A 254,167-nucleotide genomic window follows, 5' to 3' on the forward strand; every position below is an offset into this window, starting at 1 on the left:
GGAACGTGCTGGAATTACAGATGTGAGCCAGTGTATCCAACCCATGGATTTTTTTTTTAGCAATTATCCTCCAGATGGACCCTGGTGGTTCACACTCTTTTCCTCTTATACATGTGTTAGTTTATTATCTTTTTTATGTTATCTCCTTTATTTGCCTTGGAAATCTTTATTGTCACTTTGGTTAAACAGATAACGAAATATTGTTTCATAATGACATATGATCCTATTTTCACATATTTTGACATCTTTGACAACTTCCCAAAATCAAAATCAAATTTTAAATTAAATCTTCTTGACCTCAAACTGACTTTGAAGTTTTCTAGAGGGTCCCTGGAAAATCTCAAACCTCAAATCTTTGACCGTTTCAAAGGATTTGTTTTACCACCTTGTTAAAAGAGAGATGGTAAACTAATTCGGTTTATTTGGTAGAACATTGTGAAAGAACCACTTCACCTTCCCTACATTGTATTTATATAGTTAAAATGTTGCTATTTCAGAAATTATATAAATTTCCTAAACATTTGTCAATGCCCTTGTTATCTGATCTGTTCTATGTTACTGTTCGTGATTTCAGTTGTTATTTAAAACATCGTATGTCCAAAAACAACCAGAATTTGTTGTGTGTTGTTTTTATAATGAACTCTCATCAGATCTTTCATTATTTTCAGGTTTGCTTGTTTTGTTTTGTTTTTGAGACAGAGTCTCGCTCTGTCGCCCAGGCTGGAGTGCAGTGGCGCGATCTTAGCTCACTGCAAGCTCCACCTCCTGGGTTCATGCCATTCTCCTGCCTCAGGCTCCCGAGTAGCTGGGACTACAGGCGCCCGCCATCATGCCCACCTAATTTTTGTATTTTTAGTAGATACGGGGTTTCACTGTGCTAGCCAGGCTGGTCTTGAACTCCTGACCTTAGGTGATCCACCTGCCTCGGCCTCTCAAAGTGCTGGGATTACAAGCGTGAGTCACCACACCTGGCCCATAATTTCTTTTTTAGTTTGTATGTATTTGTTTATTTTGAGACAGAGACTTACTCTGTTGCCCCGCCTGGAGTGCAGTGGCACGATCTCAGCTCACTGCAACCTACACTTCCTGGGTTCAAACAATTCTCCTGCCTCAGCTTCCTGAGTAGATGGGACTACAGGTGCCTGTCACCACATCTGGCTAAATTTTGCATTTTTAGTAGAGATGGGGTTTCACTATGTTGCCCAGGCTGGTTTCAAACTTCCGACTTCAAGTGATCTGCCCACCTCGGCCTCCCAAAGTGCTGGGATTACAGGCGTGAGCCACCGCACCCAGCCTCTTTTTTATTTTTTTATTTTTTAATACTGCTCCTTGCGGAGCAGGGCTACTGCCCAGAATACCCCTAAACCATCATTTCTTTTTTTTTTGGGGGGGGGGGATGGAGTTTTGCTCTTGTCGCACAGGCTGGAGTACAGTGGCACAATCTCGGCTCACTGCAACCTCCACTTTCCAGGTTCAAGCGATTCTCCTGCCTCAGCCTCCTGAGTAGCTGGGATTAGAGGCATCTGTCACCATGCCTGGCTAATTTTTTGTATTTTTAGTAGAGACTGGGTTTCACCATGTTGGCCAGGCTGGTCTTGAACTCCTGACCTCAGGATATAAGGATATTAATTCTAGTGTGAGACTCCACCCTCATAACCTGATCACCCCCCGAAGGCCTCATCTCCAGACGCCATAAAGCTGAGGACTGGAGCGTCCATGCATGGATTTGGGAGAAGCACAAGCATTCCATCCATAGCACGGGCTCTGCCTTGATACTGGGAGTCACTCCTTTCACATCCTACAGGCTACAGGCAAGTCACAAACCCACACAGAGGGACACAGACTCCCTCCGCCATGGAGGAGCGTCAAGGTTCCCTACAGGTGCACGGCTGGGACGGGTGATGTGGCTGTGGTCACCCTCGCTCACCCAAAGGCCCAGCATCAGAGATGAGACAGCACAAGAATGTCCAGACCACGGACTGTAGCTCAGCACCCAACACGAACAGCTCTAGTCTCGTGGAACCGCAAAGAAAATCAGGGACGGGGCTGGGCACAGTGGCTCACGCCTGGAGTCCCAGCACTTTGGGAGGCTAAGGCAGGTGGATCACCTGAGATCGGGAGTTCAAGACCAGCCTGACCAAGATGGTAAAAACCCATCTCTACCAAAAATACAAAAATTAGCCAGGCATGGTGGTGGGCGCCTGTAATCCCAGCTGCTCGGGAGGCTGAGAAGTGCTTGAAGCCGGGAGGCGGAGGTTGCAGTGAGCCGAGATTGCACTACTGCACTCCAGCCTGGGTGATGGAGGAAGACTCCATCTTCCAAAAAAAAAAAAAAGAAAAAAAGAAAATCAGGGAGGGGGAGATACGAACAGAAAAAAAAAAATCAGGGAGAGGAGAGTTACAAACAGAAAAAAAAAATCAGGGAGGGGGGAGTTAGGAAAGGTAAAGGGACATGGGGGCTTCGGGGGCTACTGACTGTGTCTTGACTTGGGTAATAGCTCACCCTAATAACTCCTTAAACTGTGTGTGTGTGTGTGTGTGTGTGTGTGTGTGTGTGTGTGTATATATATATATATATTTTTTTTTTTTGAGACAGAGTCTCGCTCTGTCACCCAGGCTGGAGTGCAGTGGTGTGATCTCGGCTCCCGGCAAGCTCTGCCTCCTGGGTTCACACCATTCTCCTGCCTCAGCCTCCCAAGTGGTGGGAGGGACTACAGGCGCCCGCCACCACGCTCGGTTAATTGTCTTTGTATTTTTAGTGGAGACTGGGTTTAACTGTGTTAGCCAGGATGGTCTCAATCTTCCGACCTCGTGCTCCACGCGCCTTGGCTTCCCAAAGTGCTGGGATTACAGGTATGAGCCACTGTGCTCAACCAACTGTACTTATATTTTTACAGAAGCTTTACTGAGACAATTCACACACTATAAAATCCATCCTTTTAGTGTGTACAGTTGAATGTTTTTAGAACATTCAGAATTGCACAGTCATCACCACTATTTAATTCCAGATTTTTAATTTAAAAATTTTCATTGCCCTGTCCAGGCATGGTGGCTCACGCCTGTAATCCCAGCACTTTGGTATTGTAACCAAGTGAGTTATACAGAAACGCCACACTCAAGACAAACTAAGGAGTCCTTTATTAGCCAGCAACTGAGAGGCAGCTAATGCTCAAAATTCTCTCGGCCCCGAGGAAGGTGCTCGTTTTGTTTTTATACCGTGGTCTAAATAGGGGAGGGGGGAGTTTAGCTGAAGCAATTTTTACAGAAGCAGAACTGGCAAAAAGTTAAAAAAGTTGGTTACAAAAGCAGTTACAAAAAAATAAACAGTTCCAGGTGCAGGGGCTTAAACTGCCACAAACAGAGAAATGCAGGGGTTTGGGTGCCATCCACCAGGCGCGTCCCCAGGAGCTGCTGGTGCAGCTTCCCTCAGTATCTTATCAGCAGGTGCATTCCTGGACGTGCTTTGAGTCAGTTTACACTAGTTATTCCCGTAAGGGAGGGAGGTAAAGGAGGCTGCAAGTGAAGAAACTAAAGTGCAGTCTGTCTGGCTCTCTCTCTGCTAGGAGAGAGTCACTCAGGTTAAAACAAGGTAGGGTAGGCCAGGCGCGGTGGCTCACGCCTGTAATCTCAGCACTTTGGGAGGCCAAGGCAGGCGGATCACAAGGTCAGGAGATTGAGACCATCCTGGCTAATGTGGTAAAACCCCGTCTCTACTAAAAAAATAAATAAATAAATACAAAAAATCAGCCGGGCGTGGTGGTGGGCGCCTGTAGTCCCAGCTACTCAGGAGGCTGAGGCAGGAGAATGGCGTGAACCCAGGAGGCAGAGCTTGCAGTGAGCCGAGATTGTGCCACTGCACTCCTGCCTGGGCGACAGAGTGAGACTCCATCTCAAAAAAATAAAAATAAAAAAAAAAATTTCATTGCCCTAAATAGAAACCCATTCCTATTAGCACTCACTCCCCACTTTTCTTCATAGCCTCAACAACCATGAATCTGCCTTCAGATGGAGTCACTTATTCTGGACATTTCATATAAATGGAATCACATGACATGTGGTCTTTTGAGTCTAGCTTTTCTTTCTTTTCTGAGACAGGCTCTCGCTCTGTTGCCCAGGCTGAAGTGCAATGGCACAATCATAGCTCACTGCAGCCTCAGCCTCCTGAATTCAAATCCTCCCGCCTCAACCTCACGGTAGCTGAGACTACAGGTATGCACCACCACACCCGACTATCTGGCTTGTCACTTAGCAACATGTTTCAAGGTTCTTCATGTTATAGCATGTGTCAGCATGTCACTCTTCTTTATGGCTAATACTCCACTGTGTGAAGAGACACTTTTTTTTTCACTTTTTTTTTTTTTTTTTTGAGATGGAGTCTTGCTCATCACCCAGGCTGGAGTGCAGTGGCCGGATCTCAGCTCACTGCAAAGCTCCGCCTCCTGGGTTCACGCCATTCTCCTGCCTCAGCCTCCGGAGTAGCTGGGACTACAGGCGCCGCCACCTCGCCCGGCTATTTTTTTTTTGTATTTTTAGTAGAGACGGGGTTTCACCGTGTTAGCCAGGATGGTCTCGATCTCCTGACCTTGTGATCCACCCGCCTCGGCCTCCCAAAGTGCTGGGATGACAAGCGTGAGCCACCGCGCCCGGCCAAAGAGACACATTTTATTTATCTGTCCCTCTGTTGGGCATCTGGGCTCTTCCCACATTTTGGCTAATTAAATTGTCCTGCTGCACACACCGGTGTAGTTTCTGTGTAAATGTATGTAGCTATCTGTTGGGGTGATGAGACCCAACACAGGTCGCGGGGGTGACAAAGTCCGGCGGACTCAAAGGATTGAGCAAAACTTTGAGACAGAAAAAGGCGGGACACCAGGGGACCATCGCTATCATGGAGGCGGTGACGGCCCGAGCTCTGGGAGCCCACGGTATTTTCTGGTAATCCAAAAGAGAAACAGGTGGTGAGAACGTGGAGATCAAAAGAACACGCTGTATTAAGCACATGACTTACAGCTGAGACAGTTTAGCATTTTTTTTTTTTTTTTGTGGAGCAGGTTCTGCTACTTGAGATAACGGGAACAGGAGCCTAGGAGGGCTAGAAGCATGGAGCCAGCAAGTCTAGACACATTCCCGAGGACTTTAGGCAAGCCTTGCCTCAGTTTCCCTCCAACACCTATCTCTCTTACTTGGTGGTATATATGTTGTATTTTCACCACTAAAATGCATAAGAAAAAGGACACGGATGGCTTACGTGTGCTGATGTGTAGCGTTCTCTAAGATCTGACATCACAGAGCTGAACAGCACAGCTGTGCACACACTGCCCTGGCTGTGAGGTGGCACGTCCACACATGAGGAAAAACACTGCCGGGACATCGCAGGGCACTCTCAGGAAATGAGGAACCTGCTGAAGAAGCTTCTAGCCTTGGGGGAGGTCAAGACGCTGAGCCATCTCCTGGAGCAAAGTTCCCTCCTCCAGCCCTTCCTTCCCACCCCTGGCCCTTTCTCTCCAACCTTCCCCTCCCCTCCTCCATTTCCCTCCTCTTTCTACTTTCAGAGAACACAGGGTTCCTGCAGGAAATGGGGCAGTTTCACCTTCCTGAGGAGGGGCCTGAGAGGGGCAGCAGGTGGCCGGGTAGGGCCAGCCCAGCTGTGAGGCTGGCGTGGGAGCTGCCTAGGCTGGGGCCTTGCTGGGGAGCAAGCCTGCATTGCAGAGGCCAGGGTGAGTGGGCTGGGGAGTTGGTGGGCCGGGGTACTGGGGTGCCCACCTGGGGTGGTACAGGCCCGGGGACCCCAGGACACCACCACGGGTGGAAGCTGGGACCAGGTGTGCAGGGCAGGGGACACGGCGGCTTCCCGGTATTCTAGGAGGTGAGAGAGCTGCTGTCAGACCCGCTGCTGTCCTCTCACTGGCCCTCCCCATGGTCCCTAGGATAAGGTCTGGACCCGCCGGGCCCTCCAGAGGCCGCACACCCCTGCTTGTCCACTGTGCCGGCTGTTCCTTTCTTGCGGACCCCGGTGCAGTCCTAGGCACCCTTGGGACTCAGCTCATGTGCCCCTTCCTCCAGGAAGCGTTCCCAGAGGCTGTGTGAGGAGCACCCAGGCCCCGGACTTATTCTCTGTTCTGGAATTCTTTTTTTTTTTTTTTTTTTTTTTTTTTTTTTGAGACGGAGTCTTGCTCTGTCACCCAGGCTGGAGTGCAGTGGCCGGATCTCAGCTCACTGCAAGCTCCGCCTCCCGGGTTCCCGCCATTCTCCTGCCTCAGCCTCCCGAGTAGCTGGGACTACAGGCGCCACCACCTCGCCCGGCTAGTTTTTTGTATTTTTTAGTAGAGACGGGGTTTCACCGTGTTAGCCAGGATGGTCTCGATCTCCTGACCTCATGATCCGCCCGTCTCGGCCTCCCAAAGTGCTGGGATTACAGGCTTGAGCCACCGCGCCCGGCCTCTGTTCTGGAATTCTGTGCACAGTCATCTGCCCTCCTGCCCAGCTGAGAGCAGGGCCCCTTGTCCGGACCCACATTTTTCTTCCAGGTGGAAAGAATTTGCTGAATGGAAATCAAAGCTGTGGCCGGGCGCGGTGGCTCACGCCTGTCATCCCAGCACTTCGGGAGGCCGGGCGCGGTGGCTCACGCCTGTCATCCCAGCACTTCGGGAGGCCGAGGCGGGTGGATCACGAGGTCAGGAGATTGAGACTGTCCTGGTTAACATGGTGAAACCCCGTCTGTACTAAAAATACAAAAAATTAGCCGGGTGTGGTGGCGGCACCTGTAGTTCCAGCTACTCAGGAGGCTGAGGCAGGAGAAGGGCGTGAACCCCGGAGGTGGAGCTTGCAGTGAGCCGAGATCGCCTGGGGGAAAGAGCGAGACTCTGTATCCAAAAAAAAAAAAAATCTGCGCCCTGGTTGGGGTTGGGGGAGCTTCAGGGTTATCACAGGACATTCTAGGGAGAAAGCCTCGGGCATGGGGGAAGTTGGAGTCTGGAGTTGTGGCGGGAGTAGTGAAGGGCAGACCCCCCTTTGGTCCAAGGCTCTTATACAGCAAAGCTATTTTCATGGTGAGGGTCAAGCAGCCTGTACATCTCTTGGTGAATTCTTGCTGATTGGCGTCTGACCCCATGGAGCCTCTCAGTGGGTGTCATGGGTGGAAGGAGCATCTAGAGCCTCCAAATGTGTAAATGCCTCTCAAACGCCTCCCGCTGGGCCTCAGCTTCGACTGACACATCCCCAGGTGGAAGCCAGGAGCAGACGGGGAGGGTCCCTCAGTCCCTGCGAGCAGCTTCAGGGGGAGGGACATCAGCTGAGGTAGACGAGCAGCTTCACGGGGAGGGACGTCGGCTGGGGTGGATGGACGCTGAGTCCCAAAGCAGCCTCTCAGAGCCGCCCCGAGGGGTGGCTTCAGAGGTGGGGCTGAGGCTCCCGGCTCCCACTGGGGACAGAGCAGGCAGGTGGGCCTGGCAGGGCAGTGGTGCCTGTCTACACGCAGCCCTGGAGTCTCTGGACCTGTGTCCAGTGCGTACATCCCGGCTCCATCTCCCATTAGCCAGGTGGGCTGGGTCTGGCTTCTCTGCCTCAGTTTCCAAGACTAGGGGACAGGTAACAGCAGCCTTGCTCTCGGGGGTGGCAGGGTGTGGGTTAAAGGGCAGGACAGCCATGGAGACAGTGGTGACTCCGAGCACCTGCTCCACCTTCCCAGGTCCTCAGAGCCCACTCTGAGGGATGAGCAGCTGGTTCTTGGGTGAAGTGAGCCCCTAGGACTCCGCCTTGCAGGACCCCGCCTTGCAGGACCCCGCCAGGCCCCGGTGAACTGGCCCCACAGGGTCTCGTTGGGATTTGGCCACCAGAGGGCAGCAGCTGCAGCAGCCAGACATGCGGTCAACACCGGGGCCACCCGCTGTCCTGGCCAGCCGTGGGGTGTGAATGGGAGAGGAGGGGGACCAAGCCCGAGGCTCGCCTTGGCCCCTGAGTGTCCACCCATTTCACAGATACTGAGGCCCAAAGGCGTAGGGCTCAGGCATCCCCCACGTGTCCTGTCCCCAGGCAGGAGAATCACTTGAACCTGGCGGGGGCAGAGGTTTCAGTGAGCTGAGATCACACCACTGCACTCCAGCCTGGGTGACAGAGCAAGACTTCATCTCAAAAAACAAAACAAAAACTGAATTTAAAATGCTCCCTAATCTCCAGCTGGGGTGTGCAGCAGGAGGCTGGCTCCATGGGGCTTCGGGGACTGGGCTGGGGGTTCCGGGGGGTGAGGAGTCAGTGCTGTGGGGATGGGGCTCAGAGCCTGGAGACAGACAAGCCAGGAGAGGCTGGGACCTGTGCCCTGGAAGGACAGAGGCAGCGGGTCCAGGGGTCACCCACTCAGAGGCTGACTGAGCACAGTTTCAGGGAGCAGTATGGCCCAGCCTGCTGTGAGAGGATCAGAGAGAGACGGGCAGAGAGCAGGGGAGACAGCGGCTGTGCTGGGAGCTGTGCCATGAGGGGTCGTTCGTTGGATGGAGGAGGGGGTCGCCACGAGGCATCCGCACCCCCAGGACAGTGAAGACCCAGCGTGCGCAGCTGACCTCGAGGACAGGGCAACTGCTCCACCAGAATGTTCCCAGAAGGCGTGGATGCTTCTAGTCCCAGCACTGGGAGGTGCAGGAGGATTCCTAGGTGGTTTAAAGAGGTTCCTTGAGGTTTGTGATCTTGAATTCAAAGTAGCACCCATCGGGACAGCTGGGCCTTCTCTCCTTAGCACACTCAGTGAAGGGCAGTGCAAACCCAAAGCTGGCAGGAAGTGGGCAGGAAGCGGCCAGGTTTTACTGAGAGGCAGGACAGCTCCAGAGGAGATGATGGAGTCTGGCAGGGAATGGGGCAGGCGGCTGGAGGTCCCGGGCGGGCCCTGGAGCAGAAGGGGAAAGGAGGGGTGGGCTGTTGGGACTGCAGTGAAGGTCTGGCCCCACTCGAGCAAGGTGGGAGTAGCACAGGTCATTGCAGGTGAGGGAATTGCTTGGCCAGGGTTGGGCACAATTCTCTCTTACTGAAATTGCCAGGAGTTGAGACAGGGTGGAGCTAGAACAAGGGAGAGGGGGCAGCAGAGAGGTGGGGTGCTTACGGCTCATGCGTGAAGCCCCTGGGGCACGGCATGGAGACTCGTGGCTAAGGTAGGAGAGGGAGGCGGGCACCAAGGCCCAGGGGCCCTGAGAGGTGAGGGGGAAACTGCTCGTACCTCACAAGGCCACGGGAGCTCCCTCAGCACAGTCCCTGTGTAGAGGAATTGCTCAGGTAACGTGAGCTCTGAGGCTTGTGCACATGTTGCACAGAATGAGGTGGAAATATCCACGCCGGGAGGTCTCCAGGCCATCTGGTCAACAGAAACCAACAGCATGCAAAGGCCAGGAGCCCACGCCCGTGCCGGTCTGTGCCTGGAAATGCTGGAAGGCGGCCGGGCACCGTGGCTCACGCCTGTAATCCCAGCACTTTGGGAGGCCGAGGCGGGCGGATCACTTGAGGTCAGGAGTTTAAGACCAGCCTGGCCAACATGGTGAAACGCTGTCTCTATTAAAAATACAAAAATTAGCTGGGCATGGTGATGGGCACCTGTAATCCCAGCTACTCGGGAGGCTGAGGCACAAGAATCACTTGCACCCGGGAGGCGGAGGTTGCAGTGAGCTGAGATTGCACCACCACACTCCAGCCTGGGTGATGGAGCGAAACTCAGTCTCAAAAAAAAAAAAAAAAAAAAAAAAAAAAATCATTCTAAGTCAAGAAAAATTAAAATTTTAAATTATTAGCGTGTGTTTACCATTTATCTTCATATTGTATAATGCTTGGGTTAAATGCAAATAGGACTTAACATGCAGAATCTCCAAAATTGCACAATTCGCAATTTTATTTTAATTAGTTTGTTAGTTTATTTATCCATCTTGACAAGGTCTTGCTCTGTCAGCCGGGCTAGAGTGGTGAGATCACGGCTCACTGCAGCTTAAACCTCCTGGGCTCAAGCCATCCTCCTGCCTCAGTCTCCTATGTAGCCAAGACCACAAGTGTGTGCCACCTAGCTTGGCTAATTTTTGTATTTTTTGTAGGGACAGGGTCTCCCTATGTTACCCAGACTGGTCTCAAACTCCTGGCCTCAAGCGATCTTCCCACCTTGGCCACCCAAAGTGCTGGCTGGGATCACAGACACAAGCCACCAGGTCTGGCCTACATTATTTATATATTTACTTTTGAGACAGGCTGTCATCATGTTGCCCAGGCTGGAGTGCAGCCTCAGCCTCCCAGGCTCAAGCAATCTTCCCACCTCAGCTTCCCAAGTAACTGTGACTGCAGGCACACACCAGCATGCCTGGCTAGTCTTTTTATTTTTTGTAGAGATGAGATCTCCTTATGTTGCCCAAGCTGGTCTCAGACTCCCGAGCTTAAGTGATTGCGGCACTGTTCCCCCGGCAAAATTGCACAATTCACATTTTGTAATTTATAGATTAATATATATTTTATTCTCACCAGAACAGTGGGAACCCTGCACACATCTGGTTTTATTTTGGTCTTTACATGTGCACATCCCACCAGCACCCTTTACCTTTGGCTTCCATAGGGGTGCCCCCCTTGCTCCCCCTCTGCAGCCCCCTGCCTCTCTCTGTTCCCCTCTCTGCAGCCCCCTGCACCCCCCGCTCCCCTCCCTGCAGCCCCCTGTACCCCCCCTGCTTCCCCTCCGCAGCCCCCTGCCTCCCTCTGCTCCCTTCCCTGCAACCCCCTGTACCCCCCTGCTCCCCTCCCTGCAGCCCCCTGTACCCCTCTGCTCCCCTCCCTGCAGCCTCCTGCGCCTCCTTCTGCTCCCCTCCCTGCAGCCCCCTGCACAGCCCCCGCTCCCCTTCCTGCAGCCCACTGTGCCCCCCTGCTTCCCCTCCGCAGCCCCCTGCCTCCCTCTGTTCCCCTCCCTGCAGCCCCCTGTACCCCCCCGCTCCCCTCCCTGCAGCCCCCTGTACCCCCCTGCTCCCCTCCCTGCAGCCTCCTGCGCCTCCCTCTGCTCCCCTCCCTGCAGCCCCCTGCACATCCCCTGCTCCCCCTCTGCAGCCCCCTTGTGCCCCCTGCTCCCCCTCCGCAGCCTCCTGAAGCCCCTCCCCTCTCTGCAACTCCCACTCTTCCTCCCATTGCTCCCCTCCCTGCAGCCCCCTGCACACCCCCTGCTCCCCCTCCACAGCTCCCTGTGCCCCCCTTCTCCCTAGGGCCCCCTGCACCTCCCCTGCTCCCCTCCCTACAGCCCCCTGCACCCCTTCCCCTCTCTGCAGCTCCCACTCTTCCTCCCATTGCTCCCCACCACTGGCTGCTTGAAGACATCAGACTCCAAGGGTCCCTATGACTGGCCCAGCAGCAGCCCTGGGTCTCCAACCCCCGGGTGGGGTCAGGGATAGGCCTGGCCTCCCCCCGCCTGCTGTAACCCACGGATGATGCCCCCCTCCCACTGCAGCCTCAGAATTCCAAAGCCAGCCTGGTTTCCAGCTCAGTGCAGTCCACATGCAGACCCTCCTCTGATTTCGAAAGCCCCTGTGGCTTTGCCAGAGGACATTCCGCTCCTTGACCCTGGCTGGGGACGGAGGGAGATCAACCCATCGCACTTACAGATAAATAAACTGATGACAGAGTTTGTCCCAGGTCCGGGGCCAGGGTCAATCTCCCTCAAGGGAATCGGAGGTGGCTGGGGTCTGCCAGTGGGGAGAGAACGCATGGCCTGGGACCCCCCAGGCCACTTGTGACTCTCTGGGTTCGTTGGGATGGGCCCAAGCTCCCAGGCCCCCTCCTCTCCGTTTCCCAGCCTGCTGCGGCCTGAGGGTGATACCCTACACTACTGCCTGGGGGGCCCCAAAGGGTGGTCACCAAGCACAAGTTCTCCTGCCTGGCCTGGGACTGAGTCCCAGAAGCCCCTGGGCTGGCCGGATGCTCATGGCCTCACTGAGGGCATGAATATCTTCGGAAACAAGAACCAGCTGACGGAGGCTTTAGCCCAGCTCTCCCTGGGGTCCTGTGCAGGCCCTACTCTTAAGGAGGTGGCTGTTTTGTAGCTGGAGAGCTCTGTGGGTGGCAGGACTGAACTTGAAAACCAGAAACAACCCCCAAGCCTTGTGACCTGGGAGGCAGGAGGCGGGTCTGTCTCCCTGGGCCTGGGGTGGCTGAGCCAAGGTACTCAGCATCCTGTCCCGCTCATGGTGAGTGTCGGGGACCCAGGAGCCAGGGGTTGTGGTTTTGGGGAGCGTGGAGCAAGGCTGAGGCCAGGGCTGTAATGAGGGTGGAAAGCCCCTCTCCTCTCCAACTGCCTGCAATCCACCATCAGTGAGGGAGAACCTCAGTGAGCAGGCGCATAGCATGGAGCGCCATCACGGGCTGCGAAGGGTGAGGGTCTCGGGATGGAACCGGTGGGAGGGGGGGTCTCAGCTTGTGCCATCACGGGCAGTGAAGGGTGAGAGTCTCAGAGGATGGAACCGGGGGTGGGGTACTCAGCTCCAGGCAGGGGTGAGAGGGTGGCCTCTGGGGTGACTGTCTGGAGAGTTGGGTGGGGAGGGTGGGGAGGCCAGGCTGAGGGGCCCCAACCTCATGGGAGCCGGAAGCCTGTTGGGGAGTCCTTGAGAGGTGTTTCCCTGGGACTCACTGGGAGGAAGAGCTCACACCCGGGTGCAGATGTGGGCTGTGGGGGTCAGAGTGGTGGGGGCAGCCATGGGGGGCCTGGGCAGGCGAGGAGGGATGCGGGGAAGCTACTAGCCTCAGGGTGAGCTGGACGCTGGGAGGGAGGCGTTGGGGGCAGAAGTGGGGTGCCGGCCTCGCGGCTGGGCCTGCAGTTTGAGGGGCCTATGGACTCCCCCAGTGCAGACATCAGCCTGGTCAGGAGCCGGAAGAGAGTCCAGGGCTGCTGAACTTGCTGTGAGCCACTGGGGCCTCCCAAGGAGAGAGACAGGGCAGGGCTCCCTGTGGAGCCGCAGGTTCCCAGATGTTCCTTCCTCAAGGCTCATTTGGGGGCCCCTGTGCCAGACCCCGTGGGTGGTCAGATGGGCCCCACGCTGAGTGTGGGCTCCCGTCCCTCGCACGTGCAAGGAGAGGCTCATGTGAGCAGGTGCACGTGTGCGGCTTGTCTGTGCACATATGTATGTCTGTGTGCATACGTGTAGGTACCTGTGTGTGTGTGTGTGCACAGGTGCAGGTACCTGCGTGTGTGTTTGCTCATCACGTGGGAAAGGCTGTGCGTGTCTGTTCTCGGTACGTGGACGTGTCTGACCACGTGGGCTTGGGATGTGTCCAGGTATTCTCATCTGCGATGATCTGTGTGTGGGGGGCGTGTTGCCTGTGGCTACTTGTGCAGAAGCAGTAACATCCGATAGGGTCGTGGAGGCATCTGCGTGTTGGCTGTGGATGGGGCTTCTGTGCGGTTCTGGGAGACAGAGCCGGGTGGAAACCCAGACATCATTCTGCATCTGACCCGCCGCCTTCACTCTGGCGAGGCTGTCGCCTGCCTCTCGACAGAGCCAGGTCAGCACCACCCTGTGAGGAGACCCTCGAGGTGGGGGCCTCGGTGCACCCATCTCTGGAGATGGACCCAGGACTCTGATGCAGGAGCCCACACTCTTCACAGAGCACTGCTCCCACCCCCAGGGGTCTCCTAGGACTGCTAACCCCGGCTTCTCCCTACGCCTCACTATGGCCAGGGGAGGGGAGAGGCAGGAGGGCCTGGGAAGGACAAAGGGCCCTGGTCAGTCAGGGACATGAAAGACGCACAACCAGAACTAGTGGAAGAAACAGAATTAAACACACCCTGAGCCTTTCCCACCGCGACTCTGCCAGCTGCACCCTCTGTGTCAAGATGTGAGTGAAGGCACAAGCATTTCCTCCTGCTCCTGTCCACGAAGGTGAGAGGAAAGGAATTAGAAAAGAGTAACGCCCTCGGGCCGGGCGCGGCGGCTCACACCTGGAATCCCGGCACTTTGGGAGGCCGAGGTGGGTGGATCATGAGGTCAGGGGTTCAAGACCATCCTGGCCAACACGGTGAAACCCCGTGTCTACTAAAAATACAAAAATTAGTCGGGCGTGGTGATGGGCGCCTATAGTCCCAGCTACTGGGGAGGCTGAGGCAGGAGAATCGCTTGAACCCGGGAGGTGGAGGTTGCAGTGAGCTGAGATTGCGCCACTGCACTCCAGCCTGGGCGACAGAGCAAGACTCCGTCTCAAAAAAAAAAAAATTAACACACTTGTCAGACAATAGGTCTCTGCTGTAGGCAAAGATTCCAACCCATTTCTGGGAATGAGGAAGTTAATGGAAGAGTGTGTCAGTGAGGCGGACTGGAGGGCCCACTGGGAGCATTCCAGGGTGTTCCAGCGAAAGACCAGGGAGCCAGAGAGGAGCTCAGCTCAGACGTCACGGGCACAATGGGCCGGGAGTGAGGAAGACGCTGAGGTCGGGGTTTGTTCCCAGCTGGAAGAACTGGCCCGAGGACCACCCAGACAGACACACCCCCCTCACCCCCTACAGCCAGAGGAAAGTCAGGAGGCCCTTCCCTAAACATGTTTTTGGGAATCGGGGTAGCTATTTTAAAAAACGCTGCTGGGCGCGGTGGCAGTTACTTTAAAAGTAGCTGCTGTGGGCCGGGCGCGGTGGCTCAAGCCTGTAATCCCAGCACTTTGGGAGGCCGAGGCGGGCGGATCACGAGGTCAGGAGATCGAGACCATCCTGGCTAACACGGTGAAACCCCGTCTCTACTAAAAAAAATACAAAAAACTAGCCGGGCGAGGTGGCGGGCGCCTGTAGTCCCAGCTACTCGGGAGGCTGAGGCAGGAGAATGGCGTAAACCCGGGAGGCGGAGTGTGCAGTGAGCTGAGATCTGGCCACTGCACTCCAGCCTGGGTGACAGAGCGAGACTCCTTCTCAAAAAAAAAAAAAAAAAGAAAAGAAAAAAGTAGCTGCTGTGGACCCAGCTACTTGGGAGGCTGAGGTGGGAGGATCGCTTGGGCTTGGGGAGTTGGAGTCCAGCCTGGGCAGCATCGCAAGACCCCATTTCGTAAAAAAAAAAAAAAAAAAAAATGCTCATGCCTGCATTCTGGCTTGAAGGGCTCCTGGTAACCGGGCGTCTCTGGAGCTCGGCCCACACAAAGCCTGGGGTCGAGAGCCCACTCACACGTACGGCACTGCCCACCTTGCTGTCGCTTTATTTTTAAATATGAAATTCGAGGTGACAAAGATTACCAGCTGCCGAGGGAAGTCTGCAAACGCAACAAAAGGTCCAGATGAACAATGGGAGACGCGCCTGCATTCCATTTGGTAAACCACAGAAGAGAGTGCAGCTGACTCCAAGCAGCTCCGCTGCCCTGATGGGAGCGGGGCAGGAAAGAACACAGCAAACCTTGGAAACCGCCCTCCGGAGACCCAGACACACAACCCCCAAGAAAACATTAAAGAACCGTGCTGGGAGACAAAACAGAGGAAATGGAGTGTACGGAATAAGCATGAGGAAACCCAGGACAGGAGGCAAAAAGGAAGCTCAAACAGTCCAACCCCTGCCCGAAACCCTCGCCAGACGGAGCTCAGAAAGGAGGGGAGAAGGAACACCGGCGACTGGAAATTCCCTGGACTGGAGGCAGAGGGACAGCTCCAGGGAGTGAAAAATACGAAGTCACGGCATTCCGGGGGAAGAGGGGTTGCCCACACAGCGCCGGGCGCGATGTGGCTCCCATCAACCAAGCATGCACAGACAGACAGTGGCGCGGGCACCTCCTGAGGGAAAAAGGTTTACCACCCAAAGTGCACATCCAGCGAAACTACTGATCCGTGATGAGGGCAGAATCAAGACACGGACGGGAGGACTGGGGAGTGAATTCCCGCAGACCCGCTGTGAGGGGATGGTTGCAGGGCCCACGAATGGAACAGGGCTTAGTCTGCTTTGCACTGCTCCAGAGGAATCCCCGAGGCTGGGTAATCTATAAAGAAAAGGGGTGGGTTTGGCTCATGGTTGTGGAGGCTGTACGGGAAGCGGGAGGCATCTGCCTCTGGTGAGGACCCCAGGGAGCCTCCCATCACTGGCAGAAGGGGAGGGAGCAGGTGTCACAGGAAGGATGGCCTGGAGTGTAATTGTCCATGTCCTTGGTGCTTGAACAAAGAAGTAGTAGACAAAACATACAAAGTAACGAGCAAAACACAGGAAGGAAGCAGCGAAAGCAGGGATTTATTAAAGTGAGAAAGCTCGGGAGTAGGATGGGAGTGGGCGCTGTTACAAAGTTTTCTGGTTTTTTGTTTGTTTGTTTGTTTGAGAAGAAGTCTCGCACTGTTGCCTGTCGCCTGGGCTGCAGTCCACTGGCGCCATCTCGGCTCACTGCAACCTCCGCCTCCCAGGTTCAAGAGGTTCTCCAGCCTCAGCCTCCCAAGTAGCTGGGATGACAGGCACCTGCCACCACACCTGGCTAATTTTTGTGTTTTTAGTAGAGACGGGGTTTCTCCATGTTGGCCAGGCTGGTCTTAAACTCCCGGCCTCAGGTGATCCGCCCACCCCACCCTCCCAAAGTGCTGGGATGACAGGTGTGAGCCACCACGCCCGGCCAGTTTTCTGGGTCTTAAGTTCACCTTTCATGATTCCTATCCCCCTTATCTGGATGAAAGATTTGGTCCATGGCTAATCAAAGGCTGCGGTAAACTGGTGCCTGCGGATGAAAGGATGGCCCATAGCCAGTCCACAGCACTTTCCTTTCCATCTGGGACATGGTGGGGGTTGGGGGCTGTAGGGAGAGCAGCCTTTGATCCTTTGCTACTGGGCGGTGGGGCTTTTCCTTATGGTGCAGTTTTTGGAAGTTGTTAGTTGGCCCTGGGTTCCCTGCCCCAGACCGCGGTGTTTTTCCTGGATTCACCGTGCATCGGCCTTGGACTCTCGCCCCCTGACCTTGGTGTCTTCCCTTTTAGGAAGTCAGCACAAATTAGCGTCCCGTTCCCTGCCCCAGGCCTCGCTGTTTTTCCTTGATTCCGCACGAATTGGCCTAAGTTCGCCACCCCCAGACCCTATTCTCCTGTTCACAGTCATCACCGGCAGAGAGGGAGCCAGAGAGTGATGGGGGAGGTGCCAGGCTGGTTTTAACAGTTCTCTTCCGAACTCACTCATTACCTCCAGGACTGCACCAAGCCATTGATGAGGGGTCCGTCTCCATGACCCAAAACCCCCCAACACTGGGACCCAGTTTCCACGTGAGACTGGGACAAACGTTCAAACTCCATCAGGACTATACACCAAACAAAGGTGGAAGACCTTCCGTGCAGACGTTAAGTGGGCACGGAGATTCCAAGCTGGGAGCAGCAGGTTGGACGAGGGAGGCTCTGGGGGCAGGGAGGGAGGTTGCAGAGTCCAGAGCTTGGAAGATGGAAGCTAAGGGCACCCAGTGGAGGGCAGGAGAAGAAAGGCAACTGGAAACTCCGGCAGGGTTAAGGTCTTGATCTGAGGCTGGTTGTGAGCGGCTGGTGCCTTTGTGCTCACAGCAGGACTGCCGTAAAGTAGGTACCTCCGTGACTTCCACAGACAAAGAGACTGAGGCCGAGACATCTAACCAGCTCACCCATGCTGCCCTTGGACGGTGGTCGTGAGATGGGAACCCACAGCCTACCAGGCCCAGCCCCTAGGACACCCTCTTGTTAAGTCAGTGGCTTTGAGCCTCAGAAATGGTACAAAATGCAGCCTACGCAGGGCTTTCGACCCCGGTCTGGTGCTCGGAAGACATGCACCTGCTTCTACCCCCACTCCCCACCCCCTGCTGTGAGGCCCTGAGATTCTGATGATGTCTGAATAAGGAAGCTGCATTTCCATGTTGCACTGGGCCCTGAATGGTGAAGCTGCGTTATCATACGGTTTGGCTCCGTGCCCCACCCAAATCTCATCTCAGATTATAATCCCCACGTGTCAAGGGAGAGACCAGCTGGAGGTGGGGGCCGTTCCCCCCATGTTCTCGTGGTAGTGAGCAAGTTCTCACAAGATCTGTTTGTTGTTGTTGTTGTTGATGCTGTTTTTTAAGACGGAGTCTCGCTCAGTGGCCCAGGCTAGAGCGCAGTGGCACGGTCTCGGCTCACTGCAACCTCCACCTCCTGGTTCAAGCAATTCTCCTGCCTCAGCCTCCCAAGTAGCTGGGACTACAGGCGCCCGCCACCACACCCGGCTAATTTTTTTGTATTTTTAGTAGAGACGGCGTTTCACCGTGTTAGCCAGGATGGTCTCGATCTCCTGACCTCGTGATCCTCCCGCCTCGGCCCCCCAAAGTGCTGGGATTACAGGCAGGAACCACCATGCCCAGCTATTTTAAAGTTTTGTACTTTGTTCGTTATGGATTTTTGTTTTACATGAATTCTGATGTTTTAAAAATATTGAATGAAAATACTATTTATCATGACCTGGGCATGGTGGCTCATGCCTATAATCCCAGCAGTTTGAGAGACCAAAGCAGGCAGATTGCTTGAGGCCAGGAGTTGGAGACCAGCCTGGGAAACATGGGGAAGACCCTGTCTCTACAAAAAACACAAAAATTAGCTGGGCGTGGTGGTGCACGCCTCTGGTCCCAGGTACTCAGGAGGCTCAGGCAGGAGGACTGCTTGGGCCCAGGAGGTGCAGGTTGCAGTGAGCTGAGACGGAGCCACTGCGCTCCAGCTGGGGCGATCCTCCTCCCTGCCGGTCTCTGCGCCGCGAAGCCTCTGACCAGTGTTCCCTCCTGCTCCTCCCAGCAGGCCTAGTTTAGCCCCAGTGCTCAGCCCACTGTCCCCCAGAACCCCAGACACCGCCTAGCCCTGGGACTGAGACTTTTCGGACAGGGCACCACCTGGGAACTGTGTTTCCGGGAGCCCTCGGACAACTTCAGTGTGCTCTGCCGAGGCCTAGAAAGGCCCCGGTTCCAAGGACATGTCCAGCTGCTTGGCCTGAAATCTGTAGCTGCAGTGTGGGTCCCTGTGGCGCTGGAGGGCTGCAGGGCGGGGGTGCAGACCCCTCAGCGTTAGAGCAGGCGTCAGGGACACACCTGGGCTGTGCAGCAGCTTCTGAAACGCCCAGATGTTTTCCCTATGGCAAGCCACGTGAGATGATTTGTATGCGGAAAGAGGTGCTTCATGAGAATGCACTATTTGAATGACTGTTTTCTTGCTTGCAGATCTAGGCCCCGGGTCCCGAGGGAGGTGGTAGCAATTAATAACAGCAGCAGCACAGCAAGGGCTGACAGCCACTCACCACTCATCCTGTGCTGGGCCTGCTCGCAGCCTGCTGTCCTTCCATCCAGGCTCTAGCCCCACCCCTGGGTCTGGGATCCCAGCTTCTTACTATGCCTCCGCCTAGCCCAGACAGCAACGCCCAGTCACTGGGTGTCCGGCCTTCCATCCCACCCACCCTGGCAGGGAATGTGCTGGTTACTTATTGAACATGAGAAGCTATAAACAGGACAACAGCCAGCTGTCATCACTTCCACCCAATGCCTCTGGTGCCTCTTCTGGCAGGCAGAGTGACTCCTCACAGCCTGAAACTCGTCCTCCTGCACAGGCCGGCCAGGCCAGCACAGAGGCACCAGGGCAGCAGCGCACGCAGGTCCCCGGGGACCCCGCCATGTGGACCAGATGGTGGCTCTGGCCCCTTGTGGCCGTCTGCACTGCAGACTTCTTCCGGGACGAGGCAGAGAGGATCATGAGGGACTCCCCTGTCATTGATGGGTGAGTGCCCACCTAAGCCAGGTGCTTAGGGAACCAGGACTGGGAACTGGGGCTGGGGGAGCCGGGCTGGGGGAGCCGGGGCTGGGGGAGCCGGGGCTGGGGGAGCCGGGCTGGGGGAGCCGGGCTGGGGAGCTGGGGGTGTGCCCTTGGCTTGGGGCTCAGTTTCTGTGATGGGGCCCTTGCCCTTTCCTGACCCCTGCTTCTTTGTGGGGTCTCTCAGGGCCCCCAAGACTTCAACAGATGAAGGTCTGCAGGGTCAGGGCAGGAGGGAGGCAAGGCCCCAGCTCCCTGGCCCCGAAGCTCAGAGTGAGCTCTGTGCCTGGAGACGCTGAGGCCCTGCACCCCGTCTCTCCCTGTGCCTCATCTTCTCCCGAAAGCTGCAGGTGTGGGTGGTGCCCTACAGGCTCTCTCAGAGCCAGCATCTTTTTGGCTGTCTTCCCACTCCCCCTGGCCTGCCTTCTCCTGGGGGGAGGCCCGTGCGGCTCGGCCCCTGTCTGTGCTGCCCTGAGTGCCCGCCTGGCCCCACCCCGACCTCGCTGGGGTGCGGGGTCATCTGCTTCTCTCCTGGTCTCCGCAGGGTGGAGATTCCCACTGCCCAGGAATCTGACCCTCCTCCCCACCCCTTCCTGGCCCAGTGCCCCAACACTGGGTCTCCATGGAGGCCTCCTGCTTCCAGGCTCCAGATCAGGGTCCACACTGGCTCTGCGTTGGCGGGGGAGGGTCACTGAGAGTTCGCCCTGTGTCTGGCACAGTGTCTCCTCCTGGAAGATGCCTCTGGGCTTTGCTGGGGAAAAACTCTGTGAACAAAGTAGGGAAACCTGATGTCTTGTTGTGTAAGAACTTCAGGAAACAGGCCAGGCTGGGCAGTTCACGCCTGTGATCCCAGCACTTTGGGAGGCCAAGGCGGGCGGATCACCTGAGGTCAGGAGCTCAAGACCATCCTGGCCAACATGGCAAAACCCCCTCTCTACTAAAAATACAAAAAATTAGCCAGGTGTGGTGGTGGTCGCCTGTAGTCCCAGCTACTCAGGAGGCTGACGCAGGAGAATCACTTGAACTCGGGAGGCGGAGGCTGCAGTGAGCCGAGATCGGGCCACTGCACTCCAGCCTGGACAACAGAGCGAGACTCCGTCTCAAATTAAAAAAACTTAAGGGAGCAGAGGCAGCTCCAGAAAGGGAGCCGAGGGTGGTCCCACGCATCCTCATGGTTTAAAATGGTCACGCCAGCTCCAGCCCTCACATCTGTACGCCGGCCAGCAGGGAGGAAGGAGAGATAAAGAAGGGAAAAAGGACAAGCAGCAGGTGACTGTCAGGGTCAGGTTTTTGTTTTGAGATAGAGTCTCTGTCGCCTGTCATCCAGGCTGGAGTGCAATGGTATGATCTGGGCTCACTACAACCTCCACCTCCCAGGTTGAAGTGATTCTCCTGCTACAGCCTCCTGAGTAGCTGGGATTACAGGCGCCCACCAACATGCCCCGCTAATTTTTTTGGTATTTTTAGTGGAGGCGGGGTTTCACCATGTTGGCAAGGCTGGTCTCGAACTCCTGACCTCAAATGATCCACCCGTCTCGGCCTCCCAAAGTGCTCGGATTCCAGGCACGAGCCACCACGCCCGGCCAGGGGTCAGTTGTTAGAAGCTGTTACAGGACCCACCTTCATCCCTGGGCCATGGCCAACGACACAGGGGCAGGAAGTAACTTCAATCCAGACGGCTGTGTGCCCGCTAAAAATGGGGGGTTTTAAAGTTACAAAGTAAAAGAGGAGAATGGGTCCTGGGGGCAGCCAGCAGTCTCCCCTACAAACAGCTGCCTGAGTGTGTGCTTCCTGCAATTCCAGCACTTTCCAGCACTCCTTGGAGCAGGATGTCAGTTTCCATATCCCAGCTAAGGGCACTGCCCCAGCTGCCCAGATAAGGAGGGTGGGTCTGATTAGCTGCAGTTTGACCTGGCCATGAGGCAGGCAGGGCCCGTGTCCCACTGAGAAACCAGAGGCCCCACCTTCCCATCGTTTTCTCCAGTAGGAGTGGAGAGGGCTGGCCAGGCACGGCGACCCACACCTGTGGTCCCAGCACTTTGGGAGACTAAGGTGGGAGGATCACTTGAGCCCAGAAGGTTGGGGGCTGCAGTGAGCTGTGACTGCACCCCTGCCCTCCAGCCTGGGCAACAGAGTGAGACTCTGTCTCAAAAAAAAAAAAAAAAAAAAAAAAAAAAAAAAAAAAAAAGAGGAGGGGCTGCAGGAGGAGGAGGGAGGGGAGAGCAGACAGCTGCCCCGTTGCAGCCTCTCCCTCCAAGGGTGGCTGCTGGGAATTCCTACCCATCCCAGGCTAATGTCTGAGATGGGCCGCCTGTGTCCTCAGGCCAAGGAGTAAAGTCTCCTGGGAACCCTGCCTAGCCCCACCCAGGACAGTGCCCAGCGTAGGGCTGCACCCTAGCAATGAGGCTGCTGCCCAGGCAGGGTCCCTGGCTGGAGCTCATTCCCACTGCCCTCAGCAAATGCGTCCTGAGCACCCGCTCTGTGCTGAGGGCTGGGGAGAGGCGCGTGCCAGTGCAGGCTGTCATGTGGACTCACTGTGGCCAGAGACAACCTCGCTGTTGCAGGAGTTTTGGGAGACACTCACACCAGCATCAGGCCTGTGCCCGCCCATCTGCCCAGGGGCGGGGCCAGAAAGTGTGCCATGATGAGCTTGGGGGCACCAGCCCAGGGGAGGTCAGGAGCGACTGGAACCCAGGAAGGGCAGAGCCCTCCCCTCGTTTCCTCGAGGAGCTCCGTGGTGCATTTGCCTTGGAAAAGCTCGTGTGGGCCTGTAGATTTCGGCTGGGTGGCCGAGAGCAGGGCCCACGGCTGGAAACGATGAACACTGTTAGTCCTCTGCCTCTCCCAGCTGCCCTGCAAGGAAGGCACCAAGACACCTTCATATTCCAGATGGGGAAACTGAGGCACAGAGGGGCGGGTCTGGAAACTGGATACGGAGGGGCCCCTGTGGCCCCATCCCAGCACACACCCTCCAAGGGTGTCCCCCTGAGACAGGGGCGCAGCCCACATCACAGGAAGGAGTCTGAGGCCCCAGACCCAGTGACGGGAAAGGGGAACCCCAAGCATTGCCCAGGGTTGGGGGTCAGGCTCCAGCCCCTTCCCAACGTCCTTGCAGCCTCCAGGTCACGGGATCAGGGACGAGGGCTGTCTGGGGCTGCAGTGGGGCCTGGTCGATCCCAGGAGTCAGATCTGCTGGTTGAAACACAGATCATAACCGAGAGCCTACCCTGGGCCTGAGATGTGATTCTTTTTTTCTTTTTTTCTTTTTTTTTTTTTTGAGATAGAGTCTCGCTCTGTCACCCAGATTGGAGTGCCGTGGCGCCATCTCGGCTCACTGCAAACTCCGCCTCTGGGGTTCACGCCATTCTCCTGCCTCAGCCTCCCGAGTAGCTGGGACTACAGGCACCTGCCACCTCGCCCAGCTAGTTTTTTGTATTTTTTTTTTTAGTAGAGACGGGGTTTCACCATGTTAGCCAGGATGGTCTCGATCTCCTGACCTCGTGATCCGCCCATCTCGGCCTCCCAAAGTGCTGGGATTACAGGCTTGAGCTACTGCACCCGGCCATTTTTTTGTATTTTTAGTAGAGACAGGGTTTCACCGTGTTAGCCAGAATGGTCTCGATCTCCTGATCTAATGATCCACCCGCCTCAGCCTCCCAAAGTGCTGGGATTACAGGCATGAGCCACCGCGCCCGGCCTGAGAATTGCGTTTCTAATGAGAGTGGATTCCCTGTGCTCCTGGTCTCTGTCAGGCGCTGCTGGGCAGCTGGATTCGGTCCCTCTGAGACCCTCCCTCGGTCACCAGCTCTGACAGCACCAGCTCCCCCTTCCTCTGTGTTCCCCTTCCTTCTCCTTACGAGAGCTCCCACCCTCACCGCCAGCTCCTGGGAAAACCTTGGAGAGCCTCAGTCCTTTGGAAGTTTAGAAGGATCTGATTGGAGTTTGGGTGCAGGGCTCTTCCCTGGAGACAGAGGCAGTAGAGAGGCCTAGGTGGCCCCCAAAGCCTGTACCTGACGCTCCCCAGAAGGATGGGAGTGCCAGGCCCCCCAAGGACAGGCCATTCCAGTTATCCAGCCACCCACCGTATTCCCCAAGAGACAATTGGATTTTTAAACTGAAAACTCTCAGAAACAGTATCACCCCCAGGCCCTTGCCCCTTTGCCCATGTCTCCAATGCTGTCCATTGACGTCATTTGACTGGTTGTGTACCCTCAGACAATGTGTCCTCCCCCCAGCCTCCTCCACAGAGAAAGGCCCTGGAAGGGATGGGCTATCCAGCTCCCTGAGCTCCTGGCTCGCGGCTCCCTGCCCTGGGGGTGGACACAGGTGGGAAGTGCAGCCCTTGCACAGGTGTGTTCAGGTGGCCAGTGATCCGTCACCCCTGCGGCCTGGACTTCAGTCCAGCACCTGCCATGAGGAGCAGGAAGTGGGGAGCACAGCCCGGAGTTCAGGAGCTTGCAAGCCCCCAGGTCCCAGTGGCCTCTCTGACTGCCTGGCCTCCCCCCGGCGACTCCAGGCACAACGACCTGCCCTGGCAGCTGCTGGGTATGTTCAACAACCGGCTGCAGGACGCGAGGGCCAACCTGACCACCTTGGCCGACACACACACCAACATCCCCAAGCTGAGGGCTGGCTTCGTGGGAGGTCAGGTACCGCCCACCCTGCCCTGCATTCACCCTGCGTGGGGTCATCCCGTCTCCTACCTTGGGCCTGGCTACAGTGTGGCCGTCCCTGTGGCGTTGTTCCTCCAGGGTCCCTCAGCGCCACAGGCCCTTGTAGAGACAGACACCCAGGCCAAGGGAGGGCTTCCCAGGGGGTGGGAAACCAGACTCCCACAGGCATGTGGGGGGTGGGCTGAGACCTGGCTGCATCAGCTCCTGGTACCCCCTGTGGCCCCCAGTTCTGGTCCGTGTACACGCCCTGCGACACCCAGAACAAAGACGCCGTGCGGAGGACGCTGGAGCAGATGGATGTGGTCCACCGCATGTGCCAGATGTACCCTGAGACCTTCCTGTATGTCACCAGCAGTGCAGGTGGGGTCCTGACCTGGACCCTCCAGGTCCTGCGTCCTCCCACCCAGCCCTCATCCTGAGCAGCAGGTACTGATCAGGACACCTCCCCTCCAGACGCCAGGTGCCCACTCCCCTGCACCCCGACTCTCCCTGCAGGCATCCGGCAGGCCTTCCGGGAAGGGAAGGTGGCCAGCCTGATCGGTGTGGAGGGCGGCCACTCCATTGACAGCAGTCTGGGCGTCCTGCGGGCGCTCTATCAGCTGGGCATGCGGTACCTGACCCTCACCCACAACTGCAACACGCCCTGGTGTGTGACTCCCCATGGGAGGCCCTCGGGCTGTGGTCAGGAGGGAGGGGCAGACACTCCCTGCCACCCTCCTGAGCCCATCCCCTCTGCCTATGAGTCCCAGGCCGGACCTCGCCTGCTGGGCTGATGGGAGGCCGAGACCACCGCTCACCCCTTGGGCACCTGTCTTTTGTTCCCGCAGGGCTGACAACTGGCTGGTGGACACGGGAGACAGCAAGCCCCAGAGCCAAGGCCTGTCACCCTTTGGGCAGGTGAGTGGGGTGGGAGGGGCTGGTCACCCCCGAGGAGAAGGCAGAGGCCCTGGAGGGTGACCGGAGCAATGAATCTCCCCACGTGGGACCTCAGTGTCCTCATTTGTAGAATGGAGCTGGCAAGGCCGGGCGCGGTGGCTCAAGCCTGTAATCCCAGCACTTTGGGAGGCCGAGACGGGCGGATCACAAGGTCAGGAGATCGAGACCATCCTGGCTAACATGGTGAAACCCCGTCTCTACTAAAAAATACAAAAAACTAGCCGGGCGAGGTGGCGGCTCCTGTAGTCCCAGCTACTCGGGAGGCTGAGGCAGGAGAATGCCGGGAACCCGGGAGGCGGAGCTTGCAGTGAGCTGAGATCCGGCCACTGCACTCCAGCCTGGGCGACAGAGCAAGACTCCATCTCAAAAAAAAAAAGAATGGAGCTGGCAGCCATCCCCCCAGGGTGGGTGCTGAGCCCTGAGTGGCCCCAGACTTCCAGCCATGAAGGATGATGACTCACACCTGGTCCAGCCTGTCCACCTCCTCAGCCCCAACCCTGGGGTCTGTGAGGGTGGACGGAGCCCTGTCTTCCCAGCGTGTGGTGAAGGAGCTGAACCGTCTTGGAGTCCTCATCGACTTGGCTCACGTGTCTGTGGCCACCATGAAGGCCACCCTGCAGCTGTCCAGAGCCCCAGTCATCTTCAGCCACTCCTCGGCCTACAGCGTGTGTGCAAGCCGGCGCAACGTGCCTGACGACGTCCTGAGGCTGGTGGTGAGGGCCAAGAGAGCCACCCCCACCCCACCTCCCTGGGCAGGCCCTCCTGGCTCTCAGCTCCACCCTGTCTTCCTGTGCAGAAACAGACAGACAGCCTGGTGATGGTGAATTTCTACAACAATTACATTTCCTGCACCAACAAGGCCAACCTGTCCCAAGTGGCCGGTAGGTGGGGTGTGAGTGGCCAAGGGGACTGAAGCGGGAGGGCCTCACTCAGGACCCATACCTGTTGCTCCCTGGACAGACCATCTGGATCACATCAAGGAGGTGGCAGGAGCCAGAGCTGTGGGCTTTGGTGGGGACTTTGACGGTGTTTCAAGGTAAGGGGGTGAGAGCTCTGTCCTGTGGATGAGCCGAGAGGTTCATGACCCCGTCAGAGGGATGAGGCAGCTGGAGGAGGGACGTGTGTCCTAGTGTGGGGGCCCAGGTTCTCCTGGCCTCAACACAGGGTCCCTGAGGGGCTGGAGGACGTCTCCAAGTATCCAGACCTGATCGCTGAGCTGCTCAGGAGGAACTGGACAGAGGCGGAGGTCAAGGGTGCATTGGCCAACAACCTGCTGAGGGTCTTCGAGGCTGTGGAGCAGGTGAGGATGGGGTGGCCACCTGAGTGCGCCCCCCCAACCGCCAGCAGACAGGCTGCCCCACCTGTGTCTGTCCCCAGGCCAGCAACCCCACGCAGGCTCCCGAGGAGGAGCCCATCCCGCGGGACGAGCTGGGTGGCTCCTGCAGGACGTATTACGGCTACCCCTCCGGGGCCTCCAACCTCCATCGCCAGTGGGGGTTCCTGCTGGCCTCCCTCGCTCCCCTGGTCCTCTGTCTGTGTCTCCTGTGAAAGCTGGGAGACCAGAGCCCCCTTTAGGGCTCCTGGAGTTCAGGGAAGACCTGCTCATCCAGGACTCCAGATGCCAGGAACCCTACTGCCCGCATGCAAGGACCAGCATCTCCTGAGCGGGTGTCTGGGCTTACCTGGGGGGCAGGATACCTGGGGACAGCTCAGGACACATACACACACAGTAGGCCCTCAATAAAAGCAACATCCCTTCACATCCGGGGGTACGTGTCGTCGGCATCCAGCCCAGGAGGGGTGTGAAAATGGCTCCTGGTTGGACCTGGGGTGCAGGAGTGCCTGAGTCTTCGGTTCAGGCCAGAAGGACTCAGGAGCTGTGAAGAGGGCTTTGTACAGATGCTGCTTGAACATCTTTCAGGACACAGTCTAGGCTCCAGTAGGCACCTCCAGCCACACACTGGTGCACACACACACACCCCACCCCTGTACACACACATCCCTGCACACACGCACACCAGCCCTGCACACACACCCCTGCACACACAGTAGCCCTGCACACACACAAGCCTTGCACACACCCCACCCTGCACACACACCCCTGCACACACGCACCCCACCCTGGCACACACCCCTGCATACACCCCTGCACACACCCCCCACCCATCCACACACCCCTGCACACACACACCAGCCCTGCACACACGCATACCTCTGCACACACACACCAGCCCTGCACACAAGCCTTGCACATACCCCACTCCTGCACATACCCCAGCCCTGCACACACACCCCTGCACACACACCTCGCCACCCCTGCACTCACACCCCACCCCTGCACACACACCCCCACCCCTGCACACACCCCTGCACATGCACACACACCCCTGCACACACCCCCCACCCATCCACACACCCCTGCACACACACACACCAGCCCTGTACACACATCCCTGCACACATGCATACCAGCCCTGCACACATACAAGCCTTGCACACACCCCACTCCTGCACATATCCCAGCCCTGCACACATACCCCTGCACACACACCCCACCCCTGCTCATTCTGATTCTGTAAACATGGCTAAGGGCCTAGGAATCTGTACTGGCAGAACCATTCCCTTTATCCAGCCTTTTTTTTTGAGATGGAATCTTGCTCTGTCGCCCAGGCTGGAGTGCAGTGGTGTGATCTTGGCTCACTACAACATCTGCCTCCCAAGTTCAAGTAATTCTCCTGCCTCAGCCTCCTGAGTAGCTGGGACTACAGATGTGCCCCACCACACCCAGTTAATTTTAGTAGAGACAGGGTTTCACCATGTTGCTCAGGCTGGTTTCCAACACCTGACTTCAGGTGATCCGCCCGCCTCAGCCTCCCACAGTGCTGGGATTACAGGCATGAGCCACTGTGCCCGGCCCAGCCTCTTATGGCAAATGGGGAGGCAGGGTCTGAGTCAGGGTGGCCCTAGGGCTCCCTTCCACTGTGGGCAGCAGAACCAGGCCAACCACAAGGACAGATGTGGTCCAGGTGTGAGCTGCCCAGCACCAGGTCCTCCTCGGTGGAGCCTAGGGCTCAGTGCCTTCCCATATGGGCCTCCAAGGGTTCGTCTTGAAATGCACACAGGGCAGGATAGGATCCCCCACACTGCTGCTGCCCCACCCTGGAGGGCCCTGGGGTTGAGGGAACCGCCTGCACAGCCCCCATCTCCCTCAGCTTCTGTTAGTGAGGAAGTGTGAAGCCATTGGGCCCAGGTCACTTCCAGATCTGACTTCGTAGGGAGAAGGCTGGGTGGAGGTGACCACAGCATCGGGGGTGCAGGCGGGGCGACCACAGCATGGGGGGTGCGGGCGGGGCAACCACAGTGTGGGGGTTGCGGGCGGGGCGACCACAGCGTCCGGGGTGGAGGTGGGGTGACCACAGCATGGGGGGGTGCCGGTGTGGCGACCATGGCATCGGGGGTGCGGGTGGGGCGACCACACGGGGGTGCAGGAAGGGTGAGAGGCTTCACTCCCCACTGGCCAGGCCTTGGCTGGGGGCCCTGAGTTGAGGACCAGGAGCTCCGGCGTCTGTGCCCTTCCATGAAGCAGTAGCCCCCACAGGTGGCTCTGAAGCCTCCAGAAGGGATGTGTGCTGATCTTCCAGGATCCGCTTATCAATAATCGTCCTGTCTGTTCCCCTCCCAGCCTGGCATTTTCCTTCTGGGACTGGAGACTCCGGGGGTCCCTGGTGGGCTGCAGGCTGCAGGGGTATTAAGCCTAATTTTATTAACAATATTTATAGGGTCCAGCCCTACAGGGTCTGTGGGTTTTTCTCCTCCTATGTGGAGATGAGAGATCATAGAAATAAAGACACAAAACAAAGAAGAAAAGGCAGCTGGGCCCAGGGGACCACTATCACCTAGACGTGGAGACTGGTAGTTGCCCCGAATGCCAGGCTGTGCTGATATTGGATACAAGGCAAAAGGGGCAGGGTAAGGAGTGAGAGCCATCTCCAATGATAGGTAAGGTCACGTGAGTCACGTGTCCACTGGACAGGAGGCCCTCCCCTGTTCGGCAGCCGAGGCGGAGAGAGAGGACAGCTTACACCGTTATTTCTTCTATGCATTTCAGAGACTTTTAGTACTTTCACTAATTCTGCTGCTGCTATCTGGAAGGTGGAGCCAGGTGTACAGGGTGGAACATGAAAGTGAAACGGGCGTGACCGCTGAAGTACAGCATCACAGGGAGACGCTCAGGCCTCCGGAGGGCTGTGGGCCGGTCTGACTGATGTCCCGCCCTCCACAAGAGGCGTGAAGCAGACAAGGATTATTACAATATTAGCATAAACAGTAATGCTACAAACTGATAGTTAATAACGTATCATCATAACTATCATCTATTTCTAGTGTAACTATTCTTACATATTTATTATACTGGAACAGCGAGTGCCCTCGGTCTCTCGCCTTGGCACCTGCGTGGCTTGCCGCCCACAAGTATTTTCTCATGAGAAGAGCTTTAATCCTAGTCTGAAAATAATCCTCACTACCTTAAATTCACACCAAAGTGTCCAGAGAGACAGCACCTTAACTGTCACCCCAGGAACGTACCTGCTTCGCCGAATCCTTCCCGCGAGCCGGTCAGTGTTCCTGCGTCCTGAGTTCCAGCCTCAGGCTGGAAACAGACCTTTCCAGAGGAGGCTGGGAAGGAGCATAACCAACCCTGGAGGGCTGGGAATTCCGGCAAGAGGTGACATGGAGGCAGGAGGCGGAGCTGGAGCCTCCCCACGGTGCAGACCCCCATCCTGGGGTGCAGGCAGACCCCCAAGCTCCACCCCTCTGGGCCCTCTCTCTCTGGGAAGCCCCTCGAACTCCGTGGACTGTGAGGATGTGGGAAGCGTGCCTGGGAGCGACAGGGCTGGCTCCGTGGCTGGAGCTGAGGGGAGGGACGCAACCCCTCCCAGTCCACATCCACATCCACAGTGACGCTTCACACCCAAAAAGTAATAATGAAGACCTATCAGGATGGTGGCACCTTAATTACTACTGGAATTTAAAACCGTGGACCTACCACGTAATAGCCACTGTGAAAGGATGTGGGGAGTGCTTGGAGCTTTTTTTTTTTTTTTTTTTTGACACAGAGTTTCGCTCTTGTTGCCCAGGCTGCAGTGGGGCTATCTCGTAATAAAAAGGGAAAAAGCTAACTTCCCAGTGGAGAAGCCTGAGGATGCCACTGCACCCAGGCTTTTGGGTGAAGGTCACAAATTCACCAGTGCTAAGACACAGGGACGCCACACCCCTGCCACCGAGAAGTCATGAAGACTCCCCACATCGTGGGAAAACCGCACCCCCAGCAGAGGAGCATTCTGCAAAATAGCAGCCAGCAGGTTTCAAACCATTCAGGTCATGAAAGAAAACCGAGGAACTGTTCCAGATTGGAGGTGGCAGCACCAGGACGTGCAGCGGGGACGTCAGACCAGAGACTGTCAGGAGCACCACGGTGCCCAGCAAGCGTCCCGGTTTGGCTGAGGTGCACAAAGACCATGTTATGCAAGTTTTAAATGATTTCAAAGTAAGAACCTAACACGGGAGATCCTGTCGGTTTGGACGGGGTCTGAGAATGAGCACTGCCGTCTGCCCAGCCCCCCGCAGTGAACACTCCAGGAGCCCGTCCTCAGTTGTGGGGAGATGGCTGCATCCAGAGGCTCACCCAAGGCTCCAAAGCAAAGCTTGAGAAAGTTTCCAGGGATCCATTTGTTTATTTACAACAGCATTCTAGGAAAAAGGTGAACAGGCCCCTCCCCCCAGTGCCCAAGGGGACAGGACTGAGGCAGCCCCTACCCTGCCCATGGCTCTGCAGAGCTCTGCACCCTCCCCAAGGCTGTTACCCACGATGGATAGGACGTTCTCTCAACACCAGGGTTGATTTTGGGGAGGCTGGAGGGAACCACATCCAGGACCTACCAACACCAGCCCCTCCCTGGGGGGGCTCCCAAGTTCTGAAAAAAAAAAACCAAACGCAGTGAGCCAAAGTCGAGGTCTTCACATTCCTGCACGTTAACAGCCACGACACCGCTGCGGCCTCAGCATGGGCTGCGAGGGATGGGCAGGACTGAGGGGGGCGGGGACCCACACTCCCTGCCAGCCGCCCACCACCTGCCTTTTCTACTTTGGCAAAAAAACACAAAAAAACAGAAAATCCTGGAAGCCTAAAGACAATGAAGTAAACTCTAGGAAATGGAAAAGACAGCAGGCCCAAGGCCTCTCCGCCTCCCGGCAAGTCCTTCCCAAGAGCTGCTGGCAGCTCTCCAGGGCCACAGTGGCAGGTTTTCCCAAAGGAGCCCCAACCCCAGCCCCGCTAAAGACGGCTCTCCTGAGCGCCCTTCACCAGCTGCTGTGGCTTCCAAGCTGGGAAGGCACCCAGTCGTTTACAGACGGTAGAGGTGACACAGGCAGCATCGTCCGAAGCGAGGCCCCAGGGAAAGGTCCTCTGGGAGAACCAGGCTGCTCACTGGGAGGAGCCACAGACACATCCTCTCAGACTGCACCAGCCAGCGGAGGGGCTCTGCCGAGGAGACAGACAGCACAGCCCACGTGGCCAAAGGCACCTCCAGAGGCAGCAGCTGAGTGAGGATGAAGATGGCAGGGTGGGCACACTTGGATGTGGATCTGGGTGACAATTCTGTCCCCATGGACTGGGCAGCTTTAGGAACTGAGGGAGCGCAGGAGGCCAGGGGGCTCAGCCAGCTGGTAGGGGCAGCCGAGACCCCACTCCTGGAATGATGGAGGAGGAGGGTGTCATTGTAAATGCCACCAGGACGGCACCGGGTGGCACCTGACATCCCCCAGCACACACAGGCCTGTGGTACCTCCTGCCCGCTGAGGGGGTGTGGAGAGGCCTCAGGGAGTTGCTTGGCAACAGGGTAGCCCTGACCCCCTCTGGCTGATGAGGAAGCAGCATGTCTGCTGCCCCAGAGTCTGAAGGCCCCTACAGTGCTGGGTAAAAGTCCACAGGGCCCCTCCGGCCTCCCTGCTGTGGGCCCAGAGTCACAGAAATCACCCCCACAAATTTGCAGAAACTCAACACCAGGACGCAGACCCACCGCCCAACCTAAAAGAACAGGAACACCCTGAGGCCATGCAGGCCTGGCAAGTGAGAGACACAGAGTGGCTGCCGGTCACAGCTCCGCAGGGCCAGCACAAAGGCAAGACGCGGTGGGGAGAGGACAGGAACCTTCCAGCACACCATGGGGCGGAGGTGGTGCACTGCGGCGGGCACGGCTAGTTCCTCAAGGCGGCCAACCTGGAAACCAACAACGCGACTCGGGTCAGGGCAGGGGAAGGGCTCTGACCACCACGTGCTCCCAGCGAAGGTGTCTCCTCCGTGTGGTGCGCAATGGCCCTTCTCCTCCTCAGTGTCCTGAGAGAACATGAGTGACAGGCCTTGGAAACAGACACGCCCGTCCCACTTTCACCTGATCCGTTAGGAAGGGCGCAGTATTCTAAAGTGCACTGCAGACGTGCGTAAACGCCACGCCCGACACACACTGAAGCCTCCATGCCAGCTAGAGCAGGATAGGGCAGCAGCGGGCGGCTTGGCTCGGGGGCAGCTACGGCTGGGGCCTCTGAGTTGAGATCAGGGCTCCCTGGTAGGAGCCTTAGCCCGAGCTCTCCTCCAGCCTCTAACCCCCAATGCCCTCTCCCTTCCCACAGCACCAGAGTATGGGGCACACAGCGTTTCGGGACCGACCCTACCTCCGTGACAGCTGGTCCTCCTGGCTGCGCACAGAGCTCTCGCCCACGGCAGAGGCGCCCTCCGGCAGCTGGCTGAGCTGGTCCAGCACCTCCAGGCCATTCTCCTCAGCGATCTGCATGATGAGGCTGTCCACCTGCTCCTGCGGTGTGGTCAGCGTGGTGGCCGAGCTCATGGAGTCCTCCATCACCTGGGGGCAGGGGCACGCTCTGGACAACAGGTGGGGCCCAGGCCCACGAGGCCCCACTCAGCTTCACAAGGGTCTGACCACACTTTTCGTTCCCTCACACAGCCAGCCACCTTCTTGCCCTGTTCTCTCAGGGACTCTCTCTGCCTCACCTTCCACCAGGAGCCTTTCCTGCCCCCACACCCAGCCCCACCCTCTGACTGCGCCATGCCTGCTGCCTTGGGTGGACATCTTTCTACACCTCTGCATGCTTGTTTGCTGTCTGAGCCTCCCCACAAGGAGCCAGGTGCCTGCAGGAGGCCCCTGCCACCCTGCCCACCCTACCTGTCAGGGTCCTGGCAGGGACCCAGCACAGAGGATGCTTGGTGACGTCAGGGAGCAACCACAGGTATGCAGAGACAGCATGTCAGCCTGTGGGCCACCCCCCATGAGCTGCCCACACACCCTCCTTGTCCCCAGGCCACAGCCCAAGGGCAGGGGCACATACCGACGTGTGGACGTCCAGGTTCTGCACCTGCTGCTCGAACCTGTCCATCACTGACGAGACCTTCTGTAGGTCCATGGTGCTCAGGGCCTTGTCCAGAGCTTTGGTCACCTGGGCCATGTTCTTGGTCACCTGAGACAGGAGGGGGTGCAGGAGGGAACGGGATGAAAGGCAAGTGGAGCTCATGCACCAGGGATGGTCCCCTGGGCTCTGACAGGAGAGCTGCGGCACCCCAGCCCTGCCCCACAAAACCCCAGCTCTGGGCTGAGCCATCATCTGGACCCTATGGAAAGACCAACTCCACGAAAAAGGCTGTGGAGACCCAGGGTGGGGTCACCGGAGAAAAGGCTGCTGATGTGGGGTCTCCAGGACCGCTGTGCCCTCCTGGCCCACCTGCACTGTGGGAAGGAAATGCCTGAGACAGCGAAGGCTCTGCTGTGACGTCCCCTGACCCAGCAGATGAGCCTAGCCATGCAGGCTCTGTCTCCTGTGGCAGCTGCCAAGACTGAGGCCTGGCTGGGCACAGTGACAGTGAGTGGTTCACGCCTACAATTCCAGCACTCTGGGAGGCCGAGGTGGGAGGATTGCTCGAGGCCAGGAGTTTGAGACCAGCGTGGACAACATAGACACCCTGTCTCTACATAAAAATGAAAAAAATCAGCCAGGCGTGGCGGATGCCTGACATCGTGATCTCAGCTACCTGGGAGGCTGAGGCAGGAGGATCGCTTGAGCCCAGGAGGTTGAGACTGCAGTGAGCTGTGACTGAACCACTGCACTCCAGCCTGGGTGACAGAGCAAGACAGTCTCTAAATATAACCAAAAAAAAAAAAAAGGCCCAAGTCCTATCAAGAGGTCCTTCCTGAGGCATCAGTGCAAGTGAGGGTGCAGCCTCAAGGTGCCCCCCCAGCACTGCCCAGCCCATGCTGACCCAGCTTCCCTCAACTCTGAGCTGCCCCAGATCCAGACCATAGAGCCCACTCTTGCCTCAGTCGGCAGACGCCACCCATCTGGCACCAGGGCCCCACACTCACCCCCTTCATGGTCACGGCCGTCTGCACCTTGGAGGCCACTGCGTCTACGCGGGACGCCATCCGAAGCCAGTTCACACCTTCGTTCTTCTTGCGGATGGCGTTCTCGGCGTACACACGGGCACACTCTACGTTCTTCTGCTGAAGGGCCTGCAACGCGGGGAAAAGCAGCTGGAGAACCTAGTGGTGCGTGTGCCCCTGCGGAGGAGCCCAGTGGGTTTTTTTTTTTTTTTGAGACGGAGTCTCGCTCTGTCGCCCAGGCTGGAGGGCAGTGGCGCAATTGCAAGCTCTGCCTTCCGGGTTCACACCATTCTCCTGCCTCAGCCTCCCAAGTAGCTGGGACTACAGGCGCCGCCACCACGCCTGGGTAATTGTTTGTATTTTTAGTAGAGACGGGGTTTCACCGTGTTCGCCAGGATGGTCTCGAACTCCTGACCTCGTGATCCACCTGCCTCGGCCTCCCAAAGTGCTGGGATTACAGGCATGAGCCACCGTGCCCAGCCGCAGGAGCCCAGTGTTGACTGCTCCTGGACGCCACTGGCTAGGGTGGACGGGCCTCTCCCCAGAGATGTTTGAGCTAAAAATGCAAACACTCAGGCCCCAGCCCAGCCCCACAAGCAGGCTTCTGCTCCCCGCTGCACCCCTCCAGCATTCCACCGGGCACGGGACACAGCGGGCGACACTCAGAGCCTGTGGCAGGCGGTTCTCCGAGCTCCTTTCTCCCTGGGAGCCTGGTTGTGGGTGAAGAATTACCGAAGTCCAATACCGTGGGACCTACTTCACCGATTACGCAGTTTTAAGAGCTGCACAACATTCCATCTTCTTTTTTTTTTTTTGGAGGTGGAATCTCGCTCTGTGGCCCAGAATGGAGTGCAGTGGTGTGATCTCGGCTCACTGCAACCTCCACCTCCTGGGCTCAAGCACTTCTCCCACCTCAGTCTTCCGAGTAGCCGGGACTACAGGCGTGAATCACTGCGCCCGGCCTAGATGCCTCCTTTCCTTCTGCCCTGTCCATCATGGGAAGGGGACCCCTCCTGGAGAGGCACCCCTGTGAGTCTCCAGCCCCCTCCCACCACATGATGCCCTAGGCACCAGCTCTGTAAGGAGAAGGGAGAGAAAAATGATAGGATCCGCCGGGCCCGGTGGCTCACACCTGTAATCCCAGCACTTTGGGAGGCCGAGGCAGGTGGATCACCTGAGGTCAGGAGTTTGACACCAGCTTGGCCAACATGGCAAAACCCCATTTCTACTAAAAATACAAAAATTAGCCAGGCGTGGTGGTGCACGCCTGTAATCCCAGCTACTCAGAAGGCTGAGGCAGGAGAATCACCTGAACCCAGGAGGCAGAGGTTGCAGTGAGCCGAGATTGCACCTCTGCACTCCAGCTGGGTGACAGTGAGACTCCATCTCAAAAAAAAAAAAAAAAAAAAAAACCAAAAGATAGGATCGTGGCAGGCAGCTAGCTAGAAGCCCTCTTCCTATACTTTATGGCAAAATCAAGTTCAGAATGTTGGAAATGGAAAGAAGAAAAAGAATGAAAGCAATCCACTCATCTCTATGCTCCGGATGCCCTCAGTGGGCTGGGAAGGTCTGGCAGGGCTGTAGAGCAGGGATAGAAGCCACTCTGGGCTCCACCACACACAGCACCTCCCTTCCTGTTTGTCTCATGTGGGAAGCAAATACTCTGAGGCTCAGAAATCATGGTGAGGATTAGGCTGGGCACAGTGGTTCATGCCTGTAATCCCAGCACTTTTGAAGGCCAAGGCGGGCGGGTCACTTGAGGCCAAGAGTTCGAGACCAGCCTGACCAACATGGTGAAACCCTGTCTCTACAAAAAACTTTAAAAATTAGCTGGGTGCAGGCCTGTAGTCCCAGCTACTTGTGAGGGTCAGGCCCTAGAATCACTTGAACCCGGGAGGCGGAGGTTGCAGTGAGACGAGATCGCACCTCTGCACTCCAGCCTGGGCAACAGAGCGAAACTCTGTCTCAAAAAAACAAAACAGGCCGGGCGCGGTGGCTCAAGCCTGTAATCCCAGCACTTTGGGAGGCCGAGACGGGCGGATCACGAGGTCAGGAGATCGAGACCATCCTGGCTAACGCGGTGAAACCCCGTCTCTACTAAAAATACAAAAACTAGCCGGGCGAGGTGGCGGGCGCCTGCCTGTAGTCCCAGCTACTCAGGAGGCTGAGGCAGGAGAATGGCATAAACCCGGGAGGCGGAGCTTGCAGTGAGCTGAGATCCGGCCACTGCACTCCAGTCCGGGCGACAGAGCGAGACTCCGCCTCAAAAAAAAAAAAAAAAAAAAAAAAAAAAACATATATATATATATATACACACACACACACTCATCTATATATCTCAAGGTGAGGATTAAGTTATGATGTAGAAAGTGCCCTGCCCCTCCCCAAAAGGCATCAAAACAAAACAGAACACAAAAATAAGGGCAGAAAAGGACAGAAGACAGAGCCGGAGAGTCAGACAGAAGACAGAGCCGGAGAGTCAGACAGAAGACAGAGCGGGAGAGTCAGGCCCCACGGCCCCGGGCCTCACCTTCTTCACTTTGGCCTGCTCTGCCTTGGAGTCCTTCTCCGCCTTCTTGGCCAGCTTCTCCAGCTGCTTCGCCGTGAACTGAGCAGAAGCCAGAACGTCCTGGGTCAGACATGTGGAGCCCATCCCCCAGGCCTTGCTCTCCACACCCCACCCCTGTGCCCACAGGTTCTAAGCACCCATCAGCCAGCCTGGACCCAGCACACGGCAGGGAAGGCACGAAGCCTGCGGGCGTGCATCCTGGGCAGTGAGAGGTAGCGCCAGCTGGAGGAGGACGCTGCCTGCTCTGCCTCAGGCTCTGTCTGGGTTTTCTCCAGTGTCTGTCTTCTCTGTGAACACCCTCACCCAAGGCCTCCTCCAGAGCGGAAGGGGCCAAAACCTCTCGTTCTGGTCTCAACTCCTGCTTATAGATGGATCTCAACGTAAAAGAAAGACTCCAGAAAACTCATTTCAGGCTACCCCTACGTCGTAAGACAGAATTCCAGGTAAAAACACACCTGAAAATGTTATCTTGAGAGAATGCTGTTGGATGCAACAGGTTGCTGGGCAGCACACACAGCTGCTGGGGGCCTAACTGCTCTGCCAGCACCACAAGGAAACAGGGGCTTTGGCAACCCATCTGGAACCACAGACGCCACAGGGTTCAGGACGGCCAGCACAGTGCCACGGGGTTCAGGACACAAGCAGGCCTCAGCGGGTCCCCTCTGTGCCCAGCAGCATCTGACAGACCCACCATGATGGCAGAAGCTCCCAGGAGCTCAGGGCCAGCGACAAGGCAAGATGAAGCTGGCCACGGAGGAGCAGCCAGGAGCACATCCCAGGGAAATGCACAGAAACCTGCCCTGGATTACTGGAATCTGCAACCACCACCCCACATGGAAGGAATACTCCGAAAGCTTTCCTTCAAATGGTCTCAAAGAATGAGTCCACACAGCGGAACACCAAGGCCTAATGCCCAAGCTGTCTTTCTTAAGATAACACTCCGGGCCGGGCGTGGTGGCTCATGCCTGTAATCCCAGCACTTTGGGAGGCTGAAGTGGGCGGATCACGAGGTCAAGAGATCGAGACCATCCTGGCCAACATGGTGAAACCCCGTCCCTATTAAAACCGTAAAAAAAAATTAGCTGGGCGTGGTGGTGGGCGCCTGTAGTCCCAGCTACTCAGGAGGCTGAGGCAGAAGGATCACTTGAACCCGGGAGGCAGAGGTTGCAGTGAGCCGAGATCGTGCCATTGCACTCCAGCCTGGGCGACAGAGCGAGATGTCATCTCAAAAAGAAAAAAAGATAACACTCCATCTTTCATAGATGACCCTAACGATCTGCCTCCACTTAGCCTGAGATAAGAAAAGAACTAATATGTCACCAAGCTGGCTCAATAATCCCCTCCTTGGTCAGCAGTCTGAGCCCTGTGTGGTGGTCACTCGACTATTACATCATCTGCCCAACTGTTTCTGTGGCTCTGAGTGAGTGTGGCTTATACTATCTGTCCTCACCAGAACAGGGCTGGGGTGAACTGCCATTCAGTACATACCTTCAACTGGAACAGGGTATCTGCAAAGAGAGAGGGAATGGTTTGAGGATTGGAATGGGATGTTACCCTTCTAGCAGGCAGAACTTACTAGGATCCTTCTAGACACCAGGAGCTAGAACACAGAACACACCTGCCTGGGGTCTTCGGGGAGCCCCCCAACAAGGGAGGCACAAGACAGATTCGTGTGCCAGCCCTGGCCCCTTGCTAGCCACAGGGCGCAGCAAATGCAGACCCTCCCTCCCCGTTTCCTTGTTAGGAACATGAGGATGGCACCAGTCAATCTTAGAGGGTTAGTGTGAGGACGGAAGAGGTCATGGACGCAGCATCTTTTGGGCACGGTTAGAATCCAAAAGATGGTGGTTTATAATTAATGCAACTTGGCAAAAGCCCCTTGGGATTATTTCCCAATTTAAAAGTTCACCTGTAATCCCAGCACTCTGGGGGGGGCCGAGGCCAGTGGACCATTTGAAGCCAGGGGTTTCAGGCCAGCCTGGGCCAATTTAAAAGTTCAGTACTTGACAGTTCACTTTTTACAGACTCTTTCTCCCCAAAGGTAAATGGATAAAAATAGCAAGGTGGTAACTCTTAGGCATCAAAGAGCTGATTTCCACTGGGCACAGTCGCTCAAGCCCGTAATCACAGCACTTTGGGAGGCAGAGGCGGGCGGATCACTTGAGGTGAGAAGTTCGAGACCAGCCTAGGGAATGTAGTCAGACCTCATTCTATTAGAAAAAAATATTTCTTTTGGCCGAGTGCAGTGGCTCACACCTGTAATCCCAGCACTTTGGGAGGCCGAGGCAGGTGGGTCACGAGGTCAGGAACTCGAGACCATCCTGGCTAACATGGTGAAACCCCATCTGTACTAAAAATACGAAAAATTAGCCGGGCATGGTGGCAGGTGCCTGTAGTCCCAGCTACTTGGGAGGCTGAGGCAGGAGAATGGCGTGAACCCGGGAGTCGGAGCTTGCAGTGAGCTGAGATCCAGCCACTGCATTCCAGCCTGGGTAACAGAGCAAGACTCTGAAAAAAAAAAAAAGAGAGAAAAATATATTTTTTAAAAAGGTAGGATTGATCTGAATTCATTCAACTGCTAAATTTGGAGTGACCCCTGAGTCCTCAAAGGGCTTCACCACACCAGCCAGAATGAGGAAGTGGAGCCTGTGAGTGAGGTAACAGAGTGTTCACAAATGCAAATCAAGGCTCCAAGACGAGACTCCTGGGGTTCCAGTGAGCTTGGGCATCGTTCAGTCTATCGCCTGTCCGTGTAGGTGTGGTCAAGGCCAAGTTCAATCTGTCATCTATCAGTGCAGTGTGGTCAAGGCCAAGGTTATGTGTGACTGGAAAACAGCCAGGCTGACCCAGGTGACACAGTGCAGGCCACGCAGGCCTTCCCACCCAACTCACCGTGGGATGCTGGCCAAACCACCCCTCCTCACCTCAGCTTTCTTCTCCAGCCGTGTGCGGCAGCACAAAAACCCAGCTAAGGCAAAATCTGACTCTGTGGAAATCTGACATGGGCTTGAGAGAAGTCCCCTCAAGAGCTGAGTGAGCTGTGGAGTGAAAAGTCACAATTTTTTTTTTTTTTTTGAGACAGATTCTTGCTCTGTCACCCAGGCTGGAGTGCAGTGGTGCAATCTTGGCTCACTGCAACCTCTGCCTCCCGGGTTCAAGTGATTCTCCTGCCTCAGCCTCCCAAGTAGTTGGAATTAAAGGTGTCTGCCACCATGCCCGGCTAATTTTTGTATTTTTAGTAGAGATGGGGTTTCACCATGTTGGCCAGGCTGGTCTCAAACTCCTGACCTCCCGTGATCCACCCACCTCGGCCTCCCAAAGTGCCGGGACCCTGAGCCACCACGCCTGGCCTCCCAGAGTGCTGGGGTTGCAGCCCTGAGCCACCATACCTGGCCTGGCCAGCATTTTTTTTGTAGCGGGAGGTAGATGCTCTCTTTCATCTTCTCTCGAGGCAATCTGTAGAAAATCTCTACACGTTTCCTTCATGATGACATGGTGGCACTATAGCTTTTCACACTTCAAAAAGTATTTTCTTAGACAGAGTCTCACTCTGTCGCCCAGGCTGGGGTGCCATGGCACGATCTCAGCTCACTGCAAGCTCCGCCTCCGGTTTCACACCATTCTCCGGCCTCAGCCTCCCAAGTAGCTGGGACTACAGGCGCCCATCACCACGCCCAGCTAATTGTTTGTATTTTTAGTAGAGACGGGGTTTCACCATGTTAGCCAGGATGGTCTCGATCTCCTGACCTTGTGATCTGCCCGCCTACGGCCTCCCAAAGTGCTGGGATTACAGACTGAGCCGCTGCACTCGGTCCTGCAAAAAGTATTTTTAAAAGCATGCCCATCACATCAGCCCAACGTTTCAGCAAATGCAGGACTTCATTCTGCCAGATTCATCCTGTTCTTTAGTATCCCTGAGCACAGAGCCGGCCCCAGGTGGAGAAGGTCAGAACCAGGGTGTTCCATTGCCTGGAGCCCCTTGCCTTGGGCTGGTTCCTGCTCAAACCTCTGCCTCTCCATCTGGAGAATGGACACAAAGAGCTGCTGTGACCAGGGCCTGGCACTTAGGGAACACTTTTTGTCTGAGCTCTTCTCATTTGTCCTGATGCTGTTTGGAGGGAGGGGGTGCAACTGTCACTTTTTCTTGTGCCCTCTGACCCGACATTCCAGGGCCCGAAAGGCCGAACAGGCATCGCTCAGTCCCCTCTACCGAGCTGGCAGGGAAGGGCACCTGACGCTGAGGAGTGCCAGGGGCGGGGAAAAGGGTCCTGGGTCGGTAGTCAGGGGTCGAGGCTTAGGGCATGGGATCCTGGGTCAGGGGTCTAGGTCCCGGGTCCATGGTTGGGGGTCGGAGGTCGAGGCCCCGGGGAAGGCGTACCGGGTTGAGAGTTGGGGGTGGCGGCCTGGGGGAAGGGGTCCCGGTCAGCGGCCGGGAGTCGAGGCCCGGGAGAAGGGGTCCCGGGTGGGTGGTCGAGTCCCCAGGAAAGAGGTCCCGGGTCGGGGATCGAGGGTCGAGGCCCGGGGGAAGGGGTGCCGGGTCGGTGGTTGAGGCCCCGGGGAATGGGTCTGGGTCGAGGATCGGTGGTCGAGGCCCTGGGGAAGGGGTCCTGGGTCTGGGATCGAGGGTCGAGGCCTGAGAGCTCTCCCGAGCCCCCGCCCGCGGCCCCAGGTGGGCGGAGCCCACGCCAGTGGGAGAAGCGGCCCCGCCCCGCGCACGAGTCCCCGGAGGACGGCCGCGACCTCTTACCGTCCATGGCCACAATGACAGGAGCAGCACTCGGAGAGGGAGAAGGGACGCCGACTCCGGGCGGCCTCAGCCTCAGGTCCCGGCAGCGATCGAACCGACCAAGCTGCACCCGGCGGGGACTTCCGGGGTCACCGCCCCGCTTCCGGTCGCATGGGCTGCTCTCGCGAGAGGATGGGGGCCGGTCCCGCGAGAGGAGCAGGGCGGGGCTGCGCGGCGCGCCGTCGCCATGGTGACGCGCGCCGCGGCCGCGAGGACCTTTTGTCGGTCGTTCCGGGCTGCGCGGCCGCGGAGGTGCGGGGACCCGGGCTTGCCCCGGCGGGGGCGGTGGGCTCACCTATGGGCCTTTCCAAAAGCAAACAGAAACCCAGGAAAGGTAAAGGGGGCGCAGGCGCTGGGCTCCCCGCGTCTCCGCCCCTCGGCGCGGGCCCAGGGCGGGGCTGGGCGGGGCGGCGCGAGCGCAGGCGCCGACCTCGGCCCGGGGCGAACCGTTCCTGCCACCGAGTCCGCCACGGACGGTGCCTTAAGTATCTTCCCGCCTGAGGCAGTTACGGAAACGGAGAGACTCGAGACTTTGAAGCCAGCTTATTCTAGACCCAAGCAGGCGACTGAAGACGGTGGGACCCACTGCCCTGGATTCGGTAAGTCCCGGGTCTAACGGATGATCCATATATTTCAGGTGAGGAGCAAAAGAAGGGATCCACCTATTCGGTTCCAAAACCTAAGGATAAGTTGATGGAGAAGCATTCCCAGGAACCCAGGCAGGCAGACAGGGAGTCGGAGAAGCCTGTGGACAGCCTCCACCCGGGGGCCGGGACAGCCAAGCACCTGTTGCCGGCAGCTTCGCTGGAAGGTAGGAGACGGCGGGAGGGAGCGAAGCGAGTTCAGCGGCTTGGAGGATCTGGGGCTGGGGTGAGAAGCCTACTTCTGAGACCTTACCGGATGGACACTAGTGGCAGGCACGCGCCCTCAAGTTGAAACTGGTTTGTTTTAGGAACTTTATGTAGGAGGTAAATATCCAGAATTCTTGGTTGAAAACATAAGTTTAATGAAAATATAGGTCAGTTCCCGAGTGTAAGTATGTACCAGGTGGTCGAGGGGCTGAAGCAGTGTGCGTGTGTCTCACCTGAGGTTCTCCTGGAGGGCTGAGTATCTTGGTGCCACCGAGAGTCCCTCAGCGTCCGCACACTGGAACAGAGCCTTGGGAGGCCGTCCCAGGCTGGAGTGTAGCTCTCCGAGGGCTGCTGGCGCAAGCACATTGTGGAGGGTGACAGAGGAGTAGAACCTGGGTGCGACAAAGGCGTCTTTTATAACAGCCTAGTGTGACCAGACCTTTGGGTGTGTGTGGGGAAAATGAGGCCCTAACAGTAGGAAGAAGCTAGAATACAAAGTTTTCTATCAGTTTTACCACGTGGAGCTGGAAGTGTTAAATAGTTTAAACAACGGAGTTTAAACAATGCTGCCTGGCGCAGTGGTTCACACCTGTCGTGCCAGCTACTTGGCGGACCGAGGCAGGAGGATCTTTTGAGGCCAGAAGTTCAAGACCAGCTTGGGCAACATAGTGAGACCCTGTCTCTACAAAAAACAAATATTTAAAAATAAAAAATGAGGGCGGCATGATGGGGTCTGTGCCTACCAACAGGGAAGCAAGTTCCCAGGGGAGGTGGCTCCATCAGAGACCCATTGCTGTTGGCCCAGTGGGAGCCAGCGAGGCCTTGCAGTACGAATTTCAGAAAGGTCAAGCAGGCAGAACCCGCAGAGCCTGTCATCTGAGGAGATTGGGGGCCTATGCCAGGAGGAAGTGTTTCAGTTTCATCACAAGGATGAACCACTCAGCTGGGCACGGTGGCTCACGCCTGTAATCCCAGCACTTTGGGAGACCAAGGTGGGTGGATCACTTAAGGTCAGGAGTTCAAGACCAGCCTGGCCAACATGGTGAAACCCCATCTCTACTAAAAATACAAAAATTAGCTGGGCATGGTGGCATCTGCCTGTAATCCCAGCTACTCAGGAGGCTGAGGCAGGAGAATTGCTTGAACCGGGACCTGGGAGGCGGAGGTAGCAGTGAGCGAGATCACGCCACTGTACTCCAGCCTGGGCTATAGAGTGAGACTGTCTCAAAAAAAAAAAAAAAAAAAAAAAAGAATGAACCACTCGGGTCAGACAAGAAAGAGTGTCGGGAATGACTGGCCTGCTAGGCAGAGGAGCTGGGTCTGGACTGGTTCAGATAGGCTTGTGGGATCAAGGGCTGGAAGTAGGAGGCTCTGGGCCTTGGACTTGGAAGAAAGGCCTGGATTTGAATTCCCAACTTTGGAACCCCTCACTAGAGGATAGAAGTCTGCAGGAATAGCATCACCTTAGGGTGGCGGTTTGGAAAATGCTACCTGTCAGGGTGCTTTTAGCTGAAAGTTACAGAAAAGCTAAGTAAACACAGTTTTAACACAGGGATTTAATGTCTCACAAATGAAGGGTCAGAGGCAGGGCTTCCAGGTTGGCTTGTTAGCACATCCGTGACATCAAGGGCTTTGCATGTCTCTTCTGACCACTCTCAGTGTCCACAGCCCCCAATGAGTGTACAGCCCCCACACGCAGGCAGGACTGCGTCTACTTCAAAGGCGTTGCTCCTTGCTTTATATTAGCAAGGAAACCTTTCCCAGGAAGGCTTCGCCTGCCCAGCCTCTCTAGGACACACTCAACAGTGCAGATTCCCCAGGGGCTGGAGTGAGCTGTGAAGCACAGCAGTGGGCAGGACCTCTACCAGCCACGGAAGTGGGGGAAGGAGGACCGCCTGTTGGAAAGGCCCCAGCAGTGTCTGTCACACCAGAGGGTGTGGGAGGAAGGTGGACGTGAAGGGAAAACAACAGAGCAAGAGTGAGGACAGAGTTCAGGAGAGAAGATGAAGTGTACACGCTCTCCACGCAGTGATGGGCTGCGCGACAGTGAGGAGCAGGCTGCTGACTCCTTTGCCACACCGTGAAGGATCCTGAAGGTGGGACGCTAAGTGAGAAAAGCCAGAGGAAAGACCACTCATACTACAATTCCCTTTACATGAAATGTCCAGAAAAGACGAACACATTGCAGAGAGAAGCAGATGAGTGGTTGCTGGGCAGGAATGGGAGTCGACCACAGCTGAACACAAGGGGCCTTTTGGGGGGTCACGGAAGTGGTTTAACCTGAATCTGAGCCTGGGAGGCAGTGCAGTTAGCAGTCCTGGTCCCTAAGCCCTTCCTATCCAGGAGCCAGACTTGTGAGTGAACAAGCCGTCAGTGATTCCAGGCTCTGGCTGGATCCTGGAGTCGTCTCAGCTTGGGACGTGCACCTCACGGGGAGCCAGCATCAGTGTGCAGCCCCAAGAGCCGCCCTGGACGTCTCAGTGAGTCTTTAGATGCCTGCAGCTGCCTGGGCAACCACAGGTGATACCTGTCCTGAACCCATAAAATCCAGAGAAAAGCAAGTAGTTGTTTTAAGCTGCTGAGACTTGGGGTAAATTACTATGGAGCAGTAGTGACCAGAACAGAAGGGCCATGATGGGGAGACAGTTTGGCCATGAGTTAATCACTGTGGCAGCTGTTGGGATATTGTTATGGCTTGGCTGTGTCCTCACCCAAATCTCATTTTGAATTCCCACATGTGGGAAGAACTGGGTGGGAAGGGATTGGATCATGGGGGCAGGTCTTTCCCATGCTGTTTTCGTGATAGTGAGTGAGTCTCACGAGATTCGATGGTTTTAAAACGGGAGTTTCCTGCATAAGCGCGCTCTCTGCCTGCTGCCATCCGTGTAAGACGTGACTTGCCCCTTCTTGCCTTCTGCTGTGATTGTGAGGCCTCCCCAGCCATGTGGAACTGTAAGTCCATTAAACCTTTTTCCTGAATAAATTATTCAGTCTCTGGTATGTCTTTATTAGCAGCATGAAAACGGACCAATACAGATATATTATATTGTTATCATGACTAATGCTGTATATGCTTAAATTTTTGCATTACAAAATTCACAGACATACAAACAGAGGTCTAACACATCACAGATTTATAGTCAGCTTATTCCACAGTGTTGGAAATTCTACCACAAATAAAGAACTTGGGAAAAAAGGAAGGAAATGTTAGAAGGAAACCTGAGAGACCTAGAACCTGGGCTCAGTCACTCCTGAGACAGTCGGATTGGGTATTTGGGGATGAGTCAGTGCGAATTTGCTTCGATGTGGCAATGCTATTGTAGTTATGCTAAAACAATCCTTATCTGATAAGGAGGTATACTGCAACATTTATGGGTAAAATCATGTCTGAAATTACTTAAAGATGCTCAGGACGCTGGGCGCGGTGGCTCATGCTGTAACCCTAGCACTGTGGGAGGCCGAGGAGGGTGGATCACTTGAGGTCAGGAGTTTGCCACCAGCCTGGCCAATATGGCAAAACCCCGTCTCTACAAAAAATACAAAAAAATTAGCTGGGCATGGTGGTGTGCACCTGTAATTTCAGCTAGTTTGGAGGCTGAGGCAGGAGAATCACTTGAACCCAGGAGGCAGAGGTTGCAGTGAGCCAAGATCATCCCTGGGCAATGGAGCGAGACTCCATCTCAAAAAAAAAAAGACAGGAAAAAAATGAAGAAAGAAGAAGACAAGAAAATACTGACTGAGGCTGAGCGCTCGTTAGGTGCAATAGAAAATGCTCTATTTTCTTGCGTGTTTGGACACTTTTTTCTTTTTTTTTTTGAGATGGAGTTTTACTCTTGTTGCCTAGGCTGGAGTGCAGTGGCGCGATCTCGGCTCTCAGCTCACTGTAGCCTCTGCCTCCCAAGTTCAAGAGATTCTCCTGCCTCAGCCTCCCCAAGTACCTGGGATTGCAGGCGCCCGCCACCATCCCCAGCTACATTTTTTTTTGTATTTTTAGTAGAGATGGGCTTTCGTCACATTGGCCAGGCTGGCCTTAAACTCTTGCCTTCAGCTGATCCACCTGCCTCAGCCTCCCAAAGTGCTGGGATCACAGGCGTGGGCCGCCGCGTCCGGCTCGTTTAAACGCTTTCGCAGCTTTGTTTGTTTGTTTGTTTGTTTTGAGACTTTTGCCTCCCGGTTCAAGCAATTCTTCTACCTCAGCTTAAGGCACCTGCCACCACGGCTGGCTCATTTTTGTATTTTCAGTAGAGATGGGGTTTCACCATATTGGACAGGCTGGTCTCAAACTCCTGACCTTGTTATCCGCCCGCCTCGGCCACCCAAAGTGCCAGTATTACAGGTGTGAGCCACTGCGCCCAGCATGTAACATTTTTATGAAGGTAGAGTATGCTTAATTGCAAGAAAATTTTGAATAAGAAGAGAAATGGAACACTTCTATGAGCTATTAAAAAATATGCTGGGCCGGGCGCGGTGGCTCAAGCCTGCAATCCCAGCACTTTGGGAGGCCGAGACAGGTGGATCACGAGGTCAGGAGATTGAGACCATCCTGGCTAACCCGGTGAAACCCCGTCTCTACTAAAAAATACAAAAAACTAGCCGGGCGAGGTGGCGGGCACCTGTAGTCCCAGCTACTCGGGAGGCTGAGGCAGGAGAATGGCGTAAACCCGGGAGGCAGAGCTTGCAGTGAGCCAAGATCTGGCCACTGCACTCCAGCCTGGGCGACAGAGCGAGACTCCGTCTCAAAAAAAAAAAAAAAATCATGCTGTAGCCGGGCGTGGTGGCTCATGCCTGTAATCCCAGCACTTTGGGAGGCCGAGGCAGGCGGATCACAAGGTCAGGAGATCGAGACCACAGTGAAACCCCGTCTCTACTAAAGAAAAAATACAAAAAATTAGCCAGGCGCGGTGGCGGGTGCCTTTAGTCCCAGCTAATCGGAACGCTGAGGCAGGAGAATGGCGGGAACCCAGGAGGGGGAGCTTGCAGTGAGCCGAGATCGTGCCACTGCACTCCAGCCTGGGCCACAGAGCAAGACTCCGTCTCAAAAAAAAAAAAAAAAAAAAAAAGGCCGGGCGCAGTGGCTCAAGTCTGTAATCCCAGCACTTTGGGAGGCCGAGACGGGCGGATCACGAGGTCGGGAGATTGAGACCATCCTGGCTAACACGCTGAAACCCCGTCTCTACTAAAAAATACAAAAAACTAGCCGGGCGAGGTGGCGGGCGCCTGTAGTCCCAGCTACTCGGGAGGCTGAGGCAGGAGAATGGCATAAACCCGGAAGGCGGAGCTGGCAGTGAGCTGAGATCCGGCCACTGCACTCCAGCCTGGGCGACAGAGCGAGACTCCGTCCCAAAAAAAAAAAAAAAACATGCTGAGTGAAAAAAGCCAGTCGCAGAAGGTCACGTGCTGTATGATTCCATTTCTTTTTTTTTTTTTTTTTTTTGAGACAGAGCCTTGCTCTGTCGCTCAGGCTGGAGTGAGTGGCGCCATCTCGGCTCACTGCAAGCTCCGCCTCCCGGGTTCATGCCCTTCTCCTGCCTCAGCCTCCTGAGTAGCTGGGACTACAGGCGCCTGCCATCACACCTGGCTTACTTTTTTTGTATTTTTAGTAGAGACAGGGTTTCACCGTGTTAGCCAGGATGGTCTTGATCTCCTGACCTCGTGATCCTCCTGCCTCGGCCTCTCAAAGTCCTGGGATTACAGGCGTGAACCACCGCGCCCGGCCCAAAACAAAAATTTTAAATGAGGTGGGAGGATCACTTGAGTCTGGGTGGTTGGGGCTTTGTTGAGTCTTGGTCATGCCACCACCTGCTGCTGTCACGGGAGCCTTAGGGTGTCATTTTGCTAGCCAGAAACCTCTGTGACTGCAGCGCTTCTGCCTGGGTTTTGCTCACACCTGCTGGGCTTGTACTGTCCACTCAGGCAGCAGACTGCACTCGGTTCACACTCCTAGTCCAGATCCCACACCTGCAAATGGCGAGCTAGGTAGACAATAGTGAGTGGTGTGTGGGGGAGCAAGTGTGGGGTCCGGCCGCTGCGCACAGCCAGGCAGGGGCCTGGGTTGGGCAGCTGCAGGTGCTAGCACAGGTGCTGGCTCTGTGCGAGGCTGTAGCTGGACCAGATGTACCACATGTGGCTTCTGCTGTGGGCGCCTTCATCTGGATGAGGGGAATGCAGTGGCACCCAGGAGATTGGAGATGCCAGGAACGACAGAGCCCCAAAGAGGGTGTCACAGCCCTGACCTGGGCTCCCCATAGGGCCACAACTGTTATCTCTTTGTCACCTGCCGCGTGGTAAGCCAGGGGCAGGTGGGTGCATTTCAGCCCCATTTATTAGCAGCTCTTTGAGTCTCGCGATTTGGTGGGTCCCACGTTTTTTGTCCTGCCTCCAGGGCGAATGAGATATGCAGACAATTGGAGGGTGAGCAAGACAGACAGGAGCTTCATTGAGCGACAGAACAGTTCTCAGGAGACGCAGAGTGCGTAGCTCCTTCCCCCACAGCTGGTCGTTCTGATGTCTGTCTGTGAGTCTGCCTGAGTCCAGGGTTTTTATGGGCTTCAGAAGGGGGGAAGTGCTGACTGGTCCATGGGCAGCCATGGATAGGCCAGCAAAAGCACTGTAAGTTCTCACTCTGGGCCACAGACTCCACCCAGAACTGAAAGTCCAGCCCCCAGGCTTCAGGCCATCCCTGGCTTGAAGGTGGGGCTTCACTGGGGCCCTGCTCCTTTCTGCCCAAGAGCCTTTCTGCCTCCTGCTGCCATTAATCATGTTGTCCATGGTGTCCAGGCTGTTCATGCTGAGGGATGCCTGCAGGCTCAGGCTGAACTGCCTTCAGGTCTCCCTCACCTTTCTCCCCATGCTCGTCAAGACCTGAAGTCTGGAGGGGGATCCAGATGGCGGGGGCTGGCTTGTCAGCATTGCCTTGAGTGCATGTACACCTGGCCAGGTCATGACAGTGCCTGGGCTTGGCCTCAACTTTGCTCTGAAATTGGAGTGGGCAGTGGAAGTGGGGAGAGGCCAGACAGTGGGAGCAGGTACTTCTGAGCCTGCAGGGGTTGGGGGTGCTTCCTTGGCCCTGAGAGCACAGGGATGCCCAGGGCCATAGCTGTGGCTGGGTTGGGCCCCTGCCGCATCAGCTCAGGAGGGGGGAGGCTCCTGCCTGTTCCTGTCTCCCGTGGGATCTGTGGAGCACGCAGCCCTGGCCACGCCTTGTTTGCTGCAGCTGGTGCCTTTGCAGTGGCTGCTCCAGGTGGGCTGCCCCTGCCCTCACTGCCTGGGTCACCGGAGTGAGACCCTGACCCCCCCCCCCAAAAAAGAGAAAAAGTGGAAAATAGGCAAATGTTTTTATAAGTTTGGAATAGGGAACACCTTTCTAAGTTCATAGTCTCTTTGTGGAAATGTAAGTTGACGTAGTCTCTATAGAAAAGTTTGACAGTATTTACCAAAATTTGAAGTGAATTATACCCATTTATCCAGAAGTTCTAGTAATTTACCAATAGATAAACCCTCCAAAGAGTGTGAACACATAAATGCAAGAATGTTCACTGTCGCACTGTCTGAAAAAGATAAAAATTGGAAATAGGCTGGGCGCAGTGGCTCACACCTGTCATCTCAGCACTTTGGAAACTGAGGCAGGAGGATCCCTTAAGTCCAAAAGTTTGAGACCAGCCTTGGCAACACAAGGTGACCTCATCTCTACTGAAAAGAAAAAAAAGTGAGCCAGGTATGGTGTTGTGGGAATAATATGGTCCCATAGGTGAGATCTGTGGTCCCAGCTACTCAGGAGGCTGAGGTAGGAGGATCACTTGGGCCTGGGAGGTCAAGACTGTAGTTTGCTATGATCACATCTACAAATAGCCACTGCACTCCTTCCTGGGCTACAGAGTGAGACCCTGTCTCTAAAAATGGAAGAAAAGGGCCAGCACAGTTTCTCATGGCTGCTGTAATCCCAGCACTTTGGGAGGGTGAGGTGGGAGAATAACTTGAGCCTGAGAGTTTGGGCAACATGGCAAAACCCTGAATCTACAAAAAAATTTAAAATTAGCTGGGTGTGGTGTTGCATGCTGGTAGTCCCAGCTACTTGGAAAGCTGAAGTGGGAGGATCATTTGAGCCCAGGAAGTTGAGGCTTTAGTGAGCCATGATCATGCCACTGCATTTCAGCCTGGGCCACAGACCAAGATCCTGTCTCAAAAAAAGAAAAAGGGACATCTCTCAGTGCTTAATGCAGCTGTGGGTCATTCGGCAGCTGACACAGATGAGGCTTTGTAAGACAGAACCACAGGCAAAGGGAGAGGCCGAGGCCTGAATACCCCATCTGACGAGCCTTGGGCAGGCAACTTGGCCTCTCCACCTTCCCCATCTGGTTAGCCTTGGGCAGGCAAGTTGGCCTCTGTGGCTCCCCAGTCTGACGAGCCTTGGGCAGGCGACTTGGCTTGTCTGTGCCTCAGTTTTGTCTGTGAAATGTGGGTTGTCAGAGACCTATAGTAGAAGCTGCCGTGTGTCATTTTTCACTGTTCTAGGGCTCAGAACAGGCACACGATAAAAGCCAGCACTGTCGGCTGGATGTGGTGGCTCACACCTGTAATCCCAGCACTTTGGGAGGCCGAGGCGGTGGATCACCTGAGGTCAGGAGTTTGAGACCAGCCAACATGGAGAAACCCCATCTCTACTAATAATACAAAAATTACCTGGACGTGGTGGCAGGAGCCTGTAGTCCCAGCTGCTCGGGAGGCTGAGGCAGGAGAATCACTTGAACCCGGGAGGCGGAGGTTGCAGTGAGCCGAGATCACACCACTGCACTCCAGCCTGGGTGACAGAGGCGAGACTCTGTCTCAAAAACTAATAAAAAAAATAATAAACCAGCACTGCCATTGCCAGCTGTCCATCCTACCTCGCATCCAGGTTCGTGAGCTATCAAGTGTCCCCACAAAGCTGTAGAACAACATACCCGCTGTAGTTACGTTTCTGTGGAAAGGTGACTGTGAGTCTTCTAACCCTGTACCACACGTCTGCAGAGAGAGCGAGCTCCGCCCTGCTCTCCCAGAAGTCCGTAGCAGTGACAGTCCGGGAAGGGGGCAGGTGGCTGGCCAGGAGAGCAGCCGGCGAAGGAGCACTTCTGCTTTGTACTTGGCAGTGCTCGGCAGGCTCAGCAGTTTCACAGGTCTCAGGTGTTCCTTGTAACCTTAACAAGTTTAAGAAAATGGGAGCAACATCAGAAATGTCCATTTCTAGAACATTCTAATGAATAAAGTTCTGTACAGAGGGCTTTACCAGAATTAGAAAGCTTTGAAGTGAAAATGAGGTCTCTGAACCTTGAGCTCGGAGGTGGCTCCTGCCTGGGCGTGTGCCCTCTCTCCTTCCGGTGCTGGTCGCCCTGACGCCATCCTGCCGCAAACGGTGGAAGTGTTTCTCCTGGTTTCTTCTCTGGAAAAGGGTGTCCAGCATCAGCAACCCTCCTGGCTGAGTTGCAAATCCATTAAGCCCTGGAATGTTCATGGACAGTTTTGATCACTTTTGGACTCACCCATTCCTTCTGCTGACCATACTCTAATTCCTTTATTCTGACCAGTGGCAGGAGGTGGAAGGAGCTTTCTACACATCTACTAAATGCCTGGATGTTTTTTCCTCTAGAGAAACCTGATGTAAAGCAAAAGTCCAGCAGGAGGAAAGTGGTCGTTCCACAGATCATCATCACGCGAGCGTCAAATGAGACGCTCGTCAGCTGCAGTTCCAGCGGGAGTGACCAGCAGAGAACCATTCGGGAGCAGGAGGACTGGGGCCCCTACCGGCGGCACAGGAACCCCAGCACAGCAGACGCCTACAGTTCACATCTCAAAGAATAAACAAGCACCCTTGCATGGCACTCGTTACTCCCTGCAATAGGCGTCTCAGGAAGGGCCACCCCACCCTGTGAGAAACCGAGGCCCCTTCTCCAGTGATCTCGGGGAGGGTGGCACCAGGCCTGCCCCACCCTGTGAGAAACCGAACCCCCTTCTCCAGTGCTCTCGGGGAGGGTGCACCAGGGCCACCCCACCCTGTGAGAAACCGAGGCCCCTTCTCCAGTGATCTCGGGGAGGGTAGCACCAGGCCCGCCCCACCTTGGAGAAGCTGCGGCCCCTTGTCTGGTGCCCTTTGGTCCTGCCTTCCCCAAAGCTGCTTACAGCTCGGTCGAGGCAAGAGTGACTGGTTCAGAGAGCGAGCTTTGTGGTGATAAATGAATAAATTAGTATGTTCATGTTGGAAGTGGCTATCTGTGCAGAGTGATGGACAGCAGATCGCATCGTACATTCTGATTCGCAGTGGACAGTTAAAACACTTGCCTTTGTTTCAGAAGGAGACGATGTGAATACTTGGAAGTTATAGTGAATAAGATGCCCCCAAACTTGAGGAAAAGGTCAGACAGATTCTAAGAGCTAAACGTTAAGATGTGATGTTCCAGAACAAAGAGGTACAAAGTCGACTAACAGGCCCCAGGGCTCCTTGCTTGACTGTAATCTGACTCAGCTTATTAAAAGGCCCTAAAGAAGAATGTGGAATGTGTGCTGGGGGCATGGGATAGCCATAGCACTGAGACTTTGGAAGTGGCCTTGCCAGCGCTGTCCTGTCTTTCTGGCCCACAAATGAGGGCTCCTGATTGTGGAAGGGACCTGAGTACAACGGCATGAGATAAGTTATCAGGTGGCTGCGCCCTCTCCAGCAACCCTCAGCTCAGGCTAGACTTCCCCCTGTGTTGAGAATGCTCTGCCCTGTCTGGAAGCCTGATGCATTTAGTGACAGTGTGCTCGCTTTATTAGTTTCCAGTCTGGCCAACAAGCTTTCCGTGCAGTCTCCCGCTGGCTTGTTTCAGTGGCCAGCGGAGAGTCCTGGACACAGACTTCTCAGGTGCCGGCGGAGGGAGCCTGCTGCCTGCCACACACATGCAGTTTCTCGTCCGTACAGGCCTGTGTAGTATGTACACACCCACAGAGCCTTAGGAGTTGGGAAAGGCCAGTCAACACCTGGGACACTCATTTCACTCTGCCGCAAGAAAAAGAAGCAGCTGAAAGGTGGGTCACGCAAGAAACTGCTTCCTTTTCGTTCCTAAGCAGAGAGCTACAAATCACAAAGTTTCTCCACAGGCAGCTACTCTTTGTTCACCTTGCATGAAGTGCCAGTGTTTTTTTTTAATACTTTAAGTTCTACGGTACACGTGTACAACGTGCAGGTTTGTTACATATGTATACATGTGCCATGTAGGTGTGCTGCACCCATTAACTTGTCATTTACGTCATTTACGTTAGGTGTTTCTCCCAGTGCTATCCCTCCCCCCTCCCCATACTCCACAACAGGCCCCAGTGTGTGATGTTCCCTTCCTGTGTCCAAGTGATCTCATTGTTCAATTCCCACCTATGAGGGAGAACATGCGGTGTTTGGTTTTCTGTCCTTGCGATAGTCTGCTGACAATGACGGTTTCCAGCTTCATCCATGTCCCTACAAAGGACACGAACTCATCCTTTTTTACGACTGCATAGTATTCTATGGTGTATGTGTGCCACGTTTTCTTAATCCAGTCTATCACTGATGGGCATTTGGGTTGGTTCCAACATGGAGAAACCCTGTCTCTACTAATAATACAAAAATTAGCCGGGTGTGGTGGTGGGAGCCTGTAATCCCAGCTGCTTGGGAGGCTGAGGCAGGAGAATCTCTTGAACCCGGGAGGCGGAGGTTGTAGTGAGCCAAGAAGACACCACTGCACTCCAGCCTGGGTGACAGAGCGAGACTCCATCTCAAAAACTAGTAGTAATAAACCAGCACTGCCATTGTGTAGTATACACACACATACACAGTCTTCGCTATTGTGAATAGTGCTGCAATAAACATATATGTGCATGTGTCTTTATAGCAGCATGACTTATAATCCTTTGGGTATATACCCAGTAATGGGATGGCTGGGTCAAATGGTATTTCTAGTTCTAGATCCTTGAGGAATCGCCACACTGCCTTCCACAATGGTTGAACTAGTTTACAGTCCCACCAACGGTGTAAAAGTGTTCCTATTTCTCCACATCCTCTCCAGCACCTGTTGTTTCCTGACTTTTTAGTGACTGCCATTCTTTTTTTTTGAGACGGAGTCTCGCTCTGTCGCCCAGGCTGGAGTGCAGTGGCCGGATCTCAGCTCACTGCAAGCTCCACCTCCCGGGTTTACGCCATTCTCCTGCCTCAGCCTCCCCAGTAGCTGCAACTACAGGCGCCCGCCACCTCGCCCGGCTAGTTTTTTTGTATTTTTTAGTAGAGACGGGGTTTCACCGGGTTAGCCAGGATGGTCTCGATCTCCTGACCTTGTGATCCGCCCGCCTCGGCCTCCCAAAGTGCTGGGATTACAGGCTTGAGCCACCGCGCCCGGCCTAGTGATCGCCATTCTAACTGGTGTGAGATGGTATCTCATTGTGGTTTTGATTTGCATTTCTCTGATGGCCAGTGATGATGAGCATTTTTTCATGTGTCTGTTGGCTGCATAAATGTCTTCTTCTGAGAAGTGTCTGTTCATACCCTTCACCGACTCCATCAAAAAGTGGGTGAAATGCCAATTTACTGAGCACGAGACAAATACATAATTGACTCCTTTTGTCTTGTGACACGTGGATTCAAGGATGTACCATGCCCTCCCTCCTTCCCCTCCAGCCCCTTTCCCCTTTAAATACTGAAGCCCTCAGCATCATCTTTGGAGGAAGGTACAGACTTGGCTCTCATGCACACATCTTTAACCTTGGCCAAATAAACCTCTAAGGTGACTGAGATCTGTCTCAGATACTTGTTGGCTTAACAAGTTGGCCACCATGCAGGGACTCCAGAGTGGAGGTGGCCCCGCCCTTTGACAGAGTTTCCACTGGTGCTTAGGACCAGTTTGGGCTTTCTTTATTGCTCAGGACAATAGGACAATTGGCTGAGATTGGGAGCCCCGCCACCCTCCAGAGAATCTCTGATCTCCTGAAACTTGGTTGAGGTCTAAGGTTTATTTTGCGTACAACGCCTTTTCCTTTTCTGCTGCTTCACTTGCTTCCAACAAAGAAGGCGAGTTTTCCTGCTTCCGTAATGATGGGGAGCAGGAGAGTTCCCTGGAGTTTCAGCTCGGAAACAACTCGAGTTTTTCCTGATTCCAGGATGGTAGAGAGCGGTCTAAAGCCTGGGCCCCGTTCCTAGGTAAGTAGCTGAATTGGGGTTCTGTCTCGGAAGTCCTTAATGACTAAAGCTAACATGAACAACTGGCTGGTCTTAATTTCTTACTATTAGTATGCTCAGTAAATGTATAAATTGTGGGATTGTTTGTTTTGCTTAACTGCTTTTTGTTTATTTGCTTCTGTGTTTGCTATTTTTGCTGTTTCAGTCTTTTTCCCATTGGATTTGACGAACTCTGTTAGACTTGGTCAGATCTGAAGGAAATTTATAAATTGTGGGAAACAAGGCCTCTGAATTAACTGAATTCCCACAGCTGGGAAAAAGGAAAAATAAAAAGCCAGAAAAAGGGAAAAAGAGATTTTGACCACCTGATGGGCTTTATTTGCATAACAAGGCCACCTTTTTCCAGCCAAGCCGCGAAGAGTAAGTGCCATCACCTCATGCTGCAGTTCAGTGGGTAGAGTCGGCCATTTTTCCACTAGGACAGCCCAGGTTTGCTTCCTACACTGTTTCTGATTTGAAATTTGTGTTACTTTTGAAATATCAGCAATTTGTCCCAGCTGAAATAAGGTAGTGAGATTTAAAGATTTAAAAGGAATTTTTTTTTTTTATTGAGACGGAGTCTCACTCTGTTGCCCCGGCTGGAGTGCAGTGGCGCAATCTCAGCTCACTGCAACCTCTGCCGCCCAGGTTCACGCCATTCTCCTGCCTCAGCCTCCCGAGTAGTTGGGATTACAGGCACTAACCACTACACCTGGCTAATTTTTGTATTTTTAGTAGAGACGGGGTTTCACCATCTTGACCAGGCTGGTCATGAACTCCTAACCTCGTGATCCACCCTCCTCGGCCTCCCAAACTGCTGGGATTACAGGCATGAGCCACTGCACCCAGCCAAGAGGATTTTTAAAAGGGTTTAATGGTCAAAAGTAAACTTCACTAAAAGCTAATATCCGACATATTCCAACATATTAGCTTAATTAAGTCCGTATGCCACATACACATATACAGACCCCTGTGTAGAAGAGAAGGCACCAGACTCCTTTTTGGGGAGAAACTTCTGTTTTTCTTATGGAACCCCAAGAGTGGAAACAGACACGTTCCTCTCAGATCTTAAATTGCTTGCTATTGTATTGTGTTACCTCATTTTTTTTTTTTTTTTACTAAAATAGTTGACACAGGACTTTTTAGGGTGCCGCTTCTCCAACTAGAGGCCTGTGTGGCCAGTGGTGCTCCCACCTGGGTCTCGCTGGGCTCCAGGCTTGCCACTGGAGGTACTCCGCCCACCTAGCCCGGCCGTGGGATCTGCGCTCAGCCTGTGACTGGACTGCGCTTGCCACAACCTGCTTCTGCTTTGGGCACTGGTGTCTGGAGAGGGGGAATGTGCTGGCACCCAAAACGTGGAGATGCCAGAGCTGCAGAGCCCAGGATGCCACAGCTTGATTGTTCCCACTGCCTGCGGTCTGGTGAGTGGGGGTGTGTTACAGTGTCACCCCCCCTTTTTTTTTTTTTTTGAGACAGAGTCTCACTCTGTCGCTAGGCCAGAGTGCAGTGGCACAGTCTCGGCTCACTGCATCCTCCGCCTCCTAGGTTCAAGCGATTCTCCTACCTCAGCCTCCTGAGTACCTGCGACTACAGGTGCATTGCCACCACGCCCAGCTAATTTTTTTTTCGACAAAGTTTCGCTCTTGTTGCCCAGGCTGGAGTGCAATGGCGTGATCTTGGCTCACTGCAACCTCCACCTCCTGAGTTCAAGCAATTCTCCTGCCTCAGCCTCCCGAGTAGCTGGAATTACAGGCGTGCGCCACCACGCCCGGCCAATTTTTTGTATTTTTAGTAGAGACGGGGTTTTACCATGTTGGCCAGGATGGTCTTGATCTCTTGACCTCATGATCCGCCCGCCTCAGCCTCCCAAAGTGCTGGGATTGCAGGTGTGAGCCACTGCGCCCGGCCAATTTTTTGTATTTTTAGTAGAGACGGGGTTTTACCATGTTGGCCAGGATGGTCTTGATCTCTTGACCTCGTGATCCGCCCGCCTCGGCCTCCCACAGTGCTGGGATCACAGGCGTGAGCCACCGCGCCCGGCCCTCACCCTCCTTTTGTATCTGTGATTCAGCAAGTCCCAAATTCTTCCCCCGTGTCCAAGAAAAATGAAGTTATGCAGACAACCGGAGGGTGAGCAGGACGGAGTTTTGTTGAACAACAGAACAGTTCTCAGTGGAGAGGGGAACTGAAGTGGGCAGCCCCCTACTCAGAGTTGGGTAGGCCCCCACTGAAGTCCCCCACCATGCACAGCCTGTAATTTTATGTTTGACTTGGCTTTTTTTTTTCTGAGAAGGAGTCTTGCTCTGTCACCCAGGCCACAGTGCAGTGGCGTGATCTTGGCTCACTGCAACCTCCGCCTCCCGGGTTCAAGCGATTCTCCTGCCTCAGACTCTTAAGTAGCTGGCATTACGGGTGCCCGCCACACCTGGCTAATTTTTGTATTTTTAATAGAGACAGGGTTTCACCATGTTAGTCAAGCTGGTCTTGAATTCCTGGCTTCATGATCTGCCTGCCTCGGCCTCCCAAAGTCCTGGGATTACAGGTGGCATTCATTTTTAATGTCCCTGTAGCACACTTAGACTCTCCCTCTGTATTTTGAGATGTAGATTTTGCTGATTTTTCACCTAAGAGTTCTTCCTTTGGTATGTGAATTTAGGGTTATCAAGCTGAAAATTGCCTAGGAGAATGAAACAGGTTATCAAGAAATTGGAAGTTTAGGCCGGATGCAGTGGCTCAGACCTGTAATCCCAGCACTTTGGGAGGCTGAGGCGGGTGGATCACAAGGTCAGGAGTTCCAGACCAGCCTGGCCAACATGGTGAAACCCTGTCACTACTAAAAATACAAAAATTAGCAGCCAGGCGCGGTGGCTCACGCCTGTAATCTCAGCACATTGGGAGGCCGAGGTGGGTGGATCACTTGAGGTCTGGAGCTTGAGACCAGCCTGGCCAAGATGGTGAAACCCCGTCTCTACTAAAAATACAACAATTAGCCGGGTGTGGTGGTTCACACCTGTAATCCCAGCTACTTGGGAGGCTGAGGCAGGAGAATCACTTGAACGTGGGAGGCGAGTGAAACTCCATCTTAAAAAAAAAAATTAGCCGGGCATGGTGGTGGGTGCTTGTAATCCCAGCTGCCCAGGAGGCTGAGGCAGGAGAATCTCTTGAACACAAGAAGTGGAGGTTGCAGTGAGCTGAGATTGTGCCACTGTACTCCAGCCTGGGTGACAGAGCGAGACTCCATCTCAAAAAAAAAAGATTGAAAGAAAGAAATTGGAAGTTTAAAATAGTAAGAAAAAAAGGGTCAGGCGTCTTCTGTATGTCTAATACAACTGTGAATCCATGAGTCACGTATACAACGTTTCCCCACCAAAAATACATAAAAGCATTTTAATTAATTCGGTTAAAGGAAAAAAAGCACTTAAATACTGTATCAGGAAAATATAAACTTTTTTTGAGACAGAGTCTCGCTCTGTTGCCCAGGCTGGAGTGCAGTGGCCGGATCTCAGCTCACTAACACGGTGAAACCCCGTCTCTACTAAAAATACAAAAACTAGCCGGGCGAGGTGGCGGGCGCCTGTAGTCCCAGCTACTCGGGAGGCTGAGGCAGGAGAATGGCGTGAACCCGGGAGGCGGAGCTTGCAGTGAGCTGAGATCCGGCCACTGCACTCCAGTCCGGGCGACAGAGCAAGACTCCGCCTCAAAAAAAAAAAAAAAAAAAAATGTTCTTATGAAAAGGAAACAGGCCAGGCGCAGTGGTTCAAGCCTGTAATCTCAGCAGGTTGGGAGGCCGAGGCAGGTGGATCACTTGAGTTCAGGTGTTCCAGACCAGCCTGGCCAACATGATGAAACCCCATGTCTACTAAAAATACAGAAATTATCCAGGCATGGTGACATGCCTGTAATTACATGCCTGTAATCCTAGTAGTACTTTGGTAGGCCAAGCTGGGTGGATTGCTTGAGCACAGGAGTTTGAGACCAGCCTGGGCAACATAGTGAGTTGTCCTTAAAAAACAAATACATGGCTGGGCGTGGTGGCTCACGCCTGTAATCCCAGCACTTTGGGAGGCCGAGGCAGGTGGATCACGAGGTCTGGAGATTGAGACCATCCTGGCTAACATGGTGAAACCCCATCTACTGAAAATACAAAAAATTAGTCGGGCACGGTGGCGGGCGCCTGTAGTCCCAGCTACTCAGGAGGCTGAGGCAGGAGAATGGCAAGAACCCGGGAGGCGGAGCTTGCAGTGAGCAGAGACTGCGCCACTGCACTCCGGCCTGGGTGACAGAGCGAGACTCTGTCTCAAAAAAAAAATTAAAAAAAAAAAGTAAATAATTACAGATGTAAAGATAGTTATAAGGAGGTATTTTTAGAAGGAAAAGTTAAAAGGAAAATAATTTCATATGGGAAAGAATCCTGTATGCTAAATTTTTGTTCTAAAATGGCTGGTTATTTTGGAAAGAGGGATGTTCGGGATAAAACAGGAAGACCAAGTATATTATAAATGGTTTGTGTAAGTTGTGATAAAGTTTGTAAAAAGATATATATATATACACATATATGTATATTTTAGATGGAGTCTCACCCTGTTGTCTGGGCTGGAGTGCAGTGGTACAATCTCAGCTCACTGCAAGCTCTGCTTCCTGGGTTCACGCCATTCTCCTGCCTCAGCCTCCCAAGTAGCTGGGACTACAGGCGCCCACCACCACACCTGGCTAATTTATTGTATTTTCAGTAGAGATGGGGTTTCACCGTGTTAGCCAGGATGGTCTCGATCTCCTGACCTCATGATCTGCCCTCCTTGGTCTCCCAAAGTGCTGGGATCACAGTTGTGAGCCACCGGACCCAGTTGCCCACTCTTTAATTTAAAAAAAAAAGGTTATAAAAATGTTTATGGAAATTATTTTTTTCTTTTTTTTGTTTTGAGACAGAGTTTCACTCTTGTTGCCCAGGCTGGAGTACAGTGGAGTGATCTCAGCTCACTGCAACCTCTGCCTCCCGGGTTCAAACAATTCTCCTGGCTCAGCCTCCTAAGTAGCTGGGATTACAGGCACCCACCACCATGACTGGCTATTTTTTGTAGTTTTAGTAGAGACGGGGTTTCTCCATGTTGTCCAGGCTGATCTTGAACTACTGACCTCAGGTGATCCACCCGCCTTGGCCTTCCAAAGTGCTGAGATTACAGGTGTGAGCCACCACGCCCAGCATTACAAATTTTTTTTTTTTTTTTTTTGAGACGGAGTCTTACTCTGTCGCCCAGGCTGGAGTGCAGTGGCCAGATCTCAGCTCACTGCAAGCTCCGCCTCCCGGGTTCATGCCATTCTCCTGCCTCAGCCTCCCGAGTAGCTGGGACTACAGGCGCCCGCCACCTCGCCCGGCTAGTTTTTTGTATTTTTTAGTAGAGACGGGGTTTCACAGTGTTAGCCAGGATGGTCTCGATCTCCTGACCTCGTGATCCGCCCGTCTTGGCCTCCCAAAGTGCTGGGATTACAGGCTTGAGCCACCGCGCCCGGCCTCTTTTTTGTTTTTTTTTAGATGGAGTCTCGTTCTGTCACCCAGGCTGAAGTGCAGTGGTGTGATCTCGGCTCACTGCAACCTCCACCTCCCGGGTTCAAGCGATTCTCCTGGCTTAGCCTCCCAAGTAGCTGGGATCACGGACGCACACCGCCATGCCTGGCTATTTTTTGTATTTTTAGTAGAGACGAGGTTTTGTCATGTTGGTCAGGCTGGTCTGGAACTCCTGACCTCAAGTGATCCGACTGCCTTGGCCTCCCAAAGTGCTGGGATTACAGGCGTCAGCCACCGCGCCTGGCCTGAAAATTATACCTTATGGTCACGATGATTACAATGTAATAGATTTGTTTATAAAAGTTTAGGCCGGGCGCGGTGGCTCAAGCCTGTAATCCCAGCACTTTGGGAGGCCAAGACGGGCGGATCACAAGGTCAGGAGATCGAGACCATCCTGGCTAACACGGTGAAACCCCCGTCTCTACTAAAAAAATACAAAAAACTAGCCGGGCGAGGTGGTGGGCGCCTGTAGTCCCAGCTATTCGGGAGGCTGAGGCAGGAGAATGGCGTGAACCCGGGAGGCGGAGCTTGCAGTGAGCTGAGATCCGGCCACTGCACTCCAGCCCGGGAGACAGAGCGAGACTCCGTCTCAAAAAAAAAAAAAAAAAAAAAGTTTAGAGAGATTTAATTGACCTTATGCTGTCTGTATCATTTGAGAAATTCCCTCAAAGAATAAAGGTTTCTACATTTTTTTTTTTTTTGAAATCTTTGAGTTATCTCAGTACCATAAGAAAGGTTAAAAATAGGAAAAAAATAAGAAAATAAAAAAAGAGACATCTGTGAGTTACCACTGTGGCTAAGTGAATGACTTATTTTACAATGTCCTGTGATCCTATTTAGTGATAGCAACTGTTTTAAACGTTTTATATTTGACAGACTTTCCAAAATCAAATTCTTTCTTCAGTCCTCATTAATTTTTATTTTTCTTTTTTTTGTGATAGAGTGTCACTCTGTTGCCCCGGCTGGAGTGCAGTGGGCAATCTCGGCTCACTGCAACCTCCACCTCCCGGATTCAAGCGATTCTCCTGCCTCAGCCTCCCGAGCAGCTGGGACTACAGGTGCCTGCCACCACACCCGGCTAATTTTCATTTTTCTTTTTGAGACAGAGTCTTGCTGTGTCGCCCAGGCTGGAGTGCAGTGGCCGGATCTCAGCTCACTTGAACTTCCGCCTCCCGGGTTCACGCCATTCTCCTGTCAGCTTCCCGAGTAGCTGGGACTACAGGCGCCCACTGTCACGCCTGGCTAATTTTTGTGTATATTTTAGTAGAGACGAGGATTCACTGTGTTAGCCAGGATGATCTTGATCTCATGACCTTGTGATCCATCCGCCTCAGCCTCCCAAAGTGCTGGGATTACAGGCGTGAGCCACCGTGCCTGGCAATTTTTTTTTGTTGTTGTTGTTTGAGACGGAGTCTCGCTCTGTCACCCAAGCTGGAGTGCACTGGCCAGATCTCAGCTCACTGCAAGCTCCGCCTCCCGGGTTCACGCCATTCTCCTGCCTCAGCCTCCTGAGTAGCTGGGACTACAGGCGCCCGCCACCTCGCCCGGCTAGTTTTTTGTATTTTTTAGTAGAGACGGGGTTTCACCGTGTTAGCCAGGATGGTCTCGATCTCCTGACCTTGTGATCCGCCCGCCTCGGCCTCCCAAAGTGCTGGGATTACAGGCTTGAGCCACCGCGCCCGGCCGGCAATTTTTTGATATTACGTCCCCTGATGTCCAAAAAGAGATATATGGCTTATTTGGTATAACGAAATCATACAAGAAGCATTTTTAAATGTGAAATGGTGTTCTTCTTGGGATTATATTTATAAATGTGTTGTTAGTGTGTGTTCCAAAATTGTATGTCTGTGATTCTGATACGTCTTAGTATATGGGATTAGTAGTAGTTATGATTATTATGTAAAATTATTGTGTGCCACGTAAGTAACCAAATTTGCTTGCCAATTACGTCTTTTTTTTTTTTTTTCTTTTTTCTGAGACAGTCTTGCTCTATGGCCCAGGCTGGAGTGCAGTGGTGCAATCTTGGCTCAGTGCAACCTCTGCCTCCTGGATTCAAGTGATTCTCGTACCCCAGCCTCCAGAGTAGTTGGACTGCAGGCGCATGCTACCACGGCCAGCTAATTTTTGTATTTTTAGTAGAGACAGGTTTTTTTTTTTGAAACAGAGTTTTGCTTTTGTTGCCCAGGCTTGGAGTGCAATGGCACGATCTCGGCTCACTGCAACCTCCACCTTCTGGGTTCAAGCAGTTCTCCTGCCTCAGCCTCTCAAGTAGCTGGGATTACAGGCATGCACCACCATGCCTGGCTAATTTTGTATTTGTTTAGTAGAGACAGGGTTTCACCATGTTGATGAGGCTGGTCTCGAACTCCTGACCTAAAGTGATCCACCCACCTCAGCCTCCCAGAGTGCTGGGATTATAGGTGTGAGCCACCGTGCCCAGCCAAGACAGGGTTTTGCCATGTTAGCCAGGGTGGTCTCAAACTCCTGACCTCAAGTTATCTGCCCGCCTTGGCCTCCCAAAGTGCTGGGATTACAGGCATGAGCCACTGTGCCCGGCCTCAATTATGTCTTTAACTGTGGCTAAGATTTTGTCATCCACAATTGTTGTTTTACTTTGATCCTTTTATAGGGCGGTTTATAATCAACTACAGAACTCCAAGGTACTCTTCAATATAAGTTTCCGATCACTTTAGATTGTGCCATTGGAATAGAGCGAAAAACTTCCAAGACTCTCATTGACAGCTGCTATATTCATGAGGATTGTTCATCCAATATTGGGCAAAAAGAGTTAATTTTATGGACTAAACTATTATAAGACTGAAATAATCTTTTTACATTTTTGCTTAAAACATTACTGATCCTTTCTGTTCTTTCAGAACCAAGAAAACTTTTTTAACTTTGAGCTATTTGCAGCTTTTAGCAATTGAGTAAAGTACACTCCTGTGAGAAAAATTTGGAACATACTTGTTTCTTTTTTTTTTTAATTTTATTTTGCTTGAGTAGCATATCTCTTTCTGATTTCTCCAAAAATTGGGAACTATTTGTGAGCACTATTAAAAAAAAAAAAAAGTTTTCCTCTCCCTTCTCCTATCTGTATTCTAATGTCAATAGAATTATGTGCACAAGTGCAATACAATCCGTTTTCTCTTGTAATAGGACATAATTAGAGACCCTGCATATTTTACCAAGGCTTTGACTGGAATGGTATGCTTTCACATATAAACAGACTGCTTTAAGCAATCCACGGTGACTTATGGAGCCCATAAAAGCCCTTGGGAAAACTGGCTTCATACTGTATCCGCCCGGCGGGTTCTTCTTGCCCAGATGGAGTCAGTTGATCAAGGTAGGGAAACTGCAATAGAGAAAGGGTTTAATTCACACGGACAAGTGGTTATTACTGAAATCAGTCTCCCCAAGAATTCAGGGACTAGGGTTTTCCAAAGGTCGTTTGGGGGAAAGGGTAGGGTAGCTAGGCAATGGGTGCTTGCTGCTGACTGGTTGGGGGGGTGCCATCGTAGAGTGAGACAGGACCCTCCTTTGCTGAGTCACTTCTGGGTGGGACTCCAGGAGTAGTTGGCAGGTCCAGGTGAAGCCATCATCAGCCAGTGGGTCCTGTTGGAGCCGTAGGTACCAGACATGCAAAAAACCCTTGAGAGATATTGCAAAAGGCCAGTCTTAGGTTCCAATAGCATTGTTATCTGCAGGACCTCCGGAATAATGGCTGACAATTGTTGATATCTACATCTTAGCAGAATTCAGGCTCCTTTCCTCTCCCTAGTCTGGTGGCCCCTCATTAGTTTTACAAATACAGTTGAGTTTTGGGGAGGGGCTATTATCATTTAAACTATAAACATCTCCCAAAGTTAGCCCAAGAATAACTGAAGGCAGCTTGAAAGCTAAAGGTCAAAGGGGGTTTGGCTAGATCAGATCTTCCCCAACTGGCGTAATTTTCTCAATGATATAATTTTTGTGCCCAGTCACAACACCCCCATTTTCTTATTTCTTTTTTCTGTTTTTTTTTTTTTTGAGACGGAGTCTCTCTCTCTCGCTCAGGCTGGAGTGCAGTGGCGCAATCTCAGTTCACTGCAAGCTCCGCCTCCCAGGTTCATGCCATTCTCCTGCCTCAGCCTCCCAAGTAGCTGGGACTACAGGCACCCGCCACCATGCCCGGGTAATTTTTTGTGTTTTTAGTAGAGACGGGGTTTCACTGTGTTAGCCAGGATGGTCCCAATCTCCTGACCTCGTGATCCGCCTGCCTTGGCCTCCCAAAGTGCTGGGATTACAGGCGTGAGCCACTGTGCCCGGCCAACACCCCCATTTTCTATACCACACTGAACTCCTCCATTTTTTACATGCTGATCAAAACCAATCTGAATGGAGTCTAGGTCTGGCTGTGGGCTGTTGGGAACAGGGCCCCAAACCTGGCCATAAACTGGCCCCAAAAGTGGCCATAAACAAAATCACAAAATCTCTGCAGCAGTGTGACATGCTCATGATGGCCATGATGCCCATGCTGGAAGGCTATCCGTTTACTGGAATGGGGGCAAGGAACACCTGGCTCATCCAGGGCGGAAAACCGCTCAAAGGCGTTCCTGAACTTAGCATGAGCAATCTGTGCCTTAAGGATGTGCTCCTGCTGCAGGTTAACTAGCCAGACCCATCCCTTTATTTTGGCCTATCCTTTTATTTCCTATAAGAAATGCTTTTAGTTAATTTATAATCTAGAAACAGTGCTCATCACTGGCTTGCTGTCAAGAAATATGTGGGTAAATCTTTGTTCGAGGCTTTCAGCTCTGAAGGCCATGAGACCCCTGATTTCCCACTCTACACCCTGTATTTCTGTGTGTGTGTCTTTAATTCCTCTAGTGCCGTTGGGTTAGGGTCTCCACGACCGAGCTGGTCTCAGCAGTGGGCAGTGGTTTAGGCCCTGCTTGCTCAACTGGATTTCAACAGTGAAGCCAGATTAGTGGACATGCTGGCTGCCCCGATCCTGGACCTGGACCTGGACCAACGGCACTTCCTAAACATTCCACATCGACTTTTCTTTCTCCACCTTCCAGGGCTGGGCTGTGAGATTGGAGAGGAAGGTGCCTGTGAGAATGGCTTCTGTCAGCTTCAGAGGTCAGGCCTTCCATGAGTGAGGGGAGGTATCTACTTTGCAACACTTTGTTAGGGAATGCTGGCATAGCTACTTCTTCCCGCCCAGAAGCTAAGCTTAAATGCCACCCCTCACGGAGCTTCTCTCCTGTCTTTCACTTGCTGCTGCTTATTTCTGTCACAGAACTTGACGGCATGGACATCAGCGCTTGTTTCTTTCAGTCTCCCGGAGCCCCCATGTCCTGAACACAGGAGGCACCCAAATGCCTGCTGAAGCCCACAGCCCTGGACCAAGTGACCTGACCCTCACCTGGAGGACCTTCACCTTCACCTCTCACCTGGGGGACCCTCTGACCTGGAGGACCCCTCACCTGGGGGACCCTCTCACCTGGAGGACCCTCACCTGGAGGACTCTGACCTGGAGGACCTCTGACTTGGAGGACCCCCTCACCTGGAGGACTCTGACTTGGAGGACCCCTCACCTGGGGGAACCTCTCACCTGGGGGACCCCCTTACCTGGAGAACCCCTCACCTGGGGGACCCTCACCTGGAGGACCCCTCACCTGGAGGACTCTGACTTGGAGGACCCCTTACCTGGGGGACCCTCTAACCTGGAGGACCCTCACCTGGAGGACTCTGACCTGGAGGACCTCTGACCTGGAAGACCCCTCACCTGGGGGACCCTCTCACCTGGGGGACCCCCTTACCTGGAGAACCCCTCACCTGGGGGACCCTCACCTGGAGGACCCCTCACCTGGAGGACTCTGACCTGGAGGACCCCTCACCTGGGGGACCCTCTAACCTGGAGGACCCTCACCTGGAGGACTCTGACCTGGAGGACCCCCTCACCTGGGGGACCCTCTGACCTGGAGGACCCCTCACCTGGGGGACCCTCTGACCTGGAGGACCCCTCACCTGGGGGACCCTCTGACCTGGAGGACCCCTCACCTGGGGGACCGTCTCACCTGGAGGACCCCTCACCTGGGGGACCCTCTGACCTGGAGGACCCCTCACCTGGGGGACCCTCTGACCTGGAGGACCCCTCACCTGGGGGACCCTCTGACCTGGAGGACCCCTCACCTGGAGGACTCTGACCTGGAGGACCCCTCACCTGGGGGACCCTCTGACCTGGAGGACCCCTCACCTGGGGGACCGTCTCACCTGGAGGACCCTCACCTGGGGGACCCTCTGACCTGGAGGACCCCTCACCTGGGGGACCCTCTGACCTGGAGGACCCTCACTGGGCACCTGGGGGGACCCTCTGACCTGGAGGACCCCTCACCTGGGGGACCCTCTGACCTGGAGGACCCCTCACCTGGGGGACCGTCTGACCTGGAGGACCCTCACCTGGGGGACCCTCTGACCTGGAGGACCCTCTTACCTGGAGGACTCTTGCCTGGAGGACCCTCTCACCCCCACCTAGAGGACCTCGCCATATGAAGGACTCCCACCTGGAACACCCTCTTACCTAGGGGACCCCATCTCACCTGGAAGACCTTCACCTGGATAATCGCCGTGGCCTCCCACTACGGCGCAGCCGGGTCGGGTGCCCGGGATTCACCCTAAAATAAGGCCCGAACTGCAGCAGTCGGAGCGGGTCCCTGGGGCGGAGCGCCTAGGGCGGACCCGCGGGAGCTTCTCTTGGTAACCGTTGGTAAGGAGAGGAAGCCCGGAAAGGAGCTTTGGCGCCCGCGCCGCGGGGCCGTCGGCGTCTGCGCCTGCGCGCACAGGAGGCGTGGCCAGCGCTGGGCATGGCGGAGCCAGACCTAGAGTCGGAGCAGATCCGTCTGAAGTGTATTCGTAAGGAGGGCTTCTTCACGGTGCCTCCGGAACACAGGGTGCGCGAGGGACCCCCTGGGCAGCTCTGCCCGCTTCGCTAGCGGCACTGCTTGGCAGGGCCTGGGGAGTCTCGTGTCGCGCTGCTGCGCCGAAGCTTCCGGCACGGGCGGGAGCGACAGTCCCAGAGTTCCCCGCGGCGGGGGCGGGGGGCGGGGCGGGCTCGGGACTCGCACGGGCGGTCCCCGGAGATCTCGGGGGGCCGGGACGGGCTCGGGGATGCCTCGCGCCCGCAGAGAGACGGGCCCGCGCCGTGGGGAGAGCAGGCTCCGGGCTCCAGCTCGGGCGCTGCTGAGTTCAGCGCCGGGTCGGGCTTTGCAGGCTGAGCCGCGAGCCGCTTGCTTCTGGGAAGAATTGACTCGCGCGACGAGTTGGGGCTTGAAGGCTCCCGCTGGGGTTGGGCTGCATCGAGCGGGCTCCGGCGCTGCCTGGCGGCTTCACGCGAGCCCTGGCGCGCGGCCCTTGCAGAGGTGCCGGTGCCTCCGTCTGCCGAGACCAGGAGGGAGCCTCGGGGCGTTGGGCGATGTCGCCCAAGTGCACGGCTGGTGGGGACGGACAGGCTTGAACTTTGGCCGCTGGTTTGTGTTTTAACTGCTGGCTGGTGCTCTAAGAGGACAAGCCACGTGTTCCGTAAGAATCATTAAGAGATCGTGGCTGGATGACAACAGGAGCCACACTTGGCTCATTCAGACGTGCAGCAGGCGCTCACCGCGTTGAGAGTCCCGTGCTGGACTCTGGGGTGAAGTAGTGATTTGGCTTTTCCTTTTTTTTTTTTTTTTTTGAGACAGGGTCTCGCGCTCTCGCCCAGGCTAGAATGTAGTGGCTTGATCAGGGCTCGGTGCATCGTCAGCCTCCTGGGCTCAAGTGATCTTCCCGCCTTGGCCTCCCAAAGTGCTGGAATTACAGGCGTGAGCCACCGCATCCGGCCTGGCATGGCCTTTCTTTGAGTTCAGGAAATGTGACAAGGATTTGGACACCCAGAAATAAGAAGGGTGTGGAGAAGAGCACGAGCAGAGGATGTGAGAAGGGAGATTAAGGCGGGAAAGGGAGGTTGAGGCTAGGCCACCAGTGAGTGCCAGGCCAGAGGCTTCTGACTTGGTCCCCAGGTGTCAGGAAAGAATCAGACTGAGAACAAAGGCTGGCCAGTGGCTCACACCTGTCATCTCAGCAGTCTGGGAGGCTGAACTGGGAGGATTACTTGAGCCCAGGTTTGAGACTGAGGGTTAAGAGAAGGGAAGCCGGGAAATGAGGGCTGTGAGGTTTCAAACCTTGGTACGTGTGCTTTTTACTTTTTTTTTTTGGAGACGGAGTCTCACTCTGTCACCCAGGCTTGAGTGCAGTGACGCAGTCTTGGCTCACTGCAAGCTGCACCTCCCGGGTTCACGCCATTCTTCTGCCTCAGCCTCCCGGGTAGCTGGAACTACAGGTGCCCGTCACCACGCCCGGCTAATTTTTTCATATTTTTAGTAGAGTTAATGGGGTTTCACCGTGTTCACCAGGATGGTCTCCATCTCCAGACCTCGTGATCTGCCCGCCTCGGCCTCCCAAAGTGCTGGGATTACAGGTGTGATCTACTTCCCCCCGCCTACATGTACTTCTTAGATCCATGGAGAAGGGTACAGACTCTACTAGGACAGAGACCCCAAAATATAGGGCCTTAAGTGAGATGATGCCTTTCTTCACTCTTCCCTAACATTCTGGAGAGAAGCAGTTGTTTTGCACAGGTGGGCCAGGCATTCTGGTTCTGTTTGTCTTCCCGTCACTGAGGCGAGGAGAGATGAAAGCTTCCTTTCACCTGGAAGTCACACAGTCCCTTCAGCTCACCTCCCAAGGCCAGACGCCACTGGGTAGCGTTTCATATCTCACAGGAGGTAGTGACACAGGGATGCTGGGACAGCAGCCTCTGCCGCAGATGGAGTTTTGTACATGGGATTGAAAGGGAGTATCTGAGTGGCCGCCTCTGATATTTCTTGCAAAGCATTGGCCCAGTATCGTCACCACTTTTTCTCATCAGAAAAACCCAAGAGGCGAGGCACGGTGGCTCATGCTTGTAATCCTAGCACTTTGGGAGGCCAAGGCGGGTGAGTCACTTGAGGTCAGTGTCAGGTCTCTGAGCCCAAGTCAAGCCATTGCATCCCCTGGGACTTGCACCTGTACGCCCAGATGGCCTGAAGTAACTGAAAAATCACAAAACAAGTGAAAATGGCTGGTCCTTGCCCTAAGTGATTACATTACCTTGTGAAATTCCCTTTCCTGGCTCATCCTGGTTCAAAAAACTCCCCCATTGAGCGCTTTGTGACCCCCACTCCTGCCCACCAGAGAACAACCCCCTTTCTACTGTAATTTTCCTTTACCTACCCAAATCCTATGAAACGGCCCCACCCTTATCTCCCTTCGCTGACTCTCTTTTCAGACTCAGCCCGCCTGCACCCAGGTGATTAAAAAGCTTTATTGCTCACACAAAGCCTGTTTGGTGGTCTTTTCACAAGGACGTGCATGACAGTCAAGAGATCGAGACCATCCTGGCCAACATGGTGAAACCCTGTTTCTTCTAAAAATAGAAAATTGGCCGGTTGTGGCACATTCCTGCAGTCCCAGCTACTCAGGAGGCTGAGGCTGGAGAATCACTTGAACCCGGCAGGTGGAGCTTACATGGAACCAAGATCTTGCCACTGCATGCACTCCAGCCTGGGCAACAGAGCAAGACTCAGTCTCAAAAAAAGAAAAAAGTCTGGGCGCGGTGGCTGACGCCTATAATCCCAGCACCTTGGGAGGCCGAGGTGGGCGGATTATGAGGTCGGGAGATTGAGACCATCCTGGCTAACACAGTGAAACCCCGTCTCTACTAAAAATACAAAAAAAAAAAAAAATTAGCTGGGCAGGGCGGTGGGTGTCTGTAGTCCTAGCTCCTCAGCAGGCTGAGGCAGGAGAATGGCGTGAACCCGGGAGGAGGAGCTTGTGGTGAACCAGGATCACGGCACTGCACTCCAGCCTGGGTGACAGAGCGAGACTCCATCTCAAAAAAAAAAAAAAACAGCCCAAGCGTGTGGTTGCCTTTCTGTTTGTTGAGCAAAACGTGAGTGGGCTCCCTGGTACAAATTCCGTTGAAATTTCCTCGGTTGTTCCATCAGCTACCAAATTTCCACACTGGCAACACCCTTCTTTTTCAGCTGGGACGATGCCGGAGTGTGAAGGAGTTTGAGAAGCTGAACCGCATTGGAGAGGGTACCTACGGCATTGTGTGTGAGTGACCGAGGCCAGAGCGTGTAGTCGCAGCTCGTGGCTGTGACAATGTGGGACGAGACTGTCGAAGCAGCAGCTGCGTTGGGCTGGATGGGACTCAGACCCTGTGCTCTAAACCAGGGCAGAAGCTTGTTCGCAACTTTAATTCCTGGTGTAGTTATGACAAATGTTACACCATTTCTGGATAAACGGAAGCATCCAGTTGCTAATGCCCATAAACCAAATGTGTCACTGCAGAGTAGAGAGAACTGTCAGAGAAATAAAATACAGAACTTTCCAGAAGCAGCAGGAGCTGGACACGACGCTCATGTCTGTAACCTCAGCAACTCTGGAGGGGTCACCTGTGCCCAGGTGGTTTTTCTTTTTGTTTGTTTTTGAGGTGGATTTTGCTCTGTTGCCCAGGCGGGAGTGCAGTGGCATCATCACAGCTCGCTGCAGCCTCGACCTCCCAGGCTCAAGTGATCCTCCCACCTCAGCCTCCTGAGTATCTGGGACCATAAGAGTACAGAATCACACCTGGCTGATTTTTTGATTTTTGGTAGAGATGGGATCTCCCTATGTTGCCCAGGCTGGTCTTGAACTTCTGGGCTCAAATGATCCTCCTGCCTCAGCCTCCCAAAGCACTGAGATTACAGGTGTGAGCCACTGCACCTGGCGAAGCCTAGGAGTTTGAGGCTGCAGTGAGCTGTGATCGCGCCACTGCACTCCAGCCTTGGCAACAGAGGGAGACCCTGTCTCAAAAAAAACCAAAACCACCACACACAACTGAAGCTCATAACAGCTGTGAAATTGGCATAGATCATTCTGGAAGCTGCACACATTGGCACGGTGTTGTGTAGAGCCATCTTCACACAAAATAAGGTTCACTTTTTTCTGCATAGAGTACCTTACTTGCTTTTAGGACATTACAAGAGCTCAAAGCTGTGATCTGCGTGCTGAGGAGGCGCACAGGGAGAGCCTGGAGCCACAGAACTGAGTGGCTGGAGGCCAGGGTCCAGCACAGAGCAAAGCTGGGCACCCCCTGCGCAGTTCAAATGAGGAAACCCCCCAGAGAGCAGGTGTCTCGGGCTAGAAGTGTTGCACAGAGTGAGGATTGAGTGTCACGGGCAGGAGGTTGTCAGAGGAAAGAACAGGGACCCCTGTGGCTCACGGAGAGGTTCCTGTGCAGCACTAGGGGGCCCACGAGGGGCATCGAGATGGACGTCGTCACTGATGCGTTTCCATTGCAGATCGGGCCCGGGACACCCAGACAGATGAGATTGTCGCACTGAAGAAGGTACGGATGGACAAGGAGAAGGATGGTGAGCAGGAAGATGGGGTGCTGGGACCTCACACTGGGAGGAGGCAGAAAGGTGTGAGTTACCTGAAGTTTCCTCAGAGCGACTGCACGGTGGCTGTAGGGGGCCATCCTCTGGGCGGGTTCTGGTGTGGCCCAGCGCGTCACCCCCAGGTCCACACGCAGCCTCAGCTGTCTGCCAGGAGGGCTCTGCGGTCTCCATCCCCTCCTCCCCCTCCTGTCTGGTGAGCCCCCCTCACTGCAGGCTCAGCTCTGCTCTCCCCTCCACCCCCAGCACCTGCCTGCGTAGGCAGGGCCCTGCCACCCCCCAGACGGATATCCACGGTGGCTAGAGAGGTGCTGATGCGTATTTGGTCAACAAAGAGTTAAAAGTGCTTATTGGGGTCGCCCGGATCCTCCCTGAGGTGGGGACAGCTGCAGCGACTGGCATCAGGTGTTCATGAAGCCCCGGGAGTGGCTGGGGTTGGGGCGTCCCCGTCATCACTGGGGTGGGGTTCACTGAGGCCACCTCCCTCCCCAGGCATCCCCATCAGCAGCCTGCGGGAGATCACGCTGCTGCTCCGCCTGCGTCACCCCAACATCGTGGAGCTGAAGGAGGTGGTTGTGGGGAGCCACCTGGAGAGGTACGCGGTCTCCTGCTCCGTGCATCGGGCCCCAGGGAGCATGTATCTTGGGCTAGAGGTGTTGCACAGAGTGAGGACTGAAGTGTCACTGGGCATGAGGTTGTCAGAGAAGAGATGGCCCCACCTCACTGCCTGGCTCAGCCCATTGTCAGAGGTGGACACAGGTTGTCCTGCCCGTGTCCCCTCCTGCAGCAGGGGAGGGTCCACTTTGACCCCTTAGGAGAAGGCCGGAGGGTGGTATGCATCTTCTGTTTCTTCTAGCATCTTCCTGGTGATGGGTTACTGTGAGCAGGACCTGGCCAGCCTCCTGGAAAATATGCCAACACCCTTCTCGGAGGCCCAAGTGCGTGGCAGAGGGCCTGGGGTGGGGGAATGGGCTTCGTGGGCCCTTGTGGTGCACATTTATAACAAAACAGGGCCACCTGGGGACTTGCAGAGCTGCTGATGCCTCTGCCTCCACCTCCCAGTGTGTCAGTGAGCTTCAATGGGATAGAATTCCTGTGGTGGGGGCATCTGCTGGGAGCATGCAGCCCCGGGGCCGAGAGCCTTGTGAGGGCACTGGTTTCCTGGGCTGTTGTGACTGCCAGTCCTGCTGGCCAGTGTGGGTATGGCAGGGCTCGGCCGGGCTTCCCTGCAGGCTCAGCCTGACTGGCACCTCTGACCCTCTACACAGGTCAAGTGCATCGTGCTGCAGGTGCTACGGGGCCTCCAGTATCTGCACAGGAACTTTATCATCCACAGGTGGGTGACAGCTTGCCAGAGTCGGAAGCACAGATTCGGCTGAGGCCTGACTCTGCTGCCTCCTATGGAAAGTTACTAAAAGCTCAAGGGTTTCCAGCTGCAGCAGCCTGCCCACTGCTTGCACTTCATTTGTGTTTTATTCTAAAACAGAGAACGGGTCTCTCTGTGTTGCCTAGGCTGGTCTCAAACACCTGGGCTCAAGTGAGCCACCCACCTGGGCCTCCCAAAGTGCTGGGATTACAGGTGGGAGCCACCGTGCCTGGCCATGCACTCCCCCTTTTTTTTTTTTTTTTTTTTTTTTTGAGACGGAGTCTCGCTCTGTCGCCCGGGCTGGAGTGCAGTGGCCGGATCTCAGCTCACTGCAAGCTCCACCTCCCGGGTTTACGCCATTCTCCCTGCCTCAGCCTCCCGAGTAGCTGGGACTACAGACGCCCGCCACCTCGCCCGGCTAGCTTTTTGTATTTTTTTTAGTAGAGACGGGGTTTCACCGTGTTAGCCAGGATGGTCTCGATCTCCTGACCTCGTGATCCGCCCGTCTCGGCCTCCCAAAGTGCTGGGATTACTGGCTTGAGCCACCGCGCCCGGCCGCACTCCCATTTTTAAAAGGCTCAAACATTAAGAGCATGTATGGGTTCATGAAAAAATAATAAAGATACTAGGCCGGGCGCGGTGGCTCAAGCCTGTAATCCCAGCACTTTGGGAGGCCGAGGCGGGCGGATCACGAGATCAGGAGATTGAGACCATCCTGGCTAACACGGTGAAACCCCATCTCTACTAAAAAAAAAAAAAAAAAAAAAAAAAAAAAATTAGCCAGGCTTGGTGGCGGGTGCCTGTAGTCCCAGCCGCTCAGGAGGCTGAGGCAGGAGAATGGCATGAACCCGGGAGGTGGAGCTTGCAGTGAGCCGAGATCGCGCCATTGCACTCCAGCTTGGGCAACAGTACGAGACTCTGTCTCAAAAAAAAAGATACTAAAAAGCCCAAACATGAGGAAACGTGCAGGAAGTCTATGGACATCAGTGCTGTGGGAGAGGTCTTATCCCCTGGTGGCCCTCACCCTCTGGTGTGGGCATCAGTGCCGTGGGGGAGGTCTCATCCCCCCAGTGGCCCTCACCCTCTGGGAACCACCTGTCACTATCTTTCTATCACAGGGACTTGAAGGTTTCCAACTTGCTCATGACTGACAAGGGCTGTGTGAAGACAGGTGGGTGCAACTTGTGCCAGGCCCTGTCCCTAGATTGTGAGCCCTCACTTGGTGACACACACTCCCCTTTCTGCTGCAGCGGATTTCGGCTTGGCCCGGGCCTACGGTGTCCCAGTAAAGCCAATGACCCCCAAGGTGGTCACTCTCTGGTGAGTCCTTCTGAAGCGTGGTGGCCGCTGGGGACCAGGCCTGCCTGGTGGAGGGCTCCTTGCGATGTCAGGCTGAAGCTGCAAATGACCTTGGGAATGTTAAGCTGTAGGGTTTGTGCAAACTCATAAACGCTGGGTCTAGGACAGCCTCCAGGACACAGCAGGGCTGTCACACAAAATGGTGAGAGCCGGGCTCAGTGGCGTCAAGGGACCTGCCTAGCTGAGACACACCTCGCCCTGAGAGCCAGAAACACACTGTGGCCGGGAAAGCATCTCTGGAGGGAAGGCTGCTTCACAGACTGAAGGATGGGCAGCTTGCATGCTTTCCCTGCTGCTTCCTCTCGGATACTTTCAGCCAAACAGGGTCGTGCTTAGCAAGGGCTGAACATCAGAGTTGGTCAGACACAGGTCAGGACACCACATGTCGTGTAGTCCCCATCTGAGAACAGGTTGGTGGTGGCTGGTGTGACTGTGTGCTGAGGGTCTGTGGTCCCTGCGACTCGCAGGACGCCGCTGCACGTGCTGCCACTGGCAGCCGTTGCTGTGCGCGCTACCTAGATCTGCAGGGCTTGGGGCAGAGGGTAGTCCCAGTTGGGACAGGTTTCCAGGTCACCACAGGCTCTCAGGAAGGCTGTGCCCTGTGGAGGCTTGGGCTGGGGGAGAGGAGCCGGCTGTACTGAGGTGGGTGCTGCTTTGTGCAGGTACCGAGCCCCCGAACTGCTGTTGGGAACCACCACGCAGACCACCAGCATTGACATGTGGTGAGGAGTGGTTACTGCTCCCGGGGCCTCCGGAAGGGCTGGGATGGGAGCTGGGGCACCTGGTTCCTGAGCTCAGCCTCAGGGGAGGGGCAGGACGGCAGTGGGGTCTTTGCCAGCCTCCCGCTCCCAGGGAGGTGGGCCTGAGCCTGGGAACGCAAGAGGAGGTGTGAGAACTTAGCTTGCTGTGGAGCACAGAGGTCTGCAGGAGGCACACCTGCCCCTGCCCTTGTCACCCGGAGGCCTGCAGGGCCCGGGAGGGGAGCCAGTGGTCCCTGCCTATCCTTTATCCTTCACAGTGTCCCTGATCCAGCGTGCCTCGCGCTGGCGGGGTCAGCAGAGGTCTGGCCGCAGTGAGGTCCACTGTTCTCTGCAGGGCCGTAGGCTGCATCCTGGCCGAGCTGCTGGCCCACAAGCCCCTTCTCCCTGGCACTTCCGAGATCCACCAGATTGACTTGATCGTGCAGCTGCTGGGGACACCCAGTGAGAACATCTGGCCGGTGGGTGTCCTGGGCAGACCCGCAGCCCCCTGCCCGTGCCCACGCCCTCTGTGCCTCAGCTCCTGCCTCCCATAGGGCTTTTCCAAGCTGCCGCTGGTCGGCCAGTACAGCCTCCGCAAGCAGCCCTACAACAACCTGAAGCACAAGTTCCCGTGGCTGTCGGAGGCCGGTCTGCGTCTGCTGCACTTCCTGTTCATGTACGACCCTAAGAAAAGGTGCTGTCTCTGCATGGGGGGCAGGGGCCCCCATCACCCACACTGTTGAGACCGTTTCCCAGAGCCCAGCCTCACTGCGGCGGAGAGGCCCCTCCCCAGGCACAGCCGCTCAGAGCGGTTTCTGGCCCCCAGGCTTCCTTTAAGAACTTGAATCACAGCTGCTCAGCTGGGTGGGAGATGAGAAAGCCGGACTCACAAGTCGCACTAATGCAGGCTGCCTCCTCCAGGGCGACGGCCGGGGACTGCCTGGAGAGCTCCTACTTCAAGGAGAAGCCCCTACGTGAGTGTCCAGGGTTCCTCAGACTCGCTCTGCAGGGAGCAAAAACGGCTGGGAGCCTATTTTGCCGGGAGTGGGTGGTGGTGAATTGGCCTGGTGCCCTCACTGATGGCACCCCCTTTCTAGGGTAAGAGGACAGGGGCATGTGGAGGCGCAGACAGCCGAGGGCCAGGTCCAGAGGCAGAGCTGGACTCAGACCTGGGCCTGCTTCCCCTATCTGGGTCCCTGCCCTGCCCAGCACTGAGCCACCCTTCTCCCTGCAGCCTGTGAGCCGGAGCTCATGCCCACCTTTCCCCATCACCGCAACAAGCGGGCCGCCCCGGCCACCTCTGAAGGCCAGAGCAAGCGCTGTAAACCCTGACGGTGGGCCTGGCATACGCCTGTATTCCCACACCACGTCTTCCGGGCAGCGGTGTCCGTGAAGGGTGCTAGTATGAGCTGACGAGGTGCCTGGGACCCAGCTCATCCCCTTGACTGACTTCCTCCACTGACTTCCTCCCACTGTCTGCCCTGAACCCACTACTGCCCCCAAAAACAGGCAGGGCATGAATGCAGGGCGACGCGGGAGGGGGCTTCCAGCCCGTGCACCCTGGAAGGGTGGGTCTGGTGGCCCCATCTGTGGCCGCAGGGGTCCTGCTGTGTTGGAAACATGGGACCACTGAGGGGTCTCCTGCGGTTCTTCCCCTCGCTGTACTGGAAGCATGGGACCACTGCTTCTTGGGAGGAGTGGCGGCTGCAGTACCCTCGCTGTCGTCGAGTTGTGGTGGATGCTGGCCTGGGATCAGCGGGCCCAGAAGACCTTCGTATCCCCCCTCGGGCCTGGGGCTGCCCCGTGCATGGGTTGGCTGTGGTGACCCCAGGTGGGCCTGGCAGGACTCCAGATGAGGACAAGAGGGACAAGGTGTGGGGTGGGAGCCACAATTGAGGATGCCCCAAGACCACCAAGAGCCCTGGGCTGGGGGCTGAGCTATATCCCCGCTCCCCACGGAGGCCCCAACGGGGGCTGATGGCTCAGATGCAGAGCAAAACTAGGCTCTTGTTGGATAAAAGCTTTCTTAACAGACATGGTTTTACCAGCGTTTAATGTGCTCTGATGCTGACCATCCCTCTGAGTGTGCTGGGGAGGAAAGGGTGGGGAGGAGGGTAGGGAGAGCAGGCTCAGCTTCAGTGGATGCACCCTGCCCCCTCCCTCGCCAGACCCGAGGTTAGGGCAGAGCCATCTCCTTTCCAGCCTGTGGGCTGCACCCAAGGGGAGGGGAGGGGCATCGTTACCACTGGACTGACCAAGACCCAGCCGCCTGGGTGTCCTGCCTACAGCCCCTCTGCCCAGCAGCAGGGACGCTCAGGCCTTCCCAGCTGTCTGCTGCCCGTTCCTGCGGCTCTCAGGCACCTCCACATCTGGTTTGAGGTTAGGTCCTTTCCTTTCTGTGGCCCCAGCTGCTGAGCCACCCAAGGGAAGGGCTGGGATCCCCGAAGCCAGGTAAGCCATGCACCCAGCAGAGCCCCGCAGATCGGCCCCAGCAGAGCTTGGCGGGGGGACCTTGGTGTCACCAAGAGGCCCTTGAGGACACCCGTGTGGAGAATCCCTGGGACATGTGGAGGACCAAGTCCTGAGCCCTATCCTACAGGGAGTGGGCCTGGAGCCGCAGGCCTTGGGGCACAGTGTCCTCCTCAGAGACAGGTTCAGGCACTGGCTGGAACAGGCTGGACCCCTCTACCCAGCACATGTGGGCATGTGTCTGGGTTCCGAGGGCGGGGAAATGTGGAAAGGCTCCTGCTGGCCAGCTTAGGCCTACTGCCCTCGGAGCTTTCCATGTACAGAGTCCCACCTCCAGCAGGGGTTGGCCTGGACTCCAACCCCTGCTGTGCCCAGAGCTCCCCCAGGGACAAGGCAACCAGAGGCCCAGTCCCCTCGCCAGCAAAGAGAAAAGCACCACGGGAGCTGTCTCCCAAGAGCCCTTGACCTGGGGCCGCTGGCCTAGGGCCGGGCTCCAGGACTGCTGTAGAGCAGAGTGTCCATCTGTGCACGCTGCAGCCACAAGCGCCGCTGGGCGTCACCAAGCAGCACACGCAGCGAGTGGCCCGGGCGGCAGGCGGGCAGGGCTGCACAGTGGGCAGCATGCAGCTGGCGACAGGTGTCACAGCAGAGGGTGGGCAGGGCGCCAGGGGACAGGCAGCTGTGTGCCTGGTAGCCTGGGGGCTCAGAGACAGACCTATAGGCTGAGGCTGGTACCCCCTCTGCCCGAATACGCCTCGGGCTGGCCCCTGCAGAGCTTTCGGGGGTGGCCAGGTCCCCAGGCCTACTCAGCTCACGGCGCAGAGAGAGGAAGGAGAAGGCGGAGGGTTCTGGTTCTAGCCCCTCCTCCAAGGCCCCATAGGGTGGGCTGCCGGCCTGCGGCAGCTCCTCAGCTGGGGGCTCCCAGGCCCGGCCCCCAGTGCCCCATAGTTGGGCACTCTGCTCCCACAGTGGTGGCCTGTAGGCCACCTCCGCCGAGGGTGAGTCAGGGCCTGGTGACGGCTCCCCATACAGGCTGGCGTCCTCCGACCCCTCGTCCTCCTGCAGGTCCTGATACAAGTCCAGTGGGGCCCTGTAAGCAGCAGGGGAGCCTCGGGGGGGCAGGGGTGGAGGCTCCTCGTCCTGGGCCAGCCGCTGCTGCAGCCAGGCCACACAGGAGGCCACGTCCCCGCTGGCACGCCGTGCCTGCAGCAGCTCCTCAGCTGGTAGTACACTGGTGCCCAGCTGGGCCAGCACCTCGCCCAGGATTTCACACTCCAGCCGGAGAGCGAAGCAGCCCAGGGCCACCTGCACCAGCTGGCAGGCAGGGGGCAGGGCGGTCACCATGAGCCGGTGGCTGTCCCTGCGCACGTAGCCCATCTTCTGGAAGCTCTTCAGGAGGAGGTCGTCTGAGAGCACACCCTTCAGCACGTGCACGTAGCCCCCGGAGAATGTCTGCAAGGGAGTGGCCCGGTCAGTGCTGCCCACCCTCCCATAGGCCGGACCCTAGGATACAGTGGGTCCGGGATCTGTCGGCTCAGGCCTTGGCAGCTTTTGATGCTCAGGCCCAACCCCAGAGACTAGGCTTAGCCAGTCTGGGCCAGGCCCAAACATGAGAATTTCTTTTTTTTTTTTTTTTCAAGACAGTCTCAAAAGTGCAGACCACTGCTGTACTGTCTGGAGTGCAGTGGTGCAATCTCGGCTCACTACAACCTCTGCCTCCCAGGTTCAAGCAATCCTCCTGCCTCAGCCTCCCGAGTAGCTGGGATTACAGGTGCACGCCACCATGCCCTGCTAAGTTTTGTGTATTTAGTAGAGACGGGGTTTCACCATGTTGACCAGGAAGGTCTTAATCTCTTAACCTCATGATCCCCCCGCCTTGGCCTCCCAAGTGCTGGAATTACAGGTGTGAGCCACCATGCCCCGCCGAATTTCTTAAAATTTAATGGAAGAAACAACTAATACATTAACCTGGCTCACGAATCAGAACAAAAGAAAGAGCTTACTGAGAAATTCCACTGCTCTGGGTTCCCACCACTCCCTTCACCCCTGGAGATGGCCTAATCTAGTTTTGAATGTATTTGCCCATACAGATTTTGTTTGCCCTCTTATGAGGTAGCCCACCCCCTTTTTTTTCCACCTCTTTTCTTTGTAAGGTTTCTAACCAAAGCTAGACAGGTAGCCTCTTAAACGTGTTGTTCTGAACTTTGTTCTTTTCCATTCTAGAAGATCAGGACGGAAGCTCTAGCATTCATTCCCCCTGCTGTGTGGTATTCCACCACGGGGGTGCAACATCTGTTTCCAGAGCTCTACAGAGGCTGTCCGTGCACTGGGCTGACAGCCATGGGATAGCAGAAGGGTGAGTGCTTTTTTTTCTTCTTTGAGACAGAGTCTCGCTCCGTCACCAGGCTGGAGTGCAATGGCACAATCTTGGCTAACTGCAGCCTCCACCTCCCAGGTTTCAAGTGATTCTCCTGGCCTCCAGGTCCTCCTGAGTAGCTGGAAGTTTACAGGCATGTACCACCGCAGCCCAGCTAATTTTTTTTTTTTTTTTTTTTTTTTTTTTTTTTTTTGAAAGACGAAGTCTCGCCTGTCGCCCAGGGCTGGGAGTCTGGAGTGCAGTGGCGGATCTACAGCTCACTGCAAGCTCCGCCTCGAGGGTTTCCCGCCATTCTCCTGCCTCAGCCTCCCGAGTAGCTGGACTAAAGCGCCCGCCACGCGCCCGGCTAGTTTTGTATTTTTTTAGTAGAGACGGGGTTCACCGTTATTAGCCAGGATGTCTAGATCTCTGACCTCGTGATCCGCCCGTCTCGGCCTCCCAAAGTGCGGGGATTACAGGCTTGAGCTCCGCGCGGCCATTTTTTTTTTTTTTTTTTGAGATGGGATCGAGCGATCTGTCGCCAGGCTGGGATGTGGCAGTGGCACGATCTCGCTAGTGCAAGCTCTGGCCTCCGGGGGGTTCACGCCTTCTCTGCTCAGCCTCAGTGTAGCTGGGACTACAGGTGCCCGCCCACCTAGCCGGCTAATTTTTTTGTATTTTTTAGTAGAGACGGGGTTTCCACCGTGTTGGGCCAGGATGGTCTCAATCTCCTGACCTCGTGATCCGCCTGTCTTGGCGCCCAAAGTGCTGGGATTACAGGCGTGAGCCACCGCGCCTGGCTAATTTTTGTATTTTTTAAAGAGATGAGGTTTCACCATATTGGTTAGGCTGGTCTCGAACCCCTGACCTCGTGATCCGCCCACCTCAGCCTCCCAAAGTGCTGGGATTACAGGCGTGAGCCACCGCGCCCAGCCAAGGGTGAGTGCTTTCTAGCCTACAGTTAAGTGAAGAACTAAAGGAACCTCAGGACAATCACTGCGAGCGTCTCCTGACTCTAAAATTCCCTAACTCAGGCACTCCCAGCATCTAATGGCATGACACGGCCCACATGTGGAGCACCCAGGGCCTGCAGCACTCAGCTCGGGGCTTCGATTCATTCCTCTGGCCCCATGAACTGGACTGTTCTTGTGTCCCTGTCTCAGGGGAGGAAAGGGGCCGAGATTAGCTAACTTGGCCAAGGCCTCCCCGCCAGGAGGCAGCAGGACTAGGTCCAAACCAGGGCTGCCCAGCACTGAAGCCGGTTATTCCCCTGCCCTGCCCCGCTGGGAGGCCTCAAGGGCGGGCCTGTCCGTCTCTCGCATGAATGAGAGTCCTGGCCCCTCCGACCAGCAGGTGTCCCCGGGGAGCCGCGGAGAGACGGCCGCTGCCATGGCAACCGGCGGAGGCGTAGCTCGCCCACGTGCGCAGTAACGTCATCGGCTTCCTACTCTTCCGAATTAGCTCAGAGCTCCCGGCGGCCCTGGCCCCTCCTGCCGCCAGGAGCTCACCTAGAGGAGCCAGGCCAGCCCTAGGGCACAGCCTCCAGCCCTGGGCACAGCCTCCGGCCCCAGGCGGAGGAGTTCACTAGGTCTGTGCCAGCCCTGAGACTTCACAGGGATGCACCCATCTGCTGTCCTCCTCTGCAAATGGGATTGGCCCATATCCTAGAGGAACTAGGATGACCACGGGACCTCAAGTCCCTTCTGTGCCCCGTCCTCATATTTCCATGGCAACTGGGGCCGCGAGGCCTCTTAGGGAAGACACTGACGCAAGCTCTCAGGGCAGGACCCCGTAGGCAGCATCCAGCCTGCCTTCGCCCACCCCATGATCTCAGCCCTAGGAGTGGGTGCCCCCACACGCCCACGACCCCTCAGCGCTCGGAGCCTTGAGGAGCCCACCGGGCACTGAGGATACCTCTCCCTCGAAAGGCGTGGTCCCCCATGGTCGACGGCCCCACGACCCGCAGGCCAGGACGAGGGGCGCGCTCCTCCTGACCTGGCGCCTACCTTGATGGTGGTGAACTCCTTCCTCCAGGGTAGCAGGTACAGGTGCACCGCGGCGAGTTCCAGCAGCTCGAAGGCGCGGGCCAGGCCGCGTAGCGCGGGCGCCAGGTCGGCGCGGCCCCACAGCCCGTCGGTGAACAGCGCCAGCGCGTCGTCCTGCAGCGCCCCGTGCAGGTCGAAGTCCTCCACCAGGATCTGCCAGAGCACCGCGCGCAGCGAGGGGTCCCCGCACACGCCCGCGCGGCCCTGTCGCAGCTCGCGCTCCAGGCACAGGCGGTAGTCCTCGGACAGCGAGCTGCTGCCCATCCTGCGGGGGCCGGGGGTCAGGGACCTGCGGCCGCGTCCCGCCAGCCTCCCTCTCCCCGAGCCCCCACCCAGCGTCCCCAGCACCCCTCGAGCCTGGAGACCCCGCCCCCACCGGCTGGGCGCCCCTGGTACCTTCGGCACCCCCTACCCTGGAGACCTCGGCCCCATCAGCTGTCCGCCCACCCAACGATCCAGGTCCCTCCAGCTGGGCGCCCCCGCACCTCCAGCCCCTCCCTCCAGCCTGGGTACCTCGGCCTTCCAGGGGCACCCCTGGTTATCGACTGCACCCTTCTCTAGACACGCGCTTCCGCCCGTTGAGCCCTCTCCCGACCAGAGCCCCTTCGCCCGGCAGACAGAGCTGCGGACCCCGCGGGTGACGGCGCTACCTGTCTGTCCCCAGCGGTCTCCAGCCGCCGCCGTTCAGTTCGGGCCTCCCCGCGCGCCGCGCGCTTCCGCCGGGAGCCGGCTCCGCCCGGGGTCCGCGGCCGTGACGCTAGGGGCGGGGCTTGGCACAGGCCCCGCCTCTGGCTAATTTAGGAGGGGCGGGGCCTCTGCGCCTGGGCGGGGCCTGGTGGAAGCAAGGGAAGAGGAGGCGTCCCGCCCGGCCGAGCACCTGCGCGAGGCACCCGGAGAGCCTCCTGTCACCGCGTCGCCCGTCTCCTCACGGGACCGGTATCGTTCACGACGCCCCTGGGCCGAGGGCTGCGGGCTCATGGCAGGCACTCAGTGAACGTTGTGCCTGGGCCGCTCCTCTCCAAGAGACAGGGATCCAGCCCCAGGCGCCTCGGCCGCGAGGAAGCAGGTGCACGGGCTCGTCCCCTGTGGGGCGGGGCCGCCGGCATTACCTGACGGGGATTGGCTGGATCCTGGGAAGAGCCGTTCCTGCGGGGCGGGGCCACCTACACTACCTGGGAGGGATTGGCCGGACCCGGGGGCGGGCCTCCCCCTATTGGGCGGGGCCATCCCCTTGCGGGAGGTGGGCGGAAGGACAAGTCTTTCAGCCTCGTCTGAAACAGCAGCCTCAGGTGGGTGCAGGGACCTCAGATTCTATTTCTGCTGGCTCCGCTTCCCGGCCTCCTCCTGCACTTGCCATTGTCGCCCTTGAGAGCATCGTCTGGGCGGGTCTCTGAGGCAGGGCGAAGCCGCCCCCTCTCTAAGCTAAAAGCTGACCTGGGCCCCAGATCCATCCAGGCTAAATCTGGGCCACGACTTCCCGGGAACGTTTTCTTCTTTCGGGTTCCTCTGTTCTGTGCTAAAGACACTTTCTCGCATTGCCCAGAAGTAGAGGAGAATGAGGGAGACCCTTGAAGGTCCCAGTCGCGACCCCCCCACCCCACACCCTCGCTTTGGACAGGCTCTGCTCCTTCACGTCTGTGTCCCTCACCTCTCCAGGCCACCAAAACCAAGGCCCAAGTTTGTTGAAACTTTCTCTGGGCCTGGGCGGCGAGGTCCCCGCTTTTTCTTGTAAATTTTACTTGGTAGTTCCCTGCTGGCATCTTAGAAATATTGTGATCGTGGCGCGGTGGCTCATGCCTGTAATCCTAGCACTTTGAGAGGCCAAGGCAGGCAGATCACCTGAGGTCGGGAGTTCGAGACCAGCCTGGCCAACATGGTGAAACCCCGTCTCTATTAAAAGCACAAAAATTAGCCGGGCGTCGTGGCTCATGTCTGTTATCCCAGCTACTCGGGAGGCTGAGGCAGGAGAATTACTTGAACCTGGGAGGCGGAGGTTGGGGTTGCAGCGAGCCAAGATCACGCCACTACACTCCAGCCTGGGCAACAGAGGGAGACTCTGCAAAAAAAAAAAAAAAAAAAAAAATTGTAATGGAGTCGGTGGATCTCCCTATCTAGGTGGCCACCTCTGGACAGGAAGCTCTTTTACTTACAGTTTACTGAACTCAGCCTTGGTGTCCAGTGCCACCATGAGTCCACACCAGTTCTCGGGGCAGCTAACTTCGTAAGCCTCAACTCCTTTATTTTATTCTTCTTCTGATGCGGAGGAGGGTAGAGGTAACTGCTCTGCCTTCGTCCTCCCTGAATTTGGTGGCACCAGCCCATCCATCAGCAGTGGGCCTAGATCTCCTCCCGTGGGCCTGGGCCGGTTTTTGCACCTGCCTTAACCCATGGAGTGAATTCTGAGGCTAGATCATAAACATGTCACACGCCAGCCTTGTGTTGAGATATGTAGCCTCTGATATGGTTTGGCTGTGTCCACACCCAAAATCTCATCTTGAATTGTAATCCCACGAGTCATGGGCAGCACCAGGTGGAGATAATTAAATCATGGGGGCAGCTTCATGCTGTTCTCATGATAGTGAAAGGAACGAGATCTGATGGTTTTATGAGGGGTTTTCCCCTTTGCTTGGCAGTCACTGTCTCTCCTGTCGCTCTGTGAGGAGACGCCTTCTGCCATGATTGTAAGTTTCCTGAGGCCTCCCCAGCCATGCGGAACTGTGAGTCAATCACACCTCTTTTCTTTATAAATTACCCAGCCTCAGGCAGCTGTTTACAGCAGCATGAGGACAGACTAACACATACCCTCAGAACCCAGCCACTAGTGTGAGAAGGCCACAGCCGTGTGTGGAGGTTTTGGGCTGCAAACTTCCACCTGCAAATTCACATTCACCTGGAGCCTATTCTTGGGACTTTTTTGGAATAGTTTTTCCAGACAGAATCAAGATAAGATGAGGTTGTTCTGGGTTGGCATGGCCTCTAAATCCAATATGACTGGTGTCCTTATGAGAAGAGGGAAACTTAGATATGAATGCACAGGAGAGGAGACCGCCTAAAGACAGAGGCAGAGTGGGACGAGGGAGCATGAGCTAAGGTAACACAAGCTGTGTTAGAGCCACCAGAAGCTGGAGGCAAAAGGAATTCTTCCCTAAAGCCTCCAGAGGGAGTCAGCCCTGCTGACAGCTTGATTTTGACTTCAGGCCTGCAAAATGGTGAGAGAGAACATTTCTGCTGTTGTAAGGCACCCATTTTGTGGTCGTTTCGGCAGCCCCAGGAGACCCATCCAGTCCTCACGTCGTCGTTCGGACAGCCCTGAGGTCCCAGCCAACAGTTGGCACCAACTATAGACAGCAGATACCCTGGTGACCTACTTTAACATCATCACCTCTGTAGAGAGCCTGTCTCCAAACACAGTCCCATTGAGGTGCTGGGGCTTCAGATCTCAACACTGGAATTTAGGGAGACACGATTCTGTCGCCCAGGCTGGAGTGCAGGCGCGATCTTGGCTCACTGCAAGCTCCGCCTCCCGGGTTCACACCATTCTCCTGCCTCAGCCTCCCGAGTAGCTGTAGCTGGGACTACAGGTGCCCGCCACCATGCCCCGCTAATTTTTTATTTTTAGTAGAGACATGGTTTCACCATGTTAACCAGGATGGTCTCGATCTCCTGACCTCGTGATCCGCCCACCTTGGCCTCCCAAAGTGCTGGTATTACAGGTGTGAGCTACAGTGCCTGGCCAGCTTCTGCTGTTTTTCTAATTGGGGCTCTTAGTTTTTTCTTTATTTGTAGGATTTCTAAAAGGAATCCTATTATTCATTCCTGTCTTATGGGGGAGCCGCAAGCTCAGAGAGGGCAAAGTTGCACGGCAAGCAGCAGCACCTGAACACGTCTGGCGGCTCTCAGTGCCAGGGAGACAGCTGAGCCAGGACGTGCCCAGCCCCCAAAGTGCCGGCTCTCAGTGCCAGGCAGACAGCCGAGCCAGGACGTTCCCGGCCCCCGAAGTGCTCAGGCTGCAGGTGTGGCCTGATGCCAAGCCAGCAGGTGCTCCCATGCCAAGATTTGTTCAAGACACAGCTCATCTCCACCATTCCATGAAGCAGGCTTTTAAATCCCATCTTCTAGACACCCAACACTGAAGCCGGAGCAGGGACCCTACCCAAGCTCCAAGGTACCATGGCCAGCTGGGGTTCACAGCGAGGGCTGGGGCAGATGCTCCAGCTCTGCCCCCACCCAGAGACACTTCTTCTGTCTCCGCACGGGGTCCTTGGGGGTAAACCAGCCACTGCTGAGGGTGCAAGCACAGAGCATCTCACCGACGTCCACAGCTACTGGTTTTAAGACTGTTTCCGAGGACAGCGACACTGCCCCACAGCCAGCTCCTGGTAGCATCTAGGGCTGGGACCTCCACCCCACCAGCCCTGCCACCTGCCTCCTCATGTCATCTCAAGCTGCTGGCGGTGCCTTTCTTGAACACTACATCCTGATCTGCCTACACCCCCCTGGCAGATGCTGTCCACGCCCAGCAGCCTTCTGTGCACCTCAGAGCATTTGTGTCCCCATGCACAGAACGGTGATGATTCCCAAGACCCTCGGGTGACTGCTCTGGGCTCAGGTCCCCAGTGATGACCTAGGACCCCAGCCTCACCCCCTCCTTCCCACTCACTGATGCCCTGCAGAGCTTTCCTGTCCAAGAGGGTGAAGCCCACACCTGCCTGGCCAGGAACAGCCCCAAGAGGACTCTGCTTCTATGCAGTGTCTTGGAGGCTGGCAGATGCTCAAGAGGTGGGGCCAGGCTTGGTTTGGGGCTGAGCTGTGGCTCCTTCCCCCACATCCTCAGCGGCCTCTGCCGTGGGCAGCAGGGGTGGTTGTGCTGCCTGGCCAGTGGGGTGGGATTCAGGGAGCCACACGGCAAAGCACAGCAGTGACCTCTTTATTTTAGGCTGGGTGGGGGCAGCATGTGACAGTTAAGAGGGTGACCCTTGGGCTGCACGGACCTGGAGAAGATGCCCAGGGTCCCGGAATGTTCATGGCCCACAGCCAAGATGAGCAAGGGCAGGGAATGTCCTGGGCTCAGAGCCCTGGACCCCGCAGGGATGTCCCTGCCCATCAGCAATCAGCACAGCCTCCCACCAGCTCCACCCCAGGCCCCAGCTGGCCCTTGTTCCTGATCCAGACAAGAAACTAGTTCATGGGGCTACAACTCCCCTTCTAGGGGTCAGAGGGGACAGAAACTGGACTGCCGTCTCCACCGCTGGCTGGCTCAGAGACCCCTCTTCCCTGACGCTCCCCAGGAGCTGCCCCAGTGAGGCGCTAGGCAGGACCCAGCCAGATGCTCATCGCTGAGCCCGCACCCACCGGAGCCCGCAGCTTCCCTTCTCAGGGCCTCTCTGAGGCCTGCACAGGTGAGCAGGGCCTGGTTCCTCCTGGAGCTGATTCAGCCCCTTTCTGTTGGGGCAGAGGTGCCAACCCCAAGCTCCAGGGTGAGATGTGAGGTGGGGAAGGGGCAAGAGCTGGAGAGCACACCACAGTGGACAAGCCCCCGCTGTGTGCAGAGCAGCGTGAGGCTCCAGGATGGTCCTCAGTGGATCCCGTGGCTCCAGGTGCAGAAGAGATGGCCCTGGGAGGCGAGGCCGGGCCCTGCAGGGGCCCTGGGATCTGGCTCTACTACTTGGCCAGGCCTCCCTGGGGCAGCAGCTCCACGTAGCTCAGGGCACTCTGCAGTGATGTCAGGCAATAGCCCTCCTCTCCGATTAGGTACCTGCACGGATGACAGGGGCAGCTGGTGTCATCTGGAAGAAGAGAAGGACACCCCCGGCCCTCCAGAAGGCAGTGTCTGCCCTCCCGGTTCAGGACCTGGGTGCTGAGGGTGCGCAGGTGGGGCTGTCAGGGCGGCTGGGTTAGAGGTGGCCTTTCCCACCCACTCTGTGCTTGTCCTTGGACGGCAGAGCCAGGGATGCCCCTCGATCCCCTGACTGTCCCCTCCCCAGGCAGATGTTGCTCGGGGCAGCCCCCAGCTCCTGCTGTTGGGGAGAGGCTGAGCTAAGCGAAGGGCCATGGGACATGCAGCAGCAGGCACTCTGCACAGGTAGACCCACACGGGCGCGCAGGTAGACCCACACGGGCGCGCAGGTAGACCCACACGGGCGCGCAGGTAGACCCACACGGGCGCGCAGGTAGACCCACACGGGCGCGCAGGTAGACCCACACGGGCGCGCAGGTAGACCCACACGGGCTGTCCAAAGGCATGGCTGTGACGGAGCCACATGCTGCCCTCCCCAGATGCCACTGACAACCACTGTTGAGGTTGAGGGACGAGGTCCCTGCTCTTCCTACAGAGACCCCCGCCCTGTCCCCGCCGGGCTCTACCCCTCGTGGATGAACTCCTCCAGGGCCGCACACTCCGACACCAGCTGAGGGAGGCCGCTCCTTAGCACCACGAAGGACAGGATGGGCAGCAGGTCGTCGGCACCACTGTGGGGAGGGCACAGCGGCCGTGGGATGGGGCCAGGGGCCTCTCACTCCACAAACCCAGCAGCTGTGGAGCCATCCTGGCCATGCTGCCCGCAATCTCTGTGCCCTCCTGTCCTGAGGCACAGGAAGCCACCTGGGTGTGGCGAGGCTGTCCCTAAACTGCACTGCGGAGCCAGGGCTAGGCCCACACGGCCCCTCCTGCTTCTACAGTGCAGCTGGCTGGCACGAGGCTAAGGGGCAGGAAGACAGTCCCTCCCGTGACTATTGCCTTTCTATGGCCCTTCCTCCCTGGCCACACCTCACTCTCCTGGGACTCACATGGCAGCTGCAGCGATGGGCTGGGGCCCGGCCTGGGGTGTGGCCTCCGGTGTGGGGCAGTAGTCTTCCGCACAGACACAGATGACCCGCAGGGTCCGCACTGCGCCACAGACAGGGTTTCAGGGGCAGCCTAAGCCACCCCTTATACCCCGCCCACCCACCCGCCCACCTCCTGGTGTGCAGGGCTGGGAAGAGCTGTGGTGACCCTGGGGACACTGCTCAGACTCCACTTTTGTTCTGGTCTCCTCCCTCCCCACCGACACGTGACAAGAGAAGCTCAGTGGTGAAGACACAGGCTCCAGGTCACCTACTGGGATGGGAGCCTGCCCCTCCCCCTGCTGACCTATGCACTCCAGCTTCTTCTGGGGGCAGCTCTCCAGGACCAGCAGTCCAAGCTCCTGGGCCGCAGCACAGTAGGGGTAGCCAGTGGCCCCCTTGGCCTCAGGGTTCTGGGGGAGGAGCTTGGTGGGGATGCCAATGGCGGTGGGGGGTGCATTCCTGTAGAGCTCCATGCTCCTGCTCAGGGCAGCCTCCCGGGTTCGGTGCACACTCCTGGGGCAGAGAGAGACCAGGCTAAGCTGCCCCAGGGACCTTGCCCCGGGGACAGAAGCAGGGCTGTGGCTGGAGCTCAGTCCTGGAGAAAACTGGCTATGTATCCCAAGCAAAAAGCCCCAGGGTTGGCAAGACTCCAGGCACGGGAGGGTGCCCACAGTCCTACCTGCAAACTGGAAGACCCTGAGGATGGCCTCAGGGAAAACCACAGGCTAGGGGAGATTGCGGGGAGCAGACAGTGCCAGGGAGCAGGGCAGGCCTCCTAGGAGACAGCAGGCCACACGAGTGGTTGTACGGCTGGATCCATACCTGTATAGGGCCAGCAGCAGAGGCCACAGCGGGGAGAAAAAGGGCTCCTCAATGCACGCCAGGCAGCGGTCCTTGGAGGCAGCTGTGTTTAGGCCTTCAAAGGCCAGAAGGGTCAGCGAGAGCAGCCTGTCTGCTGGGAACAGAGCCGGGGACGTCCACATAGGTTCCTCCCCTGCTGGGTCAAGTGGCTCTAAGCCTTGGGGCCTTCTTCCACCCAAGCAAGCTCTCTGAGAGGCAGACCAACTGGCAGTGTCCAGGAGCAGGGGGGAGAGGGCCCTGTCTGGTCCTCTTTCCACCGCCTTCAAGCCTCCTGCACCCACCCCTGACCCTCCTGGGCCCAGGGCAGGGAGTCTGGGACCGGTAACTGTCACCTACAGCTGCTGCCCTGTTGGGCCAGCAGCCTGAGAAAACACCGGAGAATGATCCCTTTCTCAAAAGGGCCTTTACCCAAAACCGCAGGAACCAGGGGAGACTTTAGAATCAACCCCTGTGTGTGGGGACCCTGGCCAAGTTCCTCAGTGTGTGGGCAGCAGAACGAGAACGCCGCGGCCGCGGGGGCTGTTGGGCCGCCCTCACTGGTTCTTAGAAAACTCTAGGCCAGGCACAGTGGCTCACACCTGTAATCCCAGCACTTTGGGAGGCGGAGGTGGGCAGATCACCTGAGGTCAGGACTTTGAGAACAGCTTGACCAACTTGGTGAAACCCCGTCTCTACCAGTCTATTTCCAAAATGAGAAGGGCTGAGGCAGGCTGGGTGGACATGAGTCTGATCAGAGGCTCTGATCGACAGACCCTTCCCCAAACAGAAGCTTGAAATGGACCAGCAACCAGGGTGAAGAACTGCGGCCGCTCTCCCAGTGAGGGCCTGGCCTCACCGATGGCGCTATGGATCTCCTCCACCGCGCTCTTCAGCTGCTGCAGCTGGGGCTCCGGCTGCACCCCATGGCCCTGGCCCTGCCGCTCAGACGTCCCCAGGAACTGCTCCAGGTCCTCGAATGAGCTGTCCTTGTCCGGCAATCCGGACGCGGTGTCCCCCAGGGGCGAGGGAGGCCCCGCGGGGCCGGGCTGGAGTGGGGGCGTCGGGGGGCAATCCTGGGGCCGCGGGGCTGCGCTGGGCTCGGGCGGGGACAGCATGCAATGGAGGCTCTGCGAGGGCCGCAGCCGTCGGCTTCCGGGGTTGGGGGTCCGGGGGCAGCAGCCCGGGGCTGGCGCGGCTGCTCTGCTCACGGCGGGGTACAGGGCGCTGTACACGGCGCACTGCAGCCGCCGCAGGAGCTGCGCGATCGGGTGGTCCGGGAGGCTGCGGGAGAGGAGGGCGTGAGAACGCGGCCAGCCCCGGCCTCCCCGTGGCATCCACAGGTGCTGCGCTACGCCCGGTTTCAGAGACGTGACCAGCGTTACCTCCTGACAGTGAATGTTGGGAAGTCTGCCCCCCGCCCTCGCTGGGGAGGTTAGAGAAGCCGAGGAAACGCCCTCCGCAAAGGGAGCTGCGGTGTCCACGTGGCGGGGCACAGGGTCCCTGTGTCAGTCCAGCCCCTCTCCGGCACCTGGCACCAGGGAGAGGCGCCCCAGGCCGGTGCGCAGGGGCTCTGTGGGGCCTGAAGGCCCAGCTACCTGAGCAGGTGTGAGACCAGGCTGGTCACGAGTGACAGGTCCCCCGGGCTCCTCTTGAGCTTGGCCTTCCAGTGCTTCGGCCAGTCCTGTGGGACAAGTGGCCTTGAAGGAAAGCACGGTGGGTCCGCCACGACCGGACGCGCCTCACCTCCCACCAATGCCGACCCCTAGAGACTGTGGGAGCCCGTCCTGGGTGCAGGAAACCCAGGGCCAGCAGGCCCCGCGACCCGCCCCCGCCCCCACCCACACCTGAGGGAGACCTTAGGTGAACCTGGCCCTGCTCCCTTGCTGGGACCCTCCCTCCTCGCTGGGACCCTCCCACGCGACCCCTGGTCTCGCCCCCTCGCCAAGCCCCACCCCCTCGCTCGGCCCTCCCACACCGCTCTGGCCCCGCCCCCTCACTGGGCCCTCCCACTCGGCTCTGGCCCCGCCCCCTCACTGGGCCCGCCCACTCGGCTCTGGCCCCGCCCCCTCACTGGGCCCTCCCACAGCGCTCTGGCCCCGCCCCCTCACTGGGCCCTCCCACACCGCTCTGGCCCCGCCCCTCACTGGGCCCTCCCACTCGGCTCTGGCCCCGCCCCCTCGCCGGGATCCTCCTCCAAAGCCTGGGCACGAGGGGGACGCACGTGGTCCTGCTCGTACTCCAGGATGGCGGCGTAAAGGGCCCGCTGCTCCCGTTCCTCCGGGGTCAAGGCGACCTGGCTGCAAAACCTCCTGGGGAGAAAGGCACGTGGTGGGTCCCAGGGCCAGGCCCTCCCCGCAGTAGCCCCAGGGGCCGGCAGGAATCCCACCTGTTGGCGGCCTCCTGGAGCCGCAGCCGGCGCTCCTCCATCTTTCTCTGGAGCTGGGTGCAGAGTCAAGGGGCCGAGCGTCGGATCTGAGCGGGCCCTCGGTTCCCAACCCCGTCCCACACCCGGAGAGGCCGAGACGTCACAGGGACCCTCCTCAATGAGAGGCTGTCCCCAGGTGAGGCTTCTGGGGCAGAAGGCAGCCTGCGCTCAAGCCAGGAGGGCCGAGCCAGAGAGCCTGGGGGATGGGGGTGAGGACCTTCCCCTGAGGCCATGCCTCTGCAAAGCGGGAAGCCTCTCAGCCCTGTACCCCGGCCCTGGAACCTCCGCTCCCCTCGCTGTCCCCTTCTCTGCCCTTGGCTGAAAGCCACACCGAGTTTCCCCTCGGGTGGTCAGAAAGGGTGCTGTCTCCTCCCGGGCTTTGGCGATCACTAGGTTCTCCATCATCTGCCGCTGTAGAGAGAGGGTCTGGGCGGGGAAGGAGGGAGTAAGACCGACTCCCCCTACACCCCGCGCCCACGCAACCCCAGGCCCTCTGTAACCCCCACTCACCAGGGACGTCTTCTGCATGGCCTGGCTGGGGTCTAGCCGGGCCATTCGGGCCTCATACGCAGCCTTCAACTTCTGATTCTGCAGGGAGGCCTCCTCCAGTGGCGTCAGCTCTCTGGAAATGTGACGAAGCTGCTGTCTAGACCTCTAGACCCTAGGAAGCCCAGTGGTGTCTGGCCACCAGAGGAGCCTCTCTCATCCTCCCGGATTGCTCTGAGGCCAGGAGGTGAGGAGGAAGAGGAGGGGAGCCATCTGGCGTGGGCTGCAACATCTGCCCTTTCTTGCTTCCTCTTCCAAAACACAGGTTTTGGCCAGGTGCAGTGGCTCCTGCCTGTAATCCCAGCACTTTAGGAGGCAGAGGCCAGGCGGATCACCTGAGGTCAGGAGTTTGAGACCAGCCTGGCCAACATGGTGAAAGCCCGTCTCCACTAAAAATACAAAAATTAGCTGGGCTTGGTGGTGCACACTTGTAATCCCATCTACTCGGGAGACTGAGGCAGAACTGCTTGATCCCTGGAGGCGAGGTTGCAGTGGACCGAGATCTGGCCACTGCACTTGAGCTGGGGTGATAGAGCGAGACTCTGTCTCAAAAAACCAAAACCAAAACAAAAAACATTAAAAAAACAAAACAAAACAGGTTTTGGTATTGCCAGGACTTTTGGCTTTTCAAGAGAAGCTGGACCACTGGACTTCTATGGAGATCAGTTATACGGGTTTGGCAGCAGCATGAATCTTGTTAAAGCAAGCTTGTGCAACAACCCGAGGGCTGGATGACTTTGAATGTGGCCCAGCACAAATTCCTAAACTTTCTTAAAACATCACTGGGGGCCGGGCACAGTGGCTCACAGCTGTAATCCCAGCACTTTGGGAGGACAAGGCAGGCAGATCACGAGGTCAGGAGATTGAGACCATCCTGGCTAACATGGTGAAACCCAGTCTCTATTAAAAATACAAAAAATTAGCCGGGCGTGGTGGCACGTGCCTGCATGCCAGCCTGGATGACAGATTGTGTCTCACACACACAAAAAAAAAAAAAAAAAAACTGAGTTTTTTTGCAATTTTTTTTTTTTTTGAGAGTCTCATTCTGTTGCCCAGGTTGGAGTGCAGCGGCACAATCTCGGCTCACTGAAACCTCCACCTCCTGGTTTCAAGTGATTCTCCTGCCTCAGCCTCCCAAGTAGCTGGGATTATAGGCGTGTGCCACCATGCCCGGCTAATTTTTGTAGTTTTTAGTAAAGATGGGGTTTCATCATGTTGGCCAGGCTGATCTCGAACTCCTGATCTCAGGTGATCCGCCTGCCTTGGCCTTCCAAAGTGCTGGGATTACAGGCATGAGCCACTGAGCCCGGCTTTGCAATTTATTTTTTCAGTTCATCGACTATCGTTAGTGTTACTGTATTTTATGTGTGGCCTAAGACAGTTCTTCCAGCGTGGCCCGGGGAGGGTAACAGATTGGACACCCCTGCTTTAAAGGCACTATATGGGTCAGTTACAACAGTTTGTGACCCATGAAAGGAAGAAGTGTTCTGCCTCCTTTAGACAGTTCCTAACAGCCACTCCACCTTGAAAGCTTCGGTCCCTCTTACCTTCCCACTGTCAGGGACAGTAGAGGATGGTGGTGGGGACAAGGAGGAGGAAAGACAGAGCCTGACTCCTGGCCACCCTGCCCTGAAGCCACACTTGCAGAAGCGAGGTGACTAGGAAGCCAGGCGCCGCCAGAGCAGGGACAGAGTGGGCCCTTCTTGTCTCTCCCACTTGGGATTCATTGGGCTTTTTGCATTTGTGCCTGTATTTTTCATCATGATGTTCTAGACAACTGTCTGCCATTCTTTTTTTTTTTTTTTTGAGACGGAGTCTCGCTCTGTCGCCCAGGCTGGAGTGCAGTGGCGCGATCTTCGGCTCACTGCAAGCTCCGCCTCCCAGGTTCACGCCATTCTCCCACCTCAGCCTCCGAGTAGCTGGGACTACAGGCGCCGCCACCACGGCTGGCTAGTTTTTTGTATTTTTAGTAGAGACGGGGTTTCACCATGTTAGCCAGGATGGTCTTGATCTCCTGACCTCGTGATCCACCCGCCTCGGCCTCCCAAAGTGCTGGGATTACAGGCTTGAGCCACCGCGTCCAGCCTTAACTGTCTGCCGTTCTAACTTCTAATAATGCCTCTCTCCCATTTTCTTTCTGGAACTCCAGTGAACATGTTAGGCTTTCCATCTCTCTCTTTTTTTTTTTTGTGAGATAGTCTCACTCTGTCACCCAGGCTGGAGTGCACTGGCATGATCTCGGTTCATGGCAACCTCCGCCTCCTGGGTTCAAGCGATTCTCCTGCCTCAGCCTCCCTAGTAGCTGGGACTACAGGCGCCGCCACCACGCTCAGCTAATTTTTGTATTTTGAGTAGAGATGGGGTTTCACCATATTGGCCAGGCTGGTCTCGAACTCCTGACCTTGTGATCCGCCCGCCTTGGCCTCCCAAAGTGCTGGGATTACAGGCGTGAGCCACCGCGCCCGGCTCCATCTCGTTTTCTGTCTTTAATTTTTGTTTCTGTGATTCATTCTGGATATCTTTTGACCTTTTTTCCAGTACATGAATTTGCTCTTCAGCTATGTCTGCTATGCTGTCATAAACTTGTCTGCTCGCTTTTGTAAGTATCCGTGTACTTATACATATATATGTAATTTATTCTTGTTCCCAGTTAATTTTTTTTTTTTATTAGAGTCACGTTTTGTTGCCCAGGCTAGAGTGCACTGGCACCATTACGGCTGCACCCTCAACCTGTCAGGCTCAAGTGAGCCTCCCAGCCTCCCACCTCAGCCTCCCTACTAGCTGGGACTACAGGGGCACACCACTATGCCTAATTTTTTTTTTTTTGAGATGGCGTTTTGCTCTTGTTGCCCAGGCTGGAGTGTAGTGGCGTGATCTCGGCTCACTGCAACCTCCACCTTCCCGACTCAAGCGATTCCCCTGACTCAGTCTCCCAAGTAGCTGGGATTACAGGTGCACGCCACCACAGCCAGCTAATTTTTGTATTTTTAGTAAAGACAGGGTTTCCCCATGTTGGCCAAGCTGGTCAGGAACTTCTGACCTCAGGTGATCTGCTTGCCTCGGCCTCCCACAGTGCTGGGATTACAGGCATGAGCCACCGTGCCCAGCCTGCATTTGGCTGTATCAGGCAAGAGGATATTCCCATTCCGGGACCCATTTTTTAAAAATTCACTGTGATCACCTCATCTTCCTCAGCCTCAAAAACCCAATCCCAGGCTCAGCCCAACTCCCGTCTTGCCCATCTTACTTCTTAGAGCTTTGTGACTCTGCCCCCTGAAGCTTCTGGAAGATCTCGGGTGGCAGAAAAGGAGAGAGCTTCCCTCCTTCGTCGGAGTAGACACGGCGGTGTCTGCCGGCAGGCTGGGGGATGGGAGCAGCTGCAGGCATGGTTGGCTTCAGGCGTGTTTTCCCTGCAAGCCATTGGTAGCCAGAGGTCAAGCAGTGGGCCCACATCCCACAGAGGAGATGCAGGCTTGGGGGATGCCCCAGGAGAGCCGCCTACTGCAGGAGACCCACCAAGCTTGGTGGCCGTTGACTGGGCCCTCTCCAGACACTGCTGCGCTAGCTTCAGCATCTTGGAGGTGTCCGGGGGCACAGTTTCCCTAGCTTCTGGGGGAGGGACAAGAAGGCGGGTCACAGTTGGCTCTGTCACCGTTACCTATTGCTGAGATAAAATGAGGCAATGGAAAAGCCAGGCAAGCCCACTGCCCCCCAACCCCTCACTGACCCTGGGCAAGCCCACTGCCCTCCCATCCCCCACTGTCCCCCATCCCCCACTGCCCCCCCATCCCCCACTGCCCCCCTATGGACCCTGGGCAAGCCCACTGCCCCTTCCACTCCCCACTGACCCTGGGCAAGCCGACTATCCCTCATGGACTCCCCGCAAGCCCCCTGCCCCACCATGGACCCCGGGCAAGCCCTCCCACCCACTCATTTCTAATCATCTGCCCTGGTTTTGCCTCCTGAGCCTGCTAAGTCTGTGTGTCCCGCATCAAGGCCTGTCAGAGCCTAGACCCTAAATGGGAAGTGGCTGTTTTACAGAGACAAGGACGTGCTGAGGGGAACTGCCTCACCCGTGTCCCACGGGCTGTGTCCCCAAAGTCCTGCCTTCCTGTAGGCTTGGCATGGAGCACCTCTGCATGTGACCACGGGCCTGCTCACACAGCCCTCCTGCACACCGTGGGAGCTGCCTCTCTGTGACTCGCCCCAGACCCACTGCTCCAGCGCCTGACCCACCTCCCTGCTGCCTTTCACAGAAAACTTCTCACAGACTCCCATTTTCTTATCTGGCCCCGATTTTGGAAACTGTCCTTACCCATCCCCACCTTGCCAGATATGGTGGGCCACAGGCGTTCCTGTGTCTTCTGGGACTTTGCTCTCCCCAGGGACCCTCTGCCACTCCTCCACCCAGCTCCTCAGTCTTGGAGCACCAGAGCTCAGCTGAGCTCACTGGCTCCCTAGGGAGCTGGGGCAACTGTTAGCTCCCCCGACCTCGGTGCTCCTATGTCCAGTGGCTGCTGGTCCTCTCAAACTTAATGTGTTCATCATGGAACTTTCTGTTCCTCCCCTTGCCAGTCTGCTCCTGTCACCATGTGCCTCCTGCAAGTCTGCTCTGTTCCACCTTCAGGACACATCTCCAGACCATTTACTGCTCCCATCCTGGGTGGTCCGGCCACTGCCATCCTGAGTCCTCACCTGAGGCTCCGCTTCCAGGCTGGTCTCTCCCTCAAAGCCTCTTCAAGTTTCCCTTCACACCAGAACAGCCCCAGTTCCACCCAAGGCATGCACACAGCCCCACCCCGCCCACTCCTATTTCAGGGCCTTTGCACACCCCACTGCTGGAATGCTGCCCCACCTCTGTGCCACTCGCTGGAGCCAGTGTCTTGCCACACCCCCATCTCCATTCTCTTACCCACAACACTCGTCCCTTCCTGCCACTATATCACACTGAGTGTGGGCCGGTCCACCTGCTACAAATGGTCACACTGGAAGGATACAGGAGACCCCCCTGAAGCCTGGCACTCATCAATGGCTAGGCTGCCCACAATTTTTTTTTTTTTTTTTTTTGAGATGGAGTTTGGCTCTGTCGCCCAGGCTGGAGTGCAGTGGTGTGATCTTGGCTCACTGCAAGCTCTGCCTCCCAGGTTCACGCCATTCTCCCGCCTCAGCCTCCTGAGTAGCTGGGACAACAGGTGCCTGCCACCACACCCGGCTTTTTTGTATTTTTAGTAGAGACAGGGTTTGACTGTGTTAGCCAGGATGGTCTCGATCTCTTGACCTTGTGATCCGCCTGCCTTGGCCTCCCAAAGTAGTAGGATTACAGGCGTGAGCCACCGTGCCCAGCCTAGGCTGCCCACAATTTGTCCAGCATGGAGGGAGCAGCAGGGCTCAGCCATGACTTTTTTTTTTTTTTGAGAAGGAGTTTCGCTCTTGTTGCCCAGGCTGGAGTACAATGGGGTGATCTCGGCTCACTGCAGCCTACGCCTCCTGGGTTCAAGTGATTCTTCTGCCTCAGGCTCCCGAGTAGCTGTGATTACAGGTGCCCACGACCATGGCCAGCTACTTTTTGTATTTTTAGTAGAGACGGGGCTTCGCCATGTCGGCCAGGCTGGTCTCGAACTCCTGACCTCAGGTGATCCGCCCGCCTCTGCTTCCCACAGTGGTGGGATTACAGGCCTGAGCCACTGCGCCCGGCCGGCTGAGCCGTACCTTTAGTGGTTTCCACTTCTTCCAGTAACGCCTGGGAGATATAGTGGATGGTCCTCAGGTATTCTGTGTATGCCTCCTGTGTCCAGGAAAGAGAACAGTGGGGTCAAGCCTGTGGAGGGAAGTGACTCCATCATTCCTTCCGGGTACCCTTGTGGGATAAGCAAGGAACACCCACCACCTGCTTATCTCTGAGATACACCAGAGACATTGAGCCTGCAGTGGTTGGCTGCAGGCGGAACACGGTTTTCTGCCTGGGGCACAGGCAGCATCACTGCTCTGCAGACTTGGAAAAGACATCAGGACCTGAGAGAGAGCCAGGGACGAGCTGGACCTCACTTTCTCCTCTCACTGCCTTTCTCTCCAGCACAGGAACTGATGTTCTCATTCAGTGGGCCTGGGGAAGTGACCTCAGCAGTTTGCTGTCATTTTTCACTCTATGCGGTGTTTCCTTCTTGTGCAACTCAAGGGTGATTCACTCAGTGGCTTAAAAAAATACTTCCTGAGAGGACAAAGGGAGTGATACTGGAAGTTTTCAAATCACTTCCCGGCTTAAGTTCTGAGAAATCCCTTTCCCAGAACCCCCGAGTTATGTATTCCCAGTGCACACAGGAGCCTAGAACATGTGACTGTTACGTTTCAAGGCTGTGTGACCCCTCTGACAAGGTGCAGGTCATCGGAACCACAGTATGGTTTGTTTTGTTGAGACAGTCTCACTCTGTCCCCCAGGCTGGAGGATAGTGGCAGGATCTCAAGTCACTGCAACCTCCGCCTTCCGGATTCAAGTGATTCTCCTACCTCAGCCTCCCAAGTAGCTGGGATTACAGGTGTGCACCGCCACGCCTGGCTAATTTTTGTATTTTTAGTAGAGACAGGGTTTCACCGCGTTGGCCAGGCTGGTCTCCAACGCCTGACCTCAGGTGATCCGCCGCCTAGGCCTCCTACAGTGTTAGGGTTACAGGCGTGAGCCACCACGCCCAGCAATATGGTGTGTTTTTTTGTTTTATCCCCAGCTGTTAAGTTACCTATTTTTAAGTCTACGCCTCAGAGAAAAAGACAAAATACAATCCAGGCAGGATTTCTGACTTGTGGGGGCACCTGCTGCCCTAAAAACCAACTCGGGGAAAACGGCAGATTCAGGAACGAGGCTTCTCCTAGGCACAGGGCTTCCCTCCTTGGGCAGCCGGCTGTGGCTGAGCCGGCTCCTCTACCTGGTCGCCAACCTTAGATTCGGCCCCATCTCAGAAACGGGCGACACCCCTCCGGCCTGCTTTTCCTTCCTAAGGCGACTGCAAACAGTCTCACAAATGAGCGGGCATGTGGCCTTCTCTGGATTCCGTCCCCTGTGGCAACCGGATTAAATCCACCATCTCTGCCCAGAAAAGTGCACGAACGCATGGACCTGCTCGTCACACGGGTTTTGGAAGGTGGCCTGGCGGACTCTCCCGCTGCATCTCCTCTACAGCTGGAGCCCAGGCTCTCGTGCACCGGCTCAGCGAGCGGACTGGAAAGCCGAGGCCGGCAGGATCTGAGCTGTCCAAGGTCACTGCACGCCTGGCTGCGCCCCGCCCCCGTCCTCGCCCGGGAACCGCGGGGGGTCCCCGTTGGCGCCTGCCCTCGCGTCCCCAGCCCGAGCCGGCCCGGTCCTCGCCCTCCCGGGGCGGGGGTCCCTCCAGGGGCCACCCTCGGCGGCCAAGCCCCGCCCCCGCCCCGCCTCACCCGGGGCCGGTTGCCGGTGTCCAGCTCGATGGCCCCGTTGGCCAACTTCATGGCGCTCTGCAGCGGCTTCACCGTGCCGTCCCCGGCCGCAGCGGCCATGGCGCCGGGCGGGGGAGGCGGCGGCGGTAGCCGAGGGGCGGGACGGACGGCCGGGAGCCCGGAACGCAGCCGGCGCGGGTGCGGGAGCCGCCCGAGCAGCGGACCGCCGGAAGGGACGCGGCCGCACTTCCGGCGACGGGCCCCCTCCGCGCGTACTTCGGCCCCCACGGGTGTTTAGTGGTGGGGGTGGCAAAGCTAGGGCGGGTTGTCGCGACGGGGCCGGGCCCCTTCGCCGTCTCGAGATGGGGCTGGCGAGAAGGGCCCCTCACGGAGTTGCCATGGGCGTCTAACCGCGGCAGCCAGGCCCCTGTCTACGTGAGACCCCGGCCCCCGTCCCCTCTGCAGCCCGCCCGCCACCTGCGCGCCGCGTGGCCGCTGCTGGCGCCTGCCCGCCCCGCGCCTCCGTCTCTCACGGTAAGAGGCGGGGAGGGCCGCGACGCCTCTCCCTGGAGGGCTGGTCGTGAGGTCTCGGCGAGCCCCTCCGCCCAGCGCCCCGCCCCAGGCCAGCGCTCCATTGGCGGCGGCGGCGGGCACGGCCGCCCTCGGGCCGGAGAGGGGAGCGGGTACTAGCGGGGGCGCCGGCACCGCGCGTGGAACCTCGGCCGCGGGGTCCCGCCCCTGGCCCCTGGCCCGCCCCGCCCGCCTCGCTTTGCTTTTCGCTCCGCCCCTCGCCCGCCCCGCCTCGCTTCCCGCGCGCCGAGCGGAGCCGAACGCCGGGTCCTCCGGGAACCTCGAGCGGGGCCGGGCAGCACCCGCGGGGTTCTACTGGCGTCCTCCGCTGCCATGAAGCGGGACCGGCTGGGCCGCTTCCTGTCCCCTGGGGCGGCCCGGCAGCGCGGGGCCTCGGGCGGCGGCGGCGGCCGTGCTCGGGGCCGCCCTTCCCTCAGCGGCGGGTCGAGGGTGGACGGGGCGACGGCGCGGCGCGCCTGGGGCCCGGTTGGGCACTGCGGGGACGCGAGCGAGGACGGCGTGGACGAGGCAGGTGGGTCCACGGCCCGCGCGTGGCGGGCGGGGGTCGCGGCGGGGGCTGCGCGTGGGCGGAGCTGCACTGACGCCCGGAAGCCGGCGCGGCCTCCCCTCCGCCCGGCCGAGCGCGTAGCGGGCTCGGGGCTGCGTCTGGATAGGCGCTGGGCGACCGGCTCGGTTTTCCCCGCGCTCCGTGACGCTGGCGTCGCCGGCCCGGCCTCCCCGGCCGCGGGCTCGGTCAGAAGGGACCCGGCGTGAGGAGCGCTGTCACCGCGGGCAGGTGGCCCTTGCGCGCCCGCGCGTGGGAATCGCTCTCTCCGGCTTCGTGTTCCCCGGGAGCAGGAAAGGAGGCGGCACCTGCACTTGGCAGACAGGAAACCGCGGCGTTTCCTGGAGGGCGCAGCGCCTTCCCCGGGTCTCGCGGTCGCTGGGAGGAGGGTGCAGTTCCAGGTTTCACTCGTGAAGTTGTTTCGCTGGGAGGCTTTCAGAGGCCTTTGAAATTTGAAAGATTTCTTGGACCAGCGGCCGCATCCCCCACAGGGCGGCTTGTCCCGCCTAGAGCCGCGCGCCCGAGCCGCTTGCTGTGTCCGAGGGCCGCGCGGAGGGCGGTGCAGGCGCTGCCCTCGAACCTGGAGTCCGGGACGCCCCGTGCTGAGGAGCCTCCTCCTTTGCCGGCTGCTAACACTTTCCGCCGCTCTGTGCAGGAGCAGGCCGGGCTCTCGCCATGGGTCACTGTCGCCTCTGCCACGGGAAGTTTTCCTCGAGAAGCCTGCGCAGCATCTCTGAGAGGGCGCCTGGAGCGAGCATGGAGAGGCCGTCCGCAGAGGAGCGCGTGCTCGTCAGGGACTTCCAGCGCCTGCTGGGGGTGGCTGTCCGCCAGGACCCCACCTTATCTCAGTTTGTCTGCAAGAGCTGCCACGCCCAGTTCTACCAGTGCCACAGCCTCCTCAGGTCCTTCCTGCAGAGGGTCAACGTCTCCCCGACGGGTCGCCGGAAGCCTTGTGCAAAGTACGCCCTAGTCTGTTCAGGGCACGTTCAGGCTGTCAGCACTGCAGTGTGACGGGTGCTGAGAGGGACAGGGCATGCCTCGGCGGTAGCCTCTGGGTGGGGGGAATGGGCCATGCCCAGGCTCAGTGTGAATAGCCCTGGGATTGGTGTGGAGAGACGAACTGGGAGGAGATGGGGTGAGGGAAGAGAAGAAGGTTACCTATGGGGACCGCTGAGGTTTGAGACCTTGAGAGGGTCCTGTACCGCACGTGCTGTGAACCTGCGCCTGCTTGTCCTGCTCATGGCCACACTGATCCTTTGCAGGGTCGGTGCCCAGCCCCCAACAGGGGCAGAGGAGGGAACGTGTCTGGGTGAGTCCTCCCCCGGTGGAGGGTGGGCTGGGTGCCGACCAGCCGTGGAGCTGACATCTCTGTTGACTCTCTGCAGTGGATCTGATCACATCAAGCCCCCAGTGCCTGCACGGCTTGGTGGGATGGGTGCACGGACATGCGGCCAGCTGCAGGGCCCTGCCCCACCTTCAGAGGACACTGTCCTCTGAGTACTGCGGCGTCATCCAGGCCGTGTGGGGCTGCGACCAGGGCCACGACTACACCATGGACACCAGCTCCAGCTGCAAAGCCTTCTTGCTGGACAGTGCGCTGGCGGTCAAGTGGCCATGGGACAAGGAGACGGCGCCACGGCTGCCCCAGCACCGAGGGTGGAACCCTGGGGATGCCCCTCAGACCTCCCAGGGTAAAGGGACAGGGACCCCAGTTGGGGCTGAGACCAAGATTCTGCCCAGCACAGATGAGGCCCGGCCTCCTTCAGACAGCGAGGCGGTGGGGCCCAGGTCGGGCTTCCCACCTCAGCCAAGCCTGCCCCTCTGCGGGGCCCCAGGTAGGAGGCACCTCTTGCTGGTGCTAGACCAGAATCTGTGCTTCTCAGCCGGGCAGGGTTTTTGGCAGAAAGTGAATGTCTCCACTGCTCTAGGTGGTGGCTGGAGTGTGGTGTGAGAAGGAACAGAGCTTGGGGCTTCTGCCTGCGGCTGCTCACCACATCCAGAGAGCAGGGAGGGGCGGCCAGCCTGTCTCGGCCTCTTGCTCTGTGAGCAGGGCTTTGTTCCAGTAGTTTCTGTGGAGACATGCTCATCAGCCATCTAGTCTTCCTCTAAGCTTGTGCTTGGGGCTGCGGGGACTGAGGACGAAAAGAATGGGGCCTTGTCTGTGGACGTGGGAGAAGAGAATGGCCATTGCCTCTGTGGCTGCTGTCCTGGGCCAGCTGCAGGTCATTTCCTGGCGCTTAGCCAGCTGCCTGGTGACACCCTGGTGTGGGCCAGTGTGGCGCAGCTTTCTCTGCTGACAGGCTGAGGGGAACACAAGGCCCTTGTTTGGGCCCCAGAACCCTTAGCACTGTGGGCTGGTGCAGCTGCTCCTGGATGTTATGTTAGGAGGGCCGGGGCCAGTTTCCCTCCGGCCTCTTGTCGTGTGTGTGCTCTGCGTACCTGTCCCCACCTGGGCACTCAGCTCCCACCTTGAGTCCTCAGGGGAGCTTCCAAAAAACGTAGCTATCTGTTATCCTAGACTTTGGGAGGCTGAGGTGGGCGGCTCACTTGAGGTCCGGAGATCAAGACTAGCCTGGCCAACGTGGCAAAACCCCATCACTAATGAAAATACAAAAACTACCTAGGCATGGTGGTGGGCACCTGTAATCCCAGGTACTCTGGAGGCTGAGGCATGAGAATCACTTGAGCCTGGGAGGCAGAGGTTGCAGTGAGCCGACATCGCACCGCTGTACTCCAGCCTGGGCGACAGAGCAAGGTTCCATCTCAAACAAAAACTCAGCTACCCAGATAGTTCAGAAAGATACGGGTGCACAGATTAGAAAGTGTGGCTTGGGGTCCTTGGGTAGGAACGGGATTGTGAGTGTCATGTCTTAGAGATGCTTGGCTTTTAAACTTGTATGCAGTATGTTGACAACAATACAACCTCTCTATCTGTGTATCTATTTTTGTGACAGAGTCTCGTTCTGTAGCCGAGGTTGGAGTGCAGTGGCGCGATCTTGGTTCACTGGTACCTCTGCCTCCCGGGTCCTGGTTCAAGCAATTCTCCTGCCTCAGCCTCCCGAGTATCTGGGATTACAGGCACGTGTCACCACGCCCAGCTAATTTTTGTATTTTTAATAGAGACGGGGTTTCACCATGTTGCCCAGGCTGGTCTCGAACTCCTGACCTTGTGATCCACCCACCTTGGCCTCCCAGAGTGCTGGGATTACAGGTGTGAGTCACCGCGCCCGGCCAAGAACAATACTGTTTAAAGCTTATTTTAGGCCAGGTGCAATGGCTCATGCCTGTAATTCTAGCACTCTGGGAGGCTGAGGTGGGCAGATCATGAGGTCAGGAGATTGAGACCAGCCTGGCTAATGTGGTGAAACCCTGTCTCTACTAAAAATACAAAACTAGCCGGGTGTGGTGGCGGGCACCTGTAGTCCCAGCTACTCTGGAGGCTGAGGCAGGAGAATGGCATGAACCCTGGAGGCGGAGCTTGCAGTGAGCCAAGATCACACCACTGCACTCCAGCCTGGGCGATAGAGCGAGATTCCGTCTCAAAAGAAAAAAAAAAAAACTAGCTGGGCGTGGTGGTGGGCGCCTGTAGTCCCAGCTACTCGGGAGGCTGAGGCAGGAGAATCACTTGACCCTGGGTGGTGGAGATTACAGTGAGCTGAGATCCTGCCACTGCGCTCTAGCCTGGGCGACAGAGCAAGACTCCATCTCAAAAAAAAAAAAAAAAAAAAAAGGAAACTTACTTTAAGTAGAGATGGAGTCTCACTGTTTTGTCCAGGCTGGTCTTGAATTTCTGGCTTCAAGTGATTCTCCTGTCTTGGCCTCCCAAAAGCCTGGGATTATAGGGATAAACCACCAGGCCTGGCCAAGAGAACAGTAATATTATTTATTTATGGAGTCTTGCTGTGTTGCCCAGACTAGAGTGCAGTGACACGATCTCAGCTCACTGTAACCTCCGCCTCCTGGGTTCAAGTGATTTTCCTGCCTCAGCCTCCCGAGTAGCTGAGACTACAGGTTCGTGCCACCACACCCGGTTAATTTTTTGTATTTTTATTTTATTTTTGTATTTTGCATTTTTATTTTAGTTTTTTTTTTTGAGACGAAGTTTAACTCTGTTGCCCAGGCTGAAGTGCAGTGGTGTGATATCGGTGAGCTGCAACCTCTGCCTCCCAGGGTCAAGCAGTTCTCCTGCCTCAGCCTCCTGAGTAGCTGGGATTACAGGCACCCACTACGCCTGGCTAATTTTGTATGTTTTAGAAGAGATGGGGTTTCTCCATGGTGGTCAGGCTGGTCTTGAACTCTCGACTTCAGGTGATCTGCCTGCCTCAGCCTCCCAAAGTGCTGGAATTACAGGCATGAGTTACCATGCCCGGCCCAATTTTTTGTATTTGTAGTAGAGACAGGGTTTCACCGTGTTAGCCTGGTTGGTCTCGATTTTCCTGACCTTGTGATCCGCCCACATCGGCCTCCCAAAGTGCTGGGATTACTACAGGCATGAGCCACCGTACCTGGCCCAGTAATTTTTTAAATGTCTCAGAACATCCACCAAGTCCAGGCTGTCCTAGAATGACTGGATCGGAGTCTGTGGAAGGACTGGGCTTTCTGGTTCTGCTGTTCCTGAGGGTTCTGATGCTTGTTGCTGCCTGGGTGTTTCTGGACGTTGGGCTGGCAGGACAGGATCAGAGGCCGCGTAGCACTCTTGGCAGGGATGGGGCCAAGGTGGGGGAAACTTGCGGGTCAGGGACCCCAGGCTCCCTTCTGGTCATCAGTAGTGGAGTTGTACCCCCTGGCAGGTGAGACCTTTCTGTGTTCCATATTGGTGACAGGACCTTGTTCTTTGTTTCTCAGGGCAGTTGGGTGAGAAGCAGGTCCCATCTTCAACCTCGGATGATCGGGTAAAAGACGAGTTCAGTGACCTTTCTGAGGGGTGAGAGAAGAGTGGGTTTGAATAGCTTAACGTTTCTCCTTCAAAAACCAAACAGCCATCATAGGGCCAGCTGCCCATGCCCTGGTACCAAACTAAGCCATCATAGGGGCCGGCTGTCTGTTCCCTGGTTGGGACGCGCCTCATCTCGAGGTGGGAGGAGAGGAGGGGCTGGGGAGCTTCCGAGGCTGCTTATCTCTGATTGGTGGTTTCCTGGGTGCCAGAGGGCACCCCCAGACCTGAGGCAGCTCCAGAGGGAGCTTGATAGGGTTTCTGACCTGGAGCAGCCTAGAAGTGAATTTGTTGAAACCACTCTGTGGCTGGGTCCTTTGTTTCTGCTGCTGTTTTCTCTTTTAGGGCTATGGTTTTGTGTTCGCTCCAGCTGTTTCTGGAGTAGAGGAAGCCTGACTTTAGCCCTTGACTATGACACTGTTGTGACTTGAAGCAGAGGCTCCGTGAGGAGGTGTTGGAGGAGGACAGGCCTCAGAAGGGACCCCATCAGTGTCTGCAAACTCCCTGGGCCACCTCTGCCTCTCAGCCAAGTGCCACTCAGGGCAGTTGTGCCAGGCTGGGGTTTGCACCATTTCCACCCTCTCCCGTCAACCTTGGCTGCAACAGAGACGCACCTCATCCAAATGAGGACTGCCCAGTTTGGGGGGCAATCCCAGTAGGGTGTCCAGTGATGAAATCGGGCAGGTGCCAGGAGGCACCTGGGCTGGCTAAGGCTGTCCTCAAGACCACCAGGAGACGAAACCACAACTCAGGTTTTAGCATAAAGGCCACAAGTCTTTTTTTTTTTTTTTTTCCCTTTGGTGAACTTTTTTTTTAGACTGAGCCTCACTCTGTTGCCCCGGCTGGAGTGCAGTGGCGCCGTCTCAGCTCACTGTGACCTGCACCTGCTGCGTTCAAGCGATTCTCCCGCCTCAGCCTCCCCAGTAGGTGGGATTTCAGGTGCCTGCCACCACGCCCAGCTAATTTTTGTATTTTTAGTAGAGACAGGGTTTCCCGGTATTGGCCAGGCTGGTCTTGAACTCCTGACCTCAGGCGATCCACCTGCCTCAGCTTCCCAAAGTGCTGGGATTACAGGCGTGGACCACCACACCCAGCCACTTTCATCAGCTTAGAAGTGGCTCATGGCAAACCCATCAGCTGCATAGGGGTTCGCAGTTACGGGGTGAGGTGGTTGATTTTTCAAAATCTGCTTAGCAGGAAGCCACCTTGGAGAGCCTCTACCCCTTCTGGGCTACTGTGGAAAGTGCTCTTTCCAAGTCTAGTGTTCTGGTGCCCGGAGCGTGTGGCTTGTGGGGGTTGCTGGCTTGTGAGCCTGGTCGGTCCTTTGCGTTCGGAAATGAGATTGGAAATTTGGGGATTTTAGATTTAAGACATTTTCAGAAGAACTCAAACGTGGACATGGGGGTCCATGTGGTAATCTTCAGGCAGGGGGTGTTGTTGGAACCGTTACTGCCCAGGCCCAGGGCTTTGCTGAAGATTCTCTCTTCATTCCTAGAGACGTCTTGAGTGAAGACGAAAATGACAAGAAGCAAAACACCCAGTCTTCGGATGAGTCCTTTGAGCCTTACCCAGAAAGGAAGTAAGTGGGCAGCCCGGGATCTGCTGGAGGCATCCGTTGGGTGACCTAGACACCCGCCTGTGCCCCAGGGGCTCTCACTCCCCGCTGTGCATACCCTCAGTTCACTCTCTTTGTGTCCGGATCTCCCAAGCCCAGTGAAATGTGGCTTCCTTCAGTGAGCTGGGAGGCAGGGGGCGGGGCAGGTGGGCAGGTGAAAAGGTGGGTCCTCCTGGTGGTTTGCAGCTGGGACCTGGTCTCAGCGCTGTGAAGTGACCAGCAGGCCGGGTTAGGGCTGCCTCAGAGTCCCAGCAGTGGACGGCAGGTGTCTCTGTTGACAAAACCCAGCCTCGTTTGAGAGCGAGGCTCTTAGGTCCCTTCTGCCAGTCCTGCTCTGGGTTCACACCCCAGTGTCCCCCCTGGAATTCCCCAACCCATCGCTTCTGCTTTGTGTGCATCCTCAGGCCCAAGGACCCAGCTCTGTCATCCTCACAGTTATGACTCCATCACTGACGTCCATGGCCAGGCAGCCACGGTCCACTTCCTTGTTGAGTCACTTCTGTGACCTTGTTTTGACTTTGTTTTTAGGGATTTATGTTTTCTCTCTTTGGTTAGAACACAGGCCTTGGTAGTGAGGGCTGGTTTTCACTTGTGCTGTTTTCTTTGCAACCCTGTACCCAGGAGTACCCAGAACACTCCCAGGTAGTTGGCGACTGACCCGGTCCCTGTCCTTGAGCATTTCAGTGCAGAACAAAGGTCCAGAGGGCAGGCGGCTCTGAGTACCACAGTCTGCCGCTGGAACCCTGCAGTGCGGACTGAGAGGTCAACTGCCGTTTTCATTGAAGTTCTGATGCTGTTAAGTTCTGAAAAGAGAAACAGGAGCAGAGGAGGCGGCCGGAGAGAGGTCAGAAGCAGAGGGCAAGACTGAGCCAGAGGGGCTGCAGGGGCCTCAGCATGAACAGAAAACTGGTCAGGCCCAGAAAAGGTGCCCGGGGGTCCCAACCCTCAGGTTTGTTCCCAGGAATCATGGCTGGGGTGCCTGCCTGGGGCTGCTGATTAGAAGCCCCCACTCCCTGTGACCCCCCCAGGTTGAATTCAAATCCCAGGACACCTGAGAATGTTTCTGTGGCTTGCTGCCCAGAGGGTCTGGGGATGCTGGTGAGAGGAGGGCTGGGAGCTGGGATGGGAGGGGCCAGGTGAGCCTTTTCCAGAGGGGCAGATTCAGGAGGGGAGGGTCCTCTCTGCTGAGCTCCTGCTGCTGTGACAGGGACAGCACACTCAGACTGTGTCTTTAGTTCCTCTGGACCCCAGGAGTGCAGACAAAGACGTGCTTTGGGACAGAGACACAGGAGACATGTTTTCAGAGACCTCTAGTTAAAGGGGTGACTTTAGTGGGAACCGCTGCGTAGGAGGCAGGACTGGGTGGTAGCCAGCATGGCTTCCTGACCGTGGCGAGTGCCAGGGGCACTTGGTTCCTCAGCTGCTACAGTGAGACCCCCCTGGGAACCCAGAAGGGCCTCTGCACAGCCCCAGCCCATGTGCTGCCTCGCAGTCTTCTCGACTCTGACCTTCGCGTTCTAGCAGGCAAGCTCGCCTGCACCCTCAGCTGGGGCAATGATGTGTTAATGAGGGGTCAGTGGTTCCAGCCAGAGGTGACGGGGTTCCAGCCCACCCCGTCTGCGAGGATCCCCGTCCCAGACACAAGGGCACAGAGACTGCGGGTGCTCCGAAGCCTCCTGTGCTGAGGAGGAGAGCAGTCAGTGTGGGAACCATATGGCCAGCCACTCAACAAACAAGGGGCCACCCAATCCAGGCAGGCAGGGCAGGTGAGGGACATGTGGCCAGATCATGAAAACCAGTTATCAGGGACAGGGAGAGAAGGCACAGCCTGTGCAAAGTCAACACAGTTCTTTTCAATGATTTTTTTTTTTTTTTTTTTGAGACAGCATCTCGCTCTGTCACCCAGGCTGGAGTGCAGTGGTGCGATCTCAGCTCACTGCAAGCTCCACCTCCCGGGTTCAAGTGATTCTTCTGCCTCAGCCTCCTGAGTAGCTGGGATTACAGGCGTGCATCACCACACCCAGCTAAGTTTTGTATTTTTAATAGAGATGGGGTTTCCCCATGTTGGCCAGGCTGGTCTCAAGCTCCTGACCTCAGGTGATCCACCCACCTCAGCCTCCCAAAGTGCTGGGATTACAGACGTGAGCCCCCACGCCCAGCCTCAGTGCACTCTTTAAAGAGAAGGGCAGTTAGCGACAGGGTCTCATGCTCTTGCCCAGGCTGGGGTGCATTGGTACGATCATGGCTGATGGCAGCCTTGTGCGCTCTAACCGAGCCTCTCACCTCAGCCTCCCAGAGTGCTGGGATTGCCAGTGTGAGCCACTGGACTCGGCAGTGTAAATTACTTTTTTCATGCTTTTGCATATGGATTGTTCTCTTAATTTCCTTTTTAGATTGTTCGTTGATAATACATAGAAACATAATTGGGTTTTGTGTCTGGATTTTATACTCTGCAGCTTTGCTGAAATCATTTATTAGGGTTTTTCTGTATGTGGATCTTTAGGGTTTTCTACATACAAGGTCATGTGAATAGGGAGAATTTTTCTGTTTTCCTTGCCCAGTTACTCTGGCCAGGGCCTCCAGTGCTGTGCTGAGAACAGAGGTGAGAGAACCGGTGTCTTTTCCTCATCCTGGAGGAAGAGCTTTCAGTTTTTCACGATTTGAGTGTGGTGTCTGCTGTGGGCTTCACGTCCAGGCTTTATCATGGTGAAGTTCCCTTCTTTTCCTGAGGGATTTCCTTCCCTATCCTTATCTGGATCCAAAAAGGAACCACAAGTGTATCTCTCCTCTAAGTCTCCAATAGACGTACACTGGATGCTGCTGTATTTGCTGGTCCCTCAGGGACTTGCCAGACCAACTAAAATGCGCGACCCCAAAGTTTTGGAGGACAAGGTCTCCTGCCCACCATGGTCCCAGCCAGCAGCTCCAGGAACACAGGCTGGGCTCCCCGCAGCGGGGGCAGGGGCTGAGGAATGCGGGGGTGGCAGCTGCTCACCTTGTGCTTCCGGGGGAACAGCACCTGTTCCTCCAAAGCCCTGGCTGGTGGCTTGAGCTTGGAATCAAGCTGTCCTGTTTTCAGAGAGTGCATTCTGAGCTGCTTCCTAGCATGTAAGGTCGTTTTGATAAAGGGGTGGCCCCTTTGTCTGTTCTGCCATCTTTCCTGGTATCTCCAGTGTCGGGTTGTATGAGTAGCACTAGCACAGGATGAAGCTTCAGTTCTCAGAACTGTGCCCTCGCCTCGCCCTCTGCTGTGCTCGCCTCTGAGGCCTCCTGTCCAGAGTTGCTCTGGCTTTGGTGGCTTCAGGTAGATTTTGAGGGTCAGTCAGCACAGAAGCAACTCAGGGAAGCTTCAAAAAAACCATCTCTCATGTTGGAGAGACAAGAAACCTTTTTCAAATGGAGATCAGAAACCACTGAATCTGGGAACTTCTTTTTTTCAGGGTCTCTGGTAAGAAGAGTGAAAGCAAAGAAGCCAAGAAGTCTGAAGAACCCAGAATTCGGAAGAAGCCGGGACCCAAGCCCGGATGGAAGAAGCAGCTTCGTTGTGAGAGGTGAGGCCTGGAGCCCGAGGCGCGCCCTGCCTGTCGGGGCCGGGCTCCATGCCTGCTCTTCGTTGCAGGGAGGAGCTTCCCACCATCTACAAGTGTCCTTACCAGGGCTGCACAGCTGTGTACCGAGGCGCGGACGGCATGAAGGTGAGCACGGGCTGTGCCTGACCCAGGCCCCGCAGCTGTCAGTGTGAGCCTGGGGGAGGCACCGGGTGTTTCTGCAGAGCCTGACTTAGACTTGTGCCCAAGGTGACTGGAGACCTGGGGTAGATGTGGGGCCAGAGTTTCACTTGAGACACTCCCTGGGGGTCTAGAAGTGTCTTGGAGTGAAGCTGTGGAGGAACCAGTGGTGGAGCTGGAGGAGCTGGATCTGCCTTCCTTCCAGGGGCGTCAGCTGCCACCCGCTGAGGGCCCGTGCCGCTTGGCCCGGGTGAGGCTGTGCGGGTCTCTCACTGAGTCTCTCCTGCAGAAGCACATCAAGGAGCACCACGAGGAGGTCCGGGAGCGGCCCTGCCCCCACCCTGGCTGCAACAAGGTTTTCATGATTGACCGCTACCTGCAGCGGCACGTGAAGCTCATCCACACAGGTACTGCTGTCGTCAGCGTCACCCGCGCGGTGACAGCTAGGGGCACGTGACCTGCTTTCCTGTCTTCCTGATACCCATCCCCGCCCCAAGAGTTGGGGATCGTGTGCAGGTGGCTGATGGGGCCTCGGGTACTCAGTCACGCAGGTGGATGAAGGCTAGAGTAGGGCATCAGTGTCAATCTGCCCTTTCCTGTGATGGGAGGAATTCCTGACTTCCCCAGGATCTAGGCAGTTTGTCAAAACCGATAGCCAAGCAATCTTGGTGTCCCTTTGCAAACTGGTCACTTTAGTTTTTCATTTTTTTTGAGACGAAGTCTTGCTCTGTTGCCCAGGCTGGAGCACAGTGGCGCCATCTTGGCTCACCACAACCTCCGCCTCCAGGGTTCAAGTGACTCTTCTGCCTCAGCCTCCCGAGTAGCTGGGATTATAGGCACCTGCAACCACGCCTGCTAATTTTTGTAATTTTTGGCAGAGACAGGGTTTCACCATGTTGGCCAGGCCAATCTCTTTAACTCCTGACCTCAAGTGATCCACCCACCTCGGCCTCCCAAAGTACAGAGATTACAGGTGTGAGTACCACACCTGGCCCAAACAAGTGTCTCTTAAAAGGGAAGGCGGGAGGTAGAAGGCATGCCAACTCTGAGGAGCTGCCCGTGTGGACAGGCGGGAGGCACGTGTGGTTCTGCTGCTTCATGTGTGTGTAGCTCATCTCATTAAGACCGGAGGTGGATGGGGGAATTGTGACTGAGGGTGCTGTCTCTGTGCCCGTCTTATTTTTCACAATTTCTATAATGTACAAGTTACTTTTATAATCCAACAAGGATATGTTTTCAAAATGACAAACTTGGCTGGGCACGGTGGCTCACACTGTAATCCCAGCACTTTGGGAGGCCAAGGTGGGTGGATCACCTGAGGTCAGCAGTTCGAGACCAGCCTGGCCAACATGGTAAAACGCCATCTTTACTAAAAATGCAAAAATTAGCTGGGCGTGGTGGCGCACGCCTGTAGGCACAGCTACTTGGGAAGCTGAGGTGGGAGAATTGCTTGAACCCAGGAGGTGGAGGTTGCAATGAGCTGAGATAACACCACTGCACTCCAGCCTGGGCAACAGTGAGACACTGTCTTAAAAAAAAAAAAACAAACTTGTTTGAACTGCGTGGACCCACGTATACGTGGTCAGGGACTCGAATCCCTGGTATTCAGAGGGCTGCCTTTTCATAAGTGCAGGTTCTGTAGGGTCTCTGCAGGGCTAACTTTGGGGCCTGAGTATGAGCAGATTTTGGTAAGGGTTGGGGTGCCAGGGGGAACCAGCTGAAGACAACTGTATGTTGCTTAAATAGTTTTCCTTGGTTTTGAACTTATTACAGAATTAATAAGAATTATTTATTCTTATTTGAATTTACTACAGAAAGTCTTTTTTCATTAAGATTGATTTTTACTGCTGGATCATCTCCTGACATGCGGGTTATTTTGTTATTTTTTTGGGTTCTCCCACTTCTCTCCTGATGGCAGCAGTTCCTTGTGTTTGGTTCTTCAGACTCTGCATCTGTCCACTCACTGATGGTCACAACCAGCAGTTCCTTAAAAACCTGAAATCAGGCCAGGCGCAGTGGCTCACGCCTGTAATCCCAGCACTTTGGAGGCTGAGGCAGGAGGATTGCTTGAGGCCAGGAGTTTGAGACCAGCCTGGGCAACATAGTAAGACTGTCTCTACCAAAGATTTTTTTTTTAATTTAGTGATTGAGACAGAGTCTCACTCTTATTGCCCAGGCTGGAGTGCAGTGGCGCGAACTTGGCTCACTGTAACCTCCGCCTCCCTGGTTCAAGTGATTCTCCTGCCTCAGCCTCCTGAGTAGCTGCGATTACAGGCATCCGCTGCCACGCTGGTTTTTTTTTTTTTTTTTTAAGTGGAGTCTCGCTCTGTCGCCCAGGTTGGAGTGCAGCGGCACAATCTCAGGTCACTGCAAGCTCCACTTCCCGAGTTAAAGTCATTCTCTTGCCTCAGCCTCCTGAGTAGCTGGGACTGCACGCACCTGCCACCTCGCCCGGCTAGTCTTTCATATTTTCACTAGAGATGGGGTTTCACCGTGTTAGTCAGGATGGTCTTGATCTGACCTCGTGATCCACCTGCCTCGGCCTCCCAAAGTGTTGGGATTACAGGCGTGAGCCACCGTGACGCCCAGATAATTTTTATATTTTTAGTAGAGGCGGGTTTTCTGTGTTGGCCAGGCCGGTCTCAAGTTCCTGACCTCAGGTGATTTGCCGGCCTCAGCCTCCCAAAGTGCTGGGATTACAGGCATGAGCCACCATTCCCAGCCCCATTTTTTTTTTTTTCCCCGGGACAGTGTGTTGCCCAGGCTGGAGTGCAGTGGTACAATCTCGGCTCACTGCAACCTCTGCCTCCTGGGTTCATGCAAGTCTCCTGCCTCTGGCTACCGAGTAGCTTGAACTACAGGCACCCACCACCACGCCCAACTAATTTTTGTATTTTTAGTATAGACGGGGTTTTACTATGTCGGCCAGGCTGGTCTTGAACTGACGTCATGATCCGCCTGCCTTGGCCTCCCAAAGTGCTGGGATTGAGCTGTGAGCCACTGCACCAGCCCCCCATGGTGGTGCACATCTGTGGCCCCAGCTGCTTGAGCGGTTCAGGCAGGAGGATCACTTAAGCCTGGGAGTTCCAGGCTATAGTGAGCCCTGATTGTACCATTGCTCTCCAACCTGGGCAACAGAACAAGACCATCTCAAAAAAAAAAAAAAAAAAACGCTTGAACCTGGGAGGTGGAGGTTCCAGTGAGCTGAGATTGGGCTATTGCAGTCCAGCCTGGGCAACAGACCGAGACTCAAGTCTCAAAAAAAAAAAAAAAAAACAGGGTCGAGTAAAATGTCAAGGTAGAGTTTCCCTCTGCAGGGAAAAGTCTGTCTTGTGAAGTGTTTTGGGGCTTGACAGCTGTGGAGGCAGCACAGGGTAAATGGGTCTGACTAGAAAGTGGTATCTCTTTGTTTGAGGGTGTGAGAAAGGTTTCCAGAGCGTACAGCCTTGCATAACCCCCGCCCTTGGGTGTGGACCCCTCTCATGGAGATGAATTCTAGAGAACAGCTATAGCTGTGACAGTCAGTGATCTATACAGCCTTAGTGATATGGTGTCCTTTAAGAATTTGTATGCCAGGCACAGTGGCTCATGCCTGTAATCCCAGCACTTTGGGAGGCTGAGGCGGGCGGATCACGAGGTCAGGAGTTCAAGACCAGCCTGGCCAATATGATGAAACCCCATCTCTACTAAAAATACAAAAATCAGCTGGGCATTGTGGCGGGCGCCTGTAGTCCCAGCTACTCGGGAGGCGGAGGTTGCAGTGAGTCGAGACTGTGCCACTGCACTGCAGCCTGGGTAACAGAGCGAGACTTCATCTCAAAAAAAAAAATCTGTTTAAAGAAACAGATTTCTGAAGTTTCTTTAAAAATCATCCTCACATGCACACGGCTGATGAAGCCATGACAGTGTATATCAAGCGGTTTAAAGATCTTAATAAATGCGGCCCTCAGAGGCCCCTTGCTTGGGCCCACTGTATGGTGTGTGGAACCTTCTTCCGGGCTGTGATGTTTTACGTTGTCGTCGGCGTCCCCCCGGGAGGTTGGAGCATCAGGGGCCTGGACTCACTGGACTCTCCTCTCTCAGAGGTGCGGAACTACATCTGTGACGAGTGTGGACAAACCTTCAAGCAGCGGAAGCACCTTCTCGTCCACCAAATGCGACATTCAGGAGCCAAGCCTTTGCAGTAAGTGTGAGCCAGGGCCTCCCCAGGGCTGTGGCTGGCCCATGCACCTTCTTACCTGCCTCTGTCCCCCAGGTGTGAGGTCTGTGGGTTCCAGTGCAGGCAGCGGGCGTCCCTCAAGTACCACATGACCAAACACAAGGCTGAGACTGAGCTGGACTTTGCCTGTGACCAGTGTGGCCGGCGGTTCGAGAAGGCCCACAACCTCAACGTACACATGTCCATGGTGCACCCGTTGACACAGACCCAGGACAAGGCCCTGCCCCTGGAGGCGGAGCCACCACCCGGGCCACCGAGCCCCTCTGTGACCACAGAGGACCAAGCGGTGAAGCCAGAACCCACCTGAGGACAGCAGTGGGGATGAGCACCTCTAGCAGCCTGGACTCTGCAATGGCCGTGTCAGCCTCACCCTTCGTGCGCACCTGCATGGGAGGGTCGGAGGGTGCTGCCCGCCCTTGGTGTACAGCTCAAGTAGCCTTCCTCTGCTCTGGGACCAGTGATTTATTTTCCTACAAATACCGAGTGACTTGGGGCCAGACAGTTTATAAACAATTGATTCCTTTTCCCCACTAAAGCAATCGAGGAGATTTGTAATCCACTTTTTAGTGCAACAAGAGCTCCGTGTTATGCTTGTAATAAATTATTTACAAAGGAGCTGGGCTGGTGTGCAGTGGCAGGTCCTCTCAGAAGAGATGAGGCTCCTGGTGCAGGTCAGCATCAGGAGCAGCCTGCTGCCTGCTCCGGAGGGCAGTGCTCACCTCTGGGTCGCAGTCCCCACGATCAGCCAGCAGCTGTGAGAGAGGAGCAGGTCCTCAGCCCATGCCGTCCAGTGGGCCTCAGACCACAGGGAAGGGGCTCTGGCAGAAAGAGTGGAGTCGCATTGCCAGCCGGGCGGACACATGGCCCGGGCAGCTGTGATTTTTCATGTCCCCCGCGTGGCCCAAGGTGGGTATCTTGACGTTACCTCTGCCATGCGTGAGAAGCTCTTTTTCGGGCACCGAGGTATTAACTGCAGCAGGAAAAGACGAGCTTTTGTTATCAATTCCACAGGGTTGCGCTAGAGAGAAAACAGGCAAAGTCACAGGTTAGAAGACACTGAAACAGGGTTGGTGTGTCTCCCATAATCTGCATTCTGTGTTGGAACATTCTTTGGCAGAAGGAGCCTGAGGCTACGGGAAGCTCCCCTGGAGATGGGACTGGCCCTTGCACCTGCCTGACCCTGGAGCTCCAGGCTCCTGCCGGCTGGAGGTGAAACTGTGCTTGTGTCCCCAGCCACGAAGAGCTGGACCAGCTTCAGGTACATGTCAACAGCAACGTGCAAGAAGGCCTCTTCCCTGATGGCCGCGTCTTCGTGGAAGTAGGAGAGAAGACTAGAAGTAAAGACATGGTGACAAGTGGCTGCAGACTGCTGGAAAGGTAGCGGGTGAGGCCAAGGGATACTGCTCATCTGTGCAGCAGAGGCACAGGCAACCCTTCTCATCTGGTGGGAGAGCAAGAGCTGCTAAGATGGGGGTCTGGGAAACACTGCCCCTGCCCTGACCATGCACGGCTGTGCCCTGCTCCCTGAGCAGCCTGTAGGTGAAGATACCTGTAGAATGTGAAGGGCAGCAGCCTGGTATGCTGATCCGGGGCCATGCGGAGGAGGAGTCGCCCCAGCCTGAGGTCTGCAACACCAAGAGGTGGCTCAGGCAACTCTGGACGTCTCTGCCTGTTACCAGTGCTGGGGGACACCTCTGGAGGTTGGGACGTGTACCCTGGGAGGCCTGGCTGTGGGGGTGGTGCGGGGCGAGCAGCCTGAGCTAAGGATACCCGGGCACCCGTCAGCAGCTGGGAGAAGATGGGGGTGTGGGGCAGAGAGAGGCAGTCCCCACGATAGGCCATTGGTCCTGGGGTTGACCAGTGAGCCAGTAAATTATCTTACACGTTTGTACTTAATCTGTCCCAACTGAAATGGAGCTATAACTTAGCAAAAAGATAAAGTCATAAAAATGAATGAGTGAACCTCAAGGAGGGCTCGTTCTTAACCATTTGAAAGTTGCCTCTGAAAAGAGCAGCCCTCCGCATCCGCGCCTCAGCAGTGTTTCTCACCACTCTCTGTCAACTGAAAGAGTGCCAGCCAGGATATCTTCCTCTTCTCTAAACACTCGAGGACTGCAGCACAAACATCTAAAGCCTTCGATGGGTCCGTGGCACTCTGTAAACCGCAGGAGAGCAACCCTGAGAATGGCCAACCTGCTGTGCTTCCGTGGGTAGGAGGGCACAGCCCTCAGCACAGAAGGCATTTCTTCTTTGCTTATTGAAAGTCTTAAAACTGGTGACAACCTATGGAAGGTAACACTGGGCCTCTGGACAGAAGAGGCTCAGGTAGGAGGCCAGGGACTTCAAGCACCCACACCAAGGCTGCTGCACCATGTCCTGAAATAAGGCATTAAAAAAAAGGCCTTGCCAGGCACGTTGGCTCACGCCTGTAATCCCAGCACTCTGGGAGGCCGAGACGGGCGGATCACGAGGTCAGGAGATCGAGACCATCCTGGCGAACACGGTGAAACCCCGTCTCTACTAAAAAATACAAAAAACTAGCCAGGCGAGGTGGCGGCGCCTGTAGTCCCAGCTACTCGGGAGGCTGAGGCAGGAGAATGGCGTGAACCCGGGAGGCGGAGCTTGCAGTGAGCCGAGATCGCACCACTGCACTCCAGCCTGGGCGACTGAGCAAGACTCCGTCTCAAAAAAAAATAAAATAAAAGGCCCACAGGCTGGATGCGGTGGCGCACGCCTGTAATCCCAACCCTTTGCGAGGCCGAGGTGGGTGGATCACTGAGGCCAGTTCAAGACCAGCCTGGCAATATGGTGAAACCCCATCTCTACTAAAAACACAAAAATTAGCCGGGCATGGTGGCGCACGCCTATAATCCCAGCTACTCAGGAGGCTGGTGCAGGAGAATCGCTTGAACCCAGGAGGCAGAGGTTGCAGTGAGCCGAGATCACACCACTGCACTCCAGCCTGTACAACAGAGCGAGACTCCATCTCAAAAAAAAAAAAATGCTCACGGCGTGGGAGTTCTCACACTTCTGCAAACACAAGGAGCTCCTGAGCCACTCTGGAAACCCTGACTTGGAAACTGGCTGCCTGGTGCCCCTGCCTGGCCCACAGTTGGAGAGGACACCTTGGCCGGTAAGGTCTGACTTACATTTGAGGTCAGATGTGACGAGAGCAGGCCCATCAAGGAGAAGAAGAAAAGGAAAACCAAGAGCTGCAAATAAAAACGTGCACTTCTTACTACATTAAAATTACCTGTGCTCTGTCATTCTAAATAAGGCCAACATGTTCCTCTTTAATTGAAATTTTTTACATCTAGGCCATAAATCCTTTAAGTGGATCTTAGAAAACTTTCCAATCACTTTTAGAGAGACCGTTTAATTGAGAATTAATTACTACTGGCTGGGTCATTTCATACTTGCCTTTAAACAAAGCTAGAAACAGTTTGAAAAAGTGACAAGAGCCAGAAAAAAGACTGCTGCAGTCTCCTTGGCTGTGCGCAGTCCCAACTCACCATCATCTCCCTGCAAGGCCTCCTGTCAGAAGTGTTTGTAAAATCCTTGAAGATAAACCCACAGGCTCCATCCTAACCCAGGGCCTGACTGGGCAGGGTCTCTGTGGACACTGTCCTCTCCACACACTAGGGCCTTAAGGCCTTGGAGCCACTAAAATCCCTTCTAACAAAACTACACAAGAAACCTGAAGACGCACCCAGAAGAATCCCTATAGGGTTGTTATAATCACCAAAACCCTGGGCACTGCTGTTGGTACAGCTTTCAGCTGGTGTAAGTCATGTGCTGACACGGCACCTATGTGTTGAGGATCTCGGGCTGGGTACAGGGGTGCTCACTCCAGCTCTCCTGTGAGATGCTTGTTTCCGTCCCTGTTCTACACACACCGCCCTGGGCTCCCTGCACAGAGGGCTGTGAGTGTCACTGGTCTTGTGGGGGCTGTCAGGCTTCCCAGGGCGCAGCAACCAGGTGGGTCTTAGCCCAGCGTGGTCCCTGGCCGGGAACTCAGAGCAGCCTCCTCTCCCCCTCCTTTCCCCATGCCTGTGGCTGCAGACAGTCGCGTCCTTGCTGCCTCTTGTCCCCAGCACCCCAGCTCTGAGCTGTCTCACTGCAAGCTTATCTGGGGCTGTCCCTCGGCAAGTGAATTGAAGCTACTGCAGCATGAACACAGAAGGCACCACTTGAAGCTGACAGTTTTTACACTGGGCTATGATGAGGATAAAAATAAGCTGAAGAAAAGCACTTCAAGCCTGGGCAACACAGTCAGACCCCCATCTCTGTTTTACTTTTTATTTATTTATTTATTTATTATTTTTTGAGACAGAGTCTCACTCTGTTGCCCAGGCTGGAGTGCAGTGGCGCGATCTCAGCTCACTGCAAGCTCTGCCTCCCAGGTTCACGCCACTCTCCTGCCTCAGCCTCCCGAGTAGCAGGGACCACAGGCGCCACCACCACATCTGGCTAATTTTTTTTTGTATTTTTAGTAGAGACGGGGTTTCACCACATTAACCAGCATGGTCTTGATCTCCTGACCTCGTGATCCGCCCGCCTCAGCCTCCCACAGTGTGGGGATTACAGGCGTGAGCCACCGCACCTGGCCTACTTTTTAAAATTATTTTTTTTGAGACAAGAGTCTCGCTCTGTCACCCAGACTGCAGGGCAGTGGCATGATCTCGGCTCACTGCAGCCTCTGCCTACCGGGTTCAAGTGATTCTCCTGCCTCAGTCTCCTGAGTAGCTTTACAGGCTATGGATTACAAGCATGCACCACCACACCAGGCTAATTTTTGTATATTTTGTAGAGACGGGGTTTTACCATGTTGCCCAAGCTGGTCTCAAACTCATGACGTCAAGTGATCTACCTGCCTCAGCCTCCCAAAGTGTTGGAATTAGAGGCATGAGCCACCGTGCCCAGACTAGAGATCCCCATCTCTTAGAAAAAATTACAAAATTAGCCGGGCATGGTGGCACACAGCTGTAGTCCCAGCTACTCCAGAGGCTGAGGTAGGAGGATGGCCTGAGCCCAGGAGAGCGAGGCTGCAGCGAGCTGTGATTACACCACTGCACTCCAGCCTGGGCGATAGAGTGAGACCCTGTCTCAAATACATACAACCATTTTAAAAAGTGGAATTATTATTACTAGTAAACTTGAGAGTCAAAATCTTACTCCAAGCCTCATGTTTGTCTTTAGAAAACGCAGCTCATCAGGCAGGCCCAGAGAAACTGCACGGATTGAAACCAAGCTTGCGAGAAAAGAATCAGTAAAAGAATTTCCTGTCTTGCCTCCTCTCTCTCGCAGTCCAGCTTCGTTAGCTGCTTCCTGACGTTTTCTTCCCTGACTTGTTGAATCGCAAAGTGCAGTGCAGCAGCTGAGAGCCAGGTCGGGTTAGGTGCCGGGGAGGCAGCATCAGGGGAGAGGAAACTGGGACAGAGAAAACGGGGTTAGTGCAGGGCCTTACAGCCAAGTCCTTATTCCCACCTGTCGCCTTTGGGGCTTGCCTTTCCATCAGAGGACACAGAAGGGCTTCAGGACCATCAGAAACTAGGTCTGCATCCCCCAGCACCCCCAGGTCCACGTGAGAGTCTGGGCAGGTGCTGGTACTGCCCCTAGCGCATCCTGGCGTTCTGAGAGCTCCTGCTGACAGGAGGCGGCCGGCCTGGTCCTGTCCACCTTGCCCTGTGCTCTTGGGCCCCAGCTGTGTAAGTTTTGGAAGAAGAGGCCTTATTTCCCTCAGTTCTCCCTGCCTGGCCCTGTGACTGGATCAGGCAATTCCCTCCTAGAACAGAGAACAAAGGACTACCTGGGTAGCTGGGATTACAGGCGCCCACCACCACAAGAACTCAGTTCTTTTCTCCCTGCTCACACAAGACGCTGCCCACACTGCTTTTCTCAAGCAAGCCAGGGTGTTTAGGAGATGACCTCGAGCAGGTCCCAAAGTGCATCTGGGCAGGCACACCCCGTCCTCACCACCCACACGTACTCGCTGGCAAACTGCCGGCCTTCTTGCAGCTTCTGCAGTTCCCGGGGCAGTGGGCTCTGGCAGTGTCTCCTCCACTGGCAGAGCAGCACAGGCTCCAGGCTCGGCCACCACAACTAGAGAGAGAGCAGGACACAGATGAGGGGGACTGGGGTGGACACACCTCCGCTGCCACAGCTATGACAAGCCCACAGCGCTCCTACAGGCCACCACGGGCCCACACTCACCCTCCGCTCTGGAACTCCAAAGCCAGTATCTTTTTACCTCAGTTAAGGCTCAAAGCAGTTCCATGAGGCATTATTACCCACACTCATGGAAGACGTGGAATGTGGAGAAGGAAGAGCCTGGCCTAACGAAACGGTGAAAGGACCACACTGCCCCTGAGCTGGGAATGCCTGGTCCTTCGATGTCCTCAGCTGAGAGCTGGTGTTCTAAACACGGAAGAATTCATTTATCGTGAATTCCGCTAACTGAGCTACAACTCGGTGCAAATGCAGCTTGGGGAGCTCCTTGGGGAACATGCTGTGCTGCGGGAGAAAAAGGCCCTCGTGTCCCTGATAACTGAGAAGGGAGGGCGACAGCTGTGGTCTTCAGGACTAAGTGAGCAGTCACAGAAGTGAGGGAAATGCTGCCCCCTCCCACTCCCGGGACCCTGGGCTGTTAGGGGAGCCTGCTGAGCTCTGGCGGGAGCTGAGGTGAAGTCTCTGCTCCGAAGTCCCAAGAAAGCGTAGTTGGGCGCCAGTGGCCACGGCTGTGCTCTCGTTAGGGGGCACAGGCAGCCACCGTACAGCCTCCAGCCAATTCGTAACCCCAGACAGTGAACAAACAAGCCCTGCACCCCTGTGGACACGAAGGTGCCCGTAGGGTCTGAGCAGGGTCCACAGGGGAAAAGTCCTGAGGGTGCCCACGGCAGCGGCGGTGGGGGCGGAGACAGTTCTAGGAACTCAGGACATGAGGCCCTCATCTGCTGAGAGCTGGCATCTTTAACTGTGGCCTCCATGTCTCCTGACACATTTTCTCTGAGATGATAACACCCCTGATGGAGAAGCGCTGCAGAGACGCCAGAGGCAGCCGTGGAGTCTCCCACTCATCCCCAAAACAAAACTCCCGACAAGACAGCTGGCCTACCAGAGCAGAGGTCAAAATTAAGGGGCATTTTGTCTGGCACTTGGCCAATACGCAGTCGACCATCAGGGAGGGGTCTCTGCTCCGCAGACAGGCGTTCAGGAGGCCCTATAGGAGAGAACGCACCAGGAGGTCGGCGGTTTGCGAGGACCCACAAGCAGCGGAGTGCAGGAACTCGCAGGAAGCTGACAGGAGGACCCACCCCCAGCATTCTGAGAAGGCCAAGGAAGGGGCTAAGGGAGCAGCTTACCCTGAAGAAGTGGGCAGTGATGTCCTGTGTCAGGGCACCTCCGTGGGAGCAGAAGTTTCTCTGCAAGAGAGTTCAAGGCAGGTAAGAAAAGGCTACAGGAAGCGAGGCGAGACCAGTGTGCAGAGTGGCTGCTGTGCAGATTCTGTTGTGAGAAAAACACTCACTAAGGCTTGGCGTGGCCACCATGGATGGTGCTCCTGGCTGACCGGGCCTGCAGCCCTGGCCGTGCTGTCCTGAAACTTAACGGCTTCCCTGGGCAGCCAGATCCTGCAGCTCAGCAACTCTGGCCCAAACAGTCTTGTAGGCTCCAGGAAGAAGCCAGGGAGGCACAAGCGGCCACAGGGAAGGGGACGCACCCGAAGCCCAGATCTGTGGTGAGGATGACACTAATACCACGGCCCAACCATCCTCTGGTTCCTCTATCCTTCACGAACCAAGTGCTGTCCATGGTGTTTTCCTGTCTGTCTGCTGTCACGTGCCATTCTGAGAGCTTTCCGAAAAATAGCCTTTCGTAAGAATTCAAAGGAAACTATAGTGATTTTCTTAAAGCTTTTGCTAGTGTCATGTCCTCTGCTCTCCTTGTCACATTTTAAAGTGCTACACAAGGCCAGGCACGGTGGCTCACACCTGTAATCCCAGCACTTTGGGAAGAAGCCAAGGTGGGTAGATCACGAGGTCAGGAGTTCGAGACCAGCCTGACCAACGTGGTGAAACTTCATCTCTACTAAAAATACAAAAATTAGCCGGGTGTGGTGGCAGGCACCTGTAGTCCCAGCTACTCCGGAGGCTGAGGCAGGAGAATTGCTTGAACCCAGGAAGTGGAAGTTGCGGTGAGCTGAGATTGCGCTGCTGCACTCCAGCCCAGGCAACAGAGCAAGACTCTGTCTCAAAAAAAATTTCTTCCTAAATAAATAAATAAAAATATAAAATGCTCCGAGCTGGAATGGAACCTGAATTCCACCTCTCACATTTGTGCATCTTCAGAAACAAGCATCTGTCTCCCCAGCTCTGACCAACTGGGTCCCTGACACTGACCCATCCCCACAGCAAGGGCCACTTCGTTTTTTTTGAGACAGTCTCGCTCTGTCACCCAGGCTGGAGTGCAGTGGCGGGATCCTGGCTCGGTGCAACCTCTGCCTCCTGGGTTCAATTAATCCTCCTGACCCAGCCTCTCAAGTAGGTGGGACTACAGGCATGCGCCACCATGCCCAGCTCATTTTTCCATTTTTTGTAGAAACAGGGTTTTGCTGTGTTGCCCAGGCTAGTCTTGAACTCCTGGGCTCACGTGATCCCCCCGCCTTCCCAAAGTGCTGGGATTACAGGCGTGAGCCTCTGTGCCCGGCTACTGGTTAACATCATTCTGCAACTCACACTGGGCAGTGTCTAAAATGGAAGATAATGGGGCTGCCTGGCAGGCAACAGCAGTAGTCAGATCACCACAAGGCTTTTTCACACGTGAAGCATGTTGAGATTAGAAATAAATGAACTGAGGTGCGTGGCACACAAAATGGTCTGTACGATTCCATGCGTCAAATTATTAAAACTTGAGGGAAACTGAAGGAATTCAAACTTTGGAGAAGGCAACCTACAGCTGGTTTGGTGACATGCTGGCTGCCGTCCTGGCTGTGGGTAGGGCCCTCCCTCACACGGCATTCCAGGCATTGTTCCCTATTTGACTTTGAACCCTTTCTTCAGTAATTTGCACGGTGAATTCAGGACACGCATGGAGGCTGCAAGAGCTGCTGCCAGTGCCACAGGCACTTAGAGATCAGATGGACGCATGCACACGGGGCACCTACCATCTCAGAGTTGACCAAGTGGAAGAACTGCTTGCATCTGGCAGTGATGGGCTGTTCGGCCTGGAAGCTGCTGCCGCAGAGGACAGACGAAGGCAGGCGGAGGAGGATCCTGGAAAGAAGGGGCTCTATCTGTGGCGACGGCACAGCTTATACTCTGCTCCCTCCCAAGGGCTCAGACTCTCAGAGCAGCAACCACCACCCTGAAACCCAGGGCCACTGCTGGAACCAGAGCCTTGGCCTGTGTGCCTCTGTCCCATCCAAAGCCTGCACTCTGAGCCCAAGTCCCCTGTACCGTGCTTGGACCACTGCACTCAAAATGTGTTACCAAACAACTTTTAACAGCTACATAATAACCAAGTGGATGATGCACCAGTCTGTCTAGTGAAGCAATGCCCTACGACTGTAACATTAAATGACTTCAATTTAATGACTTCATGCTTATTATAAATGCAGCTGCTATGGGCATTTATGGGCATTTCTGAACAGTTTTCCCTACTTTGACAGGAGCTCCTTCTGCAACGTTCCTTCACATCTGAACAGGAAGGTTTTTTTGTTGTTGCTGAGATAGAGTCTCACTCCGTCGCCCAGGCTGGAGTGCAATGGCACGATCTCAGCTCACTGAAACCTCTGCCTCCCACGTTCAAGCAGTTCTCCTGCCTCAGTCTCCCCAGTAGCTGGGATTACAGGCGTCCGCCACCACACCCAGCTATTTTTTGTATTTTTAGTAGAGACAGCGTTTCGCCATGTTGGTCAGGCTAGTCTCAAACTCCTGACCTCACATGATCCACCCACCTCAGCCTCCCAAACTGCTGGGATTACAGGCGTGAACCACCTCGCTCAGCCGGAAGGTTTTAGTCAAAAGTACTTTAAACCCTCTGGATCCTCCTCTCCGTGGCAAGTGCTACAGAGATGGACAGGCTTGGGATGGGGACACACAGACAAGTAAGTAACGGGAAACAAACTCGCTACAAAGAAACTCTAGGACCGTCATGAGATGCTGCCCTGCCCAGGTGGTAGTAGGTATTACCGTTTGTACATGAGCAGCTCCCTCTGTCTCTGAAGGCTGGCAGCCACGCTCCAACCGCTTGTCAGAGCCTGGAGTCGTCTGCAGAAAATCCCAAAGAGGAAGTGCCCCTGGGAAGGCGTGTGGCCGAAAGGCACCGAGGGGTCCTGCTGCAGCTCCAGTTCAGCTACCATCTCCTGGAAAAGAGGAGGATGCTGGCACAGGAAGGCCTCGGGGCTCACTGCCCAGCCAGTCGGGTACCCTGACAGGGGGTGGGGGTGCGGTGTCAGGGAAAGGTCTCCACAGAGAACAGGGCGAGAAGGAACAATTGGGGCAAACTATTTCAACTGGAAATCACTTTGAAATTCCAAATATAGAACAGTGCAGGCTGGGTGCTGTGGCTTACGTCTGTAATGCCAGCACTTTGGGAGGCTGAGGCAGGCAGATCCCTTGAGCCCAGGAGTTAGAGTACTGCTTTGCAATTAAGAAAAAACAGGCCGGGCGCGGTGACTCAAGCCTGTAATCCCAGCACTTTGGGAGGCCGAGGCGGGCGGATCACAAGGTCAGGAGGTCGAGACCATCCTGGCTAACACAGTGAAACCCCGTCTCCACTTAAAAAATACAAAAAATTGGCCGGGCGCGGTGGCTCAAGCCTGTAATCCCAGCACTTTGGGAGGCCGAGACGGGTGGATCACGAGGTCAGGAGATCGAGACCCTCCTGGCTAACACGGTGAAACCCCGTCTCTACTAAAAATACAAAAAACTAGCCGGGCGAGGTGGCGGGCGCCTGTAGTCCCAGCTACTCGGAGGCTGAGGCGGGAGAATGGCGGGAACCCGGGAGGCGGAGCTTGCAGTGAGCTGAGATCCGGCCACTGCACTCCAGCCTGGGCGACACAGCGAGACTCCGTCTCAAAAAAAAAAAAAAAAAAAAAAAAAAAAAAAATACAAAAAATTAGCCGGGCAAGGTGGCAGGCGCCCGTAGTCCCAGCTACTTGGGAGGCTGAGGCAGGAGAATGGCGTGAACCCGGGAGGCGGAGCTTGCAGTGAGCTGAGATCTGGCCACTGCACTCCAGCCTGGGCAACAGAGCGAGACTCCGTCTCAAAAAAAAAAAAAAAAAGAAAAAAAGAAAAAACAGCTGGGCGCTGTGGCTCATGCCTGTAATCCCAGCACTTTGGGAGGCTGAGGCAGGCGGATCATGAGGCCAGGAGACAGACCATCCTAACACGGTGAAACCGTCTCTACTAAAAATACAAAAAATTAGCTGGGCGTGGCGGTGGGTGCTTGTAGTCCCAGCTACTCGGGAGGCTGAGGCAGGAGAATGGCTTGAACCTGGGAGGCGGAGCTTGTAGTGAGCTGAGATCACACCACTGCACTCCAGCCTGGGCGACAGAGCAAGACTCCCATCTCAAAAAAAAAAAAAAGAAAAAACAAAAAAAAGACCAGATATGGTGGCACATACCTGTAATTCGGCACTTTGGGAGGCCAAGACAGGTGGATCACCTGAGGTCAGGAGTTCAAGACCAGCCTGGCCAACAAAATTAGCCATACAAAAATTAGCTGGGTGTGGTGGCAGGCGCCTGTAATCCCAGCTAATCAGGAGGCAGAGGCAGGAGAATCGCTTGAACCCAGGAGGTGGAGGTTGCAGTGAGCCAAGATCCCACCACTGCACTCTAGCCTGGGTGACAGAGCAAGACTCTGTCTCAAAAACAAACAAACAAACAAAAAAAACAGCACAAGGACACCCATGTGCCCTCCACCCAGATTAACCTCGGGCTAACATTTTACCCCACACATCATTTTTGCCTCACAAGTCTTTTTTTTTTTTTTTTGAGACAGTCTCAGTCCGGTTGCCCAGGCTGGAGGGCAGCAGTGCAATCCTGACCTCTCGAGCTCGGCTGATTCTCCTAAGTCAGCCTCCCGAGCAGCTGGGACTGTAGGTACACACCACCATGCTCAACTACTTTTTTGTATTTTTAGTAGAAACAGGGTTTCACCGTGTTGGCCAAACTGGTCTCGAGCCCCTGACCTCAAGTGATCTACCCGCCTCAGCCTCCCAAAGTGCTGGGATTACAGGCATAAGCCACCGTGCCCAGCCGGCTGTGTTTTTTAAAGAAGAATAAAGATCAGGGCCGGGCGTGGTGGCTCAAGCCTGTGATCCCAGCACTTTGGGAGGCTGAGACAGGCGGATCACGAGGTCAGGAGATCGAGACCAACCTGGCTAACACGGTGAAACCCCATCTCTACTAAAAATACAAAAAACTAGCCGGGCGAGGTGGTGGGGGTCCTGTAGTCCCAGCTACTCGGGAGGTTGAGGCAGGAGAATGGCATAAACCCAGGAGGCGGAGCTTGCAGTGAGCTGAGATCGGCCACTGCACTCCAGCCCGGGCGACAGAGCGAGACTCCGTCTCAAAAAAAAAAAAATAAAAAAAAAAAAAAAAAAATAATAAAAGATCAGGTGCAGTGGCTCACACCCATAATCCAACAATTTTGGAGACCGAGATGGGTGGTTCATTTGGGCCCAGGAGTTCGAGACAAGCCTGGGCAACATGGCAAAACTCCATCTCTATAGAAAATCAGCTGGGTGTGGTGGTGCACTCAGGTGCAAACTGTGAGGACTGCTTGAGCCCAGGAAGTCAAGGCTGCAGTGAGCTATGAGCGCACCACTGTACTCTAGCCCAGGTGACACAGCAAGACCCTGTCCCAATAATAATAATAATAATTATTATTATTATTATGAGGAATAACCAGATGGTCTCACTGAGGAGGAGCCAGGTGGGTCTAGGGAAAGCATCTGGCTAAGGAGTTAGGAGGCCCCAGTGCTGGGGGAGGGGAAGATGAGCCTGGGACAGAAGACACATGGGTAGCCAGCACCAGTAAACGCCTGTTGACTGACAGTGAACACACACGGGTACATGCTGTCTACCTGTATAGATCTCAGGTGATCCACCAGCCTCAGCCTCCCAAAGTACTGGGACAAGCATGAGCCACCACGCCCAGACTATAATAAACATCTTAATAGGACACAGCTTAAATGAAGTGAACACAGTGAGTTGTGGCATCCTCAAACTCACCTGCAATCTGGAAATAATATTCTCATTTCCTGTGCGGCCACCAAAGACCAAATCGGAATTCTCTGAGTGGTCATAACTCCTTGAGCTGAAAAGAAAATACAATAAAATCTTCCTCAGTATCGCCTAATAGTGCTGGAGTTCCCAGTTCTCCTGCCTCCAGAGTGGAGTGATGGCTGTGCTTCTCTGACAGTGTGACCTCACATTAGTCAACAACAAACAACAAAAACTGCCACAAAATACTACCAACCCCAACCCAGGAAATAGAAAAATTATGTATCATGACCAGGGAGGTTTATCCCAAGAATGCAAGGAGAGCTTAACATCCCCAAATCAATATAATGCAGTAATCAATAAAATAAAAAGCAAAAACCACAGGATTATCTCAACAGATGCAGAAAAAGCACTTGATGGAATTTAACATCCGTTTGTGATAAAAACACTCAATAAACTAGGAACAGAAGGGAATCTTCTCAATCTGGTACCTGGCATGTATGAAAAACCCACAGCTGACATCAAATTTAATGAGGAAAGACTGAAAGCTTTTCTTCTAAGATCAGGGGCAACAAGGATGTCCTCTCTACACTCAAAGCAGTGTCGCTGCCTCTACTCAACACTGCACTGGGGCCGGGCACGGTGGCTCACACCTGTAATCCCAGCACTTTGGGAGGCCGAGGCGGGCGGATCATCTGAGGTCAGGAGATCAAGACCATCCTGGCCAACATGGTGAAACTCCTTCTCTACTAAAAATACAAAAATTAGGCCGGGCACAGTGGCTCACACCTGTAATCCCAGCACTTTGGGAGGCTGAAGCAGGCGGATCACCTAAGGTCTGGAGTTCAAGACCAGCCTGGCCAACGTGATGAAACCCTATCTCTACTAAAAATACAAAAAATTAGATGGGTGTGTTAGCAGGCACTAGTAATCCCAGCTACTCGGGAAGCTGAGGCAGGAGAATTGCCTGAACCCATAAGGCGGAGGTTGTAGAGAGGTGAGATCATGCCATGGCACTCCAGCCTGGGAAACAGAGCGAAACTGTCTCAAAAACAAACAAACGAAAATTAGCAGCCAGGCGTGGTGGCGGGTGCCTGTAATTCCAGCTACTTGGGAGGCTGAGGCAGGAGAATTGCTTGAACCCGCGAGGCGGAGGTTGCGGTGAGCCGAGATCGCACCACCACACTCCAGCCTGGGTGCCAGAGTGAGACTCCGTCTCAGAAAAAACAAAAAAAAACAAAAAACAAAAAACACTGCCCTGGGAGTTCAAGCCGGGGCAATTCAACAAGAAAAAGAAAAAGCATCCAGATGGGAAAGGAAAAGTTAAACTATCTCTGTTCACAGACTATATGATCTTCCTTTTGTTTTTTTTGTTTGAGACTGAGTTTCACGCTTGTCGCCCAGGCTAGAGTGGCAGTGGCATGATCTCGACTCACTGCAACCTCTGCCCACTGAGTTCAAGTGATTCTCCTGCCTCAGCCTCCCAAGTAACGGATTACAGGAGCCCATCACCGGCCCAGCTAATTTTTGTATTTTTAGTAGAGATGTGGTTTCACCATGTTCACCAGGCTAGTCTCCAACTCCTGACCTCAGGTGATCCGCTCACCTCACCCTTCCAAAGTGCTGGAATTAAGGCGTGAGCCACCGTGCCCGGCCAGATATGATCTTATATATACAAAACCCTAAGGAATCGATACAAAAACACTCGTAAGAGCTAAAAAATGACTCGGGCCAATGAATACACAAGAATCAGTGGTGTTTCTATACATTAGCAACAAATGATTCACAGTGAAAGGAGACGCTCTCACTGCCCCACGAGCAGCCCTATCAGGATCTCAGCTATTTCTGTAGACATTGACAAGCCCATCCCAAAATGAGATGCAACTACAAAGCACCCAGAAAAGCCAAAACAATCCTGAAAAAGAACAAAGTTGGAGGCGTCACACTTCCCAATTTTAAAACTTACTACAAAGCTTCGGTCATCCAAATGGTGCAGTGCACACGGACATACAGACCAAGGGACACAATGAGCCAGAAATAAATCCTCACACGAACAGCCACCTCACTTTTGACGAGGGTGCCAAGATCATTCAGTGGGGAAAGACGTGTTTTCAACAAATGGTGCTGGGACAACTGCGTGGCCACATGCAACAGAATGAAGATGGACCACCTCACACAATTTTTTTTTTTTTTTTTGAGACAGTCTCTCACTCTGTCTCCCAGGCTGGAGTGCGGTGGCACAATCTCGGCTCAGTGCAAGCTCCACCTTCCAGGTTCTAGCAAATCTCCTGCCTCAGCCTCCCGAGTAGCTGGGATTACAGGCACCTGCCACCACGCCTGGCTAGTTTTTGTATTTTTTTAGTTTCGCCATGTTGGCCAGGCTGGTCTCGAACTCCTGACCTCAAGTGATCCCCCAGCCTCAGCCTCCCAAAGTGCTGGGATTACAGGCGTGAGCCACCGTGGCTGGCCCAAAATGTTTTTTGATCCATCAAAATGGATCAAAATCCTAAAGAGCTAAACTAAAAACAGATCATCTGGACTTTATAAAAATTTAAAATTTTTGTGCATTGAAGGATACGATCAAGAGTGTGAAAAGAGAATTAACAGAATGGGAGAAAATATTTACATATCATATATTTGATAAGAACTTTATCTAAAATGTATAAAGAACTCATACAACTCAGTAAGATAAATACAGTCATGAACTGCTTAATGACAAGGATCCATTCTGAGAAACACATCTTTAGGTGGTTTCCTCATGTGAACATCAAAGTGCACCGACACAGACCAGAGCCCTCCGCACACCTAGGCCACATGGCATGGCCCACTGCACAGACCTAGACAGCAGACACCCCCGCACGCCTAGGCCACATGGCATGGCCCACTGCACAGACTTAGCAGACCCCCCGCACGTCTAGGCCACATGGCATAGCCTGCTGCACAGACCTAGACAGCAGAGCCCCCGCACACCTAGGTCACATGGCATGGCCCACTGCGCCCAGGTTATGAACCGGCACAGCATGGAACTGTACTGAATACTGCAACTGGAACACAACAGTATTTGTGCATCTAAACATAAAAAAGGTACAGTAAAAACACAACTTAAAAAAAAAAGTTACAAAAAAACTATGGCTTTATGGGATTAGTGTCATATATGTGGCTCGTTGTTAACCAAAACACTGTTATGCAGTACATGAATGTAACCCGGTTTTCAAATGGGCTGAGGATATGAATAGGTATTTCTCCAAAGAAAATCTACAAATGGCCAATAAGAAAATGGAAAGATGCTCAAAATCACTACCCATCAGGGAAGTACAAATCAAAACCACAATGAAATAGCACTTAAGACCCACTAGGATGGCCATCAACAAGTCCGGCCTAGCACAGAGGCTCACACCTGTAATCCCAGCACACTGGGAGGCCGAGGCGGGCAGATCACCTGAGGTCAGGAGTTCGAGACCAGTCTGGCCAACATTGTGAAACCCCATCTCTACTAAAATTAAAAATTAGCCACCAGGTGAGGTGGTGCCTGTAGTCCCAGCTACTTGAGGGGCTGAAGCAGGAAGATCACTTGAGCCAGGAGGTCGAGGCTGCAGTGGGCTGAGATCTCGCCACTGTACCCCAGCCTGGGTAACAAAGACCGACCCTGTTTCAAAATAAATATGTAAGACAAAGTAAGACTGTCTCAAACAAACAAAGTGAATGGATAAACAAAATATGGCTGATCCTTCTGTTCTGCAGTGAGCAGCTCTGTGCAAACCTACCCATAAAGGGTGGGGAAGTTGGGAAGCTGAAGAAAGAGGCTGAACAATCCAGTTTCTCAGACAGAAATGTTTAAGGGCTTACAGACAGAAGTCATGTCTTGGGCAGCCTAGAGAGATGATGCATCCCTGCAATGTTACCCCCAGGTGGGGCTTCTATACCACAGGGAAGGATTATTGAAGTCAACCCCTCAGGGAAAAGCAAGAATGCTCTGTGAATCTAACCGCTGGATTTAAGGTGGAAAATTTGTTTTTTTTGTTTTGAGATGGGGTCTCACTGTCACCCAAGCTGGAATGTAGCGGTGTTATCACAGCTCACTGCAACCTCTGCCTTCCAGGCTCAAGCAATCCCACCTCAGCCTCATGAGTAGCTGGGACCACAGGCATGCATCACCATGCCTAATTTTTTTTTTGTGGAGATAGGGTTTCACCAGGCTGGTCTCGAGCTCCTGAGCTCAGATGATCTGCCTGCCTTGGCCTATCAGTGCTGAGATTACAGGCATGAGCCACTGCGCCCGGCCCCAAGGTTGTTTTGACCTAAGAGTGGGATTTAAGGTAACAGCAGATAAATGGGAAATCTCAGGAGGCATTCTTGGAGTAGGGTTAACGGGATGTCACCCACGGTAGAGGTGCGTCAGCTTCCACACCTTCTGTGTCAGTCAGCCATAAGGGTGTGCTGGTACAGCCTACACGTGTACCTGTGAGCATCAGTCAGCCATAAGAAGGAGGGGTGTGCTGGTACAGCCCCCACACCTGTGAGCGTCAGTCAGCCATAAGAAGGAGGGGTGTGCTGGTACAGCCTCCACACCTTCTGTGAGCATCAGTCAGCCATAAGGAGGAGGGGTATGCTGGTACAGCCCCCACACCTGTGAGCGTCAGTCAGCCATAAGAAGGAGGGGTGTGCTGGTACAGCCCCCACACCTGTGAGCGTCAGTCAGCCATAAGAAGGAGGGGTGTGCTGGTACAGCCTCCACACCTTCTGTGAGCATCAGTCAGCCATAAGGAGGAGGGGTATGCTGGTACAGCCCCCACACCTGTGAGCGTCAGTCAGCCATAAGAAGGAGGGGTGTGCTGGTACAGCCCCCACACCTGTGAGCGTCAGTCAGCCATAAGAAGGAGGGGTGTGCTGGTACAGCCCCCACACCTGTGAGCGTCAGTCAGCCATAAGAAGGAGGGGTGTGCTGGTACAGCCTCCACACCTTCTGTGAGCATCAGTCAGCCATAAGGAGGAGGGGTGTGCTGGTACAGCCCCCACACCTGTGAGCGTCAGTCAGCCATAAGAAGGAGGGGTGTGCTGGTACAGCCTCCACACCTTCTGTGAGCATCAGTCAGCCATAAGAAGGAGGGGTGTGCTGGTACAGCCTCCACACCTTCTGTGAGCATCAGTCAGCCATAAGGAGGAGGGGTATGCTGGTACAGCCCCCACACCTGTGAGCGTCAGTCAGCCATAAGAAGGAGGGGTGTGCTGGTACAGCCTCCACACCTTCTGTGAGCATCAGTCAGCCATAAGGAGGAGGGGTGTGCTGGTACAGCCCCCACACCTGTGAGCGTCAGTCAGCCATAAGAAGGAGGGGTGTGCTGGTACAGCCCCCACACCTGTGAGCGTCAGTCAGCCATAAGAAGGAGGGGTGTGCTGGTACAGCCTCCACACCTTCTGTGAGCATCAGTCAGCCATAAGAAGGAGGGGTGTGCTGGTACAGCCCCCACACCTGTGAGCGTCAGTCAGCCATAAGAAGGAGGGGTGTGCTGGTACAGCCTCCACACCTTCTGTGAGCATCAGTCAGCCATAAGGAGGAGGGGTATGCTGGTACAGCCCCCACACCTGTGAGCGTCAGTCAGCCATAAGAAGGAGGGGTGTGCTGGTACAGCCTCCACACCTGTGAGCGTCAGTCAGCCATAAGAAGGAGGGGTGTGCTGGTACAGCCTCCACACCTTCTGTGAGCATCAGTCAGCCATAAGGAGGAGGGGTATGCTGGTACAGCCCCCACACCTGTGAGCATCAGTCAGCCATAAGAAGGAGGGGTGTGCTGGTACAGCCTCCACACCTTCTGTGAGCATCAGTCAGCCATAAGGAGGAGGGGTGTGCTGGTACAGCCCCCACACCTGTGAGCGTCAGTCAGCCATAAGAAGGAGGGGTGTGCTGGTACAGCCTCCACACCTTCTGTGAGCATCAGTCAGCCATAAGAAGGAGGGGTGTGCTGGTACAGCCTCCACACCTTCTGTGAGCATCAGTCAGCCATAAGGAGGAGGGGTATGCTGGTACAGCCCCCACACCTGTGAGCGTCAGTCAGCCATAAGAAGGAGGGGTGTGCTGGTACAGCCTCCACACCTTCTGTGAGCATCAGTCAGCCATAAGAAGGAAGGGTGTGCTGGTACAGCCCCCACACCTGTGAGCATCAGTCAGCCATAAGGAGGAGGGGTGTGCTGGTACAGCCCCCACACCTGTGAGCGTCAGTCAGCCATAAGAAGGAGGGGTGTGCTGGTACAGCCTCCACACCTTCTGTGAGCATCAGTCAGCCATAAGGAGGAGGGGTATGCTGGTACAGCCCCCACACCTGTGAGCGTCAGTCAGCCATAAGAAGGAGGGGTGTGCTGGTACAGCCTCCACACCTTCTGTGAGCATCAGTCAGCCATAAGAAGGAGGGGTGTGCTGGTACAGCCCCCACACCTGTGAGCATCAGTCAGCCATAAGGAGGAGGGGTGTGCTGGTACAGCCCCCACACCTGTGAGCGTCAGTCAGCCATAAGAAGGAGGGGTGTGCTGGTACAGCCTCCACACCTTCTGTGAGCATCAGTCAGCCATAAGGAGGAGGGGTATGCTGGTACAGCCCCCACACCTGTGAGCGTCAGTCAGCCATAAGAAGGAGGGGTGTGCTGGTACAGCCTCCACACCTTCTGTGAGCATCAGTCAGCCATAAGAAGGAGGGGTGTGCTGGTACAGCCCCCACACCTGTGAGCATCAGTCAGCCATAAGGAGGAGGGGTGTGCTGGTACAGCCCCCACACCTGTGAGCGTCAGTCAGCCATAAGAAGGAGGGGTGTGCTGGTACAGCCTCCACACCTTCTGTGAGCATCAGTCAGCCATAAGGAGGGGTGTGCTGGTACAGCCTCCACACCTTCTGTGAGCGTCAGTCAGCCATAAGAAGGAGGGGTGTGCTGGTACAGCCTCCACACCTTCTGTGAGCGTCAGTCAGCCATAAGAAGGAGGGGTGTGCTGGTACAGCCCCCACACCTGTGAGCATCAGTCAGCCATAAGGAGGGGTGTGCTGGTACAGCCCCCACACCTGTGAGCGTCAGTCAGCCATAAGAAGGAAGGGTGTGCTGATATGTGCTACAACACAGATGAGCCTCAGAAACATTCTGCTCAGCCAAGGAAGACAGACACAAAGGGCCACATACTATGTGATTCTGTTTATATTAAATATGCAAAAAAGGCAAATCCATGAACAGAAAATGGATTCATGGTTGCCACAGGCAGGGGACATGGAGGGAAAGTGCATACACACTTGCCATCTGTACTGAATGCTGAAGCTGTAACACAATAGTTTGCAGCTGCAGGCAACGGCCGCTGGGAACAAAGCCTGGACAGCCCCAGGTACACTCCGTCCATCCTTCTGGCCCACATGCAACACCTCAGGAACTGCTCTGTCCTGAGAATCCCTCTCAGATGGAGAGAGGCCCGGTATCTGCTAGGCCATTTGTGCTGTGCTTCACACTTGCTCACCGTGAATACCAGGTGACAGAACAGAAAAACAACGTTGTTGCCATTTTTTTTTTTTTTTTTTTTTTTTGAGACGGAGTCTCGCTCTGTCGCCCGGGCTGGAGTGCAGTGGCCGGATCTCAGCTCACTGCAAGCTCCGCCTCCCGGGTTTACGCCATTCTCCTGCCTCAGCCTCCCGAGTAGCTGGGACTACAGACACCCGCCACCTCGCCCGGCTAGTTTTTTGTATTTTTAGTAGAGACGGGGTTTCACCGTGTTAGCCAGGATGGTCTCGATCTCCTGACCTCGTGATCCGCCCGTCTTGGCCTCCCAAAGTGCTGGTATTACAGGCTTGAGCCACCGCGCCCGGCCTTTTTTTTTTTTTTGAGACGGGTCTTGCTGTTGTCCAGTCAGCTCACTGCAACCTCTGCCTCCTGGGTTCAAGCAATCCTGCTGCCTCAGCCTCCCAAGTAGCTGTGCCTACAGGCGCACACCACCACACCACACCCAGCTAATTTTTGTATTTTTAGTAGAGATGGGGTTTTACCATGTTGGGCAGGCTAGGTCTCGAACTCCTAACCTCAGGGGATCCACCCACCTCAGCCTCCCAAAATGCTGGAATTACAGGTGTGAGCCACCACACCTGGCCCAAAGTTGTTGCTCTTAACAAGTCTATACACATAAAGAAACAACCGATTAAGGAAGTTTGCCTTTATTTTGTACTGATTTAGATTTGCTATGTGATATGCTCGAGTGTACTTTGCATAACACAACTGGAGTGAGAGAAAAATGTATTCTTAGAGCTGCCATGATTCCAAGTAAGGCCTCATTGGTGTGTGATGGTTAATACTGAGTGTCGGCTGGACTGGTTTGAAGGATGCAAAATATTGATCCTGGGTGTGTGTCTGTGAGGGTGTTACCAAAGGAGATTCAACATTTGGGTCTGGGCTGGGAAAGGCAGACCCACCCTTAATCTGGGTGGGCACCATCTAATCGGTGGCCAGCAAGGCCAGAAACTCCCCTTTGTATATATCCTATTAGTTCTGTTCCTCTAGGGAACCCTAATACAGTGTGTGTTGCTAACCTTTGGTGGAAATCCATCAGAGCGTTGACAAGAATGGTACACGCAGCCTCCAGGTCTCCGTCACAGCCTCCTGAAGCAGAGGACTCAGGGAGAAAGTGCTCATAGATCGCCCACTGGTGGAAGTCCTGCCTGCAACAGCAAACACTGACATCAATTCTGAGAAATACTTCGTGACCAGCAGTTCCCCATAACCAGGGAGTAGGCCCACAGTAAGGCACACACAGCACTAGTAGTGAGAGCTGGGTTGAGACTGGCGGCACGGGACCTCGGAGTAGGAATGAGACCTTACTGTCTGCAGGGTGGGGTGCCTGGGGCTGTGGGAAAGGCCTGGTCTCAGGAGTGGCCTTTGTGAACCGCCCCCCTTCCACTGATCAAAGGCCACTCAGGATGACATCCCACTGGGTAACTGCTGGCCACACAGCGGATGAGCTTGGTGAACAGAATAGGCAAGCACAAAAATGTAGGCTGTAAAGTCACCTGAAGGCACCTGAGCTACTCACAGGCCCACCAGCAGGGGATGGTGAAGCAACCTGCGTCCAGACTGTGGGCTCTGTGCATGTGGACGGGAAAGGGCTCCAGGACACACTCACTCAAAACCGTGGTGGCTACATCTATAATCCCAGCACTGTGAGAGGAGGCCAAGGTGGGAGAATCGCTGGCACCCAGCAGTTTGACATCAGCATGAGAAACATAGGGAGACCCCATTCCTACCAAAAATAAAAAATTAGCTGGGCATAGTGGTGCCCGCCTGTGGTCCCAGCTACTCAGGACGCTGCGGCAGGCGGATCGCTTGAGCTCTGGAGAGGGAGGCTGCAGTGAGCCATGACTGCAACACTGTACTCCAGCCTGGCCAACAGGGTGAGACCCTGTCTCAAACAAACAAATCTGCAGTGCACAGAACCATCAATACTGCAATCCATTTACACAGAAAGAGCCACAACCAGGAAAATGCAACCATGCAAATGTGAGTGCTAAGGGGTGTGTGCTCTACCCACACTGTCTGGAACTGGCACAGAATGTATCTAAGTATCACTTAAGTAATTGAGAAAAGAAAGAAAATCCCAGGAACACATCTCAACACAACTTCCACTTAGCAGTGACTTGAGTGGTAAGGAGAGGTCCTCACGACCCCACGTACCAGACCAATGCCTCCCTCTGACCTCCTTCTTAGATTCCACCCCAGAGAGGAGCCAGGAGGAGAAACGGGAGTGTGTGAAGGAAGCACCTGCAGAGCAGGCTTGGCACAAGCCTGAACCATCGGCACCCATTTTGCCGCAGGCAGCAGCGAGTTGTTCTTTTTGTGGCCCCCGTTTTCCTTTTCCTGTTACTTCTATTGGTTTCATCCAGAATCTGATGCCAGGATCCAGGCGCAGGAGACAGTGCTGCACGTGCCTGGAGGGCCCCTGATGGCCAGAAGGACGAGGACCACAGGGTGGCTGATGCCAACCCTCTCCTGAGTCTGGGTGTGGCAGGCACCCCGAGGCTCATGTACCCAGCAGGATGCCCCATGTCTGCAGTGACCACATTCCCCTCTCCCTGACCTCCACACCCTCAAACCCAAGGGCCTCTGGGCTCCCTACTCCTATGCCCAGAACAGCACAACTGACCTCTCAAATGGTCTCAGTCTCAGCCCTGGGACCTACGGGGGTCAGTGCTTCATTTACCCACTTCCTGGTGCCCCCATGTCAAGGCCAGCACCTCTCCTCAAAGTCTGCGCCACCCGCTCCACACCAGCCTCTGCTCCTGCCTGGTCACTTCCTCTCACATGGCCCTGCTGTCTGGTATCTCCAGAGCTCATTCCCACCTTTAATCTACTTCTGTGTCTACCTGCGTGTTGCCAGGGCCTGGACACAGGTGTACAGCTCCTGGAGAGCAGCCACAGCCCAGCCAGGGCAGGGTGAAGTTTAAGTCGGTGCCCTCGATGTGCCACATCTGCCCTCATCAATACACAGGTGCCATATGAGCAGCCTTGTCTCTTTCCCTCTATACTCCCTGCTTCTAGAACACTCTAGAAGTGTCGACCACACGGTAGGAGCTCAGTAAATGTTTCTTAAATAAAGGAATAACAATTGAAATTGGGCAACCCTCCCGGGTCCCCCCACCACGTGGAAACTTTTCAATTTCGCTTTAATACATCTTGACACCAAAACAAAACAAAACAAAACAAAAAAAAAACAATTAAAATTGTGCTCAAAGATTAACAGTTAAACAAAACATTAAATTGAGGATAAAATGTCAAAACATAGGCTTTAAGACAATGTAGAAAACTGTGTAACACTTTAAAGGGAAGCTCCTTTTTCTTTTGGAATAGGATCTCACTCTGCTGCCCAGGCTAAAGTGCAGTGGTGTGATCTCAGCTCGCCGCACCCTCTGCCTTCCAGGATCAAGCAGTGTTCCTGCTCCGCCTCCCAGGTGGCTGGGATGACTGGCATATGCCATACACCTGGCTAATTCCTTTTCTATTTTTTGTAGAGATGGAGTTTCCCCGTGTTGCCCAGGCTGACCTCAAACTCCTGGATTCAAGAGATCCTCCTGCCTCAGCCTCCCAAAGTGCTGGGATTATAGGTGTGAGCCATCACGCCCGGCCAGGGTAGCTCTTTTCAACACATACCGTTCAGTATCTGAAAGAGCATCAGCTTCAGGTTGAATTTCCAGCTCCAGGTGTAACCAGTCTTGGTAAGTTAACTGAGAGAAAGGGAGCAATTCAATACAATGAGGACAGAACACACAATCCACCCACAGGTTTATAAAACAGTTTGTCATTTCATCTCATACGCAGCCCTCCGTGTCCCTGTGTTATAATGAAATTGCAGCTGAGAGTTCCACAGGAAACTTTAGTTTTGTCAGGAATTGTTTCTTACAAGATTTCCCTAGCACAAAGATGTTAGCACTGTAATCCTTTATTTCCAAGTATAAAAGGGCTATTTTAGTCTGGGCAACATAGTAAGACCCCATCTCATTTAAAAATTGCCTCGGTACGGTGGCTCATGCCTGTAATCCCACACTTTGGGAGACTGAGGCCAGCAGATTGCTTGAGCCTAGGCAACATGGCAAGACCCTGTCTCTACAAAAGATTTAAAAATCAGCCAGGCATGGTGGCACGTATGTGTGGTCCCAGCCTCTTGGGAAGCTGAGGCGGGAGGATCGCTTGAGCCCAGGAGGTCAAGGCTGCAGTAAGCAACAGAGTGAGAACTATCTATAAAAAGGAGAAAAAAAAGAAAAAAAAAGAGAAAAGAAAACAACAACATTCTACAGCTATTCACAGTAGCATACATTCATTTATTTTTGGAAACAGGGTCTGCTGCCCAGGCTGGAGTGTGTGCAGTGATACAATCGTAGCTCATGGCAGGCTCTGCCTCCTGGACTCCAGCATCCTCCCCCTCAGCCTCTCAGATGGTTGGGACTGCAGGTGCACATCACCATGACCAGGTAAGTTTTTAAAAAAACATTTTTAGTAGGCCAAGCGTGGTGGTTCATACCTGTAATCTCAGCACTTTGGGAGGCTGAGGAGGCGGATCATGAGGTCAGGAGATCGAGACCATCCTGGCTAACACGGTGAAATCCCGTCTCTACTAAAAATACACACACACACACACACACATACAGGGCCAGGGGCCGTGGCTCACGCCTGTAATCCCAGCACTTTGGGAGGCCGAGACGGGCGGATCACGAGGTCAGGAGATTGAGACCATCCTGGCTAACATGGTGAAAACCGGTCTCCACTAAAAATACAAAAAATTAGCTGGGCGTGGTGGCGGCGCCTGTAGACCCAGCTACTCAGGAGGCTGAGGCAGGAGAATGGTGTGAACCCGGGAGGTGGAGCTTGCAGTGAGCTGAGATCGCGCCACTGCACTCCAGCCTGGGCGACAGAGTGAGACTCCGTCTCCAAAAAAAAATAAAATAAAATTTTAGTAGAGACAAGGTCTCACTATGTTGACCAGGTTGGTTTTGAACTGAGCTCAGGTGATCCTTCCGCCTCGGCTTACCAAAGTGCTGGGATCGTAGGCATGAGCCATGGCGTCCGACTCGTGTTAACATGTTTCCTGTTTGTAAATCTTAAAACAGTTCCATGAATCAACAGGGACTAATTTCACTATGTTGATTTGTGGACTAATCTCCAAACCTCACATTGCAGGAAAAGCAGCAACACTCCTACCGCACACTCCTATCTGGGTAAAGGCCGAAGCTGCCGAGCTCCGCACAGGGACACCCGCAGATGCGGCACAGCCAAGGGAGCAATGCAGGAAGTTTCCCTCCGAGCTGCTGGTGGGCACAGAGCTATTCACTGCCTCCTTCTTCCTTTTCTTTTTCTACTGCGCCTGGTCATCATTCCTCACATCAAAACACAGCATCATACTTACTTTTGTGTAGCTAACATAGTTAACAATAAAAAAAAAAGCAGAAAAAAGTAGTACAATAACCTTGAGGTGTTTGTACTACTAACCTAGAGACGCCACTCAGCGTCTCTAGGCTCACTCCTGCACGCCTGGCGGGCGCCTGTAGTCCCAACTACTGGAGAGGCTGAGGTACGAGAATCGCTTGAACCTGCAGAGGCTGCAGTGAGCCAAGACTGCACCACTGAACACAGCCAGACGTTGTCTCAAAGAACATATCACTAAAAATAAAAGAAGTTTGTGTTGGGAGAAACTCAGAAAGTATAGCAGGGTTTCTCTGTATTTATTAATTTATTTTTTGGAGTCAGGGTCTCGCTGTGTCATCCAGGCGGGAGTAGAATGGCATGATCTTGGCTCACTGCAACCTCCACCTCCCAGGCTCAAGCGATTCTCCTGCCTCAGCCTCCCAAGCAGCTAGAACTACAGGTGCACCCCACTGCGCCCAGCTAATTTTTGCCTTTTTTGTAGAGATAGGGTTTCACCATGTTGCCTGGGCTGGTCTCAAACTCCTGAGTTCAGGTGATCCACCCGCCTTGGCCTCCCACAGTGCTGGGATCACAGGTGTGAGCACTGTGCCCAGTCTCTGTATAATTTCTTAACAGCTGCACATGAGGCCACAATGATGTCAGTCAAGATTCTAATCAAACCACCTAGGTGCTGCTGTTCTTGCCTCTGAGGAGACAGTCTGCACACACAAACCCTAGACTCAGGATGTGGCATAACGCAGGGGAAGGAACGGTGACCTACATGAACATCTTCCTCTTTCAACAGCTCTCGGAAGGTTCTGTGTGTCCAGAGAGAGAGGGCAGCTCTCTGCCAGTCTGCGGAAGGAAGGTACAAGGGTCTCCAGGAAAGCCTGGCTGCATCCTCTTGAGAAAGAGGCTGTCGGGCCTCTGAGAACAATCTGAACACAAGGAACTGAAACTGAAACAGACAGTATTATGCAAGTTTCACTGGAAGCGGTTGAGCCAATGCTCAGGTGGAAACAGACCATCAACAGCCACGCCACACACACAATCCCACGTTCAGGTGACCTCAGTCCAGCCCCCGGGAGGGTGCAACACACAACCCCACGCTCAGGAGACCTCAGTCCAGCCCCTGGGAGGGTGCAACACACAACCCCACGTTCAGGGGACCTCAGTCCAGCCCCTGGGAGGGTGCAACACACAACCCCACGTTCAGGGGACCTCAGTCCAGCCCTTGGAAGCGTGCAGAGCCCCTCAGTGGTCATGGCTGTGCACAGCGCTCCAGGGAAGAGCCTATGTGTAGACCTTCCTGCCATCTGACTGTTTCCTTGAGCTAAATGTCTGGAAGCAGAATTGCAGGAACAAAACTGCCTCCCAGGGGTAGGGCTGGTTTGGTCCTGGGTCGTGAAACCTGCCCATCTCTAGGCCTTTGCCAGGAATGGCGTTGCCACCAAAAGCGCACACCACTGGACAAGCGAGACACACTATCAGTGCTGCATGACCGTGTCCATCTCTGCCCCTGAGGAGACGAGAGCCTCCCATGTTTACAACTGGACTGCTCCAAGGACTGCCGTCCCTGCCCAGCATGCTGGGTAGGGACCATGTTGCCCTCTCCTAAGCTCCAACGCCATGTTTTATTTAAAAACTTGGCACCAGAGGCAAAGTTCCTCAGAGGAAATAACTGGAAATACGTGCATCCTGGATCCTAGGGGCTGCTCCCAGATTCTAACATAATTTATCTGGAAAGGGGCCAGGAATCTGTAGTTTCAAAAGCTTCTCAGGTGATTCCGATGTGAAGCCTGCAGTTGAAAACCACTATTTATTTATTTATTTATTTATTTATTTGAGGCGGACTCTCGCTTTGTCGCCCAGGCTGGAGGGCAGTGGTGCAATCTCGGCTCACTGGCAAGCTCCACCTCCCTGGTTCAAGCGATTCTCCTGCCTGAGCCTCCCAAGTAACTGGGATTACAGGTGTGAGCCATCACGCCCGGCTAATTTTTGTATTTTTAGTAGAGACGGGGTTTCACCATGTCAGTCTGGCTGATCTCAATCTCCCGACCTGATGATCCACCCACGTTGGCCTCCCAAAGTGTTGGGATTACAGGTGTGAGCCACTGAGCCCAGCCTAAAAACCACTATTTTATACTTGAGGCATTCATTAAAATACTATAAAAGGGGCCGGGCGCGGTGGCTCAAGCCTGTAATCCCAGCACTTTGGGAGGCCGAGACGGGCGGATCACAAGGTCAGGAGATCGAGACCATCCTGGCTAACACGGTGAAACCCCGTCTCTACTAAAAATACAAAAACTAGCCGGGCGAGGTGGCGGGCGCCTGTAGTCCCAGCTACTCGGGAGGCTGAGGCAGGAGAATGGCGTAAACCCGGGAGGCGGAGCTTGCAGTGAGCTGAGATCCGGCCACTGCACTCCAGTCCGGGTGACAGAGCGAGACTCTGCCACAAAAAAAAAAAAAAAAAAAAAAAAAAAAATACTATAAAAGGACAACACTGGTTTCAGTGCCATTTCACCTTTGCTTTTGACATTCAGGGTTTCCAATGCTCATCTTTAAATTCCTTTGTCTGGGCCGGGCACGATGGCTCATGCCTGTAATCCTAGTACTTTGGGAGGCCAAGGCAGGCAGATCACTTGAGGTCAGGAGTTCGAAACCAGTCTGGCCAACATGGTGAAACTCTGTCACTACTAAAAAATATACAAAACAATTAGCCGAGCGTGGTGGCACGTGCCTGTGATTCCACCCACTTGGGAAGCTGAGGCAGGAGAATTGCTTGAACTTGGGAGGTGGAGGCACAGTGAGCCGAGATCGCACCACTGCACTCCAGCCTGGGCTACAGAGCAACACTCCATCTTTAAAAAAAAAAAAAAAAAATTCCTTTTTCTGAACAATGTAAGGAACATTTACCAGACGAGACGAATGAGAATTCTTCTTTCCAGAGAAAGATACGTTTTGTGAATACTGATCTTTTAATTCATCTTTCCTATAAATACCAACATCTATTTCCTTACAACTACAGACATGTAGCTGTCTTCATACAACTTCACTTTACACTCAGAGAACAGAAGAAAAGGCAGCGCTCAGCAGTCAGGCTGCCCAAGCAGACAGTAGAGGTGGCCATGACAGCCAGCCTGACTCAGGAGCTGCCCCTGAGATGGGCATGAGGCGGCAGCAGACCTCGGCCTTCCGGTCTGAAAGCTGCGTAAACCTGAAACGTACAGCAGAATGGAAAAATAGGAAATGACTGAACCTACCTTTTTAATAAGGCCTGGAGATAAGTAGCTGCGCAAAATATCTCGTGACTGGGAAGAAAACTTGCAGAGAGAGTAAGAAATTGCCGCTGTACAAAATCTGAAAACAGAAATTATAACATATAAATGTTATCCATACGAAATAAGGGATGAAGGAAAAAGTTACTTTCAACTTCACAAAACTGAGTTTAGTGCATTCTAAACTGGATGACCTGAGCACTGTTCCTTGGTTTTTTGGTTTGTTTGAGACTGAGTCTCGCTCTATTGCGCAGGCTGGAGTGCAGTGGCACCACCTGGGCTCACTGCAATCTCTGCCTCTGGGTTCAAGTGATTTTCCTGCCTCAGCCTCTCAGGTAGATGGGATTACAGGCATCTCCCACCATGCCCAGCTAATTTTTTTGTTGTTGCTGTTATTGTTTTTTGTTTTTTTGAGACGGAGTCTCGCTTTGTTGCCAGGCCAGAGTGGAGTGGCGTGGCGTGATTTCGGCTCACTGCAAGCTCTGCCTCCCAGGTTCAAGCAATTCTCCTGCCTCAGCCTCCTGAGTAGCTGGGACTACAGGCGCATGCCACCATGCCCAGCTAATTTTTTGTATTTTTAGTAGAGATGGGGTTTCACTGTGTTAGCCAAGATGGTCTCGATCTCCTGACTTCGCGATCCGCCCACCTTGGCTTCCCAAAGTGCTGGGATTACAGACATGAGTCACCGCACCCAGTCAATTTTTAAATTTTTTTAGTAGAGACGGGGTTTCACCATGTTGGCCAGGCTGGTCTCGAACTCCTGACCTCAAGTGATCTGCCCACTTCAGCCTCTCAAAGTGCTGGGATTATAGCGTTAGCCACCATGCCTGGCCCAGTCCTTGGTTTATTTTTTCTTTGATACAGGGCCTTACTCTGATGCCCAGGCTGGAGTGCAGTGGCACAATCACAGCTCAGGGGATCACTTAAACCCAGAAGTTCAGGACCAGCTTGGGCAACACAGTGAGACTCCATCTCTCACTAGCTGGGTGTGCGGATGTGCGCCTGTGATCTCAGCTACTGGGAGGCTGAGGCGGGAGGATCACGTCAGCCTGGGGGACACAGCAAGAAATGTCTCATTTACTCAACATACGTACCTACAGTAATACCCATGTGAAAAATTCTCACTTGTAACCAAGAACGTCAGAGTGAGATTCCATGAGGCAATGGAGATGCCAAAGCACTGTCATGGTGTTCTTAGGGGTCTAATGTTTCTGTTTTTCAGATGCATATTTGAGCCGGGCGCGATGCTCACGCCTGTAATCCTAACACTTTGGAAGTCCAAGGTGGGCAGATCACCCGAGGTCAGGAGTTCAAGACCAGCCTGGCCAACATGGCAAAATCCCATGTCTACTAAAAATACATAAACTAGCTGGGCTGTGGTGGTGCACACCTGTAGTCTCAGCTACTCAAGAAACTGAGGCACAAGAACTGCTTGAACCTGGGAGGCGGAGGTTGCAGTGAGCCAAGATCATGCTACTGCATTCCAGCCTAGACGACAGAGTGAGACTCTGTCTCAAAAAAAAAAAAAAAAACCTAAAAACACCAAATATACATTTCATTCTCCCTTTCTTATGCAAAAAGTAGCATCTGAGACAGAGTTCAGTATTTTGCTTTCTTCACTTGGATATATATCCTGAGGCATCTCTGTGTTCCTAAAAGGGGATGGCCCTGTCTCCCCCAAGTCACCTAGACGCCTCCCTCCTCACCAGCTCCCAACTTCTCCATCGGCTGTGTGCCTCTCATGCCAATACCCAGCACTCAGTGTTTGGGGCCTGGGGTGAGTGGGGACTATTTGGTGGGGCCAAGCACCTGGGAGGGGCTCTGAACCCCCGGAGTACCCACTGCCTGCTCCCCATGGCCCATGTCTGAGTGTGGGATCCACACAGCTGCCATCGGACTCCCTCTCCTTGCTCCACGTACATTTCTTGAGCCTCTTCTAAGTTCTCTGTTGTTCAGACCCCGTCATAATGCCAGCTCTCCCCTTTCCTCACAGGGTCTCTGGCATCGTAACAGGGCTTCTGTCCCGACCTCGGCTACCTCTGCCCAAGAGACCCAGGAGCTGCAAGCCAAGCCCCAGAGAGCAATGACCACTGGAGTCTCCCAGCCTTTCGTCCTGGCCTCTGCCCCTGCGTGGCAGCTGCAGGGATTCCGTCCTGGCCTCTGCCCCTGCGTGGCAGCTGCAGGGATTCCGTCCTGGCCTCTGCCCCTGCGTGGCAGCTGCAGGGATTCTGTCCTGGCCTCTGCCCCTGCGTGGCAGCTGCAGGGATTCCGTCCTGGCCTCTGCCTCTGCGTGGCAGCTGCAGGGATTCCGTCCTGGCCTCTGCCTCTGCGTGGCAGCTGCAGGGAGCCCTTGAGGCCCTGAGCAGACCATTCTCGAGCCTGAAGTGTACATGTACACACTGGGAAGCTGCTCACCACGGGGTGCCGAAGAACCTGACCAGAGGAAGCTGGTCCAACCAAGGGCCAGACAACCCCAAGACAAAACAAAGCAGCTCTCACCAGGACAACAAAGAATGCTTAACAATGCAGACAGTTACAATCTACTATTAATTTCAGCAGTTTAGTATAGTATGATCTCATTTTTATGAAGAAACAAATGCATACATATAATAAACATATGACAGATAAAATTCTGGAAGGATATATACCAAAATGCTAAAAAGTGGTTATCTTTGGGTGGTATGTCTGCATGTCTGTCTCTTCTAATTTTATCAAACGAGCATGCATCACTTTTCTAGAGAGAGGAGAGAAGACACAACTGTGGAAGAACAGCTCACTTCAGGCAGAAGAGCAAGGAATCCCTCGTCCTACAGGTCAGGAGGCTGTCAAAGAGTGCAGGGACAGGAAGGCCAGCATCAGGGGCAGGAGGACCCACATCCACCTCCGGGAGCGCAGACCTGGACTCACCCAGGTGCACGGCCAGGGCAGCCAATCCCAGCACATGTGGGGCACTCAGACTTGGGCCCTGCAACGAGAACGAGGGTGGCAGAGCAGACCGTCCCTCTTCCCAGCTGGAATTTTCCAAGGCACCGAAGACAAGCCGGGAAGCAGCAGCCTGGCCCTCAGAGTGGGCCCCCAACGGTGGCCCCGTGAAGCAGAGCCTCACCTGGTGATGGAGCAGCTGGCAGAGCCGGGTGAGCACTGCAGGGAGCGCGCGTCCACACATGGTCCTCATGAAGAGGGTAGCCCAGAGGCCCTGCCTGCAGGGACAGCCCCAAAACCATCAGTACTGGCCATTCAATCCTGCACATACCTACAACAGCTAACCCAGGCACCAGCGGCCCAAGAAACAGCCAAGTTGTTCCCCAAAATAACGGTCTTTCTGGAAGACAACCCATCTTCTGCAGTGCTTCCCGACTTCTGCTGCGACCTATTTGATGAAACTCAGCCTCGCTGCATGCTCCGGCGGAGACAAGCTCATGCGTCCCTGGCCTGCAGCCTTGGCCAGCAGGAGGCGGCACCCAGAGGAGCCCCACCACCCAGGAAGCCGCCTGTGCCTTCACCTCTCCGGGGGAGCGACACTGGAGGCTGCCATCAGGTTCTGACAGAAAGACGTCAGCAGGAGGTCCACAGCCTGTGGAGACACGGTTCTTGTGAGCGCAGCGTCCCGGGGACAGGAGCAGCAGGAAGGAAGCCGGCCAGTTCTCCCGCCACAGACATCGCAATTCCGCTTTGCAAACAGAACTCCAAAACAGGCTTATGTTTGGAGGGCACATGACGATGCAAACTGGTATCCAGGCCCCCATTCCCCAATCCTGGGAACAACAGCCCTCATGTAATTGCCAGTCACAAAATCTACAGCAGTGGGCGGGATTGGCAAACCTTGTGTGTAAGGCACCAGAAAAATATTTTAGGTTCTGGGGCCACAAACAGCCTCTGTTGCATGTTCTAAAGAGGCAGTCGAGCCCAAGCTGGTCAACAGGATGAAACCCAGTCTTTACTAAAAATACAAAAATCAGCTGGGCGTAGTGGTGTGCACCTGTAATCCCAGCTACCCAGGAAGCTGAGGCAGGAGAACTGCTTGAGCCCAGGAGGTGGAGGTTGCAGTGAGCCGAGATCACGCCACTGCACTCCAGCCTGGGCAACAGAGCAAGACTCAGTCTCAAAAAAAAAAAAAAAAAAAAAAAAAAAGAGGCCAAGTGCAGTGGCTCACGCCTATAATCCCAACACTTTGAGAGGCCGAGGCAGACAGATCACTTGACCTTAGGACTTCTACACCAGTCAAGGCAACACAGAAAAACCCCATCTATACAAAAAATGCAAAAATTAGCCAGGTGTGGTGATGCACGCCTGTAGTCCCAGCTAAGCCATGATTGTACCACTGCACTCCAGCCTGGGCAACAAAGCAAGACCCTGTCTCCAAAATTAAATAAATAAAATGTAAAAGGAGCTCTTCATACACAAACAGACTAGGGTGGCTGACCCTGGTTGACTGCTGCCTGGCCCTGGAACACCTGATACCACACTAACTGAGCAAGTCGAACAGAAAATGAGAGAAGGCTCCTTGAGTCTAATGCTTCTGCCTAATGGAAAATGGTGAAGACCCCCTGCTTTGTTCTGAGCCCCCACACCTACCATGTGTTCCCGTGGCTCCAGTCTCGGCGCATGGATGCTGAGCTGAATCTTTGATATCTCAGCGCTGCTGTCATCCTCACTGTGGCCCAGGGCGGCCCTCAGTCTTTCAGAAATCACTGCCACCTGTGCTGACAGAACTGCAAATGGAGAAACTAGTTAGGGATGATGGGAACCCTGAAAGGAGGGAGGCAGCTATGGCCTAGAGAGCTCCGCCTCCCACGGCCGAGAGAGCTCCGCCTCCCACGGCCCAGAGAGCTCCACCTCCCATCAAGTGCTATTCCATGGACGCTGCTGGCTGCACACATCCCCCAGTCGCCCTGCAGGTGGCTTGCAGCCCTTGTGATGGAGCATGTGTCATGGCAAACGGGCGCAGAAGCCATCCACTACCTTTCTCTGATCAGCTGAGAGGGGGACATGTTCATTCACCAACATGAACCTCCACTTCTATGCTCCCCATCTGAAATCCCATGCCAGCCCTCCAGACACCACATCTGTCTAAGCACGTGCCGGAGGCTCCATGTTGGCCCAGGGTAATGGGCCACACACAGCCCAACTCCATCATTTGAAGGTGAAAACCGCTTTGCTTTTAGAAACAGGACTCATCTGACATTTATCAACCTCTTGCTTAAGCCCTGAAACTTTTCCTCAATGTCCCCCACACTCTGCACAAGCACATCACTGAAAGGCTGCACTCAGGAATTGGTGCACTTGGTCTGAGTAAAGACTATCGAGGCACTGCAGCCCCAGCCAGTGCTAACAGTTTTGTGAACATTGCCTCTACGCTGAGCCTGCAGTGAGCCGAGATCGTGCCACTGCACTCCAGCGTGGGCGACAGAGCGAGACTCCGTCTCAAAAAAAAAAAAAAGCAATGCTGGGCGCAGTGGCTCACGCCTGTAATCCCAGCACTTCGGGAGGCCGAGTGGATCACCTGAGGTCAGGAGTTTGAGACCAGCCTGGCCAACATAGTAAAACCTGTCTCTACTAAAAAATACAAAAAATTAGCCAGGCATGGGGGCAGGCACCTGTAATCCCAGCTACTTGGGAGGCTGAGGCAGGAGAATTGCTTGAATCCGGGAGGTGGAGGTTGCAGTGAGCCAAGATTGCGCCATTGCACTCTAGCCTGGGCAACAAGCACGAGACTCTGTCTCAAAAAAAAAAAAAAAAAACTGCCTCCATGAGCCTCTCTCAGTTCAAATAATCAATTCATAATAAAAATCTATGCAAGTTACTCAATTAAAAATATGACTTGCGGCCCGGGCGCAGTGGCTCATGCCTGTAATCCCAGCATTTTGGGAGGCTGAGGCGGGCGGATCACGAGGTCAGGAGATCGAGATCATCCTGGCTAACACGGTGAAACCCCATCTACTAAAAATACAAGAAAATTAGCCGGTCGTTGTGGCGGGTGCCTGTAGTCCCAGCTACTCGGGAGGCTGATGCAGGAGAATGGCAAGAACCAGGGAGGCAGAGCTTGCAGTGAGCCGAGATGGCTCCACTGGACTCCAGCCTCGGCGACAGAGTGAGACTCTGTCTCAAAAAAAAAGAAAAAATAAACTGCATGTTCTCAATCCATGACGAACATTTCACAGAAAACTGTCACATGGAAGCAGGATCACAGGGCAGAGAGCCCGTGTGTCTATGTGACATCTACCCTGGCAGTCAGGACTGAGGGAAAACACATACCCTAGTCACTGCAGTTTCTTCTCCATCATCATCCGGCCTACTCAGATGCAACTAGCAGAATGTTCATCTTCTGCCAAGGGTCTGTGATGGCCTGAGTAGGACTAGCCTTCCACCTTGTCTCAAAAAAGGTTCCACACCCACCAGCCCGGGGTCAGTCTTCACCACCAAATACTGGACTACTACCCTGACATCACTATGGGGAAAATGGCCCAGCCACAGAGCCCCAACCACGGGCTGTGCACACGAGGCACAGCGTAAGCCCCCATCCATCCTCACCGTCATGCTGGCTGGGGTCTGTCATGGAGGCTCTCAGCTCTCCCAGTGCAGCCGTGAGCTGTTCCAGGGGCTCCTCAGCAGAGCTGGGTTCTGCCCTCACTCCCAGGGCTGCATCTGTGAGAAGGAGGAGACCAGATGTAAAGACACTCAACAGGACTCTTCACTGCAAAAACAGCAACTTCACACAGTCAAATACAGAGCTGTGCACTTCCAAGCTGCTGTGTGTGGCAGACAGAGTGACTGGGAGTCTCTGAGGAGGTAAATGCGGTGTTCTTCCTGATGCTGGATGCCACCACATCGGAAATTACATTTATAAACAAGTTTAATAACAAATTACATTTATAAACAAGTTTAAGAAAAAAAGTGGTTCTGTGTGCACCATTAATACCACTCCACCACTGTGAGAAGCATACACATCGAGGAAAACAAGGAGGGTCGGGGTCTGGCGAGGGTGGGGACAGGATCACGGATAGGTGACCATTTAGTCCCCTGGTTCCTCAATCCCTTTATTTTTTTTGAGATAGACTCTTCCTCTGTCGCCAGGCTGAAGTGCAGTGCACGATCTCGGCTCACTGCAACCTCTGCCTCCCGGGTTCAAGCCATCCTCCTGCCTCAGCCTCCCGAGTAGCTGGGTAATATTACAGGCACGTGCCACCACGTCCAGCTAATTTTTGGATTTTTAGTAGAGGCGGGATTTCACCATGTTGGCCAAGACGGTCTCCATCTCCTGACCTCATGATCTGCCTCAAAGTGCTGAGATTACGGGCATGAGCCACTGCGCCTGGCCACCACTTTCAATATAAAAAGGAAGATACACTGCATATGTTTTTGAAGTAAAGAACCTTCACATTCCGGGGTTGTTGGAGAAGACACAAGCATGAAAATGCACAGTCACACCCAAAATGAAACCAGAAATCATAGGCTCTAGGAGTCTGTGCATAAGCCCTATCAGACAAATGATTAGAAACCATTCTGGAAGCCACCAAAAGCTAAGAACAAGTGGACCCCAGGGGAAGGAGGACCCAGGGGGAAGGAGAACACCTCTCAAGAGAAGCAAACGCCTCACAGCGCGCGGTACGCTGCCCTGTGGCCCCTACAGCATCCCCCAGCATGACTGAGAGCTGTTTCAATGCTGGTAAAAACAAAACACAGGGGTGGGTCGGACGGGCACGGTGGCTCACGCCTGTAATCCCAGCACTCTGGGAGGCCGAGACAGGCGGATCACGAGGTCAGGGGATCAAGACCATCCTGGCTAACACTGGTGAAATCCCGTCTCTACTAAAAATACAAAAAATTAGCCGGGCGAGGTGGCGGGGCCTGTAGTCCCAGCTACTCGGGAGGTTGAGGCAGGAGAATGACGTGAACCCGGGAGGCGGAGCTTGCACTGAGCAGAGATCGTGCCACTGCACTCCAGCCTGGGCGACTGAGCGAGACTCCCTCTGAAATAAACAAACAACCAAAAAAAAAAAAAAAAAAAATGGGGATGGGTCAGGGACCTTTGTTCTTTGCCCATTGAAGTTTCCTGGGTCTCTATGGCTGCTGGAAATTTTCTAAGCTTATTGAAAAAAGGAGCTTTGGCAAACACAACTTAAAACAGGACTGTAGCTCATTAGAAGAGTCTCCTCCAGCCTCCCCGGCCCTGCACGTGGAAGGGGAGCTAGAAGAACACACAGGGGCCGGGCACGGTGGCTCACGCCTGTAACCCCAGCACTTTGATAGGCCGAGGCAGGCGGATCACTTGAGGTCAGTTCGCGACCAGCTTGTCCAACTTGGCGAAATCCCGCTTCTACTAACAAAAACTAGCCAGGCGCAGTAGTGCGCGCCTATAATCCCAGCTATTAGGGAGGCTGAGGCAGGAGAACTGCTTGAACCCAGGGGGCGGAGGTTTCAGTGAGCCGAGATTACTCCCCTGCAGTCCACAGGCCGCGGAGCGAGACTCTGTCTCAAAAAAAAAAAAAAAAAAAAAAAAAGAAAGAAAAGCCCACACGGAAACAGCAGCCTCAGATCTACGCCTTCAGCTCCGAGCGGCTCCCACAGGGAGGTGCTGGCTTCTGCTGGAGACAAAGCCACACGGCAAGAAAAACCATCCTCATGATGGCATCTCCCACTGCTGCCCGTGCAGCCTTTCACGGATTCCCAGTGAGGGCCTAGATCTGACCGACAGCTGCACCGCGGCTCCCCAGAGGCCAAGAGCCTGACTTCCACCTAAACTGTGCAACAGAAAAGTGCTGCGTGACACTCCCTACAACAGGCTGGAGCCAGCGATGTGGGCCCCAAGGTGGCCGCTGAGAGAGCACCCGAGTCTGAAGCCTGCACAAACACACCTCAGCGCGGCCCACAGAAAGATGATGAGCGACAACATGGGGCTGCGCAGGACACACACTCCTTTCCAGAAGGTGCTAAGTGATTCTTCAGGACCCCCAGGTAAGAGCCTGTGCCACGGCTGGCCCTGGGCGTCAGCATGGTGGGCGGACCCTGTACCCACAGCAGCAGCCTGAGCCGGCACAGCCACCCCCAGCTCACTCGGGCTTTGCTGCACGAGAGATGCTCAAGGTCAGGAAAACGGAAAAGCACAAGTCCCAGCGGGGCCAAGCGGCCCAGGAACTTACCTTCCGGCTTCTCTTCAGCAGCGGAGCAGGCCTGGCAGTAGGTGGAGTACAGAGATGGGGGGATTTTATCTGCTCTGGATCACAGGAAAACAATAAAACCAAGTCAGCTATGGCTTAAACGAATTCAAGATTACAATCCCCAAACCTATTATAAAATAAAAACATTAAATTTAAATAAATTATAAATACTGTGTAATTATGAGCCTGTTTTTAGAAAAGATTAAAAAATATATAAATTTAAATAGCACTGTTTCAAAATATGTCATATTAATCACATATTAATATCTAAAGAGCTATACCACAAAATACCACCAGTGATTATCCCTGCCAGTGAAATTATAAATTATTTCTATTTCTCCCATTCAATTTTTGGTAATTTCCAAATTCGAAACATGAATCTTTGTTAATTTTAATGAATAATACTAAGAAAAATGTTTAGTTCATGTCATTAAAAATAGGCAAAATTGGGCCAGGCGTGGTGGCTCCCGCCTGTAATCCTGGCACTTTGGGAGGCTGAGGCAGGCAGATCACCTGAGGTTGGGAGTTTGAGACCATTCTGGCCAGCATGGCGAAACCCCGTCTCAACTAAAAATATGAAAATTAGCTGGCTAATTACAGTGCACGCCTGTAATCCCAGCTACTGGGGAGGCTGACGCAGGAGAATCGCTTGAACCCAGGAGGCACAGGTTGTGGTGAGCTGAGATAACACCATTGCACTCCAGCCTGGGCAACAAGAGCAAAACTCAGTCTCAAATAAATATATATATAAAAATTGGCCAGGCGTGGCTGCTCACACCTGTAATCCCAGCACTTTGGGAGGCTGAGGCAGGTGGATCACAAGGTCAGGAGATCGAGACCATCCTGGCCAACATGGCAAAACCCCATCTCTACTAAAAATACAAAAATTAGCTCAGTGTGGTGGCGTGTGCCTGTGATCCCAGCTACTCGGGAGGCTGAGGCAGGACAATCACCTGAAACCAGGAGATGGAGGCTGCAGTGAGCCAAAATTGTGCCACTGCACTCCAGCCTGGGCAACAAAGAGACTGTCTTTAAAAAAAAAAAAGACACAGCACCAGACTGCTTTGCACCCAAGATTTATCAAACCTTAAAACACAAAATTCCTCTACCAAACAAAATGTTTCAGAGATCACAAAAAGGAAAGCTGCTCAATTCACTGTATGAGGCAATAAGACCCTGATGTTGAAGCAGCCAAGATGCTACAGGGGAATCACAGACATTGATGCAAAAACATGCAAAATATCAAAGCCAGTAGTTTATTTATTTATTGTTATTTATTTATTTTTTCTTTTTGAGACGGAGTCTCGCTCTGTTGCCCAGCCTACAGTGCGGTGGTGCGATCTCAGCTCACTGCAAGCTCCGCCTCCCGAGCCCAGGTTCACGCCATTCTCCTGCCTCAGCCTCCTAAGTAGCTGGGACTACAGGAGGCCACCACCACGCCCGGCTAATTTTTTTATTTTTAGTAGAGACGAGGTTTCACCGTGTTAGCCAGACTGGTCTTGAACTCCTGACCTCAAGTGATCTGCCTGCCTCAGCCTCTCAAAGTGTTGGGATTTACAGGCGTGAGTCACCGTGCCCAGCCAGTCAGTACTTTGTAAAACAAAAAATTATTACCAAGCAGGAGATATTTCAGGAATACAAGGATATTCCAACAGTAGGAACAAATAAATATAATCAGTCACATTCACAGATTAAAGGAGAAAAGCATGATCATCTTAAAAGAGGGAGAAAGCATTAATTCAGCCCTGCATGTTGGCTCACTCCTGTAATCCCAGCACTTTGAGAGGCCAAGGCGGGCGGACCACTTGAGGTCAGGAGTTAAAGACCAGCCTGGCCAATACAGCAAAACTCCACTAAAATACAAGAACTGCCCAGGTGTGTTGACGGGGCCCCTGTAATGCCAGCTACTCGGGAGGCTGAAGCACAAGAATCGTTTGAACTTGGGACGCAGAGATTTCAATGAGCCAAGATGGTGCTGGTACGACTGCACTCCAGCCTGGGCAACAGAGCGAGACTCTGTCTCAAAAAAAAAAACAAACAAAAAGCAAAAAAAGGTCAGGCATGGTGGCTCACGCCTGTAATCCCAGCACTTTGGGAGGCTGACGCGGACGGATCATGAGGTCAGGAGATTGAGACCATCCTGGCTAGCACAGTGAAACCCCGTTTCTACTAAAAATACAAAAACAAAATTAGCTGGGTGTGGTGGCGGGCGCCTGTAGTCCCAGCTACTCGGGAGGCTGAGGTGGGAGAAAGGCGTGAACCCGGGAAGTGGAGCTTGCAGTGAGCCAAGATTGCACCACTGCAGTCCAGCCTGGGTGACAGAGCGAGACTCTGACTCACAACAACAACAGCGACAACAGGCATGAGGTCATGGTAAAAATCCGTAGCAAATTAAGAGGGAACTTTTTTTTTTTGAGACGGAGTCTCGCTCTGTCGCCCAGGCTGGAGTGCAGTGGCCAGATCTCAGCTCACTGCAAGCTCCACCTCCTGGGTTTACGCCATTCTCCTGCCTCAGCCTCCCCAGGAGCTGGGACTACAGGCGCCCGCCACCTCGCCCAGCTAGCTTTTTTTTTTTTTTTGTATTTTTTAGTAGAGACGGGATTTCACCGTGTTAGCCAGGATGGTCTCGATCTCCTGACCTCGTGATCCGCCCGTCTCGGCCTCCCAAAGTGCTGGGATTACAGGCTTGAGCCACCGCGCCCAGCCGAGGGAACTTTCTTAAACAGATAAAGAGTAAGCCAGGTACAGCGGCTCCTATTTGTAATCCCAGCACTTTGGGAAGTTGAAGCAGGAGGATTATTTGAGGCTAAGAGATAGAGATAAGCCTGGGCAACGCAGCAAAAATCCATGTCCTCAAAACATTTAAAAAATGGCTGGGCATGGTGGAGCACTGCCTCCAGACCCAGCAACTGGGAAGGCAGAGGGGAAGGACTGTTGAAGCCCAGGAGGTCAAGGCTGTAGTGAGCCATGACTGTACCGCTGTGTTCCAGCCTGGGTGACAGAGTGGGACCCTGTCTCAAAACAATTCAAAGAAATGATCCCAGAGAATAAATTTAAGATTAAAAACATGATTTTTGCAGGGCACGGTGGCTCACGCTTGTAATCCCAGCACTTTGGGAGGCCGAGGTGGGTAGATCACAAGGTCGGGAGTTTGAGACCAGTCTGGCTGACATAGTGAAACCCCATCTCTACTAAAAATACAAAAATACAAAAAAGAAAAAGAAAAAAAGGCTCTTTCTCTTTTTGATCTTCTTACAGGTCCCAGAACTTTACAAATTTTGCTGGAATATAGGACTTATACTTTCCTATTTCTTCCAAGAAATAAGATACTTTTGTGATACCAACCAACTTTCTAGCTAGCAGCCTGTAATGTAAGTGACCCAGGGATACCTTATTATTCTAAACAAGAACTTCCAGGTCTACCCTAAGGTTTTGCAGCATGAGGCTTTCCCAGAGCTCTCTTTGATTTTCCTTCAGTTCTCCTTTTGCATAATCATTATGTACTGAAACATTTTCTTTCACTGAAGAATGATACAGCCGGACGTGGTGGCTCATGACTGTAATCCCAACACTTTGGGAGGCCGAGGCGGGCAGATTGCTTGAGCCCAGGAGTTCGAGACCAGCCTGACCAACATGGTGAAACCTGTCTCTACTAAAAATACAAAAATTAGCTGGGCGTGGTGGTGCACGCCTGTAATCCCAGCTACCCAGGAGGCTGAGGCAGGAGAATTGCTTCAACCCAGGAGGTGGAGGTTGCAGTGAGCTGAGATCGCACCACTGCACTCCAGCCTGGGCAACAGAGACTCCGTCAAAAAAAAAAAAAAAAAAAAAAAAAAAAGGCCAGGAGCGGTGGCTCACACCTATAATCCCAGCACTCTGGGAGGCCGAGGTGGGTGGATCATCTTCTGAGGTCAGGAGTTCAAGACCAGCCTGGCCAACATGGCAAAACCCCGTCTCTACTAAAAATACAAAGATTACCAGGACATGGTAGTGCACACCTGTAATCCCAGCTACTCAGGAGGCTGAGGCAGGAGAATTGCTCCAACCCAGGAGGCAGAGCTTGCAGTGAGCCAAGATCGTGCAATTGCACTCCAGCCTGGGCTACAGAGCGAGACTCCATCTAAAAACAAACAAAAAAAATTAGCCAGGCACAGGCTTGTAATCCCAGCTACTCAGGAGGCTGAGGCAGGAGAATCGCTTGAACCTAAGAGATGGAGGTTGCAGTGAGCCGAGATCTCGCCTCTGTACTCCAAGCCTGGGTGACAGAGTAAGTTTCCGTCTTAAAAAAAATAGTAACCAACTAATTTTGGAGCCAATATTTTATATCAAATTTCTCTACAGAAGAGCCACAAATCTTCGCATTGTCAGAAGAAACCTGGAGGCACAGCTGTCCCCTTCCAGCCGTGGCTGCATACCTCTTCAGAGACTCTATAAACGCCACACGGGAGTCAGGGACTTTGGGGAGCTGTGGGAAGAGAAGAGCCCTGTGAGAGGCTGACAAGCAAACTCCTTGCTTTCTACATAACTGGTCATGAACTCATGGAGACGCATACTGACCACTCGAGGTGTGAGCAGGGCAGGGAGGAAGTGGGACACGTAGTAAGGCCTCCTGAATATGCTGCAACACAGAGAAGCAGACAGTGCGTAGGTTAAGTGCAGCGAAAAGGCAATTCCCACAGACAGTGACTGGTGTTTCAGAGAGTGGACCGCAAGGGCTTATTCCAAAGCCACGATGCATTACGAAGTCTTCTTGCACACAGTTCTGGGACAAGGCGTGTAGGGCAGGACCACAGTCTGCCTGCTCCCCGGGCATGAACGTGGAGCCTGGATCAATCTGAGGCCATGAGGACCATGTAAGGTCCATTTGGGCAATTTCCTTGGAACTAAGTTCAAAACCCTGGGAGCTGCAATCAGCTCATCCACACGGGTAACCACTGGAATTCAAGATGTTTTGGGATCACACCAAATTGAATAAAGCTGTGCTATTCAGCTCTCTGTTACTGACTCCATATTGGTCACGAAGAAGGCATTGATAAAAAAAATCATCAGGGCCCCACTGTCTTCCCTCCCAGTGCAAGCTCCCCAATCAGCACTTCCTGCCCCAATCAGCACTTCCTGTCAGCTGTTTCAGCATTGGGGGGCATCACCTGCTTTTACAGAGGAAAACATGTTTCATGGCAAATGCATAGCTCTTGACCTCAGCCCGTATCCCCTCACGGCAGGATCCTCGATGTGACATTTACAGCCCTGACTCCTGTCTCTCCATGAATAGACAGTGGCCAGCCTGCCCCATGTGGCTCTGAGCAGACCTGGGACACACTCAGAGGAGCCCCAAGACACTGAGAGGCGTCAGAGCGGAGTCTGCACACACTGCAGCCTCCAGCGGCCCTTTGGGCAGTCCAGCCTACCTGGCCTCCATGACGGTGACTGGGATTTTCCCCGTATGCTCAAACACCATGACGGCCTTTTCAACATCCTGAAGAGCTTGGCTGTGGGGCTGGTTCCCATACAGGGAGGAAGGGAAAAAGAACAGAGGACTTTAAAGAAAAAAAAAGTGAGCAGTGAAGGCCACACTCAACCTGTGCTTCCTTGATGCAAAGACTCTGTACAAATTAAAGGTAAAGGCCCACACGGTGTGTCCACAGCAGGGGCCCTGGAGCACTCCACAATGTCCCAAAACACCAGCAAGACAGGGGAAGGGACGACACTGCCGCTTCCACACGCACAAGGCTCAGACCTGGCGATGTGCGGCGCTCATCGAGACAGCCCAGCTCTGCTGAGAGCCTCTTGCACGCCTCTAGGAGACTAAGGAGTTGAAAGTCAAGATTTCGGCCGGGCGCGGTGGCTCACGCCTGTCATCCCAGCACTTTGGGAGGCTGAGGCGGGCGGATCATGAGGTCAGGAGATCGAGACCATCCTGGCTAACACGGTGAAACCCCGTCTCTACTAAAAATACAAAAAACTAGCCGGGCGAGGTGACGGGCGCCTGTAGTCCCAGCTACTTGGGGGGCTGAGACAGGAGAATGGCGTGAACCCGGGAGGCGGAGCTTGCAGTGAGCTGAGATCCGGCCACTGCACTCCAGCCTGGGCGACAGAGCAAGACTCCGACTCCAAGAAAAAAAAAGTTCACACTTTTCTGAGATTCAGAGAAAAACATGAGCAACCACCTCTCCATTCAACCCCACATGAACCAGTCTCCTGAAAGGACAAATTTACTGCAGTGTGAGGTGCTTCGTTCCCACACACACAAGGTGGGACAAGGCAAAACAAAGGCCCCAGAGCCTAGTCCCCAGCTGCGCCCAAGGCAACACCAGACGTAAAAGCTCAAGCTCAACTCAGGAGTCAAAGGAAACTGGACTTTGCTTGGTGGGCGTGGCTGGCTGAGACCCTGCAGGGCTCAAGCAATGTTACCTCAGTAATGTCCCCAGCTGATGACAAATCCTCATAGAGTCCCATGCTTTCTATAGAAACCTTCAGAGAAGAGACAGAATGAGAACAAGAAAACAAAGCAGTTTCTGCTAGGACAGGTGTGAGGAGTTGGGCACAGAGGGGCAGCTTGCCTTGAGGTCAGCCAGCCGTGTCTTGGCCAATGAGATGTAGTCTGTGAGGAGGGAGCGGTACTTGCTGGGAACGAGGGGAGGGTGGAGAATGTGCACCTGAGGATAGATGGCAGAGTGCAGCACCATTAGTCTGGGAACTGCCTGGGACTCCAGGGAGGCCACAATTCACTTCCAACATCCACAGTGCTGAGTACAGAAACACGGCCCTTTACAGACTTACGAGTATGCAAAGCAAACCATCAGTAAAATTAAAACACAAGCCGGGCGCAGTGGCTCATTCCTGTAATCCCAGCACTTTGGGATGCCAAGGTGGGCGGATCACCAGGTCAGGAGATCGAGACCATCCTGGCTAACATGGTGAAACCCCATCTCTACTAAAAATACAAAAAATTAGCCGGGCACGGTGGCAGGTGCCTGTAGTCCCAGCTACTCAGGAGGCTGAGGCAGGAGAAGGGCGTGAACCCGGGAGGCGGAGCTTGCAGTGAGCTGAGATCCGGCCACTGCACTCCAGCCCGGGAGACAGAGCGAGATTCCGTATGCTTCCCCAGGTGAAAAACAAAGAAATTCTAATGTAGTTGGTCCTCCAAGTCCCGGGTGGCTCACTGGGGGAACCAGGGATGTACAATTCTAGCACCAGCAGGAACTGGCTGGCCCACCTGCAGCTCCACGCCTTTGGCTTCCTGGTCAAAGGGGACAGAGGAGACACTGCATTTTTTTTTTTTTTTTTTTTTGAGAGGGAGTTTTGCTGTTGTTGCCCAGGCTGGAGTGCAGTGGCGCAGTCTCGGCTGCAACCTCCACCTCCCTGGTTCAAGCGATTCTCCTGCCTCAGCCTCCCAAGTAGGTGGGATTATAGGCATGTGCCACCACCAGGCTAATTTTGTATTTTTAGTAGAGATGGGGTTTCTCCATGTTGGTCAGGCTGGTGTCAAACTCCTGACCTCAAGTGATCTGCCCTCCTCAGCCTCCCAAAGTGCTGGGATTACAGGTGTGAGCCACCACGCCCGGCCAATTTTCTTAAAAGATGAGCGTCAGGCTGGGCATGGTGGCTCATGCCTGTAATCCCAGCACTTTGGGAGGCCAAGGCAGAAGGATCACTTGAGCTCAGTTCAAGACCAGCCGGGGCAACATAGCAAGTACTCCATTTGTACTAAAAAAAAGAAAAAAAAACAGCCAGGTTTCCTGGTGTGCGCCTAGAGTCCCAACTACTCAGGAGGCTGAGGTGGGAGAATTGCTTGACCTGGGAGGTGTAGGCTACAGTGAGTTATGATGGCAACACTGCACTCCAGCCTGGGCGACAGAGTGAGACTGTCTCCAAAAAAAAAAAAAAAAAAAAAAAAAAAAAAAAAAAAAAAAAGCACATGTAATTTAAAAAAAAAAAAAAAGGCAAAATGAGTCCCTAACACCCTCACTGCAGTCCAACTTCCTCTTCCTGCATAACTGGGTGTGAGAATGTCTCTCCACATCACCACTCAGACCTGCTCACTGTTTTGAGGGAGGAAGGGAAAAAGAACAGAGGACTTTAAAGAAAAGAAAATGAGCAGTGAAGGCCACACTCAACCCGTGTTGAGCGGGTATATCTACCCACCTCCTTGGCCTAGAGGAGAAAAGAGTTTCTGAGAGTTTGCCATTACTGGCACACATGCCCTCACTTTGTGTCCACATGGACACCCCCAGCTGCAATGTTTGTGTTGTTTCACCATAAACTGCTTGGGGAAGGGGAGGGGCCTGGCTGAGAGGCTCAGAGCAGATCTGCAGGAGCCTCTTGGGGAGGCCAAGGCAGTCCTGAGATTAAGTAGGTGAGCAGAAGCACAAGAAATCATGGATATGGCAGCCAGCTTCTCACCTGCAGGTACCGGGGGGACTCAAAAGGCACGAGGTCTGACAAGAACGTAAACAGGAAGACCAGTGTCTTCTTGCTGCAGCCATGGTAGCCTCGCGTGCTCCCAAAGGAGGCCTGTGTGGAGAGAAGCGCGTGAAGCCCAGGCCAGCCAGGCGCGGCTGTACCACCTAGGCAGTGTCTGGGCTGCTGCTCTAGTCTGTCTCCTAAACAGAAAGGAAAGAAGAGAAACAACCAAAAGTCACTGTGGCTCACACATTTACAGACGTCATGGCTGTGCTTCGATTACAGAGAAGATCTAACAGTTATGCAAAGAAAAGAAGTTAAAAATAATTAGCTATAACAAACACTGAGGGTATCCCTTTTGGGATCCTTGGGGTACAATTTGTTAAATGCCCTAAGAAGTGTTTATGCACAGCAAACAAACTGATGTTGTGGGATGAAGCCGCTTCGGAACACACTTTAACGTCTAATCTCATCCATCCGTGGACAGATCACTGCAAGAGAGGTGCGCAAGGAAAACAGGCCAAGGAGGGCCGCCCCTCAGACAGTGACACCGCAAGACCCCAGCAGAGCAAGCATGGAACACAAGCAAACCCTTCCAGGAACGACGGGGGCTGCAGCCAGTCAGGGAAGGAAGGAGGATTTTCAATGGGCACGGCCCTGAACGCATCACAAGTGAACCTGCAGAGAGAATGTGTACCTCTGTGAAAACTGAGCCACTTACCTGCAAAACCACACGAGCTCCTGCTGCCCTGGCCCCATGTGAGAGCACAGGAGATCTTGGTGAAAGCTCAGCGAGTTAATGTCCATCAGGAAACCTGAACTGCAACTTGAACTGAAGGCTCACCTTGGTCTTTCTGAAAGCGGCAACATTGTGTACATTTTTTTTTTTTTTTGGAGACAGAGTCTGGCTCTGCCGCTCAGGCTGGAGTGCAGTGGCGCAATCTTGACTCACTGCAACGTCTGTCCCCCAGATTTGAGGGATTCTCCTGCCTCCCTAGTAGCTGAGATTACAGGCATTTGCCACCACTCCCAGCTTTTTTTTTTTTCTTTTTGAGAGAGTCTCACTCTGTCGCCCAGGCTGCAGTGCAGTGGCGCAGTCAGGGCTCACTGCAACCTGCACCTCCCGGGTTCAAGCGATTCTCCTGCCTCAGCCTCCTGAGTAGCTGGGATTATAGGCACCCACCACCACACCCAGTTAAATTTTGTATTTTTGGTACAGATGGGGTTTTGCCATATTGCTAAGGGTGGTCTCGAACTACTGGGCTCAAGCGATCTGCCCGCCTCATCCTCCCACAGTGCTGGGATTTGCCCTCAAAAGTAAAAATTAAAACAGATGTTCAGGCCAAGTTTGGTGGCTCATGCCTGTAATCCCAGCACTTTGGGAGGCTAAGTGGAGTGGATCACGAAATCAAGAGATCGAGACCATCCTGGCCAACATGGTGAAACTCCATCTCTACTAAAATTACAAAAATTAGCCGGGTGTGGTGGCATGCACCTGTAGTCCCAGCTGCTTGGGAGGTTGAGGCAGAAGAATCGTTGGAACCCAGGAGGCTAGACTTGCAGTGAGCCGAGAACACGCCACTGCACTCCAGCCTGGTGACAGAGAGGGACTCCATCTCAAAAACAAAACAAAACAAAAACAAATGTTCAAACACTGAATATGCATATATACATTTATCAAAACTCATCTAACTGTCTGGACATGGTGGTTCACGCCTGTAATCCCAGTGCTTTGGGGGTTGAGGTGGGGGGATCGCTTGAGGCCAGGAATCCGAGACCAGCCTGGGCAACACAGTATGATGTATTTACAAAAAAAAAAAAAATGTTTTTTAATTTGCTGAGTGTGGCGGCGCACACCTGTAGTCTCAGTTACTCTGGAAGCTGAGGCAGGAGGACTGCTTGACCCCAGGAGGTCAAGGCTGCAGTGAGCTATGATCATGCCATTGCACTCCAGCCTGGGCAACAGAGCAATACCCAGTCTCTTAAAACACAAAAAGAAACAAACAAAAAAACCTCATTTAACGGTACACTTAAATTGGATGCATTTTATTATTTCATTTCAACTATATTTTGATAAAGTTTTTTTTTTTTTTTTGAGACGGAGTCTCGCTCTGTCGCCCAGGCTGGAGTGCAGTGGCCAGATCTCACCTCACTGCAAGCTCCACCTCCCAGGTTTACGCCATTTCCTGCCTCAGCCTCCCGAGTAGCTGGGACTACAGGCGCCCGCCACCTCGCCCGGCTAGTTTTTTGTATTTTTTAGTAGATACGGGGTTTCACCGTGTTCGCCAGGATGGTCTCGATCTCCTGACCTCGTGATCCGCCTGTCTCTGCCTCCCAAAGTGCTGGGACTACAGGCTTGAGCCACCGCGCCTGGCCATATTTTGATAAAGTTGATTTGAAAAGGTAAAAGAAAAAGCAAACAAAACCAAAACAACACCATCAACACAGCACTCCAGAGTATTCCTCTCCAACTGTCGCCGAGGAAAGAGAAGGAACCGAGGAAAGAGAGACCCTGGGAGACCCATGAACTCATGACCTGAGCACCAGGTGGACTCTGGCACAAATCTCTCAGCACCTCACTAAGGACAGAGCAAATGCCTCTCCTCTTAGTTTAGTGGAAACCCCAGGCCAACTCCGCAGAGTTGGGGAGAGCCTGAGGGCAGGTGAGAAGGAACTTTATGGAATAAAAGTGAGTTGACGCCGCACCAATCCCCACCTTCTCCCAAAACGAACAGATGCGGCTCAGCCTGCTGTGTAGCCTCACCTCCTCTCAGAAGGCCCCAGGGACAAGCAGGCACTAGCAGTCATGATGGCTATGCAGGCACGTGGCCCTTTAAAATTTCAGGGAGCTGAGACTCCTACAAAGAGGCAGCTACTTCACCAAGGTGGTGATGCCAGGCAAACCTAATCCTTTTTTTTTGTTTTGAGACAGTCTTGCTCTGTCTCCCAGGCTGGAGTGTAGTAATGCAATCCCAGCTCATTGCAGCCTCAACCAATCATCCTGCCTCAGCCCGTAAGCAGCTAGGACCACAGGTGCTTACCATCACACCCAGCTAATTGTTACATTCTGTAGAGACGGGGGTCTTACTGTGCTGCCCAGGCTGATCTTGAACTCCTGGGCTCAAGCAATCCTCCTGCCTAGGCCTCCCAAAGTGCTGAGATTACAGGCATGAGCCACTGTACCTGGTCTGAACCCAAAACTTCCACAAAAAATTAACCCTTCAAATGGAAACTTTACTTACAAGCATTAAAAGAGTAACCATGAGTGCCCTTCACAGTTGATGTCTCAAAGACACCCAACTCCCGACATGAACTGGGGGTTTGCACAGAGGTTGCCCAGGGATCCCTGAGGTCTCAGCTCAGACTCAGTAGTCTGAAATGGGCCCCGGGATCTGTATTTACAAAGCCCCCTCCAGGCGAGTCTAATGCCCACTCAGGTTTGGGAACAGCTGCATAAACTTCTGTCAGAGAGAACACTGTGTGTGTTCCAAAGAAAAAGGAAGAGGCCAGGCACAGTGGCTCACACCTGTAATCCCAGCACTTTGGGAGGCTGAGGCGGGTGGATCACGAGGTCAGAAGATCGAGACCATCCTGGCTAACATGGTGAAACCCCATCTCTACTAAAAATACAAAAAATTAGCCAGGCTTGGTGGCGGGCGCCTGTAGTCCCAGCTACACGGGAGGCTGAGGCAGGAGAATGGCGTGAACCCGGGAGGTGGAGCTCGCAGTGAGCTGAGATAGCACCACTGCACTTTGGCCTGGGCGATAGAGTGAGACTCCATCTCAAAAAAAAAAAAAAAAAAGAAAAAGAAAAAGGAAGAATATGTGATACCGCTGAAGAAGGGAAGTACTTGTTTCAGGACTTACATGAAAATTAGGGACGTAAGCCTGGGTGTGGTGGCTCCCACCTGTAATCCCAGCACTTTTGGAGGCTGAGGCAGACAGTTCACTTGAGGTCAGGAGTTTGAGACCAGCCTGGCCAACATGATGAAACCCCATCTCTACTAAAAATTAGCCAGGTGTGGTGGCGAACACCTGTAACCCCAGCTACTCTGGGGGCTGAGGCGGGAGAACTGCTTGAACCCAGGAGGTGGAGGTTGCAGTGAGCCGAGATGGCACTACTGCACTCCAGCATGAGTGACAGAATGAGACTCTGTCTCAAAAAAAAAGAAAAGGAGGAAAGGCTGGGTGCGGTGGCTCATGCCTGTCATCTCAGCACTTTGGGAGGACAAGGCGGGTGGATCACGAGGTCAGGAGTTAGAGACCAAACTGACCAACATGGTGAAACCCTGTCTCTACTAAAAATACAAATATGAGCCGGGCATGGTAGCGCTCACCTGTAATCCCAGCTACTCAGGAGTTTAAGGCAGGAGAATCGCTTAAAACTGGGGGGTGGAGGTTGCAGTGAGCCGAGAAAGTGAGCTTTCTGCACTCCAGCCTAGGCGACACAGGAAGGCTCCGTGTCAAAAAAAACAAAAAAGGGAAAATAAGAGACACCGTATAATGTGCAAAAAGCAACAACCATGTCTGTGTCCCCCTTTCCAGATTTCACTAATTTTCTTCTTTTTCTTTTTGGGATGGAGTCTCCTTCTGTCACCCAGGCTGGAGTACAGTGGTGCAATTACAGCTCACTGCAGTCTTGATCTCCCAGGCTCAAATAATCCTCACATCTCAGCCTCCTGAGTAACTAGGACCACAGGTGTCTGCCACCACACCTGCATAGTTTTTTTTGTTTTTTGTGTGTGTTTTTGGTGATTTTTGGTGGAGATGAGGTCTCCCCAAGGTGTCCAGGCTTGACTTCACTAATTTTCTTATAAAAGACAGTAGGAGGCTCCATCAAGTAAGTGAGACGGAAACCAGGGGAAGGAGCCAAGGCCTCGACAGGAAGAATCCAGGCCCCTCAGCACACACAGAGGAAGATCTGCTGAGGCCACCTGGCAAAGTTGACAGCAAGATTGTTCACTCTCATGACAGAGTGTCAGGTAAGGACAGCATGGTCTCCACTCCCAGGCCTTCTGGGAAGATCAGGTATTAGGTAGCCGAGTGGCAGGTCACTTACCTTGAACCAGTCTGCATATGACTGGAACGCAGAGGGGCCCTCCAGTGCTGCCTGGCGCACAACTAGGAACGCAGTGACCATGCTGTCCAGCTGGCAGCTCTCGAATGCCTGGGCCATCAAACGCGCCACCCAGTCTAGTTAAGAACCATGACATAGTCAAAGCAAGGCAAGGGCAGCCAGCAGAGACAATATGAGTTGTGCTGGGTGATCAAGTATTCCAGTAGGAGAATGTGCATATCCAAACACCAAGTTTTAAAAGACTAGACAGCAATTACAGCATGTCAAGCACCAACTCCTAGAGACTTGAATGAAGCAGCAGTGCACACTCTGGTCTGTCAGAGCAGCAGTCAGTGCTTATGGAAGTGTCTAGTGAAGACTGTTCCATTGACATGAGGCACTACAGGTTCCGGGCAGCTAGGGAAGGGCTTCACACTGAGAGGCTCACCCACAGTCATCTGGGACTCTGCTGACACCAGTGCTCAAATCACACCCCCACATACACTGACTGGCACCACCGGGCTCTCGTGAAATCTCACCTTCAAGTAGCTGCTGCGCTTCTGGAAGGCAGACAACCAGTGCAGACACAAAGGAGAGCACTCGCTGCCAGTGAACCTCCTGCGTTTCCAGAACTTCTTGCAAATGGCCAACCAACTCCTCTGGACTCAGCATCACAAAGAGCTGAAATAAAAGTGTCCGCTCCCTTCAATATCAAAGCAAACCAGTGTGGGACAGATGACCCCTCACCTCCCTCCCGGCTGGTAGCCACCGCAGCCCCCTCACTTCCCACTGCAAAGGTAACACGTGGAGCTGTGACGGCTCACACAGTGGCGTCTCTCCCCTCACAGTGGCGTCTCTTCCCTCACCGTGCTCAGCACTGGTTGGAGAGAATCCTCCTTATCTCAAGGAGGAGGGGCTCAGCCCAACTGACAAGTTCAGTCTCCTGAACCGAGTGGTGGCCTCAATGATGACAGCCATGCCTCCCGATGTGCCATCCACGGCAGGCAGCATGACATGGACTCGGCAGATCTTAATCCCCCACCACGAGCTCGGCAGCAGGTCTCATACCACCTCCACTCACCCTGCGGTACAGTGCGGTGAGCAGAGGGTGCGTCCGCGCAAAGCTCCACTCTCTCTGCATCTGAACAGCATCAGATGCTGCATGGGGAGAAAGAGACAAAAACTTCAAATCAGAGATCAAAAAGTTGTGGGTTTTGTTTTTGGACAGGGTCTCACTATCACCCAGGCTGGAGTAGAGTGCTTACCACAGTCTCAACCTCCCTGGCTCAAGCAATCCACCTGCCTCAGTCTCCCAAGTAGCTGCGACCACAGGCGTGTGCCACCATAACCCAGATACTTTTTGTATTTTTTTAAAATTTTTTTGAGATGGAGTCTCGCTGTGTCGCACAAGCTGGAGTGCAGTGTCACAATCTCCACTCACTGCAAGCTCCACCTCCCGGGTCCAAGTGATTCTCCTGCCTCAGCCCCCCGAGTATCTGGGACTACAGGCGCCTGCCACCACACCCTGCTAATTTTTGTATTTTTAGTAGAGATGGGGATTCACTATGTTGGCCAGGCTGGTCTCGAACTCCTGACCTCATGATCCGCCCGCCTCGGCCTCCCAAAGTGCTGGGATTACAGGCATGAGCCACTGCTCCTGGTCAAAAAGTTGTGTTTCAAAGCTTCAGTGTGAAAACAGATCTTAATATGTACTTTTTCAATTATTAAAGTTCACCATCTCCCTGTTTGTTGCCTATCTGCTCTATCATCAATTCTGTTTCTCAGGGCCAGTCAGTTACTCGTAATGCTCTGTCATATTCACAATCAATATTTCCCAACAGACCAACTGCATTTCAACCTTCCTGCTTCTAAACTGTCAATAAGGCCGGGAGTGGCGGCTCACGCCTGTAATCCCAGCACTTTGGGAGGCCAAGGTGGGTGGATCACGAGGCCTAGACCAGCCTGGCCAAGATGGTGAAACCCTTTCTCTACTCAGAATACAAAAAGAAGCCGGGCATGGTGGCAGGCACCTCTAATTCCAGCTACTCGAGAGGTTCAGGCAGGGAACTGCTTGAACCCGGGAGGCGGAGGTTGCAGTGAGCCAAGATCACGCCACCATGCTCCAGCCTGGGTGACAGAGCAAGACTCTGTCTCAAAAAAAAAAAAAATGAATACATAAAATAAAATAAACTGTCAATAAACCAATCATGGTGGGGATAAAATAAACTGTCAATAACCCAATCATGGTGGGAATGCTGTTCAAAGGAAGCTCAGCTCGGCCAAGTGATGACAAACCCCCGAGCACCTCACAGCACCTGTCGGGAGCCGTCCATGCATCCCTCGTCCCCCACTCGTCACCCGTTTCCTGCCTGAGCATCTACCCTGGGGATATGCCAGACACAGAGAAAGCTCAAAGTGTCCATCTTGGCCCCACTCGTAAGACTGGAATCTCGGAACAGTCTGCCATACGTGGGTGACAGGACACCCACTGGGCAGACGATGCCCGAGCCATCAAACACGCCACCCAGTCTAGTTGAGAACCATCACACAGTCCAGTTTTTAAAAAGACTAGACACATCTGGGCACAGTGGCTCATGCCTGTAACCAGCCTTTGGGATGACCAGAGGCAGGTGATTACTGAGGTCAGGAGTTCCAGACCACAGCCTGGCACAATGTCAAACCCTCTCTACTAAAATACAAAATTTAGTCAGGCATGGTGGCACACGCCTGTAACCCCAGCTACTTGGGAGGCTGAACCAGGAGAATGTTTGAACCCGGGAGGTAGAGGCTGCAGTGAGCCGGGATCACGCCACTGCACTCCAGCCTGGGCAACAGAACGACACTCCGTCTCCAATAAATAAATAAATAAAGATACTTCTATTTTAGGCTGGGTGCGGTGGCTCACGCCTGTAATGCCAACACCTCAACACTTTGGGAGGCAGAGGTGGGCGCAGCACCTGAGGTCAGGAGTTTGAGACCAGCCTGGCCAACATGGTGAAATGCCACCTCTACTAAAATACTACCTAAAATAGTCGGTGTGTGGTGGCTGGTGCCTGTAGTCCTAGCTACTTGGGAGGGTGAGATACGAGAATTGCTTGAACCTAGGAGGCGGAGATTGCAGTGAGCTGAGATTGTGTCACTGCACTCCAGCCTGGGCAAGTGAGTAAGACTCCGACTCAAAAAAAAAAAAAAAAAGAGGTATTTCTATTTTAGTGACAATTATTTTGTCCACTCATAATTCTAAATTTTCTTGTAAGAATCTGTTCCTTTCAGATGAAAGGATATTCAGTAACAATCTCAGGCACCTTAGGACCCAATCTCTGCTTGAGGTCCTACAGCTCCTAGCGTCTCCCATCAGCATTACCAAGGCAACAGCACAACAGCAATCCCCAAACTGGGCAGCAACTGAGCAGCCTCCGCTCGGGGCCCACCTTTTAGCAGAGGGCTGTGAGTGAGTATCTGAGTCAGTGTGTGACTGAAGAACCTCTTCGTAGAATCTGTGGAGATGACACTGCCGAGCATGTGTCCACTGAACACGCCGAACCTGCCAATGCAGCGGAAAGAGAGTTCAGGAAAGGGCGGGTGCCCTGTGTGCCACTCATCGATCCCAGCACAAACCGTGGCTCAGGCTCGCCCCTTCTTTTTCTTTTTTTTCTTTAGACAGTGTTTCCCTCTGTCGGAGTTTCCCTCTGTCACCCAGGCTGGAGTGCAGTGGTGCGAGCTCGGCTCATTGCAAGCTCCGCCTCCAGGGTTCACACCATTCTCCTGTCTCAGTCTGAGTAGCTGGGACTACAGGCGCCCGCCACCATGCCCAGCTAATTTTTTTTTTTTTGTATTTTCAGTAGAGACGGGGTTTCACGTGTTAGCCAGGATGGTCTTGATCTCCTGACCTCATGATCTGCCCGCCTCAGCCTCCCAAAGTGCTGGGATTACAGGCGTAAGCCACCACGCCCGGCCCAGGCTCGCCCTTTCTTTAAGGAAGGAAGGGGCTTTTTTGGCCAGGCCACTATAACCATGGACGTGAAACTGAATCCAAGGAGGTGGCAATTCAACGATAAAGGAGACAAGGCAATGGCGAAGCCCACGGAGCAGAGCAGCGGAGGCAAGCAGAAAGAAACAGGTTGGGAAGGGCAGGCTGCGCCGCACCCAGGAGTGCAGCAGCAGGAGCCAACCCCACGGGGCCTCAGCGGCACTCTCTGCGAAACGGAACTCCTCCAGAGGGTCATGCCAACCCTGCGAGGAGAAGGGCCCAGCACACCAGGGCCTCAAACACTGCAGTCACAACAGGGGCTGAGGCCAGCTCTGTCCATGAAGATGAGGAAGGAATGGAATGGACTACGGTTTCCTGGGCCATCTGTGTGAGAGAGCAGGATGTTCTAGGGGGGAATGGGGTCACAGAGCCAGGTGGCAAGACCACTTGAGGTCTATTAGCCTGCCATATCCCAGTAGGCCCATACAGACCACCAAAGTCCAACCCAGACCCTCTCATGAGGCTTACAACCTGCAACCAGCAAGGGGTACTTTATGCCGATTCCCCAGGTAAGAAAATCAAGGGTCCAGCCGGGCGCGGTGGCTCACGCCTGTAATCCCAGCACTTTAGGAAGCCGAGGTGGGTGTATCACTTGAGGTCACAAGTTCGAGACCAGCCTGACCAATAAAATGAAACCCCGTGTCTACTAAAAAATACAAAATACAAAATTACAGGCTTGTGCTAGGTATGGTGATGCACGCCTGTAATCTCAGCTACTCAGGAAGCTGAGGCAGGAGAATCGATTGAACCTGGGAGGCAGAAGTTGTGGTGAGCAGAGATCACACCATTGCATTTGAGCCTGGGTAACAAGAGCAAAACTCTGTCTCAAAAATAAATAAATAAATTATTGGCAACTAATTACAAAATTTAAAAAGCAGCAGGTCAGTGGTTGTTACCTGCCGCTCAGGACGTCAGTGTGAGTAATCTTATCATGCAGATTATTTAAAAAGCCCTTGCCACAGACTAAACTGTATCCCCACAAAGTCCCTCTGTTGAAGCCCAGCCTCTCCATGTGGGGTGCTGGTAAGGCCTAGGTGATGATGAGGTAACTGCCAGGAGAAGACACCAGAGGGCTTGCTGTCCGCTCTCTACCTCATGAGGACACAGAAAAAGGAAGTCTCCTGCAAGCCAGGAAGAGGGTCCTCCCCAGAACCCAATCTTGGTGGCACCCTGACCTCCAACTTCCAGCCTCCACCGCTGTGAAACACAGCTGCGTCCACACTGCAGTCTCTGGCACTGTTACAGCAGCCTAAGCTAACTGATGCACACGCAAACATTCAGAAAATCACACAGTGCTTTATTCACTGTTTCACTAAAAGTACCGAATGGTACAACACATTTAATTGAGCAGTTAAACAGTTACTTGTGAGGGATGCGAAATGAGGAGCAAATTAATCAAAGAATGAGAAGGCTGACAAGGCCTAGAAACAGTGGGGAATTCTACTGATTTTTCACAAGGCCTGGAAACGGTGGGGAATTCTACGGGTTTCTCGAGACTTCACTTCAAGGTCCCCTGCCCACAATAGAGGGAAGCAAACCCCGACGTCCACCTTCCACCCAGCCCCCACTCCTCAGCTTCCGCCTCCCCACCTATAGGGGTCTCCGCACATCTCCACAGAGCTGTGGAGAGAAAAAGCAAACAGGCCCGAGCTTTGCCTGCTGGTGAATCTGAGCAGGATCTGTGGAGGGCAGGCAGCGGGAGTCTGTGGAGGCACAGCTGCAGCGTGTTCCAGAAGTCTGTGGAGGCACAGCTGCAGCGTGTTCTAGAAATGTGGGGGCCGAGAGGCAGGGCCAGCTCTAGAGCCTGGACCACACCCAGGGGAGGAGGAGCAAGGGGAGACTCCACAGAGGGGAGGAGGTCACAGTGTACGGGACAAAGCACTGGTGCAGGACTTCCAAAGGCGGAACAGGATCCTGCAGTGGGTGCACCTTCCGACCTCATCCTCACGGGGAAAAGGCTTTCCTACGGTCGCTTCCTCCTCACACACGTTATCATAACTGGCAGAGGAAGTGTGCTCAGGAGTGGGCTGCTGAAGCTCTGGAAGTGTTTAAAATATCTTGGCTCTTTAATTTGGCAGGAACCCCCTGCAGTACACTCAGGCAGGCCACCCTCAGGAACATACCAGCACCTCACGGTCTTGTGAGTGGAGGACTCCTCTTGTACTCCAGCAGCCAAAGCGTCAAGGGCAACTGATGACAGAGCCAGCAACAGAAAACGGATGTCAGCATACAGTGGCAGCCCACCAGAAACAATCCCCAAGTGCTTTCGGACATGGGATTCACTTCCAATCCCCCAGAGGGCCCACATCCATCAAGACTTCTACAATCTGGAAGCCATTAATCAAAACACAGACAATAAAACGCTTCCCTGTTACCCACACATTAACGTGGTATCCCTTCACAGCTCTGAAAATTAAATCTAAAGCCGCCAGGAACTGGAAACCAGAGTAAGAATGGGAAGGTAAATCCACATCAAATTACAACCAAAACAAGGGCATTCCAGTACCAGGACTCTACACAGTGAAACATATGGGGGAGAAATACTTCAAATGGAAAGGCAGAAAACTGACAGAATTGCTAATAAGCAAACTAAGTCATTTACAGTCTGGGCCACAGGACAATTAACTTACAAATCAGCATTCTCTGCAGTACATCAACCACGACCTGTCAAAATAGAATGTGAATTACCATCACGTGGTACTTTTCTGTAATTTGTGTGATACCTGCATCACACAAGGAATTATTACTTGTTACTTTACGAATTAAAAACCTTCATAGATCTAGAAAGTATCCTAATACTGAAGGGACCCAGACAGAGTCAGAAGGCTGAACTTTCTGGAATTACCCTAAGGCTGCTCTCAGCATGGCCTGCGGCTGTGAGCCTAGGACTGGGCAGGACACTGGCTTTCGCAGGCACAGAGCTTTGCTGCAGTACTTCAGTGGAGAGAGGAAGCACAGACCTTGAATCTGGGCTGTGGAACTCAAGACTTTCACCCTTGATGCCTCTAGAGCCAGAAGATGGTGAGAAGGTGCCATTGTCCATTTCCCTTCTTCACATCTCCTGGGCTTAAAGCACACCACTCCTCAGGGAACAATTCATGGGAACAATAAAACAGACTTCCTGAAACAAAGCCCACAGACTGCAGTATAGAAATGTGAGCCACTGGCTCAGGAACCTCCAAAAGCGAATGAAAATTTGGGACGTATCCAAAGCAATCTACAGATTCAATGCAATCCCTACCAATAACATTCTTCAAAGAAATAGAAAAAAATATTCTAAAATCCACATGGAACCAAGAAAGAACAGAGATAACCAAAGCAATCCTGAGGAAAAAGAACAAAGCTAAAAAAAAATCACACTGCCTGAGCTCAAACCATTCTACAAGACTACAGAAATGAAAAGAGCATAAGGTTGATATAAACACACACACAGACCAACGGAACAGGATACAGAACCCAGAAATAGGCCAGCACGGTGGCTCACACCTGTAATCCCAGCACTGTGGGAGGCCGAGGTGGGCGTATCACGAGGTCAGGAGATCTAGACCAGCCTGAATAACAAGGTGAAACCCTGTCTCTACTAAAAATACAAAAAAAATTATCTGGACGTGGTGGCAGATGCCTATAGTCCCAGCTACTTGGGAGGCTGAGGCAGGAGAATGGCGTGAACCCGGGAGGTGGAACTTACAGTGAACCGAGATGGCACCACTGCACTCTAGCCTGGGTGACAGAGCAAGACTCCATCTCAAAAAAATGAAAAAAAATGAAGGCCAGCACAGTGGCTCACGCCTGTAATCCCAACATCTTGGGAGGTCAAAGTGGGTGGATCATGAGGTCAGGAGACCCAGACCATCATGGCTAACACAGTGAAACCCCGTCTCTACTAAAAATACAAAAAATTAGCCAGGTTAGGTGACAGGCGCCTAGCCTACGACAGAGTGAGACTCTGTCTCAAAAAAAAAAAAAAAAAAAAAAAAAAAAAAAAAAAAAAAAGGGAGGACAAAGAACATGATTAAATATATGGGGTTTTTTTTTTTTTTGAGATAGTTTCACTCTTGGTGCCCAGGCTGGAGTGCAGTGGTGCGATCTCGGCTCACCACATCCTCCTCCTCCTCAGTTCAAGCAATTCTCCTGCCTCAGCCTCCCTAGTAGCTGGGGCTACAGGCATGCGCCACCACGCCCAGCTAATTTTTGCATTTTTAGTACAGATGGCGTTTTACCATGTTGGCCAGGCTGTTTTCGAACTCCTGACCTCAGGTGATCCACCTGCCTTGGCCTCCCAAAGTGCTGGGATTACAGGTGTGAGCCATCACGCCTGGCCTAAACATTTTCAAAAAACATGCAAATGGCCACCAAGTGTATGAAAAAAATGGCCATTATCAGCCAAGTGCGGTGGCTCACGCCTGTAATCCTAGCACTTTGGGAGGCTGGGGTGGGAGGATCACCTGAGGTCAGAAGTTTGAGACCAGCCTGACCAACATGGAGAAACCCTATCTCTACTAAAAATACAAATTTAGCCAGGCATGGTGGCACATGTCTGTCTGTAATCCCAGCTACGTGGGAGGCTGAGGCAGGAGAATTGTTTGAATCCAGGAGGCGGAGGGAGGTTGTGGTGAGCCGAGATCATGCCATTGCACTCCAGGCTGGGCAACAAGAGCGAAACTCAGCCTCAAAAAAAAAAAGGAAAAAAAAAAAAAAGACGACGAAAAAATAGGCTGGGCACAGTGGCTCACACCTGTAATCCCAACACTTTGGGAGGCCGAGGTGGGTGGATCACAAGGTCAGGAGTTCAACACCAGCCTGGCCAAGATGGCAAAATCCCGTCTCTACTAAAAACACAAAAAATTAGCCAGGAGTGGTGGCTGGCGCCTGTAATCCCAACCAGGAGGCTGAGGCAGGAGAATCACTTGAACTCAGAGGGCGGAGGTTACAGTGAGCCAAGATCGTGCTACCACACTCCAGCCTGGGTGACAGAGTGAGACTCTGTCTCAAAATATAAATAAATAAATAAATAAAAATAAGAAAAGGCCAGGCACAGTGTCTTACACCTGTAATCCCAGCACTTTGGGAGGCTGAGACGGGTGGATCACGAGGTCGGGAGATCGAGACCATCCTGGCTAACATGGGGAAACCCCGTCTCTACTAAAAATACAAAAAATTAGCTGGGCATGGTGGCTGGTGCCTGCAGTCCCAACTACTCAGGAGGATGAGGCAGGCGAATGGTGTGAACCCAGGAGGCGGAGCTTGCAGTGAGCCCAGATCGCGCCACTGCACTCCAGCCTGGGCGACAGAGAGAGACTCCGTCTCCAAAAAAAAAAAAAAAAAGGCCAGTATCACTAATCATCAGGAATATGCAAATCAAAGCCACAATGAGCTATTATTTCACTCCAGTTAGAATGACCATTATCAAAAAAAACAAAAAATAACAAATGCTGGTGAGGATGCAAACAGGACTCATATATGCTGTTAGTGAGAATGCAAATTAATACAGCCATTATGGAAAATAGTATTGAGGTTTCTAAATAGTTGGGTAGTTCTATAAACAGAACTACCAGCCCAGAGGGTTTCACTTTTGCTTGGCGTGGTTATCACACCTGTAATCCCAGCACTTCGGGAGGCCAAGGCAAGCAGATCACGAGGTCAAGAGATCGAGACCATCCTGGCCAACGGGGTGAAACCCCGCCTCTAAAAAAAAAATACAAAAATTAGCTGGGCATGGTGGTGCACGCTTGTAATCCCAGCTATTCGGGAGGCTGAGGTAGGAGAATCGGTTGAACCTAGGAGGCAGAGGTTGTAGAGAGCTGAAATCTCACCACTGCAGCCTGAGCAACAGCGAGAGACTCCGTCTCCAAAAAAAAAAAAGAACTGCCATATGATCCAGCAATCCCACTACTGGGCGTACAGCCAAAGGAAAGGAAATCAGTCGGCTGAAGAGACATCTGCACTCCTACATTTACTGTGACACTATTAACAATAGCCAAGATATGGCCGGGCGTGGTGGCTCAAGCCTGTAATCCCAGCACTTTGGGAGGCCGAGACGGGCGGATCACGAGGTCAGGAGATCGAGACCATCCTGGCTAACACGGTGAAACCCCGTCTCTACTAAAAAATACAAAAAACTAGCCAGGCGAGGTGGCCGGCACCTGTAGTCCCAGCTACTCGGGAGGCTGAGGCAGGAGAATGGCGGGAACCCGGGTGGCGGAGCTTGCAGTGAGCCGAGATCCGGCCACCGCGCTCCAGCCTGGGCGACAGAGCGAGACTCCGTCTCAAAAAAAAAAAAAAAAATAGCCAAGATATGAAATCAACTTGTGTGCCCAACAAGAGATGACTGGATACAGAGAACGTGGTATATACACACAATGGAATACTAGTCAGCTTTGATGGAGTCTCGCTCTGTCACCCAGGCTGGAGTGCAGGGCGCAATCTTGGCTCACTGCAACCTCCACCTCCTGGGTTCGAGCAATTCTCCTGCCTCCACACCTGTGGCTGGGACTACAGGAATGCGCCACCACGCCCGGCTAATTTTTTTTGTATTTTTAGGAGAGACAGGGTTTCACCACGTTGACCAGGCTGGTCTTGAACTCCTGACCTCAGGGAATCCACCAGTCTCAGCCTCCCAAAGTGCTGGATTATAGTCATGAGCCATTGAGCCCAGCCTCAGCTATTCTTTTTTTTTTTTGAGACGGAGTCTCACTCTGTCACCCAGGTTGGAATAAAGTGGCGCAATCTCCGCTCACAGCAAGCTTCACCTCCAGGTTTCACGCCATTCTCCTGCCTCAGCCTCCCGAGTGGCTGGGGCCACATGTGCCTGCCACCACGACTGGCTAATTTTTTGTATTTTTTTTTTTTTTTAGTACAGAGGGGTTTTCACCGTGTTAGCCAGGATGGTCTTGATCTCCGGACCTTGTGATCCGCCCGCCTCAGCCTCCCAAAGTGCTGGGAATGCAGGCGTGAGCCACAGCGCCCGGCCGGCTATTCTCTTTTTTTAAAGTGAAATCCTGTCATTTGCAGCAACAGGAATGGAACTGAAGGCCATTATGTGAAGTGAAATAAGCCAGGCACAGAAGGACAAGTACTGCATGTTATCACTCATATGTGGGAGCTAAAAAGTGGCTCTTGTGGAGGTACAGAGTAGAATGAGAGATTCCAGAGATGAGAAGGGTATATGTGGTGGGGAATGAAGAGAGTTGGTTAACGGGTACAAACATACAGCCAGACAGAAGTTCTAGCGTTCCACAGCACTGTGAGGCGGCAATAGTTAACAACTGATTGTATATTTCAAAATAACTGTAATATTTGAAATGTTGACAACACACATAAAGGATACATACTGGAGGTGACAGATACTCTATATACACTCTATACTCCATTACACTCCATGCACATAAGAGTATCACATGTACCCCATAAATACTGCAAACCGCATGTTTCAAAAGAGAGACACAGATACATTTCAACACTTGGAATAAGGACGGCTCCTTCCGCTGCAATCTATTTTCATGAGGCCGACTCTCCAAACTCTTCACTTAACTTCTCCTCCTACCTGCGGCATTTTTTCAGGCTCCACGGTTCTTCTCAGATCTGAGTTTTTCTGAAATCCCCTCAAAACAAACATTTGCACAAAATCTGAAAAACCACAAAACCAAAGTATTTATGAATATCATGGTCTCCAAGCAACTGTGAATGGCACAGACCATCCACTTCAGAGGAGCATACGGCTTGGGCCCACCAGGACCCCTGTGAGCTGCTCCTAGCCTGAGAGGAACCCTGCAGAAGTTAACTGCTCACCTGACCACAGCCACACTAGCATTCACAAGACCCAATCAGAACCCTTAGATGAGCCAGATGCTTTCCTGTTGCAGTTCTATTTGAAAGGGAACAAATTTATAGGAAGAGTTTTTTTTCCTTTTTTGTTTTGTGAGACAGAGTCTCCCTCTGTCGCCTGGGCTTGAGTGCAATGGCGCGATCGCTCTCACTGCAACCTCCGCCTCCCGGGTTCAAGCAATTCTCTGTCTCAGCCTCCCAAGTAGCTGAGATTACAGGTGCCTGCCACCACGCCCAGCTAATTTTTGTATTGTTAGTAGAGACGGGGTTTCACCATCTTGGCCAGGTTGGCCTTGAACTCCTGACCTCATGATCCACCCGCCTTGGCCTCCCAAAGTGCTGGGATTATTGGCATGACTCACCGTGCCCAGCCCAATTTTCTTCTCTTAAATAAAAGTGGTTTCCAAGGAAGGTCTCACGGATTCTCTCGCCCACCAATCTCCAAGACTAGAGGACTAGAGGGACCCAGAAGCGTCCTATTCTCAGGAATGTGATGGGCGAGGAAAGGGATTCTCAGCTTTTTAAAAATTAAGATTGCTGGGCGCAGTGGCTCAAGCCTGTAATCCCAGCACTTTGGGAGGCCGAGACGGGGGGATCACGAGGTCAGGAGATCGAGACCATCCTGGCTAACACGGTGAAACCCCGTCTCTACTAAAAATACAAAAACTAGCCGGGCGAGGTGGCGGGCGCCTGTAGTCCCAGCTACTCGGGAGGCTGAGGCAGGAGAATGGCGTAAACCCGGGAGGCGGAGCTTGCAGTGAGCTGAGATCTGGCCACTGCACTCCAGTCCGGGCGACAGAGCGAGACTCCGCCTCAAAAAAAATAAATAATTAAAATAAAATAAAAATTAAGATCAAAAGGACTGAAATCCGAAATATTTTCTAACTTTGATTTAAACTTAACCTATCTGGGACCAGGTCATAGTAGCTCAGGAATGCTAAGCCGCTCATGCCACCAAAAAGCTTTAGGAAAAAGGAAAAACCCACAAGCTACCTGTATAGATCAGTTTCTCATCAATTTTTTTTTTTTGAGACAGAATCTGGCTCTGTCGCCCAGGCTGGAGTGCAGTGGCGCGATCTCGGCTCACTGCAAGCTCCGCCTCCCGGGTTCACGCCATTCTCCTGCCTCGGCCTCCCAAGTAGCTAGGACTACAGGCACCCTCCACCACGCCCGGCTAATTTTTGTATTTTTTAGTAGAGATGGGGTTTCACCGTGTTAGCCAGGATAGTCTCGATCTCCTGACCTCATGATCTACCTGCCTCAGCCTCCCAAAGTGCTAGGATTACAGGTGTGAGCCACCGCACCCAGCCCAATTTTTATTAGTAGGCATCATTTGTAGTGGGATGGGTGTCCCAGCAGGTGTCCCTGAGAACCCAAATATCCCAGAGAGGATATGAGAACTCACCAAGGAAAAGAGTCTCATCACTCAAACACAGCAGGCAAAGAGCCGGAAATTGAGCTTAAATGCACCTTAGAGATGGGTGGTGGGGCAGCTCTCTAGAGCTGTCCTGCTGCCATCCAGGAGTGCACTGAATGTAAGTCCTGACAAACCCAACTACTCGTCAAGCTGGACTGGTCCGAGCCATTCTCCGGTCTCTCAGCACCTTCTTAGTTTGTGGGGGAATATTACAGTCCCAAGTTTTTCTCGTTAATATCATTCCTCAGGAAGGTCATGGTGGCTCACGCCTATAATCCCAGCACTTTGGGGGGCCGAGGCAGGTGGATCACGAGGTCAGGAGTTCAAGACCAGCCTGGCTAACCTAATGAAACCCCGTCTCTACAAAAATAAAAAAAAAAGTTAGCCAGGCATGGTGCCGCACGCCTGTAGTCCCAGCCAGCTACTCACGAGGCTGAGGCGGGAGAATCACTTGAACCTGGGAGGCGGAGATTGCAGTGAGCCGAGATCATGCCATTGCACTCCAGCCTGGGCAGCAGAAGGAGACTGTCTCAAAACAAAAAAAATGAACTACTGGCAAAGCAGGGGTCTGCTGCTTCAGAGGGCAGAAGCAGCTGCGGTCACTCTATGGGAAAGGTGCATGGAAACACTTCAACACACGCCAATGGGCCAACGTACTATTTCCACACCAGTCAAGTTAAATGTGAACCCACAACAGGCTAAGACTGGGAGCCGTGTCCACAGGGAGCCTCTCCCCATGGCCACAGGGAGAGAGGCTGTTCTGCCTCCCAGAGCACTTGAGAGCAAAAGGCATTATCACAGACCAAAATGAGTTTTACCCAAAAACCCGTGTCTTGTCATGAACGCACCAGAAAGCATGGTCCTGGCGACATCGGCATGCTGGCAGGATGTTTCTATCTGTTCACAAAGGCAGCACAGATTCCTGAAGAGCCACGCTCCCACGGCATGCATGTTGGGATGGCTGGAGACACACACAGAGGCAGGCGTATGGCTCAACTCAGTCCCGTCATCAGGGGATTCAGCTGAGCCATATGTCTCAATTTCTTTTTTTGAGACAGTTTTTTGCTGTCACCCAGGCTGGAGTGCAGCAGTGCAATCAGAGTCACTGCACCCTCAACCTCCCAGGCTAAAGCAATCCTTCCATCTCAGCCTCCTGAGTAGTTGGGACAACAGGCGCGGATCACCACGCCCAGCTGGAGGTCTTACTACTTTGCCCAGGCTGGACTCACACTCCCGGGCTCAAGAGTCCCACCTTGCCCTCCCCAGTGCTGGACGACCGGTGTGAGGCGCCGCGCCCAGGCTCAAGTCATTTTCTAATTTCCCTTTTGACTTCTTTGACCCATTACGTTGTTCAACTTCCAAATATTGTGGATTTTCCCAATTCCCTTATGTTGCTGATTCTAATTAAATTCATTTGTGGTTAGAGAACATATTTTGAATGATTTCAACCCTTTTAAATGTATTCCTGTTTGTTTTATGGCCTGAACCTTTTTTTTTTTTTTCTTGAGACAGTTTCACTCTTGTCATCCAGGCTGGACTGCAGCGGCACAATCTCAGCTCACTACAACCTCCGTCTCCTGGATTCAAGTGATTCTCCTGCCTCAGCCTCCTGAGTAGCTAGGACTACAGTCGCCTGCCACCACGCCCAGCTAATTTTTTGTATTTTTAGTAAAGATGGGTTTTCACTGTGTTAGCCAGGATGGTCTCGATCTCCTGACCTCGTGATCCGCCCGTCTCGGCCTCCCAAAGTGCTGGGATCACAGACATGAGCCACCGTGCCTGGCCTGAGCCACCGCGCCCAGACTGTATCATTCTTAATCTGACTTGTTCTACCCATTACTGAAAGGGGGGTATTGAAATCTCTAATGATTATTGTTGAAATGTCTATTTCTCCCTTTAATTCTGGCCATTTTTGCTTCATAGATTTTGGTGCTCTGAGATTAGGTGCATATATCCTAGGCAGCAGGTTTTTCTTTCTTCTTTTTTTTGAGATGAAATTTTGCTCTAGGCCTAGGCGAGCATATTCAAGGTCGGGAGTTCAAGACCAGCCTAGCCAACATGGAGAAACCCCATCTCTACTAAACATACAAACATTAGCCGGGCGTGGTGGCGGGTAACCTGTAATCCCAGCTACTCGGGAGACTGAGGAAGGAGAATCGCTTGAAACCAGAAGGCGTAGGTTGTAGTGAACCAAGACCATATCACTGCACTCCAGCCCGGGTAACAAGAGCAAAACTCCATTTCAAAAAAATAAAATAAAAATATTATTCCGGCCGGGCGCAGTGGCTCAAGCCTGTAATCCCAGCACTTTGGGAGGCCGAGATGGGCGGATCACAAGGTCAGGAGATCAAGACCATCCTGGCTAACATAGTGAAACCCTGTCTCTACTAAAAACTACAAAAAACTAGCCGGGTGAGGCGGCAGGCGCCTGTAGTCCCAGCTACTCGGGAGGCTGAGGCAGGAGAATGGCGTGAGCCCGGGAAGCGGAGCTTGCAGTGAGCTGAGATCCGGCCACTACACTCCAGCCTGGGCGACAGAGCGAGAATCCGTCACCAAAAAAAAAAAAAAAAAAAAAAAAAAAAAAAAAATTATTCCGGTTGGGCATGGTGGCCCATGCCTGTAATCCAAGAACTGTCAAGAGATCAAGACCATCCTGGCCAACATGGTGAAACCCTGTCTCTACTAAAAATACAAAAATTAGCTGAGTGTGGTGGCGCACACCTGCAGTCCCAGCTACTCAGGAGGCTAAGGCAGAATTGCTCGAACCTGGGAGGTGGAGGTTGCAGTGAGCCCAGATCGCATCAGTACACTCCAGCCTGGCGACAGAGTGGGTCTCCACTTCAAAACGAAAAAAAAGGCCAAGCGAGGTGGTTCACGCCTGTAATCCCAGCACTTTGGGAGGCCAAGGCAGGTGGATCACCTGAGGTCAGGAATTTGAGACCAGCCTGGCTAACGTGGCGAAACCCCATCTCTACTAAAAATAACAAAAATTGCCGGGCACAATTACAGGCTCCCGCCTGTAATCCCAGCACTTTGGGAGGCCAAGGCGGGCAGATAACAAAGTCAGGAGATCAAGATCCTGGCTAACACAGTGAAACCCTGTCTCTACTAAAAATACCAACATTGGCTGGGCACAGTGGCTCACACCTGTAATCCCAGCACTTTGGGAGGCCGAGGCGGGCGGATCACGAGGTCAGGAGCTCGAGACCATCCTGCCTAACACGGTGAAATCCTGTCTCTGCTAAAAATACAAAACAATTAGCCGGGCGTGGCGGCAGGTGCCTTTAGTCCCAGCTACTCCAGAGGCTGAGGCAGGAGAATGGCATGAACCCGAGAGGTGGAGCTTGCAGTGAGCCGAGATTGTGCCACTGTACTCTAGCCTGGGAGACAGAACAAGACTCCGTCTCAAAAAAAAAAAACAAATATTAGCCGGGTACAGTGGCGGACACCTGTAGTCCCAGCTACTTCGGAGGCTGAGGCAGGAGAATGGCACGAACCCGGGAGGCAGAGGTTGCAGTGAGCCGACATTGTGCCACTGCACTCCAGCCTGGGCAACAGAACGAGACTCCGTCTCTAAAAAAAATAATAAATAATAACAAAAATCAGCTGGGTGTGGAGGTGGGCACCTGTATTCCCAGCGACTTGGGAGGCTGAGGCAGAATTGCTTGAAACCAGGAGGCGGAGGTTGCAGTGAGCCAAGATTGTGCCACTGCACTCCAGCCTGGGCAACAAGAGTGACACTCTGTCTCAAAAAAAAAAGACCAAAAAAAAAAAAAAAGGCACAAAAAAACACAGATGTTCTCTTGAAATAATGAAACAACAGTTCCTCCAGGTCTAGTCTAGTATAAATACGCCATGCAATCTAGTCTAGTATAAATTGTACTTCAAAGCCAAAAATGAAACCTGTCTGATTTTGGGCTTATGAAATATAATTTACACTAGACTAGACTGCAAAAACAGTAACACTGAATCATCGTTAGTATGCTACCTTTCCAGCAACTCTTGCAGGCTCACGATGCCTTGTACATGAAGATGCCACACCACTTCAAGCAACAAAGAATTCTGAAAAAAAGAAAAAACAAAAAAAAACCAGTAGTTTGAGTCCTTTATGTGTGCATTTTCCTACAAAATGTCCCGCCTAGGTTCTTCAAAACCATGCTGTATTGAAAATTAACATCAAGCAAAAATTAGAGCCTGAAATACATCGTTTTTTACAAAACTGTCCTTGTTTTCAAACTCCCTGGCCTTTGGGCACTCACACACCATTGCCCAACACTTGCTTCTCCTCCTTCCCTTTTCCGACTGCTTCAGCTGGGGCTCCAGGGTAGCCTACTTCCAACCCTTTCTCCACTTCCCTCTTCCAACTGCTTTGGCCGGGGCTCCAGTGGAGCCTACTTCCAACCCTTTCTCCACACTGCAGCCAACACAGTATTACAAACACCTGACGTGACAATCGCTCCTTCAGAAGCCTTCACTGGCTCCTCGTAGCTGCCAGAACAAAGGTCAGCCTTCAGTGTGCCCTGTGCGTGTCCCTTGTCTTTCTCACTCAACCCTCTCCCATTTGATAACCCTCCATGTAGCTCAGACCCTGTGCCACTCACTGAACACTGTGTCCCAGTCACAGTGCCCTGATCTCCCTGTGGCCTCCCCTCCTCATCCCCCTAACTCACTCTTCACAGTCTGTGCAGGAAGGCTTCCCTAACTCTCCAATCTGATATGCATGTCCATCTTCTTCTTCGTAAACCTGTGAGCACCTGTATCATCGCACTTCTTGTGGATTTAGTGGCTTGTTTCCCCAGCTAGATGATAATGAGAGCAGGGACCAAAGCAATCACTGAAAAATCTAATGAACCCTATAATGTACGCTGGATAAAAGAATGGGAAAGGCTGGACACAGTGGGTCACGCCTGTAATCCCAGCACTTTGGGAGGCCGAGATGGGCAGATCATCTGAGGTCAGGAATTGAAGACCAACCTGGCCAACATGGTGAAACCTCATCTCTACTAAAGATATAAAAATTAACTGGGCATGGTGGCACGTGCGTGTAATCCCAGCTACTCAGGGGGCTGAGGCAGGACAATCGCTTGTACCTGGGAGGCAGAGGTTGCACTGAGCCAAGATCGCTCCACTGCACTCCAGTCTGGGCGGCAGAGCAATACCCTGTCTCAAAAATATATATAAAAAAAAAACAACACCAGGCGCAGTGGCTCACACCTGTAATCCCAGCACTTTGGGAGGCTGAGGTGGGCAGATCATGAGGTCAGGAGATTGAGACCATCCTGGCTAACACAGTGAAACTCCATCTCTACTAAAAATACAAAAAATTAGCTGGGTGTGGTGGTGGGCGCCTGTAGTCCCAGCTACTCAGGAGGCTGAGGCAAGACAATCACTTGAACCTAGGAGGCAGAGGTTGCAGTGAGCCGAGATGGCACCACTGCACTCCAGCCTGGGAAAGAGAGCAAGACTCCATTTCAAAAAAAAAAAAAAGAAAAAGAAGAAAAAAGAATGGGAAAAAATGTATTTTTTCTGTGTATTTACTAATTTTGTTTAGTACCACCAAATATTTTGCATTCTTTCCATTCATCAAAAGTCTATAATTCTACTAAGTTCAAAATGCTTCAAAAAAGAGCAGGTAAGAATCATTTTTATATTTTATCATTAGGCTGGGCATCGTGGCTCATCCCTGCAATCCCAGCACTTTGGGAGGCCCAAGAGGAAGGACTGCTTGAGGCCAGGAGTCTAAGATCTGCCTGGGCAATACAGCAAGACCCTGTCTCTAAAAAAAATTATATACTTTTATTTTTTATTTTTATTTTTTATTTTTTGAGATGGAGTCTTGCTTTGTCACCCAGGCTGGAGTGCAGTGGCCGGATCTCAGCTCACTGCAAGCTCCGCCTCCCGGGTTCACGCCATTCTCCTGCCTCAGCCTCCCAGGTAGCTGGGACTACAGGCGCCGCCAACTTGCCCAGCTAGTTTTTTGTAGTTTTTAGTAGAGACGGGGTTTCACCGTGTTAGCCAGGATGGTCTCGATCTCCTGACCTCGTGATCCGCCCGTCTCAGCCTCCCAAAGTGCTGGGATTACAGGCTTGAGCCACCGCGCCCAGCCCACTTTTTTTTTTAATAGTTTACTATACTGCCCTGGAAAATTCTTCATAATAATAAACCCAAGAAAGCTAAACATGTTTTGTAATATGTTTTATTCTAATAAATATTACTAATGATAGGAAAATAGTGACAAAAATGGTAATTGAAGGTACTTTCTTTCCAATCCACAGATGATTTCTAAACTCTTTTTCATCCACTCTCTGTAATTAATGAGAAGCTTGGCAGAATTCCTGAGAAAACCCAGGTATTCTGTTGCCTCCATCTTGATCAACAGAACATTGCCTGGAACACTGGAGAGCTAGATTTGCAATCTCAAATTTACCTGTATTTTCCATAATTCTTGACAGAAGGAAAGACGGGAGAACATACTGTGTGCCAGTAAATACTGAGCAAACTCTAACAGGGAAGACAGCTTCTTCTGAAAAGAGAGATTACATTTTTTAAAAAACAGACAGATTACCTGAAACAATATTAAAGAAATGTCCTGTTTTCCCAACCAGCTTAAAAGTAACAATGGGCAGGTCTCCTCATCCTGGCTGGTGTCTTACTCTCTGCTCCACAGTCAGCAGCACAAGACGACCGGTCTCCGCTGGAGTCGTGCAGACCTGTCCCACACTTGAGGCAACCATCCCGGCTGAGAGAACACCCACGGGAACCCCCAACCTTGAGGCCTGATCCTGCAAAGCAGAGCCTTAAACACAAAACAAAACCACAGCTTTCTCTTAACACATGAGACAAAAATCTAAAACCAAAGACTTGCTGTTTCAAATACCTTATTTTTGGCCGGGCGCGGTGGCTCACGCCTGTAATCCCAGCACTTTGGGAGGCCGAGGCAGGCGGATCATGAGGTCAGGAGATCAAGACCATCCTGGCTAACATGGTGAAACCCCGTCTCTACTAAAAATACAAAAAATTAGCCTGGCATGGCGGCAGGTGCCTGTAGTCCCAGCTACTCGGGAGGCTGAGGTAGGAGAATGGCGTGAACCCGGGAGGCGGAGCTTGCAGTGAGCTGAGATCGCGCCACTGCACTCCAGCCTAAGCAATAGAGCGAGACTCCATCTCAAAAAAATAAATAAACGGCCGGGCGCGGTGGCTCAAGCCTGTAATTCCAGCACTTTGGGAGGCCGAGACGGGCGAATCACGAGGTCAGGAGTTCGAGACCATCCTGGCTAACACGGTGAAACCCCATCTCTACTAAAAAATACAAAAAGCTAGCCGGGCGAGGTGGCTGGCACCTGTAGTCCCAGCTACTTGGGAGGCTGAGGCGGGAAAATGGCGTAAACCTGGGAGGCGGAGCTTGCAGTGAGCTGAGATCCGGCCACTGCACTCCAGGCCGGGCGACAGAGCGAGACTCCGTCTCAAAATAAATAAATAAATAAATAAATAAATAAATAAATAAAAATAATAGGCCGGGCGTGGTGGCTCAAGCCTGTAATCCCAGCACTTTGGGAGGCCGAGGCGAGCGGATCACAAGGTCAGGAGATCGAGACCATCCTGGCTAACACGGTGAAACCCCGTCTCTACTAAAAAATACAAAAAACTAGCCAGGCGAGGTGGCGGGCGCCTGTAGTCCCAGCTACTCGGGAGGCTGAGGCAGGAGAATGGCGTGAACCCGGGAGGCGGAGCTTGCAGTGAGCTGAGATCTGGCCACTGCACTCCAGCTTGGGTGACAGAGCGAGACTCCGTCTCAAAAAAAAAAAAAAAATAATAATAATAATAAAATAAAATGCCTTATTTTAAGATGCAGTACACACAAAAAATGACATTTAAAGGGGGAAAATAGATACAAAGGGAAAAACATGAAAAGCAGCGCACAATAAAACTGGTGGCAACACCCGAACCCAGAGTTACGCATTCGTATTTGTTACGTTTCCCACGACACAAAAGGAGCAAAGTAAAGAATACATTCTGACCAAGAACTTTATCATCTTTTTCCAAAGGAGCACAATCAATTGAGAACTCTAGCAGGCTCTTTCAATTACATTGTTTTTCCAATTACTTCAGAGATAACTCTGCTCCTGTTGACTCACATTGACGGTTGTGTCAAAATCAGGCAGGGATTTCCCAGTGCTCTGACATGTACCTGGTGGGCAGGTGCAGTCACAGCTGTGCTCAGTCCACAGGCCACCAAGTGGAACCTCACTAATAGCCAGCAGCAGTCACCATTCTCCTGAGCAGCCACTGGTCTGCATTCAATACAGTGAGAAATGGTGAGCAACCTGGAAGCAGGCAATGCCAATAAGCTATTTTCTAATTTATTTGCCTTCCAAAAATTTTTTTTTTCGGTTTTTTTTTTTTTTTTTTTTTTTGCAATGGCGTCTTACACTGTCACCCGGGCTGGAGTGCAACGGCGCCGTCTCAGCTCACTGCAACCTCCACTTCCCAGGTTCAAGCAATTCTCCTGCCTCAGCCTCCCAAGCAGCTGGGATTACAGGCAGGCATCACTACGCTCAGTTAATTTTTTGTATTTTTAGTAGAGATGGGGTTTCACTATGTTGGCCAAGCCGGTCTCCAACTCCAGGCCCGCCTCGGCCTCCCATACTGCTGGGATTACAGGTGTATGCCACCGCACCCGGCCAAAACTAACTGCTTAAAAAAACTGGGCCGGGTGCAGTGGCTCACGCCTGCAATCCCAGCACTTTGGGACGCCGAGGCGGGCGGATCACGATGTCAGGAGATCGAGACCATCCTGGCTAACACGGTGAATCCCCGTCTCTACTAAAAACACAAAAACAAAATTAGCCAGGTGTAGTGGTGGATGCCTGTAGTTCCAGCTACTCGGGAGGCTGAGGCAGAGAATGGTGTGAACCTGGGAGGCAGAGTTTGCAGTGAGCCAAGATCGCGCCACTGCACTGCAGCCTGGGCGACAGAGCCAGACTCCGTCTCAAAAAAAAAAAAAAAAAAAAAAAAAAAAAAACTGGAGGTCAGGCTCCGTGGCTCACGCCTGTAATCCAAGCACTTTGGGAAGCCGAGGCAGGTGGATCACCTGAGGTCGGGAGTTTGAGACCAGCCTGACCAACATGGTGAAACCCTATCTCTACCAGAAATACAAAATTAGCCAGGCATGCCAGTGCATGCCTGTAATCACAGGTACTTGGGAGCCTGAGGCACGAGAATCGCTTCAACTCGGGAGGCAATGGTCGCAGTGAGTCAAGATCACACCACTGCACTCCAGCCTGGGCAACGAGAGCAAAACTCCAACTCAAAAAAAAAAAAAAAAAAAACACTGGAGACTGTAGTACGTGCCTGTTTTTGTAATGTACTAGATCTAAAAACACATTATCAATACATAAGTTAAAACATTTACAGGCCGAACACAATGGCTCATGCCTGTAATTCCAGCAGTACGGGAGGCCGAGGAGGGTGGATCACGAGGTCAGGAGTTCGAGACCAGCCTGGCCAAGACGGTGAAACCCCGTCTCTACTAAAAATACAAAAAATTAGCTGGGCGCAGCGGCAGGCGCCAGTAATCCCAGCTACTCGGGAGGCTGAGGCAGGAGACTTGCTTGAACCCAGGAGGCAGAGGATGAAGTGAGCCGAGATCGCACCACTACACTCCAACCGGGGCAACAGAGCAAGACTTGGTCTCAAAAAAAAAAAAAAAAAAAAAAAAAACTTTACAATAGTTATAGAAGCTTAAAATTATAGTGTGAGAAATCATCAACTGTTGGTGAAATTATCGGTAGAAAAGTAGACAGATCGGGCACAGTGGCTCAGGCCTGCAATCCCAACACCTTGGGAGGCTGAGGTGAACGGATGGCTTGAGCTCAGGAGTTTGAGACCAGTCTGGGCAACTGCCAAAACCCTATCTCTACAAAAAAATTAGCCAGGCACGGTGGTGCACACCTGTAGTCCCAGCTACTCAAGAGGTTGGGGTGGGAGGATCACTTGAGCCCAGGAGGTCAAGACTGCAGTGAACTGTGATTGCACTCCAGCCTGGGCAACAGAATGTTTAAAAAAAAGAAAAAAGTAGACAATTCCATTTTTTTTTTTTTTTGAGACGTAGTTTTGTTTTTGTTGCCCAGGCTGGTGTGCAATGGAGGGGTCTCGGCTCACTGCAACCTCTGCCTCCCAGTTTCAAGTAACTCTCCTGCCTCAGCCTCCTGAGTAGCTGGGACTATAGGCACCCGCCACCACGCCCAGCCAATTTTTGTATTTTTAGTAGAGACAGGGTTTCACCATGTTGGTCAGGCTGGTCTCAAATCCTGACCTCAGGTGATCTGCACGCCTCAGCCTCCCAAAGTGCTGCGAATATAGGCGTGAGCCACTGTGCCCGGCCGACCATGCCAATTTCTAATCGTTTGTTTCCAATGCATCTCCACGGGAAAGTCTGTTTTTATCTACAAGGCTTTTACTCTGTGTGTGTGCGCGCGCGCACTAGCTCTATCTTTAGCAGAAAAAAACAAACTCAAAAATTAATGAATCAAAGGTTTATCTGTGTGGCTGAGTTTGGATCCTTGGAATGATAATATTTAATTTGTGAAATTCAAATATAATTATGACAGTGAAAATCCGTATCATTTGCCAGTGACACTCAGTGTTCAGTGGTCAAGGGAGCGTTGTTACTGTAGGTTATTTTAATAGAAACAAGTCATTACATAACAAAGACATGAAGGATCAGAAATGACTTACTGTTGCTGACCCAGAACTTTCCCTATCTCCCACTCTCAAATGGGGGGAGAAGGAGGTACCTAGAAAATTGTCTTCCCGTCTACTCTCCTGGGCACAGCACAACCGGTCTCAATGAGCAAGGGGCAATCCCTGTTGCTGCTATATCCCATGTTTTTCCAACGGACACTCTGGGTCCTACTGCTTCTGAGTCGCAGGTTGACTCAAACGCTGCTTTTAAACACAGCATCATAAGACACCCAAGCACAAGTCACAAAAACATCACATAGAATTTGTGACCACACACACAAGTGGAAATCCATCATCTGAGGAAATTGAAATTTCTACTTAATTTAGCAAACCATGGTTACTATATAAAAACTCTTCTGCAATTCAAAAGAGAAAATGAAGCTGTAACTTACCTATAAATGAACTAGAATGATTAGCATAGGCCTCAGAACCGTCACAGTCAATCAATTTGCTGAGAGACAATTGTTTACACGGTGGACCTTCTACCTAGAATCCAAAACAATGAACTCCATTTAAAAAGTTCAAGCTCCAGGCTGGGCGCAGTGGCTCACGCCTGTAAACCCAGCACTTTGGGAGGCTGAGGTGGGCCAATCACAAGGTCAAGTTCAAGACCAGCCTGGCCAACATAACGAAACCCTGTCTCTACTAAAAATACAAAAATTAGCCGGGCATGGTAGTGTGCACCTATAGTGTAGTCCCAATCACTCAGGAGGCTGAGGCAGGAGAGTCACTTAGAACCCAGGAGGTGGAGGCTGCAGTGAGCCGAGATCGCCCCACTGCACACCAGCCTGGGCCACAGGGTGAGACTCTGTCTCAAAAAAACAAAAAACAAAAAAACTCAAGCTCTGTGCATAAACACAAGCTGTGTTTAAATAATGCTTCCCTACTGGGCTTTTTTTTTTTTTTTGAGATGAAGTCCCCCAGGCTGGAGTGCAGAGGCGGGATCTCCCTCATTGCAACCTCGGGCACATTACAGGTGCCCGCCACCACACCCGGCTAGTTTTTGTATTTTAAGTAGAGACAGGGTTTCACCATGTTGGTCAAGTTGGTCTTGAACTCCTGACCTCAAGTGATCCACTCGCTTCGGCCTCCCAAAGTGCTGGGATTACAGACGTGAGCCACCACACCGGGCTTTTTTAAATTTTTTTTTTGAGACAGTTTCGCTCTGTAAACCAGACTGGATTGCAAGTGGCGTGATTTCGGCTCACTGCAATTTCTGCCTCCCGGGTCCAGGTTCAACCAATTCTCCTGCCTCAGCTTCCCGGGTAGCTGAGATTACAGGCTCCCGCCACCACATCCAGCTAATTTTTTTGTATTTTTAGAAGAGACGGGGTTTCACCATGCTGGCCAGGCTGGTCTCGAACTCCTGACCTAGGATGATACACCCGCCTCGGCCTCCCCAAATGCTGGGATTACAGCCCTGAGCCACCGCGCCCGGCCTGTTTCTTTTTGTTGTTTTCTTTTTAATAAAAGAGGCGGGGTCTCATCCTGTTGCGTAACTCCTGGGCTCAGGCGACCCTCCCCTCTGCGGGCCAGGCCACCGCGCCCGCCGCCTCGGGTATTTTCTTAGGAAAGCTGTGCGGTGGCTGGGCTCAAAACCCCGAACCTAAATCTGCCCGCAGACGGACACCAGCTTCCTCTTACCTCAAGCAAAAGGGCATTCAGGTCCTGGTGGCTTCGCAGGAGGCGCACAGCTGAGTCCTTCAATTTCTGTGCCCTTTCAGGATTGTATTTCTGCCTCTTGAGCCTTCCCGCTACGGAGAGAAGTCGGTTCCAAACCATCACAGCCCCGTTTACACCCGGGGTCCCGGGCCCGACGCGCAGGACGCCGCGGAGAAACCCACCAGGGACACCCTCCCAAGAGGGGCCGCGGCTCCTCCCCAGGGCGCAGGTGTCGGGAAACTAAGGGAAACGGCGCCAGCGCGGACGCCGCGGAAGACGGTCCCGGAGAACCCGAGTCAGGGGAGCCCAGGAAGGCTGGCGAGGGGCGGCCTCTGCGCTGAGGGGAGCCCCACGCCGCCCACCCCAGGCCCGGCTCTGGCAGGGCGGCCGGCGGAGGCGGCGTTCGGGAAACAAGGGGGCGCCCCGCGGGCAGGGCCGGAGGGGCGTCGGCCCAGGCGCAGGAGGGGCCCGGTCGGGGCCGGGTCCGAGGCAGCCGCGCCGCCCCGCCCCAGCCTGGCGCCCACCCCGCACAACCCCCCAGGCGCGGCCTCCCGGCATCGGACCGTCTGAGGTTCGGGCGGGAAGGGATTGGGCGACCGGCGAAACCGAACCGGGCGCGGCACCGCCCACTCCCGCGGCCTGCCGCGCCCGCCTACCCAGCAGCTCGGCCCAGGACCTCCGGCGGCCCCCTGGGCCCTGGCCCGAGGCGGAGTTCGGAACCCGCAAGTCGGACATGGACTCAGCGTCTACAGCCCTGGCGGCGGCGCCCTGGGCCTGAGCCCGCGCTGCCTTCTTATTGGCTGCGGCCAGGCGCGCGCGCCCGTTGGCTGGTGGCGGCCAGGCCACTCCCCTCAGGTCGAGGCCACGCCCCTCAGGTCGAGGCCTCGCGTGGCGGCCATGTTGGTTGTGGTGGAGGCGCCTGCGCGCGGTGACGTCGGGCTTGCGTTCGGCTGTGAGGCCGCGGTGTAGTCCGCGAGGGCGTTTCGCGCGGGGAGGCTGTGGCGCCTCAGGCGTGGTTCCTGCCGGGAATGACTGGGGTTGGTCCCGAAGAGACCACCTGGCCAACCAAGCCGAGGCAGGCGCAGATCCCCGCGGGGAGCGCGGAGCCGTGCGCGCCTCTGAGCTCCGGGCAGCCGCTGTTCCTCCTCCCGGCGGCCGAACGGTCCCTGCCCTGGGCGGCGTTTTGGCAGCCGGAGACCGCGCGGTGGCCGCGCCTGTGCTCCCAGCGCTTTGGGAGGCCGAGGCTGGAGGGTCGCTTAAGTCCAGGAGTTCCAGACCAGCCTGGGCAACATAGCGAGACCCCATCACTTTTCTTTGTTTTTGTTTTTCCTTTTTTTGAGACGGAGTCTCCCTCTGTCGCCCAGGCTGCAATGCAGTGGCGCGATCTCGGATCCTCAAGTGAATCTCCTGCCTCAGCCTCCCGAGTAGCTGGGATTACAGGTGCGCGACACCACGCCCAGCTGATTTTTGTTATTTTTAGTAGAGACAACGTTTTCTTTTAACCAGCCTGGGCGGCAGAGCGAGACCCTGTCTCGAAACAAAACCCAACATAAGAATTGGTAAAAGCGAGTGCCGGCCGGGCGCGGTGGCTCACGCCTGTAATCCCAGCACTTCGGGAGGCCGAGGCGGGTGGATCACGGGGTCAGGAGATCGAGACCATCCTGGCTAACACCGTGAAACCCCGTCTCTACTAAAAATACAAAAAACTAGCCGGGCGTGGTGGTGGGCGCCTGTGGTCCCAGCTACTTGAGAGGCTGAGGCAGGAGAATGGCGTGAACCCAGGAGGCGGAGCTTGCAGTGAGTGCAGATCGCGCCACCGCACTCCAGCCTGGGCGACAGAGCGAGACTGCGTCTTAAAAAAAAAAAGCGAGTGCCTAGGGGAAGCTAAAGTGCCTCAAAGCCCTGGGGAAGTAGAGGCTCGGGAGACCCGTCCCCATCCCCCGGCAGTGGCCGCGGTCCCCGGCAGGCGCCTTTATTGTGTTGATTGCTTCGATGACGTTCAGCACCACAAATGCTCTTTGTGAGCCGAGGCTCTGAGCGGAGGATGGAGCAGGAATGAGAATTCAGAGTCCATGAAACCCCAAAACGACTCCTGCACGGCCCTACTCGTACACTTCGCAATCCATGGTGAGTACTCAGGGAACAGCCTGAGATCACGCTGCCGCACTCGAGCCTGGGCAACAGAGCAAGACCCTGTCTCAGAAACAAAAACAAAAAAAAAGACAAAGCAATTAACAGAACTAGACTCAGAGGTGACCGAGTAATTGAAACAGGCTGGAAATTTAAAATAACTATGATTAATATGTGGAGGTCTGTCGTATGAAGGGTGAACAATACGCATGAGGAGGAAACTCATCAGATTGTAAGAAAGAACGCGGTAACAGGTGATGCTTCTGATGGGGCGGTAGTATCATCAACACAGCTGAGAAAAATAGGAATTACATTGGAAAACAGGAAAAGAGGTTTTTTGTGTGTTTTTTTTAAAGGGCATCCAAGAACTGTGGGAAAATATCAAATGATATAATATGCATGTAATAGGACTCCCAAAAAAAGAAGAAAGAACAAATTAGAAAAAATGTTTAAAGAGAAAATTACCAAAAATTTTCCCAAAATAACAAAAGACAACAAAATGCAGACCTGAGCTCAGAGCACACACAAAACTTGATAAATATGAGCCCCTGCTTCACACATGCACTGTGTTCAAACTGTGGAAATCAGAGAGAAAACCATGAAGATGGCCGGAGAAGAAAGATAAGTTAAATACAGTAACAAAGGTAAGAATTCCAGCCTGGGCAATATGGCAAGACCCCGTCTCTACAAAAAATACAAAAATTAGCCCAGTGTGCTGACATAAGCCTGTAGTCCCAGCTACTTGGGAGGCTGAGGTGAGAGGATCACTTGAGCCCAGGAGGCTGAGGCCGCAGGGAACCATGATCGTGCCACTACACTCCAGCCTGGATGACAGAGTGATAACCTATCTCAAAAAAAAAAAAAAAAAAAAAGGCAGGGGCACCTGGTACAGTGGCTCACACCTGTAATCCCAGCCTTTTGGGGGGCTGAGGCCAGTGGATCACCTGAGGTCAGGAGTTCGAGACTAGCCTTGCCAACATGGAGAACTCTCATCTCTACTAAAAATACAAAAATTGGCCGGGTGTGGTGGCTCATGCCTGTAATCCCAGCACTTTGTGAGGCTGAGGCCAGCAGATCACCTGAGGTCGGGAGTTCAAGACCAGCTTGACCAACATGGAGAAATCCCCTCTCTACTAAAAATACAAAATTAGCCGAGCGTGGTGGTACATACCTGTAATCCCAGCTACTCTGGAGGCTGAGGCAGGAGAATCGCTTGAACCCAGGAGGCGGAGGTTATGATGAGCCTAGATTGCGCCATTGCACTCCATCCTGGGCAACAAGAGCAAAACTGTCTTGGCAGGGTGCAGTGGCTCACGCCTGTAATCCTAGCACTTTGGGAGGCCAAGGTGGGTAGATCACAAGCTCAGGAGATTGATACCATCCTGGCTAACAGGGTGAAACCCCATCTCTAGTAAAAATACAAAAAATTAGCCGGGCATGGTTGTGGGCACCTGTAGTCCCAGCTGCTCAGGAGGCTGGGGTGGGAGAATGGCATTAACCTGAGAGGAGGAGCTTGCAGTGAGCTGAGATTGCACCACTGCACTCCAGCCTGGGCGACAAGAGCGAAACTCCATCTCCAAAAAAAAAAGTTCACCTGTCCTTTGATCTGGCACATCTTTTGTAATGGCCTGTTCTGCCTCTGCTTTGCCACGCAGCAGTGTGGAGAGAGTTATCCCTATCAGTTGTAAGGAACTTCCGCATTTTTTTTTTTTTTTTTTTTTTCCCCCGAGACAGAGTCTCCCTCTGTCGCCCAGACTGGACTGCAGTGGCATGATCTCGGCTCATTGCGACCACCGCCTTCCAGGTTCAAGCGGTTCACCCACCTCAGCCTCCAAAGTAGCTGGGATTACAGGTGCCTGCCACCACGCCTGGCTAATTTTTGTATTTTTAGTGGAGACAAAGTTTTGCCATGTTGGCCAGGCTGGTCTCAAACTCCTGACCTCAGGTGATCCACCTACCTTGGCCTCCCAAAGTGCTGGGATTACAGGCGTGAGCCACTGTGGCCGGCTTTTTTTTTTTTTTTTTTTTTTTGAGATGGGGTCTCGCTCTGTCACCCAGGCTGGAGTGCAGTGGCCGGATCTCTGCTCACTGCAAGCTCCGCCTCCCGGGTTTACGCCATTCTCCCGCCTCAGCCTCCCAAGTAGCTGGGACTACAGGCGCCCGCCACCTCGCCCGGCTAGTTTTTGTATTTTTTAGTAGAGACGGGGTTTCACCGTGTTCGCCAGGATGGTCTCGATCTCCTGACCTCGTGATCCGCCTGTCTCGGCCTCCCAAAGTGCTGGGATTGCAGGCTTGAGCCACTGTGCCCAGCCTCCGGCCTTTTTTTTTTTTTTTTGGAGACAGGGTCTCACTCTGCCACCAAGGCTAGAGTGGCGCAATCTCATCTCACTACAAACTCTGCCTCCCAGGGTCATGGTCCTCTTGCCTCAGCCTCCCAAAGTGCTGGGACAACAGGTGTGAGGCGCCACGCCCAGTCTATTTCTGTCATTTTACAACGTTTAGGCCCCTGGGCAGGCACTGGAGGTGCTTTCACCATCTGAGACAATGTTTGCTGTCGAATGTGGGGAGGAGCTTGTCCACCTCATGTTCACGCAGGAACTAGTGTCTAAGTGACACATCTCAGCATGTCCCTTTCATTTTTTTTTGTTTTTGTTTTTGTTTTTGAGGCACAGTTTCACTCTTGTCACCCAGGCTGGAGTGCAACGGCAAGATCTTGGCTCACCGCAACCTGCACCTCCCAGATTCAAGAGATTCTCCTGCCTCAGAATGGGGTAAACTGAACCCGGGAGGTGGAGCTTGCAGTGAGCCAAGATCGCACCACTGCACTCCAGCCTGGGTGACAGAGCAAGACTCCGTTTCAAAAAACAAAACAAAAAAAGAGACTCTCCTGACTGTCCTGCCTCAGCTTCCCAAGTAGCTGGGATTACAGGCATGTGCCACCACGCCTGACTAATTTTGTATTTTTAGTAGAGATGGAGTTTCTCCATGTTGGTCAGGCTGGTCTTGAACTTCCAACCTTAGGTGATCCACCTGCCTCAACCTCCCAAAGTGCTGGGATTACAGGTTTGAGCCACCGCGCTCGGCCAGGACCTATTCATTTTTAACCACCTTGCTTTATCTGTTCAAAAAAGAAACAAATTCAACAGTGTAAATAACTCTGACCGCCCTCAATAGGAAGCAGACAGGACCTTGAGTATTTCTCTCATCTCCTGACCCTGAATCGCACGGTGAGTGTCTCTCTTCACCATACCGCACAGGTCCTGCTCACCGACCCAGCCCTCCTGCTGTCCAGGGCTTCCTCTGTCTGCGCTCTGGGACCTCCTCATGGCTACACATTCCGCCCCATGGTCTGAATCCCTCGCAGTGTCTGGGTTCAGCCATGCTCAGCCTCCGTGTCTGGCTAGTCACCAGCCTAGAAACCTTGTAGCACCCCGGGCCAGAACCCTTCCCTCAGAGCTGTCCTGGGTTCCCTTTCAGAGATCAGGTCCAGCCCGGCTCAATCTTGCACCCCTTGGGATCCACGGCCTGTATAGTTACCCTAAAATAAACTGAAAGCACAAAACCAGGGCTCTCAAATGTCTGCTTTTCCTTCTGGGCCCCTGAGCTCTGACCCTGCATGGCCGCACAGACCGTGACAAAGAGAGTATTCAGGGGCCTCGGGGGTGCAGGAGGCCTGGCTGCTCACCTGGACAGTGGACGCAGAATCCCTTGGGAGGAGCCGACCTTGTTTTTGAGTCTGAAATGGAATGAGTAAGGCGTGGCCAAAGAAACCTGCACTCCACTGGCCACAGGCAAAGTGGCTCTGCCTGCGTCTGGATGGCGGAGGAGGCCTTTGACCTGAACTTGACTTTGTGCCTGAGCTCTGACTTCTGTCACAAGGCACTTGGGGCTTTGCTCTGCCACCTTGGACCCTGGGGCCCTGCACTCCTCTCCTGAAATGAACCCTGGAATTCTCTGGGTAATTAGAGCCACAGAACACCTGGGGACCCAGCGCCAACTTACCTTCTCAGCCTCCAGGAACCCACAGCTGAGATCTTCTAGGCTCTGTGTCTGTAAGGATGCTCCGAGGTATAATTCCCAGAGCTTTTTAATCTGTGGCCAACTGCAGTCATCAGCCACACAGCCCCTCTGATGGCGCGCTGCCATGGTGTGGAGAAGATTCACAGCCCCTCAAAGGGCTCCCTCTGATTTTTTTTTTTTTTTTTTGAGACGGAGTCTCGCTCTGTCGCCTAGGCTGCAGTGCAGTGGCCGGATCTCAGCTCACTGCAAGCTCCGCCTGCCGGGTTCACGCCATTCTCCTGCCTCAGCCTCCCGAGTAGCTGGGATTACAGGCACCGCCACCTCGCCCAGCTAGTTTTTTGTATTTTTTAGTAGAGATGGGGTTTCACCGTGTTAGCCAGGATGGTCTCGATCTCCTGACCTCGTGATCCGCCCATCTCGGCCTCCCAAAGTGCTGGGATTACAGGCTTGAGCCACCGCGCCCGGCCCTTCCGATATTTTTCAAAGCACCAAACAGAGCATGGGAAAAAGCAAACGTCACTGGTGGGTTCCTGATTAACGTCGGCACCGGGAGCCCTTCCCCACCTGCCGGCTGGACTTTGTTTCCTTGTGTACCATTACTCTGCCTGTAAGAACAGAGGGGCGGGCACCTACCTGGGGTTGCACTGCTCTTTCCCCAGGCATAAGAAATCAGTGCCTGGTAAATTTGCATGAATGAGCAGGTTGTACCATAAGATAAACATTTTGGGAGTGTTTCTGCTCATGCGGTAACTTGATAAACTGATTATCCAACCCCAAGCACTGGTGGGTTAATCACCACACTAAATGTCTCTAGTTTGTCCCCAAGCAGAGCAGCCCGATGACTGATAATTTCCCTCTCCCAGGATTTCCTAATCTACTGGAAATGAAGGATAAGGAGCATGTTTTGGCCAGGCGCAGTGGCTCACGCCTGTAATCCCAGCACTTTCGGAGGCCAAGGTGGGCGGATCACAAGGTCAGCAGTTCAAGACCAGCGTGGCTAACATGGTGAAACCCCATCTCTAGTAAAAATACAAAAATTAGCCAGGCATGGTGGCGAGGCCCCTGTAATCCCAGCTACTCTGGAGGCTGAGGTGGGAGAATCGCTTGAACCTGGGAGGTGGAGCTTGCAGTGAGCCGAGACTGTGCCATTGTACTCCAGTCTGGGTGACAGAGTGAGACTCCGTCTCAAAAAAAAAAAATCTGTAACCCCAGCACTTTAGGAGGCTAGGTGGGCAGATCACGAGGTCAGGAGATTGAGACCATCCTGGCTAACACGGCAAAACCTCGTCTCTAATAAAAATACAAAAAATTAGCCGGGCGTGGTGATGTGCGCCTGTAGTCCCAGCTACTCGGGAGGCTGAGGCAGGAGAATGGCGTGAACCCGGGAGGCAGAGCTTGCATTGAGCTGAGATCGCATCACTGCACTCCAGCCTGGGTGACAGAGTGAGACTACGTTAAAAAAAAAAAAAAAAGGCCAAATGTGGTTGCTGAGGTCTGTAATCCCAGCACTTTGGGAGGCCAAGGCGGATGGATCACCTAAGGTCAGGAGTTGGAGACTAGCCTGACCAACATAGAGAAACCCTATCTTTACTAAAAATACAAAATTAACGGGACGTGGTAGCACATGCCTATAATCCCAGATACTAGGGAGGCTGAGGCAGGAGAATTGCTTGAACCTGGGAAGCGGAGGTTGCGGTGAGCTGAGATTGTACCATTGCACTCTAGCCTGGGCAACAAGAGTGAAACTCCATCTCAAAAAAAAAAAAAAAAAAAAAAAAAAAGGCATGTTTTTAGAAGTAGGCAATCCATAACTGTAGAAATGGCCTTGGTCTAAAGCAAGCTTGTCGAACCCACGGCCTGCGGGCTGCATGCAGCCCAAGAAAGCTTTGAATGCAGTCCAACACAAATTCTTAAAGTTTCTTGAAACACTGTGAGATGTATGCACAGAGCTATTGTTAGTGTATTTTATATGTGGCTCAAGACAATTCCTCTTCCAATGTGGTCCAGGGAAGCCAAAAGACTGGACACCCCTGCTCTAAAGCTTTCCAAGCTCAGTTAGTGACTGACCTGCATCAATCTCTACCATGCTTCTCGTTGAGTCCCTTTTTTGTTTGTTTGTTTTTTGAGACAGAGACTCTCTCTGTCACCAGGCTGGAGTGTAGTGGTGCCATCTCAGCTCACTGCAACCTCCACCTCTCAAGTTCAAGCAATTCTCCTGCCTCAGCCTCCTGAGTAGCTGGGACTACGGGCACATGCCACCACACCCAGCTTATTTTTATATTTTTATATTTTTATATTTTTACTTTTTTGAGACAGAGTCTTGCTCTATCGCCCAGGCTGGAGTGCAGTGGTACGATCTCTGCTCACTGCAAGCTCTGCCTCCTGGGTTCACGCCATTCTCCTGCTTCAGCCTCCTGAGTAGCTGGGACTACAGGCGCCCGCCACCACACCCGGCTAATTTTTTGTATTTTTAGTAGAGACGGGGTTTCACCGTATTAGCCAGGATGGTCTCGATCTCCTGACCTATGATCCACCCTCCTCGGCCTCCCAAAGTGCTGGGATTACAGGTGTGAGCCACTGCACCTGGCTAATTTTTGTATTTTTAGTAGAGACGGGGTTTCACCATCCTTGATCTCCTGACCTCGTGATCTGCCTGCCTCGGCCTCCCAAAGTGCTGGGATTACAGGTGCGAGCCACCGTGCTTGGCCTTTTGTGTTTTTAATAGAGACGAGGTTTCACCATGTTGGCCAGGTTGGCCTTGATCTCCTGACCTCGTGATCTGGCCGCCTCGGCCTTCCAAAATGCTGGGATCACAGGCGTGAGCCACCGTGCCGGCCATGTTTTCTTTCTTTCCTTTTTTTTTTTTTTTTTTTTCCACATTTTTATTGGGAGCCGTGGGAGGGGCGGCCTCTGTCAGTGAAGGTGCTCACAGTTTCTTCAGCCACTCCAGGCTTGGGCCCTGAGGGTCCTGGGGGTGGCTGGGCACGTCCGGCATGTTCCCATCATCACGGACGGGCACTGGGTAGTTGTAGGGCGTGGCCTTGTTGATCATGATGGAGTACTTGAAGTAGGGGCTGAATGAGGGCATAATTATAGCGAGGCCCCTGATGACGAAGGACGTGACCAGCACTGGCTCCTTGTCCCAGGCATTCTTGAGGAAGGCGCCGAGTCTCGCAGCCATCTTGGTCTCCTCCTTTTTTTTTTTTTTTTGAGACAGAGTCTCGCTTTGTTTCCCAGGCTGCAGTGCAGTGGCGCCATCTCAGCTCACTGAAACCTCTGAAACCTCTGCCTCCCAGCTTCAAGCAATTCTGCCTCAGCCTCCCAAGTATCTGGGATTATAGGCGTGCGCCACCATGCTTGGCTAATTTTTTTTTTTTTTTTTTTTTTTTTTTTGAGACAGAGTCTTGCTCTGTCGCCTAGACTGGAGCGCAGTGGCCGGATCTCAGCTCACTGCAAGCTCCGCCTCCCAGGTTCACGCCATTCTCCTGCCTCAGCCTCCTGAGTAGCTGGGACTACAGGCGCCTGCCACCTCACCCGGCTAGTTTTTTGTATTTTTTAGTAGAGACGGGGTTTTGCCGTGTTAGCCAGAATGGTCTCGATCTCCTGACCTCGTGTTCTGCCCATCTTGGCCTCCCAAAGTGCTGGGATTACAGGCTTGAGCCACTGCACCCAGCCTTTTTTGTATTTTTCTAGTAGAGATGGGGTTTCACCATATTGGCCAGGCTGGTCTTGAACTCCTGACCTCGTGAACTGCTCCCCGCCGCTACCCAACCTCCCAAAGTGCTGGGATTACAGGCATGAGCCACCGTGCCTGGTCCTAACTTTTAACATTTTTTTTTTTTTTTTTTTTTTTTTTTTTGAGACAGAGTCTCGCTGTCACCCAGGCTGGAGTGCAGTGGCCGGATCTCAGCTCACTGCAAGCTCCGCCTCCCAGGTTCACGCCATTCTCCTGCCTCAGGCTCCGGAGTAGCTGGGACTACAGGCGCCCGCCACGTTGCCCGGCTAGTTTTTTTATTTGTATTTTTTAGTAGAGACGGGGTTTCACCAGGTTAGCCAGGATGGTCTCGATCTCCTGACCTCGTGATCCACCTGTCTCGGCCTCCCAAAGTGCTGGGATTACAGGCTTGAGCCACCGTGCCTGGCCAACTTTTAACATTTTTTAGTAAAATCTCAGTGTTGTAAGTACTGCTGGTAAGTCCATAAGGATCTCAGGTAGGATGGTTGATGCCAGTTCAGAGAGAGTCACTGTTCAGCCAGGTGAGTCAGCACTAGGTCCTTGCCAGGACGCAGCAGCAGCTGGAGGACTGAGCTCACAAATGGCATCCTAAAACCTTGTGGTCGGTAAGGGACACGTGAGGCCCTTTGAGGAAGAGAGAAGGTCCCCTTGTGCCCCAGCCAGCTTCCCATTAGGTTAATTACCATCTTCTGCTCAGACATCCCCGGCCAGTGCTGCACTGTGGCAGTGGTAAGTCTGCAGCTCCAAAGAGTGCTCTGGGGTGGTGGGCCAGTCGTGGTGAGAGCAATGTCCCCCAACTTGACTTCTGGCAAGAAGTGGTGAGACCTACTCAGTGGGGTGTTGCAAATGGAAGTCTCTATTGCCAGGCATTGTGAAGGGAGAAACCACCCTGTGTGTGGGCCCAAGGATCAGCTCAGACGTCAGCAGAGAACAATTCCCCATCCTCACACACCTGGCGGTGTGTGGCCGGGGCCTTTCGTTACCACGAATGTAGAGACTGCTGCTCCTGTGTAAATAAGATGCTCATGGTAGGTTTTCTGCTGTCGCTCTTCTAAGGCAGAACTTGAGATTCCTAACTTATCCTTTGTTGGTACCCATGCTGGGGGCGGCAGGGACAGATCAGGAGGGGAGATCTGCTTGAGTGCCAGGTTTGTGGCACACTGTATTCAGGGCATGGCACCCCACCCCCAACCCGCTCATCTCCAATTTTCCTTCTGCAAAACCCCAGTGCTCCTGTTAGTCTTTATGCATTTATTTACTAGAGATAGGGTCTCACTGTCACCCAGGCTGGAGTGTAATGGTGCAATCACAGCCCACTGCAGCCTCGACCTCCCAGGCTCAAGTGGTCCTCCTGCCTCATCCTCCCAAGTAGCTGGGACCACCAGCACACACCATCACACACCTGGCTAATGTTTTTAAAGTTTTGTAGCAGTAGGGTCTGATGTTGCCCAGGCTGGTCTCAAACTCCTGGGTTCAAGCTATCGGGTCGCCTCAGCCTCCCAAAGTGCTGGGATTACAGGCATGAGCCACTGTGCCCGGTCCACTCCTGTTACTTTTGGTTGTGTTTTAGTTTGGGGAATCAAAGAAAGACATTGCCCCGCTGTTGACTATAAAAACTTTAGGCACAGTTTGTGATCATCAGACTCCTTTCTGCTTACAGATGAAAAGTCCAGCTGGACTGGGCGTGGTGGCTCACACTCGTAACCCCAGCACCTTGGGAGGCCGAGGCAGGCAGATCACCTGAGGTCAGAATTTTGAGACCAGCCTGGCCAACATGGCGGAACCCTGTCTCTACTAAAAATACAAAAAATTAGGCCGGGCGCAGTGGCTCAAGCCTGTAATCCCAGCACTTTGGGAGGCTGAGGCAGGCGGATCACAAGGTCAGGAGTTCGAGACCTGCCTGGCCAATATGGTGAAATCCCGTCTCTACTAAAAATACAAAATACAAATAAAATACTAAAAATACAAAATATCAAAATACAAAAATTAGCCGGGAGTGGTGGCGGATGCCTGTAGTCCCAGCTACTCGAGAGGCTGAGGCAAGAGAATTGCTTGAAATCAGGAGGCAGAGGTTGTAATGAGCCGAGATCAGGCCACTGCACTCCAGCCTGGGAGACAGAGCAAGATTCTGTCTCAAAAAAACAAAAAAACAAAAAAAACAAAAAATTAGCTGGGTGTGCTGGCGGGCACCTGTAATTCCAGCTACTTGGGAGGCTGAGGCAGGAGAATTGCTTGAACCTGGGAGGCACAGGTTGCAGTGAGCCAAGGTCGCGCCACTGCACTCCAGCCTGGGTAACAAGAGGATAACTCCTTCTCAAAAAAAAAAAAAGGAAAAAAAAAAAAGTCCAGCTGGACCGGTGCAGTCGCTCATTTTTGTAATTCCAGCACTTTGGAGACCAAGGTGGGCTGGACTGCTTGAGCCCAGGAATTCAAGACCAGCCTAGACAACATGATGAGATCCCATCTCTACAAGAAATAGAAAAAATCAGCTGGGCGTGGTGGTTCATGCCTTTAGTCCCATCTACTTAGGAAGCTGAGGTGGGAGGATCACTTTAGCCCAGGAATTTGAGGTTATAGTGAGCTACGATTGTACCATTGCACTTCAGCCTGGGTGAGAACTAGTCTCTAAAAAAAAAGAAAAAAAATCATTGTGGAACTTCTTTTTTGGGATAGGATCTCACTATGTTGTCCAGGCAGGTCTGGAACTCCTCCTGGGTGGTCACCAGGAGTTGTCCAGGTGGAGTCTAGAACTCCAAGTGCCCCAAGTTTCACCTCGGACCCGCACCAGAATCTCCGTCCCTGGAGCCCAGGCATCTGCATGTCATGCCCCCGGTGGCACTGGCAGCCCAGGAATCTGCATATCATGCACCGGTGGCACTGGCAGTACCCAGGCTTGGGAACGTTTGTGCCCCAACTGCATTTTCTTGCCCAGTTATTCAGATCTGGCACAGCTATGGCTGAAGAGGCCTCAGGATAAGCCCCAGCTGGGCTTGCGTCCCTCAGGCGAACACCCAGTCTCCGGGAGTGACCCGGCCTGAAGACACAAACACGCCCCAGATGGGATGGCGCCATCCCTGGCCAACCGTGCGTGTTTATTTTTTACGGACACCCTGGAGACGTCACTGCAGGCACATTCCCTGCTAGGCAGAGGCATTTATTAAGGGCTTCATACGTGAAGGCCGGATGCGGGGGTAGTCGCCCTCGTCCCAGCCACCCTGCGACAATCCCTGGAGGTCACCTTGCCCGGGGCTCGGGGAGGCCACTGCGGGCTTTGTCTGCTCAGTTCCTCCCGGCTCCCTCCCGCGTTCCCAGCGGCAAACCTCCCAGGCCCCCGCGGTCACCGCAGTGTCCCCGGCTGGACGCCGGCCGGGGCTTGCGTGGGCACTGGCCGTCTGGGTCTGCCGGGGAGCGCCGGGGGTGTCACCGTGTGTCCGAGCTTGCGGGCCCCGGCCCATGTCTGCGCCCCCCACCCCTAGCCCCGGTCCTGCCCAGGACCCGGCCTCGGCCCCGCGCCCCTGCGTCCCCAGCCCCGAGCCCGCAGCCCCTCCGCACCTGCCCGCGTCCCGCCCCCCGGGTCTGTCCCTCTCCGAGCCCCACCCCTCCGCTCCACGCTCCTCCCCCTGCACGCATCACCCTCCCCCACGGCCCTCCCCCTCCACGCCCCTGCGGGCCCCTCCCCCGCGCCCTCCGCGCCCCGCCCCCGGCGCCGCCCCGCCCCCCACCTGAGGCGCTCGCGCGGGGCGGGGCGGCCGGGCTGACCCTGCGCGGCGGAAGGCGCGGCTGCATGGACGCGGGCCCGGCGCGCGGGAGGCGATGACGGCCCCGCCATGGCCCGGGCGGGCAGCTGCGGCGGCGACGCGGCGGGCGCGGGGCGGCCGGAGCCCTGGGAGCTGTCCCTGGAGGAGGTGCTGAAGGCCTACGAGCAGCCGCTCAACGAGGAGCAGGCGTGGGCCGTGTGCTTCCAGGGCTGCCGCGGGCTGCGGGGCTCGCCGGGCCGGCGCCTGCGGGATACCGGGGACCTCCTGCTGCGCGGGGACGGCTCGGTCGGGGCGCGGGAGCCCGAGGCCGCGGGTGAGGCCGGGGGCGGGGCCAGGCGGCGGGGACCGCGGTCTGGGGCGTCCGTCCCGCCCTCGGGGGGGTGGTTGTCCCGGCGGAGGAGCTGCCACCGTTTCTGGAGCGGGAGACCCCCCCCGCCTCTCTGCGGGACCCGGAGCTCCCTCCCTCCCCTCTCCCTCCCTGCTTCCCTCTCTCTTTCCTCCCTTCTTCTCACCCTCCTTCCTCTGCCTCCCCGGCCCTGGACGTTCCCCTCCTGGACCCCACATCTGACGCCTCTCCCAGGGCGGGGCGGGCTGCTCCCCGGTGGCCTGGCTTCCTCCGCGAGAGGGACTTGGGCCGGTGGCTCAGGGAGCACGGAGCTGGGCCTTTGCTGGGGCGACTCCTCCCCTGCCTTCAACAGGAAAGGAGACAGAAGCGTCCCCTTGGGGCACTTTCTCCTGGGTGGGAGGTGGGGGCCTGGGTCTCTCTTGGTGTCTGAACTGACACTAAATCCCTGGGTTTAATTGGGAGAGGAAGGGGTGTGTAAAGTTGGGGAGACAGCCTGCTTGGTGTTTCTGTTCTTAACCATCAACCAGAACCAACAATTAAGCCCTAGAAAGATACTTGAAGTTAGAATGGTGAGCTTAAGCGATTATTTACCCTTTACAAAAAAAACCAAAAGTGATTTCTTCCCTGAAGAGCTGGAGTCCTGGCTTGGAGCATGGGGTGTCACCCCAAATGCTGGTACCCTGCTGTGGGGTAGAGGCAGGCTGTGTGTCTCCCGGACTCTGCAGGCCTGAGAGCTGTGGGTTTGCAGTGAGGAGGCCTCTGTGGAGGACCAGGAGGGGCCAAGGCAAACAGGAGCCACCGACAGAGCCACGTGGGGTGGGGGCCGCTGCGCGCCACCCAAGGGCCCTTCCGTGTGCCTTCAGCAGGTCCTGCTCATCCTGGAGCCCCCCCAGTGCCTCCACACTCCTGCCATTTGCAGTATCCCACACAGGTGACAGCAAGAGCAGGCCCTGACAGTGTTCCTCCCTCTGGAGAAACCCAAGGCACAGGCTTGCGCGGGCACTCAGACAGTGGCAGCCTTCTGATTCAGTGTGGCGCCCCTCAGGGCTGTGCCCACTGTCGCCCAGAGGGTGGGCTGAGACGGCAGGTGCACGGGGCCCAGGAGGCTGCATGCTCACAGAGCCTCTGTGAGAGGCTGCCTGGACTTCACCCCATCCCTGGAGATGAGTGCAGAGCAGGACGGGGCTGTAGGCAGCCTGGTTGGTCTGACCCTCTGACTATCAAGATGGGGAAACCGAGGAACACAGTGGTAAGTGGTTAGAATCCAGGGCTCCTCGTTTGTCCCTGAGCTGTGCGGGAGCCCAGCCGCCTGCTTCCTGTTGGTGCTGTACAAGGCGTCCTCAGAGCAGTGATCTGATTCTCTCCACCTCCATCCCCTGGGTGGTGTGGCCCCTTCCTGGTCATCACAGCCCTGGCAGCAGTTCCTGGCTGGGGTTCAAAGTTCAGGCAGGGCACCGTGTTGAGCTTAGGGGGCGGTACCCGCCTGTGGTCCAGTTCATTTTTTATTTGATACTATCTTTGGTTTCTGTTGATAACCCTGTCTCATAAAGGTGAATGAGGTTTATGACTTGCCGTCTCTTTAAGGTTTAAGAAAAATCTGGGCTGGGCGCGGTGGCTCAAGCCTGTAATCCTAGCACTTTGGGAGGCCGAGACGGGCGGATTGCGAGGTCAGGAGATCGAGACCATCCTGGCTAACACGGTGAAACCCCGTCTCTACTAAAAATACAAAAAAAAAACCTAGCCGGGCGAGGTGGCAGGCGCCTGTAGTCCCAGCTACTCCGGAGGCTGAGGCAGGAGAATGGCGTAAACCCGGGAGGCGGAGCTTGCAGTGAGCTGAGATCCGGCCACCGCGCTCCAGCCCGGGCGACAGAGCGAGACTCCGTCTCAAAAAAAAAAAAAAGAAAAATCTATTACCCTGAAGTTTCTCTGCCATCTTTGTGGTGCTTCTGAGTCAGCTGAGACGTCAGGCCAGCTGTCTTATCAAAGGTGGCCAACCCAGCCTTTCTCTGGGACTTAAGTGATACGTAAATACATTAAAAGATGCGTATTTATTTCTCCCTGTAAATACCAACAGGAAAACATCCACATCTCACTTGTTGTCATTTTAGTTTCAGTTTTTTACGCCAGTTGAATTTCTCAACCTGTGACATTGGGCCTTCAGTACCCACCCTCTCACACAAACTGAAGATGGGTAGTAGGTGTGTAAAACAACTTTGAAAAAAAAAACAACAAACTAAACCATATTTAGGAGGATGAATAATAATATCGTAGCACACAAGTAGTAATACTTCTCGTTTTTAAGCTAAGATTAGAAAAACAATGACTAGAAGAGACTTCCTAATCTTTACTCTGAAGATTTTATAACTGCTTGGAAGCTTTTTGTTTAAGTGGGGGAACGGAAAACACGTTACCATGTGAAGGTAATTTAAGAGGATTTTTTATTTCTTTATTTATTTGTTTTTTTGAGACAGAGTCTGGCTCTGTAGCTCAGGCTGGAGTGCAGTGGCGCCATCTCGGCTCACTGCAACCTCTGCCTCCCGGGTTCACGCCATTCTCCTGCCTCAGCCTCCCGAGAAGCTGGGACTACAGGTGCTCACCACCATGCCCAGCTAATTTTTTTGTATTTTTAGTAGAGAATGGGTTTCACGGTGTTAGCCAGGATGGTCTCGATCTCCTGACCTCGTGATCTGCCCGCCTCGGCCTCCCAAAGTGCTGGGATTACAGGCGTGAGCCACCGCGCCCGGCAATTTTTGTATTTTTGGTAGAGATGAGGTTTCCCCATGTTGTCCAGGCAGGTCTCGAACTCCTAACCTCAAGTGATCCACCCGCCTCGGCCTCCCAAAATGCTGGGATTACAGGCCTGAGCCACTATACCCAGCCTTTGATAGGCTATTATTAAAACCTCATGATGGAGAGTTACTTCGTACAAATTGAGGCAGGAAACTTGGTACAAATTGAGTCAGGCATCACTGCTGTGTGCGGAGCTGTTCCCTGAGGCAAAGCCAATTTCTCTTTTTTTTGAGACTGACTCTCCCTCTGTTGCCCAGGCTGGAGTGCAGTGGCGTGATCTCTGTTCATGGCAACCTCTGCCTCCCGGATTCAAGTGATTCTCGTGCCTCAGCTTCCCGAGTAGCTGGGGTTACAGGTACCAGCCACTGTGCCTGGCTAATTTTTGTATTTTTAGTAGAGATGGGGTTTCATCATGTTGGCCAGGCTGGTCTTGAGCTCCTGACTTCAGTTAATCCCAAAGTGCTGGGATTACAGGTGTGAGCCACCATGCCCAGCTGGCTGGTTTCTCAAATACATCTCAGACATGGTGCTGATGAGGGTCTGTGTGGTCTGTGTGGCGAGGTGGGTGAGACGGCCCTTCCTTCTGTCACCTGCCCTCTTCACCCTGCTTGGCTGCTTTACCCGTGACCCTATTTTTTGAATGTTTTTTCTTGTCAACTTTGGACGCTAAACTTTTTCTTTTTTTCTTTTTCTTTTTTTTTTTTTCTTTTTTTTTTGAGATAGAGTATTGCTCTTTCACCCAGGCTGGATGGAGTGCAGTGGTACGATCTTGGCTCAGTGCAAGCTCCGCGTCCTGGGTTCATGCCATTCTCCTGCCTCAGCCTCCCGAGTAGCTGGGACTACAGGCGCCTGCCACCACGCCCAGCTAATTTTTTGTATTTTTAGTAGAGACGGGGTTTCACCGTGTTAGCCAGGATGGTCTCGATCTCCTGACCTCGTGATCTGCCCGCCTCGGCCTCCTAAAGTGCTGGGATTACAGGTGTGAGCCACCGTGCCCGGCCTGGATGCTAAACTTTTTCACAGGCAGGCCCCACTCTTTACGCTAGGATGCCCCACGTTGCTGGTCCTCCAGGTATCCCCTACCCTTCCTCCTGCCCCTCCCCCTTATACCCGGCTCTCAGGCCGTCTGCCCCTAAGGCACCCCTCGGGCGCTGGCTCTGGGGTTCTGCTGTTTCGCAGCCCCGCCACACTCCCAGATGCCTGAGCCTTCCCAACCCATTCATCTCACAGCCTGTGTTCCACACAGAAACACCCATAGTAATCCAGGCAGCACTGGGCACCGTGTCCGGGTCTGAAGCTCTGCAGATGCGAAGCTCTTTCTTCCTCTGGTTCCCTCTCCCTCCTGCGCTGCACTGATGAGCAGGCCCCAGCTTCTTGTCCCCATTCCTTCTCGAGGCAGAGTGATGGCAGTGCATGCCCAGGTGAGGCGAGAGAGGGGCTCTGGGCCCAGGAAGCACCCCATGGTTACTGCCTGTGTGAAAGGGCATCCTTTTCACCCACGGAAGCCCCTTTGTGTGTCTGTGCTGGAGTCCACCTTTGCCGAGGAACACCGTGGCCTCCAGCCCGCAGCCAGCGTGCCTGTTCTGCCGCTGGATCTGGTCTGGCTGGGCCTCCTCAGTGGCCAGGACTGTCTGCACTCTGCAAACGTGTGCACGTGAGTGTTTCATTGTTTTCTGGAGATGGTGTCTGCAGTTGTGCTGGAGAAAAGCAAGAACTGATGGGAAAGATGAAATTCTGCTTCCAGAGGAGATAACATTTTCCTCCTCCTGACTCTCCTCCTGGAAGCCAGGACACTTCTGGTTGGAATGCGTTCCTCAAACCAGGTGGTTTCTGTCAGCAGCTTCCTGACTCCTCACCAGAGCTGAGGGGCATCACGGCCAGCGTCACCTGCCCTTACGGTCCCCGGGCACCTTTGGAGTTCAGGCTCTGCTTCTCTTGCACTCTGGGAGGGGCACTCAGTCAAGACATGGTGTGGAGATGAGGCCAGGTACCCCTGACAGGAGGGAACGAAGGGCCAGGTTGAGCAGTGCCCTTCCGTTCTCTTGTTTGCTCTCCTGACAAAGGGCACTGTTTGTTGTTGTTGTTGTTGTTGTTTTCTGAGATGGAGTTTCGCTCTTGTTGCCCAGGCTGGAGTGTAATGGTACGATCTCGGCCCACTGCAACCTCAGCCTCCTGAGTTCAAGTGATTCTCCTGCCTCAGCCTCCCAAGTAGCTGGGATTACAGGTACCCGCCACTAAACCCAGCTAATTTTTTTTTTTTTTTTTTGTATGAGACGGAGTTTCACTCTGTCGCCCAGGCTGGAGTACAGTGGTGCGATCTCAGCTCACTGCAACCTCCACCTCCCCGGGTTCAAGCGATTCTCCTGCCTTAGCCTCCCAAGTAGCTGGGATTACAGACACCCGCCACCACGCCCGGCTAACTTTTGTATTTTTTTTTTTTTTTTTTTTTTTTTTGAGAAGGAGTCTCGCTCTGTCACCCAGGCTGGAGTGCAGTGGCCAGATCTCAGCTCACTGCAAACTCCGCCTCCCGGGTTTACGCCATTCTCCTGCCTCAGCCTCCCGAGTAGCTGGGACTACAGGCGCCCGCCACCACGCCCGGCTAGTTTTTTGTATTTTTAGTAGAGACGGGGTTTCACCGTGTTAGCCAGGATGGTCTCGATCTCCTGACCTCGTGATCCGCCCGCCTCGGCCTCCCAAAGTGCTGGGATTACAGGCTTGAGCCACTGCGCCCGGCCAACTTTTGTATTTTTAATAGAGATGAGGTTTTACCATGTTGGCCAGGCTGGTCTCAAACTTCTGACCTCAGGTAATCTGCCTGCCTTGGCCTCTGAAAGTGCTGGGATTACAGGCATGAGCCACCGTGCTCAACCAAAGGCACTGTTTTTATTCCCGTTTTACGAATGAGAAAACTGAAGTCCACAAAGGGAAATCAACCACCCAGGCGGTATCAGGGGCAGGCTCAACTCAGGCCCCTATGGCCTGCTGGGCTTGAGAAGGTTTGCTTTTGTACCTCAGTTTCCTTCTCTGTGAAATGGGAGGGATGAGCCGCAGCGGTGGTGGTAGCGTCTGTACAGCCCTGGGGCACGCCCAGCTCCAGGAGCACTGGCCAGTGAGGGTGGCAGCAAGGGACTCTGCACCTCTGCGCTCCCGCCAGGCCCGCCGCGGGGAGCAGCACATGTGGGTCCAGGCTGCGAATCCTGACTGGATTCTTAGGGAGGGGTTCTGCAAAGTGCACCTGGTGGGGGCTGGGCACTCCTCCCAGGCGCGTTTCTTGGTGATGTAAAATGACTTCCATGGCGGAGCCCCTCCATGTGGAAAGCGGGAAGGAGGCTGGCCGCTGTGTGTGGGTGTGGGCCTGAGCTGGGTGTGTCTCTGTGTGAGCCGGGGTTTGTTTGTAGATGGCATTCCTGATTTAGTCTCACCTCTGAGCAAGGATTACCTCACAGGAAGGCAGTCCTGCAGCAATCATGTTTTCTTTATGGAGACGTCTGTGAAGCTGCCTGGGCTCGCGGCTGGCCGTCGTAGACGACCCCAATGAGCATAGCCCAGTGACTGTTCGCTGAGCCCTGGCTTGGGCAGTTGTTGCAAGTTCTGCCTTGTGCTTTTAGGCAAAGGCTTGGGATCCCCGTGCTACTGTTGAGATTCGGTTAAAGGTGGGGACGTGGCCCTGTCCTCACTGCCACCTTCCAGGCCCTCCTACACCGAGTCACCACCAGCCTGATGTCCACAGAGAATAGTTTCTCTGCCCCAGATAGGAAAGAATCTGCTAGGTTTTTCTAACTCAGCAACAGGGGTATTGGAGTGCTAGTGAGAGCCGGCTGCCACAGCCTGTAGGGACTGGTTGGTCTGGTCCTGGGATGCGGCCCATTTAAGCAAACATACCAGTGGGTCTCAGCACAGGAAGACAGAAGGTTTCGGCCCTGATCATTCGCTCTGACCCCTCAGAGGGCACTGGGACTCCGGATAAGGTTGAGGCCCCATTTAGGAGGAAGGCAGTCCGGAAACACGCCTGGTAATTAGGCAAATCAGCTCGTGCCCGAGGAAGTCCAGGACACCTGGAGGAAGGGCCCAGCCTTGCCTGGCTTCTCTCTCCTCCTCATTCCAAAGACCCGGTTATTCCAGCATGTGTGTCTCTCTGGGACTGAGGAGCAGGAGGAGTACGTGGGAATAGTTTAAAAGGAGTGTATGGGCCAGGCGTGCTGGCTCACACCTGTAATCCCAGCACTTTGGGAGGCTGAGGCAGGTGGATCACATGAGGTCAGGAGTTCGAGACCAGCCTGGCCAACATAGTGAAACCCCGTCTCTACTAAAAGTACAAAAATTTGCTGAGCTTGGTGGTGGGCGCCTGTAGTCCCAGCTATTTAGGAGGCTGAGGCAGGAGAATCACTTGAACCTGGGAGGCAGAGGTTGTAGTGAGTCGAGGTTGCGCCACTGCACTCCAGCCTGGGCGACACAGTGAGACTCCATTTCCAAAACAAAAACAAAACAAACATCGGTTATTCTCTTACAGTTTAAGAGGTCGGGAACCCAGGATGATCTACCTTGTCAGGGGGCAGCACCTGGACCCTCACCTGCCACCTTCAGCTCCTCTCAGTACACGCTCACAGGTTCTGAGGTTAGAACACAGACAGCTCTAGGGCCGTGATTCTGCCGATCGCGGCAGGCTGGGGGTTGAGAATCTCAGGGAATGCCCACTACCCACTTCCAGATTCCTCCTCCAGTGTCTCCAGGTGTTTCCTTGTGTCTCTCTCCATCCTCCCTTCCATCTCATTTTAATGCATTTCAGGGAAGTTGTGGACAGGAGGACAGTTCCCCTAAATACTTCAGCCCATGTGGGATTAAGCAGACACCAACATTTGTTTATAGTTGTTTCTTTTGAGGTGAAACTTACATACAGTGAAATGTAAGAATCCGGAATGTACATTCACCCAGCACCACCTTGACCTCTTCTGTGAAGGCCTCGCCACACCTGGAGAGCTGTTAAAAATATCCCCGGGCTGGGCACGGTGGCTCACGCCTGTTATCCCAGCACTTTGGGAGGCCGAGGCGGGCGGATCATGAGGTCAGGAGTTCGAGACCATCCTGGCTAACACGGTGAAACCCTGTCGCTACTGAAAGATACAAAAAATTAGCTGGCCGTGGTGGCAGCCGCCTGTAGTCCCAGATACTCGGGAGGCTGAGGCAGGGGAATGGCATGAACCCAGGAGGCAGAGCTTGCAGTGAGCCAAGATCATACCACTGCACTCCACCCTGGGTGACAGAGCGAAACTCCGTCTCAACAAAAAAATAAAAAATTCCCCTGGCCAGGCACGGTGCCTCATGCCTGTCATCCTAGCACTTTGGGAAGCCGAGGCAGGCAGATCACCTGAGGTTGGGAGTTTGAGACCAGCCTGACCAACATGGAGAAACCCCGTCTCTACTAAAAAAAAAATACAGAATTAACCGGGCGTGGTGGTGCATGCCTGTAATCCCAGCTACTCAGGAGGCTGAGGCAGGAGAATCGCTTGAACCCGGGAGGTGGAGGTTGTGGTGAGCCGAGATCGCGCCATTGCACTTCAGCCTGGGTAACAAGAGTGAAACTCCAGCTAAAAAAAAAAAAAAATTTCCCGCACCCCAGATTCCAGCCCTGTAGGTCTTTGCAGGCCCCAGGAATCTGTGTTTCCAAAGCTGCCTGTGCCAGGCCCATCGTGTGGGTTCTGGAATTGCAGGTCTTCTTCCTCGGGCGGGACTCGAGGCTCCCTTATCGGGCCTGTGAAATCCAGATCCCAGTCCTGCCCCGGAACATCTGAATCTGACCTTCCCAGATCAGCCAGAAAATCCGCACCTGTAGCAAGTTCCCTGGTCTGCTGCTGCAGGGGTGAGGCACTCCACCCTCAGGGACCCGGTTGGTGGTGAGGGGAAGAGTTGAGGTCTCCGTGTCAGCCCTAGAGCCAAGGCTAAGCCCAGGGTCAGACTCCGCTGGGTGGCCTTGGGCCAGTTCCTCACCCGAGGCTCTGGACCTCTTCGACTGGGATTAATGGCGTGGCCGCGTCGTGAGGCCTGTGTGAGGGGTGCTTATTAGCCAGGAGAGAGGGCACCTTCTCAGGTAGAATCTGATGCTGTCACCTCTCAGCTGCTAGCTTTCTGCTGTGACCAGCAGTGGGGTCCCTTTGGGGCTCACCTCGAGACACACCAGGCAGGGGCTGGGCCGGGATCCCTGCAGGAGCGGAGAAGCTGGAGATGTGGGGCACTGCTGAGGGCAGTTCTTTGGCCGAGACACATCTGCCCGACTTGGGTCTCCACACACACCGATGCCTGGCATCCCGGGTTCTTCTTGCAGTGGGAGGACGCCCTGTGTCGGGGCCGTGTGAGTTTAAGGAAGGAGTGGGTCGGTCTCAGCCCAGGGATCAGCCACCACCTCTGAGATGGGCACTGGTGGAAGTGAAACGCAAGAGGAAGCACATGGGTCCCACGGACCCAAATAGCATGCTCTTTTTGCTAAACAAACACAAGCTCTCTGGTTTCGTGAGGGCGTTTCTCCCTCTGGGCTTCCATTTGCCTGCTCTCAGCAGCTTCTTTTTCTGTTTTCCTTTTTTTTTTTTTTTTTTTTTGAGACAAGTCTTGCTCTGTCGCCCAGGCTGGAGTGCCTCGGCTCACTGCAGTCTCCGCCTCCAGGGGTCAAGCGATCCTCCCACCTCAGCCTCCAGAGTGGCTGGGACCACAGGGGCACGCTACCACACTCAGCTATTTTTTTTTTTTTTTTTTTTGAGACGGAGTCGTGCTCTATCGCCCAGGCTGGAGTGCAGTGGCGCAATCTCAGCTCACTGCAAACTCCACCTCCTGGGTTCACGCCATTCTCCTGCCTCAGCCTCCCAAGTAGCTGGGACTACAGGCGCCCACCACCATGCCCGGCTAATTTTTTGTATTTTTAGTAGAGACGGGGTTTCACCATGTTAGCCAGGATGGTCTCGATCTCCTGACCTCATGATCCGCCCGCCTCAGCCTCCCAAAGTCCTGAGATTACAGGTGTGAGCCACTGCGCCCGGCCTTTTTTTGTGTTTTTAATAGAGACGGGGTCTTGCCATGTTGCCCAGGCTGGAGTTCAGTGGTGCAATCTCAGTTAACCACAACTTCCACCTCCTGGGTTCAAGCAATTCTGCCTCAGCCTCCTGAGTAGGTGGGATTATAGACATGCGCCACCAACCCAGCTAATTTTTGTATTTTTAGTAGAGACGGGGTTTCACCGTGTTGGCCAGGATGGTCTCGATCTGCTGACCTCGTGATCTGCCTGCCTTGGCCTCCCAAAGTGCTAGGATTACAGGCGTGAGCCACCGCGTCCGGCCTACAATAACTTTTATGGTAGGTGATGTCTCTGTTTCGTCAGCGGGAACCAGGGAACACCGTGAGCCATGGAAGCCACACAGGCTGTTTGACGGCAGGTCTGTGTTTGCTCTGGACCACCAGGCCCCCACCCTGAATTCTCAGACTGATGTGGGTGCTGCGGGCCTGCTCACTCTCACACCTTGATTTCTTGACACTAGCACACCTACATGCTCCAAATCGAGGGGCTGAGTGCAACCGGAGAGCGTCCCAGCAGTACAAGGAGCGTCTTTTTGTCTGTGGAGCAGGCAGATGGCTCTGTCTCCTCCCGAGCTCAGGGGCTGCGCTCTGTTTCTCTCAGTGCGGGTCGGGTTTTCTCCGCACAAAGGGCTCTCCTTCTCTTTCATGGCTACCTGGTGTCCCCGTGTGGGCGTCTCCCTGTGTCTCAAGTGGACACGTCTGTGTTTCGAGTGTTAAACTGTTAGGAGGGGTGCCGTGCGTGTGTGGCCGGGTGCCTGTGCCTTCCACGAGTGTTGGCAGTGGGGGCCGGGGGACGCGTGATGGGAAAGTTGCTGCAGGGTGCCTGCTTTGGACTGTTGCCAGTTCCTGTGTCTGCCAGGAGTGGGTGTGCTGTGTCCCCCGGTCTGCCCTGGCCCTGGTGCTTCTGAGAGCACTCAGCCTGAGACCTGGGAAGGAAGGAAACCCCTCGAGGCCGGAGAGATCAGAAATGGGCTTCACTCACTGCCAGTGTTAAAACCCCCTGGGGGCCATGCGTAGGGGTGGGCCCGGTGTAACCAAGTGCTGTGGCCTCCTCAAGATGTGTGAGGTCTTCCTCTGGGGGTGGGGTGAAAAGGGGAGTTGTACCCCTTCCCATGCCGAGAGCATGGGCTCCCCCAGAGCCATCCCTGTCCTGACTCCAAGCCTAAGAGAGTCAAGGGCAGGTCACCCTGGGGCCGAGCCAGGGGCCCTGGTGGCCTCACTGCTCGTCACTGAGGATCGTGCCTGTGTTGTGTGTTGTGTGTCTGCCACCTGACTTGTTATTCGAGGTAACGTCATGCATGAGATTGAGTAGGAGTTGCCTCTGTCCTGCAGGTGAGGAAGTGAGGTCACAGGGGCAAGACACCCAGCTCCAGTAGCCACAGGTTGGTCAGGATCCCACCTCCTCCTTTGTGCCTCATTCCCTCCAAACCCCTTGCCGGACTGGGCTGGTGCCCCCAGGCAGATGGAGGCTGAGGCTGTCCAGTAACCTCTGTCCACTACCCACCTGCCTGCAGTGTGGGAGGACCTTCCTCTCGAAGCTGCTGGGGCATCTCCAGGCAGCAAATGTCCCATAGACATCTCTCTTCCAAATGAAACCTGTCTACTTTCACAAGCACACACGGGATTGTTTCAGACTCCCTAGCGTCTTTGTTCTACTCATTTGTTATTTTATACAAAAGAAACCTGAGTCAGGTGCAGTAGCTCACACCTGTAATCCCAGCACTTTGGGAGGCTGAGGTGGGAGGATCGCTTGAGCCCAGGAAATCAAGGCTGCAGTGAGCCATGATTATGCCACTGCACTCCAGCCTGGGCGACAGAGCGACACCTTGTTTCAAAAAAAAGAAAAGGAAGGCCGGGCGCGATGGCTCACGCCTGTAATCCCAGCACTTTGGGAGGCCGAGACCATCCTGGCCAACACGGTGAAACCCCGTCTCTACTAAGAATATAAAAAAAAATTAAGCCGGGCGCGATGGCTCACGCCTGTAATCCCAGCACTTTGGGAGGCCGAGACCATCCTGGCCAACACGGTGAAACCCCGTCTCTACTAAGAATATAAAAAAAAATTAAGCCGGGCGCGATGGCTCACGCCTGTAATCCCAGCACTTTGGGAGGCCGAGACCATCCTGGCCAACACGGTGAAACCCCGTCTCTACTAAGAATATAAAAAAAAATTAGCCGGGCGTGGTGGCGGGCACCTGTAGCCCCAGCTACTCGGGAGGCTGAGGCAGGAGAATGGCGTAAACAACCCGGGAGGCGGAGCTTGCAGTGAGCTGAGATCCGGCCACTGCACTCCAGCCTGGGCGACAGAGCGAGACTCCGTCTCAAAAAAAAGAGGAAAAAGAAATGCAAGTGGCTTTTCTTCTCTCACGGAGGCTGTGCTTCCCTGCAGGGAGAAAGAAATAGGCTCTCAGCTCCTAGAGGTAGATGGAAACCAGGTGTCCTGGTTCTGGCTCCCACCTCAGCGTGGCAGTAACAGACTCAGTGAGAACTCGGGAGTCCTCACTGCCTCCGTCTCTCTCCTCTGGGGATAATTTTTTAAATAAGCAAAAGACGGTTTGTATAATCTTATGTGGCCACTTTGGTGACGTGGTTGTGGTAGTTCTATATGCACTTATATCTGAGTGTTTGGCTGTGTTGCTTGCTGTGGTCTGGCCGTGCTTGGTGGCCCTGCTGCCCCATTTATTAGGGGTGTGGTCTTGGGTAAGTTTCTCAACCTGCCTGAGCCTTGATTTCCTCATCTGTAACAGAATCATGGCACCATCCCTTGTGGGATGGCTGAGCAGATTGAGGCCACAGTAAATAATTTTTTTTTTTTTTTTTTTTTTTGAGACTGAGTTTTGCTCTTGTTACCCAGGTTAGAGTGCAATGGTGTGATCTCGGCTCACTGCAACCTCCACCTCTCGGGATCAAGCAATTCTCCTGCCTCAGCCTCCCGAGTAGCTGGAATTACAGGCATGTGCCACTATGCCTGGCTAATTTTGTATTTTTAGTAGAGACGGGGTTTCCCATGTTGGTCAGGCTGGTCTCCAACTCCTGACCTCAGGTGATCCACCTGCCTCGACTTCCCAAAGTTCTGGGATGACAGACGTGAGCCACCGCGCCCCACAGTAAATTTTTTAACACCTAGTTTTATAACATCTGAGCAGAGTCCTAGGCTTGGGCTCTGACTGCAAGGCCTCTGTCAGCCCCCAAGTCTCCCCCAGATAATCTCTCATCTCAGAACCAGAGACACCCCAAGTCTTTGCAGCTTAAATACAATTAGATTCATGAACATATAATTTTTTTTTCTTTTTTTTTTGCGACAGAGTCTTACTCTGTCGCCCAGTCTGGGGTGCAGTGGCACCATCTCGGCTCACTGCAACCTCCACCTCCTGGGTTCAAGCAATTCTCCTGTCTCAGCCTCCCCAGTGGCTGGGATTACAGGCGTGAGCCACCATACCCTGTCATGAACATTTAATTTTGGTACAATTTTTTTATTAACATATGGAGTATTTGAACCAGGGGCTCAAACATTGAAATTATTCCACCAGAAGCTCCCCATGCACTGAGGACCTCGCCTGACGTGGGCTTAGTCTGTGAAGGTCACTGAAGGGCCGACCAGCCACCAGTCAGGCCTTCCCTACACAAGTAGCCCAGGGCCCTGGTCTCTTCCAGGAAGCACCTTTGTTTGGGTCCAGTGTCTTCCACCTTCCATTGCCTCGGCCCAATCACAGCTGCAAACTTGCTGAAAGCCCAGCATGGGGCCAGGACTGCCCAGGCCCTGGGGACATATCCCCCCCACTGTGGGCTGCTCTGTGGGTTGTTTTATTAACTCCACTGATGCTGGGGGTGGATTGCTTTCCATTATTTCAATGGATCAGACTCCCTTTATCTTTGGCAATCTTCCTGGTTCTTGATGGCATTTTGAAAATATTTGCGGAGTTAGCAGGTCCACTGAGCAGACAATTCCATGGCTTATATATACATACATATACATATCTTACCTCATTCCAGAAAGAATTTCAGGCAGTTGGAGCTCTTGTTCTAGCACAGTTCCACCTGCATGCTCAGTTCCAGGAAAGCTGCAGAAGTGGGTGGATTTTTTTTTCACATCTCACCCAGCGCAGCGTCTTGGGAACCCCAGGGGAGGAGGGTTGGGGAGCACAGACCCTGGGGTCCCACGGCCTGGCCCCACTCCTGGCACTCGTCAGTCTTGATACCTTGGAGCAAACAGACTCATCCTCCGGACCTCTGTTTCCTCGTCTGTGAAATGGGAGTTGTAAGTAGGCTCCTGCAAAAGGCAGGTTCGCTCTCCGGCCTCCCTCAGGGCCAGGTTTAATAAACAAAATACGTGAGATTCCGGCCTCCACCTGCATTTCCTGTGTTTCCACTCAGACTTGGTTCTCTGAGAAATCCCCAAATCAGGGTCTCGGTCAGATGCTGACTCACCCGCTCTGCAAAGTCTCCCTCCCTCTGAGCCGGGGGTTTCTCGTCCGACTGCTGCGATGGCGGGGGTGCACAACCTCCGTCCTGGGCAGGTGGTGTGTCTCCTTTCAGACCACGGGATCTTTCCAGAAGACGTGCCCCAGTGGATGGAGCTGCTGCCTTGCTGCCGTCTTTTATTTTATTTTATTTTATTTTTTATTTTTTATTGTTTTGAGACGGAGTTTTTTTTTTTTTTTTGAGACGGAGCCTTGCTCTGTCGCCCGGGCTGGAGTGCAGTGGCTGGATCTCAGCTGACTGCAAGCTCCGCCTCCCGGGTTCACACCATTCTCCTGCCTCAGCCTCCGAGTAGCTGGGACTACAGGCGCCCACCACAACGCCTGGCTAATTTTTTGTATTTTTAGTAGAGACGGGGTTTCACCATGTTAGCCAGGATGGTCTCGATCTCCTGACCTCGTCATCCGCCCGTCTCGGCCTCCCAAAGTGCTGGGATGACAGGCTTGAGCCACCGCGCCCGGCCTTGTTTTTTTTTTTTTTTTTTTTTTTGAGATGGAGTCTCTCTCTGTCACCAGGCTAGAGTGCAGTGGCACGATCTTGGCTCACTGCAACCTCCACCTCCCGGGTTCAAGCAATTCTCCTGCCTCAGCCTCCCAAGCAGCTGCGATTACAGGCGCCTGCCACCGTGCCCAGCTAGTTTTTATATTTTTAGTAGAGACGGGGTTTCACCATGTTGGCCAGGCTGGTCTCAATCTCGGGACCTCATGATCCGCCCACCTTGGCCTCCCAAAGTGCTTGGATTACAGGCGTGAGTCACTGTGCCCAGCCTGTTTTTGTATTTTTAGTAGAGACGGGGTTTCACCGTGTTAGACCGGATGGTCTCAATCTCCTGACCTTGTGATCTACCCACCTCGGCCTCCCAAAGTGCTGGGATTACAGGAGTGAGCCACCGTGCCTGGCCTTCCCAAAGTAATTTTAAAATGTTTTGTAGCCACAGGGTCTTACTATGTTGTCCAGGCTGGTTTTGAACTCCTGGCTGCCAGCAGTTCTCCCACCTCAGCCTCTCAAAGTGCTGGGATTCTAGGTGTGAGCCACGACATCTGGTCTCCTCCTCCTTCACTCTTCCTCGCAGCCAAGTTTCCCTAGGGGCAGCCTCCTGCTTTGCCCAGGACAGACTGGGACCCATTGGCTGCTCTCCAGCCCTGACTCCCCTCTGAGTGGTCACCATGGAGCGGGGCTGCTGCATGGGGCATTGGGGGTCTGTCCACCAGCTGACCATCATCCTTCTGTGGGCAGGGGCTGCCTTGCTCTCCTGGCCCCTATACCTGGGTGTCCTGCTTAGAGCCAGCTCGAGCTGGGCCTCATAGGTGTGTGTCCAAATGACTGAGTGGCTGGGCCTGCTGTGAGCCTTCTGGTTTTCCGGCGGAGACTGGGGATGTGGCGTGTGTTCCTGAGGGGAGGTGGGTGGACAGCTATGTTTATCGGGGTCCTGGAGATGCTGACAAATACCTTAACTCCCACTTCTCTTGCAGAACCCGCAACCATGGTGGTGCCACTAGCCAGCTCGGAAGCCCAGGTACTTGTTAAAAATTCCAAATATTACTTGATGTTTATTAAAACATACCTGCATCTTAAAATGTAAATTATAAAGCATACATAGTTACACAGTTGTTTCAGCGAGGCAGGGTGCAGATAAAATACCCAACAGGCTTAATAAAACTCTGCTCACAGAAAGCAGATGGGGAGGAGACCACCAGGGTGGGGAGGGCCCCCGTGGGTGCTTCCGGCCGGGAGAAGAGGCAGTGGTATTGCCTCTTTCCATAGCTGGACAGATGAGGACCCCAGGTGATGTCTACAGGGCCGGCCTCGCAGACGCAGAGCCAGGGTCAGGGTGAGGACTTCAGGTGCAAACAGGAAAAAATCAGCCTGACGACCAGTGCCCAGAAACCCCACCCGACCAAAACTCGGACCTCAGCATGGCAGTGCCTTCCTCTCCCACTCACCTGCCCTGAAGTCACATCTGCAACTTCATGTTTTATCTTTCTACTGCCTTTTTGGTTTTGTTTGGTTTTTTGCTTTTGTTCATTTTATTTTATTTTTTAATGAGATGAAGTCTCACTGTGTTGCCCAGACTGGTCTCAAACTCCTGGGCTCCAGCCATCCTCCCACCCTGGCCTTCCAAAGTGCTGGGATTACAGGCGTGAGCCACTGTGCCTGGCCTCTTCTTTTTTTCTTGAGACAGTCTCCCTCTGTCACCCAGGCTGGAGTGCTGTGGCACAATCTTGGCTCACAGCAACCTCCGCCTCCTGCGTTCAAGCAATTCTCCTGCCTCAGCCTCCCAAGTAGCTGGGACTACAGGCGCCCATCACCATGCCCAGCTAATTTTTGTGGGTTTTTTTTTTTTTTTTTTGAGACAGAGGCTCTCTCTGTCACCAGGCTGGAGTGCTGTGGTGCGATCTTGGCTCACTACAACCTCTGCCTCCCAGGTTCAAGCAATTCTCCTGCCTCAGCCTCCCAAGTAGCTGGGACTACAGGCGCCCATCACCATGCCCAGCTAATTTTTGTATTTTTAGTAGAAATGGGATTTCACCATGTTGGCCAGAATGGTCTCAAACTCCTGACCTCGTGATTCGCCCACCTTGGCCTCCCAAAGTGCTGGGATTATAGGCGTGAGCCACCGCACCCGGCCTTTTGTTTTTTCTAAGACCTATACTCTTGTTGCCCAGGGAGGAGTCCAGTGGTGTGATCTTGGCTCACTGCAACCTCCGCCTCCCAGGTTCAAGCGATTTTCCTGCCTCAGCCTTCCGAGTATCTTCTTTTTTAAAACAGTTTTTCATACCCAAGTGAGATTAATTGTTTTTTTTTAAAAAAGAAGAAAACAATATAGTTTTATCACAAGACCTATTTATATATTATTAAACACAGTAGTATACCCAGGGTGGGTGTGACACAGACCAGAAGAGGCTATATGTCCTGCTGTTGATCGTTTAAAAATAATAATAAAACCAAAGTCTATGTCACCACCTGCAATGCTTGACAATTCAGTGGTAAGATGCCTTCCACCGTGGAGAATCTTGGGGCGCTGATGTTTAGACAGCGTCCCGCTCAGGGTTGCTTGGCAGCTCTGTGGAGATGGCGTTGTGCTATACGCAGTTTCCTGGGACGTGAGTGGGGGCCCGTCTGGGTGGCTGTGTCTGGTTATTCGTCATTTGTCTCACTGTTGCATAATACACGGGACAGTTTACCTTTCCAAAGTCCAGGACTCCAGGGCTGGGAGGCAGGGCTGGCCCTGCTGTCCTGAGTCTCCAAACAGAGGTGCAGTTGCTGCCTACCGCCTGGAAGACTTTCCAAAGGGGGTCTGCCGTGGCACCTCTTAAACGTTTTACGGAGAGCTTGGTATGCGGAGATGCAGCCTAGACTGTCTGTCTCAGAGGTGCACACATTAACCTGATCGCCCTATCCCCAGGAAAGAGGGCAGAGGAGCTCCTTAACATCTCGCTCCAGCATTCCATGAAATGACCACACAGCCCCTCAGTTACTGGGCAGGCGTCCTGGGCTGGCAGTACTGCCCACCGGCTGCCCCAGGCCTGCACCCGCTGTGGGCGAGTGGAGGTGAAAGGCCCTGAGACTGGCTGCCCGCCCAGAATTTTCCTTACGGGAAAGCAAGTTTTTTGCTTTTCAGAGAAAGTTTCCAGTGACCTGGGCACAGAAGAGCTTTTATGGACGCAGCCTTCAGATAAGACGCTCAGGTTGGAGTTAACCCTTTTGCCAATGTGGTCAGAAAAAGCGGGGAGTGGCCCAGAGGGGCTGGGTGCCGCTCTGCACAGGGTGGGGTCGGGGGCTTTGCTGCTTCCTCCCTCTGTCTGTCCTGCTCCACGAGGCAGAATTGGAGCCACATGACCGGGGACAGCAGGAGCTGAGGCCAGCCCCACCCGGAGCGGGTGGGAAACGCACTTCCTGCCACGCCGTCCTTCCTTGCCCTTCCCTCTGGGGCCCAGAAAAGAACCGCTGGGAATTTGTGTTAACAGAGGCTGGTGCCAGTCGGCTTCCTCACACCCCGCCCTCTGTTTGTCACTGTGCCCAGGAGGGGCCCTAAGATTCCTCTCTGGAGATCCCTTGCCCCGGGGATCCCCCGAGCCCTGGCCAGGGCCCTGCTGTCACTGGTTAGGCCTTGGCTGCCGCCGTGCCCTCTGACCTTGATTCTAGGCTGTGTCTTGTCTATCTCCAGTGGAGATGAGACAAGTGAGCTCCCAGGGCGGGCTGGGGCTCCACTCCCACAGACACTCACGCTTCCCACCAGTGCCCCTGCAGGTTCCAGGGCCTTCTGCGGCGTTTCCGCAGGACAGACGGGACAGGTTCTAGAGCCTTTGGCGTTTCCGCAGGACAGATGAGGCAGATTCCGGGGCCTTCTGTGACTTTTTTGCTGCAGGCTCAGGTTTAGGCTTCCTGGGCTCCCAGCAGTGGGTGGGAGGGGAGTATACAGTAAATGAGAGACCAAAGGGCCCCCCTGCAGGGCCGCTGAGGCAAAGTGGCCCCAGGAAGTGGACAGTGCCTGGGGGAAGTGTGGCTCGATCTGCCACACCATGGCCCCCCACCCGGGCAGTGTGGCACAGAGCTGAGAGAGGGGCCATGAGCAGCACTCCTGTCCTGATCCAGCTTGGCCAGTTGAGACTGTGGTCAAGGGGACCGACCTCTCCACGCCTCCGTCCCTGTCCCTACATCAGTGTGGCTGGAGGTGAGGTTGGTACGTGCTGTGCTGGGCCGGGCACAGCATCTGACCTAAGGAGTGCTGTAGTTGTGTTTGTGTGTGGATCTTTCTTGTAAAGGGAAACTATGAGAACCCTTTAAGATATGAAACACAGTGCAGTGCAACTTAGAATGTCCTTGTAGTTGTCATCGACCTCCCGTGTCCAGCTGTGCTGCCTCTGCCTCCCTGTCCTAGCAGACCTGACCACCTGGGGGCCACCTGGGCGTGTGGGTCCCGAAGTCGGCGCATGTGGGCCCCCCGCCAGGTCACTCCACAGACGCACGGGTGCCCTTTGTGGTAGATTATGGAAATCAGGTCTCTACTGTGAAGCTTCACTGATTTTTAATGTGCTTTTTAAAAAACTTCAATTTTTGTTTTTTTTTTTTGTTTGAGACAGGGTCTTGTTCTGTCGCCCAGGCTGGAGTGCAGAGGCCTGATCTTGGCTCACTGCAACCTCCGTCTCCCAGGTTCAAGCGATTCTCCTGCCTCAACCTCCCAAGTAGCTGGGATTACAGGCACGCACCACCACGCCTGGCTAATTTTCATATTTTCAGTAGAGACGGGGTTTCATCATGTTGGTCAGGCTGGTCTTGAACTCCTGACCTCGTGATCCGCCCGCCTGGGCCTCCCAAAGTGCTGGGATTACAGGCGTGAGCCACTGTGCCCGCCCGGGCACATCCTTTTCATCTGGTCCATACCTTGCTTGTGCCTTAGTCTCCGGACCGACAGCTGCTGTCTCCCTGGCCGGGTGCTGGGCCCTCTACACCCACCAGCGGCCTTCTCCCCTCCCCGCCTCCCTGCCCCACCCCCCTGCAGTACCGCCCGGTGACCGCGCCCCTGTCCCGCAGACCGTGCAGTCCCTGGGCTTCGCCATCTACCGCGCGCTGGACTGGGGGCTGGACGAGAGCGAGGAGCGCGAACTCAGCCCGCAGCTGGAGCGGCTCATCGACCTCATGGCCAACAACGACAGCGAGGACAGCGGCTGCGGTGCCGCGGATGAGGGCTACGGGGGTCCCGAGGAGGAGGAGGAGGCCGAGGGCGTCCCCCGCAGTGTGCGCACCTTTGCCCAGGCCATGCGGCTGTGCGCGGCGCGGCTGACCGACCCCCGGGGCGCCCAGGCGCATTACCAGGCCGTGTGCCGCGCGCTCTTCGTGGAGACGCTGGAGCTGCGGGCCTTCCTGGCCAGGGTCCGGGAGGCCAAGGAGGTGAGCGGTGCGTGGGGGCGACCGTGGAGGGTCCGGGGGGCCAAGGAGGTGCCTGCGTGTGGGAGGGGACTGGCAAGGCCGAGCTCTTGGTGGACAGGAAGTCAGGTCCTCGGTGCGACTGCCGCTGGCGTTATGTATTCCCACTTAACCCTCACACTTGCTTGTTTTTCTGTTTTTGTTTTTGTTTTTTTGTTTTGTTTTGAGACAGGGTCTCGCTCTGTCACCCAGGCTGGAGGGGCAGTGGCTGGATCTCGGCTCACTGCAACCTCCACCTCCCAGGTTCAAGCAGTTCTCCTGCCGCAGCCTCCCAAGTAGCTGGGATTACAGGCACGCACCACCACACCTGGTAGTAGAGACAGGATTTCACCATGTTGGCCAAGCTAGTCTTGAACTCCTGACCTCAGGTGATCTGTCTGCCTTGGCCTCCCAAAGTGCTGGGATTACAGGCATGAGCCACCGCGCTGGGCCTCACACTTGCTTCTTACCAGAGAAGTTAAACGGTGGGCTCAGCCCCTTCCCCAACTGCTCTCTCCTGTTGCCTCTAAGTTGTTATCCTGTCCCGGCACCCATTGTGCTCTTTTACATCTGCAAGAGGGCATCTTTCCTCCTGCGTCCCCACCAGCCTCTCCAGGCCCTGGTTCCTTCTGAAGTACGATGCCAAAGGTGGCCCCTCTATACTCAGGAACCACAGAAAGGCTCAGCGACTTGCTTGGAGCTTTGGGTGGGAAAACCCACCTGCTGGTCTTGTGACAACCCAGCCTCACTCTCCTGCCCCTTACAGCTGGAGGGACCATTTGACAGCTGAGCAGGTGCAGGCTCGGAGGCTGGGACCGTTGCCCAAGGCCACAAAGCAAGAGTTGGCCAGTGCTGGCTCTGACATGGCTCCCAAGCCAGAGTTCTCCCCTGGGCCTCCTACCTCTCCGTGGACTCGACCATCCCTCTCTGACTCTCCCAGCCTCTCCCTGGGCACGGCTGCTGCCCCAAGGGAGCTGATGTGTTTCTGTATCATGGGGTCTCTGCACATGTGGACTCTGCCTTTTCTCCCATCAGCATCTCACAGAGGAGAAAGCCAGGCCTTGGAGAGGCAGGGGATTCCTTCTTGCCTCGGTGGCAGAAGATGTTTTCAAAGTTAACTGATGCTGGTCCTTCATTCCTCCCTGACCCTTTATGATGCTGTGTCTCTCTTGTCCTCTAACCAAGAAAGGTTCCTGGCCCTCTGAGCCTTAGCAGGTGATTTTGACACCGGGCAGCAGCATGAGCTGCTTGGCCTCATCTGCAGCCCAAGCGTGCGCTACGGTTGGATGGCTCTCTCCCCACCCCCAGATCCCATGTTCCATCTTCCGTCCTTCCCCTCAGCTCCTGGATCCCATGGTTCATCTTCGCTCTCCCCCGACCCCCCAGATCCCATGGCCCATCTTCTGCCCTCTCTCTCACCCCCCGGATCCCATGGTCCATCTTCCGCCTTCCTTCTCATCCCCCAGATCCCATGCTCCATCTTCTGTCCTCTCTCTCACCCCATAGATCCCATGGCCATCTTCCGCCCTCCCTCTCAGCTCCCCCTTGGCCTCCTGGGACATTCTTCTAACGTTCCCCACAATTAGCAGATGGTCCTCATGCTGTTGTGTCTCTGTCTCTGATCAGGCTGTTTTCTGCTGCTCAGATCAGATTCTTACTGAGACAATGAAAGCTCTTTTATTCTTTTCTTAGAGACAGGGTCCTTTTTTTTTTTTTGAGACGGAGTCTCGCTCTGCCGCCCAGGCTGGAGTGCTGTGGCCGGATCTCAGCTCACTGCAAGCTCTGCCTCCCAGGTTCACGCCATTCTCCTGCCTCAGCCTCCCAAGTAGCTGGGACTACAGGCTCCCGCCACCTCGCCGGCTAATTTTTTTGTATTTTTTAGTAGAGACGGGGTTTCACCATGTTAGCCAGGATGGTCTCGATCTCCTGACCTCGTGATCCGCCCGTCTCGGCCTCCCAAAGTGCTGGGATTACAGGCTTGAGCCACCGCGCCCGGCCGGAGACAGGGTCTTACTATATTACCCAGGCTGGTCTCAAACTCTTGGACTCAAGTGACCCTCCCACTTTGGCCTCCCAGAGTGCTGGGGTTACAGCTGTGAGCCACTGTGCCCGGCCAGGAAGCTCTTTCTTTAGGAGGAAATGGCTCTGCATGCAGGCAGTTGACCGAGGCGAAGTTTGGGGAGTTTGTGGTGGGGCGAAGCGAGAGAAGGGTTACTCCATGGGGTGTCGCTGTGTCTGCTGGCATTTTGGCCAGGAGCGGCCTGCTTAGGAATAGGTACAGCTGTTGCAGGAAGGACAGGAGTGCCACCCTGTGTGCCCTTTGCCCTGGGCTGGCATACATGAGGCCTGTGGGCAGACTCACACCTTGTGCTGCCCAGGGAGTGTCCCAAAGCAGTGTGGCAGGTCCCTGGGGCAGGAGCCAGGTGACCGGTTCTGTCTTGGTTGTGGGGGCTGTACCAAAGGGCAGGTGCTTCTCTAGGGTTGGGACTTGGTGAGAGCAGATGCTCTGTGCCACCGAGATCGTGCGTGACCCAGGCAGCAGGTGCTGTACCTTCTTCCCACGTTCTCAGCGCAGAGCGCTTCCCAAACAGGCCCTCACCACAGGGTTGGCACCTTCCCCCGTTCACGAAGTACATTCCCATGTCTGTTCCCTGCACTTGCTGGGCAGCAGCTCATCCACCCTCCCATCCACCCATGTCTGCTCCCTGCACTTCTGGGCAGCAGCTCATCCACCCTCCCATCCACCCATGTCTGTTCCCTGCACTCGCTGGGCAGCAGCTCATCCACCCTCCCATCCACCTTCCACCATGTGTCCATTCACTCAAGCCACACACAGAAACTGGCCTGTGCCACACTGCACCGAGCCCCAGACGCTGCTCAGAGAAGCAGATCAGCGTAAAGGCCAGGCTGGGACCTAGAGCAGCTGCAGGGGCCCAGGGGGACGGCAGGGTGCGGGGCCCACCTGAGGAAGCGCCGTGTGAACTGAGAGCTAAATGAAACGGGGAGAGTGGAGCCTCCACACCTGTGTCTGCCACCTGTGGCGATGACTCGGTTTCCCCAGGTATCTTTTCAAATCCTGAAGCCTTGGGCCAAAATGCCCACTCGTCTCTTTTCCGGCTGGTTGAGTGGAGCCCCCGTGACGTGACTGTGTCCCTGACGGACGGGGCCTGTCCTGCGTCCGCCATTCTTGTCCCTGCCCTGGACTAACGAGCGTGTGTGGTCACAGATGCTGCAGAAGCTTCGGGAGGATGAGCCGCAGGTGGAGACGCCACAGGCAGAGCTGGACAGCCTGGGTCACACAGACTGGGTAAGGCTCGCTCCTGCCTGACCAGGCCACTACGCAGCCCAGCCTGCCGGGGGTCTCTGCCTGGAGGGCCGTGGAGCCTTACCTGGGGCTGAGAGCTGGTCTCTTTCCCCGGGGCCCAGGCCCGGCTGTGGGTTCAGCTCATGCGGGAGCTCCGCCACGGAGTGAAGCTGAAGAAGGTGCAGGAGCAGGAGTTCAACCCCCTCCCCACCGAGTTCCAGCTCACACCCTTCGAGATGCTAATGCAGGACATCCGGGCCCGGAACTACAAGCTCCGCAAGGTCATGGTGAGCAGGACGGCCACGGCCGCGGAGGGGCAGCCTGGCTGTTGGGCAGCCCACCCCGAAGAGGGGCCCAGAGTCCCTGCTCTCTGTGCTGGGTACTGGGCGGTAGAATATGGATTAGGGAGATGTGGCCCCAATTCCCATAGCTCGGTATCACTTCAGGGACAGTGACCAGGCAGGGAAGGGAAGTGCAGAAGGTTCTATAGGACCAGGGGTGGCCCCTGGAGGCCACAAGAGCCGAGGCTGTAGGATTTTTTTTTTTCTTTTTCTTTTTTGAGACGGAGTCACTCTGTCGCCCAGGCTAGAATGCAGTGGCATGATCTCGGCTCATTGCAAGTTCCACCCCCTGGGTTCAAGAGATTCTCCTGCCTCAGCCTCCCGAGTAACTGGGACTACAGGTGCCGCCACCACGCCCAACTAATTTTTTGTGTTTTTAGTAGAGACGGGGTTTCCCTGTGTTAGCCAAGATGGTTTCAATCTCCTGACCTTGTGATCTGCCCGCCTCGGCCTCCTGAAGTGCTGGGATTACAGGCGTGAGCCACCTGCCTGGCCCGGCTGTAGGATATTTTTGCTTTAACAAAACTCATGGAGCCCTTAGGATGCGCTGGCATGGCTCTTATGATGCCCCTGTGAGGTGTGTGCCACCCCACCCCACCTCCAGATGAGTCCCAGGTGCTGGAGACTGGGGCCGCCAGGAGGGGACATGTCAGACCATGGATGCTGTGGCCGCCCAGAGCATGGCCTGTGGGTCTGCCGTGCGCTTACTAGGGAAGCAGCTGGGTCCCCACGAGCTGAGAGTGGGAGGATGAGTAGGTGTGAAGACCAGGCTCTCCTTGGGCTGAGTGAGCCTCTCCCAGTCCCCCTGCTCTAGCGGATGGTCCCTGCAGGGCCTCAGATCAGCCGTCCTCCCCGCAGGTGGATGGGGACATCCCGCCCCGGGTGAAGAAGGACGCTCACGAGCTCATCCTGGACTTCATCCGCTCACGGCCTCCACTGAAGCAGGTGCTGCCCCAGCCTCCTCCTCTTCAGGGGCCGCCCGGGTCCTGGTGCTGTCCTGTGGCCAGCCTGGGAGGTGTCCCAGCGCGTCTGCGTCATGAGTGAGGCGGGCTGGCTTCCTCTTGCCTGTGGGCCAGCCTGGGGCTGTGTGGCCCTGGGCCCTCTTTCTGGGAAGGGGCCATGTGAACCATGCCCACCCCACCCCAGGTGCATGCAGAGCCCCCAGGAGCAGCACTCCCTCCGGGTGGGCCTGGCCGGCTCTTCCGACGCCAGAGTGGGCCCCTGTCATGGCTTGCTTCCCCACTGCAGGTCTCTGAGAGGCGGCTGCGCCCATTGCCACCGAAGCAGAGGTCCCTGCATGAGAAGATCCTGGAGGAGATCAAGCAGGAGCGGAGGTTGCGCCCAGTGCGGGGCGAGGGCTGGGCTGCCCGCGGTGAGCGAGGGGATGGCAGGAGAAGAGAGACCCCTGTGCCCCTGGTGGGGCCCCCCATTCCCCTGGTCAGGTTGCACATTGGAAGGTGGCATTTCCCTGAGGGTGCCTGAACCCATGGAAGACACAGAACATCTTAATTTTTGAGGCACACAGGCTTTTGAAACTCAGATTACTTGGGGATAAAAAAATTAAACAATTGGCCGGGCGCGGTGGCTCAAGCCTGTAATCCCAGCACTTTGGGAGGCCGAGACGGGCGGATCACAAGGTCAGGAGATCAAGACCATCCTGGCTAACACGGTGAAACCCTGTCTCTACTAAAAACTACAAAAAAACTAGCCGGGTGAGGTGGCAGGCGCCTGTAGTCCCAGCTACTCGGGAGGCTGAGGCAGGAGAATGGCGTGAGCCCGGGAAGCAGAGCTTGCAGTGAGCTGAGATCCGGCCACTGCACTCCAGCCTGGGCGACAGAGCGAGACTCCGTCACCAAAAAAAAAAAAAAAAAAAAAAAATTAAACAATTAAAATAATATGTACATATTTGTTTGAGATGGAGTCTCGCTCTGTTGCCCAGGCTGGAGTGCAGTGGCGCGACCTCGGCTCACTGCACCCTCCGCCTCCCAGGTTCGAACGATTCTCATGCCTCAGCCTTCTGGGTAGCTGGGATTAGAGGCATGCACCACCACGCCCGGCAAATTTTTTTTTTTTTTTTTTTGTAGTTTTAGTAGAGACAGGGTTTTACCCTATTGGCCAGGCTGGACACAAACTCCTGGGCTCAAGCGAACTGCCCGCCTCGGCCTCCCAAAATGCTGGCATTACAGGTGTGAACCACTGCACCTAGCCAAAAATAAGAAATTTTGAGGCTGGGCTCAGTAGGTCACGCCTTGTAATCCCAGCACTTTGGGATGCTGAGGCAGGAGGATTGCTTGAGTCCAGGAGTTCAAGACCAGCCTGGGCAATATAGTGAGACCTCATCTCTGCCAAAAATTTCAAAGAAAAATTAGCCAGGTGTGGTGGCACATGGCTGTAATCCCAGGTACTCCAGGGGTTGAGGTGGGAGGATTGCTTGCGCCTGAGAGCTTGATGCTGCAGTGAGCCATGATTGTACCACTGCCCTCTAGACTGGGTGACAGAGTGAGACCTAGTTTCAAAAAAAAAAAAAATCACTTTTTATGTATCTCGTTAAAAACTTTACAAGGCCATTGGAATTTCCTATGTCTTTTTTTTTTCTTTTTGAGACAGGGTCTCACCCTATCACCCCGGCTGGAGTGCAGTGGCACCATTATAGCTCACGCAGCCTCAACCTCTCAGGCTCAAGCGATCCTCCCATCTCAGTCTCTCGAGTAGCTGGGACGACAGGCATGCACCACCACGCCCAGCTAATTTTTGTGTTTTTGTAGAGACACGGTCTTGCTCTGTTGCCCAGGCTGGTGTTGAACTTGTGGGCTCAAGTGATCCTTCTGCCTCAGCTTCCCAAAGTGCTGGGATTATAGGTGTGAGCCACCGCGCCTAACATGATCTTATACCCTGTTATCCTGGACTTGACGTGTATTTGCCAGTCTACATAGTTTACAATAGTATGACATATTTCAGCATTTAGAAGATAAATAGAATAAAAGCAAACTTTTAAAATGTTTTCTTTTCTTTTCTTTTCTTTTTTTTTTTTGAGACGGAGCTTTGCTCTTGTTGCCCAGGCTGGAGTGCAGTGACGTGATCTCAGCTCACCACAGCCTCTGCCTCCTGGGTTCAAGTGATTCTCCTGCCTCCGCCTCCTGAGTAGCTGGGATTACAGGCACCTGCCACCATGCCTGGCTAATTTTGTAGTTTTAGTAGAGACAGGGTTTCACCATGTTGCCCAGGGTGGTCTCAAACTCTCGACCTCAGGTGATCAGCCTGCCGCGGCCTCCCAAAGTGCTGGGATGACAGGCATGAGCCACCGCGCCCGGCCCCAAGACAGGCATTTGTTCAAATGTCTGAGACCTAATTCTCCTTGTGAAAGGTCACTGAGAGCCTTCGGTGCTGCACCATTCCTTACATGAGATGGCAAACTCCAATCCTACATCTGCTCTGCCTCTGAGACACTAGGCAGATCTCTAGGCTGGAGTTCATTTTTTTTTTTTTTTTTTTTAAGATAGAGTCTTGCTCTGTCCCCCAGGCTGGAGTGCAGTGGCACAATCTCGGCTCACTGTAACTTCCACCTCCCGGGTTCAAGTGATTATCCTGCCTCAGCCTGCTGAGTAGCTGGGATTACAGGCGTGAGCCACCGCGCCCAGCCTAGTTCCTCATTTTTTTAAATGGCTGACTAGCCCTCAGTTTCCCCTTCTGCAAAGTCAGGGAATTTAGCCAGCTGGTGCACACAAAGCTGTCAGCTCCTGCCTGCCATCTCCCCATTCACTGGCCCGTCCTGCTTGGCTCCCATCTCCCCAGGGTTTGGGTCTCTGCCCTGCATCCTCAACGCCTGCTCTGGAGATGCCAAGTCCACCTCCTGCATCAACCTGTCGGTCACAGATGCTGTGGGCAGCGCCCAGCGCCCGCGGCCCCGTGTGCTGCTCAAGGCGCCCACCTTGGCCGAGATGGAAGAAATGAACACGTCTGAGGTCAGAACCCATGAGTATTCCTGAAAAGAGACCAGGAATGGGAGGATGGGGGCCAAGGAAGTGAGAAGGGCTCAGCTAAGCTGGGGGCAGCAGTGAGTGTGATGTCCCCTGTCCAGGGGCTCTCCCTTGAAACTGACGTCCTGCCCTAGGAGGAGGCCTGTGGGGCTCGGGGACCCTGCCATTTTGGCCGCTCAGAAGGGTGACTCTGGGAGAGGGCCTGGGCTGCCTCCTCCCATAGACGATGGAAGGCTGACAGCGGAAGTGCATCGCTGTCTCAGGCCCAGGAAACTGAGCCCCCCACTAGTTGATGTGAAAAGGTGGTCCCAGCGAGGTTCTCTGCCCACCCTGGCTGCCCTGTGAATGGAATGCTTCTCTCTTCACAGAAGGGCTGGTGATGGCCTTGTTGGGGGCCATCCCAGAGGGCTTTGCCTCCATCTGACACTAGACCTGTCAATTTCCAGGACTTTCCGGAAGGGCTTGGTTATTAGGGTGCTTGCCATGAACTGCCCAGAGGCGGGCAGGCTGGGAAGTGGGTGCAGGCTGCCCCACATCGCAGCAGACCCAGCGGCACCCCTGGGTCATTTGCTTCGGTCCAGGCATGGGCAGGAGGCACTGGTGGGCACTGTTAGGGCAGGGCCGTGTCTGGTGTGTCCACAGGAAGAAGAGTCTCCATGTGGGGAGGTGACGCTGAAACGGGACCGCTCCTTCTCAGAGCATGACCTGGCCCAGCTCCGAAGTGAGGTGGCCTCCGGCCTGCAGTCGGCCACCCAGCCCCCAGGAGGGACGGAGCCCCCACGGCCCCGAGCTGGCAGCGCGCGTGTGTGGAGGCCCAGCTCCCGAGACCAGGGCAAGTGCTGCTTCTCACCGCCATAGCCCCCTTCGCCCCCGCCCTGACCCGTCCTGTGGGCACCCATCCCTCCACCTCAGCCCACGTCTTCCTGAGCAGGCAGCTCCCAGGGACCCAGGGAGCTCATGCCTGCAAGAGGGCACCACCTCAGGCAGGCATCTCCCTTTAACTTGAGAACTTCTTATTAAGTAATGCATATTTATTGTAAAAATATTTTTTAATATTTAAAAATAATTCTCATGATTCTATTACCTAGACATAATTATTATTAACATTGGGATATAGAAAGATAGCTAACTAGATGAGCTGATGAGTGATACCCCTTCTAGTCCTCTGAGAAGGGAGCAGTGTGTCCATAGTGAACCAGCTGGGTTTACAGCACATGGCTCTGGAACCTGTGCCATGGTTCCTTCAACTGCTTTTCGCGCTGCTGAGCACAGAACGATTCTTGCTGGCTGTACAGGGCTGCTCCTACCATCGTGAGAGCTGAACTTTACAGAGAGCCCTTGCAACTCAGGGTTCTTGTCACCCCACCCACCACATCCCACCAGGCACGGCCAGGCCTCCTTGTCTGCCTGTGAGGCCAGAGTCTTGGGACAATCGCGTTTGGTGGTTATGGCTCCCTTCCCAGTGTTAAGAGGTCCAGGCCAGGCCAGTTCCAAACCTCTCGCTTAACCTAGGTCTCCCCCACCTGGAGCTGTGCCTCAGCCTCTTGGAGCTGGTGGAGGGAGGGAGGTCGACCCCCAGCACCAGTGTGAGGTGTGGACTGTGGGAGGAGGGTCCTGCCCCACCCATCTGTAGTCTGCCTCACTGGTGCTGTGGGACTGCCCACACCAGCTCGTTCTGGGGCTCAGACACAGGGACCCTTCGGGGGTCCTGTGGACCCTCTATATCACATGGGCCCCAACAAAAGTCCCAATGTGGAAGCCACACTCTTCACTCTTTTCTTCTTTTTGAGACAAGGTCTTGCTCTGGTGCCCGGGCTGGAGTGCAGAGGCACCATTATAGCTCACTGCAGCCTTGACATCCTGGGCTCAAGCATTCTGCCCGCCTCAGCCTCCTGAGTAGCTAGGACTACCAACGTGCTCCACAACGCCTGGCTAACTTTTATATTTTTCTCTAGAGATGAGGGTCTTACTACGTTGCCCAGGGTGGTCTCGAGCTCCTGGGCTCAAGGTTCCACCCGCCTTGGCCTCCTAAGTGCTAGAATTACCTGTGTAACTAGTGCGTGGCTGCTTCTCCACTTGACCTTTTGCTTGGTTCCCCTGGAGCCCTCCACAATCTCTGTCATCCCCTCTGCACAGTCCTCCTTACCACAGTTCCTGTCAGGCAGTCCTGACGGAGCCTCTGCTCTCCCCCAGGTACCTGTCCTGCGAGCGTCTCTGACCCCAGCCACCCCCTACTCAGCAACCGGGGCTCCTCGGGGGACAGACCCGAGGCCTCCATGACCCCCGATGCCAAACACCTGTGGCTGGTGAGTGAGGGTGCAATTGTCATCCAGGGCGACCCAGGAGGTGTCTTTGCGCCCACCTTCCCGCTGCCAGCCAGGTGTTCAGTACTGAGGCTCTGCCTGAGGCATAGTCTGAGCGTTGTCTGGGAGGCGTGGTCTGAGCACCTGTCTGGGGGGCGTGGTCCGAGCACCAGTCTGGGGACTGTGGTCTGAGCGCCTATCTGGGGACTGTGGTCTGAGCGCCTGTCTGGGGGGCGTGGTGTGAGCACCTATCTGGGGATTGTGGTCTGAGCACCTGTCTAGGGGGCGTGGTGTGAGCGCCTGTCTAGGGGGCGTGGTGTGAGCGCCTGTCTGGGGACTGTGGTCTAAGCGCCTGTCTGGGGATTGTGGTCCGAGCGCCTGTCTGGGGACTGTGGTCCGAGCCCCTGTCTGGTGACTGTGGTCCGAGCCCCTGTCTGGGGGTCGTGGTCCGAGCCCCTGTCTGGGGGTCGTGGTCCGAGCACCAGCCTGGGGGGCGTGGTCCGAGCGCCAGCCTGGGGGGCGTGGTCCGAGCGCCAGTCTGGGGACTGTGGTCCGAGCGCCAGCCCGGGGGGCGTGGTCCGAGCGCCAGTCTGGGGACTGTGGTCCGAGCGCCTGTCTGGGGGGCGTGGTCCGAGCGCCAGTCTGGGGACTGTGGTCCGAGCGCCAGCCTGGGGGGCGTGGTCCGAGCACCAGCCTGGGGGGCGTGGTCCGAGCGCCAGTCTGGGGACTGTGGTCCGAGCGCCTGTCTGGGGGGCGTGGTCCGAGCGCCAGTCTGGGGACTGTGGTCCGAGCGCCTGTCTGGGGGGCGTGGTCCGAGCGCCAGTCTGGGGACTGTGGTCCGAGCGCCAGTCTGGGGACTGTGGTCCGAGCGCCAGCCTGGGGGGCGTGGTCCGAGCGCCAGTCTGGGGACTGTGGTCCGAGCGCCAGCCTGGGGGGCGTGGTCCGAGCGCCAGTCTGGGGACTGTGGTCCGAGCGCCTGTCTGGGGGGCGTGGTCCGAGCGCCAGTCTGGGGACTGTGGTCCGAGCGCCAGCCTGGGGGGCGTGGTCCGAGCGCCAGTCTGGGGACTGTGGTCCGAGCGCCAGCCTGGGGGGCGTGGTCCGAGCGCCAGCCTGGGGACTGTGGTCCGAGCGCCAGCCTGGGGGGCGTGGTCCGAGCGCCAGTCTGGGGGGCGTGGTCCGAGCGCCAGTCTGGGGACTGTGGTCCGAGCGCCAGCCTGGGGGGCGTGGTCCGAGCGCCAGTCTGGGGGGCGTGGTCCGAGCGCCAGCCTGGGGGGCGTGGTCCGAGCGCCAGCCTGGGGGGCGTGGTCCGAGCGCCAGTCTGGGGACTGTGGTCCGAGCGCCAGCCTGGGGGGCGTGGTCCGAGCGCCAGTCTGGGGACTGTGGTCCGAGCGCCAGCCTGGGGGGCGTGGTCCGAGCGCCAGCCTGGGGGGCGTGGTCCGAGCGCCAGCCTGGGGGGCGTGGTCCGAGCGCCAGTCTGGGGACTGTGGTCCGAGCGCCAGCCTGGGGGGCGTGGTCCGAGCGCCAGTCTGGGGGGCGTGGTCCGAGCGCCAGCCTGGGGGACTGTGGTCCGAGCGCCAGCCTGGGGGGCGTGGTCCGAGCGCCAGTCTGGGGACTGTGGTCCGAGCGCCAGCCTGGGGACTGTGGTCCGAGCGCCAGCCTGGGGGGCGTGGTCCGAGCGCCAGTCTGGGGACTGTGGTCCGAGCGCCAGCCTGGGGACTGTGGTCCGAGCGCCAGCCTGGGGGGCGTGGTCCGAGCGCCAGTCTGGGGACTGTGGTCCGAGCGCCAGCCTGGGGGGCGTGGTCCGAGCGCCAGTCTGGGGGCGTGGTCCGAGCGCCAGCCTGGGGACTGTGGTCCGAGCGCCAGCCTGGGGGGCGTGGTCCGAGCGCCAGTCTGGGGACTGTGGTCCGAGCGCCAGCCTGGGGACTGTGGTCCGAGCGCCAGCCTGGGGGGCGTGGTCCGAGCGCCAGTCTGGGGACTGTGGTCCGAGCGCCAGCCTGGGGGGCGTGGTCCGAGCGCCAGTCTGGGGACTGTGGTCCGAGCGCCAGTCTGGGGACTGTGGTCCGAGCGCCAGCCTGGGGGGCGTGGTCCGAGCGCCAGTCTGGGGACTGTGGTCCGAGCGCCTGTCTGGGGGGCGTGGTCCGAGCGCCAGTCTGGGGACTGTGGTCCGAGCGCCAGCCTGGGGGGCGTGGTCCGAGCGCCAGTCTGGGGACTGTGGTCCGAGCGCCAGCCTGGGGGGCGTGGTCCGAGCGCCAGTCTGGGGACTGTGGTCTGAGCACCTGTCTAGGGGGCGTGGTGTGAGCGCCTGTCTGGGGACTCTGGTCTAAGCGCCTGTCTGGGGATTGTGGTCTGAGCACCTGTCTGGGGACTGTGGTCTGAGCACCTGTCTGGGGGGCGTGGTCTGAGCCCCTGTCTGGGGGTCGTGGTTCGAGCACCAGTCTGGGGGGCGTGGTCTGAGCGCCAGCCTGGGGGGCGTGGTCTGAGCCCCTGTCTGGGGGTCGTGGTTCGAGCACCAGTCTGGGGGGCGTGGTCTGAGTACCAGTCTGGGGGGCGTGGTCTGAGCCCCTGTCTGGGGGTCGTGGTTCGAGCACCAGTCTGGGGACTGTGGTCTGAGCGCCAGTCTGGGGGGCGTGGTCTGAAGGTCTTCGGGGCACCAGTGGCGGAGCTGCTGCCCGCGGCAGAGGTCTCTGCTGCCGCCTGCTGGGGCCGAACGGCACTGCGACCCCGGAGCCTGGAGCCACCTTGCAAGGGACGTCCCTAATTGAAGGGTTCAGTGTGGGGTTAGGGCAGACCGCGAACCTGCGCGCCCTGTGTGCCTGGAGGTCAGTGTGAGGGGGCTTCACTAGGTCGCGACCTTGACTCTGGCCGTGACGCCGCCAGGGTACTGCTCAGCCCCTCTCCCCTCGGTTTCATATCTGACCTGTAATTGTGAGGAGCTCCTCTTTGCTGACATCTTGAGGCCACGTAGACCGGAGTTCTAGTGTATGATTTAATCAACTGAGGTAAGGGGAGTGTGCGGCCGTGGGCCACGCTGGCAGCATGCAGGTGTTGGAGGGATGTGAACGGTGTGGTTGCTGTCACTATTTGAGGTTTTATCAAGAGGCTCAGATGAGAACAGATGTTAAAATGCTTTCAGAACTATGAGCCTTATATAAACGCAAGGCACTGTTCGTATCCCCCACCGAAACGCAGGGCTTGCCTCATTAGTCTAGGATTAGCTATATATCACTGCATCAAGTTACCTCACAATGTAGCATCTTAAAATAACAAACATGTATTATCTCACACAGTTTCTGAGGGTTGGGACTCCGGAAGTGTCTTCGCTGTGTAGCTCCGGCCCAGGGTCTTTCGTGAGGCTGCAGTTAGGATGGCAGTGGGGCCTGCAGGCTCGACTGAAGGCTCAAATGGTGGCTGGAAGAACCACTTGAAGTGGCGTCCTTAGCCAGCTGTGAGCAGGAGACGCGAGTCCCCTGCTGTGTATACAGGCCTCTCTCGGGGCTGCTTGGCGATCTCAGGGTGGCGGCTGGCATCCCCCAGAGCATGTGATTCAAGAGTGACCACAGTGAAAGCCACTGAGTATTTGTGACCAAGTCCAGAAGTGCCACGTTGTCTCAACTCATTAGGAGTGAGTCACTAAGTCCAGCCTATTCTCAAGGGGAGGGAGGGAATGAAGGCCCACTTCTGTTTTTTGTTTGTTTTCGTTTTGTTTTGTTTTGAGACAGAGTCTCCCTCTGTCGCCCGGGCTGGAGTGCAGTGGCCGGATCTCAGCTCACTGCAAGCTCCGCCTCCCGGGTTTACGCCATTCTCGTGCCTCAGCCTCCCGAGTAGCTGGGACTACAGGCGCCGCCACCTCGCCCGGCTAGTTTTTTGTATTTTTTAGTAGAGACGAGGTTTCACCGTGTTCGCCAGGATGGTCTCGATCTCCTGACCTCGTGATCCGCCCGTCTCGGCCTCCCAAAGTGCTGGGATTACAGGCTTGAGCCACCGCGCCCGGCCGAAGTCTCACTTCTTAAGGAATTAGAGGACGCATTTAAGATGACCACAGGTCACATGAGTGGTTCTTTAGCTCTGAAGTCTCAGAAGGGCTTTCTGAAGGGGGGCTACTGAGCATCACAGAACCTGGCCTTCCATCTGCCCTGGGCTCACAGCCTCACCTGGGGAGCAGGCAGCTGTTCTCTGCACCCGACGTGAGGGCTCCTGGCCACGGACGTTGTTGGTGTAACATCTCTGACATCTCAGGTGAACTGTTCAGCTGGAAACAGCACCATCAGGCAATTGGCAACAGAAGCCCAAAGCCCTGGGCGCCTCTGGTCAGAGTGAGGAACGAATACAAGGACCTCAGCTCCCCTCAGTGCCAGACAGGAGCGTGTGTTCCCAGCTCTAGACAGGATAACCCACTGCAAATCCAAAGCAGAAAACATGGTCCAAATCCATCTGTGTGTGGCGCCTTCATAGATGGTGCCCACCTGCCTCAGCAGAGTAATGACTGACACTGTGAACGCTATGCCGGCATGAGTCATCTCGATGGAGCTGAAATCCAGCCCCATTTAACAGAAGAGAAAACTGAGGCTTAGAGAGATCAGGTGTCAAGTTCTATGCCAAGCACAGGGAGGCAAAAACAGGACACACTCATCATAATGTGGCCCCAGGAATCGGTGGTCAGGACACAGGAGGTGTGCTGAGTGCAGATGGGTAGATACAAGCTGGGCCCCAGGAGTGAGGTGGTCTGTTGGAGGCTCCTGGACCTTCTGGATGAGAGGACATCAGCTGCTCAGGGAGGGAGGATTTGAGATGGACTCTGGCTGGTGTGGATCCGCCCATAGTGCGTTTGCAGGGAGGGACACCTTGAACAAACATGGGCTGAGGGGAGTGTGTGTGGAGCATGGCCAGTGAAGGCTGGGCTGGCTGGCAGGGGCCGCTGGTCATGGGAGGCCTAGCCTGCAGCAGCAGTGCCTCATCAAAGACATGGGGATGCATGGCTGATGGACAAGTGTTTTAGAAGGTTGAGGGCTTGTTTAGGCTGAGGTCAGGAAGGTGTGAGGGTCCTCAGGGAAGGAGAGCAAGCTGGGGGAGACTCCTGCATGGAAGACTTTCTACCTGAGGCCAAGTGAGCACAGCCCCTTGCCCCGTCCCCCAGGAGTTCAGCCACCCCGTGGAGAGCCTTGCACTGACCGTGGAAGAGGTGATGGACGTGCGCCGTGTGCTGGTGAAGGCCGAGATGGAGAAGTTTTTGCAGAACAAAGAGCTCTTCAGCAGTCTGAAGAAGGGGAAGGTGAGGCTGCCTAGACGTGGGGCTGCTCTCTTGCCTGCTGCGTCGGGGGCGGATCCCGGGACTGTTTGCTCATGATCTGGTTGGGAACCCTGAGGGGCAGCAAGGACAGGGCAGGACCCAGGGAGCTTTGGACAAAGCCGGGCTCTAATCAGGTCTTTCCTGACAGATTTGCTGCTGCTGCCGGGCCAAGTTCCCGCTGTTCTCATGGCCACCCACCTGTCTCTTCTGCAAGAGGTGAGCCTTCCCTTGAGCTGCCAATTCACAAGGGAAGGAGGAGGTGAGCAGCCTCTAGGCAGTGCTGCCTACAGAACTTCCTGTGACTCCAGGAATGTTCTAGCATGTTCCATGGCTGATGAGTCCACCAATATCGTTAGTTGAATGAGGAGTTAAATTTTAAATTTTATTTAAATTAAATGAAATTTAAATAGCTAAGCAACTCCCAGTTTCAGCCAAGATGGGGTAATAGGCATCTTCCACAGCCAAGAACAAACAGGATATGAAACAATGCTTTTCAAGACTTTGGACAGCAGGCAACAGAAAGGAAACACAACAGGGCAGGCCTGCTATCACCGCAGTCATTGCCTGCAGAGCTTCTAGGCCATGAGCCACAGCCGCCAGACTCCCCGAATGGAGGAGATAAAGCTGAGAATCCAGGGAGACAACAGCAGCTTGAATCCCCCATGCAGAACTCCAGAGGAGAGGGCTGCGCCGAGAAAGCTTCAGAGAAGGCCCCCCTCTCTGAAGGAAATGACCGAAGGCTGCAAAACATTTATCCTAAAGCAGAGATTGACAAACTATAGCCATGGGCCAAATCTGGTCCTCTGCCTGTTTGGCAAGTAAAATCTCATTGGAACACAGCCATACCCATTTGTTACTCGCTCAGCCACGCCTAAAAGGTTTATTCTCTGGCCCTTTACAGAAAAAATTTACCTTCCCTTGTTATAAAGATCTGAAGGAACAGTGCTCAGGGCCAGGAATGAATAACATCTGTTTCCACCAGCCACAGCCAGAAATGTCGTAACCGGAATGCACACGAAGGCCTGGCCTCACTAATGTGGAATAAGTATCCCAAAGTGAGTGTTGCTCCAGGCCTGACTGATAAATCATAAAAGCAAGACCTGAAAGGATCAAACTGTTCACAAATATCTTAACTGATTCTGAGAACAAAGCTCAAGAACAAGACTTTTTTAAAAACAAAAAAACAAAGCAGTATTCAGCAAGATAAAATGTCTGGCATCTAATGAAAGATTACCAGGCAGGCAAAAAACAAGACAAAATTAATTACAATGTATTGTGGGTTCTGTAACACATGTATAAGTAGTGTTGATAACAATAGTTAGCATTAAGGCCAGGGAGAGGAGAAAATTGGAAGTATACTTTTTTTTTTTTTTGAGATGGAGTCTCTGTTGCCCAGGCTGGAGTGCAGTGGCGCCATCTCGGCTCACTGCAAGCTCTGCCTCCCGGGTTCACGCCATTCTCCTGCCTCAGCCTCCCGAGTAGCTGGGACTACAGGCGCCCGCTACCTCGCCCGGCTAGTTTTTTGTATTTTTTAGTAGAGACGGGGTTTCACGGTGTTAGCCAGGATGGTCTCGATCTCCTGACCTCGTGATCCACCCGCCTCGGCCTCCCAAAGTGCTGGGATTACAGGCGTGAGCCACTGCACCTGGCCAGAACTACACTATTTTAAGGTTCACTATGATAAGGTGAATCACTATGATAAGGTATAGTAAGCTGTTATATACGCAATACAAATATTACTTAAAGGTAGACTGTGATAAGTTAAAGATGTATACCGTAAGTCCTAAAGCAACCACTAAAATAAAACAGTTACAGCTAATAAGCCAACAAAGGAGATAAGATGGAACCATAAAAATTAATTAATCCAAAAAAAGGTAGGAAAAGAAGGGGAACAAAGAAATGAGTCAAAAAGAAAACAAATAGCAAGATGTCAGACTTAAACACAACTTATCTAGCATCACATTAACTGTTGTTTTTTTTTTTTTTGAGACGGAGTCTCGCTCTGTCCCCCAGGCTGGAGTGCAGTGGCCGGATCTCAGCTCACTGCAAGCTCCGCCTCCCGGGTTTACGCCATTCTCCTGCCTCAGCCTCCCGAGTAGCTGGGACTACAGGCGCCCGCCACCTCGCCCGGCTAGTTTTTTGTATTTTTTAGTAGAGACGGGGTTTCACCGTGTTAGCCAGGATGGTCTCGAGCTCCTGACCTCGTGATCCGCCCGTCTCGGCCTCCCAAAGTGCTGGGATTACAGGCTTGAGCCACCGCGCCTGGCCGTCACATTAACTGTAAATGATCTAAACAACCCAAGTAAAAGCTAGAGTTTCCCAGACTGAATAAAAAAGTAAGGCTGGGGCTGGGAGTGGTGGCTCACACCTGTAATCCCAGCACTTTGGGAGGATGAGGTGGGTGGATCACAAGGTCGGGAGGTCGAGACCAAACTGGCCAACATGGTGAAACCCTGTCTCTACTAACAATAGAAAAAAATAGCCGGGCCTGGTGGTGGGCGCCTGTGGTCCCAGCTACTCGGGAGGCTGAGGCAGAGGAATTGCTTGAACCTGGGAGGTGGAGCTTGCAGTGAGCTGAGATAGTAGCACTGCACTCCAACCTGCGTGACAGAGGGAGACTGTCTCAAAAAAATAAATAAATAAATAAAGTAAGGCTGGGTATGGTAGCTCATGCCTATAATCCCAGCACTTTGGGAGGCTGAGGTGGGAGGATCACTTGAGCCAAGGAGGTCAAGGCTGCAGTGAGCTATGATGGTGTCACTGTACTCCAGCCTGGGTGACAGAGCAAGACCCTGTCTGGGAAAAGAAAAATCACCTCATTTTATCTGTAAAATTATGTACATTTCTGTTGATATATGCTTGGAAAAGCCTGGAGGATGGAAACCATTACTAGCAGGGATCATTTCTGAGGATGTAGTGTCCAAATTTTAATTCTCTCATGTTTGAAATTTTTTTTTTTTTTTGAGACGGAGTTTCGCTATTGTTCCCCATGCTGGAGTGCAGTGCCACAATCTCGACTAGCTGGGATTACAGGCATGTGCCACCACACCTGGCTATTTGTGTATTTTTAGTAGAGATGAGGTTTCTCCATGTTGGTCAGGCTGGTCTCCAACTCCTGACCTCAGGTGATCCCAGGTGATCCGCCCAACTCAGCCTCCTAAAGTGCTGGGATTACAGGGGTGAGCCACCGCGTCCAGCCTTGAAATTTTTTTTTTTTGAGACAGAGTCTCACTCTGTCGCCCAGGCTGGAGTGCAGTGGCGCGATCTCAGCTCACTGCAAGTTCCGCCTCCCGGGTTCACGCCATTTCCTGCCTCAGCCTCCCGAGTAGCTGGGACTACAGGCGCCCGCCACCAGGCCCGGCTAATTTTTTTGTATTTTTAGTAGAGACGGGGTTTCACCATGTTAGCCAGGATGGTCTCAATCTCCTGACCTTGTGATCCGCCCGCCTCTGCCTCCCAAAGTGCTGGGATTACAGGCTTGAGCAACCACGCCCAGCCTTGAATTTTTCATAAGGTATTTATTTTTGAAATCAGATACAGGGATTAAAACAAAATTGACTCACTGTTTAAAACTGAGCATCTCAGTTGAGGCCCCTCTGGCTTCCATGGTGCTTTTACGGTGAGTAGTGTCAGGCACACACCAATGTCTATGCGTCATCTTAGAAGGAATCTTAGATGTCTTTCCAAGACAATGTGCAGGTTTTTTTTTTTTTTTTTTTTTTTTGAGACAGAGTCTCTTTCTGTCACCCAGGCTGAAGTGCAGTGGCATGATCTCGGCTCACTGCAACTTCTGCCTCCTGGGTTCAAGCAATTCTCTGCCTCAGCCTCCCGAGTAGCCGGGATTACAGGCACCCGCCACCACACCCGGCTAATTTATTGTATTTTTAGTAGAGACAGGGTTTCACCATCTTGGCCAGACCGATCTTGAACACCTGACCTCGTGATCCACCTGCCTTGGCCTCCCAAAGTGCTGGGATTACAGGCGTGAGCCACCGTGCCCGGCCGACAGTGTGCAGTTTTTAAAGACCCTTATAGGTTTTTGTTTTTAAACATTCCAAAAGTATGTGACCCATCATGCCTCAGTTCAGAAACAAAAATCTGCTTAAAAGGGACTTTTACCACCACTATTTTTCTTTTTTTATTGAGACAGAGTCTCGCTCAGTCCCCCAGGCTGGAGTGCAGTGGCGTGATCTCAGCTCACTGCAACCTCCATTTCCTGGGTTCATGCCATTCTCCTGTCTCAGCCCCCCAAGCAGCTGGGATTACAGGTGCCTGCAGCCACGCCCAACTAATTTTTGTATTTTTAGTAGGAATGGGGTTTCACCTTGTTGGTCTCGAACTCCTAACCTCAGGTGATCCACCTGCCTTGGCCTCCCAAAGTGCTGGGATTACAGGTGTAAGCTACCACGTCTGGCCCAGCACCACTATTTTTCAACCTTACTCTATATCCTGCCACTTGGCAACAGAAAACTTGGTAGGAGAAAACTCCTGGAGCCAGCCTTCCTAAGAGAATGCTGAGGGGCACATATATTTTGGGTGGATACCTAAGTATAAAGAAAAGCAAGATTTTGGAATAAAATAAAGCACTGAAGTAACCAAGCATCAAGCAGAAGGCAAGGATGGTTTGAACTGGGATGTGTGGAGGCTGGAATGCGAGTTTCTCAGCTGTTTTTTCGTGGGTTTCCTCCCTGCTGACACTGCCTTTCCTCTGTTCCCTTCCAGAGCTGTCTGCACTTCCTGTAGCATAAAGGTGAGGACCATGTGGGATCTGGGTTCTGAGCTAGGTAGATGGGGGCTCCACTGGCTTTGATTGGAGGTGTTGGATGTGCTGCCCTCACCAGGCACCTCATTTATCTCCCTTCAGGCAGAATCCATTCCCATACTTTCCAAGATAGTGTACAGTTTTTAAAGACCTTTATAGGTTATTATTTTTAAACATTCCACTTTAGTAGCCTGGTACCAAAAAACCCTTCATTTCCCCTCTAAAAGTCCTACCTTCTTATATTCTATAACTTTTTGGGTGTTTTAGGAGGGGCTTCTTATTGCAGTTGGGGTGTGTGCTCACGTGCAGGTACACAGAGGTAAAGGGATCCTAACATTTAAAAGTATGTCAGCTGCGCATGGTGGCTCATACCTGTAATCCCAGCACTTTGGGAGGCCGATGAGCCTGGCGGACTACTTGAGACCAGCCTGGCCAACATGGTGAAACCCTATTTCTACTAAAAATACAAAAAAATTAGCTGCACATGGTGGCACACACCTGTAATCCTAGCTACTCAGGAGGCTGAGGCATGAGAATTACTTGAACCCGGGAGGTGGAGGCCACAGTGAGCTATGACCGCACCACTGCACTCCAGCCTGGGTGACAGAGACTCTGTCTCAAAAAGATAAAATAAAATACAAATAAAAGTATGTCACCAGCCAGGTGTGGTGGCTCATGCCTGCTGTTCCCGCACTTTGGGAGGCTGAGGTGGGAGGATCTCTTGAGCCCAGAAGTTCAAGGCTGTAGCGAGTGTGGCTGTGCCTCTGCACTCCAGCCTGGGCAACAGAGCAAGACCTTGTCTTAAAAAAAATATATATATATATATATATATATTAACCCTCAGGCCTCAGTTCAGAAGCAAGACTTTTACTACCACTATTTTAAAAGTCTTACTCTATATCCTGCCACTCGGCAATGGAGAAGCTTCCACCGCATCCATGTTAAATGTGGATTATGTGCAGTGCATGGTGGTAGATCTGTATGGTATAAAAAGGGACTGGTGTGTGCCCTCTAAGAAGCCCCTGCCGATGAGCAGCAAGCAGGAATCACGTGCCAGTCTTCAGACAAAAGGCACAGAGGAGACACTGGAGAGCATAGAGACAACAAATATTCTCCAGGCAGCTCTGGCTGCCACGCAGGTCCCAGATTGGGGAGGGAGGTTCCTTAGCACCGAGTGTACCCTGAATGTGTCTGTGGGGATGCCTGGTTCATAGCTCCTCCCTCTGCTGCAGATGAAGATGCCTTCTAAGAAGCTTGGACACATCCCTGTCTACACACTGGGCTTTGAGAGTCCTCAGAGGGTATCAGCGGCCAAAACCACGCCAACCCAGAGAAGAGACATCTTTCAGTGCGTTCTTTGCCTTGTGCTGAGTCACTGTGGTGGTCGAGCGTGAACAAGAACTTGAGAGCTGGGGTGGAGGGGGCTGGCTTTGTCTCTGTGTGCTAGGACACCCCAAGGAAATGGAAATCCAAGGCAGAGACAGATCATTTTGTAGAGCTCTGGGAGGCTGAGTAGTATGAGATGGAAACTGGACTCGGGTGGTCGGGGGAGAGTCTTTGCTGAGATGAACGCTGCCAGCTGTGTTTGTTGCCTGAGGGCCAAGGGGAGGCCTAGGGTGAAAGGCAGCCAGGAGGGGGCTGTGGGATGCACAGTCAGGGAGGGGGTGTTGCACCCTGGCTGGCTCCTCTCCCTGACTGCCCTCTCCCGCCCCCCAGATCTCTGCAAGGGCCACAGTGGCAGAGCGTGGAGGAGGCGTTCCCCCACATCTACGCCCACGGCTGTGTCCTGAAGGATGTCTGCAGTGAGTGCACCAGCTTTGTGGCCGACGTGGTGCGTTCCAGCCGCAAGAGCGTGGACGTCCTCAACACTACGCCACGACGCAGTCGCCAGACCCAATCCCTCTACATCCCTAACACCAGGACTCTTGACTTCAAGTGATAGCCCCAGCAGGCCAGGCCTCCAGGAGGCACCAGGCAGCCCCTGTACCAGGATAGGATGCTCTGAGCTGTGCATGTACATATATACATATATAGATACATTTATAATATATATACACAGCCTATATATTTATATACACCGTTTCCTGGCCCCAGAGCTCATTTGGGTTCAGGCGCACTTCAGAACCCTCCCTGGGGGAGGCTGTTTCTTCTCAGGATTCCCTGCCAGGGAGGAAAGAGAGGGAGGGAGTGGGTTTTCTCATTGAGGGGAGAGAGCAGAAGGTTCTAGATCCCAGCACAGACTGCATCCCATGTTCCCATTCTCTTCTCCATCCCCAGGAATGAGAACAGCTACTTTCCCTCCTCTGTGAACCTCTAGGTGGGGATAGGGTATCTTGGCTCCTAGCTGGACCAGAGCGCCCTGCATGCCTCTGCTCTCCCTTTGTGGGCACTCGGGCAGCAGAGGCACCTGGAAGTCTCTGAGTGGGTGGGGTCCCTGTGAGAGGCACCCCCGCCTCTGTTTGAAAGGTCTGGCCAGGCTCACGCCTATAATCCCAGCACTTTGGGAGGCTGAGGGAGGATCACCTGAGGTCAGGAGTTTGAGACCAGCCTGGCCAACATGATGAAATTTCGTCTCTACTGAAAATGCAAAAATTAGCCAGGCATAGTGGCAAGTGCCCGTAATCCCAGCTACATGGGAGGCTGAGGTAGGAGAATCACTTGAACCCATGAGGCAGAGCTTGCAGTGAGCCAAGATTGTGCCACTGCACTCCAGCCTGGGCAACAGAGGGAGACTCTGTCTCAAAAAAAAAAAAAAAAAGGTCCGGGCCACACTGCTCCCTGCCCTTTCCCTGGGGTACAAACCACATCTGTCCTGTCCCTCCTCCCCTCCCACACTCTGGTGCTGTCCTCACTCGCCTCTGGCTCAGAGGCTCCTGAAGATGCTGGGTGGTCCCAGTACAGGGAGGAGCGGCTGTCAATCTGTGCACGTGGCCACTCTTGGCCTAATAAAGGATGTCTCACAGTCTTCTGTCTGGGATGTGCACTGAGGATTCACCCAGCATGGCAGTGGGCATGTTCTCCCAAGGCTATAGCTGGGCTTGAGGGGCCACCTGCCCTCCAGGACGAGGAAAAGCACAGTCAGGTGCCCACCAGGTGAGAGCTCCAGGCCTGTTCTGTCCATGCAGCCCTGGCTGGCTCTACCAGCTTCGTGGTCCTGCCCACCTCAGTCAGGGCTGCATGCGGACAGCACAGACTACTGCCCATCAGCTCCTCTGGCCACACCTGCTGGCCTGGGGGACACTTTGGTCTCATTTCCCAGATCCCTATTGTTCTTCAGGGAGGACTCACAGGGGCTGGAGCAGTGTGACTGCAGGCTCTAGACAGGCCCTGTACTGAGTGCTGTCTGCTCACCTGTGCCCGGCTCAGCCTGTTACAGGGCTCTGCTCTGCTCCTCCGTGAGGTTCTACCATCATCTCACCTTACAGATGAGGGAACTGAGGCTCAACGAGGTGAAAGAATTTGGCCAAAGATACACAGCTCACCCAGGAGCTTTGACTCCAGGCTGTAATGCTGGCCGTGGAGCCTGGAGGTCAGGAGGGACCTGACTTGCAACAGATGGGCCTGCGGGAGAAAATACTCAAACAGCTGGGGTCCAGGAAATCCAAACACGCAAAATTAGAGCCCCCCAGTAAAAATAGCCAGCTTCTAGCACGTGTGTAAGTACTTCACGGACTCTCTGGCCTGTATTTTTATTCCTGTTTAAAAATAAGAAGACGCACAGAGAGGGTCAGCAATCTCCTCTGGTCACACAGCCAGCAATAAGCTAATGTGTAGTGCTTGGTAAGGACGACTGTTCTAGTTCTACAGGGGCTCACACTCCCTATCATGGGGAGACTGGGTTCTAATTCATACAGCAACACTTGGAAATGAAAGCCCACGTTAAAACCCTAACCTGTGCTGGGTGCAGTGGTTCAAGCCTGTAATCCCAGCACTTTTGGAGGGTGAGGTGGGCGGATCACTTGAAGTCAGGAGTTTGAGACCAGCCTGGTCAACATGGTGAAACCCCATCTGTACTAAAAGTACAAAAATTAGCCGGGCATGGTGATGCATGCCAGTAGTCCCAGCTACTCAGGAGGCTGAGGCAGGAGAATTGCTTGAGCCTGGGAGATGGAGGTTGCAGTGAGCAGAGATCGCACCACTGCACTCCAGCCTGGGAAACAGAGCAAGAGGCCATCTCAGGAAATAAAATAAAACCCTAACACCCTAACTCATCCTGGGAGGGGCCAGGCTGGCCCACCAGGGCTGCTCCCTGGGCTCATGAAGCCGGGGTAAGTTGGGCAGGAGGCTGCTGGTACCTGTCTTCTCTGTGCCCTCCTGCCCCCGTGTCCCCAACCCCCGGCACAGGAAGCTGTGCCATCCGCCCACTGAACCGAGCCCTATCTCAGCCTCATCTACTTTATTTTTTTCTTTTTTTTGAGCCAGGGTCTGGCTCTGTGGCCCAGACTGGAGTGCAGTGTCGCGATCTCGGCTCACTGCAGCCTCAGCCTCCCGAGTAGCTGGGATGACAGGCGTGCGCGGCCACGCCCGGCTAATTTTTGTATTTTTAGTAGAGACTGTTTCACCATGTTGCCCACGCTGGTCTCGAACTCCTGACCTCAGGTGATCCGCCCACCTCGGCCTCCCACAGTGCTGGGATTACAAGCGCGAGCACCGCGCCCGGCCCTTAGATCGTGACAAACGCGGGCGGCCTGTCCTGGAACTGCTCAGAACCACTGTCCTTTAACGAGGCCTCAGGCGTGCAGTGAGGGCCGCGTCCTCACTGGTGCCCGAGGGGCGGCGGCTTCAGGCCAGGGCAGAGGTGGGCATCGACGGCTAGATCACTTGAATGACACCGTGACACGAAAAGGGCCAACTAGCAGCGTCCGGGACGCAGCTGTAATGCTCCAGGCCCAGAGCGGGGACAGGCCCTGGCGGGGGGCCCTGGCGGGCCGAACGCGGCTGCGGGTTCCGGACCACACGGATGGGCAAGGCCGAGCAGGGCCGACGGTCGCCGGCTGCGCGCCCTTACCCCGCATCAAAGCCCGTCATCCCCGCGGGGCACCTCTCC

General features: G+C 54.2%; 9 protein-coding genes, 1 long non-coding RNA gene and 1 pseudogene across 42 annotated transcripts; 6 read left to right on the forward strand and 5 right to left on the reverse strand.

Annotated features, from left to right (window-relative positions):
• Positions 1-5,618: 5,618 nt before the first annotated feature.
• Positions 5,619-27,073, forward strand: DPEP1 (dipeptidase 1). 2 transcript variants are annotated; one of them, XM_010364038.2, is made up of 11 exons: positions 5,619-5,717; positions 19,503-19,669; positions 24,219-24,351; positions 24,603-24,735; positions 24,871-25,021; positions 25,203-25,272; positions 25,848-26,024; positions 26,108-26,192; positions 26,272-26,347; positions 26,476-26,611; positions 26,689-27,073. In XM_010364038.2, the coding sequence occupies exons 2-11, from the start codon at positions 19,566-19,568 to the stop codon at positions 26,857-26,859; spliced, it is 1,236 nt and encodes a 411-aa protein (XP_010362340.1). In that variant the 5' UTR covers positions 5,619-5,717; positions 19,503-19,565; the 3' UTR covers positions 26,860-27,073. The 2 variants fall into 2 exon arrangements, with proteins under 2 accessions (XP_010362340.1, XP_010362338.1); XM_010364036.2 differs by having other exon boundaries at positions 5,622-5,717; positions 19,460-19,669.
• Positions 27,074-31,023: 3,950 nt separating this feature from the next.
• CHMP1A (charged multivesicular body protein 1A) lies at positions 31,024-42,277 on the reverse strand. Its single transcript, XM_010364039.2, has 7 exons — positions 42,074-42,277; positions 38,815-38,834; positions 37,288-37,365; positions 34,740-34,886; positions 33,712-33,840; positions 33,040-33,227; positions 31,024-32,587 (listed from the first exon to the last, which is right to left on the reverse strand). The coding sequence occupies exons 1-7, from the start codon at positions 42,078-42,080 to the stop codon at positions 32,566-32,568; spliced, it is 591 nt and encodes a 196-aa protein (XP_010362341.1). The 5' UTR covers positions 42,081-42,277; the 3' UTR covers positions 31,024-32,565.
• On the forward strand, positions 38,499-53,193 carry SPATA33 (spermatogenesis associated 33). Of its 3 annotated transcripts, none has more exons than XM_030924858.1 (3): positions 38,499-38,746; positions 42,750-42,923; positions 52,586-53,193. In XM_030924858.1, the coding sequence occupies exons 2-3, from the start codon at positions 42,806-42,808 to the stop codon at positions 52,795-52,797; spliced, it is 330 nt and encodes a 109-aa protein (XP_030780718.1). In that variant the 5' UTR covers positions 38,499-38,746; positions 42,750-42,805; the 3' UTR covers positions 52,798-53,193. The 3 variants fall into 3 exon arrangements, with proteins under 3 accessions (XP_030780718.1, XP_010362342.1, XP_030780717.1); XM_010364040.2 differs by lacking the exon at positions 38,499-38,746 and adding an exon at positions 42,308-42,446; XM_030924857.1 differs by lacking the exon at positions 38,499-38,746 and adding an exon at positions 42,309-42,364.
• A 15,267-nt stretch (positions 53,194-68,460) lies between these two features.
• On the forward strand, positions 68,461-78,715 carry CDK10 (cyclin dependent kinase 10). 13 transcript variants are annotated; one of them, XR_004055429.1, is made up of 13 exons: positions 68,461-68,650; positions 71,819-71,891; positions 73,121-73,243; positions 73,709-73,811; positions 74,073-74,154; positions 74,485-74,552; positions 75,701-75,753; positions 75,833-75,902; positions 76,604-76,663; positions 77,037-77,143; positions 77,236-77,375; positions 77,603-77,655; positions 77,779-78,715. XR_004055429.1 is itself a non-coding variant. In XM_030925036.1 (13 exons), the coding sequence occupies exons 1-13, from the start codon at positions 68,564-68,566 to the stop codon at positions 77,781-77,783; spliced, it is 1,041 nt and encodes a 346-aa protein (XP_030780896.1). In that variant the 5' UTR covers positions 68,464-68,563; the 3' UTR covers positions 77,784-78,715. The 13 variants fall into 13 exon arrangements, 11 of the variants coding, with proteins under 11 accessions (XP_030780891.1, XP_030780890.1, XP_030780896.1 ...); XR_004055428.1 differs by having other exon boundaries at positions 68,462-68,650; positions 77,916-78,715; XM_030925036.1 differs by having other exon boundaries at positions 68,464-68,650; positions 77,037-77,160.
• A 2-nt stretch (positions 78,716-78,717) lies between these two features.
• On the reverse strand, positions 78,718-84,592 carry SPATA2L (spermatogenesis associated 2 like). Of its 2 annotated transcripts, XM_030925028.1 has the most exons (3): positions 84,202-84,592; positions 83,513-83,816; positions 78,718-80,602 (listed from the first exon to the last, which is right to left on the reverse strand). In XM_030925028.1, the coding sequence occupies exons 2-3, from the start codon at positions 83,813-83,815 to the stop codon at positions 79,631-79,633; spliced, it is 1,275 nt and encodes a 424-aa protein (XP_030780888.1). In that variant the 5' UTR covers position 83,816; positions 84,202-84,592; the 3' UTR covers positions 78,718-79,630. The 2 variants fall into 2 exon arrangements, with proteins under 2 accessions (XP_030780888.1, XP_030780889.1); XM_030925029.1 differs by lacking the exon at positions 84,202-84,592 and having other exon boundaries at positions 83,513-83,872.
• On the forward strand, positions 80,526-83,669 carry LOC115895233. The gene is made up of 4 exons (XR_004055430.1): positions 80,526-80,620; positions 80,791-80,921; positions 81,374-81,506; positions 83,541-83,669. It is a non-coding gene; the product is annotated as an uncharacterized LOC115895233 (long non-coding RNA).
• Positions 84,593-88,461: 3,869 nt separating the features above from the next.
• On the reverse strand, positions 88,462-101,831 carry VPS9D1 (VPS9 domain containing 1). Of its 7 annotated transcripts, none has more exons than XM_010378352.2 (15): positions 101,613-101,831; positions 99,897-99,972; positions 97,704-97,796; positions 97,435-97,597; positions 94,152-94,263; positions 94,005-94,067; positions 93,603-93,655; positions 93,438-93,525; positions 92,812-92,897; positions 92,073-92,497; positions 91,199-91,328; positions 90,681-90,889; positions 90,338-90,437; positions 89,915-90,019; positions 88,462-89,306 (listed from the first exon to the last, which is right to left on the reverse strand). In XM_010378352.2, exons 1-15 carry the CDS (start codon positions 101,709-101,711, stop codon positions 89,213-89,215), a joined length of 1,896 nt encoding a protein of 631 aa, XP_010376654.2. In that variant the 5' UTR covers positions 101,712-101,831; the 3' UTR covers positions 88,462-89,212. The 7 variants fall into 7 exon arrangements, with proteins under 7 accessions (XP_010376654.2, XP_030780279.1, XP_030780282.1 ...); XM_030924419.1 differs by having other exon boundaries at positions 91,199-91,331; XM_030924422.1 differs by having other exon boundaries at positions 91,199-91,331; positions 99,897-100,005; positions 101,613-101,754.
• Positions 101,832-101,839: 8 nt separating this feature from the next.
• On the forward strand, positions 101,840-117,831 carry ZNF276 (zinc finger protein 276). Of its 2 annotated transcripts, none has more exons than XM_030924426.1 (11): positions 101,840-102,125; positions 103,382-103,685; positions 103,989-104,035; positions 104,112-104,561; positions 107,572-107,650; positions 109,155-109,238; positions 112,715-112,825; positions 112,894-112,969; positions 113,292-113,409; positions 117,086-117,185; positions 117,258-117,831. In XM_030924426.1, the coding sequence occupies exons 2-11, from the start codon at positions 103,402-103,404 to the stop codon at positions 117,526-117,528; spliced, it is 1,620 nt and encodes a 539-aa protein (XP_030780286.1). In that variant the 5' UTR covers positions 101,840-102,125; positions 103,382-103,401; the 3' UTR covers positions 117,529-117,831. The 2 variants fall into 2 exon arrangements, with proteins under 2 accessions (XP_030780286.1, XP_030780285.1); XM_030924425.1 differs by lacking the exon at positions 101,840-102,125 and adding an exon at positions 102,165-102,693.
• On the reverse strand, positions 116,836-195,693 carry FANCA (FA complementation group A). Of its 8 annotated transcripts, none has more exons than XM_010378383.2 (43): positions 195,578-195,693; positions 194,904-195,013; positions 193,652-193,745; positions 189,170-189,312; positions 188,944-189,039; positions 186,505-186,578; positions 183,365-183,477; positions 180,819-180,901; positions 175,906-175,939; positions 175,399-175,465; positions 172,677-172,789; positions 170,327-170,403; positions 169,785-169,926; positions 169,249-169,382; positions 164,190-164,300; positions 162,347-162,442; positions 162,198-162,257; positions 161,195-161,283; positions 160,344-160,404; positions 160,202-160,251; positions 155,769-155,842; positions 153,160-153,273; positions 151,204-151,340; positions 150,132-150,202; positions 149,735-149,828; positions 149,406-149,593; positions 146,614-146,710; positions 144,132-144,308; positions 141,602-141,675; positions 138,991-139,119; positions 130,457-130,541; positions 127,409-127,581; positions 126,382-126,490; positions 124,583-124,642; positions 124,336-124,440; positions 123,211-123,323; positions 122,513-122,651; positions 120,371-120,433; positions 119,271-119,376; positions 118,771-118,846; positions 118,396-118,552; positions 118,147-118,239; positions 116,836-117,973 (listed from the first exon to the last, which is right to left on the reverse strand). In XM_010378383.2, exons 1-43 carry the CDS (start codon positions 195,654-195,656, stop codon positions 117,866-117,868), a joined length of 4,368 nt encoding a protein of 1,455 aa, XP_010376685.1. In that variant the 5' UTR covers positions 195,657-195,693; the 3' UTR covers positions 116,836-117,865. The 8 variants fall into 8 exon arrangements, 4 of the variants coding, with proteins under 4 accessions (XP_010376685.1, XP_010376703.1, XP_030780277.1 ...); XM_010378401.2 differs by having other exon boundaries at positions 117,767-117,973; positions 118,392-118,552; XM_030924417.1 differs by lacking the exon at positions 116,836-117,973 and having other exon boundaries at positions 117,990-118,239; positions 118,392-118,552.
• Positions 195,694-203,942: 8,249 nt separating this feature from the next.
• LOC104674166 lies at positions 203,943-204,261 on the reverse strand (annotated as a pseudogene). Its single transcript, XR_749607.2, has one exon. The product of XR_749607.2 is annotated as an NADH dehydrogenase [ubiquinone] 1 alpha subcomplex subunit 3 pseudogene (transcript).
• A 4,304-nt stretch (positions 204,262-208,565) lies between these two features.
• SPIRE2 (spire type actin nucleation factor 2) lies at positions 208,566-252,085 on the forward strand. 2 transcript variants are annotated; one of them, XM_010378436.2, is made up of 15 exons: positions 208,566-208,878; positions 224,712-224,755; positions 228,775-229,131; positions 232,373-232,453; positions 232,573-232,737; positions 233,650-233,736; positions 234,040-234,163; positions 236,584-236,753; positions 237,411-237,600; positions 238,962-239,074; positions 244,206-244,340; positions 244,507-244,574; positions 249,081-249,108; positions 250,353-250,468; positions 250,837-252,085. In XM_010378436.2, exons 1-15 carry the CDS (start codon positions 208,635-208,637, stop codon positions 251,057-251,059), a joined length of 2,145 nt encoding a protein of 714 aa, XP_010376738.2. In that variant the 5' UTR covers positions 208,566-208,634; the 3' UTR covers positions 251,060-252,085. The 2 variants fall into 2 exon arrangements, 1 of the variants encoding a protein (XP_010376738.2); XR_004055515.1 differs by lacking the exon at positions 249,081-249,108 and having other exon boundaries at positions 250,837-250,988.
• The last annotated feature ends 2,082 nt before the right edge of the window (positions 252,086-254,167 follow it).

This window comes from Rhinopithecus roxellana, chromosome 20 (genome assembly GCF_007565055.1).
Source record: "Rhinopithecus roxellana isolate Shanxi Qingling chromosome 20, ASM756505v1, whole genome shotgun sequence".
Taxonomy (NCBI): domain Eukaryota; kingdom Metazoa; phylum Chordata; class Mammalia; order Primates; family Cercopithecidae; genus Rhinopithecus; species Rhinopithecus roxellana.

What these genes read in the sequence shown, in the direction of transcription:
- DPEP1 (XM_010364038.2), top strand. Translation starts at nt 19,566, where the DNA reads ATGTGGACCAGATGGTGGCTCTGGCCCCTTGTGGCCGTCTGCACTGCA. An exon ending in ACGACGTCCTGAGGCTGGTG is followed by an intron (nt 26,025 to 26,107) that starts GTGAGGGCCAAG and finishes CTTCCTGTGCAG; the next exon opens with AAACAGACAGACAGCCTGGT. An exon ending in TCTTCGAGGCTGTGGAGCAG is followed by an intron (nt 26,612 to 26,688) that starts GTGAGGATGGGG and finishes GTCTGTCCCCAG; the next exon opens with GCCAGCAACCCCACGCAGGC.
- CHMP1A (XM_010364039.2), bottom strand. An exon ending in CGGCCGTGACCATGAAGGGG is followed by an intron (nt 33,841 to 34,739) that starts GTGAGTGTGGGG and finishes CTCCTGTCTCAG; the next exon opens with GTGACCAAGAACATGGCCCA. An exon ending in GAGGACCAGCTGTCACGGAG is followed by an intron (nt 32,588 to 33,039) that starts GTAGGGTCGGTC and finishes GTTGGTTTCCAG; the next exon opens with GTTGGCCGCCTTGAGGAACT.
- SPATA33 (XM_010364040.2), top strand. Translation starts at nt 42,410, where the DNA reads ATGGGCCTTTCCAAAAGCAAACAGAAACCCAGGAAAG. An exon ending in CAAACAGAAACCCAGGAAAG is followed by an intron (nt 42,447 to 42,749) that starts GTAAAGGGGGCG and finishes CATATATTTCAG; the next exon opens with GTGAGGAGCAAAAGAAGGGA. An exon ending in GCCGGCAGCTTCGCTGGAAG is followed by an intron (nt 42,924 to 52,585) that starts GTAGGAGACGGC and finishes TTTTTCCTCTAG; the next exon opens with AGAAACCTGATGTAAAGCAA.
- CDK10 (XM_030925030.1), top strand. Translation starts at nt 68,564, where the DNA reads ATGGCGGAGCCAGACCTAGAGTCGGAGCAGATCCGTCTGAAGTGTATT. An exon ending in CACTGGGAGGAGGCAGAAAG is followed by an intron (nt 73,244 to 73,708) that starts GTGTGAGTTACC and finishes CTCCCTCCCCAG; the next exon opens with GCATCCCCATCAGCAGCCTG. An exon ending in AGGAACTTTATCATCCACAG is followed by an intron (nt 74,553 to 75,700) that starts GTGGGTGACAGC and finishes TTTCTATCACAG; the next exon opens with GGACTTGAAGGTTTCCAACT.
- SPATA2L (XM_030925028.1), bottom strand. Translation starts at nt 83,815, where the DNA reads ATGGGCAGCAGCTCGCTGTCCGAGGACTACCGCCTGTGCCTGGAGCGC. An exon ending in AGGAGTTCACCACCATCAAG is followed by an intron (nt 80,603 to 83,512) that starts GTAGGCGCCAGG and finishes ACTCCCTTGCAG; the next exon opens with ACATTCTCCGGGGGCTACGT.
- VPS9D1 (XM_030924419.1), bottom strand. Translation starts at nt 101,711, where the DNA reads ATGGCCGCTGCGGCCGGGGACGGCACGGTGAAGCCGCTGCAGAGCGCC. An exon ending in CCAAAGCCCGGGAGGAGACA is followed by an intron (nt 93,656 to 94,004) that starts GCACCCTTTCTG and finishes CTCTGCACCCAG; the next exon opens with CTCCAGAGAAAGATGGAGGA. An exon ending in GAGGAGTTCATCCACGAGGG is followed by an intron (nt 89,307 to 89,914) that starts GTAGAGCCCGGC and finishes TCATCCGTGCAG; the next exon opens with GTACCTAATCGGAGAGGAGG.
- ZNF276 (XM_030924425.1), top strand. Translation starts at nt 102,495, where the DNA reads ATGAAGCGGGACCGGCTGGGCCGCTTCCTGTCCCCTGGGGCGGCCCGG. An exon ending in AGAGGAGGGAACGTGTCTGG is followed by an intron (nt 104,036 to 104,111) that starts GTGAGTCCTCCC and finishes GACTCTCTGCAG; the next exon opens with TGGATCTGATCACATCAAGC. An exon ending in GAGCCTTACCCAGAAAGGAA is followed by an intron (nt 109,239 to 112,714) that starts GTAAGTGGGCAG and finishes TCTTTTTTTCAG; the next exon opens with GGTCTCTGGTAAGAAGAGTG.
- FANCA (XM_030924417.1), bottom strand. Translation starts at nt 195,656, where the DNA reads ATGTCCGACTTGCGGGTTCCGAACTCCGCCTCGGGCCAGGGCCCAGGG. An exon ending in AGCGCAGCAGCTACTTGAAG is followed by an intron (nt 169,383 to 169,784) that starts GTGAGATTTCAC and finishes GTTCTTAACTAG; the next exon opens with ACTGGGTGGCGCGTTTGATG. An exon ending in CTGCCCTTCACATTCTACAG is followed by an intron (nt 118,553 to 118,770) that starts GTATCTTCACCT and finishes CTTTACTTCTAG; the next exon opens with TCTTCTCTCCTACTTCCACG.
- SPIRE2 (XM_010378436.2), top strand. Translation starts at nt 208,635, where the DNA reads ATGGCCCGGGCGGGCAGCTGCGGCGGCGACGCGGCGGGCGCGGGGCGG. An exon ending in ACAAGCTCCGCAAGGTCATG is followed by an intron (nt 232,738 to 233,649) that starts GTGAGCAGGACG and finishes TCCTCCCCGCAG; the next exon opens with GTGGATGGGGACATCCCGCC. An exon ending in AAGAAATGAACACGTCTGAG is followed by an intron (nt 236,754 to 237,410) that starts GTCAGAACCCAT and finishes GTGTGTCCACAG; the next exon opens with GAAGAAGAGTCTCCATGTGG.